This window comes from Parambassis ranga, chromosome 7 (genome assembly GCF_900634625.1).
Source record: "Parambassis ranga chromosome 7, fParRan2.1, whole genome shotgun sequence".
Classification (NCBI taxonomy): Eukaryota; Metazoa; Chordata; class Actinopteri; family Ambassidae; genus Parambassis; species Parambassis ranga.
Window position 1 is genome coordinate 9829543 of NC_041028.1, and position 213474 is coordinate 10043016.

General features: G+C 42.2%; 15 protein-coding genes across 27 annotated transcripts; 6 read left to right on the top strand and 9 right to left on the bottom strand.

Moving 5' to 3' along the window:
• Positions 1–9261: 9261 nt before the first annotated feature.
• avpr2aa (arginine vasopressin receptor 2a, duplicate a) lies at positions 9262–22239 on the top strand. 3 transcript variants are annotated; one of them, XR_003670949.1, is made up of 8 exons: positions 9262–9628; positions 10403–10480; positions 15296–15675; positions 17477–17722; positions 17952–18098; positions 18913–19483; positions 19823–20002; positions 20605–20731. XR_003670949.1 is itself a non-coding variant. In XM_028408975.1 (7 exons), exons 3-7 carry the CDS (start codon positions 15298–15300, stop codon positions 20802–20804), a joined length of 1542 nt encoding a protein of 513 aa, XP_028264776.1. In that variant the 5' UTR covers positions 9262–9628; positions 10403–10480; positions 15296–15297; the 3' UTR covers positions 20805–22239. The 3 variants fall into 3 exon arrangements, 2 of the variants coding, with proteins under 2 accessions (XP_028264776.1, XP_028264775.1); XM_028408975.1 differs by lacking the exon at positions 19823–20002 and having other exon boundaries at positions 20605–22239; XM_028408974.1 differs by lacking the exon at positions 19823–20002 and having other exon boundaries at positions 9262–9624; positions 20605–20804.
• A 3768-nt stretch (positions 22240–26007) lies between these two features.
• On the bottom strand, positions 26008–29494 carry ssr4 (signal sequence receptor, delta). Its single transcript, XM_028408976.1, has 6 exons — positions 29308–29494; positions 29018–29136; positions 28861–28935; positions 28494–28583; positions 28333–28398; positions 26008–26736 (listed from the first exon to the last, which is right to left on the bottom strand). The coding sequence occupies exons 1-6, from the start codon at positions 29354–29356 to the stop codon at positions 26632–26634; spliced, it is 504 nt and encodes a 167-aa protein (XP_028264777.1). The 5' UTR covers positions 29357–29494; the 3' UTR covers positions 26008–26631.
• Positions 29495–30840: 1346 nt separating this feature from the next.
• On the bottom strand, positions 30841–38932 carry LOC114438647 (SLIT-ROBO Rho GTPase-activating protein 3-like). Of its 2 annotated transcripts, none has more exons than XM_028410150.1 (22): positions 38900–38932; positions 37198–37287; positions 36839–37010; positions 36597–36759; positions 36370–36432; positions 36163–36291; positions 35954–36082; positions 35624–35845; positions 35450–35551; positions 34449–34619; positions 34228–34312; positions 34007–34034; positions 33811–33910; positions 33673–33733; positions 33475–33552; positions 33241–33369; positions 33044–33149; positions 32463–32690; positions 32332–32381; positions 32024–32255; positions 31893–31941; positions 30841–31559 (listed from the first exon to the last, which is right to left on the bottom strand). In XM_028410150.1, the coding sequence occupies exons 2-22, from the start codon at positions 37262–37264 to the stop codon at positions 31380–31382; spliced, it is 2544 nt and encodes an 847-aa protein (XP_028265951.1). In that variant the 5' UTR covers positions 37265–37287; positions 38900–38932; the 3' UTR covers positions 30841–31379. The 2 variants fall into 2 exon arrangements, with proteins under 2 accessions (XP_028265951.1, XP_028265950.1); XM_028410149.1 differs by lacking the exon at positions 38900–38932 and adding an exon at positions 38618–38880.
• A 951-nt stretch (positions 38933–39883) lies between these two features.
• Positions 39884–41995, bottom strand: naa10 (N-alpha-acetyltransferase 10, NatA catalytic subuni). Of its 2 annotated transcripts, none has more exons than XM_028409786.1 (8): positions 41809–41995; positions 41558–41656; positions 41392–41450; positions 41258–41303; positions 41033–41148; positions 40883–40927; positions 40411–40495; positions 39884–40282 (listed from the first exon to the last, which is right to left on the bottom strand). In XM_028409786.1, the coding sequence occupies exons 1-8, from the start codon at positions 41827–41829 to the stop codon at positions 40100–40102; spliced, it is 654 nt and encodes a 217-aa protein (XP_028265587.1). In that variant the 5' UTR covers positions 41830–41995; the 3' UTR covers positions 39884–40099. The 2 variants fall into 2 exon arrangements, with proteins under 2 accessions (XP_028265587.1, XP_028265588.1); XM_028409787.1 differs by having other exon boundaries at positions 40141–40282; positions 40371–40495.
• A 939-nt stretch (positions 41996–42934) lies between these two features.
• Positions 42935–48218, top strand: LOC114437991 (ceramide kinase). Its single transcript, XM_028408988.1, has 13 exons — positions 42935–43274; positions 44114–44209; positions 44363–44500; positions 44622–44750; positions 45061–45124; positions 45233–45378; positions 45459–45533; positions 45627–45779; positions 45954–46059; positions 46866–46969; positions 47044–47240; positions 47328–47644; positions 47753–48218. The coding sequence occupies exons 1-13, from the start codon at positions 43151–43153 to the stop codon at positions 47865–47867; spliced, it is 1764 nt and encodes a 587-aa protein (XP_028264789.1). The 5' UTR covers positions 42935–43150; the 3' UTR covers positions 47868–48218.
• Positions 48219–48917: 699 nt separating this feature from the next.
• Positions 48918–52356, bottom strand: LOC114437992 (glucose-6-phosphate 1-dehydrogenase-like). Its single transcript, XM_028408989.1, has 12 exons — positions 52089–52356; positions 51623–51660; positions 51435–51543; positions 51149–51366; positions 50909–51067; positions 50704–50829; positions 50524–50617; positions 50259–50445; positions 49941–50176; positions 49473–49549; positions 49294–49386; positions 48918–49214 (listed from the first exon to the last, which is right to left on the bottom strand). Exons 1-12 carry the CDS (start codon positions 52215–52217, stop codon positions 49124–49126), a joined length of 1557 nt encoding a protein of 518 aa, XP_028264790.1. The 5' UTR covers positions 52218–52356; the 3' UTR covers positions 48918–49123.
• Positions 52357–52952: 596 nt separating this feature from the next.
• galnt6 (UDP-N-acetyl-alpha-D-galactosamine:polypeptide N-acetylgalactosaminyltransferase 6 (GalNAc-T6)) lies at positions 52953–59528 on the bottom strand. The gene is made up of 11 exons (XM_028408987.1): positions 59302–59528; positions 57713–58217; positions 57104–57276; positions 55779–55928; positions 55340–55574; positions 55143–55260; positions 54862–55062; positions 54647–54778; positions 54452–54553; positions 54211–54369; positions 52953–53844 (listed from the first exon to the last, which is right to left on the bottom strand). The coding sequence occupies exons 2-11, from the start codon at positions 58192–58194 to the stop codon at positions 53731–53733; spliced, it is 1866 nt and encodes a 621-aa protein (XP_028264788.1). The 5' UTR covers positions 58195–58217; positions 59302–59528; the 3' UTR covers positions 52953–53730.
• Positions 59529–61377: 1849 nt separating this feature from the next.
• LOC114438395 (adenylate cyclase type 6-like) lies at positions 61378–87165 on the bottom strand. The gene is made up of 24 exons (XM_028409701.1): positions 86952–87165; positions 84979–85178; positions 83992–84886; positions 71486–71635; positions 70990–71111; positions 69459–69570; positions 69069–69196; positions 68826–68984; positions 68583–68724; positions 68282–68404; positions 67433–67461; positions 67035–67182; positions 66859–66956; positions 66656–66743; positions 66413–66529; positions 65472–65621; positions 65137–65312; positions 64948–64980; positions 64831–64860; positions 64615–64747; positions 63993–64256; positions 63651–63855; positions 63356–63480; positions 61378–62500 (listed from the first exon to the last, which is right to left on the bottom strand). Exons 3-24 carry the CDS (start codon positions 84883–84885, stop codon positions 62372–62374), a joined length of 3555 nt encoding a protein of 1184 aa, XP_028265502.1. The 5' UTR covers position 84886; positions 84979–85178; positions 86952–87165; the 3' UTR covers positions 61378–62371.
• A 3068-nt stretch (positions 87166–90233) lies between these two features.
• Positions 90234–107428, top strand: cacnb3b (calcium channel, voltage-dependent, beta 3b). The gene is made up of 14 exons (XM_028409450.1): positions 90234–90327; positions 100309–100428; positions 100607–100729; positions 100844–100965; positions 101197–101249; positions 101499–101518; positions 101653–101733; positions 103851–103909; positions 104132–104232; positions 104373–104524; positions 104767–104862; positions 104962–105132; positions 105213–105260; positions 105343–107428. Exons 1-13 carry the CDS (start codon positions 90289–90291, stop codon positions 105240–105242), a joined length of 1167 nt encoding a protein of 388 aa, XP_028265251.1. The 5' UTR covers positions 90234–90288; the 3' UTR covers positions 105243–105260; positions 105343–107428.
• Positions 107429–111940: 4512 nt separating this feature from the next.
• rnd1b (Rho family GTPase 1b) lies at positions 111941–119243 on the top strand. The gene is made up of 5 exons (XM_028410044.1): positions 111941–112167; positions 112669–112756; positions 117877–117986; positions 118070–118204; positions 118810–119243. Exons 1-5 carry the CDS (start codon positions 112048–112050, stop codon positions 119053–119055), a joined length of 699 nt encoding a protein of 232 aa, XP_028265845.1. The 5' UTR covers positions 111941–112047; the 3' UTR covers positions 119056–119243.
• A 13942-nt stretch (positions 119244–133185) lies between these two features.
• dtx3 (deltex E3 ubiquitin ligase 3) lies at positions 133186–141830 on the bottom strand. Of its 5 annotated transcripts, none has more exons than XM_028409426.1 (6): positions 141761–141830; positions 137901–138184; positions 137656–137696; positions 136389–137191; positions 135311–135528; positions 133186–135088 (listed from the first exon to the last, which is right to left on the bottom strand). In XM_028409426.1, exons 3-6 carry the CDS (start codon positions 137666–137668, stop codon positions 135013–135015), a joined length of 1110 nt encoding a protein of 369 aa, XP_028265227.1. In that variant the 5' UTR covers positions 137669–137696; positions 137901–138184; positions 141761–141830; the 3' UTR covers positions 133186–135012. The 5 variants fall into 5 exon arrangements, with proteins under 5 accessions (XP_028265227.1, XP_028265228.1, XP_028265226.1 ...); XM_028409427.1 differs by lacking the exon at positions 141761–141830 and adding an exon at positions 138283–138638; XM_028409425.1 differs by lacking the exon at positions 141761–141830 and having other exon boundaries at positions 137901–138638.
• On the top strand, positions 141050–145941 carry ptges3a (prostaglandin E synthase 3a (cytosolic)). Its single transcript, XM_028409430.1, has 8 exons — positions 141050–141222; positions 142056–142169; positions 142298–142367; positions 143841–143939; positions 144138–144227; positions 144329–144385; positions 144499–144526; positions 144885–145941. Coding segments are annotated over exons 1-8 (480 nt in total). The 5' UTR covers positions 141050–141220; the 3' UTR covers positions 144905–145941.
• A 2446-nt stretch (positions 145942–148387) lies between these two features.
• On the top strand, positions 148388–149560 carry mipa (major intrinsic protein of lens fiber a). Its single transcript, XM_028409573.1, has 4 exons — positions 148388–148747; positions 148839–149003; positions 149086–149166; positions 149261–149560. The coding sequence occupies exons 1-4, from the start codon at positions 148388–148390 to the stop codon at positions 149444–149446; spliced, it is 792 nt and encodes a 263-aa protein (XP_028265374.1). The 3' UTR covers positions 149447–149560.
• Positions 149561–151662: 2102 nt separating this feature from the next.
• On the bottom strand, positions 151663–166199 carry stat6 (signal transducer and activator of transcription 6, interleukin-4 induced). 3 transcript variants are annotated; one of them, XM_028409091.1, is made up of 20 exons: positions 165975–166199; positions 160335–160480; positions 160105–160249; positions 159445–159519; positions 158618–158780; positions 158261–158358; positions 157910–158058; positions 157381–157497; positions 157024–157191; positions 156863–156950; positions 156661–156783; positions 156455–156547; positions 154784–154987; positions 154618–154712; positions 154397–154530; positions 153809–153958; positions 153675–153735; positions 153223–153288; positions 153030–153098; positions 151663–152926 (listed from the first exon to the last, which is right to left on the bottom strand). In XM_028409091.1, exons 2-20 carry the CDS (start codon positions 160466–160468, stop codon positions 152863–152865), a joined length of 2196 nt encoding a protein of 731 aa, XP_028264892.1. In that variant the 5' UTR covers positions 160469–160480; positions 165975–166199; the 3' UTR covers positions 151663–152862. The 3 variants fall into 3 exon arrangements, with proteins under 3 accessions (XP_028264892.1, XP_028264891.1, XP_028264893.1); XM_028409090.1 differs by lacking the exon at positions 165975–166199 and adding an exon at positions 165035–165602; XM_028409092.1 differs by lacking the exon at positions 165975–166199 and adding an exon at positions 165035–165602 and having other exon boundaries at positions 153012–153098.
• Positions 166200–169278: 3079 nt separating this feature from the next.
• On the bottom strand, positions 169279–185265 carry fignl2 (fidgetin like 2). 3 transcript variants are annotated; one of them, XM_028410386.1, is made up of 4 exons: positions 184940–185265; positions 184089–184454; positions 182547–182687; positions 169279–173705 (listed from the first exon to the last, which is right to left on the bottom strand). In XM_028410386.1, exons 3-4 carry the CDS (start codon positions 182569–182571, stop codon positions 171670–171672), a joined length of 2061 nt encoding a protein of 686 aa, XP_028266187.1. In that variant the 5' UTR covers positions 182572–182687; positions 184089–184454; positions 184940–185265; the 3' UTR covers positions 169279–171669. The 3 variants fall into 3 exon arrangements, with proteins under 3 accessions (XP_028266187.1, XP_028266186.1, XP_028266188.1); XM_028410385.1 differs by having other exon boundaries at positions 184085–184454; XM_028410387.1 differs by lacking the exon at positions 184089–184454.
• Between the last annotated feature and the right edge of the window lie 28209 nt (positions 185266–213474).

The window sequence follows — 213474 nt, forward strand, 5'->3', positions numbered from 1 at the left end:
TTTGTGTGTCTGCCTCCTTTGTAATCACCTTCATCACTTTTCCTACAATTCCTGCCTCCTATTATCATGTCAGAGACTTTCCACTACGTAACCACACAATTTCTTCTTTTCGGCAAAATCACAAAGTGGACTTTCTAATCACCCCACTGTTCTGTTTTGCTTCTTCCATCCTTCATTCCTTCCTTTCCTGAGACATTCCTTTTTTTCTTGTTGAATAATGAGAACCAGGGTGATTTAATCACCTCCTTAGAAGGCTAAAAAAATCAGGAAACACTCAGATCAATGACCCACAGCGGTGGTTACTACATAATTTGAGCCACACTTCAAAGCACAGTGTCTGCAGGTGCTGTGTTTGTTTCCTGATTACACACACACAGCGTAGGTCTCACTAACATGATTATAGTGAACGATTATATTGTAATGGGCAGTGAAGTTTTGGAAAACACTGGTACACTTCATTCTTCTCCTGTTCTTATATATAACACCAACAACAAGTAATTCCAACTTCCAGGTTGTAAAAATGAATCCAGTAAAAGTGCCAAATATTGCAGTTTCTTCAATGGCCACTTGAAGCCATCTCCAAAAACAGTCAACCCAGTCAGTTCCCACACAGTTAACCTCCTTGTTAAAATGTACCATACAGTACAAATGCAAACCAGCTTCTGTCTCAATTGATACATAAAAAGATAAATATTTTTTACTAAAACGGTCTGATGTCTGCTTTAAGTGACAGGAGTCCTGTCAGGGTTATCAGGTGGTTAGGATTCAAACTCAGTTCTTTAATTCAGGCTTGGGTTCGTAACACAAAAAGCAGTCCGACAGGGCAACAGTACCAATGGATAAGAGAAACTCGTGAGCCACAGTCCAGACCAGAGATCGGCAACACAGGCAACAGTACCTAGGGGTAAGGCAATCACAGTAATCGGCAAAAAGAGGAAATCAAGGGAGACACAGACATTAAATACACAAGGAAGAGAAAGACAATCGACACAGGTGAAACACATAGGGCAGGTGTTTACAAAGCAGGGAAAACAGTAGGAAGTAAAACTGACAAGGATGCACAAGAAGAACACAATCAAAAATACCAAAACAACCAGGAAGTCAGGAAAACAAGGGTAACAATCATACTAACATAACCAAGAAACTCAGGATTTAATCAGAAAACAAAAACAGAACACAGGATCGTGACACATATTGCACTATACCAATGTTATTCAACCTCAAGCTCCACTTAAGCACCACCACACGCTGCTCATATTTGGGTTGACTAAGGTTTAGGCTTTAGACTTGTGTGCTGCCAACATGTGGAACCTCTCACTCTGAGCTTCAAAATGATCTGGGTGATGTCACAGAGGGTTATTTTCAGTTTATGGCTCTAACCTGTGATTACCTTTAATTTGTACAAAGCACATCAAACACGTCTCCACTGGTGTCTTTTTGTAGGTCAAAGCAGCAACTGACCTGGCTTAGATTCATACAGCTTTACATAACTGTATATATAGGAGGACTTCTGCTACTATAAATCACAGTGGTGAAGTCACCGGGGTAAAAACGTTTAACACACCCTCCTGCCTACCACAGGCCAGACATTACTTATCGCATCTATGAGTTTCTAAATTAAATTACATTCAGCAACATATCATTGCATGACACTCTGCATAATAGACATAATGGATCCACTTAAATTATGGGCTGTGGAAGCCCCATATTTTACAGTAGGGACCCACTCAAACACACACACACACACAAACACATACTCACACAGATCAGATCAATCAGATGAGGAACTACGCTGACATGTAAACATACCACAAGAGGCTCTCTCTTTTTTCTCACTCCCCACACAGAGAACTATTCACCCTTTTCACCCTCTCGGCCTCTTCCTTGGTCCCCTCGCTCTTCCTGGATTGCGCTCTCTGCAGCCGTTGACACTACATTCATTCAGTGACTCTAATTTTTTTCCACCATCACCATAATTATCATTAACACCATGACGTCAGCACTATCGTGCATGCACGGTGGACTGTTTATAAAAAATATAGAGGTGGAAACATACATTCTTCAGAGTGCACACATACACTTTCACATGCAGACACCCGGGACTGCAGGGGAACTCTGGCTTCCTCACAAGAAATAAATAAATGCTCAATTTGATAGAAGGCACAACACCTACCATCAGGTAAAATGAGTACTTGTGTTCATATCTGGGCTACGATCCACCTTCATTACAGTCCTCATTAGGTGAAACGATTACAGTCGATTTCCAACCTGGATTTATGTTGCCATGATAAGTGTTTACGCTGCTTCCATTCTCCATGTCCCCCCCCCCCCCCCCCCCCCCCCCCGAGGCCTCCCCTTTGTCTCTTTGTATTTACAATGACATTAGCACACCTGCCTTGTAGAGTTTTTTTTTCCAGCTGCAACTCCTCATCCGTCTCATATTGTTTGTGTAACACTGTCCCACTGAGTCTTTTGAGAAAGACTGGGATGTTCCAGGATTCAGGGAGATCTGTCTAAACAAACAGCCTGAGCCTGTCTGGAGGTTTTCACTGCAACATCACTGTCATTCTTACTATTTCTTTTGATCATTACAAAGCTCTTCTTCATCACTACATGCAGGAACACAAATCCAGAGCAGCCTGCTGCAGGCCGCCTCTGGGCAAAATTGAGTTAATGGTCTGCTATTGACCCTCTACTCCTCCCTCCTCTCTGTGCATTGTGTATATGTTCTCCCTTTCACCTCCAAGTATCAATCAAGCACACAGTCGACTACACATGGCAACTTAATTATATTTCGCCTGGAGCACCAGAAACCAACTATTACTCCTCTGCTGGAAATACCGTCACCTGGCCCCACGTTTGCTGTGTGTTTGTGGAAATTTCATCCAAGACAAATTCATTTAGAAAAATACCATCTAAAAGGTCATTTTACAAACGGTCCCTCTGAGGAGGAGATGAGGTAATAGGGATTGTTGTGTAATACTGTATATATATAACATACATACAAAATAACAAGCAGGGCAAAAACAACATAGCAGCTCCATGAGGAAATGTCTTTCATTTGATGATAAACCAAAGCATTTAGATGAGAAATCAGAGGATCACTACACATATTATTTTTCCATTCCCTATGGCAATATGAATATCTTTTCAAAATTTTACCAAAACCATCCCAAAACTCCTCAAAACAGACAGAGAAATGTCCACATCGTGGTGATGCTGAGGAGAAAATCTATGTTTAAGTTGTGATTTGTCATCTCAGGCGGGATAAAGCAAAGGTTTCTGCTTATACATCAAATCAAATTTCAGACGTCCCATGCAAGAGGAGTCAGTTACTGCCATCCATAAACCATGTTAGTGGGTCAAGGTTCATCAACCTGTGGCAAGCATCAATAAAGTACATAAACATTCAGTATGTGGTCATGGAGACTGATTCCTCTACTACACAAACACACACACACAAACCAGTGCTGGACCAGTAGGGGTTGTTGGCTGACATTGAAAAATTGGAAGGATAAAAACCACCCTAACACCACCAGTGTATCCCAGAGCCCCCCTGAAGTGCACAGAGTGTTATTCACCACATCTGCATCTCCATCTGCATACTCACTTCTCACACTCACTCTACTCTAAACAAACTTCCATCTGGATGGAAACATGCGGCGCACTGTTCACTCATGTACACGCACTGTGTACACACAGACCACACTGCCTCCCACAACCATCACGTTGTGCTTACGCTCTGTTTTTTCTGGACGATCATGTTCAACGTTCCACAGGCACAATGCTGCTGAACTGCGCTCTTTATCCCCCCTGTGACGTCACTAAACACTGACAGATAGTTTCCCCACCATCTCTAATTTGCCCCGCTCTCTTTCCGCTTAATCCCCCTAATTCTTTCTCCTTGTGGTGTCTGTTTTTCTTTCTCCAGGATGCAGATATCTGGGGATGGTGGGGGGATACTTTTAAAGTTTGTTTTTACTGCAGCTTCTTCTGATTGACTGTTTAAATGGCACATCCTCAATCACAGCACTCATTAGCTGATCAAAAACGAAACATTCTGAAAGCCTCTTCATGCTGAGCTAAAACCCTGAAAGTATTGTTCAATCGTTTTTTTTTGTTTTATCTGTGTGTGCTTCTCTTCTTCCTGCTCCTTCTCTGCTGTCTAATCTTTTCTGTCGATATACTTGCTTGGTTGTTTATTCTTCCCTTATCTGAGCCTTTTTTGTGTGCTTACTGTGCACGCAGATAATCCATCATTGCCACCTTGCAGTAAGTAGATTCTAACAGACTGAGCAAAAAAAAAATAATAATGTGAGTGCTCATAAAAAAAAGAGAAATAGATGATGAAGATGAGAAAAAGCAGTTTGGAGTTCCTGACAGAGAGCTACTCCTGCAGAAAATACATGTGCGCCCCTCTGCAGAGGAGGCCAGTTCTCAGGACCCCGCACACATATTGTAAATATTGATACTGCACATGTTCGGTAAATTTAGGAATGCCTTGTTCTTGTTTTTATAAATCATATTAGACATTATTGTTACAGATTTAGATGCAATGTAAATACCACTACACTGAATTTTAGTAGAAAGTTTCCTCTTAATATTGTGTGCTATTATATGTTATAATACTTCTTTGGAGGAGTTTGTCTGTTTGGAATTCTTGTGGCTGGAAAGTTTTGACCAAATGGTCACAGCCTCTCTCTTCACAAACAAGAGACTTTTTAAAGTCACTGCTCTTCAGAGGTGTCGCCTGAAGAAAATTGTTGGAATAGATTCAGAAAAGGAACAAAGCTCAGCTTTTCTAAAGTAGTTTAGTTGTTTTGAAGGAGAGCTATTTTGACAGCTGGCATTCTTATAGGGATCAGGAATAGGCCAGGTTTATCAAGTCAAGATTCATAAATCTGCTCTGGATTGGACAGATCGAAATCCTCCTGAAGGCTCAGACCTGAGATTCCACATGCACACATGCAGCCTGCATACTTTCACTCCACCAGTTTATCTTTTAGCTCTTCATTTTACAGCCGACAATTTATTCAGTCATTTATTTATAGGTATATACTCCTACTAAATACTGTGAACATGACCATGCAGAACAATTGGCTATTCTAAGGAAAATAACAGTATATTATATGCTAATAGACCCCAGATCTAATGAGCTATGTAACTGAAAAAAAGGTAAGAACACATAAAAGTTTATAACAAATTAATATTTTCACTGTCTAAACAGGAGCACTGAGGACTCCCTTTGTCAGTTATCTAATGTAACTCTCTCCCCTAGCTGTTTCCAGAGATTAGCATAGTGAGCCCATCTTTTCCAAGTCCAGCCCAGCAGCAGTACCCTGTGTGCGGTCCAGAAATCAGAGGCCATCCCCTTGACTGCAAATCTCACTAATTTGTCTTTTCTTGGGATCTTTGGACTCAGGTTCTGTTTTGCTTTAAGAGAAATGGACTATCCATTTTTCCAGATAACTGGAATCAAATCTCCAGAGAAATGGTAGATCATCCTTTCACTTGTGAAATCTGCTTCCCATCAGGCTGGACCAGCCGACTCAAACTTTCAGCATCACCGTAGAAAAGCATATACATGTAAGAAGAAATGCAACGAAATATTTGAAAGGATAAATCATAGAAAACACCTGAGTCTTGGTTTCTTCTGTGTACCTATAGTTATATAGCAGTAACAAGCAGCACATGACTTCTTCTTCAGCTGTCAACTTCAGGACACTCTCATGCGCTCCATCAAACTGCAGAGATCAGTGGCTCATATCTGTCATCACCAGCTTCCATTAATACCCAGCTTGGCAGTGAGAATCGTAGGTCTGCCTCTCAGCTTATTCATCTATGTCTTCGACAGCTATTAAAATGACAAAGCACACAGAGATAATAGCTGCACTGCTCTAAGAAAAGTGGTTATGGCTATCACGCTGTGACCATATGCAGGGCATGCTCCACGATATGACAAATTAATTCACTTAATGCTTTGTTTCATGGCCAAATAATGTCATGAGCAATCTTCTAAAATGAACTTGAAGTAAACAAAGCATATTAATAATGTTAGCACGTTCTATCAGCGGTACATTTGTTTACAGAGATCATTTGTAGCTGAAGGTCCATAGACTTGATCCCAACAACAGCATTGTCTCCTGCCAAAGTGTTCTTATCCAAAATGATCTCACAGCTGGGGTTCTCTTGGGGAATGGAGTTCATTAACATGAACAATATTTGACAAGAAAACTGAAAAAATTGATGAGCTGATGGCTGAGACTAGCCATCTGTGCACACTTATGTTGAATTTAAGAGACTATGTTTACATTAAAAATGCAATTAGTAAGTAAAAATAAAAACAAAGCAGGTGAATGTAAAATTAAATAAAGAAGAGTCTGAGTGTGCGGGCAGAATAATAGAATTTTAACCCATCTACATTTGTCATGAACAAGACAATAATCTGCTGAGGCAGGCTGTAAACAGGTTTTTTTTATTCTGCTGTGTATTAACATGGATGGAGCCATTTTTAAAGGGCCTGTGGCTCAGTGGAAACATTCCCTTTCAGAGTTTTTTTTTAAACATATTTCTGGAGCACATCAAATGTTCAACAAGCCTCAATGTAAATTTCCTGGCTGCTAAGGTGATGAGTCCCACATTTCACATGTAACAGCCCCACCACCATTTGACAGCGTTTTTCTGTGCAGCAGTATTAATGTTACGTTTTACCTCTGCTCCTGCTGTGTGTTTGGTATCTGTAATTTCCGCTGCCATCATGTAAATTAATGATTTCTACTCAGTGGAACTTCTCAGTCTAGTCATTTTGTTTTGTGGTTTAGTCAGAGTAAAATGAAAAACCACGCTGGAAATACACGTTTCCATTGATTTTTTTGGTGTAATTGTTGCAGTGGACACATAATCTCTTCTATTGTACAGCTAGAGAGAGAGAGGCTGACCAAAACTATTCACAGTATATGCATAAAGTTGTGCACAGCGAGGTGACTCTGCATCGGAGTGTACAAAACAGAAGGGAATGTGTCATTTTAAAGGTCAGATTTGAAAAAGTGATTCATGCTCGTAGCATCTCATGGAAAAGATCTCTGAGATCAATGACGCTAATGGAGCCTCTGACAGAAATGCACTTTATTGGAAAAGCAGTCTCCTACACTATCTGTTCCTGGTTATTACGGACTCGGATAAATCCCAAATGTGTCTGTCTGTGTTATTCATGGGTCGTCTGACAGTTAATGATTCCCTCAGACGTTCCTGAACTTTTTATTGCTAACTTTGTCAGACCAGGTGTTGTTCTGTATTAAATGCATGTATTCAGGCTATCCTGCAGGCAGACAAGCAGCCCTGCTGCAGTTTCTGTCTATCTGAGTGTGTTAAAACGCATCTCCCTCAACCCTGAGGCTAATGGTAGCCATGTTTGTGGCCTGTAGCGGAGAAGAAGCCAAACACTTTGGGCTGAAATGTGAACGTGATTGAGTGACTGCTTTTGGATACTGTTCAGTATATTGCTGGACGGTCTCCATCTTACTTTTCTCCATAGTGAAGAGAGCCCCTGATTGACCACAGGGCTGAATCATACAACCATTCTTGTATTTGTCTACACCTCTGTTCAAATGAAGAGGTCCTGGAGAGGAGTCATTGAACGGTCTTTGCAAAAGAGGCTCCCTCTCAGAGGAAAACAGCTGTCATTTTTATTTCTGGCAACAATACTAGGAGCTGGAAATAAGCTCCAACGTGTGGGAGAATGTCCAGCCAAAAATCTCAGAGGAAAAGGTTGTCATAGATTGAGATATTTAAAGTCCTCCACATTCCTGTTTAATCTTCACAAGTGGCTGATGCACAAAAGATGTTCCACCTGGTGATAGATGGGGGCTATATAACATGGTTTTATGTTTCCCTAAATAACATATTTCACGCAGTGTGTCTTTTTCCTTGAGGTTTTGTTGACATTATCTTCTTGACTTGCGCAAACTGTTAATTATCTCTCTGTCACCTGTTTTCATTTGTTCTGCTGAAGCCTGTTCCATTTGTTGCACAGCCCTCCTCTGGCTTCATCAGTTGCCATGTGTGGCTGTTTGAGTGGATCGTTGATTAATTTCATTGCTTTGTGACAAACGTCCTCTAAAACCAAAGGAGCCAGGATAATCATGTTAGAGTGATTCTCAGGGAGCTTATAGTCCCACCTCCTCTGCAAGAGGACAAAATGGTTTGAGACATCTTATGTGAACCTGGCGGCATCACAGGGGGAATACAGCCAGGTTTTCTGACATCATGGGACAATCTAGTCTCTGCTGGCCAGAGATCAATGGCTTTGGGCTATACTCAGACAGAGAGTGCCCTCTGGGCATACCCTGCTGTCTGTGATTGTGTGTATGATTTTAGGGGGGGGGGGGGCTGCATAATATAATACTTATAAAATGTCAATGAACATTTCCCTTGTTAGCTTTAGTGTTTATGAGGTGAGTGGAGGGAGAGAGAGGAGGGCGCAATTTTCTTGTCAAAATAAATTTGTGTGCATCACCACTATTTTCTCATTTTAGTTGGATGTTTTTTTGTCTGTGTGTGTGTGCAAAACATTTATGAATTCCCTCCTTGTGCACACCTGCGAGTGTTTGCGTACATGCCAAGTGTTTTCTTACCATCACGTGTGAGTGTGTGTGAGAGGGAACCTTGACATTAAAATTTGAAAGACAGCATTTTTTTAACCTTTTGTGACAAGGGTGTGACCTGTTAGCCCAGCTGACTCAACCAATCGGTATTCGTGTATTAGGTGGCAGCACTCTGGCCCTTGTCCTCCAACAACAGAAATGGAAGAGGGTGCAAAACAGGGGAGAGCTTTGAATAAAAACACAAGCGGCGTGTATCAATAACTAACCACGGGGTATAAATCATTACAATGGAGGGGTGGTGCGTCTCTCTCTTTGCCTCTCTGTCTCAAACATTAACCTACTGTACTGTAAGTGTGCATGCTCACACATTCACAAGAGCATGGGTGTGACCATGTCGCCCCAAAAACTATACTGCACACTACTGCACCCACACACATATAAATGTACATGTATGAACTGTCCATCCCTCTCTCTCTCTCTCTCTCTCTCTCACACACACACATACACACACACTTCATAGGTATGTGTAACATCCTCCCTCCACTCCTGGCAGCAGGCTCCACCCTCAGTCCTAGAGGACAGGCTGGTTGACCCAGGAGGAGGAGGGGATAACAGCAGAGGGAGGGGGGTGGAGGAGGTAAGAACAGACGGAGCTCAAATTCATTTCTGCTGGTGCTGTTGGAGGCACAGCACATTGCAAAGGCGTAACGTGACGCACACAGGGACCTGGGACACAGACATGGCTATCAAATGGATTACGCTATTAAACAAGTGTGAACTACTACACAGCAAGGACAATACAGTCAGCAGCAGCAGCAGCAGCAGGCACACAGAAGACTCCTCAGTCAGAACTTCTTTGTAAAACTGACCAAAAAAAAAGTTAGGTGTAAATATTTTTTCTGTCTTGGCTGATTACTTCAGGAGGCTGCTGATATTGTGATGAATGGAAAGACATGGATTGAGAACACTGAAGATGTCAATACTTTGGATAGAAATGATCACCTGCTGAAGTAGATTATAAGTGAGTAAGTACCTTATATTTGGACCTTTAATTTTGATCATGTCTCATTCAGACCGCTGTTTAAAATACTACTGATATCTGTCCACTAATTTTACACCAATGAATCGTAATACTGTGCAGCCCAGCACAACCTGCTGGAACTTAAACTTCTACACATTATATGTTCTCATATTTGTTTACGAACTAATCTAGGTCATTCCTCTGTATGTCTACAGTAACTCACATATGCAGACGCAGGTCTGCCACCCCTCCTTAATGCAGCATTTAACTGGTTATCTTAGTGTATGGTGTCCCAGTTTATTCTTAGCCTGTATTGTAACAATCATTATTCATCCTATGTATTAGTTTATTAGTTAAAAAAAGTGTCTCTATTTTAATATTATAAACAAAACTGAAACAAATCTTTGTAAAAGCCAGTTTTAAAGGCTGTACCTATGACTGAGGTAAACAATGATACTAATAATAAATATATCTAAAAATGTTTTCTTTAATTTATACACAGCTATACCAAAAAAATATGGATCATTACAGCTAATCTAAAAAAAACCTTTTGATGCATTAATGATACATAAAATATGTACATTAACATGTATGTAGTGTGTGTTGACACACACTGTGCTTGATTGGACAGTCTAAATAAAAATGTAGGTGATCCATTGAGTTTTTTTTCCGATGGATTAAAAAAGCCCACGGGATCTGTCAGGTTGTTAATGTGATCTGCTCTTGCATGTAATGTTAATGGACTGTAATGGTGACAGTCTTAATGCTCTGTCTAAAGTCACAGGGGGACAAGAAGGAAAAAAAGACGACTCGGAGAGAAAAGGACACAGGAAGCTTACCATGCACTGACAACAAGGTAAGAGCTGACACACACTCTGGTATGTATAGTGCTCACCTTGTCAGTGCTTTACATGTCCTGCCCATATTTTCAAAGGAAACTCAAAGGTCCTTAGATGACAAGGAGATTTGTTGTCCCAGGCTGAATGTGTGCGTATAGTACACAAATCAGTTATGATTTATTACCCGTTTTGTGTGACAGGGGCAAATTGGTGTAATATCCTCTTAATATCATTTTTTGGTTAAATTTTTTAAACCATCTTAAGAAATAACCCTTTTTTAGTTAGTGCTTGAAACTGGTTTTTCCATTTCCGTCTTACCCTATCTGCACATAAAAATACTTCCTTGATTGTGGTGCCCATCAGCAGAAATCATCATTACTGTTATTGTCACAGTCAATTTAGCCTGCTATCTTACAGGGAATCATTTCATTGCGTTCATTTCAGCAGCTACAAAGCTCCAGGCCTGTTTCAGCTGGTGTGGTCTCACTGCAGCTACACTTTCTATTCGAATCGAATCGTGTATCAGCTGAGTGATGTGAAAACAAGCCTGTTTTGTGTAAGGCACGTGTTTGTTGTCAGCACGCTAGTTAATGATACATAACAAGAAAAACAGTCAGTGGTCTTGCGAGCAGGCTTTATCAGTGACGATAAGGGGACCTGGACCTTCCTCATCATCAAACCTGAAGTTCACTCCACCAACTTAATGGAAATAAACTAGCTGCTGATGATACTGAACACAAAATTAATGTATCACCACTGCACAACAGGACTGAAATGCAGGCAGACAGGGCAGGCGGTGCGAAATGAGATGTGGTCTTGCATGATTAACGTTTAATGGGTTGTTTGGGCAAGACAGTAAAAGAACAGCTATTATTGTTCACACAAACTCACAGGCTGCGGTTTGTGGTGGAGACCAGCGCCTGAGTGACACATTCTGAAAGAGAGGAATAAATCATGGATGGAAGGCTGTGAATTCGGTTTTTAATGAGTACAGCAGGTGCCTCCATAAATTGAATGCATAAATATATATACACATAGCTTTCACCTATCACTGAACAGACTCATTCAGATGGTGAATTTATGCTGCATGTGAGCGAGCCATTGGGGATCTTATTTACTGATATGTGGGGCTTAAAGAAGAAAGCGTGGTCATATCAGCTTTATCATGCAGATGAAATGCTGCACTGCCTTCGTTGTGGCACTATGTGACTCATACCAGCCTTTATTGTGTAAGAATCTATTGATCAATATGTAAATAAAGTCTCATGCCATATTGAGAAACACAGCACAGATTTCCAAAATCACACAGTGTGATCTGATGCTTGCTTCTTCAGTTTCAGTCCACTCAGACTAGATCATTTTAATCCTGTTTCTTGCTGCTAAAGTGAATTAATGTTAAAGCTAATTACAGTCTAACAAAATAATTAGCATATCAGAAGCTGTTTTCTTTGCGGTTGTGAGTCTTGATGACAGGAGGGGTGAGGGATTCTTAGAAAGAGGAAGAGGAATGGAGTGGGTGGATTAATCTAGATGAAGTAACAGGTGAGGCAAAGGAAAAGAAAAGAGAAGGAAATGCAAATTAGAGAGGGGAAACAGGTTGAACGTACACTTGGCTACTAATGAGGAAGGAGAGGTTCTTTTAATTGTTATTAATCAATCTTGATCAAGAACTAATCAAGAAACTGACAGGCACAAATCAGACAGGCAGGGAAGTGATGGATCTGTTTGTCTAACAGGTAAAACTGCAGCAGAGGGTTAGCATGTTTTATTAGAAATCCAAAACTTACCCTTTAAGTGCCTCAAATGCACTGTAATAGTCTATTAAATATTTTAAATGTTGTGATCAGATAGCTTTTACTGGTGTGGCTATTAAGCAAACTGCATCTGTCGACTGATATCTTCCCGATGTTTACTTTAAAACATCTGTTCTCACACAGTGGCAATAAAAACTGAATAAAGCATGAGGCTTTATTCATATTCTAACAGTACCCTTTGGGGGAAAAACAAACAAATAAGACATTTTGACAACATATTTTCATAATGATTATTTTCTCATCCCCAGAACATGCCAGTGAGAGACATTTAATACTTAGGATCCTATAGGAAGGTTTAAGAGGACTTCGACAAATAGCTGGAACATGACGTACTTTGTCAAAATGAAATACCGAAACATGTGTGCACAGCACGAAAAGATAACTGGGATGTTACAAGATATGAGTAGTTGGTACCTATAAGACTTTTTGTGTACTTTAACTACCTGTTTGTGCCATCCCTGAGGCAGTGTAAACCCGAGCCCCCATGTGTGGGAAAGTAGTATAGGATGGAGTGGACATGAAAATGGATGGTTGCACACCATTTTGGCCTCTGGAGAGTAAAGCAAAGGGAGGGTCTGGCTCCATCATTAATCAGAGTGAAAGCTTTAAAGTAAAGAGGAAGCAACGTACTCCACCAACTACTAAAAGCAGTGTCTACAGTCTATCCAGCTCAGAGGGATGGAATAATTTCTGCTTTACATTAAGTCAGTCAGACAGATGGGAATGATGTGATGTGCTTGGAATACATTACAGCACAGTTGTGCAGACATTGTTTACCTTCTCTATGTAGCTTCAGTTTAAGGAATGTCCTCAGTGGATAGGAAACTGCCACTGCCAGAAGTTTTGAGCAATGCATGAGTTGAGCCATTGAATAATTTGAAGACAATCTGTCTTGATTTCTTGGATGCGCAAGCAATGTAAATGAGCCCTGAGCACAGTTGGAGAAGTTTCTCTGTCCTTCAGGAGCTCAGGAAAACAAGGGCTAATTCAGAATTATTGAATACAAAACGATATGTGGTTAAGCAGCACATGCAGCACATGCTTCTCTGTGTACAACCAACAGACAAAGCTTTTATCCATTACTGAGGCTCTGTCTGAGCAGTTATTAGTCCTTCCAGTTAATGCTGCCACACAGGGGCTGAAGCACCTCTGTTTAAGTCATCTGCACAGAGACATACTAAAAGAAGAATTTCTCATCAGAAATCAGTCACATGGGCAAATATACATAATGAGATTATGTAGTGAGCATAAATGAACATGGCAGCACAAAGAATCCTCTGAAGAATGATGCTGTAATTACAGAGAGGGGCACAAGGCTCCTCAGATACCAACAAAGAGGGGCCCGGAGGTTCCTCCTCTAATTAAAGAAGAATAATAAACACACAATAAGAATGAATATTACTACCTTTGATCCAAAGGACCTTCAGACAGGGTCAAATATTTGAGAAGAATCCTTGAAACCAATGCTGATTTAACGTAGACAAGCATGACAAAAGTTTTGTTTTATCCCTTTTAAGGCAGTGTTTTGGTGTGGCAGAAGGGATTCACTCAAACCCGAGAGGAGCTGCGAGGAATGGTCTCGCTCAGATTCTCCTCTTTTTCATCCACACAGCACCTTCACACTGGACAGAGACGTCCAGCTGGCCTGGCCTGTCATGCATTCATCTGAATACTACATTCCTTTGGCAAAGCCAGCATGTAAAACTTGACAGTATGTTCAGCTGTGTTATCTCACACACGCCCAGCAGCGAGCACGCCATTACTAGCAAATTGGTCATTAGCTCTCACGGTAATTCAGTTGCACAATACAATGACTGCAGGTTTTTCCTACTATTTAAAGACGTGGAGCATTTCCAAACCCTTCTACCTAATCTCTCTATAACCGCTCCTTACACACACATTATGGTGTCAATCAGCACAAACTCTATGATATCTAACTGCACGTTGCTCTCTGTAGAACTGTATTTGGCCATCTCCTGTTTCCGCTCATCGTCCTCTCTGTTCTTTTACCTTTTCTGGCATTTTTGTTTTGTTTTTGCCATTTCTCCACTCGGCCTCAATTTTCCCCTCACAGACTGTTTTTTTTCCAGTTTATTTGACCAAGGCTGTCCCCAGCATCCCATGGCTCTGTTTCTTAAATTGTCATCTCATTCAACTTTCTGTTCTTTTCAGCCATTTATTTATAAGCAAGGAAAAATAAACGTAAAGTTTATTGAGAGTGTGACATGGGGAAAGAGAAAAGAATGCCTGGATGCATGAGAGAGAGAGAGAGAGAGAGTGCCGTGATGAGGGGAACAAAAACATGGGGAAAACAGGAATGCATGGGGGTAAGCATGGGATGAGAGCAATTATGAGAGCGGAGGTGAATAAGAGTGGTGGGATAGAAGGGAAAAGCTGTCAAATCAACCTTGAGAAAGTATGAAAAAAGAAAATAAACTGCACTGGACTTGCGTCAGACAGAATGAGAGATGGACAAACAGGCAGGCTGAAGACTTATTAAAAAATTGGAGACAGTACCGAAAACAGAACAATATTCACATGGCATGCATGACTGGTACAGTCTTTGGCTTTTATTACTTTCAGTCGGTTTTAATAAGGTTGTCCAAGATGAGCTATTTAGAGTTTGTATGTGAAATTGCTGCTGATGCACCGACAACAAAGAGTCCCTGTGATTAATCTCAGCACCAACACCAGCTTAAATGAAAGAGCCGAGTGTTTGAGTTTGGGTTCTCGGTGGTACGACATGGCACACACGCTAAGTGTAAAATTACTCAGCTGACAAATTTAAGAGCAGTTTGGGGAAATTGGATAAAGGGGTTCAGATATGACGCAGATGATAATGTGATCATTTAGAACAAGAAAATCATTTGTTGATAAAAATCAGTGCTAAAATATGAGTGTAGATAGTCTCATGACTGCGCACCAGTATGACTTCTGCTGACTAAACTACGTGGAGTATTGTTTAAACAGTTGGGGATTTATTGCTTTCCCCCCATTAACACTGTGTTTGTCTTTCAGGAATGGAAAGCATCAGCGTGGAAACGGACTGGGATGGGTTAGGCCTCTCTGTTCTGAGTGCAACAGGAAGAAGCAACTTCTCTTCCTCCGTTGCCTCTGAACTGAACACATTCAACACCTCTCACAGCGGGGGATCCTTCTTTGGGCTCTTCCCTGAGAATGGTTCCAATACCACACCTCGCACGCTGCCCCAGCCCACCATGAGAGATCTGGGCCTTGCCCGGGCTGAGATTGCAGTGCTTGGCCTGGTGCTGGCTCTCACCACTCTGGGGAACAGCTTTGTGTTGTGGGTGCTCCTCAGAAGGAGGAAGTACAATGCACCAATGCACGTTTTCATGGTCAACCTATGTGTGGCTGACCTGGTCGTGGCTCTTTTTCAGGTTAGTTCAGAGACCACTGTATGAAACCCTTTTATTTGTAATGGGGGAAACTGATTTATGACACACCAAGAAAAAAGGAGGCTCTCACGCTGTAGCAAGTTCCAGTTTCGTAATGGTATTAAACTGGTAACGATTACGTCATGTTTGTTTTCACCTTGCTCCATCGTATGTGGTCTATTTGTAATGTTTATGATTCATGCACAAGGCATGCAGCAAACAATCTGGCCTTGTCACTAATTGAACAGTCATACATTGAAAATACTCATATAATTTTTGATTTCAGTCTCTTTTAGGGTGGTATTTATTGCAAATTGCTCTTTAGGATAATTGGGAGTGTTATGTTTTATATTCACAAATGAAGCAGGACCTAAATGCAAACTAACAAAACCAACCAAAGTCCAACAAAAGGTGAGCTTTATGAACATAAAAAGCCAAAACTAAGTCTGCAAATTAAAAGCCAAACTCTCCAAAAGGCTAACAAACACAAACCTTGAGAGGAATAAAACAAACAAAATGCCGAAAAAAAGGACCAACCTAACCCGGGCTGAAAACACTGGGATGAACACACATATAAACACAGACTGTCTAAGATAAAGGGCAGCACAAGACTCAAATACAAACAGGGTAACAAGATGCAGGTGAGAACAATGTATGGGTGATGTAGGCCATCAACAAGCCAGGAAACACAGGAGGAAGTAAAACACACACAGAAACACCAGGACACCAGACTTTCAAAGTAAAACAGGAAATAACCAAAACAGGCAAGATAAACCAGGAAAAATACAAATATACTGAAATAACCAGGAAACCCAAGAATTAAATGAGAACCAAACAAAGCATGCGATATGTAACAGAGCTGGCTAGTTACAGAGGCAGCACAGAGATGCAAAACACAAACTGGAGCTGTCCTGCTCTCTGCAGAGGTCTGCTGACACCTGGCCCTCTTTCTTGTGTGTGTACCCATCTATGCAGCCACATCTTGCTCAGACCTGAATATGATATGAATAATAAAGTCGCTGCCACACCTTTGATGGAAAAAGGAGCCCATTCAGATTAATGACAGGACTGCATGTCTAAGAGAGGCTTTATTTTTAATATTATATGTTTTTCTGACTTTGAATCTTCGCTGACTTTTCAACTCTGCCAGGGACTCTCAACACTCAAGCCCATCAGTTCTTAGTGAAGCCATAAATCTTAAAAACAGCACACAAATGTGTAGTTTGTTTTTAAAAGCTTTAGTCATTCCTGAAACAGCTGGAAACTGTAGCTTTTGACACACATCCATCAAATAAAACACACAAACACACAGTCGGTGTTTACAGGAGGAGGAGGCTGTTGTGTTAACTTAACATAATCTAGAGTGTCCGTGGTCATTATTGATGTGTATTTTGGTACTTTTTCTATTCTACAAAAAAAAGTGGGGGGGGGGGAGTCTGAAGCAAAGAGAGAGAAGCTACCACCAGCTGGGGCCATTTCAGCAGTATTGTGAAGTTTCATGTTGTGCAAGGTTCACGCAGAATAAATGAATAAAAAAAATAAATGAAATCAATCTCACATTCATCTCCACAGGGATTGTTGCTTACCTTTTCTATTTATAAAGCTCCTTCAAAGAGTCAAATGAACTGTGACAGTGGCAACATTGTCTGCTAATCCTCAGATACAGTGATTCATGTCTGACAGGCATGTTGACAGTAAAAGAAAAAAAACTCTTTTTTATATTCTACAGGCCAATCTAGAAACATAATTAATCCCTCTAATCACTAATCACTCTAATGACTGTGTGTTTTCTCTCTGTGTGCAGGTTCTTCCCCAGCTTATTTGGGACATAACTGAAAGGTTTCAGGGGCCTGACTTGCTCTGCCGGTCCGTCAAGTACTTACAGATTGTGGGCATGTTTGCTTCGTCGTACATGATAGTTGCCATGACGGTAGATCGGCACCATGCCATCTGCTGTCCACTGCAAGCCTACCGCGGGGGAGCAGTCTCCCGCTGGAACACCCCAGTCATGGTGGCCTGGGGCTTGGCACTAGTCCTCAGCATACCACAGGTAGGGAGGGGTGGCAAACAAAACCATTCACACGCACACAAACACACACACACACGGTAAAATAGGAAATGAGAGCTCAGCATGTGTTCACACCCTGTTTTCTACAGTAGACCACAAGATGTTGGTCTATTTTTAGCTTGTTGAGGTCACTGAGCTAATGAAGGGGGGAAATCACCACATGCCACGCCTGCAGGTGAGCCAACCACTCGTCTTTTGTCATGTCTTTCAGGTGTTCATCTTCTCTCGCTCAGAAGTGGCTCCTGGTGAATTTGAGTGCTGGGGTCACTTTGCCGAGCCATGGGGGCTGAAGGCCTATGTCACCTGGATGACTGTGGCTGTCTTCCTCCTGCCCGCCCTCATCATTACCATCTGTCAGGTAAATACGGGCTGCATGCTGCACAGACTATTGACTAGGATTACACACTTGAGGCAATGTTATTCAATAGCGAAACATGTGGCATGCATGAAATGCTGTTTTGTTTTCAGGACGAGCGCATTGATAATAACCTGTGGGCGACTGTGGTTGGTGTTATGTAGCATCCCATGGAGGATAGGCATTCTGTGCTGCCTCCCATCAGTCCTGCTCTATTTAAGGAAAGATATTTCTGGGGTCCAGTTATTTCCCCTAATTAACACAGCACTTGGAGGGCCACTGCTAAGACGGCTGCCCACTCTGAGAACCTCCTGCCAGGAAGTGGAATGTACCAGATCTCAGCCAAACATAGAATCCCTGACCTGTTTTCATTATTGAGTTTCAAATCAAGAGGCACTTTTTGACAGAGAGGAATTATGTTTTTAGTACTAAATTGAATTGTGCATCAGAATGTTTAATGTTTTAAAAAGTGAAAAAAGCAAAGGTTGGCAGTTACAAACCTTAAAATTTAAGACTTGCATATTAAAAATAGTTATAAGAATGAATCGCCTTTTTCTGATCTTTTAAGATGCTCAGGTGGGGATCATGTGTAGCTTATAGCAGCTATTCTGCAACATAAAATCAGAAATGCAGTTATGAAATGTTATAAAACATGTTTGACAGACTCTCTCTTTCATTTGAAATATCCATAACTGCAAACAACACTGTCAGGCATCTGTATCCAGAGCATGTCAGCTATAAAAGTTTAGCCTTTGGCCTTTTAGCGATGGAATGTCTGGTTTCCCCTCGCTGAGTTGCACTAATTCCTATTTTTCAGATAAGAATCTTTCGTGAGATTCACAATAACATCTACCTGAAGTCAGAGAGGATGGTGATGGCTGAGCTGAAGAAGAGTGAAATCCTGTTTCGCTTCCACAGCTTTAAGAAGGAGGATGAGCGGGCCAGGGAGAGGGGAAGACGGGCGTCCGGAGGCGGCAGCAGGGAAGGAAGAGGAGGAGGAGGACAGCTGTTAAAGGGTGCAAATAACTGCCTTCACAATAACACCCATAACTGTCAAGTGGGGGAGTGTTACAACTGTGTACCACCTGCTATTCAGTATAGCAGTTGTCCTAGTGAGCATGTGATGACAACAACAACAGCATCACCAATGCAGCAGCAGCAAACGCTGACCAGCTCAGAGTGCCAGGAGTCCTACAGCGGCTCTCCTCGCTGCTCTCTTGATTTTGTTCCTCCTCCCCCACCAGCCACTCCACCTCCAAGCATTACTAAAGCCATGTCTAAAACAGTGAGAATGACCCTGGTCATCGTGCTCGTCTATACTATCTGCTGGTCGCCGTTCTTCATCGTCCAGCTGTGGGCAGCCTGGGACCCCAACCCTCCAGACCAAGGTCAGTCAAACACGGGTGCAAACATTCACCTGTGTGTGCAATCAAGCCTCAAAGGGCAACAAAAACAAACATCAGTGATTTCAGAAGAATCATTTTCCCACATACTTATCCCAGTTAATCCATTTAATCACCCTAAATGTGCAAAGCTTCGACTCTTTTTCATCCAAGGCAGCTAAAAGTTAAATGATTGGATCTGGTTTGTAACAACAACAACCTCAGGTCAGTGTGCTGCATCTAATCACAATCATGCTCATTATTCCACGGACAGGCTGTAACTCAGATGGTAATAGTGAGTGAAATGCAAGGTCAAAAACAATGTTTGTTTTGACCCACAACCAGGAACCCCTGGATGACATCTGTAGCCTCTGTACATGTTGGCACACAAACACCATCTGTTGATCTCTTTACTGGCAACCGGTGATGAGGCAAGCATGGAAGTGTGGCCTTACGTTGTGGCTGATAGTATGGACTGAGTGGGTGTCCTCTGATCTGAAGCTAAAGGCAGACAAAGAGAGGCCGGTAAATAACCTGTTTATATCCCCTGCTGATTTTGCAACTCGCACAGATGTTGACATTTCACCAACAATGATCCACGCCAGTATCTTTAGCCAGAATCACAAGCAGACACACGGAGGAAGGAATGTATGTTTGCACACATGGACAGAGAGACAGAGAGAGAGAGATGGACACATAAATAAACAAAGTGTAAGCGGTGGAGAGCTCCACACTCTCAAACACACACAGCTAATTATAATCAGATTTCTGTTCTAAAATCGTTTTGCTCTTATATATTATCCTCAATTGGCCTCAGTGAAATAAGCATCGTTCAGTTGTTACATGAAATGTTTATTATCAGACGTTTTGACTGTTTGAGGTTTTGTCCCTCTGGGATATTTATAATCCCGTTGCTCTTCCTGAAGGAAATAAAGTGGAAAACAATAATCATGATTGTTTTATGTTCAAACTAAACAGTTGTTTCTCAAGGGAGAAGAGAACAATGTGATAAACTGTCCTCAGTGTGTCCTCAGTTTCTGCTCACAGTCTTTATTAGGGGGAAATCTTACTTATCTCTGGATATAAATGTGCTCATGCACTGGTCTTTTTCTGTATGTCCTCTGCAGGAGTGGCCTTCACCATCCTGATGCTGCTTGCCAGTCTGAACTCGTGCACCAACCCCTGGATCTACACAGCTTTCTCCAGCAGTGTGTCCAGAGAACTGCAAAACCTGCTACACTGTCGGTCACGGCCCGGCCGCCGGGGATCTCTGCCTGATGACTCCACCACCACGCACACTTCCACCACCAAGGACAACCTGTACTGACAGCAGCTGATGAGACTGAAAGAGACACACAGAGGCATGCTTGAAACGGCATGCATGGGTGCACACGCACCTATTGCAAGGACGTGCTGTTGCTGACAACTACGGCGCCATCAGTTGCACAGATAGCGCTGACCTCCACCAGATGTTTCCACTGACAAAGGACAGCTGTACTGTCACTGGGACCTCTATCTGTAATCACCTGTCCTCCCCACTTCACCAGTAAGGAAGGGTGTCATTGAAGATGTCAACACCATCCAGAGTGCAGCCTTTCAATGCATCTGCAATGCAAAGTGGCCAGGAAAGAAAAGAGATTTTCACCTCGGAAGCCATTGAGAAGGACTTTTTGCAATGATTCATATGAAAGAAAAACCCTGGCCTTGCTCAGACATAGCAGAGCAGCAGGAATGTATAAGGGGTGCATTGCTGAATTAATGGCCTGACGGCACGCCTAATGTACAAAGCAGCAAACAGAGAGCTGTGGGTGTAAAGACAACCAAGCAGCAGGATCAGGGGAGAGAGAAAGAAACATGTACAGAGAGAGAGAGAGAGAGAGAGAGAGAGAGAGAGAGAGACTGCTGTCAGACTGAAAGCAGACAGGGGATGTCATGCATGTTACAGCTGCAGGAGTGGTCCCAAGAAGGATGTAGCTGAAATCTAATAATGTGAACAAACTTTGTTATATCAAAGAAAGAGGATTAGAGATGGATGCTGGGGGCTGAATTCATATTCGCTCAGGAGGAATTCAGTTCCAAGAACTGGAGTACTGACAGTGAGGGTTAGAATAGTACAAATGAACAGGGTTTCCATAACCAAGTAGGATACAATAATGTGACTGTGTTTCTGTGCTTATAAGGTACCCACAATGATGCAGGAGAAAACTACATTCCATGTACAGTTATGAACAGTGTACAGTGTATTTATTTAAATGTAAGGCACATTAGATATTATACGGTGTTTTAGATAAAAAGTAAATGTAAATCAGACGTCTGAGCTGCAATGAGATGTCACACCAAAAATGTTTCAAAGCTGGACCTTTAAATCTACACAGGCCTTAACGGTAGACACATTACAGATATATTGAGTGTGAAGAGAAACTCCTGCACATCTTATCTGCTTGAAAGTCAAAACTAAGTGCCTGTAATGGCAGCAGACATTTTTTCAGAGGGGCCTCCCTCGCTGGATTAATTTTCAAATGATGTCAGCCACGTTATTCTTACACAGAGCTACCACCACAGCAAGGATCAGTGGATATATCACACCTCAAGCCATGTGTTCCTTTATCTTTTATTTATTGTATAAATGACACACACACACAGTAGTATATGTACCTATCAGGTACAGTTTTTCTATTGCATTTGTTCTCTGTAAAAATGAATGCTTACTGCCCTTCAACTGCATGACTTATAAAGATAAATATTATTTTATATTAAATTATATAAACCACTGTACATACAACAGATGTGTGTGTATAAAAAGAGATCAGAATTGATCATATCTGCTCAAAGCCTTTCATAGTAGGTGTTCCTGGTCTATTGTCTGTTCTCTCACATTGGGCTAGGTCTGCACTTCCTTTCTTCTTCATGACAGAACAGTGTCCACCAGGTCTCTAGGACAATACCGGGATGCTTTCAAGGTGTCTCAGGAGTACTCGTCTTGGTCGAAGGAGCAGCCTCACCTTTTCCTCTGTGCGGGCTGTGGTGTTTGGGCTTTCAGCACGCCACTGTGCATTTGTTCCACAGACACAAGCCTCCACTTTGATTCTCTGCCAAGTGAAAGGCTACAACAACAACGTCCCGTGTCTGACTTTGTTATATCAGGAAATAGATGAACTTCTCCCAAACCTTCAGGGTGTTCATGTATTTTCCTCTTCCTGTCAGGAAGTTGAGAGGTCAGAGGATGACTCTTCTCAGACTTCAGCTATATTTAGCTTTAGTGATCGATAGGAGCGGCCAAACAGAAGCGCTTTATCAATGCATTATACACCCTGTACAACCATTAGTGAGCAGTAAAAAAGATAAATAATGAACGTGCCCCACTAAATTGAGGATGTGTTTGCACTAACGCCGCTAAATATACTCTAAAAATAGACCCATCACTGCAGAGAGTGTCCTGAGGAGAGAAGACAGTGGCTGTTATCACAGCAACCACATCATCTCTCCTAACACATGATGGATGATCTTTAGGGTAGGTCGCCGCTTTTTAATAATCTCATACTGGTGTGTAGGTGTAGGTGTGTTTATGCTGAATGTCCTAATGCCTTCCATACTGAAGGCTGATGCCTAAGCTCAAGGTCACTCCTTCATCACAGTAGGGCAGCGTTTCCTGTCAGTCCTGTGGCTGCGATGGGGGTATAAAAGAAAATAAATGACTCCTCAGTGTGGCCGTCACAAGGGCAGGAAAATAGGGCAACTTCCCTCTTCAGATCAATTTAAGGTCAGCCAAGGAGTGCAACCAGTGGCTCTGAAGAATGACAGAGCCCCCCCAGCCTTGACCACAGTCAGTATAAATCAGAGCCAGGAGCCAGCAGCTTTACTTTACTATACTGAGCAATGTGTCTGCATTGCTTAACTCAAGACCCCTCCTCAGACCCGATGACTGCTGCGGCTGCTTAGCTCATTCCAAGACACCGGGAGGCATCTGACCCAGACCAACTTACACAACCACCGAGAGAGAGCAGCGGAGCATCATAGTTTATAATCAGAGGAGGCAAAGGAAAAACAAGCTGAACAATTTGTCATTCTTCTCTTTTTCTCCTTCCACTTGTAAATCAGATTATTCCACAAACCTATACACTGCTCTATATCTGTCCTCATTATGATATAAACTATTTTGTGTGAGGTCAGAGTGGCCTTTGAGTGAATTTGTTCCAAATTTCAAGAAATTGGCCACATGAATATTTGATTTAGGAATAAAGTCTTCAATTTTTTGATTGAGGTCCCTCTGACAGTGATCTTCCAGGCCACCAAAATCTAATAAAGTCATCCTTGAGTCCAAGTTTAACATATCAAATCTGAAGACGTCCATCATAATATTGTGTACACAAACACTGACACAGACTGACAACCTGAACACAACACGCCCTCAGCCATAGCTGATGCCTGCACTGAGGAATAGAACAATTTAACTGCCTCTGATTTCAAGGTGATTTTTACTAAATGCAAAGTATTTACAGATATAAAAGAGGCTATTTTTGAGAGCTAGGAGGATCAAGGTTAGCTTTTATCGCTCTCAGCCACCTTGTTTTCATTACTTAAAGCGCGGTTGTGTTTACACTTCAACAAGACCATGCCATTTTTTTCCTCCACAGTAAAAACAGGCATGTGGATGCAGTCTGATAAAACCCGTTTTATGAGAATTCATTGAACATGCTTTCACAAGATTTATGTACTAAGAAATGGTTTGTTGTGATGTGTCTGCTCCTGTTTAACCTACAGCTTTTCATGGCTCCTGGCCAGCTATGAGAAATGAAAAAAAAGAAAGCTCTGTAACAGCGGTCGCCCTTCTATTGTGAAACGTGGAATGGATGTCTAATACTATGTAGATAAAGATTCTCAAGAGAAAGAGAGAAAGTTGGCATTTCCCCATATATGGCTGGTTCTTGACAGGCAAAGAGGATTAGAAGGTGCTCAAACAGGACAGGAAGAGAGAGAGATAATGGAGAGGAGAGCACAAAAGCTTGGAAATGACTGTGAGTTTGTTCCCTCCAAACACAGTCAAACTTGGCTGAAGCAGCTACACATCTCACATGTGCTTCACTTTACACATACATATACACACACAGCCAGAACAATAACTATTACTGCAGTGAAGGAAGACGAGGTCAGTGTAAAAAAGAAAAACTTCCATTTGTCTGATTATTGAGTTTGTCCACAGTCTGCTGACTTTGTTCTTGCTTTACAAATAGTGTGAAGACCGGGCAGGAATAATAATACTCACGGCGTAGACAGAAAAGTGTGACTTCATGTGAGAATCATTTGTGCGACGCCACTTTCCACATTGCTGAATCCTACTAAGCCCATCGATGTCTGGCCCCAGAGTTGGTGTTGTACACACCTCTGTCAAAGCAGCTTTTTTCTGCCTCGCAGGACTCACTCACACACACTCACAGAAACACTGAATATCACAGTAAAATGTTATATAATAATTTGTAATCAATATTAAAGTTCGATGTAAATTAAACTCCAAGTCATGATACGAATGCTGATTGTTTCTTTACATGGTTTGTGTACATTAGTGTCTGAGATAGAAACAGATGCACACATAAACAATTCTCCACTGAGAGAATAAACTCTGACTTCCTGTAAGAGAATTCATTATGAAATGACACAAAATGATTCGTTTTACATCCACAGTTGTGTGTAAAGAGAAGAATCCTGTTTGTGAATCTGTTTGTTTGTGAATCTCTGTTTGTTTATTCCATTTATATCCCTACATCCAGCCACCCCCTCCCACACTCCTAGCAGGTGACTCTGTGAGGGAGTGTCTGGATTCACTTTAAGAACAGTGTGATCTCTATTGTGTCACACACACACACAAACCTTCAGTGAGTGAGTGTGTGATGACAAAGCCTGAAAAAAGGCAGACATCCGAGAAACTTTTTTGATGTTGTGCAGCTATGCGGTGTTTATGTGAGCAGATTGTGTTTCCAAAGCACAACGTTTACATTAGTCCGCTGGGACTGAGTGAGAAGCTGCAGTTGTGCAGTCCTGTACGTAAAGGCAGCAGTGCAAACACAGATTCAGGACACAGACAGAAATAGACACGCTAACTTTAAACCTCTAACAACCTAGATCACATCAGCCTGTTTGCTCTGAGTACCCATAAACGTGACAAATTTGAGTGAAGTGGCTGTGAGGCAGAGCGAGTGCATTATGCAATGTGTTGCATGACATTAGCAGCTTACAGTAAAAACCTCATGTAATCTGACCATGAGGTGGCAGCTGGCCTCACTGCAGCTGCAACTGCATCTTAAAAACCAGCCATGGGCTGCCACAGTGTGTTCAAATGATGGTACTGCAGGAAGTCGAAAGACGAAACAAAAGCAAAATCAGCTGCTGTTTACTGAATTAACGCCAGCTGCTCTGTTTGAACACAAGTCTCCCCTCTACTATCTAGGAATGCTGGTGAGGCAGCAGTGCCTCTCCTCTGCAGACAGAAATAGACATTGTGTCCAATGAGAGTTCAGCCATGGCCTACAAGCCAGTTATTGCTTTTAATAAGTTTATGGGAATGCGTAATCAAAAACATAACTACTGTGGAAAAAAGGAGCAAGAATTTTCCATCCAACATGGAGAAACAGTCATTTATAGAAGAGCAGCGACACATTGACCGACATGTCACACTGAAAGAAAAACAAGCCATTTATTTGTTTGCCTGGAAGAGAGTCGTCCACCAGGGCTATTCAGACCAGTCAGTGCCGACACGGATGCATGAGTGACTCCACCTTTGATTGTGTTCAGAACATCTGTACAAGCCCCACTCTGATCAGTGTGTCCACAAAGAAGAACAAAGTGGTCTTGATGTTCAAAGAAGGACTGACTACAGTGGCTGATCTTTATCTGTGAAGTCCAGGTTTTATGGTCTGGCATTTAAAAAAAAAAAATGCAAAATTCCACCCACACCGATGACTGATGACAAACTTATGACAAAATTCATCTGTAAATTGACAAGACTGATCAGACTGATCAGACACAGTCTGAATAAAAAGTACAAAGACAGCTACTTTTGATCTTTGCCCAAAAAGCAGATCACATCATTGGATGACAACGTTGGCCAGGTTCCACCAGAATTCAGTCTTTATGATCCAGTGGTTTAAAAAAATGACTGTTTATGCCTGGATGGTACTCTTAGCAGTGAAGGCCATGTAGTAGACAAGGATCCCGATTAGGGCAGCGACGACCTCAGTAGAAACCCACGGGCCGTTCCACGCTCCCTAAAATTAGATTCGAACCAAATTAAAGCTTTATAGAAAAGAAAATAGATGACAAACATGTATTCTTGTTTCATGTCTCATTTGTTTTATCATTACTGAGGCTGAAAGCAAAAAGGATGGCTGCTAAAATTAAAACCAAAATTGCCATGTACACAATGACTAATCCAGGTAATCTGTGGTGTTAAATCAGCACACCAATTTTCTTTGTTTTAACAGAATAAGAACACCCCTGTATTTCCAGATACAAGTGGGCTATGAAGGGACTTTAGTGGCTCAAAGTCTTTTAATAAATGCAGGGTTTTGATAGTAATGCGCGATATACAGTAGAAACGACACAAATCTGGCCTATGATAGAGATTTTAATGTTATCGACCTGATAATGCACGTTGATGAGCCATTTGACATCATTTCCCAACCTTTATTGAAGCACAACACGAATATCTCTGTAGGGTTTACACTTCTCTGCTCTCGGTACCACGCACAGCATAGTTTGCCCAGAGACTGCACTAAGTTAAGGTACCGATTGCAACACACGGAAACACACACACACACACATTGAGACTGCACTGAGTTAAGGTACCGGTCGCATTGCCAGACTAGACGATGCATGCGATGACACAAAAGTCCATTCACATATCTAACTCTATGGATCTGCGCGTCACTATACAGTGCTGGCATAGACGAACTAAGACAAATTTAAATAAATTAATAACATTTTTCAGACCAATTAAGTGAAATTGGCTAATTCCTAACTGATTCCTAACTGATGATCTCTAACAGCACACTACTGTGCACACTGATTGGGAAACACTGGTATCTGGTATGGCAGAGCTCGAAATAAAGTTTTTACTTGAAATATCTTTTATTTTTTTGCAATATATATATATATACATATATACACACATATATATATATATATATATATATATATATATATATATATATATATATAAATATACATATATATATATATATATATATATATATATATATATATATATATATATATATATATATATATATATATATATATATATATATATATATACATACACACACACACACACATTTTTTTTTCCTCCAAGAGTTTAAATCGAGGCAACTGGACTCAAGGATTGTTTTTTGAAGACGTTTTGCCACTCCTCCAAGTGGCTTCTTCAGTTCTGCCACTTGGGGGAGTGGCAAAACGTCTTCAAAAAACAATCCTTGAGTCCAGTTGCCTCGATTTAAACTCTTGGAAATGACTATGACCTGGATGAATGACAGCATCCACAGATATATTGTGATATATATCGTTATCGCAGGAAGCTGCAATGTATATCGTGATATGAACTTCAGGCCATATCACCCATTCAAAGGTTTTGATTTTTGACTCATTCTCAGTTATTCAAATAAATCCCTGACTGCTACCATAATGAATTTATATTATTAATATTTGCAAAGTCCAGTGATAGCGTTCTGTGAAATTGGTACTGCTTACAATTCATTTTAAATATAAAAATAATGATCATATTAGAGTGGAAGTAAAATAGAGTTCTGTTTTTAAAGTAACTTTCACTGCATGCATGTGTTCAACTATAGTTCTGAGAGACTTACCCTATGGTCAATGTTGACAGAGAAGAGAGGCTGAATAGCATTCACATCTTCATTGTTTCTCTGGGCCTGAAACACAAAAAATTTCCATAAAATCACCACATTAAAAAGACAAGTAACAATCAAAGGCAGCAGACTACCAGTTGATTAACTCAGACACTGACCTTGCGCAGGGCACTGTAGGACTCCTCATCAAAGAACTTGACCTGATATGTTCCAGAGCTGGCCTGTTTGTGAGGAAGACTCCAGGACACCTGAAAGAAGAAGCATTGAGAACTTACTGAGGTTAACTCATACAAACACAGCAATTTTAAAAAGCTTTTACTTTCTCTAGAATAGAAGGAAACAGTCAATAACCATGGATGATGACTGGTCAAAGCCCTCATGTGTTTATCAGCCAATTATTGCTGTTTAGTTTAAATAACAGTACAACTTAAACATTACTTTATGGATATATAATCAGTCTTTTGTACTGCCATTATCTTGTAACCAGTTACACTGACACCAATCATTTCATCTCCAACTACATACCTGGTACTTGCCAACATCCTGGCCTCTAGTCACAGGGAACTGTCTTCCATTGACATCAGCATACAGGGTCACACTCTGAGGAGGACAGAAATCACCATCAGTGAGTCTTTGACATCAATTAGTGTGGTCTGTGTGTAGTGTTGAGAGGGACAGTTACCTGTGCTCCGTTGGCACAAGTCAGGCTGAGTTCAACGATGAAGACAGACTCAGAGGAGATGACGGCGTCAGACGTGGTGTAGGCCGACGGCGTGATGACTGGATCTGTGCAGCTCTCTCCTGTCACCATAGAAAACAGAGGTTGGCAACAATACTTGGCAAAAAACACTAGTACTTGCCCAAAGTTAGTAGGCACGCTTAACTGATTTGATGAACTCGCTAGCAGCTAAGGCTGGTTAGCGCTAGGCTAATTAAAACCGGCAAATCTCTACTGATTCTCCGCTGACTTACCCGAGCAGGCAACCACCAGCAGCGCGAGGAATGCGGCTATGCGAATCATTGTGCTGTTCGAGAGACTGTCTGAGAGGTTTCCTGGTATTTCTGAGGTCCAGCTGCTGAACTACACGGCTCCTTTAGGTCTGACTGAGCAAAGAAAGTCCACCTCAGCTCACCGACGCGACACTTCTGCGGCTGCGCAGGAATGACGTGGACTGTAGTGTCGCGCAGCACTCTGGGAAACTACTACACTGTCGACACGTCATCGTAAACAAAACAGTAGACGGCCTTTATTAAGTAGGATTTAGATTTGAAGGTAAAACCTTGCTGGTATGAATATAATAATAATAAAATCAAAATAAAAAAGTTTAACTTTACTTAACTTTGATATTAATATTTACCCGTATTTAACACTAAAATAAGTAGTGCAAAGGAACTGGTGTTTAACATCAAAATTATTTAATTAAAGCCTACAAAAATAGGATGTCCTTCATCTATTTTTGAACTTAATAGCCGGGTGTGTAAAATGTAACATTTTAATAGATAATTGTAACTGTCAGACAATTGACCTGTCACATGCCATACCTGTACGCACAGGTAGCCTAACAATAGGAATAACAATAAGTGCTGCATCCCAAGTCATAATATTGTAAACATTGGCCCACTGTGAAGTGTTCAGATACATTTAAATTATAATAGGGTTAAGTAGCTAATGATGATTATCTCTGTGTCTCTTTTTGTAAGTGCAAATGTAGTATGACTATATAACAGTAATAATATCTACTGCCATATTAAGAATGTTCTGTAGAAGTCTCAGCTGTTCTTAGGTTACCAGAGGGGTCATGAGAGTTTTAAAACACATGTGTTTTTTGAGCTAGTACAAGTCTTAGGGGGATACAGTACAAGCCATGCAACTAACGTGAGAGCTGTAACCTTGGAAGAGAAATGGAAAAAAAATCTGTTCATGACTCCTGTCAGGACTGTTCATTGTCATGAGTTTGATTTGTGGTCATGGGCATGATGTTAAAGGCACACCTGCAGCAAAGTGTGTGTTCAACTCACATTTTTTTCCTTTTTCAGATTATGTGGTTGCGTTAGCCTCAACAGCATGCTCCACACTGAGGCCTCTTCAAAGCAGCATGGATGAAAATGGAGGCTTATAGAGAGTTGCCAGAGGAGGAGGTTATCTTAAGGTCTTGTCACAAAGGTGAGGGTGAAATGGAGAGATTGACAGCCAGGGTGGTATGACATCAATAGTAATGCAGGCTTTGTACCGGAGGTGAAGATAAGCCTCTATACACTTTACATTCCAAACCTCACCTAGGCCAGGAGCTTTGAGCAGACTGACTGAAAGAATGAGATGGGATAAAGAGCTTAGAATAGAGCTGCTGCTTGTTCACATTAAATGAAGCCAGTTGGGAAGATTTGGGCATTTTCCACTGCAGGTTTTCCGGGCATATCTGACCTGGACATTTTAACAGGGCCCACCTGGTTTCACACCTCACTTTCACAAGAATGAAAACTAAAAGATACAAGCTGCACACTTAGTAAAAGCACTGAGAACAGACAATTTATTTATTTGACAGGTTCTCTACAGACACAAATCATACACTGGGAAACAAGTTGGATATAATACAAATTCCTTTCAGCTACAGAATTCATGGCTTTCTTTAACAACTGTGGGAGACATTTCATCAGGAACATGTGCTTGTATATTTGTCATAGTGACTGAAAATCAGAGACCACTAAACTGGAAACAGATCAATATTAACACTAACACAGATACAAAGTTGCATAACCACAGTCAGCTCTACATAAACACATCAGTGCATTTGAAGGAATTACATTGCAATGCAGGTCTGCAGTGACAACAGTAATCTGCTGTACAAAACATGAATGAAAGGGCTTGTGAGTTGAGAGCCACCCTGTGGAAAGAAGCCTGATCTGAACTCACTGAAGGGACCATGGGTCAGTGATCTCAGTTTTCTAGAAATAGAAGTGCTGAAAGCTACTGTCAGAGCCCTTCATACTGCACCTCTGTTTTCATTAGCATCATCTGTCTCTCTCTCTCTCAGATGCCAGCTCTCTCAGTCCACTGTATCTGCTGCTTTAAAGAGCCCTGCTCCTCTCCCCCTGCGTCCATCCTGCTTACCTTTCCTTTGAGGAGCTTCTTGGGCAGAGGGGGAGGAAACAGCAGGGCTGTGCTCCTGTGATGTTTTCCTCAGAAGAAGCTCCTGGAAGACAGAGTTCATCTGGCGATGGACCTCCTGTACCAAGAAAAAAACACAAAACAATGGCGAAAGGATACAAAGGAAGGAGGAGAAAAACCATCTTGGTTTACTGCACTTGTCTGCTCAAAACCTTCTGCTTCATTTACAATGGCAGCTATAGGTAATTATTTAAATGCTAAACTATCTGTAGGAATTTTTCATAGGTGGAGGCTTTATTAATAACTTGACAATTATTGTGGGGGATGACTTAATAGAAAACATTATGTCTGTTATTGTAAAATCATGGTAAAGTATTTGATTATAACCCCTCAATGACATGCTCCACGATTATAAAGTAGAATCAAGTTAAAACAAAGTAAGTGGACAAACCTTGTCTATTTGGACAACTATGTCCTCAGAGGACAAGCGTTGCTGATGTCTGTGTGCAGAGAAAAGAGATCAGAAAACACTGAATATTCATTTCTTACTCAAACATATGTATTCAGTCATTTGGTACTTACTCCCTGCGCACATAACCAGGAGAGGGCATTCTCCGTGGCTTGCACTGTGGCCCAACAGGAATCTGAAGAGTCATCTTTCCACCTGAAGTGATGCTGCCCCCTGCTGGTCTAGCTGGTGACCTGCTGTTTTCTAGGGCACCACTGCTGTTGGCTCTGGGACGCGCTGACTTTTTCTGTGTTGGTGCTGCAGACATGCTTGAGCTGCTGTTACCTGCAGCTCTTGTTTCCACATCTGTAGCAAAGCACATTAATACTTCTTCATTCTACAAAGAAAATGAAACTAAATTTATGAACATTTAGCTACGTACCCTCTCTGCTACACTCTGCTGCTACATCTCCTTCCTCATTGATAGGTTCACTGTAAGGAAATTAGACAATAATTATTTCATCATTCATGTCCACATCTGTACATTAAACACAAGCCTTTTTCCCACCATACCAGTCATCCTGCTCTAGTGTCATGCATTTCTCATACACTGGTCCCTGTACTTCACTCCGACTGGGGAAGATGCTTTCGTGCTGGAGAATGATGCTCTTGACCAGGGCGTTGATCTGAGGCTGCAGGGTGACAACATCATCATCCTGAGCTCCCCTTACCAGGCTGGGGCCAAAACACACAGCCAAGTTGTAAGGCTGCATCATGTTCTCGTCACTATACTGAGACACACTAGAGGAAAGGAAACACATCACGCTTAGAGACAAGGAGACACAAAAAAATAGAGACACACTTTGACACTATGTCATTTTTTTTTAAGTAATTCTGTTTTGACTTTTTGTTTTTTTTTAAAGTTGTTTTTTCCCCCCCAATTGTCTTTGTAAAAAGCAAAACATTTAAATTTGTTACAAGCGTTCAAGAAAATGGATCCACCACATGTCTTTCTGAAGCAAGAACAGAAGACTTCAGCTAGGAGTAAGTTAGCTCTTCCTCATTCTATAAATAAATGTTTCCATTTCCCGATTGCTTGATGGGATTCATCTTGCCTATTCATGCTTTGAGCAGCATTAAGCTGCAACACTCACTGATGAAGGAATGCGAAGAGGTATCTCATGACGATGATGACAGGCTCGGGGTAGGATGAGATGACCGTTTTGAGCTGAGCTGCTCTGTCTGCCTCATTCTTTATTTCTGAGAAAAGGTGATGAAAGAACGATAAGCTGCTGCGGTACATCCTCACTCACACTCTTCACATCCTCCAACACCCACGCATGCAACTCACGGGCATGCTCCAGGAGCTGGCCGGTGCTGTCGATGGGGAAGAGAGGATTCTCCAGACACCTGAAATAGAGCTTCAGCACTCCAGCCACGGAGTCCAGGTCGTACTGGCGCTCAGCCAGGGGGTCCTCTCCTGCAGGGGAAGCCCATGGCACACTGCCCCACATTATTAATGCTCCAGAGTGAGCAGAACAATTATTTCTCATCCTAATCAAACACAAAAAAACACACAGGTTACCTCTCTCAAAGGCATCCTTCAGGTTATTGACCTCCACCTGAGACCCGGGCACTCTGAATATGCCTTCATGGTGGAGACCTGATGGGCAGAGACACAGTATTACAAATACTTAATGCACCAATTTGTACTTAAAGGCACTGCATGTGAGCAGCACACTATTTTATTTGTTGAAAATACAGTTTTTAAGTTACGTCTTACCATTGAGGTTGATAAAGCGAATGCAACTTTGCACAACAAATGGAATCTGTTGTCCCGATGCCTGAATAAAACAAATTAGTTTGATATACCACAGTGCACTGGAAAAGAAGAAGCTCTATAGTATGATGATGTTTGTACCTGTATAAAACACAGCATGTCTCCATTGAAAAGCTTGTGGTTGTGCACCAAATTGGCACTTGAGGGATTCTTCCTGACACGTACGGACTTTCCGGTGTGTCTGCAGGACAGCAGGACGGCACACCATTACATGAAAACAAATAGACTCAGCTTTGTTATATTATAATTACAGTTTAGGAGACATTTACGGCCTTACCTTGGCTGATGGCCGTTTGATGCTTCAGCTGAAAAAGGGGAAAAAAATGGATTTAGTCAGCAGAACTGAGAAGTATTTAAAAATGAGAAATACTTTAAATACTTTGTGTGGTGAACAGCATTCAGTAGACAATGACACCCACAATACAGTATGTGTTTTAGGTGATGCTTTTGTCAGCATTCTGTCTTGTGGCACTAATGTGTGAAATGCAGAAGTGAAACCTTTTTCCACAGCCACTTTCAGCAGGTCATGTTTGGCTTGCAGTTTAGATACCAGGGAGCTGCCAAGAAGGTAGTCTTTTACTTTCTGCAAAATAATTCCAATTAGAGATAAAGTCACCATCATCCACAATGGTTAAAGAATACATGATCCAACGGTGCATCATAAAACTGTACTAAATAGTGTTTTTTTTCCTGGTCTATTACTGTAAACACAGACTCACTGTGAAATATAGGTTTTCCATTTCCTGCAGGTTAGCTCTGCGTCGGGCTACACTGGGCTTGACGGTCAGGTTCTCCGTGCTGCCCTCCTGGGATGAACCACTGAGGTCCAGATCATCATCGCCAATACCCTCCAAGAGAGACGCCTCAAATGAGGACATGCTCGTACCAGCCTGTAACAGTGGCAGAGATAATAACCCAGAGGTGACCTACAGCTGCAGTGACCAAGTTTTTTTTCTGTGTGGTACAAACTACCCAAAAACCCCAACATTATACACACAGGAATCAAATAATTTGGTATGGGTGAGTCAACATCCTGTAAATCACTTCCCAGTAATGTTATATTTCACAATTTTATGTTCTGTGGGTCATTTTTGTTAAACAGGAACTGATAAACCAACATATATGCAACATTATACTGTAACCCGAGTATTAAACAATGACCGGCTGACTTGAACATTACAAAACAACCCAACACTAACCTCAGTTAGCGCTAGCTTGCTTTATCAGAAATAAACTACAAATCATTCAGTCAAGTTAGGTTTTTTTATACGTGGAAAATATATGTGGAAAAACGAACATCACATAAGTTTCATGATCCTGTCAGAAATACCAAAATTAGGTAAGCCTAAGTTTATGATCAGTTAAACACATGTAGATAATTAAAGATGATTTACGGTAGCTCTAGATATAGGACAGTGAGGAAGTTCAATGTTGCATCTTCATGTTCAAAAAGTTTCCATCTTTACTTGAGCATACCACACGTGAGTATATCCTCTCTATCCACTTCAATAACCACATTAAGGAAGCAAAGCTGTTATTTAAAGGACTAATTACTATAGTCACTTGTGTTTTACATAGTATACTTATAGTGCAATATTTTGATTACTTATCAGGCCTTTTTGTTTGTGTCTGCCTTGTTTCAAGCATTTCATTGATCAGATGACTCTGCTTTCAATACTGTGCATATGACAATAAATAAACCTCTTTGAATCTACTTCACCTCCTCAGTTTCCTGGTTGACAGCTTTGAGTCGGGTTTGTATCTGTTTGAATCGCGTCTCCAGCTCACATCTCATCTCACCCTCTGCACTGACCTCAGAGACCTGAGAGACAAAAACTAGTTAAGGAAAGAGCTGTGCCACACAATCCTTTCAAATATAACTCAATGTATGCACCTGGTCCTCGTCGTGGGGCTGATAGGGGAAGCGAAGAGGCATACAGAAGGTGTTGTAGTGGTCCTTTAGAAGAGTATCCCTGTCATGGCTCTGATCCAGTCCAGACACTGCCGTCTGGAACTGCTTTAGACCTGTGCTTAGGTTCTGCTGGTTCTGCCACTGCCTGGACAGGTAGGCCTGCATCACCCGTCCCAAAGAGAGGTGGTACCCCACATCTGCACACTGGGGGAGAAAGGCTCTAACTGGTCTGGCCTAAATTTTAACCTTTAGTTGTTTGTGACAAAAGAAAATGGCAACACATGATGGACGAACATGATCTGATGCACTCACATCTATGAGAGTAGAGATGTCTTGGAGGTAATACTTATTCATGGAGGAATTGGCTGCAGCCAGGTTGAGGAGGTAGTCGTTTCGAGCCTTGCTGCACTTCAGGTGTATCTCTTGAACCTTCCCCTGTCTCTATAGCACATAAAGGTTTGTCAGACACAAGTCTCTTTATCACATTTAAACACAATACTGCATAACGTTCACCGTCATACTTTTTCTATCAACCTCTCCAGTTTCTTAGCAGCACTTTGCTTCTGCTTCTCCTCTTGTTTCTCTGCCTCCCTTAGCTTGCCCTCTGCACACACATAGTCTGAGTGGTACTGGTAGTATGTGCGCCATGCCTGCACACAGACACACAGTTATGCTTTGTTGCATGTTCAGTAAACAGAAACTGTTTGGGTAGTTGTTTTCTTGCTTACAGTCTGCAGCTCTGTGGTAACCTTGAGCAGCCCATCCTGTAGCTGAGTACAAATGTCTTTACTCTGGGAACACAATGTGTAGACAAAATATCACACAGTCAGATGGCACAACACAGAAAGTACAGTGAGCCGCTGCAGAGTTTCAATGTAAAGACAGGTGAGGAGGAGGTGAAGACCTGGCAGCTGATACCAGCATGTTGTGCTTGAGTCTGTGGTTATAATAGTACCTTCTTGGCAAGCCGCTGTGTGTACTCCAGACAGTGAGTGAGCGGCTGGATGAGAAAGTTACTGCAACATTCACTCAGTCCACTGTGGTCCCTACTTTCTTGGCGGGTCTGGGACAGGAGAGCCACCCAGACTTGGGTCACTGAGTGACTACTGGGCTCCTTTCTGAGTACATTTAGGGAAAAGACAAAAAGGTTTTCGGACATCATTTTTAAAATGAGATTTTAAGTTAAACAGCAGTTACCTCTTAGTCCTTGAAGTAAACCGTTCGGCAAGTTTTTCCAGGGAGCGAGCATACTCGCTTTCAATCTCACCCCGCCGCCGCAGGTAGTCTGCTAAGTCTTGCAGCTGCTGGTTCTTCTGCTCAAGTTGCAGGTCCAACACCTTCAGTTGATCTACTAACTGACAACGGACTTCTGCAAGACAAAGAGGAAGAGGTCGAAGGAATAACAGACACAAGACTGAGAAAAATACACAGGAAAACATGACTAAATCTGAAAGTCCTTCTGCTGGATACAGAAAAACGGACTGTCCCCACCAAACAGCATGTATTAATCACAGTCAAAAACGAACAGGATACAAACAGAAAATCGTGTTCTCTACCTTTGATTTGTGTGTCATAGTCCAGTGTGCCAACCCTTTCCTTACGGATCTTTAATTGGGAAGTCATTGTTGCTCCAACTGGGTGGAATTCTAAACAGAGTAAATGAATACTTTACTATACCTAGAATAAAGCATTAGCTCCTGTCCGTTTTTGCTTTAGAAACATGCCGTACATGCAATCTATCCTGTTCTTATAGCTGGACAAAGTCTGGTAATAAAAGTCAAGACCTGTTGCTGCACCCTGGCACTGATCTCCTCAAACTTTCATGCACGCTACCCTCCACAGACCACACTGACTTCCTCCTGCCAGAGAAAGACTGAACAGAGCATGTCCACCTTACTGTAACACATCTCTTCAAACCGATCACCCACGGCGGTGCTTTCCTGAGCGGCAGACACCTTGAAGAGCAGTTGCCATGTGTTGTTACTGCCTTCTGCAACAGTCATGCTGCAGAATTGCACAGGGTGCAAAAATAGCTCTAGCAACATCTTGGGTGCCCTAAAAATAGTGTGAAACATAAGTCATACAACTCTGTGGGGATGTTTTTGTTGAAGGCTACAGGTGGCAGGATTACCAAAGATACTCAAAGTTTGTATTTCCAATACAACACAAGCAGCAAATCTAACTGCATGGATGTAAATAACTACCTAGATGTAAATAACTGCCTGAATTTACTTTAGGTTGGACTAAACTAGAAAACAAACAGGCCTCGGTGACAGGCTCTCAGTTTTGGCCAAATACAAACACATATTTGAAGATTTTAGGCTTCAGTTTGTCACACCCTGTAAACACAATTTTCTTGTCTTTTACCAAAATTTAGAAGAAATCTGTTAGAGGAGAGTGAGTGGAGGATGGCAGTTTAAAAAACACATAATTTGAATCATTTGAATCATGATGTCTACAAGAGATAAAGCAATTAGGATGCCATTCAATATGTATCAAAAAGAGGAATAGTGTAGGGTTTTCTCACTTGATCACAACACAATCAGCACATACATTCTTTCTCCTTCCTCGTAAACTTCCCTTTTTTTCAATAGCCAAACACCACTCATCAGCATTCTCTTCAGCTGAAATGTGCACTCTGCTCTTCCTACTGAGACGTTTACCAAAATGACAGCAGTATTTCAGCAAGACTTCCACGTAAAAAGGGAGTTTTTTCATTTTTCCAACCTGTCACCCTTTTCCATTAGCCCTTTCATTCCTCCTCGGTGCAATCATCAATGAATCACCACCTCCTGCCGTCGCAATCTGCTGCAGTATTTTATTAGAGCTGGTCAGAACCTTCATACAACTTCATTTTTTTAGCTGTTAGAGCCATGCCTGTTACAGCACAATGAGCACAGTACAGTCAAAAACAGACCTGAGCAGGATACCTTTAGTCTAAACTGGTCAGCAAAGGAAAATAAAAAAGAGTCGTACCTGATGAGCAGCAGTTTGGACTAGACTCCTCTCCAGACTGAAGCCACTAAATCATGCCAGTTAATAGAACAGTAAGCTCTAAACTGTTTCACCTCCTCCTCACATTGGACACGGATGGATGTGGGTGGAGTGGAACTCATCTCTCTGTCTCTCTCTCTCTCTCTCTCTTTGACACACTCACTGTTCTACTGCTTCTCACCCCTCATCTCACTCACACATTCAGTTTGAGGCACCAGTGTGTATGTGTGTGTGAGAGATTGTGCAAGTGTGACAAGCGAAAACCTTCAAGTCAAGTCCTTCCTCTTTGCTTTTCATGCTGCCTCTTGAACTCCTCAGCAGGTTTTCAGTCCAATCAAACACCAGCTGCTTCCACTGATTAGTCCCTCCTCACTGGTTATCTGCCAGTTACTGAGTGAACTCAGCTGATATAAAGGTCAGAATAAAACTAGTCTCATATAGTGTTCAGGGTAACACTGCGTGAGAGCCATTAGTGTGTCATGTCCACAACGGTACTATAATAAAAAAACTAACCGCAAGTGATTGCTGACAGGAAATTATTTAAAAAAAACTGTTTTGAACAGCGCTCGTCTGTTCCCACACCATGTTAGGGTGATAAACTGCCTCAAAGTGTAAAACTGAGCATTCTTTAACTCATGAGAGACAAAGTTCCTTATAGGTCAGCAATCATAGTTTTCTCTTATCAACCATGCACTTCTCTCCCACTGCTGCTTCCTTCCTTTAACAGACAAAATGGCGTTGCATAACCTGCCAAAAAACATCCACTTAACTGACATATTTGGCCAGTGGTAGTGCAGCATTTGTGGTTTGATTTTATGTTTTTTAAAGCTGGAACATGCAGACCAACAGGAGAGTTAACTGCTTCTACACTGTAAACAAGGTCAGCTCATTTATCACATAAAGCAGACACCAGTATGCACTAATCTCACATCTTGGTGTCCTTGAGAAATTGTAAATAAAAACTGATTTGTTTTGTTGCCATTTAACAGTGTGCACTGTAGTAGTTGATCCCACCACTAGAAGTCAATAAAAAACAGGAGTTTGGCTTCTTATATGTATATGCAAGGTTAAATTAAAAAATATCGTACCCAGTGAACGTGTATTAAATAAACAGAACGTGCAGAAATAAACAGACATGGTGCATTTCTGATGAAGTATTATTTGAATGGTTTATTTGAAGTAATTCTGTTAAATAAAATTATTGAATTCTGTAATTCTCACTTTTAGTGATGACAACAGAAGCCAATATCAATGTTTGTTTAGACCAGAAATTTATTTTAATTTAATTTAGACATCACACCAATTAATGTCATTATGCAAGTCTGCAAGAAAAAAGTCAGTGATGGAAACATTGAAGCCGCTTTGATGCAGATAGTGAGTGTCTGAAGCCAGAGATATGGATAAGAGACAGATAAAAAGAGGAAGTGGGGGTAGATGATTTTAAAAATGCCTAGGACTGCAGTGTCATTGTGAATCAGAGGAAGAATCTTTAACATCTGTGCTTTCTGTTGCCTCGCTGACTTCACTCAGCTCTTTGCTCTCTCCTCCGCTGTCTCTCTCGCTTTCTCTCTCCTGGTCGCCAGACCCCGAAGGGTTCTGGCCAGATGGTGTCTCTTGACCCGACACACGAACTCCGGGTTTCCTCAGCTGTAGGACGCAACATGGACATAATCAAAATCTGATCAAGTGACACCAGCGATTTCTCACATCTCACGTGAAGTTAAACACATATTACCCAAGGTAAAAATCTGCTACAAGTTGTTTGAAAAAGTCACCTCGTCAGCCATATGAGCCAGATCTCTCTTCATAGCATAGGCATCCTCTCCATCTGCATAGTATTTAGGCTCTACCTCACTAATCCTGTGAAGGAACACAATAAAACACCACTTATATCACTAATTTCAAATTCTTTTTCCCAAACAAATCTGTGAAATGATTCTTTGGTCCAGATATGCACAAACACGACATCATGTCAAACTTCTCCATCCGTGAATATGTAATATGCTCTGCATACAAACCAACATGGCAGTCGGCCACGAACTACCCGAGTACCAACTGCACATTCTGGATAATTGACAGCAAGATATAGATAGATATCAAAATATCTGCCATTGTTTAATATTAGTAGGTATATGTGCTGCTTTTTTTACCCAAATAGCAGAAGCAATGGACATGCCAACAATCCTTAAGACAACATTACACTACAATGACAAAGTTTACAAAACAATGGCATAGGAAAAGACTTACTGGAATTTGAGTGTGTTTGAGTACAGGTGTAGGGCTGCTCGGTTGCTGTAGTGTAAAGAAAATATTGGTAAGTGTTTTGAACATAGGAGCACTAACATGCCTGTGAACATTTTGTAAAAAATGGATCTATGAAACAACGGCGCTCACTACCTTTTACGGACATGCAGCGAGACATATTTAGCATTAAAGTTTTCTATCATGGCCCGGCTAGCCTGGTCCATCAGCTTCTGAGCTAGACCGAGACGTCTGTGGGACCGCTTCACTGCCTGCAAGTCACAGACAAAAATGTTGTCAGCTCAGAGAAGCCAAATATCCCTGTTATTAACACATGGCATAAAAATAATGAGAAAACAGATCATGTCCGTTTAGACTCACCAGGGATGTGATGTGTCCATGGGGGACATCGTCTGGGTCCTCCTCCCTAAAAGAGTCATACATGGGAATTCGATTACACCTTTATTACTTTTGTTAAGGGCAGTCAGGTTACAAATTTAATCGAAGGTACTCACATCTTTGCCAGCACATATCCCACAATTTTTCCATTTTCATCCTCTGCGATGTAAGACAGCTAAAATGACAAAAACAAACATCAAATGTAAAACTGCTGCGGTTTATGTGAAAGGAGAAATGCCACAAGAAATGACTAGAGGGATGGAATCCAGCTCTGTCAGTCACCTGAGGCCAGGACAACCCGTGATAAAAGTAGTATTTCATCTGGTAGTTTTCTGGGAGACACAGCAGATTGCAGTGCTGCATGTTCATAAGGTCCTCCGGCTGGAAGAAAGAAATCAAAGCCATGAATGAGCATGACACGATGCTAAACCAATGGTCGGTGGTACCTGGTTAGCTACATTGTAGGTTGAGGTAGTGTTAGCTTAGCTGCCAGTAAAAACAGCGTGGTTGTCGACAGGATCTCAAATACTTACTCTCGCATTTCGTATATTCATTTTGTGAGCTGTCCTCTTATCAAAACTATGGAGACAGAAATCAACTATATTTCACTGACGCAGCAACTCATAATAATTACAAAGCGGGGAATAAAGATCTTGTTTCGCTAGCTAGCTCAGTCGGCTTGTTAGCATGAAGGCGAACACGGAAGCAGCGTGCCACAAATATGACGATTTCCGGTCTCAGTTTGCTGAACTTCACAATAAAAGTCTAGCGCTCGAGACAACCCTCTTTATTATTATAAATAATAAAAAATTATTATTTACCATGCTGATAAAATGCTCAGATAAGAGAATGGAATCTCACAAATCTGAGATTTTTGTTCATTAAGAATTTCTTATTCACAGCAACAAATTGAAGCAAATAGATTTATATATACATTTTTCACCACAGCATTAATTTTTGCATGCAACATGTCTTATTGCTGTAAAAAACTCTCCCTCTCTCTTGATGTATCTGCACCTGCCTGGGCTGGATTTGTCCCCTGGTAAAGATGAGAAAGAAATATTGATAAATAAAAGAGGCAATTAAGAAAATAACATTTTAAAAATGGACACAGGGATTTGCCTTGATGACGTCCACAGGCCCTTTGGTGTAAATTAATTTCGATAACTGAAACCACTTAACCAGCGTCATATATATATATATATATATATATATATATATATATATATATATATATATATATATATATATATATATATATATATATATATATATATATATATATATATATATATATATATATATATATATATATATATATTAATTATAATATTTAATAATAGGCTAATGTTTGTTCCAGACATGTCTTTTGTTTTATTCAAAGGCTGACACAAACAAAAGTGGCCTAAATGATGCAGGGCCACACAAATAGCACAATTCTTCCAATTCTTATTAACTAAGAATAATTAACTAATACTACGGAATAGTTTGTAATTGACTAGACAAACAGTGTCGTTCAAACACTCACAGCAGTTTATTGGCCCCTGTGCTCCAGGTGAAGGTCTGACACCCAATCAGCAGTGCCACATGCAAATCGAGCAGGTGTCACCAGGGGGAGGGTGTGGGGAGGAAACTGATATTTATAGAAAAACACCCGTGGCAGGCGGTGTCTTCAACATTTCACAGACATTATGGCCTAAAGTGTGTTTAATTAAAGAGTTCTGCAGGTCCATTCAGAGGAAGAAGATGGAAACCTTCAGACACGCTGCGCTGCTGCTGAATGATGGCGACACCACGCTGCCAAACAGCTGCTCTGTGTCTGTGATGTAAACTTTTCTGCGTGTAAACAGTGACTGAAAGTGACGCTTCTTCCATATGGAGACTGACCTGAGGCTGGAGTCGAGTTTGTGGGTCGGGAATAAAAGATACCTGGCGGTCCTGACAGGCTGGCATTTCAAGTGGACCGAAGTAGATAAGAAGAACCGCCAGAAGAAAACATGTGAGTGGCCACATGCTCTTCAAAGAGATCTATAGCGATATATAGACTGTTTACATATTTGTATTGTTTTGTTTTTTGGTTGTGTGACAGTTCCTGTCATAATGGCAGCAGGTAAATAGTTTGCGGCCTGCTTAAAACCAATCTTACTTCCTATCTGCTGTCATCAACACAAACTGAAACCTTTATCTATTATTTATAGATAGCCCTCGTAGCACTATAGATACAGTAAAATGACATGTGCATGTCATTTTGGAGCATAACAGGGAGGGAGCACTTTAATTTAAGCCTTTAACTGCACGCAGAAAACGTGAAGAACGAGTTGAACAGCACAGACACGTAAACCTGTGTGACAGTTTACTGAAAACACAGGATGGAAAAACACACACACACACACACACACACACACACACACCTTCTAGCACAAGATCATACACTAACAGGGTTACCAGCCTAACAAATGATAAGTACCATGATCCCTGTGTATGTTTGTTTTTCACTGTGTCTGATATGATGTGTGCAAAGTATCATAAACATGTTGACAATGACCCCACTCCCACAGGTGTGCCACTGAGCCAGCATTTCACAGCAAACACTGCAGCAGGTGTCAAACCGAGGCCCAGTTATAACAGATCTAAGCCACAGCATTTATTACATCATTATATTTTCATTCACACTTGCTGTTACATGTCAGTCACAACAATGAAAAACAACAGTATGATTCATCCATCACTGCTCAGTAAAAATAATGATTTATTTTTTAATTGCAGTCATTCCAGTTTAAATCTTTAAGAACGTCTATGCACAGTTTTCATGGTGTGACGATCTCTGTGTGATTAAAGTTTCAGTACCCGTGGCAGAGGTGGTGGGAGTGGAGGAGGGCCGGGTGGAGATCCTTCCTCAGAAGTTAGTTGAGGACACAGACAAAGATTTCACAGGTGGGTTCTCATGGGAGACTCAAGTATCACAAAGACAAGGCTGCAGTCAAAGCTTTGATGATCATAACACGGCCTGAAGCAGATCCAACACAGCACAGCTTCAGTGTCTCTCACCATGTTCCAGTTTATATTGGTCACTTTCTTTGTCTTCAGTTTTCTATGTGAAGCGAAGCAGCAGTGGGGGCTCCTATGGGTTGCTATGGAGACTGGGCCGGACCCAGTTCAGCTGTCCCAGTCGGGTCCTCAGAGACCAGTGGATAAATCACCTAAGGAGCGCTCTTAAAACTCACAGTAGGGATGGACACTGAGCTGACTCTACAGCTCTTATGTCTTTTATTAACACTACTGTTAATCACTCGATGAGCTACATGCTAGATGTTTCTGGCGTTCATCAGACACATGTATTTTTCAGGTCCCTTGCGTCCACACAGACTGTTGGTGTTTGTCAACCCATTTGGAGGGAAGAGGAAAGGCAGGCAGATCTACCATTCTCTGGTTGCCCCTCTATTCGAGCTGGCTGGTATCAGCTCTCATGTAATAGGTAAACTAGAATTACAGCTTCGTGACACCTCAAACAATCAAGTAGAAGCTCATATCCATGTTGGTCCACACTCCTCTTGTAAAGAATGTTTCTTTGCAAAATGTTATGATGTAGAGGAGAAGTTGTCCTTTAATCTAGATGTTACATTCTTGTCAAACCTTTTATTTCTATTTAGAGAATATTTGTTACGATGCACATCCTCAAAGAGTGTATGCATACCTAACAAATAGCATTAGGACTGATCCATTTAATCACAGTAATATTCTAATGAAAGTGATTTTCAGCATGCATGTCATCACTTGTTGTTTAGTGACTGAGCGTGCAAACCAGGCCAGAGACCACCTCCTGAAGAAGGACCTGACAGGTTTTGATGGGTAAGTCAGCACCCCGCAGTGTAAATCCTGCGCTAAGCAGGCATTCTAACAGCTAAGCCTGCTGGGAGGCGCTTTCACAACAGAAACTCTCGTGTTTGTTTATAACAGCGTGGTGTGTGTGGGTGGGGATGGCATGTTCAGCGAAATACTTCATGGTTTGATTGGGCGGACACAGCAAGAGGCAGGCCTTTGTGAGAATGATCCCGCTGTCACTTTGCAGCCTTGTCCGCTTCACATCGGCATCATCCCTGCAGGTTACTGTCACTGAAAGTCTGTAACCTTCTAAAGTGTTCCATTTAGAGCCGTGACACAGATTCTGATGCATCTGTTGCAGGTTCTACAGACTGTGTGTGTCATGCCACAGTAGGAGTGATTGATCCTGTTACTTCAGCTTTGCACATTATCATTGGTGAGGAAAAGATATCAGTTCAAATAAAGCACATTGTTGTGTAATACCTGCTTATCTAGTAATAACTGCATGATTTCCCACAATACCTTGCAGGAGACTCACAGCCTTTGGATGTGTGTTCTGTTCATCATGCTTCTGCTCTGGTGCGCTACTCAGTGTCTCTGGTGGGCTACGGCTTCTATGGAGACGTACTGGCTGAGAGTGAAAAACACCGCTGGATGGGACCTCTCAGATATGACTACTCAGGTCAGGACTGATGATCCATTCAGAGAAATGACAGCATGCTATGTTTAGCTCAAAGTCACAGATGACACAGATAAATGGACATGTCACATCTGCTGCTCCTTTACAATAAGTATCGTGTATGATCTGGTTTTTCAAATGTGTGTGTACATGTTTTTTTGCTCTCCACTTCCACAGGGACAATGGTATATCTGAGCAACAGAAGCTACTCTGGCGTCGTTCAGTATCTGCCAGCGGACCCACTGCTCTCCAGCCCCAGAGATAAAACACGCTGCCTCTCAGGGTAAAACACCAACCAATATGCAAAGAAGGACAAAAAACACCAGCTGCTGACTAATAATTAAAGAGAGAAAGTATATACACACCAGATTATCCCCTGCTGGTGGTTTAACACAATGAAACTTTCCAGCAGTGTGGGAGTGTTATCTGCGGTGCAGACTTCTCTTTTTCTGTGTGTGTGCTGCTAATTCATTTAGTCAAAAACAGAAGTGAGTTTAATGTAGAATTTTGGATTACTTTACCATGCTTTTGTTCCTTGTTTTATTGTATCCAATATGTATTTTTTCAAGGGCAACTTCTCATGGTTCTGTGTAACACATTTTTAGGTGCACCAGACTTACTGAGCCATGCACGTGGGCACACATTTTATCCATAACAATCACCACTAAAAGTTTCCAAGAAAAGGTGTCAGCAGTGGTAGAACTTTTATGTTACCATTAGCCTTCCTGTGAGACCTAATCCAGGTTTTCTACGTTTGAGGATTCTTTTGACCTCACTGCAATCCTTACATCATTTTAATTAGAAAAAGAGAAAGTGTCTGTGTGAGGGATGTTATTCAAGCTTCAGTGAAATGGTTCAAGTTCACTGTTTGATATAGCGTAACCTTAACAAGGAGGAACTTGATCTAGATGAAAGGTGAGCCTTGGTCTCCTGTTCAGACTGTGTTCTGCTTTGTCTTTGTCTGAGGCAGCTACCTCTGGCTGTCAGTGAATGTTTCAGAATGCTCTTAGGAATGGGTGCCAAGGTCAAAGAGCTTATTTCACTTGAAGCAGAGGGAGACTCTTTGTGTTTATGTGTGTGTGTGTTTAGGTGCAGCGTGTGCTCCAGAAGCACAGAAAAACTTTTCCCTAACACTTCAGACTCAGGCTCCCTGTATAGCTCCCACTACAGCCAGTTCAGTACTGACTCAGAAGGTAACATCAGTGACACTTACAAAAGTGGTGTTGTTTAGTTTAATTATACATTTATAAATATCTTTTTTCTTCAGGTGAGTGGGTGAGTGTGGAGGGCAGGTTCAGGTGTGTGTCTCTCACTTGTATGTCCAGCTCATGTGCCAGGAGTCCTTTGGGCCTCTCCCCTTCTGCTCACCTGGCGGACGGAACAGGAGACCTCATCCTTGTGTGGGACACTCACCCTTTGGCTTTTCTTAAGTTCCTCTACCGACATACAAGCACAGAGGACCAGGCATGAGAATTTTACAGGTACACAATTCTGAAGGGATTTGTTTAAACTCCAGCTTCACTCATGCTCTCTGTCTTTTTCTTTTTTTAGTTTGACCTACCATTTGTGGAAGTCCATCGTGTGAAAGCAGTCCGTTTCTCTCTGCCAGGAGGCAGAGAGGAAGAGGGGCATGAAGAAATCGGGGGGTCGAGTAGCAGAATAGATGAAGAAGAGAGGGCACGTGTGGATGCTGTGAGCAGAAACGGGTCTCAGCAGCACCTAGCAGAAAGAGACATGAGGCAAGAAGTGACAAACGAACAGAAAACAGCAACACCCTTCCTTTGTGGTCTGTGCTGCAAAAAAGCCCCCGCTGTGTCAGTGTGGAACTGCGATGGAGAGATTCTGCCTTTCACTGAGATCCTCTGCAAGTAAGAGATACTGTGCAGTGAGATACTAACTCACCTTAGTTACACAGAGCAAAAAAAGTAGTGCATATGTGACATTATTAGTAATGTATTTATCCTTCAATGTCTCAGGATTCATGGCCAGCTGGTGCGTCTATATGCCCGGGGCATTGAGGATGGAGCAGCCATACACAACTGCACTGTGGAAACAGATGAGTGTGAAAGGAGACGTGTCCTGAACAAATAGTCTCACCTGTGTATGGTGAGGCTAAACTGTATTTATTATAGGCAGCTTTGCAGTCTGCCACGGCCAAAACTTTCCTCATGTTTCAGCTACTTTTATACATTTATTCACTAATGTTATACTGGGAAAAATGGATTCATACTGTATATAGACTATGTGTGTGTATGTGTGTCTGTGTACACACACTCCTTGCTAAATTACACAAAACTTTAAATTGATACTGTATTCTGTGTGTGTGTGTGTGTGTGTGTGTCTTAGCCTGTACACTTTATTTATTTTCACATGAACCTTCAGAGCCCACACAAGTTAATGTCAAAAAACATAATCATACAATAAAAAAAACAATGACCTGAATCGTTGTCATTAATCACTTGTCTAAATAAAACCAGCAGCCGCTTTATCTTTGCACATAAACAATTGTTTTCTTTTACTTTAGACCTAAACTAAACCCAAGTGTAAAACAGGAACATTTTCTTTGCTATTTTTGTGTAATAGATTTTATTATTACTGCATGCAGTAAATGTAGTGTAGTAAAAGGGAGAAGTTGTTTAAAGATATGTTTGTTCTTGCTGTACTTCCCACAGTACTGGCTGGATCAATAAATGGTCGGTTGTTGGTCAGTTAGGACACACGCCTGGTAGAGACAGAGTGACCTGACACATTCAGGAGTGGAAAGAAGTCAGGAAAAATGTGTTGAAGTTGTAATGTTTAGTCATGTTTTGTGAAACATGGTATTCACAGTTTTGAATTTATTGTAAGAAAAAAAGAACCTACCTGCAAGTTGCTCTTATTAAAGGGGGTATGTGTTCTTACAAACCAGACCAACAAGTCCTCCTGGGATAAAGACAACTCGGTGTTTCTGCGTCACAGTTTAATGACTGTAAACACAGGCTGCTGAGGGCAGAGGACAATATTTCTAACATTCAAGGGAATATTCATCCAATACTCATCCCTAAAGTATCATGTAGCATGTAGATTTTCCTGATCCACAAGTGCAGGATTCCAACTGTAGGTGTGATGTATTAATTAGTGTATTTAAGAAAAGTGCAGGCATAAAGATGAATGATGATTTATTTAGATGTATTCATCAATCTCAGGTTTACAGGTCAAATCAGACTGTAACAGTGTCTTTCATTTCTTTTTTCATTTCATTCTTGTATGGTTAGAGGTGTTTTTCCATGCAGACAAAATCAAACATGTACAGTCACTGCAGTAAACTTTGTTATTACAGTGGGGTTCATGTTTTGTGTTTGAGAGCCTCAGTGTGTGTGGGGCTGCACCCACTTGTATGTCCCCTCATAGCGGAATCCCACCCTCTTCACAAGTTCGTCTGCTTCAGTCGGACCACGGCTGTGAATAACAGGAAGAAACATGCTCGATGTGAAGAGTGAAACGCATCAGGGTTAGTTTCATCTCATAAAACATTTACCTTCCATATGTGTAAGGGATGGGGTTTGTCTTCTCTCCCTCTATTTGGTGGAGGAGAGGGGTGAAGATCCTCCAGGCCTCTCGGAGCTCATCGCTGAGAGTGGAGATTCAAAGAAAGCACAGATTTACAACAAAATATATGTGAGCCGATAAACTCCAACAGAAAGAGGAGCAACCAACCTGCGGACAAAGTGCATCTGATTTCCACAGAAGACATCCAGGATTAATCTTTCATAAGCATCTGGCAGCTTCACATTCTGCAAACAGAAAAAAACACTGTTTAAAACCACAGACACATCTTCCTACGATTGCTTTGAAATCCTCCACTCGTTTGCAATTTGTCCAGCAGGCAGCATTAATAAATAATAAATAATAAGCTTTGAGGCAACAGTTTCACAATTCTGCTGTCTTTTATAACATTTACAAACTCAGATTAGATACAAAAAATGCATCTATCCATTCTCGAATTAAAAACAAGCAGCACTGATCTGAAAGAAAGAAAGCCTAAAATATTCCAAACAAATGTGCATTTTCATTACCTACTTTTCACTGTTGCCATAGAAATATCGAACAAAAACCCTGACTATTATATTGTACACTCTGATATTAAGTGGCATGATACAGTCTGACCAACCATACAATCAGCACCTTGTATCGGCTCTTGTAGGTGAGGTCCAGTTCAGTCTCCTCGGGGCTGAAGTAAACTCCAGGCCTCTTTGTCATCATCTTCAGGTAAATGGCTTCATCTGGCTGGACCCTCACCACCAACTCATTCCTCTGACAGCGTTCATCAAAGATGTCTCCCGGCACATCAGTGAACTGCAGGCGTACTTCTGCTTTCCGCTCATTCAGAGCCTTACCACAGCGCAGAATAAAAGGAACTCCTGATGAATAGCAGACAATTAGCGGAGCAGTCATAAAGTGTCCACTAAGGAAAGCATGAAGAAAGCTGGAATTTACTCTCACCGTCCCATCTTTCGTTCTGGACATATAGCACTGCAGTGGAAAATGTTGGTGTGCATGAGCCTTTTGGTACAGTGGGATCATCGAGGTAACCCAGCTTAGAGTAGCCTTCTCCATCTGGATCTCCCACATACTGGCCAAGCACCACATCTGATGCTGCCACAGGTGCGACACACTTCAACACTTTAACCTACAGCACATGAAACAACACAATCAAAACGCAATAACTTGACTATCTGAACACACAAACTCCAATCAGTGATATTACCTTCTCATCCCTCACGTCATCTGGACTGGTGGAAGCAGGTTTCTCCATAGCAACCAAACACAGCATCTGGAGGAGATGGTTCTGCATGACATCTCTACATTAAGAGTTAAACACTGAAATCAGTTACAACTTCAACAATACGTTTTTTTTTTGTATTTGTCTGAATGAACTGTCTCGCACCGAATGATTCCAAAATCATCAAAGTATCCTCCTCTGCCATGAGTGCCAAAAGGCTCCTTGAAGGTGAGGACTACACAGGCTATACTGTTCCTGTTCCATATAGGTCCGAAAATGCGATTTCCAAACCTACAAATGAGAGAAATAAATTCTTTTGAAACAAAACTGAGGATGAAGGCTAAAGATTACTGTGTATTGAGGTTGTTACCTGAGCACCATGAGGTTCTGGACCATCTCTTTTCCCAGGTAGTGATCTATGCGGTAGATTTGGTCCTCGGTGAACAGGGAGGAAAGATGTGCCGACAGCTCCTGTGAGCTCTGGAGGTCACGACCAAAGGGCTTCTCAACAATTACCCTGTTCCAGCCTCTGTAACAAACACAGCTGATTATAACAACATGGCCATGCAGTATATAAACCACTGCTTCTGTGGACAGAGCACGCACTCACTTTTGGCTCATGCAGTGTTTCCTAATGTTTGTGCTAACATGGTGGTAAACACTGGGTGGCAGGGCCAGGTAGAAGAGCCGGTTGGCGTTGACTCCCCCAGGCAGAGACGACAGGTGGCTGTTGAGTTGGTTAAAGGTGCTGCCATCATCATATCTGCCACTCAGGTAGGAGTTCTTACTGAAGAACGTGGACAGACACTCTCTGTCTTCATCATTGACCTAAGAGGAACAATGTAATCTGAATACAACAGCCCACAATCTTATCATTTACCCAAACAATACAGTACCTTCATGTGAGGCAGACATGCTGCTTTGATGTCCTCCACAGTCAGATTAGACCGGGCAAATCCCACAAAGTGTGTGTCATCTGGGAGCAAGCCATCTCTGAATAACCACCTGAACAAGGGCCAGTCAGTCAGAAGCAGTGATGCAGAACACTTCAGCCAAATGTTAAACTTTAAATAAACTCACTTACCATAAAGTTGGATAGATCTTCTTTTTAGCAAGATCTCCCTGCACAAATAAAAAGATGTGATCAGGAAGTTCTTCAGCCAGTCACTGTGACAGTAAGGAATCAATAAGAGTCCAAAGAGTAAGTGGACTTTGACTTTGTGTGGCCACAGTCAAGTTGAGTAATAGGAGCTAAAATCAAGCTTTTATCAAGTTATCATAGAACTCGAAACATTTAAACAGACCACAGGATATACTGGGTGTAACAAAAAAAGTAAAGAGACATCTGTGCTGGACAAAGAAAAAATAGACACAGCACATTTCAGCTGTCATGAGTATATTCCCCATGTGACTTGTTCTGCTGTGAGGCTTTGTGTCACACCTGCTGGGCCTCCACTTAAAGGTTTGGAATTTGAAACTACAACAAATGAAAAGTGTTAAAATTCTGATTTAAACAGACTTGTTGTGAGGAGCTCAACGGTTGTACTCACAGATGCTCCCAGGATGATGAATATGTGTGTGTTGGCATGACTGGAAGGCTCCTCTCCATAAAGCTCCTTCCTGAGCTGCCCAAACACCTCAGAGCGAGTCAAAAGCTCCGTGCTGGTCCTCTGGTCCATCTCCTCTCCACTGTGACTACTCGTCCCCAAGTGGATACATGTCACATACAGGATGGTGAAATTTCAGTTGTCATCCTAGCTTTGCAGAAATATTTAGTGACTACATGCTGCCACCTATTGGTGGAGAGAAACAGATTGTAGAGTATGTAACCTCTGATCTTGTAGACCAGCAGGTTGTGAGTGCTCCTCCAAGCATGAAACCAAATCTACACATTCCAAAAGATCAGGTTAGACAGTCCTACCCGTTGACTTAAACTCGCACTTCAGGTTGATTCAGAAAACACACAAAGAACTGGATGAAATCTTTCTAGCAGTTCCTGAACCACTCCTTGGCTAAATGTTGCGTAAACATTAACAAATGCCTGTGACAAAGAAGCAGGTCATCGTCAAAGAGAAAATACTTATCAGTGATTAACCTCTGGTATGGTAGCACGCACAGGCTGTAAAATGAGCCATGAATCCTGTCATGCAGCATTTGAAAGCTGACGACGTAACGTTAGAGAGGGTCTCCTAATGATTTAACATGTGTTAAACGGTCTCAGTAAATTATTCTTTTATAGTTATATATTATCAAATATATAAATAGGAAGTAGTCTAAGATTAGAGAAGTTTACTGTAATTTAGCCATGGCAGTCAAAAGATGTGGGCTGCAACAGTTTACAGGGTTCGTACACCTTTTACAAAGTCACTTTCAAGCACCTAACAGCAACTTTAAATTACACACTTAAAGGGATTTTTCACTTTATTAATTGGCTCAGGGGATGGTAATAACGCCATAAACAAGAAGGTAAGTGCTTTGCAATGTCACTGTCAGGAAACATGGTTCTGAAAACGTCCCCTACACTTGGTAGTGTGTGGTTATAATTTATGTTATCCAGCATATTCCTACTAAGCCAACTATTAAGTCAGATATTGGGTCGTTACACTACCATTACACTTCAAAGCATTTTCAGGCACTTACACGCAATTCAAGCACTTTTTAAACCCTAACACAACAAGGATTTAAGACTTTAACTTAAACCCTAGAAAATCATCTGTTGCATACATCATAATCATTTATATGGCAAAAAGTATTTTATTTAAAAACAGACATACATCACCTCTTCAGAAAGATCCACATATTTACAACATTCATGATCATAAAAAACACAATAGTGATTTTATTTTATTTTTTACATCTAGAGTGCAAATATGTTGCATTCTGATCAGTTCACAGTCATGTAGCCACAATCCAGTTGCCACTCCTAAATGTAAAGTCCATCCCCAATCACCACCAATCATCAAATGTCTTTCCTCAGTTTCCTTTATAAATAAACATAAAATTAATAGTTAAGACCAAGCTTGAGGTCTAAAACTGCGTCCTCTGATAAATTGTCCATGTCAATTTGGCCAAATGTCCCCAAGCTTCACAGCAAGTCCTGCTGCAACAACATTGATTATGCTCCTCAGTGCAGAGTCTGAGAAGGAGGAGGACACAATGTGTCAGAAGTCACCTGATGGGTGGACTGGGAGGTCAGCTAAAAGTCCAGTGCTGGTTGAGTTCAGCAGCATTACAGTGATCCATTTGAATCTGGCCTCCTTTCAGCTGTAAACATTTCCCACTGCTGGGATTCTTCAGTAGATTTTCCTGGAGGGCAACATAAGAAAAAAAGTACAATCAATACCAAAGCTCAAAAAGACGATTCACGCTAAAAATTAATTATTCATTATTATTTATTTTTTATCTGGCCTGCAGCACTGTTTAGATCTGGATCACTCTGAAGCTCAAAAAACACCAAAAACCTCAACAACAGCTGTTTCCAGGAATCCTAAAAATACATATTGTAGGGACTATGTTCTACTGAAGTACACCTGGAAACCAGAACACCACATAGAAGGTTTGTCTTGTCTGACTTGATGTAAATCTTATAGGTTTCCTTCTCAGCGGAGCTATAATGTGTACGTGCTCAGAGGTCAAAGTTTTGCTGTCAGTCCTGCCCCTGGTGCCCCTCACCTCTGTGAAGACCCACTCCTGCTGTGGTGGCACACTGGTGCCTCTCCCCTTCAGCTGGCACAGCTCAATCTTTACCGGCTCTGCCTGCGCAGCGGCATGAAGACACAGCTGCTTTCCAATGTTGTGACGCAGCTCCTTATGAGACGAATACTCAAAGTACTAGAAGACACACTCATCCAGTTAGACACACACACATTCCTGATCTCACAAAGGTTGCACTTGTGCGTGAAGTTGCCTGTACCTGGTTGCCTCCCATGTTGTGACACTGGTACATGATCACAGGTTTACCTCCCTGGTTGTTCTCTCCAACATCCAGGCAGGTGTTGGACCCGGAGTTTCGAATCTGGACACACAGATACACGACTGTAAGATACAGCCACAGGTATACACAGCGTGAGGTGTGTTGTGTCACTTCTATCCAGAAACTTTGACTCACTGCTCCAAACTTTTCTGGGGTTAAGTCTGGAATGAAGACTTCTGGGTAGACTGTGTTTAGGTACCAGGAGAAGTTCTTGCACTGAAGCGTCTCTCTGAGTTTCACACGTTCTGAGATGTCGCCATACTTATTCTGTAATAATGACATAAAATTACATTACAGTTACATATCAACCTTTTGTAGCAGCTGGTACTGGCGCCAGAAGCCAGACTGACCTCACTGGCCATGATGGCAGCATTCTTGTTGCGGCGGTAAAAGATCTTCTTATAGTCATCCATCCAGACTTCAGCTAGGCGCACCTGGTTGCGTGTGATCACCTCCGTGCCCTTGGGGAAGGTGTGGGGACTCTTGGTGCGGAAGACATGTCCCACCACGGAACAAGGAATGATCTCTAGCTGACCACCGCACTGCCACACCTGTGAATTACATGTGACACAGGTCAGCAAGGAGACTTGGGAAACAATATGTGGAACTGTGAGGACAAAGAGAGACTCACCCTGAATGACATTTCCACATTTTCACCACCCCAGATCTCCATCTTGTCATCGTATGTTCCGATGTGCTCAAAGTACTTCTTCGAGACTGAGAAGAGTCCTCCAGCAAAAGTTGGTGTTCTGAAATTTACATAAGGATTATACAAACAGGCTGAACCACCTACATGATGAGTGAAAGCAACATGCTGATGCTCCTTACTTTACAGGGTAGGTTTCATCCTTTCGCAGCTTCTTTGCATCCTCTGGGATCGCCTCCCAGCCAAATGTCAGGCTCCAGTCAAAGTTACCACGATTAAAGGCGCGGTTGGTGGCCACTGGCTTATGGAACTGAAAGCTGTTGAGGTCTATGGTTGAGATTTCTGGACTAACTACAGCAGTGGGTTCCTCAACAATGCGACTCAAAAGGGGCTCCAGCCAACCATGAAAACACTCACCTAAAAATGGGAAGAAAGGACAGAGAAAATTCTGTTGGCTTCTGATCTCTTCTTTTTGGCACATTTCTTATCACAAACAGAGTCATTACATTAGAAGTTCTGACCTCTCATTTCTGTATGCTTTGACTGTATTCATTAAGTTATATGGTCATACAGTCATGTCATGAATATTTAGAATGGTTGTATGTGTGTTTGCTTCCTTACAGTGTGCATCGAGGAAGGTGAGAACTTCACCCTCAGCAATACCGGCCCCCAGGAGCCTGGCTGTGATGAGGCCCTTCCTCTCCAGCTGCCTCACTACACGGACAATCTTCAGCTGACGCACATATTCTTCCAGCTGTGTCTTCAGATGCTCTGCAGTGACAAAGCAACACGTGAGTCTCACCTTAAAAGTTGTCTTTGTTAAGCCTAAGTGTATTTTGGGTACCGAGCATCAAACGGACAACAGGAAGTAGTGAGGAAAACTACTCAGCCTGGAATTTTTATGAAGCGCCTCAACATTCATTGAGTTTATACCCATGAGAGCAGAGCCAGAAGACATGGCAGTGAAGTGGAAACGTTGCTGGTAAAAACTAGGTTCCACTTCCCCTCTAACAGTGTTTATAATCACAATAAGCACCGCATATTTCATACAAGTTTTAGTGAAAGAATCCACCAACCACATCATTAGCACACTGAGGAAACACTGCTGATCTCATGTACAGCTGAGGCACATTAGCAACAGTAACTGACAAGTTACTGAAATAGACCAGTGAGTGTGAATAATATATAACAGCTAGTGTAGTTTTTGACGAGACATACAGTCATCTATAACCGCTAAATGATGTGAAGTGCAAAAACAGTTTGCCATGAACATATCACAAGTCTTAATTATAACTCTTTGTTAAATGTCACTTGATGAGGCTGCTTGACCTAACTTTCCGGTGTTTGCACACAGTATGCAGCAATTTGTGCAGTTTGGCTACAAAGCACACAAACATGACACAACAAGTGTCGGACTGTACAACGCTGAAAAACTTCTAACTAAGCAGCACTCACAAATGTAAAGATAGTCGTCCTATCACCACCATGTTGGCACTTCTGCCAACTCTCACTGAGGTGGAGGTGTTCTTATCACTATACAAATTTGTATTTTCCATACCAAACACCACAGCCATGCTCTTAGTAAAACACACAGGCTCATTCTTATTTATGACACTGCACATCACTCTCACTGTAAGCTGCCTCAGCAGCCACTGTGTGCACACAAGCGAACACCTTTCTAAGTTATCTTATTAAACATGGTGCAATGACTTGGACTATAAAGCGCTGAATGATTTGAACGCTGCCCTAAAAACTCTCAAGGGTCAATTTAATTTCTGCAGCTGTTCCATGTGTATGACATACTTCCAGTAATTACTTTGGAAAAGTAAATGCGTCTTATTTATACACTTTTACACTTTTAGGAGTGGAGCAGCTGTGGCCTCGTTGTCACACACAGCACTAGAGTGTGTGTTTTGTCAATAGAGGCATGTTTCCATTTTTCACACCTGCAGTGCTGGCGTCATCCACCAGGATAATCTCTTTGAGCAGGATGGCAGGGGACGTGTGCAGGACACTGTAGACTGTCCTGAGAAGCGTGGACCAGGCCTCATTGTGGAAGACTATTATAACACTGGTGGTTGGCAGAGCAGGGCAGCGGTGAAACTTCCTGTCCACACACCTGGGTCAGGTTGAGCCACGTCAAATAACAAAGAGAGAGAGAGAGAGAGAAAGAGAAAGAAAGAGAGTGTGAGTGAGTGAAATGCCATATCTGATGAAATGAAAGTCAGAGAAGGTCTTACAACAACAACAAAAAGCAGACCGACTTTTGTTTGCAACACTCATATACAAAAAGCTCAGTTTAAAATCCACTGAAGAACTACAATCAGTGTGTACAGGTATTCAGACAAACATTTACAATTCAAATAAAATCCAAGATACTGCATGTCTCTGTTCTTCATGTTTATATTTAGATGAATGTTTTGAATAAAGTGACTTTTCAGGGAAATGAAGAGCACTGTATGAAAATGCAAGAGCTGTGTACATGTCAACAAACTTGTTGGTTAAACAGTGACTGATCCACACAATGACAGATTTCTCTGAGGACATGCTCTTACTCAGTAGGCCTTGTGTCATCCCCGAGACTTCGGCTGAGCGAGATACGGTCACTGGCAAACTGGTTGAAACAATGCCGCGTCATTCCCTCCTCCTTCTCCTTCTCCTCCTCTGGGGTCATGTGGTCCTTCTGAAACGCCTTCCCATCGGCCCCCGGGCTTATAGGGTCCTGTGGCGGCCTCTCCAGGTAAGGTTTGAGCTCAGCCTTAGTGTAAAATCCAGAGGGGCAGCTGACATCCTGGGTGGGCTTCTCCTGCACTGCTGGCGGCTGCGGAGCTTTAATCTGGAATCCTATGTTGTTGACAGCGTCTCGGACCATAACCATCACCTTGTCCTTTTTGTCCACAAGATCCTGCAACCATGGGTCCCCAGCAGTCGAGGAACCAACATCCTTTTGGAGAACCACAAGGGCCACCATGAATAGAGTCCCCCCAAGGAGCACTAGTTTCAGGGGGGACATACGTCGTCGTAAAAACAGACGCATGTTTCAGAATGTTGCTCTCAAAGCTGTGAAAAAGAAAAACAAATCTGAGTTGCTGGCTGCTTGCTGCTTGTAATAAAACACACCTACACCTGACAAACAATCACCGAGTTATTCCTTAGGGTTGGAAAAGAGAAGAAAAGCCAGAGGAAAATCTCTTAAACTGGTTTGTGCTCCACAAGTATCATAGCAGGTGGTGATCAAGCCAACCTTGCTCCTCCTCCCTCTCCGTCTCTTTGGGAAACAGTCCCACAGGGCGGGTAGCGAGAACAGGGAGGAGGGCGAGTGTGAACAAACATACCACACCTCTCAATAAACACCTGAACACACTGGCTGCTCCGGCCCCACGTGGCAGCAGGTGAGCGTGACACTGCAGGTCCCTCCATGCTGGTTAATAAGTGACACACAGTGCCTGGCTGAGACACATGTACCAATGACACCTCATCATAACCACTGATCATAAGTACTTCCTGCAACAGGAAGTATGGTTTGGTGCGTGATAGGAGGACACTGACTTCACCCAGGCCTGACACAATGGGAGGCTGTTTCCTATCATGTGAAAGAGGATATCGATGTAGGACATCTGTGCGTCCTTAGGTGATCACTGTTCAGGAAGAGACTCACTCTTACTTGGTCATAATTAATTTACTTTATTCTCAAGCTAGCCGGCTTCATAATTGATTCAAGAGGACGCTCTTTTAAGGTTTTAGAAAACAACCACAGCCGTGGTGGATGCACAGGTGCAGGAAGAGGGGACGGAACTTCATGCACCGTCACACATAACTGTCAAAATTACAGTCAATAAGGCTTTTGTGTGCTTGTGAATGGACTGCAGTAAAAGAAGAATTAAGATTTACAATGAACGACAAAGCCGGAATTAACCTTTAAGTCTTCATTTAAAAAGATGCTGATCACAGACAAAAGGGAAAATGAAAGAGGAAGAGTTTACATATGCTGCTTTCAATGGCTTTAAACATCAAACAAGGAAGCGGAGCCTTTATCAATGTAAGACCAGAAATCACACATTTAACCTGCGGTGACACAAATCTCATTAAAAGCTCGCCGCTAACATGTGGATATGAAAGGGTTCTCCCGGGTTCCGCCACTTACCTACTGACACAGAGGAGCTGTAGCTGCTTACACCCAGCATCCGGGTCCACCTGATGCGTCTCCGTCCCGGTATCCTGCTGTCAAAGGAACGCGCTCGTTCAAAGTTGTCCAACCGGAGCTTAGCTGACCCGGACTCCCGGCTGCTGCCTCCGGTCCAACAGGTGCCATTTGTTGGAATAATTAGTGTGAGTGAGTCCCCTGCTGGCCGCGTGCGCACAACTATTTCCGCGCGTCACGCTCAGCGGCTGCTTATTGTAAGAGAGCGCGAGTTCCTGTTCATGTAACACACGTGACAAAAACTAATCAGAAATCAATCAGAACAGAAACCAAAATAAAATAATAAAATCACATTAATTGTTGTTTCTCCAACAAAATAAAAATAAGGAAAACATTTTTATTTTAGATTTTGAAATCCCCCCCAAAAAACTTTTTTTAGATTTAAAAATTCAAATTCTATAAATCACGCTGCTGATATATTTTGAATAAAAAGGTTCTTTATTATTTACCAATAAATGTTATTAATAATATTAATTATTATTATTATAATAACAAATAACCTGTAAGTTATACCAGTTTACATATCAGTACAACAGCACTGATTTCTTTACCAAGTGTAAAATCTTTCATGTTTGTTATTATAATAATAATAATAATAATTATTATTATTATTATTATAATAACAAATAACCTGTAAGTTATACCAGTTTACATATCAGTACTGATTTCTTTACCAAGTGTAAAATCTTTCATGTTTGTGACACTGTTTAAAATAAAATCAAAGGCATGTCATTGGTTAAAGTTGACTGCATTAAATTGTTTATAAGAGCAGCAGTAGTGAAAATATTAATATGACCAATATGTGTGACTAAAATTAAGGTGCATATAAACTTTCTTTCTCTCTTGCAGTAAGATTACAAGCCTAACAGCTGAACACTTGTGTTGGGTGACACTGGACAGATGTCCCCGTATCCTGAATCTATTATACTAACATTAGTGCTTTTTTCATCAGGGATTAGGAGGAATTTATGCCACTTAATTAATGTTCAGCATTGAGTGCTGTAAGAGAACATTGCCATTACCTCAACAGAAATTCATTATTCATGTGTGAGCAATTAAATACTCTCTCCTGTATCACCCTCTTGAAACTGTAGACTGATTTATTCAGAAGAGGAGATGGAGGAGTCTCTCAGGTTACTGTCATGGGGAGAAATCTTGATTGCAGTTTGCTGATTGACACAAGATCTCAATTAAAGCTAACAAATGGAGCTAAGAGTGATAAAACTGTTGACTTGTTTTATTTTAGTGTACAGGGCATGTTTATATGCACATTAGTATATTGATATTCCTGGAATCAGAAACAAGGTTATTCATACACACCGTCATCATCCAGCTGCAGCTGCTCCACTGTGTTCTTGAAACCTGCATGTTGTTAAAGCACATTGTGATTTAAGAGGAAACAAAACACAATCAATGCAAAAACACAATTTATTGATTTTTTATCCAAGGGGAATTTTATCAAATCAATCATTGCACTAGTGCTTAAAACTCACTTTGTAAAGGAAGATGCAACAGTATTTTGTTTAAGGACAGAGAGGTACGAGCAAAAACTTTCAGCCTGTGAAGGCAGACAGAAAAGGCTAGAGGCTTCCTTCACCTTCAGGAAACATGTAGTCAATTTGACCTCTAGTACAAGTTCAGCTCCTTCTTCAGAAAAATTACATAAGTATTACATACATTCATCTCGTAAATGTAATATAATCTCAGAGGGGTTCATGAACTAGATCAAATACTGTTGTGTAAAGGTGTGAACGTTGGTCCATGAAGTATATGTGGACCAATCTCAAGGCAATAACAGAGCAGATGGAGAATTTCTGCATACACTTCATCCTGAAGCTGTCAGGAGACTATGTTACAGTCACATGTTGTAAGAACACAATCCAAAAACACACACGCATACATTTTGCCTTTTTCAGTTGGAATGAAATCAGTCAAAATCACAGTCCAGTAAAAGGCGCAGTAGACATAATTCTCTTCAAATCATTTGACACAAAAAAGTCAGGAATGGACACACAGCTCTGAAGAATAATATAAAACATGCCTTGTTGCAGCAACCAGTTTGGCAAGAAAGCATTGTCATACAGTATCATAAAAACCTCACAGTGAAAAGTTACAGAATGCCCCTTTAAAGATAAGGATCAGCATTCAGTTACATGTGCACACACACACCCATACATACAGCACTCACTCACACTTGTAGAAAATGTTTCATAACTGTTCAACAATCGCTCTGCGGTTCTGCCGTACTTAATGCAACATGTCTTCCTTCATTTCATACTTCTTGTTTTTGGCCTGAACCAAAAAAATAAAAAAATACATTGCAGTGAGTGAGCATTCAGTCAGACGTTTGAGTGAAACAGCCTCGTGTCGAGTTGCAGGCTGGATGAAACAAAGAAGGCCCTGATAAGAAACACAGACGTCCAAGCCAGAGTTGTTGTGTTTTCTGTCTGCATACATGTGCATGATGTGTGCATTCTCCTTCATTAACAAGTCCAAAAACAAAGTGTGCGTCCCTGTCAGTGACAGAGACGTTACCGTGGCCATTTGTCTTAAAAGATAAATAAATTACTTAAGGTTACTGTACTTTGAGCAGAATTATTAGTGTGTTTCATAACAAACATTTTTCTTTGGTTATTTTCGTCCTTCATGTTGTCCTTGCATATTTTCCTTTTTACAAAACATTGTTTTGTTTCTCATGAAAATAGATAATGACTCCAGATGAAATACTTGTACTATTGCTCATAAACACAAGCATAGCCATTTCCGTCCTAAGGCAACTGGGCTTCATTATCTCTCGGGCAGCTTGGGAAAAAAAGCCTTCAAACTTGAACGCCCTACATGTGTGCATCTGAGTACGTGACAACATACAGACTATGTCTCTGTTGACCGCCTCTTGTCCCCAGTGTGTTTGCACCGAGCTTCGGCGCTCATCGCTGAGCTGACCACTCAGTCTCTCTGCAGTCTCTGCCTTATCAGTGCAGCAGGAGTCATTCTGCGGTCGGCAGGGCTGTCGTTAACTGCCCGGGGGGCCACTGGTGAGGAAGTAAGTGGTCATCTCTCCCTTCCCCTTCACCTTGACCACACCTCGGCAGTCCAGCTGGTATCCGTTGTTGACCAACACGTGGTACAGGTCTGTGGTCACCTAAGAGAGGACGCGGACATTTGACACTCAGGATATGTGACATTCAAACCCATCCCACCTGAAACTGTGTCAGCCTTGAGTTTCACAATGAATACGCTTCCTGAAGCACGGAGATGGAGGCAAAACATAAACAATGGACTAGTTTAAAAACTAGGGCATTCGGTGTAGATATATTATGATAATTATAATTTGATAATTAGATTTATTCAGAAACATTGTAATGGTCACCTTTCTAAACATTCTTTGGGCTGATCATCATCATCATAGGATTTATAATGAAAGATTTGAGATGGCAAGTTACATGTAGCATGAAATAAAGCCAGCATCTGGGGTCAGACAGAGGCAAAACATGTCTAAACTGATTAGCTGTTTAACTATAACTGATTAAATGTCCCAGCTTTTGAATTATCACATTTTTTAAAGGTTGCAAAACCTTTATCTGTGCGTTTTTGAAAAAGTTTGATTTTGGAACTTTGGTTAGATAAAAGTATATATCAGCACTTTCCTTACTTCTAAGCACAGAATTAATGAATTAATACAGAAAAAGTGAAGTACATAGCAGCTGGTATTTTGATTTGCAGTAACACACTCTGCACAACAGATGGCAGCACTGTTCTAGCCTATATTTTAAGGACAATTTATGAGTTGATTTGTGGCAGCTCAACAACACTAGCTAAACTACTGTTAACACACACATTTCAAAATTAGTGACATTTTTTTCAAACTTTTGTCTGAACCTAAAAAGGTGACATATAACTGGTAAACCATAATTTCAGTGAAAGTATATCTGAAGTATATCTTTTCACAGTGTTTCAACCACTGTTACATTCTGCTGAATGTGGACTTGCGCAGCACCTGGATGTAGTCTGGTACTCCTGTGCTGTCCATCCGGCTGGCCACATTGACCGTGTTGCCCCAGATATCATACTGGGGTTTCCTGGCTCCTATCACCCCTGCGACCACAGGCCCCATGTTCAATCCTGAGAACAAATCACCTGGCTGTGAGACATCTTTTTAACTTAATATGAATGCTGTTTCTAAGTGAAGTGGATTATTGTAGTTCTCCTCTGACCAACCCAACAACAGCTTATCCAAAGAACATTTATCAGATAAGGTTTCAAGACCAACTTCCTCATCCTTCTGGGATTACCTATCTTCATCTGGAAGTTGTTGAAGGAGTGCTCGTTGATGTATTTCATCTGCTCTCTCAGCCTCATGGCATAGTCAGCCAAAGCCAGGATGTGTGAGCGGCCCTCTCTATCATAAGTGGAGTCATTGAGGCCAGAGGCTGCCATGTAGGTGGAGCCAATGGTTTTGATTTTCTCCAGTTGACGGAACCTCTCCTCACTGATGATCTAGGGAAAAGCAATCGATAGCATTTGAGAGAAAAAACAACAGCACTACAGATATGGGTCAACATAGACAAGCTGCTGAGTACAACAGCACAAAAACACAATCCCATCTTACAAAATCTAAATGCACCTCGTCTCACCTCGTCAAAATCAGCGATGATCTCGTTGAGCAGCCTCAGACACTCCACACCTTCGTTGTTGGCCTCCAGCTCCACGTAAAACTCTGAAAAGTTGCTGATGGAGGCAAACATGACAGCAACGCACTCACAAGACTGGTAGTACAACTCGTCGTTCCGACGCTCCCGTGCAAGAAAGTGGGCAGCGACGTCCTTGGGCAGGATGTTGTGGAGCAAGCGGCGGTTGTACGCCTGTAGCTCCTCCATCTCCTCCTTCTCTTCTGTGGCCTGAGGAGGGACAGGGAGTGATGTGGCTGCTTAGTCACACTGACAGATGACTGGGCCTTCTTTCCATAGAATACACTTCAACATGTCAGGTGTGAATAACACAATTTACAAGGGCTGAATTCCATTCAGCTCCCTCAGTTTCAGCCCTGATAAGAAAACACATTGTGTTCATTGACACAATGGTGTGGCCTATTAGTCAAAGCATTGATAATGTTATATTACAAACCCCGTGCTTTTCCACCTTTTGTTTTAACCCACTACTTTCCACTACACATTTTCAGTCTTTTCACTGAAATCCCACTCCTACATGGTAAAGGCCAACAATAAGAGGACGTTTGTTCAGTACTCTGTCATTTACCTGTAGCTTCCATAGGAAGTCAAGTCGTGCAGTGGACTCCACCTGCTGGCCATGCAAGTACAGAGCCAGAACAAAGACTGTCAGGATCACAGGGGTCATGACCTTTAAGGACACCTTGGTCACACTCTCCATGCTGTGGAGGAAAAGAGAAGTCATGAAAAGGTTTTTTTTTTTTTTTTTTCAAACAAAAAAACAGAAAAGGTGAAAATGACTCACCACTGTTCTGTAGTTTCATTGAAACCTAGCCTGGGAAACAGACAGGAAAAAAGTCATACCTACAAACCAGACGAGTCGCTGAAATTCAGTACAAAAAAACACCAAAACAGAACTTACTCTTGCAGGGAATCATTAACAGGTGCTAATTGCCTGTGGAAAAATGAGACCATATCACAAAATGGAAAGTAGGTCCTTCATAATTTAAACCTTTTCATTTAAAATTAGGACAATCCCAACCTGAACTCTGGATGCAAAAGTAGAAGTTTGTAAATTAGTGTTCAAATGAGTGCATGTGTGTCGACTTACAGGGCGTTTGCAATGACCAGCAGGTCTGCGTTGTCAAACAGGGCCACCTGAGGCCACTCCACCAGCAGCAGGAAAGTGAGCTGGATGAGCAGCATCAGAGCCAGCTTCCCAATGCTGCTGATGTGGAGGAACACAGAGCAGGCCAGCAGGGTCAGCAGTACACTGTAGCTGAAATACTGCAGCACAGAGGAGACAGCAAGGGAGGAGGAGGGTGAATATTCAAACGCGTTCTTCATGCACATGAAAAAACAAATATGAACACAAGCGTACAAGGGCACACACCTGTGTGTGCACACACTAAACACAAACAGAGCACACATGTTATGCAGACTGACCTCTGGGAAATGGCAGGGCATGGCCTGGCTGGAACACAGAGTCAAACCGTCGTCTGCTGCCTTGGTCAGGTTGTGCAGCAGGCAGAGAGTCACTGATGTGTTCAGCTCACTTGCCACACAGTCCTGCAGTTTCTCTCTGCTGCAGGTAAACTAGCAGGAAATAGAGGGGGAAGCAGTCAAAGGGAAACAGAAAGCAGAGCACAGAGTTTAAACAGGAATGTGGATATATATATAATTAAGACACTTATGGTTATTGAAACATTTTGACCAGCACATGCACAAGTATTGAAGCATTTTATGTTAAAAAAATACCAGAAAATCATTCACAACAATCACAAAACAATGTGCAGGCTGATTATGTCAGTCAACAGTGCAGACAAAGACAAATCAGCTGCTGAACTGAGCAAGCATGGAACTGAATAAGTCCTTACGAAATCTAAACTGCCTAATTCAATGTTGGAGTTTGCTCTCAGGTTGGAGTGACACTGCAGGCAGCCAATCAAACATGTGGATCAGCACAGAAAGCAGCACAGAATGAACCCAGAATGTGACACACACACACACACACACACACACACACACACACAAGGTCTACAATCAGGTGTCTTAAACACAGCAAAGCTCCAGATAGTATCCGTATGTCTGTAAGCCCTCCTCATTGAATCTGTGCTGTGGCCTGCAGTGGCACTGCAATCCACACAAACACAAAGCTAAATGGGTCTACTCTACATAATGTAGAAAATATCATGGTTAAAAATAGACTGATTTCTCAAACCCCATCTGTCACAGCAATGAATCATGATTAATTACAGCTCTTCTAATTATAGAACCCCCCCCCAGGCCAACTGAGGGGGGGTCATCCTTGATTTTAATTTCTGTGATACCTGGAAACAACCTGAAACACCTATTTCAACTGACAGAATGAAGCCCAGTCATCTTACCATGTTGGCAAAGGAAGAGATGAAGAGGAGGAGGATGGTAAGGACGCCCACCAGTGTGCTGTTTGCTCGAGACTGGACAATTTTCTTCGTAACTGTCTGCAAGGCAGCTGGGAAGAGCTTTAATACAGAGGGAGGGGATCAGATAAGAGAGCGTTAATACCATTAGTGATGGTGGACACGTAATAACGACTCTTATCTGGAAGAGGAGTCATATGAGAAGTGGAGGCCTTTTGTTTTTCTTACTTTGATGCAGGAGTAGATGGCACAGATGAAAAGGATGTTGGTGAGAATGATGAAGATGCTGATGTAAAGGCCAAGCATAAGTGCCGTTCTGTGGAAGGGGAAAAAAACTCTTAATTAACTCCTCATAAGTGAATATAGACCACATTTCCTGCCTGTGATTCTGTATAACTGGAAAAGGCGACTCGTCAAAGAGAGTAACTTACTTTGGGAAAATGATAATCTGAATGAAGCAGATACAGCAAAAGACAAGAAGTGTGCAGGCCACATAGCCCCCGAAACGACCGTCCACTTTTTTGGAGTACTAAAAACAGAAAATAAATCAGAGAGTAAGAAGAGCTCTGTTCATTTCACAGAGTTTTGGTGATTTCCACACGTTCACCTTTTTCTCCAGGTCGATGGTCTGAAATGTGAGCAGAAACTTCTTGACGTGATCTTTCCTCAGCTGGTCAATGCTACGTGCGTCGATGGCCCGTCCAAGAAACTCATCCACCTCATCCTCGGGATTCAAGGGTTCCTGAGCACAGCGACTGTGAGGCAGATGGAACAATAGGTCACTGTGCAGTGTGTGTATGTATCTGTGTGAAAATGTGTATGTGCAGGCCTGTGCTGTGACAAGCAGGATGACTCAGAGCTAATATGGTATTAGTGCAGTGTTGAATCTGACTGTATAAAACCAACAGTGGGCCCTAAAGTTTAACTGCTACATTAAGAGTCTGCCAATCAACCACTAATAACAAAAGCTGTTCTAATAACAAAAACTGGGGCCAAAGCACTCACTTGTCTTTGCTGGATGCTGCGTCGATGCCCTGAGAAGAACAACAACAGGGAGCCAAAATGAGAGCAAAAAGAAAGAAGAAGGGAGAGATTATTGTGTAGCTACAGTGCAACTGAAAAATAGACAGAGACTCAGACATCTGCACAGCTAATCCCTGTGAGCCAGACTGATGTTTTAATTAATGCTCAGAGGCTTCAAATTACACCCTCTTTGCCCCTAGGGCTCAAACCCTCTGAGATGAAGAGGACAAAAGGAGGAGGAGAGGAGAAGAATGCAGGGAAGAAAAGGAAATGAGACTTTAAGAATAGAGAGAGGGAGGAAGGAGAGAAAGTGACTGAGAAGGAAAATATCAGCAGCTGCAGCCTCATCAGACTAACTTGAGCAGCAGAGGATGAACTAACAGTCCCTGTGAGTCCTAGTGTGACTCCTGGATGTTTGATGAAAACAGATCAATGCGTCTTCACCATTGTCCTTTTTGGGCATGTTCCATATAGATCTGTACATATCTACAACCATGTCTTCAAAGGGAGACTGGGCATCACGCTCAGCTTCAAACCTGCTCTTCATGAAATTTATGGATGAGGGCACAGAGACTTTGAAGTGACTCTGACTTGTGCTATTCTAGCTACTCTGCAAAACTTTCAAATGTATCATGTGGGCATGCTCACTCACAATAACTAAGTATGTAACCATATTTACCAGCATGTTAGCATATCAACATTTGTTTATTAGAGAAAGACAGTAAATGTTAACTTAATAGCAATAAGATGCGACTAAACTGCAACTTGACTTGACAAAGTGGAGAGAAGTCAGACAGAAGGAGGAGTACCAGGCATCGGTGTGTATCTCACCATCTTTTTGTAGAGTTTGGACTCCTTGTTTCTGGATCTGTCAGGCACCCAACGTGGCATCAGTCCCTCTCCGGAATTTGCACGTGCTCGCTGCATCTTTGCCATCATAGCTTTTTCTTCTTTCTGGAGGTGAAAGAAACACAGCATGGTACTTTGACCAGTAAGGTCTTCTCTGCCAGGTGGCAGGCCATTATATTGTTTGTGTGAAATACGGCAGTCGAGTGATGTTTTGAGAAGGTCGAACAGAAAATCAAGGATGTGTGTGTGTGTGTGTAAGAGAGAGAGAGAGAGAGACACAAACCCTTTTCTGGCTGCAGCCCAGCACCAAGAAGGTCTCAATGTTGTGCTCTTTCAGGTAAGCATTCCTCTCTCCTCCAAATCCCGGCTCCACCTCGTAGTCCCCGTTCAGATACTGCAGTGTGGCTTTGGTGATGTGGATACGCCTACACACACACATACACATAAACGAAATATAAAGTCAGAAATTAAACTGCCAATGGAGCGTACTTTAGCAGCAGCAGGTGTAGTGGTGGGAGGAGCTCACCCTGCCTTTCCTCCAGCCTCCATTTGATTGGCAAGCGTCACGTCATTGGACCAGACGTCAAACTGCCACTTTCGCAGTCCCAGCACCCCGCAGTGAACACGCCCACTGTGGATGCCCACTCGCATGTTCACGTTAACACCTGTCACCTCTCTCACCAACCTGTAAGGCACACACATGCATACATATGTAGACATTGTAGTCCAAATGCAGTGCCACGCTGATGTATCAGTGCTCTTCACTCACGAGATGGCTTCTATCATGTCTACCCCCATCTCAACACAGCAGTGTGCATGGTCAGCCCGGGGCTCAGGCAGCCCAGACACACAGTAGTAACAGTCCCCAAGGATTTTAATACGAAGGCAGTGGTTCTCCTGTATGGCAAAGACACACAATGCACACAATACATAACATAGCAGACCCTCAATTACAGCTAATATCACAGCATGATAATTTAATGCATAATTTAGATGACTCATGAGTCTCAGCATTTGTCTAATTGGTGTGTTATACAATGCTCAAGTACATCACATCATGGTGGCTTGGCCATACTAACAGTGAAGGCTACAGACTACGTAAGAAGCTGTGGTTCAAAGTTCTGCTGTGTAAATGGCTGCAGCAGGTGTCAGCGCTCACCGAGGCCAGCTTGTCAAAGCGGGCGAACAGTTCATTCAACGTCATGACCAACTCCTGGGCCGTGCACTGAGAAGCCAGGCTGGTGAAGCCTTCAATGTCTGCAAACAGTATGCTGCATGGGGGGTGGGGCAGGGAGAAGGTGAAGGTAAGCAAAACAGACAGAAAAAAAGACAAAAGAGAATGAGATCAATCAATAAAGTGTAGAGTGAGTTAGCATGGTCTAGCGCCTCTCTTTCTCTTTCCTTGCTGTCCCGCTGACATGTGAGCAGAGGGGAGAGAGAGACAGAGAGAGAGAGAGAGCAAGGCAGACATTTGTTCAGCTCTGGCTCTCATCATCTAGGCCAATGTGGGTCACCTCCTCCAGCCCTTCCCTCTGAGAACACCACCCCCTGTCCCCCTGTCTGCATGCCTTTCATTGCTAACTTCTGATAGTAATGAAAGGATAAACAACACCGCAGACAAGCATTTCAGTTGGAGGAGACAGATGGCGCTGTGGGTACTGTGAGGTCATTGACTGGGGGAATCTGGCCCTTAATTACTCTCACCATGGCCTTTAATGAAAGCCTGATGCATCAGGGCAGTTCTACACTTATCAAAAATACTCACTTATTGTTGCTGCTAATTAGTTGGCATGCTCATTTATTTGCCTGCATACAGTGTATTTTAATTTAACGACTTTCTGTAGTAAACATATCTACATAAAATGGCAGGATTTATGGCTGGTACACTGCTTCAAGTATTATCACAGTGATATGAGCTGGAACTTTACCCTTGCAGTACTGGGTTACAGTGAGCTGAAGTCCAGGAAAAGTAACCACTTTTTGTGTAATCTGTTTGAACAACCTGTAATCTTCTTTTATGGTCTAGACTGAGCGTGCTTTAAATAACAGCCATACAAACATTAAACCTTCTTTCAGCAGCAAAACCTGAGTAACTTCATTTTGGTTGTTGTGCTTTTACAGAATGACCTGGGCATCCATTTGGGACAAACAGAAGGTTTTAGTCTTATGTTACATTTGGATAATGGATTGCTCCTGTAAGTTTACACCTTGGTCGAGCAGCGGTGCAGATTATTCCACTAAGTGCATCACCTGCACCTATTTGGGTCACCTCTGACAGGGGATCTCTGCTGTAACCTCATTTCCTTCTATTCCCTCCACAAACTAAAAACTGAGCAACACTGGCTCGACTGTCGGCTACAAGTTTTAACCAACTGTTATTCCCACTCAGGATGTGAAATCCATTGGTGAGGGCACAGAGACAGGGGGCCTGCAAAGTTGAGGTCTGCACCCAATCATTTGCTCCAGAAAGCACAGCAGTGTGCATAAGTCAATATCACAACTGCAGCCAGTGCTGTCAGTGTCAATAAACAACAACATGCATAATACATGCTGTCAGGGAAATAGCTGTTGGAGTGACTCTCTAACTGACACATCAGTCAGTGGAGTGAGGTCAAAGCCAGTGACAGCAAAGCAGATGAGCACTCCAACATCATTTCTGAGTGTATGTATATTTATCTTTCTGTGTTTACCTAACATTGTCGTGTTTTTGGATGTAGATCTTGTGGAACATCATATCTTCCTTCTTGGCATTGATATCTGCCTTCATCTCCATGGCAACGTGCCTTGGCAGCACTGACAGCAGTAAGCGCTCCTGAGAGAGAGAGAGAGAGAGAGAGAGAGAGTGACAGAGAGGAAATAATAAAAGAAAGCAAGGCAGTGTGTGAGAGAGTCCATTCATTTTCATCATTTTCCATTTGTTAGACTGTTCAGTGAGTCACCCTGCCTCGTTGGCATCTGCGTGGGAACGTGTTAGTCAAACAGAGAGGAGTGGAGATATGTGTTACACTCCAGAACATATTGTTGACCTCAAAAACCGAGACAAACAAATTAGACTAGAAAATGGAGACACCCATTTGTTGCTCTTTTGCATGTGTGTGTGTGTGTTTTCTCACAGGACACAGGCAGTGCTGCCTTGCTTTCTTGTGCAGCTCGAAGCGATCTTTGTGTGTGTGTGCATTTGTGTACCTGCTGCTGGTTTTCCCTCTGCAGGTGCAGTCTGGCCTGAATGTATCCTCTGGTCTCCTGGAAGGCTTGTCTCTGGGAGACCTCAGCAGGGTAGTGGGTACAAATCCCGATCATGTTAGTGCACACGAAGATCAGCACGTTGGCACCGATCTGAAAACACACAAGACAAACAAATGTGACAAAGATAGTGGTAAGAGGTGGTTAAAAAAAAGTAAATAAAAAAAAACAAAGAATGCACAGGTTACATCACAAGAACACAGTAAACTCTGTCTGACCTGGGTGAGGTCACTCAGCAGAATTGATAACACTCTATGTCATAGGAATTACTGCAAGGCGAAAAATTCCTCAAGCGTCTGAGGAGCCATTAGACGTGATCTGGTTAGAGATGATGAGTGTGGCCTCATGGTTGCCCAGTAAGAAGACATTTTTTTGGAGCATGACTGGAGACACGAGGAGACTCTGTGACTCCAGTTTTCTGAACATTTATGTTGTCTTTACAGTGCTTGAAAGAAAAAAAAACAGCAGATAGATCCAGCATGTGAAAAGATGACATTTATTAAAAGTCAAAAACAAATCATATGATCCAGCAACATGGAACGATTTAAGGCAGCCTATAGCTGAAAGAAACTTTCAGAGTGTTAGAATATCTGACTGTGCAGCTGATGAAATCGTCTGTGTGTACACAGTGCCGTCGAACAATGAGGCTCTGCAGTGCACAATCTGTATAACATTATCTGTGGCTTGAGTAAATTAAGTTAAGCTTTAGTGTACAGTTAGCTCTGCGTGGTCATTGACCTTAAAGGCATTCCTGTGTGCTGCTGCAGACACGTTCTGTGTCTTTTAATGGAGAGCCAGTGTGTAAGTCTGTTAGTGATTTCTCTTCTCACTAGTCCACAGCCAAGACTGGAAGATCAGAAACTGAGTCTTGAGCTCTGGACTTCCCCTCTGCTCAGAAACACATGAGCATGCGCACACATCCCCTCCACGTACAGAAACACACTCCAGCCTGGGAAAGTCACTTGACCCTTGAACCAGAGCACAGAGTGTTTCCTCTGAAGATGATATCATCAATAATGAGAAAAAGACATGCATGCACAGTGCATACATAAAAAGTTGACTATTAATCTGTCTTAATAACAACTTTATAACACAAAATGTCCAGGAAAAAAAAATCTAATCGCCACTACCAGTATGCCTGAGCCATGCCTGGTATGTCACCAAACCAGTGTGTGTTTGTGTGCATGCTTGTAATTTGCTTTTATCGGAGAGACGGCCAAAAAGAGATGCAGAAGTAGAGATAGGTGATGATTATCTGCATACATCCACACAATGCATATTTGTAGGGGTGTGTTTTTACCTTTTCAACATATGGATAAAAACTAAATGAACAAGTGTTAATCCAGCGTGTCAGCGTTCACACTTTGCTTAAAGCCTTGGAGGCTGAGGGTAGGCTGTCTGCCACAATCCTGAGACGAGGTTTACACTGTACACACGAGAGCCATTTGTTGTCACAACAAGACAGGGATAATCTAACAACCTTTGCTTGAAACAGAACACCATTACCACAGGACAGAGGCAGGCAAATTCCACTCCACAGCGTATTAGAGGGGAGAGTCAGCGGTAGCGGTAGCCTGCTATTCCTCCTAAAAACAAATGGCTAAACTAGATTAGGAGCGCAGCAGTAAGCAAAAATAAACACACTGATGGCTTGCAGGTGCAGAACAAAACACACCTTTGATATATTGGGTAAATACCAATCCTTAATGTAGCGGAAGCCATAGCGTTATTCAGGAACTTACAAAAGGGCACGCAAAATATATCCTCTTTTTTAATTCTCATATAAGCAGGGTCCTTCAAAATATGTGTTTTCATTTGTGATGCGAGAATAGAAGAGTGAATATCTATCAATGAACAAAGACAAGATGTTGAAGAGCTGACTGTATGATTGTTCTTTAAGCCCAGGGCCTCCAGATAATCTTGGCACAGTAATGCTAGAGACAACCAATGGAGACCTGACACTTATTTGACATAACCTGGTTACATTAATTCCAAGCAGATGGCTCTGAAAGGAGTGAGGCAGATAACTTGGTTAAGTGGTCTGTGTGAGATAAGGGGCCACCTGCAGCTTCCAGGACCACACAACTCAGCAGTCACGCTGGCCCTGCTTCCAACACCAGCATGCAAATGTCAAACTAAGAAGAGACGTTTTAAACAAACTGATTTAATGATAGTTTGGCAATACAAATGAAGTGTTGTTTGAAACAGGTATTTCTGTTGATTAGTGGCACAGTATACACATTTATATGTAAGTATATCAACCAGCCAGAATGTCAGGCAGCCATGACATGGGTTACACAGTGCAATTATCCCTGAAAACTGTGTGGTAAGAGCAAACAACAAATACAAGTGATAGAAGGAAGCCTCTGCCTGTCCTGTCCTTGCAGTATGCTGTTTGGTCCAAACCACTGTTGTTTAGACACAATGCACTTGTTACAAGTTATATGCTTGGTCACCACACAGTCTGGAGATTAGCAGCAGAAGAGAAGTATAGGGGCTTGTGTGTGTGTGCATGTGTGTGTGTGTAGGAGAGACTTTTTTTGGACAGGCAGCTCTTTGATCCTGGAGCTTGTTGTGTCTGTTGCTGCTTATAACACCCAGCCTTGCAAATCCAGACCAGACCCACAGATGACACTCCCATTTGACAACAACTGACGTGGTGTAAAGTGAGCAGACGTAGCTTCTCTCCATTAGCACAGTGCCACTCTCTCTATAACCACTAATCTGGGTTTAAGAGTTCCTTCCATTGATGTCCATTCTTCCTGCAGGCTTTTGGCTCTTGAAGATGAGCTTCGCTCAACATTTACTTAAGCATGAACCTCTAGGCAGTGAAGTTAAAACTCAAACATTGGCTTATAAGGTGCGGCTCATAGCAAGGTGCTTTATAAAGTAAGACAAGGAGAGCATGTTAAAGAAGAAGCGAAGGAAGGGGATGGAAAAGCTGTGTGTTTGGCAAACACACAGCAAATCCATTCTGTCTTTAATAATATCCCTCTGGACAAATTCCCTAAAGCACAGGCATGCTGGAATGCACATGTGCGTGGATCAAGCTTTGAAAGCAAAAAGTCATTATCCATTCATTCAGGGACAAACCTAATGCCGCAACTGATATGTCCTATTGATTATCAATAACAGATATTTTAATAACATCTCGTGACAGGCCTGCTGCTCTGTGGTAACTGCACTGTCTCCTTTGTTCTACGGTTTGATCAAGCTCAGTCTATGACTCAGGCATTGATTACTGTTGATTACTTTGTAACTACGACAGATCAACATAGATATATATCAGATATTTAGTCTTATGTGTGAAGGCAGTATTTTCAGTGAAAGAGAAGTTCAACCCTGAGCTCCATAAAAGCTGAAGTTTAAACTTTAAAAGGCCAGAGCGCTACATCCCATAAGTCAACACACAGACTCCTGGGACACTGACTGCTGTTGACATGGGGGGCTACTCTCCAGAACATGACCTTTGATAGGCATCTGGAGCTTTTAAAATGTCTAACAGAGATGAACGTCAAAGCCCTGTCTCTAATCAGAGACTGAAAAGATAACACATGGTACTAGAGCAGTAAAAATAGACAATTACTATGAGACTTTGCTGCACTAGTCCCGAACTAATCGGGTTACTAAAGGTTGTAATTACTGAGCAAAGAAAGAAGGTACTCCTTATAAAGATAAATGCTGAAGAGGGGTGGGGGTGCCTGTCTTTGCCATCCTGGTTCCCTGCCATCTGGAATCAGAGCTCTGTTTTTGTCATGACTTGGGCCAAACCAAAATTAGTCTCAGGCGACCAGTGAGGCCACGAAGTAATCTTTGTGAAACGCTGAAGCAAATTCCACAAAGCTAAACAGAGCTGGACCCGGGCCGCACATCTGTCAGACAAACATATCCTGAATTAATGCTTGCATGAGGAAAATCAAACATGAGGAAAATCTCCCAGCTATCCTGGAATTACAGGCTAAAAAAAACTGTATAACCACCAGCTTAAACTGCTCACTCTGTCTGTCTGCACAGGGTGATTGATATGTTTCTGAACTCAGGTAGAAGGAGATGAGTTACACAGCTGCTACATGCACATACGACCCAACTCTTTGAGTGATTGTGTAGAAAAAGTGAATAAATTAGTGGTATTACTATTCAGGAAAATATTTCTACTTTGAGAAAAGAGAAATATTGTTAGGACTGTCTCAGAAAATGGACACATCGGCCTGCATGCAGTCCTCTGCTGCGTCTGTTCAAGGGCTCATCGGTCAAGAGGGTCCATGAAGACATGGCTGCCAACTGAGGGTGGGTGCTCCCTGCTACAGAAGAATAAAGAAGTGGGCTTCAGGAATCAGCTTGAGACACGACCCCCGATCTTGGAAAGCTGGGCACCCTCAAAATGTAGGACCACTGATGGCATAACCTTGACAGAACAGCACAATAATACAATGTCACAGGTGTCCCAGGAAGCTGTTCATGCAGTTATCCACAACAAACTCTAAATGTGTGCAGTTCCCTGGGTCGAGGAACATTAATCCTGATCAAAAGCAGACTCAAAACATACAGAGACAATCTGACATTTATCAGCAATTTCTAACCTTGGAAGAGACCAGGGACTATCTCTTCCACCCAGAGATGAGAGGACCATCTAACATCTATGGAGCCTACTGTGCTTATCTCACTGTGGAAAGCCTCCACCAGGCCCACAGGTCCACAGTGGTAATGGCTGCCATCCAGGCACCTCTTTTGACAACCTCAGACTGGAGATCCAACTCAGGATTCCAGCTTCACGACTGCTGGGCTGAGTGTGCAAATCTAGGAGGGTTTTTTTTCTAAAGCTCTTCTTAAAACCAAAACATACACAATGCACTTTCAGTCTTTGTTCTTGACTTACTAAAGTTCATAACAGCAAGATGATGATCCTTGTTTGTATACTTTCTTTTTATAAAAGAAGTGCAAGACAGACACAAAGATCTAACACAGCAACAGAGGGTTTGGTGGCTTCAGGGGGAAAATGACTGAAAAGAAGGAAGAAACTGTAGTAAAAGTGTCCAGATTGTTGCATTGCTATTTGAGAGCCTTAAACAAGGTTGTTCCCTAAAACAAAACAGGAGGGTCACATTACTTTTACTTTTTTGTGGCTGACTTAAAAAATCATGTGGCATCTCATGTTTAGCTTTTTTGTCCATCTTTATGCTTTTTCCAACATTTTCTGACTACTTTAAAACATGTGTGTCTTTTTGAAGGTTTATATGCACTTTGCATGAACTATTGCTTTACCCTCTGTTCATCCTGTTTTTAATTATTAGAGCTTAAGACAATGTTGAGTTGTTTAATATAGGCCTTTACTTCTTGACTCTGCCCTTCCCATTTTCTTACTAAATTAATGGTGAAAAAAGACACACACCACATGCAAAGCTGAAATTTGGAGCACACTAGCTGTAGCCTGTCGGTGGTCCTGAGGTCAGTGTTTGACTGGACAAACTGAGGGAAGAAGAGAGGGAGCAGGCAGGCAATCTCCTCCCAGCTGTGTCCTCACTAACCCTCCACTTCCTGCCCACTCACACCCTCACAGGCACAGCTGCAATTACAGCACAGCGGCTAAAGGAACACCAAATCTGCTTAATTAGCCTAACCAACCAGCACACCAGCCACATTAACTCTTCTGTTGACTCCTCTGCACTGATTTGTGAGTCCACACTGTGAACTGTGTGAGCTAAACATCCAGGAATTCCCAGTTCAGCTGCTATTGCATGTCCCTTTATACACAATGTGCAGCATGAACCAAAGCCCAACATTTCACTTTGACAGATAATAATGTAGCATGAATAAGAAGAGGAGCATGTGTGTGTGTGTGACCGAGAGACTTATGTAACATGGACAGTGTTTCTCCAGTGCTTGAGCTCTTAAATAACAGAATTAAATGAGGAACATTAAACTGAATTAAATGGGGTAGTGTTTGTGTCAGGCCAATAAAACCACTCCAGTTGTATAAGCAAGTTTTGCTGCAGTCTTTCCGTGTTCAGTCTCCTCAGCCGTACATGTCAGAGGGTTTTACAAAGCATACAGATCAATATTGGGACTAGGTTATAGTTTAAAGAGCAGAGAAGGCTTGTCTGCAATGAGTTGTTCAGTCAAGTATGAGTTGAAACTGAACTCATGCATGTAACACACTCATGAGGAAATGTCACGTGACAGCCTAATATTGTACATACATGGCGTTTCATGAGTATAAAAGTAAAGTCAAGTTTCAACACATGCTCAGAAAACTGCTCTAGGAAACGCTACTGTGTATGACTTAGTGTGGTGATCTTTTATTTACAATGTCCTGATCCTCTGAAGCTGTGCATACCTAAACAAAGGCTCCTGGAAATGTGATCCAAACATATTGAATGTTTGAATCAGCTTCGACTCTTGAATAAGAACAGTACCATCACTTAAAAGGCAAGGAGGGAACATTTTTATGATGATAATAGAATTAGGACACCAAACAAAATGCTTTTTGAGCTTTCTGCATATTTCAGTGTGAAGATCCTGTGAAGGCACAAGACAGAGGTTAACTTCCTTTGGATTAACCCTGAGAGTGTAAAATTATAATCATGGGACCAGGGTCTTGTTATTGTCTCTGACATCACTCCCGAAAAATGTGAGACACAAAGCCTCAGCCCTTTAACCCTCTGAGCCCCAAAATACATGTTTAATAAAAGTTAATTACACCTAAAGACACTGGACTTTCTAACAGACTGTGATTCGTATCATGTGAAAAATATAAATATTGATTTTTAATTTGATTTGGCTGGTATTCTCAGTTTAATAATGATAAAATAAACTTCTGAAATAACAGGAGTCTGTAAATAACATAAAAAATTCTCCACAATAGAAGTCATGATTGACTGGATATACACAATCATGTGACTAATAAACAGGGTTTTCTTATGATTTATAGCTTTAAAACTTTGTTACATGTGTTACTCTCTACATACAATATGAGTCCATAGAGGTTCAGAGCTCTATGTTAAAGTAAAGGAGAGCCCAGTGGTAAAAGCATGCAAAACAAAGTGCTTGGGGTTCAAACTCTTCTAAGACAAAATCACCGAAACAGTAAATTGGACAGGGTAAAGGCTAATATGTTTGACAATCTACACATGCAGACGGCTGCAGTGAGAGGACGGTGTTGCAGTTTGTACACTGATAGCGAACACGTTATTACAGCTTCGCTCCAGCAGCGCAGCCTGACACATGCTGTCACAGTTTTAACAGTGTAATTGTAACCATGACAGTGCGGATAATAGGACAGTTGGCTGGTGTGACGTTGACCTTTGACAGCGAGCCATTCACCTTCCAGCTGTCACCAGCTCTAGGTAAAAAGGCACTACTACGCCCAATGAGATCCAGGAAAACTGCACTTTAACAACACGAGCCTCACAGATCAACATTTAACACAGCTAATGGACTTCTAATGTATGTCTCTTGGCTGTCAGCCTCAAGTTCCAGTATTTACTTTTTGCAGAGAGCCAAGTTGTTGGAAGTAAACCGTGAACTGTTATTAGAAGCCTGCTCTTCCCCAACCCTGACTCATGCAGCTATAATTAGCCTGGCTATTATTTCCTTTATCATCGCTAGTATTTTAAGAGTAATGGTCGCTAATGCTAATTTCTCCCACCCATGGTGATAGAAGCTTGTATCTTTGCCTCTGTAATACAATAAGTGGATGAGTCACAAGCTTGCACCCTCTCTGGGGGGTGGGGGTCCATTATTTGAAGCAGCGCATTGTTTGGGACCCAAAGTACCTGACAATGGGTTCTCACCATTTGATAGCAGCTAAGTGAGCTGCTCTGATCCATGTAGCTAACGCAGACAGACTCAAATCACGCACACTCCACTAGCTGTGTGTGACTGTGCACACAACATGTGTATCACTGGGCGCTGGATTGGCTGGATATAAGCAGGGCCGGGTATCAAAATTCAGTACCTCCACAGCAACAAGTAGGAGCGCTGGCAATGGAAGTTGGCACTGAATGCATAAGCAGTGAGACTTGTTTGTTGTGATCACATGTTTCCAGATTACAAATTATTATTATGTAATCTGACCGTAATGATATTAGGCTGTATTTTATTTTGGCTGAGTATTACTGCTGGAACGTTCAGAGGTAAAACACTGTTATTTATTTTTTCCACCAGCAAAGATTTTACAGAAACCGATTCATTACACTATCTTTAAAACTTTACTGTGGAAGTATTACCACCATTTTCAACAGTATCTTTGTTTAGTGACACCAGAGAGCAGAGGTTCTTTCCCTACAGACCATGTAAGTATCAGACACAGTTCATGTCATAGTATCAGGGCATCATAAATCACTGAATATGGGTTGAGTAAGCCTGTGTGGCTGCTTTCAAGCTTCTATGTAACAACAAGGTTCTGGCCTAGATGCATTATGCATGCCTCAGTCATGCTTGTGACATTTCATTGATTGGTATCTTTTTCAGCACTGTTAAGCTAAGGGATCATTATGTTTCCACTAGTCCCACATTTGTTGACCCCATAACAATCTGCCTAAGGAACAGGTTTTTCCTCTGCTGCACACAATAACCAAAGCACAGACAGGGCATGCTTTCAAGACTTGACTCTCACTCTGACCTGGGTGTCTGTGCCTACTCTTTAAAAGCTCTTCATGTAGGATTTGGTTATCCAAATTTATCCTGCTGCACAGACAAGAACAACCTTTGTATGAGATCATGTCAACTGGTTATAGATTCTGAGAACCAAACAATAGTGTGGTAAGTCACTTGATCCTAAGACACATAAGTGCGTGCACAGCTGTTCATATTTTAAGTTATGGCAATATATGTATCAAAGCTCCTTTCATGTGAAAACATAGTTTGTTGTCGTTCCATCTACCCACAAGAGTGTGACAGCAAATACAACACTTGAGACAGGTGGTCTCTCACAGGGAAGCATTCAGGGAAGCAAATGTGTTTCTGTGCACACTGGCCTGTGTTGCTGTTGTAGTGCTACAATCACATGACTGCAGGTGAATGTAGTGCAAGAAAATGCTTTAGATTATTGTTTAAAATCACTTAACATGACAAGGAACGTGTGAAAATAGACTGGAAGGCAAACTGCTCTGAGCCTTGGACTCTATCTTTGACAGTAAAATGTCAGAAACAGAACAAACGTTACAACGAATGCCAGCAAAAAGTATCATTTGAACCTGGTAGCCTCTTCTAATCAAAAGGCTGCTGGTCATCAGCCAACTGTCAAAACTGCTTCTACAACAACGCCAGCTGTCACAGCAGCCTCTTCATACATAATGCAGTTACAGGGATAAAGCTTGCTAGCTCCCAGTAAGTGAAGATAAGGAAATAATAAATCAACCCTTCTGCAGCCATGTTACCACACTAAAGTGTTTTAATCCCATCAAATATTCAGACACTTTCCAACAATGTAAAGCTGAACTCAGCCTGAAGTCAGGATGTGTCCACTTTACAGCAATCAAGTAAATGGAGCAATTATGAGCAATGACAGTGAAAACAAACTCTGTGATGAGAACTGTTTGCTTACTCAGGATTGACATGAATTAATGGAGCTGTGCATCTAAAACTGACAACATGAATAACTGTGTTTAGTGGGTTATCTGACTCTTACACAGCCATTACACTGGGCCTAGATTCAGTCTCAGACCAACAGTTGTAAACACACTGCATGTTTTTTCTAGGGCCAGCAAAAAATCTGAATCAAATATTCCTAAATACACATGCTTTTCAGCCAAATCCCTGTGAACAAAGCCAAAAGTATGAAACCTCTTCATGAAATATTGTTACACAAAACTGTGCACCACCTGTAAGAATAGTCTGAATGCTGTAAGATAGTGGAGGTTCTTTAAACAAACAGAGGTAGTGTAACTTGCATCTTTCTGAGAGCGGTTATACCTTCATCTCTCTGTGGGTGTGTGAGGAGGCCCTTCAGAGCTGAGCGGTGAAACATGGAGATCTATGGAAGCAATTCTCATGAGTAGAGTGAGCTCAATCTCAGCTCAGTTGTGAAATAAAAGGTCACTCCATCTGAGAGGGATTTTGTGAGAATGGAACTATGAGTCAGAGAAGAAGAGACAGAAGAGACTGGCAGCTCTTTTGCAGCTGGGTGAGTCAGTCCAGCATTATTTCATCCTCTCCTTCCGTGGTTGTCCCCTTGTCACCAGTATAACCTCCTCAAACTCCCCCCACCTCTCCTGCCTCATCGTGGAGGTCCCTCACAAAGACTTCCTTTGTCCCTTCTGTCATCAGTTCCATATCTTCTCAGCTCTGATCCTGCATGAATGTCTCTGAGGGGAAAATACAAATAAGGGAAAAAGCTGGGGCACACAGAGGGGATGGAGGATGATGAGTTCCCAGGGGCCAAGGAGTCTTACATGTGCGATACAGGCGGTGCGGCAGACTGAAAGAAGTCCTTCATATTACAGTGAATGGCTTGAAATGACACAATGATCTCACTGAAAATTAGCATTATTTTGAAAATTTATGAATATATAGTTGATTACAACAAGTTTTTCCTCTACTGCTACTTAAGGTCTGCAAGCCAAACAGAGAGTGCATAAGTCACCCGCAAACTGAAAACTCTGCCATCATTGATTGTTCAGGCAACTGGAACACACTGTTGAGGGTCCGGCCCTTCAGGCAGAGCAGCAGTCCATCATCAGAAGACCAATGCAACCAGCCAGAGCGACACATCACACAAAAGCAACAGACCAAAGTGCCTGTAGTCACCCTCTCTAGTCTGGGACATACGTCAATATTGCTATATTCGTGGCTCCACATTCATCTGGTTGCTTAATAGCGATAGTGGGTAAAGAAAGCCAATAACATATCAGTGAGTTCAGTCCTCGTGTTTGGAATTCCTCTGCAGTTTTCTTTAAATGTAACGTACTTCACACAAACAAAAATCCTGCCGAAATATGTGCAGATAAATTTCTACTTTTTCCTGTATAGTCATTGAAAATATAAGAGTTGGGTATTTTGATCTGTAGGTTGGACATTTTGAAACAATCTGATGCTACGGTCTCTCATACGGAAACGTTGCATCCTATGAGTAACATCAGCGCATGCAAAAAAAGAATAAACAAATGTAATGAAGAAATATTTCCAATGTGCTGAAGCTGAAGTCATTACAAATGTCTAATCCTGTTAAGATTTTTTTCCCTACTGCTTCCAATATGAGGAAGTAATCATCCTGTTTTCCATAAAAATTCATTGCACAATCTTAGTATTCCACCCCACCCTGTTTCATTTTACTACAATAGCCTCCTTGTCTTAGGGAATTGTGGCCTGAATGGCACCATGCTACATTATCATGATATTCCTCCTCAATGCAGCTAAACGGGCTCATTCAACCCAGATGACCTTCTGCAAACCCCAAAAGAGCTGCCAATAGCTGCCCTACAGCACAAAACATAGGCTCATTAAAAATCTCATTTGAAAAGCGGCCAACATCTACAGCACCATCTACTTTTAGTACGCCACCTTTGACATGGAAAAGTGGTTGAGGAGTCTGTACAATGTTTGTCCTATATTGATGGGGAGAGAAAGTAGGGCGTTTCCACTGGTGAATACAGTAACAACATTGTACTCAATTGTATGGTGATAATAGTGGGGCCTGACTAACACAAGTCTGAGACACTTTGCTTTGTGTCCTCAAAAATATAAGCATCACTTAAACTTGGAGAGATGGAGGCACATTCCCAGCATCACTCAGAGCACATGTCAGGAATAGGAGTTCACGATGGCTAGGAATACTCGTATTCACAGGAACCAGGGATCCCACATTTGTTCTTTCATCCAACAATATTATTCATTGTTAATGACACACCAGGTTGCAGCAGGCAAAGTCTCACAATCTATCTATTTAATTTATAATCGTCTTCAACAAGCTAGCAATTCAGCTAAACAGAGAGAATGGATAATGCAATGATGTAAAAAGTAATCCTGTGCAATTGTACTCTGATTACCCCTTGCTGTAATATCTGTATCAACATACACATATTTAACATTACAAGAATGTAATGTTGATGTATGTCCTGCCTTCAAATGTCAGAGGTTTTAATAATTACTCATACAGAGGTAACAACCCTAAAATATAATGTTTGTAATTTTTGAAATCAATTTTGATTTTGTGCTTTTGTAATATATTGTTCTGATCTGTCTGTTATTTAATTAATCAAGTATTATTTTAGCTTACAAAACTATATAAACAGGCCGATGAGACCCATTAAAAGATGTTGTTTAATCAAGAGATTCAGTTTCTCCCTTATATGAACCTAAAAAAACAAAATATATGCATTTTATTTATCTGTCCACTATTTAATGTTCTGATCATTTTTAAATCACCATATTGTTCATAAGTCAGTATAAAATTGTATTCACAGAATATACAACCACTCAACACAAACCCCACATGCAGTGTTATCACGTACCTGTTTTAAAATGAACCTGTCCTCTTGGTTGCGCTGCCAGGCAGTGACTACGTGGATGGTGGACAGCATGGCTCCACTAAGAACAGCAGCTCTCATTCTGACCGGCAGCAGGGTGTAGATGATGTAGATGAAGAAGACCGTCCACCAGATGCCCTCTGAGGCACTGCGGGGGTGCACCATGAGTACCCCAAAAACCTGCACTACAATCAACACCCCGATTACCAGGTAGCTCACAATCCACATGTAGTCTTGGTGGAAGCCATTGCGGTTGCACACCACCATCATGGCCAGGAAGAGAGCCATGGCCACAGACAGTACTGAGATGTAGGCCACATCAGGAGTCGTGTGGATGCAGTGAAAGATAAGCATGACCCCGCACACCACCACCAGCACCCCCATCAGCATGGTCAGAGAGCTCTGGTTGAGCCTGAAGAAGTAGCGCTGGTACAGACGCTCCAGCTTTGTGGACTGAAACTTCTTGGATTGGAAAACCCACACAAACTGCCTCCAGCAGTCTGCAGCAGTCATTGTCTTGCAGCTGCCTTCTGCTAATTCCCCTGATTCTTCATCTTTCCGGCCCTTCAGCTCACCATCTTCAAAGCCCAGGTCCACAGCCTTCAAACCCAGATCCCCGCCGCTGACCATCCTTTTGCCATAGTGGTCCTCCTGCCAGCCACAGCGCAGGCCAAAGCTGCCCCCGCTGGTGCCTGGCCCACAGTGGTAATTCTGGGGGGCCGCATTAGGGGTTTCTACGTCCTCAGGGTCCCTCAGGCAGCTCATGTATCGTGAGTTGCACAGTGACGAGCTGTCCTTCCTCTTTTTGCCATTGCGTTCTCCCCATGCTGTCTTTCGCTCATCCACTCTGCTGACAAAGAGGCCTCTGGCCCACGACATCCTGAAGAAAACACAAGGATGTAAACACAAGTTAAAAAAAACACTTCACATACAGCAACACTGACCCTCCTCCTCCTGCTCCTCTCCTCTCACCTGTGTGGGCTCAATTGCGTGAAGCAACACTGCGCTCTTTGGCCAGGGTACTAGTGCATCCCAGCGAACACACACCATGAGCTCAGCCTGGCCAGAGGCATCAGAGGCGTGTCTGTGTTTGAGCTGCCTTTCTTTTGTAGAAACAGTCAGTGTGTCAACCCTACACAACCATCTAGTGCCTTTATAGACCACCTGTTTTCCTGGAAAAAAACACACAAACAAAACATGTTGGTAAGCAAACATGGCCTGAGGAAATGTCAGCATCATTATGGAACATCATGGAAAATGTGTCTCATTACATTTGTTATTGAGGTTACAGTGTGCATTTATGTGTTTGTGTGTGATTCTTTGACAGAAAGCCAGCCATCAATAGTCGAGATAAGAAATAATGTCTAGTAAATGGATGTCCATTCCACTCTCTCTCATCACCAGCCTGGGACAGTATTACCATCGAAATGATTGTCAGTTCTGCTCGCAAAATCTCCTTCAATTGCTGCCTCATGCAGCAGGGGCCACTGGCATGGTTTTTCTCATCAAAACATAACATTGAATGTTGCCCTATTTCAACAAAACTGTGTGGATTGCCAAGTTTTTCACCACAGAGGACTTCTGGAGGAGACTAACAACTCTGCTATGCTCTATCACTGCAATCTGTCCCTAACATCTTGAGTGGGCAGGGATGGGTGTGCTCTATTTGACAACAAAGGCCTACTGAGTGGGCACCATCAGAGATCAAGAGCTCTTCAGTCCAGATTAAATTGTCCATGCTTCCCCCATTAGCTTTGATGACTCACTATAGCTGGCTTCTGGCAGCACATGTCAAGGACACAGCTAACCTCTAAACTTAATAAGCAAATCTCTGCCAGGCTGGGCTAAGACTAATAGTTTGATGAGCCCACACAAACTGCAGCACACATGGACATGTTTATAATCAACAGCAGCTTGTAATATGAGTGGCTCACAGACATCATCATCATCATCTTCTTCATCACACAAATGAAAAGCTGCAGGTCATCATGCAGGTATGTGTTCACCTTCTTCCCTGTTGATATTATCCTCAGCACTCACCTTTGGTACATTTGCACAGCTCTTATGTAATGCGACCAGTGTAAGCATACACCTGCCATAGGTCAGGAATTGTATGTGCACCACACTGGGGCCAGTCGTCCTGTGTGCACTGCAAATTAACAAGACGCTCTCACTAACATTCAGAAATGGTGCCTTTATTATCGTGACTGACCAGCAGCCCGGCTAACACGGTGATGTTTAAAAAAGAACATAGTTTATTTCACGTGTAGGCCCTGCCTGTCTGGTTGCGGGCAGTCGGCCGAAGCGCATTACATAACAGGACGCTCCAAGTTGTTCGACACGGTAGAAGAACGGCCGCTCTGCGCGGTCAGATGCAGCCTTTCTATGAACACAGTTCTCACGGAGACTGTGTGGGTAGCGAGTCTGTGTAGGTGCAGCTCGACACATCAGCGCCAACTTATCAAGGGTGAAACATTCCGTCGGGCAACTTCAGCCCTGGCAGTGGATCCCACGATAACGCATGGATGTGCGCGGTCCAGCTCGCAGGACTGGTGTACCCACAGTGATAACAAGGTCTATACCTGCACCGGGCCTGCCTCCTGCAACATAAACCTGTACGTCACTGTGCTTAGACTCCAAACATGCCACTGGACGAGGAGAAATGGATGAACCGCTGTGAGTCATAAAGGCAAACAGCTGATTGGTCTTTTAATTGTTGCTCCGCATTAAACATCACGTAAGAAATCGCCTGCATGAGGAGCGTGCTGCAGGACAGCGAGGCTGCTCATCCGCGCCGCAATCATCACCAAACACCGTGGTACATAAGTCAGCTCGCTCTGTCCGCTCACTGCAGTTCAGCCGAGCCGCAACAAATTAACACTGTGCTTCAGAGCAGTTGCCCAACACAGCCGCGCGAAAGCTCAACAGAGGCAGAGTGTACTCACCATTGGATATCCAGCAGGAGTTACAGTGACGCTGCAGGGGGGCTGTAGTTTTAACCGCGTCTTCAATCTCCACGCAGCCGCTGTGCCACGCTTCAGATGCGGATCTGTGCGTCTGGAAACGGTCTGGAAGGGAAAACGAGGAAAAGACTGCGAATGTGACCGGACAACCTTCGCTCTTCCCAACTAGAGCTACAATACTACATTCCCAACGCCTCTCTCTCTCTCTCTCTCTCTCTCTCTCTCTCAGACACACACACACGGGCTGCACACCCATTCGTGGATACAGGAGTCCCCCTAGAGGTGGCATGAGTGTGTTTCAGGCTGATTATTGGTGCCATATGGTCCGTTAAATTTCTCATCACTTGTTTCACATCAGCGATTGTAACACACCACCCAGGTCAGATTCAGGAAAGAAAGGTTTCATTTAATTTTGGTCATATCATTACAGTGGAGTATCCTTTTTGAAGAGTTTACATTGAAAGGTGATTTAGATCTGCGAGGAAAAGCAGAATCCAGTTCCATTGCTGCACACACAAATAATCTGTAAACCAGTCAGGCAAGTCTGCTGTTTACACAAAAGAATCTGTTGACTTTTCAACTTTTTAAACAACTACACACCTAAACAAACATTATTACAAGCTTCTGTGCAACACTGTGGAAAGTACTGTAAACTACATGGAACAGTGAGAAAGTAAGGGGAGTTTATGTCTATGTTTTATGTTTCATCTGTCCAGCAATCAGAAACTGATGCAATAAGCCTATACAGACTTGTCTTTACACATGTAGAGAATCAGTATGAAGGCACTGTCACTCAAATATGAATCCAGGCATCCCGCATTGAAGCAAAAGTAAGCAAGTACCGTAAACCAAACAATGTGTCGAGCAGCTTCATGTTATGGAGCCGACAGTCTGAGAGACAACATACTATAAAAAGTAATGTAGTCTATTCCTTTGTATTAAATAAATCTAAATAAAATGTTAGACTGTTGTTAGATGATTGGATTCAGGTCTTGGCCAGTTCATGATGTGTCTCCTTTAAAGGTTCTTGGTTATTCAGGTTCATTGTTATGTAAAAATTCTAGCTTCGTCAAAATTGGAGTCATCTTTTCATTTGGTAGTTTTCTATAGTAACTTACTATTTATACGTATCTGAGGCCATGTCAGACTTATACCAACCACAGACCCTGTCTGATCGAATCTAATCTAATGTGAAATATTTATTTTTAGTTCCTTGTCTTATTTTCTGACCGTGTTGTGTTGTTTTGTGTGCAGGGTTTTTTTCTTCCTGGACACTGCAGAGATTGGCCTCATGCAACATTCTTCACACTGAGACCACAAATAATCCCTGTGCCCATTCCTCAGCTCCAACCAGCTGTTTATCAATGAAAAGCTGTGTTTCCTAACACTGCTGCAGCTGTGGCCCCATATACAATTATATACTGGAAAGTTTTCTATATTTTTGCATAAATACGACCCAAAATATCACAACAAGTCCTGAAAGTGGCACACTAGAACCTAATAAAACAAATGAAACACAAGTATTTCACCGTGACATCACATATGTATTCAGGGAAATTACCCAATATTACATAGTATTATTATTAAAAATCCTCCAAGCCATTCTGGACGACTGATTAGCAGTTATTGTTGCACAAAAGGTCACAGATGACACTAGAAGCAAATGTCCCCATTTGGATCATTTTCCTGAACAAATAAATTACAAGTGAAGAAACATAACATAACACTACTTGGCCAGCAGTTGGTGCCATTGGTCTTTCTCTCTGTGTCTCTCTTCTCACACACACACACACACACACACACACACACACACACACACACACACACACACACACACACACACACACACACACACACACACACACACACACACTGAACTGACCGCTGAGTGTAGAAGGAAAAATCTGGTGTTCAGAGGTCAAAGCGGTACACCTGTGTCTTCCAGTTTTTTTAGGAAAAGTTAATAAAAGAGGAACTGAAAGGGTTTTCTTATAGTGGGGCATGAATCTAACCAACAGAAAATAAAAGTAGACAGAACAAGCAGCAGTTATGAAAAGAATGACAGCAGATCTGATCCAGGAGGAAAAACTCTCCAGAGATTTGTAAACATACCACAGGTCTGCACTTTGTGTCAGGAAACATTCCAGATATTATAAAGACTATGGTTGGATGATTATCCTGTTTAGCGCCTAAAGACATCAAATTATGTCTCAGACTAGCGAATAAACTACAGATATAAGATGATATAGTAGTCTGTTCTTTAGACATAACAGACCGCACAATGCTGCATTTGACCAACTGGTTATTAAAACATATTTACAAGTGATAACAGCCCAATGAACAGTAAGACATGGACTTTTGACTTAAATCAAGGTTAATGGGAATTAGAACAGCAGCTGTGTGCTTCCGTCTGTGACGCCCCCTCCGTGGCAGGGTGTGTCTGTGATGACTTCCTCCTGTCTTTTATGACATTGGTGGGGCTGGCTATATATAAGTTACCTGACTATAGCGGTCGATTGGCCCTGTGTAAATAGAAGGCGTTCACAGGATGTAGGGGGGCGAAAGTGCTGGATCAGTGAAAGCTGAGAAGACCTGCGTCCTTTGCTTTCTGCGTGGATGGACAACTTCAGCTGGAGACCACAAACAGCGTGAAACAGAGCTTCACATGAGTTAAGCGAAAAGAAAACGCATTTCCTCTTGATTTAGTCTTATCACTATAATCTAATAGAGGCTGCATATAAATCTGGAATTACAGCGCATCCCTTCAGTTTATTAATTTCATGCTGAGCAACAAATCATTCTGTATAGTCTGCACATTGAGCTTGAGGGAACACACGTGTTTAGATGAAAGCATAAACATTCAGATGGAGCTCAAAATAAATGAGTTGGACACAGTCTCACATATGGGCAGAAACCAAACTCATAATATGATCCTCATTCTAAAATAGAAATCCGTCATGAAGCCGCAGAAATCCCACGAGGGTAACTGGGCTGTGCGAAAAGTGCACGTCTTGCATAATTTATTATGAAAGCTGTAATCTATCCATCCGTGTGTCCGTGCGTTATATGACTTTGTGTACAGTCATTGATCATGCCGTGAATCCACAAACTGGAGATTTCCTCAGCGCGGATGCAGCCGCAGCTTCACATCCAAACGTGTGCGTGGAGTGGGCAGAGGAGCTGTTCTCCCGTGGGGTTGTGAAAATGTTTGGACGAGGCGCGGTGCTGTGCTTTTAGTTGATGCCTTCCACTGTAACATGAAAGTGGCGTTTTTTCACCCAAGTTGGGCTGTGCTGACCGAGATCCCCGTCAACTGCGGATGTCCCTGACCAATTCAAGCGTCTTTCTGCTTAACGAGGTGGGCTGCTTTCACTGCCTTCTTCTTTTTTTAGGTTGAGTGATGTCTGTGCTGTAGAAAGAGGCAAGCTGCCTGCGCCGCCTTTATTACAATTCAGACATAGGCGGCGAAGGTAGACGCAGGTCCTTGTTGGAATAATTTAATTAGACACGCTGACCTCAGTGGGAATCTTGCACTGGCACTGTCAGTCTGCCAGCAGAAATTAGGGACGGATGAGCCGGGCTTTTAAATGTTCATGATGGCCATTTGAGCAGCATAAAAAAATAATACAGCTGGTCAGCTGGAGCAACAGATGGACTGTGGCATTGTTAACAGGTAATAAGGGAATAATATTCTAAAATAGCATACATCCTCTCAGAGGGTGATAACATTGTTTATTTCTTTGAAACTGCACATAAGATGTGAGGTTGTGATAAATCTGTATTATCTGGCAGAAATATATGTATCATCATGTAGATGGATTAGTGAGATGTAGCAATAAACAAGAGAGGAACAATTAGTGTGCAGTGTTCACCAACATTTGTTTCTAGAACAGAAACCATTCTGTACACTCCTGCCAAGGATATAAAAACTCACAACAAAGCTTGTACTCTGCTTCACTGGTTAATTACACTTTCAGTTAGTTAGTGAGTTCTCTCACAATGCAACACCATGTGAAGCTACTGATGATGCAACAGCTGTGTATGTAGTGCAATATACAGTGTAATAATAACTTGCTTCATAACTGAATCACTTAGCAAGTAAAACATGAAAGATAATGGTATTACTATTATAATAATCCATCTGTCATGAAGTCTTATTTTTCTATTTTCTTTGTTTTAAAGACTTGACTAGTCTGGTGTTTTTTAACGAGAAGATGCCCTGTCACATTATTCTTTCCTTGAGGTTTTATTTCTTTAGATATGCTGACAGATTGAACACAAATGTTCAAACTGTTGAGATAATCCATCATCATTGGACACCATCAGGGCATCCATCTGCATCTCTAGGAACTTGTTTCCCACCCAGAGGGTCTGGACTGTGTTAAAGGTGATGGAAAAGTCAAGATTTCAGCCATGCTGCCAGATAACCAACAGGGAGAAGGGAAAAGATCATTTTTTGCTTCAGTGTGTGTCTGGTAGGCAAACTGGCAGGGGGTCCAGTCAGTCTCTGTGTAATATAGAGACTCATGCTGAAGTGCTAAAAGTCTCTCAAGCATCACACTGAGACAAGTTTTATAGCTAAAAATATGACCTGCAGTTTGTGGTATTTAATTTGGGTAAGTTTGAACATAGTTACAGAGTTTTAAATATATCAGCTGTATTGATCTATAGTGTGGAGAGCTCATATAAATGTGCCCTTCAAAATCCACTTTTGCAATGCAGCATAATGCATTTGTCATTTACACCATCATATGTTAATGCAAATTTAATATGTCAAAATGTATGGCAGGAAATTAGTTTTATTTGCAATGACTGCATAAGCATAATTTTGTTTCTGTATTACAGTATTTACAAGCACAGGACAGCTCAAATAACATCTACAGCACAGATTATGTAAGACGTGACATGTATGCATGTGAGCTCTCTGCTACACGATGAACACTGTCTGTGTCTATGAAGCACTGCCTGATGACATTCACTTGTCTGTTTACCCCCTCCCTCCTCTTGCTGTATACACTTCAAACAGGGATCAGGTCTGTGTTAAAACACAGCCTTTACCTGTATGTTTGAACCCACCAAACACGGTACCAACCTTATGAAAGGATTTGGCAGCAGCCAGGTGTCATCTCCCTCCACTCAAAAATCAAAACGCAGCATCCCCAGTGCCTTAAAATAGCCCCTCATCCATAATGCACCAGCAGCAGCAGCAGCTCTGCCCACAGAGGCGCTTCATATGGGACAGACTGACAGACATCTGCACTCAATGCTTGGGTGCAGCTCCTAAAGCTGCCCCCTCGCTTTTTTTCTCTGCTCAGTGCAAAACACAGTGAAGTTAAACTTCCCAACCTTCATTCATTCATATTTTATTCACATCTTCTGCAGAATTCAAATAGATGCCTCCTCCATCCCTCTCTCCCTCTTTTTTTCTCCTCTGCCTCACTGTTTCCTGCAACCTATCCTATGAATTATGAATCTCAGCCTTGCTAGAGATCCTCACATCACCCATAGTCATGGTTTTATGGTATCAGACTAGCTGGTTTTAAAATGCATGTTTTTTCTCAAGCAAACCATTTTGAGCACAATTACCACATGGAGCAGACAGACCCTTCGTTTTTTGAGATGATTGGTTGGTTTGCACAGTAACAAGAAGAAAAACTCTACAGTCCCGTCTTTACACCTCCGTCACACAAATATTCTGCAGCTGAGCTGCTGTCAGAGCACAGCCAGCCATGACATCTACAGAACACACTCAGTGAACAAAGGGCGACGCTAGGGATGCCTCCACATGTCTAACATCCAGCTTCCATATCCCAACACTGGACTTTCTCCTGTCGCTAAACTTTTGCCTTTTGACATGCTGAAATCCACAGCGGTTCAAAGAGTGTGTGAAAGGACTGTTGAAATAGTGGATGTTCCCCCTGCCCTGTCTGTTTTGTCTGTCTTGTGTGTAGCACTTCTTCTGGGTCAATTTTGCATGGTTTGAGTAAAAACAATTACTTCACTCTAATTCAACACTAACACCCTAATGTTGATTTTTTTATTTTATGATTAAAACATCATCTCTGCACCTGGCATCATACGTTTGATCGTGAAGACAATGGGGAAGAAGCTAGATTTCAGCCAAATAAAGTCAGTTTTTTCACAGCAGAAACTGGTGCAATGGTATGGCCACCATCGAGAACATCCATCTTTGTCTTTTGTTCGTCATGTCAACATTCAGGCATTTTTAGAGCTGGTGAAAATCAGTCCATTTTAGTGTTCATGGATGGCTTTATAATCAGTTTTAATAATTCTGAGTGGAGTTATCTTTGCTTGCATTTTATCTCAATGGTTGGTATCTTGTGATCTTACAAAGAACAACAGGGGTTATCTTAAACACAACACCAGTCGACCAGAGACCTGAATGAACTCAGCATGCGCTTGCGACACCGAGTGCCATTGGACAGTCGAGGTAGAGATGGAGGGAAGAGAAAGGGTGGGAAGGGAAGGATGATATGCGGAGAGCCTTACTGACGTAGCAAAGGGTAGTGTTCTGAGAGTGGTGGAGAATAGGAGAGGAGGAGGGGGTGAGGGGGGGTGTAAAAAAGGGAGAGGGATAGACTGCTTACAAGCACGCTACAGTACACTTCACTGTTACCCAAGAGAGAGAGCACACCATGACTGCCTAGCAGAGAGAGCGAGCAAGAGAGACGGGGAGTGTGCTCTCCTACCTCCATCTGAGTAAGTACGCCGCTATCTCCTCTACGTCTGATCTCTGATAGCTGCTATAAAACCCAACTATATGTCTGCATATGCTATTTGAAGAGTACCCGATAAGATGCTGTTATTAGATATAGCTTTACTTTGTTGAAGTGGGAAAATCTTTCGTTTCTTCTAATTCGACTGAAAGTTTGAGACATGCAGGCATTCATTTTTAACACATCTGATGTATATCCTAATTCCTCACCCTAGCACTGACATTTCTGTGGAAAGTCTTGAGTTGCACCAAAGCAGAAAATGGCATTTAGTGCAGTTGTGTGACAGCGGTGGGGAAGCTGTGAGCATACTCACAGGCGTTCATGCTGTCGGTGGGGGGAAGGAGTGCATTTGGGACTGCTAGGCTTCCTGTGTAGGGTCAATTAAATACTGCATGAGACAGAGCACTAAAAGCCTGTCCCGTGAGGAGCGAAGTGCTTTGTGTGTTTGTGTGCGTGCATGCGTATGTGGGTGTTTGTTAGTGCATCAGTGTGTAATGCCTTGATTAAATTTGATGAACCAGCAATGTTGAAAAGGCCAAAGATTCCAGTTTCCAGCTTCTATGAGTTCTCATTTAGAAACTGTGCCTTGTTTAACTTACTAAAAAGACAAGAAAATAGACATGCAGACATGAATGTATGCCCTCACATATATGCACACAACTGGTCTAATCTAGGACATCTATCCATTTCCCCAACATCTGTTTTTAAAAACTGTAACATCTGTCATTTATACTCACAAAGCAGTTTTATTTTTATATACCGACACCATATCATGTCATTAAAAAGCTTTGACCTGCAAGGAAACCACTGTTTCGATGTTAGGCTGGGATGTGTGTGAATATGTAGGGCACCATTACATATTGATAAGTCTGTCATTCCCTCAGTTAGCTCAGCCCACTAGTCAAAGACGTACCAATTAGGTCCAACTCAAACCTCGAGCCTAAATCAGGTCAGCCTCTAACACACACATCTGATTTAATGAAGGATGCAGCAATGTGCAATCCTGCGCTGCACTGTAGGTACACAGCTCTATGTGGGTTAGCTCCAGCCTCTCTGTACTTTGAAGCAGTTTGGTGAAGTCAGGTTGAGGGATCCCCAGGGGGATGAAAGCCTAAGTATGCACAGCGTAGCCAGCAAAGCAAGGTTGACAGCATGGATAAAAGAATGTGCCTCCTGGTCAAAACTTGCTTCACTGTATTCCTGTTTCACTGTGCACATCACTGTCCATGATGATATATGCCTTTTTATCACTGCATTAGTAGGACCTCTCTGAGCAGTTGGCTACTATAAGATGTTCTGCTCTTTAGTCTCCATGAAGGCTGGAGTCATTGTGAGAACTTGGTATCTCTGGAGAGAACAGAGCCATGTGTCACAGGCCCTGATTTGACTTGGAAGTGCTTAGTTATAGACAGAAGGGTCATACAGATAGAAAGAAAGTATCCTGAGGTAACATTAGAGGCGAAGGGTGCAGCTGCTAAGGACAGTATGGAGTATCAATCTGGGTGGCTCTCATATTGATCCACTCTGGCCTACTCTGGTTGCACTTCCCTCTGAATGATCCACCTCTGCCTGTAATGCTGCCTCAGCTCCTGCTGCACACAGATATGGACAAAAGTCCCGTGTTTAAATCTCCAAAACTTACTGGAAGAGATCTCTGATTTCAGTATTCTCTGAAGTGCTCTTTCATGAGTTACTTGATTGCAGTAGGTGCAGAACTACTCACTTGCTTTGAGAACAATGGCAAGGTTGACCTGGATGGGTTTGCAGTGCTCAGCAAAGAAAAAAAGGCTGAGTATTAAATCTTAGTACCTCAAAACATGCTGTCATGTACTGAAAGGTTGCCTTTTTTTTACAAAGTCAGATTTTAGTTTGAGACGTGTTTAGTTACTGTATTGTTTAATCTACATTAAACTGGCTGAGTTATGCTTATGGTTGATTGCTGAAATGAAAAGTAGTTTTTAAGCTCAGTGTGGGAGGCGTCCTGCTATCGCTGCCTTGGCAGCACCTCAGTCCACGCCTTGATGAGAGTTAGTGTACGTCATTAAAACAAGCATCAAATTCAGGTTTGTTTAACTTGAATCTCACCAAAGTCCACATTCACTGCAGAGCCAGTTGAATGTAGATGCTGTTGGCTGATTAGAGACCTGTCTCCATCAGAGTTTTCCATACAGGCACTTAGTTCACATTCAGATGGGCTATCTGGCGTCAGTGAATGTAGCTGAGCCAGTCTCAAATCTGCTTTGTTCTTTCTTGAGGGAATTCATCAAAACTCAGTGAACTTTGACAATCCTCCACTGTGTCTTCTCCCCACTGCACACCCCCAGTCTGCAATGGGTGGTGGTGGGGGTAAGGAGAGGAGGAGAGTTATATTTAGAACAACTGAACAGCAAAAAATGACAAAAATTTGTCCTGTTAATCTCTTGTTCTATTATCCTAATCACCCAACTTTTTTGTTTTTTATCGCTTAATCTTGTGTCTGATTAATTGAAGATAAACATCTTGAAGAAGTGGCATTGCAAAACAAATGACAGAAAACATATTTTAAAACATTATCTAAGTTCTATCTGCGTTTGTTCATTTTGTTGTCTGTTCTGTTTTCATTGCCCCCATCTCTGCCTCTGCTGCTACTGTTTCCTCAAAGGATGCTTCATGCACAGCACTAATGATGAAAATATGGCCGCCATATCTGCTCTGCAGAGGCATCTGAGAGTTGTTGCAATAACTGCAAAAATGTGTGTGTGTCTCTGTATGTGTGTGTTTGTGTGCTTGCTTTCCTTTAATTTTAAAAAAGCCACACAGAAATATAGCCCTGAGACATTTTTTGCTAAAAGCCTTGGTAGAGTGCACTTAATTCTTAAGCAGCCGCAAAGCTGAATGAGGGTGAGAGAGAGCATGAGCACATGCTGCCATCATAATGGACCCCAAAGTAGGGTTCTCGGTGCCTGGGGCGACCTGAAGAGCAGGAGTGCGGTCCTGGCTTGCCAGGAACAATAAGGCTGTCTCCTATAACGGAGTCCTCTTCACTAGCTTATTAAGACATCTGATGGACTCTAGATGGCTGCTTGCTGACTCACCCCTGCATTTCTGTTCTGTAGGCTCATGCATCACCTTCCTGTCAGGAGGATGGTGCAGGGCAGACGGGCACAGCCCTGCCCTCCCCTGCTCTTCTCCTTTTCCCGTTTCCCTCTCATCATTCACCTGTTTTATTCTTATTCAGCCTTACACCTTATGTGTTCCAGACCAGATTTCTTTTAGTTGATTATATTTGTATTTTTGGAGATAATAAGAGGAATGACAGTTTCTCTGCATTTCCTTGCTTTGTCATTGGCATTAATACATAGCATGCCAGTCTTATTTATAGAGGAGAGTCTGTTTCAAAACCCACCATACACTACCAGTATGCAGGCGTGTACACAACAGTGCTGCAGTCAGGGCATCAATTTTGTATAGGAAATGACTGTTGAGGCAGCGCAGCATCGGTTGTGAAGCACTTAAGGCTGAGCGCGCCTCCCTCTCTCTCCCTCCTGTAAGCATGGGCTGAAGGGAGGAGGGTTCCGCTTTTTTCTGTGCGATGGGGGGAAAGGGAGCGCTGGCAGCAGAATCATGTCTGCCTCCGACTCGAGTGCTACAGGACTCATCTGTAATAAGGTACGCTGATAATGTTCACCCTCTTTGTTTTTATCCGCTCTGCATGTAAACTCCCTCATGAGTGCCCCTGTCTGTCTCATTTCAGACATCTCTGTGTTGTTTTCTTCTCCCTCCCTCTCACTTTTGTCTCAGCAGAAGTCTATTCTGGTTCACTTTGGCAGCCCCCCCCTCCTTACTTGTCCTCTTTTTTCTTCCCTCCTTCTTCTCACCTTCTTAGGGCACACTGTGCTGCACATGCAGTTTAGATATTTATCTCAACTCTGTTCAGTTCACTTTGCATTACTCTGCACTGAAGAATTAGAGCTGACTGGGTGGCCCATTTGTTGAATAGCATCTACATGTTGACTTGTTACATCATTTGCCCTTTAATGAGTCATTCCTTCTTTAGAATATTGTACTTGAGCCCATACTTGAGGGTCTATTTCCATTTTGAGTTTCATACTGTTTACTGTAGTTATGTAACAGCCATTTAATCAAGTCCACTGTGAACTAAACACATGCGGAATAACTGAATGAATCCTGTTCATTTTAGCTGAAACATGAATGTAACGGATATACTGATGACTAATCCTTGAATCTATATCATTGAAAGTCTCATTTACAGCTGGTTTGTTTTTGTTAATGTGCATGCTTCCCTCTGCTGGTGAGAACCCACAACTGCTGCAGTGTCATTATCTCATGTTTCAGTCTCTAATAGGACTTCCAGCATATGAGGGATTTCTGATTACACTCTTTGTTTCGACATTTTGAGGAAGCTGCATCTTGAGCGTTCTAAAAGTCAAGACAGAAAACAGAATAGGCTGGAACACACTTTGTTACTGCTCCAACAGTGAGACCAGTGTGTCTGTGATTATATTAGATTCCACTATTGATCCCTGTATTGTGTGGTGAGCAGAGTGAGGCAGGGTGAGGTTGTCTGTGCTGCACTCTAAGTGCAGTGTGGTGGAATATGTTTTTGATGATGTGGCTTGATTTTTGCCATAAAATACAAAGTTTTTTTACTGAGTATAAAGGCCTACAGCAGCCACTACCAAAAGCAATGGATTGTTTCGCAGTAGTTCATTGATAGCAAAGCTTGTATTTACACTAACTCAAAAACCAGATAAAAACCAATGTGTGGAAGAATTATGTATTAACTAGCTATTTTATATTAATGAAAGAGGAAACAGGCAGTGTTGAGTCAATCCACTCAACCAGTGCTTAGAAGTAACTATAAACAAGAGCTGATGCAAATCCACGAACCACCACTGCAGAAAGATGCATTTATGTTGCCATGAAACAAGCCTGTCTGATATATTCAGGAATCTGTTGCTGAGCCACATCTGTGTAAAAGAAGGTTGCTGCAGATGTTTTCCCTGTAAAATGTGTTTAATAGGATTAAAGTGTGTATAAACCTGAGCTATGATTTCTCCATTCTAATCTAATAGTCTTAATGGCTGACTGATCCCAGTAAAAACAAAAGTGATTTACAACACCTGCCCCTGCCTTCTGCCTGGATAAAAGCTGGATTTTATAGCACACTACTTTTCCCCCACATGACGAGATCTCTTATTTATGTAGTCAATGACAGTCGATGTGTGAAGATGTGTTGAGATGCAGGTGTGAGTCTGTCTGAATCTGCATGTAAATGCTCCATACAAAGGAAAACAGCAAAAATCTCTGGAAATCTATACAGAGGGAACAGTGCGCTGCTGCTGCTGCTGCAGCTGCTGTACAGTATTCATCGGGTCAAAACAATACAAGGACAATAAGATGCCATCAATATAGACAAGGACAATGTTAGGATAGTGTGTAATGAGTTCCAGTCTGTATTTTGGCATATTTTTACAATCTGCAGACCTTCATGTGCTTTAATTGGGTTTTGTTTCTTAGACTCTTCAGATTCTGTGCCACCTCAGGCACGCTTTGATATTCAAATCATATCAACAAACTCTGCACTGGATTCAGCTGGAACAGCTTTTGGGAGCAAGGGGAAAAGTGATGAAGCTGGTGGGGAGGAGGGAGGAGAAAAGAGAGGAGGAGACAGGTGGGAGAAGAAAAAAAGGGTAAAAGAAGGATGACGTTGTGGAGCTATATTTGGCCGTCTTATTTGGGTGCTCCTGGTATGTGAGGTGTGTTCCAGCCTCACACCCAGCTGGGACTGTAGCCGCAGGGGAAGAGCAGGCTGCTGATGGAGTGAGAGGACAAGTGCAGGGTCTTTGAGGTGAGGGTTTATTTACATATTACGTAAAAAGAATGGCAGGTTGTATATCTGTGCTACACTTTAATTGTATCCATTACACTCTGTTTCATGGAAAGAGGACACTTCTGTTGTTTCTGTGTTGTTCCGTTGATGGTTGACATTTAAGCCCTTCCTCTGGAGTAAGAATTGTACTAAGAATATGAATGTGTTTGTCTGTGCCATTGCAGCAATTTGTGTGCTCTGTTTAATTTTAAACCCCTACAACTGGTACACTAGAAGTCTCTTAAACTATAACATTAATGCTGAATTTCATTGGAATTCAAACTGTGTTCACTCCGAAGAATCAAATCTGTTCATTTATCATTGAGCTTCATTAATATACACATTTACACGCTGATACAGAACATACTAGAGTTATTATTGTATCACTGATATAATCAGTATGCTCAGTAACACAGCGTTTTCCAGCATATGGTGTGCCTGGCTGGCTGGATAAAGAGACAACAAGAGTGCGCTGGTTGTTAGTGTTGCAGTACTCACGCACGTGTTCCCCAGAGAGCGCTGCTTTGGAAAGCTGCAGGAAAGGACAGGCAGGTGCAGACACCGGTGAACAAGAGGGAAGACATAGGAGACACAGAGGGAGATGTCAATGATCTTGTTAGGAGGTGCATCCAAGTCAACATCATGACTAATTCTAAACAGCTGTTCCAAGGACGTACTTCCTCTCTGATAGGGCGCTAACATTTAATTCTCTCATCCTTCCTTCCTTCAGGGTTCAGCCGATTCATACACAAGTCGACCCTCTGATTCCGACCTGTCCCTGGAGGAGGACCAGGAGGCGTCTCGGCGTGAAGCCGAGCGCCAGGCTCAGCTGCAGCTGGAGAGAGCCAAGGTGAGAGCCCGAAGGTCAAAGGTCAATGGTTATTTCACTTCAGTCCTTGTAATACTGAAAGATCACTTTAGAATGCGCAGATTTAATCCATTCATAGGCTCATAGAAAGAAGCAAGCTTTTTTTGTGGGGAAAACACTTATCAAGCCAACTGTATCATTTATATTTGTCTGTCCACAGTCTAAACCAGTAGCATTTGCAGTTAGAACCAATGTGAGTTACTGTGGGGCTCTTGATGAAGATTGTCCAGTCCAAGGTGCTGCAATTAACTTTGAAACCAAAGACTTTCTGCACATAAAAGAGGTGAGACACTAAGATTTTTACATTGGCCAATAACAATAATCCATTTGTAATGAACATTACATTTTGTTCCATGTGTAGTGTACCTTTAAAAACAAGCATTTTGCTATAACACAGAAATACAACAATGACTGGTGGATCGGTCGGCTGGTGAAGGAAGGGGCAGACATCACTTTTATCCCGAGCCCAGTGAAACTAGAGGCCATGAGGATTAAACAAGAGCAGAAAGCAGCAGCAAGGTCAGAGGTCACACAGCTCTGAGCGATCTCTTCATTATGACACCTCTCCATATTTCCGCCCTCACTACCTGTCTGTTGCCCTGTTTTCACAGGCTTCTGCTCTCACACACTCTTTGAAAACTTTTTTTAGACACAACTTGTTTGTTTTGTGTTTTGTGGAAGTTCTTCTCTCTACATTGCACCCTCAGGAGATTCACGCATAATGAAGCTTTGCATTATGTTGCTCCACAGGAAAGGAGCAAACGCTTCATCCGGAGGCTGGAGGTCCACCCCTCCATCTGCGGGTAAGTGGGACTGAAGGAGCCCTGCTGTTGAGCCTGTCTGATGGGACTGCATGCTATCACATGGTTAGATCTGCATACAGGAGACTAATCCTGGACTGTCACTTTTTCTCAGATGTAGTTAGTGTTTGAAAACTCTCTCTTAATAGATTAGACTAATATTTAAAATCATTCATTTCAATGAGTCAATAGTTTGTTGCCACAGCTTTCTTATTATTATTTTCTTAATGTTCCATCTGTTTATCCTAAAAGCCAAACAGAAGCAGAAACAGGTACGCTTCCATCATTAAAACACAACATACTTTTTCAGGACACAAGCTGCTCTACATCTTTGTATCCTTGTATGTCTGTCATTAATGTTTGTCATATAAATTCCCCCCTCTGTCGGTGCTTGTGGCCTGTGCAGACCGAACATGTTCCACCGTATGATGTGGTTCCTTCTATGAGGCCAGTGGTGTTGGTGGGCCCTTCATTGAAAGGCTATGAGGTGAGTCAGCAGTCAGTACCCCACTCTTCATTTGGTTTCAATTCTCTCTGCACCTTCTTGTTTTGTGTTCAGAGTAAAGAGCTGGAGGATGTCACAAAGGATGCACGATGATGACCTAAGTTTTACTTGACCTTTCGTTATTCGACAGCATCAAGAAAATGTGAAATTTGAAGTAACAGTATAGATATACTCCTTGCTGCCTCGAGAATAATCCTCTTAAAATAGGAGAGACTGTAAAAGAATATAATAAAACATTTATTTTTAAGTTTTTCCTATTTTTAATCAATTCCACAAAGCTTCATGGTTAGCTAAACAGGTCTGCTGGTCAGTCCATGAATACAAATCTCAACATCTACAGGACAAATTCTGTAAAATCTTTCAGATATTTATGATGAAATTTTGTTGATCTGCTGACATTTCCTGGAGTGGAACCACAGCGTTCAGTGAGGATGTTGCTGTGGATGGATTGCTTTGACACGTTCTCCTCTGGTTAAGTCTTCATGTCTCTGCTTGACAGACTCAAATCTAAATTTGTTCAGGACAGATTTGTGACCAAATAGCTGGAAAACTAATGACTTTCCCCATTTGCCTCTGCTGTAATTTGTATTTAATTAGCAAACTGGCATTGTTATTGTGAGCATATTAGTGTGCTGACATAAGCATTTAGCTAAAAGCCCTGCTGTGCCAAAGAGCTGCTGTATAGCATGACTGCTGCTATTAATTGTAAGTAAGAACAATTATTGTAATTTGAAAGGGGAATTTATCATTACTTGAAGCCTTTTAAACACTTTGATGAGATTATTTTAAAAATATGTAATCAGTAAAAAAGAAGCGACTTGTTATTAGAGTGAGTTTGTTTGAGCTCAGTCTCAGCTCTTCTTCTCTGGACTGTCTTTGTTCCAGTTTAATCTGGACTGTCTTTTCTGATCCACTTGGACTTGCATGGCTTTCCTCCATTATCCCATTAACACTTGTACTAAACATCACAGTCACATCCTGATGAAATTACAGTGCACACAAACAGCCATCTTAGATCCATTTCAGTGGTACAAAATTGCATGTATGCCCTTTTATAATAACAACCACTGAACATTATTTTCTTACACTCTAATACACACACACAGAGACACACACACACATATGAAAACACACTGCTGTTAAACTCAATTATTTTCAGTTTCAAATGACTATGCTGAAATGTGAAGCATGTAATTGTACAGCGTGTCTCTGCTTCAACATTTTCTCTCTGCCTGCCTTCCTCCTCTGTGACTATGCAGGCTGTGTGCCAAGCCATTTGTTTTCTATGTGTGCGCGTATGTGTGTGTGTGGCTGTGTAAAATATTTATGCATTGCTCTGGTGATGTGCTTTGAGGATGCTCCAGTGGTGAAAGCCAGCCTGCTCCTTCTCTCTATCCCTCCCATTCTTTTCCTCCATGCTTTGTGTCTGTCCTTTTTTTTCAGTTGCACTTTCCGCATCCTCTCGCTGTCTTTTCATCTCTCTGTTACATTGTGCTAGTCAACACCACTGTGTGCTTCCTCCTCTATTCCAAAAGCCATGCATTGTTTTTACAACTAAATGACAAGAGACTGCTTGCTTCATCCATACAGAACACATGCAATCATATGCAAGCAAGCACGACTGCCAACATCACACAGTTCCTCATGGTATTTTAAATACACCTGACCCACTTACATCCCATCTTGTGGAATACGACATAAAACAGAGACAGTATGAACGACCCATCAGTCATTAGTTTTTATGCAAAGCCCTGAAGGCTGTCACCATCTTGGCAGCACCTGATTCCTCCTTACCGCCTGCTAATCCAAAAATTGGGCAAAGACGTGGCATGTGAGTGGAGCTGAGATGGGTGGGTGGGCAGTCTAAACTTACAACACATACAATACATACAAATGAACTACAATGGTTACAATAAATAATGTAAATTGATAAATGTATGTGCATAGATGTGTATAGCTTCACTGTGATGTCTATATATAATCCTTAAAATAGTAAGTAGGTCAGCACAAATCTGAGTGAATCATAAAGGAAATAATGTAAGTATGTACACATATTTTACAAACCCTCTCTCCTCTCGTCCTTCACATCTGTCTCCTAGGTAACAGACATGATGCAGAAAGCCTTGTTTGACTTCCTGAAGCACAGATTTGATGGCAGGTGGGTTTGGCTGTCTGCATTGCTCCTGACAGATGCAGCCCAGTGTACAGTAACACTGCCTGAGCTGCAGAGCTACTCATGGGATTCTGCCTATCACGTTTCATGGTCGATAGGACACATGATGATGTTGACTTATTTTTAGCTCCAACAGAGTACAAGTTCATCTCATCCTTTGAAATGGAACAGTTGTGGATGTGATGTGATAAGACGTTTCTTCTGTAGGATCTCTATTACACGGGTGACTGCTGATCTGTCGCTGGCAAAGCGCTCGGTGCTGAACAAGAAGGCCATAATGGAGAGATCCAACACTCGCTCCAGTCTGGGTGAGTGATGAAAACGTAGTCTTTGATCTGTGGCTGCTAAATAAAGAATAATGCCTACTAAGAATAGACGCATTTTCTGTTTAATCTCAAAAACTAAACTGGCTCACACAACTCCCTGCCTGCATTTGGTTTGCTTACAGCGGAGGTCCAGAGTGAGATAGAGAGGATCTTTGAGCTGGCCAAGTCTCTTCAGCTAGTTGTCCTAGATGCAGACACTATCAACCACCCAGCACAGCTCCTCAAAACCTCCCTGGCCCCCATCATCGTCTACGTCAAAGTCTCCTCGCCTAAAGTGAAGTGCAGTTCTTTCATTTTCATGTTTTGTCCCTATAAATGTTGACTGTGTGAATTAAGTACTAAAGCAAAAGGTGAACTGATGCAGTATATGTTGCTTGAACTTCCAGTCTTCCAGTGTGTGCACCATGACTGGGTCATGGTGCACACACTTTGTATCACAAAACAAAAAAGAAATCTATGAAAATTAATTTTTAAATTTTTTTATAACCTTTACAATGTTTTTTTTTTATCGTATAGGTTCTTCAGAGGCTCATTAAATCTCGTGGAAAGTCCCAAAGTAAACACCTCAACGTCCAGATGATGGCAGGGGACAAGCTAGCTCAGTGTCCTCCTGTACGTCACTCAAAATGCTAAGAAAACATAACAATAACAATTATTTTAACTCATTTTAACTAATTAACAATAATAATTTTCTGGTCTTTGGCTCCTCAGGAGATGTTTGATGTGATTCTGGATGAGAATCAGCTGGAAGATGCATGTGACCACCTTGCAGAGTACCTGGAAATTTACTGGCGTGCTACACATCTCCCCTGTTCTGCTCCAGTTAACCCCTTATTGGACCAAAGCGTGGTCACTCCACCTTCAGCTAACTCCAGCCAACAGGTAAGAAGACAAAGAACACACAGCTGATTTATTTTGGCTCCATTATTAATTGTTTTTTCTGTCTTATGTGTCCTTTCTAGTTTTCTGAGACTCAAGAGTTAATAGAATGATCACTAGCGCAGACAAAGGTGAGAGAAAAAAGTCTTTTTCTTTTCTAACTGATAACCTTTTGCTTCTCATTTCTGATAACGGTCTAACCCACCCCCACAGGAACAGCCTGTGCTGTCGGCTGGGGTCAGGCAAGGAAGTAATAGAGCACAGGGACCAGGGCGCCACCAGGGGGCAGCAGCAGCCCTCATCTCTCCAAAGCCAGCCACCACCTTCTCCAGCCACACCTGAGGCAAAGAAGGGAGCAAGAGTCCCCCCAAGAGAGAGTGTGAGAGAAAGCGCAGGAGGCTGGTGAGCTGGAGGAAGAGAAGAAACGAGGGAGAGGAGCAGGAGGAGGCAGACAAGGTCAGCACTGCAACAGACAGACGAGCCTCTGCCTCACTGCTGCCCCCTCGGCAAGAGCTCCCTGCTCCCACAGTCACGCGACAACTCAGGGCCGCTTTCTACAGCTGCACACACTGGCAACAAAAACCAGTACAACAGTGCAGTCACTGTTCACAACCTGTCCCCCTCTTCCCTCAGTCTTCCTCCCATCCTGACTTTAAAATTATTTTCACCTCTCTGCTTTCTCACTGGAAGTCAGATCCCCCTCCTAACACAGCTGAGCTAGTCCGTATGTAATACACACAGAAGAGGCTGTCCAAGACACACACATGGGCTGATTCAGCTCTCATTGTAGACACACTGAAGTTACAGTACTGTAGCACAGCTGTCAGCGTAACATCCATACATGTAACCAATGCAGGGCACCAGGGGTTTTATGTCTGACAGCTCCACCTCGCCTCCCCTGACTGGCCAAAGAGTACAGAGAGTGACACAAAATCAATTCTGTATGTCTTCCATACAGCTTTCTGCAAGCTGTCATTCCAAATGTTTACCAAATGTTTTCTCAAAGGCACAACTGCATCCCTCATAATGGTGTCACCAAGTAGGAACTGTCTTCTTTCTTTATTCATCCTTGTTTATCCAGTAGCCTTTTAAATGACACATTCTATTTACAGCAACTACCTATACTACAATCTATATTCATATCTTGGCTCACAGTATAGTTCACTGCATATCTGTATGCAACAGTGATGCAAAACCCATGTATGACAAGCACAGACATGCACGTGGTCTATATGCATCTGTCACAGCTGTGAATGTATTAATGCTGGTTAACTGGCTTAGGAAGAATTACTGACAATTACAAGAAGAAAAAGAAATTAATTGAATTTTTCTTTCTGGCACAATATGATCTAACAAAAAAAATAACATGTTTATCAGATGTGTGGGTCACTCCACATAAGGGACATAAATCAAAAGTGCTCTTCAACAGTTATAAAAGAGAACCATTGATACATTCCTCCATGTTGTCTCCATCACCATAAGCTACATGTGGTCTTGCATTTCAGTCTTCACTGCTACTTGGTGGTGGAGGGACTGAGACATTAAGGCCTCTGAGCACATCAACAGATTGTCCAGTGCTCCTTCCTAATAAGCCTGGTAGTTTATTTTATTATATTTACATATATTTGAGCACCACAGGCTTATGAAGGTGTGGAGAGTGAACTCTGTATGTTAGTACATCACAGAGTGATGAACTACAGGATGACCATCACTTATGCATTCACATAGATCAATTAATATTTACAACTTCAAAAGTTTGCACAGCCACCAGTTGTCTGTTTTTTTGCTTCCATTTATGTCTCACACAAATTTGTATGCATCTCAGTAAGCGCTTAAAAGTCTCACATTAGTTCAGCTGCTTGTATCATGTAATTCAGCAACATGTAAATAATTTAATGTATGTGCATGACATATTGTATTTCATCAGAAGGGCTTTTTAGGACCATCCGCACACAAGCTGCTCACTCAACATCATGACTTACATAAACAGTCACATATGCATTATCAAGGTTTAACTGTAAATACTGTATATGAAATATGCAGATATTATATTATCATATTGCACAGAAACAGCAAGTTTAAGTAACAGTACAAGCTTCTATATCCAGCGCCTCAGAAAGCATGTGTTATTATGTAATGTTCTCTCTTTTTAGAATGACGCACTGCATAATTAAGACCAACATAAAGATTTCTTCCACTGACACCCACATTCATTTCTGAAAGACCAAGATTGAGATACATAACTTCTACTCGAAGAAACACAAAGAGCACAGTACCTTCTTTCGATATACAGAACATCAGCTCCAATTTGCTCAATTTTTAATTGCAGGAAATTTCTACAGGTGGATAATTCTTTGGATGTCCAAAGCACAATTTTCTACACTTATAATTTCCTATTGCGTTCACTTGCCCAAATTCTGTATGCAATACAAAGTTTAGCATCAATGAGACACTAGCTGAGACTATCAAGATATCTCCTCAGTTATGTTGGGGTATAATTGCACTATCATTTCTATGTATGCTTTTCGATGCAATAAATGCACTGAATGTTACGCGGTACCCACCTCCAACTACTAAACAAGCTGTCTGGCCTACCGATGATGTCAACATTTCTCATGGTTTCTGACAAGTCAACAAGATAATTGATATCCAACAGTGTCTGATGGTAATGATGTGTACAAGGTGCATCTTTTGTCAATAGCACATGTGAAGGAGGGGATGAATTAAAAAAAAAACATTTAAGTAACACTTTTGTCTACTGTTTTTTTCCTGCATGTTATTGAAAGTGCCACCAACAGAGGGCGACATTGTGTTGTTTTTAGAGTGGATACTGTTGTAGAAAAATCAACAACAAAACCAATCCCCTTATAGGTCTGTTTATACTCCAAACTAGAGGGCTAGTTCAGCTAAAGTATGATAAATAAAACCAAAATGTTTTCTTTGTCTGAACATCAACCTCTAAAGCATGCAGAGTGTAGAGAGCATCAGGTAGGCCTGCACTGTTTTAGGAAAGACACTGCTGACTATTGAAACCTATGAGTAAGCAGTAAAAAGACTATTTATGAACAAATATTCCATTTTATATAGCGACACACTAACTACTTCAACGGAATAAGAAAGAACAAGTTAGCAAAGTTAGTTTAAACAATCCTTACCTCACTGAGCTGCATCTCCGTGCCGGTGAACTGAATAGAGAAGTCGCAAACTCTCCAATTTAGTGTCCAGAGAACAAACATTAGAGCATAGCCTGGACAGGTGCGTTTACCCTGCTGGGGTTAGTCTATATTGTCCCCTATACCTCCGACATCAAGCAGAACCGACGACCAGACGCCGGGTACCCGCAGCAAGCTACGTATTATTCAACAGGTTTGTTCTTCGTGTAGGTTAGTTGTGGGTTACTTTTTTTATTTTGGGTTTTTTTTGTTTTCGATGACGTAATAAAGGTGCGCCTCTGTTGGTACCCGGAAGTAAATAATAAAAATGGCAGCGTCCAATTACGCACGTCTGCTTCCGCTGGTTTTCTAGACAACTTCCTGTTGACACAACAGAGATTTTACAAACAATATATTTGTAATTGTGACTTTCCTCCTCTTTGTAGGACTGGGAGCAGCCTGTATGCAAGTCTCATCTAGTGGTTCAAAGTGGTATTAGGCGTGGGGTACATGCAGCCTGAAGCTAACAGGTTAGCATGCAGTCTCTGTGCCATGATGCATGTACGTTTTACCTGATTACTACAATTTGTGAACTTAAAATATTACAAATTCTTTGTTTCTCTTTAGTTTGGGGCCTACCATCTTGCAACAAAAACTCACTGCTGCAGAATGCAAAGATCATTTCTTTGGACAAATAGAATGCTTCCATGGTTGATGTTTCAGCATCAGTGCCCTTATAAACAAAGCGTGATCCACTGTTAAAGCTTTTGGTGTGGAACATTTTAACTTAAACCTAATTTACCCAATTAACTGGAGCAGTAGGTCTGGCTTTGGCACTCAATAGTGTCTGACCTCACTAATGCTCTTGCAGCAGGAAACGTGCCTTATGTGGAAAGGCTTCCCAAAAGATTGAATTCTGTTAGGAAAGAGTATTTCATCTCACTGCTTGGTTAAAAATATATACTTTTAACAATGGGGCTCTGCATAGTCTCTGGTTTAATGTTTAGGCATGAGAGAGGCCATAACTTCACATGTGTGAGCCTGTACAACACATACCAGGTCTGTTTAATCAACCCATACATGCTCTGTGATGAGCTACAGTACATCAATCTGTTCAAATCACTCATAAATGGACCCATATGAAACCCGTTCTGATTCAGCATGTGTTCTTCTTTCTACAAAATGCCATATTATTACCACCTCGATCATAATCATCCTTTACCATCTGTTCTGTGCTTGTAATGCCACGTTTCATCAATTATTAGCCTAATATCGCTTCCCTCTTTGGTGCCATTCCCAGACACACATGGAAAAAGTGTAAATTGCCACTTAATGTGTTAGTCTAGAATGTCACATGTGAAATTCATGATAGAAATCCAGGGTTACAACACCATCTGCTGACAACTGCATGGTAGAAAATTAAGGAAGTCTCCCAGTCTACATTTCTTACCGTCTGAGAATCTTGACTCAGCTTTTGTCTGTTTTACTGAAGCCGTGTGCAGACTGCTGTCGCTCTCCCATTGTGTAGATGCTAATTATCAACACTGTCACTAAATAAGCATAGGTGTGATGGTTTAAAGTGTCAATGCTTTACCCTGGCAGTACTCACCCCCAACCCTCTCAGTCCATCCTCCACCCTCTTATCCTTGTGTGCCAGCCATATTGGACTGTGTCACTTTATGCCTGATGATTATTCACAGCCACCTGTCTCTGTCCCATCAGAGGAGCTCTGTGGTGACTACACAGCCATGCTGCAGCTAGCCATGTGTGTTTAGAAAGGTTAAAGAGAGTTCATATTGTGCAGCTTGTCCATCTAGACTTCTTCTGTTTCTGTGTAGAACCACTGTGTCGAAGTCCATTGAGCTGATCCATGTTTGTTCAACTGATTAGTCAGAGAATGTACAGACCACTATGTAAAATCTCAACATTACCACCACATTACCACTACAGTTTTAGAAAATTATTTGACCAAGAGAAATAATCATAAGCATCACACACAAACACTTTTTATGCATGAGACCTCTCAGCCTTTCTGGTTGTTATTAAACACTAGAAGAGAAGACGTAACATTTTAAAAAACATTAATTATGCATTATTGTATTATTATGCTTTAAAGTAAAATATTTTCTCTAAGGAGCACACTTTGCTGCAGTATGTAACTAACATTAAATGAAAAATTGTTGAAAAGTATAATTAATTATTAATTAATTAATTAATTAATTCCTAACTCATTAACTCATCTGTCTTTCTTTTCTCTTTTAAAAGGCTGGTTTTACTATTTACATAAATTAAAATATAAACCATTTAAGTTATTTACAGTATGGATATTTTTACTCCACTTCTGTGGCAGCTGTGAGGCTCTTCTGCCCATTAACTCTCCTGAATAAAGCGAGTATAGCTAATGAATAGGTTGGATGGATATTTAAATTAAACTAAACATAAAATGATACAGTAGTTCCACTCTTGTGCTCCACTTACTGCTGCCACACACACAGTCAGAGCCATGTATCTGATGACAACAAGACACCCTTGGCTGTAAAAGACAGACAGGCTCCAGCATGATTGGGTGTGAATGATATATGCTGTTTGTGAACAAAAGCAAATTGCTTTGACCCAAGGGGGCAAAAAAATCCGCAAAGCCTGTGACGGTTAACAGTAAGTAAATTAGCCAGGAGGTCTGCAAGACACAAGAGAAGGCTGTTAATTGACTTTTATCTAATAATTCCCCCCTACTCCTAACAATGAGACACTGTTTCCATACAGTAATAACCTTCAGGGTGTGAAAGTGAGTGTCTTGACTGTCTCCAGGGGGTTTGACCACCAGCACAAGTGAGACAAAAGACCTCTGACTTGACCCTGATGACTGGTCACCTATCAGGGGGGCTCACACCCTCCCACCACATATCAGCATGGTGGTAACACTGAGCGGCAGTGTGCAGTGACACACAGCAGACCTAAGTAAACAGCCACTGAGACGTTATTGTTAGAGGTGTAAGAATAACTGAGACCACAGAGAAATTGGCACACCACCACACAACTGCAAATGTGTATCATTCTAGTCTGTTTTAGAGAATTCCAGAGCAGTAGAAGAAGAAGGAAGGGCATTCCCTTGAATAAAATTATCCTGAGTGAAGTGCAAATGAAGGTAAACTAATTTGTCTGTGAATTGTTCTATCAGCCCTATTGTCTTCAGCCAGTGGTATGCCATTGATCCTCTGAGTCAAGTCAATTTAATCAATCAGTTTGCGTCAGGCCCAGTGACCGGGCCCTTGGGTGACAACAAAGATGTCTACTGGACCTGACAAGATTCTGGATCATTTCTCAAGTCTAAATATTTATTTTATAATATGTAATATTTATTTATAATAATATAATGATATTATATGATATATAATATCATTTATAATGCACAGGATTTACAATATTCTGGCAAAATGTACCAAACATACGGCTTTAAGGCCAGTGGTTGTCCCTCCATCCCTAACAGAGTAACTTGTTTTTTCTCCTGCTGAGAACATAAAGTGCAGGAAGAGGATGTTAGAAAGCCTGTGGAATGGTGCGCTCCTATTGGCTGCTGCGCGCTTGTATAAAGAGCCGCAGTGGCAAATTCAATCAGATCAACTGCGGGCATCCTCAGAGAGAGAGCGGAGAGTCAGGCACCGGGACGCGCAGTCACACGGGGAACATTTCTGAGCTGCGCTGCTGCTTCTTTTTGGTATTTTTTTAAAGAAAGGAAAAAGGAACACGCTGGACCGTCGCTAACATCATGAAGGAAAGGAGAAATACGCAGCCGCTGGTAGTGAGGTGTAAACTGGTGCTTGTAGGAGACGTTCAATGCGGAAAAACGGCGATGTTGCAAGTCCTGGCGAAGGATTGTTATCCAGAGGTATGCGCTAAAAATGTGAAGAAAACAGGCATCTGTATAAAGCTTCTTAGTGTTTTGTTGTAAATCAGACATGTGGACGCTCATGTAATGATGAGAAAATGGCAGGGGGAAACGGTGCGTCTGCTGCAGACAGTGACAGCTTGCATGCGCATTTTTCCAAAAAATCCTCCTACAGGCTTATTTTATGTGTGTTAACGCAAATGTTGTTGACTGCATCAGCTTTTCACTTCTTGGTCACAAATTGAAGAAAACTGTTGGTTATTTCATATTTTGTTTGCCTATACTAAACATTTCTTGCAGCTGCAGTAATCCATGTGATTGATTGATCCAGAATTCTTACCAAAGGGGGGGGGGATTGAATTTGGCCTAATATTTGTTTAGCCCTATCAGTGTGTTTGTTTTCTGTCTGCTACACTAATTAGCTGGAAAACTTGCATTACCTGTAGCTGACTTGACTGACACCTCCCAACTAATGGCATCATGCTGTTAATTGCTCCTCAGACCTACGTGCCCACGGTATTTGAAAACTACACAGCCTGTCTGGAGCTGGAGGAACAGCGAGTGGAGCTCAGTCTGTGGGACACTTCAGGTAACTGATCAGCCCTTTCTTCTGCCTGGCCTGTGATGACCTGTCATTCTGCCTGCAGCAGTTAACTGAAGGATGCAGGAATATGTAATGAGCGTCTGTAGAAATGAAAGCTATTTGAAGCCTTTGTTTGACTCTGACATGAAAGTGTTAACATGAAGGCTTGTGCGCTAGCCTTTTATTGCATCCATTGTTGCCGCAAAGGCACACAGGATTGTACTTGTTGATCTGCAGAGTAATTTTTCAAACCTCCTAATTGGCTTCTCTTTAAGTTGTGCGCTTTTGTGTGCGTCTGGACAAAAGGTCTGATATATCCACGAGTACATTTTGTGCCAAGCTCTTTCACTGGAAACTAGGCAGAAAGACAGTGATTATTCCGCCTCACTTGTTGTTAATGCTGACTTTGTGCATCATATGTTCATTCACACTCAGTGTGAAAAAGAAGGTCAATGTGTCATCGTAGATTTCCCGGGAGATCTGCTGTTTAGTGTGTTGACCTGATTACTGCGAACATGGGTCTGCAGCACCTGTTTGATTCTCTTCATACTGGCTGCACACATTCCTGTCCACACACACTGCTGGAGATATCTGTGGCCTCACTAGGTCACTGTGACAGAGTACAGTGTGTGTATGTTTGTTTTATATGCATGTCTGTGCACAACAAATCCTTTACGTAACAGACCCACTTGTACGAGATGATGCAGTATTTACTCCTATTTTTTCCCCTCATTATCACAAAGCGTTGACAGGCAGAAAAAAGTGAGTGTAATTCCCTCCCCAGACCAAATCCTGTTTTTTAATCCCAGACTGTGGACCTTTGGTCTGGGCAGCAGGAGTGGGCCTGGTGCCGAGGGATGATGGGCACACAGAGAGACATCCTGTTGAGCAGGAAGGTTTTCTAGAGCAGACAGATAGCAGGGAGCTCAGAAACTCTGGTGACCTGCATTCTGCTCCATATGCTGCCCTGGGTCACCCACTCAAACAGCATGATGCAAGGGATTAAGACTCTGAATAGGACCACTGGGCCACCGCTTCAGACTGACCCAATGAGTCTGAGATGCTTTCTTTCTTTCTTTCTTTCTTTCTTGCATGTCAGCCCTCAACCCATAAAACAATGATAATAAGCAATAACGTGATACAATAGAACACACTACCTAGAGTTGTCAGATAATAATGAATTAGGAGATAAATGAAGCAAAACTTTTCCTATTTTTTCTGGTCCAACATGGTGATGCCCGCCCTGCTGCTCAGGGTTCACTCTCGTTCCACTGAGAGAAGAACTTACATGACCCTCCTCCCCCTCATCTTTTATAGATGACTCTTTTATCAGATGTACCTCCTGTCAGCGACTCTGTGATGGATGACAGGCGTATAGTGGCATAGGGTGGAATAGGGGGTGTGGGTGAGGGGGGTGTTATTTGTTGGTCCCACTGTGCAGTTTCCCTCTTCTTACTGTAATTTGCTGTAATTGCGTGGAGTTGTGCCGCCACACCGAGAGGGTCTCCTCATTATCCTGGCTCCCCTTCATTGATTGGACAGACCTCATCACTGGCTCCACATGGCAGACAGCTCCTTCTTCCAGCTCCACCATGGATTTACAGGCTAAAATCAATCCACCGGTTTTAATCAGCCTGATCTGATCGGACATACAAGAGAGCGAGAGACAGAGAGAGGGGAAGGAAGCAAACAGCAGCATCCAGTAGCTATAACTCATGAATAGTGAACAATAAATCTCATTACCGTGTTTATCATTTATTTCAGGTTACATGATCTTGCTGAAAAAGGCTTTGAGTTTTAGAGGCTACTTTATACATGATCATTTATTGTATTATATCAAAAATGAGATTGATTTGGACTGAGGCCAGTGACCATTTAAGTTGATGAAAATCAGCAATCTGTATAATTTTCAAAGAAAGACAATATGGTGATGTTCAGTTCAATGGGACAAACACATATTATAAGCATTTTAGGGTACAGCCCTCAAATACAGAATCTTTAAGGGATACAATTATTAATTGTTTTCATTGGTCTTTAAAGCATCTTGTTAAACAACCTGACCTCAGCAGTAGCCACCCAGTGTTTGTTTGAGTGCAATGCACATAAAAACATAGATGGGAGAAGTTTCTCTTTGAGCTTTTTTCCTCACATGGTGCGGTTGTTGGGTTGGCTCTTGCATAGTTACTGTGCCCGCGGATTTGTGTGTAATTTAAGGAGGTGGAACAGTAGATCGACATTGCTGTCTTGGGGTGTGGTATTATTCTGTTTTCTATTGAATTTTAACACATTTAAATACATTGCAGTCAAACTTGATAATATTTGGTTTAAATCAAAGTGCTACTTAAATTTTTTAAGAGTATATCATGTTCAAAATTCAGTGAATGTCAGTGCTCCTCTGTCAGTGTCAGAGTAAAGCTTGTTAGCATTTCAGACGCGCTGATGCTCAGGAACAAAAGTCCATCCTCTCTCTCCCTGCAGGGGGCTTCAGCAGTAATTCTCGCTGGCTGATGTGAAACTAGGAAACAACTGGCTGATGCAATGTGGTCTGTCTTTCTGGCCCGAGCTGTGAAGTCTGTAGTTAGCAGCCATGGCCACGCCAAAGCTCCCAGTCGGCCCGAGTGTGGGTGTTAGAGGCAGGACTGTTCTCATCCCCTAAACCTGTGAGTCATCCCATCGCTGGATCATTAATCTGTCTGACCCTTGCAATCTCACTGTGAGAGGACTGCTAATGATGAAAACGGGCTATGTCACTCACTAGATTTAGCACACATGCACAAAAATACACTCAGTAGCAGCGGATAGTCCCCTCCCCCACCTGTATGCTCCAATACAAGGTCCATCGTCTCAGCCTGTGAAGCCTACTTCCACCCTGGCCCAGTTTCCACCTCGACACTCAGCTCTGGGCACTGCACCATCAAGACGGATGAAGTTGAGCTCAGAATGCAAGAATTTGGTTGTGCTCTTTTATTTTCCTGCCATGCCTGGAGTTAGTCAGCCTCATTCTGCATGTTTCATGCCTCAGAAACTCCCCATCTGTTGTACTGTAGGGGCATGCTGTTGAGAAAAAGAATTGAAGGAAAACATTTAGGCCGCTGAATGGGCATCGATCTTTCTATCCAAACCATTCTCTGATTTGCTGTGGTGGAGAAGGGAAGAGACTGAGACTGGTACCCTGTGATATCAGACTGCAGGGGGTGAAGGATTAATGGCATAGGAGGCCTCTTTGTGATGTGCCTCGGTAGGGTATACTCTTGCTTTTATTTTTTTCTCCAAGATTAGAAACTGGATCCTGGGGTGTCAGGAAAGTGCTGTCAAGGCTGCTGCACTATAGAATTTTAGGATCACTGATTTAGGTGTCTTTTCTTTAAAACAAAAGATAAAATTGATTAATATAGGCAGTGAAGTATGAACAAAAATCACCCTAGATGTGCCCCCTCCATCTTGGCGGGGCAACTAATTCATCAGCTTTATTGCAAAGGCTCTTGGACCTCTAGTGCAGCTTTCTATTGATTGCTGCGTTTAGATTAGTGACCATTAAATGCAGACTCACACCCTGCTTCCCAGCTCTGTGATAATCTGTTGTGGGAGAATACACACAGACTGTCATCATCCCAGTGGTGCTAATTGTTCTGATTTTCAGTGGGATAGCAGGGTTGTCCAATAACCGGAAGGTTGGTGGTTCGATCCCAACTCCTCCCTAGTCACTGTTGTTTGTTCTTGGGCAAGACACTTCACCCTAGCCTGTGGCGCGCCTTGCTAGTCATTGTATGACACTGCTTGTGCAGCAGCCGTAAAGAATTTCCCTCTGGGATTAATACAGTATCTAAAAAAAAATGATTAAAGAATACAGTCACAGTAAATTATTTTCCTTCATCAAAATGTTTTAGTTAATTTGTATTTACCTTTTTTTTTATTTCCTGAGGCCGAAGAATAGTTTTAATACAATTAGTGTGTCCCTTTGTTCTGTTGCAGCAGTGTTTACTTTCTTCAGGACACTGAGTCCTGAGGAATTTCATCACAGCTTGTCATTATTCCACTCACAGCACCCGGCAGCTGGCAAATTCAGCTTTACCCTTTGATAATGTGGAAGATCATTAAGTATTCATGAAGCTGATCTATATGCACACATCCATGTTCTGTGTGCCTCTTCGTGTTTTTGTCTAACGCATTGTTTTTTACGCTGTAAATCAATTAGGATGGTTGTGTAATATCTAATGAGTGATTACACACCGCTGCTTTTGTTATCTGCTGCTATAAGAGGAACACTGAATCCCCTTTGAGAGACCAGAGTAAACATCTTAATCCCACTGAGCTACCCTTCTTCTTTTTCATCTGATAACACAAAATTGGCTCCACTGCTGGCTGCAGTCAAATTTACTGCGTGTAATCAGGTGTGCTGTTGGCATGTGTGTTTTTTTGTGTGTGTGAGATGGGTGTAGGTCTGTGGTCCCCAACTCTGCTGCAGAGCAGTGGAATGTCCCCATCAGTAGGTGGGTGGGCAGTTTGTGGTGTAAAATGATTGATTGGCATTTAAGGCAAGGCTTTATAGAGAGGTGGGAGGAATGGCTGATGTAGATGGTGGATTCCAAGGCTGTTGCTGTGGTAACAGAGGGACTGGAGGTATTGCGTGGCGAGCAGAGGGTTTTTTGGGGGTGGGGGGGCAGCTTACTTAAGGATTCTGAGCATGAGTGGGAGCGTCTGCCTGCCCCGAGCCCTACCGTTCCACTTGCGTAATCTACTGCAAGAAAAGATCAATGAGGATTTAGTGCTCGATTGTCATCTTCTCCCTCCTCTGAAATGCCAGCAGAAGAGATAGGAGTGGGGAAAAGAGCAGTTTCAGTGACTGAGAAGTGTAGCTCAGTGGGAGAAAGGGATGCCAATTGCACATAATCCCAGCAGTTGTATTCTCCCTTTATATCTGTGCTGCTCAAACACATTTTTTGGTTACTATCTGTCTTAAATGTATTCATTAATTTTTGACTTAGCATATTTAATTTACAAATTTACCCTAAAGCCTCTTTGATGTGAAAATGCACCCTGTAATGTGGTACAATAAACATATGTGCATTTCCAGTTTGTTGTGTTTCCTACCCATATTAACACTACTCTCTTTTCTTTCCTCTAAGGTTCTCCATACTATGATAATGTGAGGCCCCTGTGCTACAGCGACTCAGATGCAGTTTTGCTGTGTTTTGACATCAGCCGCCCAGACACTGTGGACAGCAGTCTGAAGAAGGCAATGGCTTTACTACTTCACATTGTATATTTACAGGTTTAATGTATACTTTGGCTATAATGATTACCTTATTGTCTCCACAGTGGAAGACTGAAATCCTGGACTTTTGTCCCAGCACACGTATCCTGCTCATTGGCTGTAAGACTGACCTCCGCTCAGATGTTTGCACGCTGATGGAGCTGTCCAATCAGAAACAGACTCCCATCACTTATGAGCAGGTGAGGCAAAAGAAAACATGCAAAAACAACAAAAATACATGCATTACAAAATATACTGGACACAATGGTTTAGTTAAAACTTCAGAAATTACTGTTTCCATAATCATTTTCAGAATTTGACCTTTTATTGACAATGGAAAAAGAGAAAAAATTTGAGGAGGCATGGTCCATATCACCTTTCATGCCCTGGTGCACTATATTGCCATGCACAAAAAAGTAATGTAATATGATAATAAATGTAATATGTTATTCATGTATTCTTCATCCGTGTTCTACAAAAGGTCAGATAATTTTTCAAAATTTTCAAAATGTTAAATAGAAAAATGTTTCTTTCAACCTGAAATGTAGCTTGTTCACGATGCGTACAGCTAAGAAAAACAAGTACCGGTATAAGTGTAACATATTCTGAATGTAGTGTAAACATGTCCACAGAAGCCTCCTAAAACCTAATTATGCTGTGTTGACATATCCATGGTGTTTATGTGACCCTGTTTCAAATTCAGACTGCTTGTGTGTAGGTAAACATACTGATGGACTGCACACAGGAATGGGTTTAAAAAGTACAATATAATGAACAGCACCCTTTATCACTGAATCTATTGCAGGGTTCTGCTATGGCCAAGCAGCTGGGTGCAGAGGCTTATCTGGAGTGCTCAGCATTCACCTCAGAGAAAAGCATCCACAGTGTATTCCGCACCGCAGCGATGGCCTGCATCAATAAGCTGCAGCCTCTTCCGAAGCCCAGCCCCACCCGCCGCCTCTCCAAAAGACTCCTCCACCTGCCCAGCAAGTCTGATTTGCTTTCCTCCACCTTTAAGAAGGAGAAGGCCAAGAGCTGCTCAGTCATGTGAGTGGAGATCTCTTGGGTTCCAGTCCTCACAGTCCCCAGCCCCTGCCTCTTTGGTCTCGGGGAAGGGGGGGGTGGGCACGACGGGTTTATCAGGGCTACCTGATGAATCCTTCCCTCACCCCCCCCAGAAACCAAACACCCCTCAGAAGAGGTGGACACCTCGCTGTCCACTTGCTCCTGAACCTTTTAGCGCACATCCATATTTTTCCACTGATTATCTTACTTTCGAAACAGTATCTGTCAAGGTTTGATCATCGAGCTATCATTTTCTCACCTGTAAACAGTATGCAACTACAATGGTGTTACATCTGTCTGATTTTACAATCTATAGGCACATGTTGATTTTGTCCAAAATGGAAATGTGCAACGTGTGACGTTTAATCTCGTGATGTAAATGCCTCAGACAATTCAATGGATATTTTTCTAAGTACAAAAATAAATCTAGCATGAAGCCGTCAGGAATTAGCAAAATCCTGTGCATCCCTCTCCGTAAAGTGTGTGAGGTGTCAAAATAGCGTGTCACTGGTTTTAGTGGAAGTACAGAGGTGTACAGGGAGTAGTGGGACAAACCCTAGTGAGAGCTATTACATAGAGAGTCGTTCTTATTATCTCAGCGGTGATGAGAGCGGGGATAAGAGCTGTGAGCGCAGGCTGCTGTACAGACAGCAGTCTAGACTATCTGAACCTGCACGGGTTTGTTGATGGTTGTGTAGCTTTGGACAGCGCTGCTCCTCAGGCTTTGAGTGGAGGAGGCACTGTGTGTACAAAACAACGACAGAAATGAGGTCAAAACATATAAAGGGAAGTTTAGCTGGGCTTCCGGTGTCTCTGCTGTCACTGCTAGAGTCTTATCTCTGGTGATGGGACAGACACATTTTAATAGACAAGAAAAGATGCTTTTGTTGTGACCAGGAGCGTAAACACAAACCGTGTGGAGCTGTTGAGTGTTATCTAAGAAGCTCTGGCTGCGTTTTGATGCCAGATTTAAGTGTTAGGAGGAATATTTAAAGGTGTAATATCACTCCTACCTTAGTCAGAAAATCTGGTTTGTATTTGTGAATATTCTTTGGAAAAAGATTTGTAGCATTGCATTATTGTTGACAGTTTTACAACAATTCTCAAATGGTATGCAGTTTTGGAAAAAAAAAAGCCTTTCATATCATGTTCCCAGACGTCAATGACATTTTTGTATACTGTAGTAATATGCCTGTGGATTTCTCATATTTGCATCAATCAAATGTAGCACTCCCAAAATGATTCTATTCTTCCAGCGCAGACTTGTTACTCTATTGACCTCCAATAAGCAGCACTTACTGTGTTTGTATACAGTTACTACAGAGAGCAGATATTGGATGCTTCTCTGAGCTTAAATCTTTGGCTTCATGGTTACATGTGTGTGCAGCATTGATCTCTGTGCTTCTAACCATAAAGCAATAATGATTTAAGTGCTTGTGATGCAAGGTGGCAATAAAGACGCAGCTTTGTGATTACCGTCATGCTATAGTTGCTTCATGGACATGTTACAGACTGAAACCATCTCTGCTGTACAAAGAGGCTGCTGATCTGCATTTGCCCCCCCTTTTCCTCCATATAAGTAGCCAATAAACAACGACAATATTGTGCTGTGAAATAGAGTATGTGAATAAGAATGCCCTTTGAACTGGAGATGCTAGACTTCTACACAATAAAAAGACAGCAGGACTTGATTTGCTGGTGTGAAAAATTGGAAATATATTTAAATTATTAAAAAATATTCATCAAGGGCTTGAGTGAGGAAGTCAGAAAAATGATGTGGGACTGAAGTAATCAAAATGCACAGGCTGGCCCTGTCCAAAGAAAGCTATTTTTCCATTCTTCTCCTTTGTGTGTGCCTGTGTGCGCGCCTGCGGATGTGGTTGTGTATTCAGCATGATGTGAGCCCCCCTGTGTTGTTTTGGAAATATCCTCCTGAAATGGTTGTTGTGTCTTTATGGAGCTGTAGACTGCCCCCCCCCCCCCCCCCAGTAGCTGAAGGAACTTAAAGTGGTGATTTGCACAAAGGCTTCCAGTTCATGGTCACACACCAAATTCCTCAGCATTGCCTAGCAACAATTCAGCGCAGAAAACACAGAGACTGGCTCTTGGGTTGGTTGTGTGGACAGATAGGGTTTGCTCACAAGCAGACATCCCTACATCCATTATTACAGCTTCATTTTGTGCATTTTTGCCAAGCTTTCTTGATATTTTTATTTAGGTTAAGGAGCTGATGCCGGGCCTTCTAAAGTGGGCGGCTCAATGACCATGTCACTTAATATGCAGCCTTTGTGTTGTAGTCAGTGTGTGGTAAAATGGTGCAGTCAAACTCCTAAGCATGTCCTATTAAAGTTGTATGATTGTACATACCGTCTCTTGTTTTATAGTCATTGTAAGGCATCTTCAAGGATGCCACATGAAATATTGTTGCTGATCTGTGAATATTTATTTGGTAGCTATCTTTGCCTTTTTTGATTGACTTGTACATTTGTTTAAAATCTATTTTGGAATTATGGATTATTTTTCTTTTTGTTTATCGCTGTGTTAAATAAAGCTTGCCCTGTCTGGCACCTTTAATTTGCTGTTTCTGTCTCTTTAATTTACGAAAGCATCCCACTGAAAATGAACATATATTAAATGTAGTGTGTCTCTGCAGGGACTGAAGTGCTTATCTTATCCACTCTATCAGTTGTGTCACTGCATGCAGAGCATGTCTCAGTAAGGATAGAGGATGGAGAGAGGATAACTGTCATTTTCCATTACTTCCACCCTGATCCCAGATCACTAGATAGATCTATAGATCGATAGATGCTACTTATCTTCACCACATCTGGTAGCTGCCAGCTGCTGAGGTGTCTAAAACTGGCCTGATGCCACACAGTGTGGCAGCGGTGCCAGCAGGCCGACATGTGGCTGCAGCTGAGGAATGTGATGCCTGCAGTAATATCTGTCTGCATGGAGTTTTTAGTTTGTTGTATTGGTAGCAATTACAGTGTCTGTATTTAATGTGTCCAATAAAGTTCAACATGTCAACATGCACAGTGACCAAATTCATTTATAGCTGAAATGTACATGGGGCTACTAGCATCACCTTTTAAATGCATTTGCATTCTATGTCAATAAGACGCACCATACAAATGGACAAGATGCTGTTTGTAGTTTAACGGAGGATTCTATGGGTCATCAAAGAGATCCAATATATTTCTTCACATGGAAACAAAATAAAATATGTGCACACTGTAGAATGCCAAAATGCTCTGAATGCTTTATGAAACTATTGTCAAAATGTTGAACCCAAGTTACCCTGACCCCATTTTTTTGCTGCAAATCTGCTGCTAAAAACAAAGTGAATTATGGGCCATCAATGAGGTGAAGGCTGGAACACCTGAGGTAGAGGCTGACATTGTGCACATAGACACACACAAAAGGGGTGTGAGGACATGTAAATGGGCCACATACGCTGCTAGTCGTAGTAAATTAGGCCAACATCTGTACAGGCACAGAGGGTTCAGTTGCCCGCTCAGCTGTGGCTTGTACCTCGAGGGTTTGGTTAAGGAGAAGTGGCATCATGGCACAGTTCAGTGAGCTTTCAGGATCAACTCTGCCACTTTGTTAATACTTTGCCATCCACAGCCACCTTTGAAAAGTTCTTTGTCTCCTACACAAGCAGTGGGTCACTTTGGCCAAGGATTAGTGTGTTTCCATGAACAAAACCCCAGGAGGGAGGGCATGTAACCCACACGAAGTCAATTTCTGAGCTCTACACAACACAGATAACCACATCACATTAAACACATATATATTCTTATTGTCATCCAAATCTATATCCTTATGATTGTCAAATCAGTCAATGTTCTCACCAAAATGACCCAACTATAAGTGGCATGATAATTAGATTGAAATTCAAAGAATACCACAGTGAGTCATTGTTCATGCTGCATTGGACAGTTTATCTGTGTGGTGGCTGGGTGATCTGAGGAGAGTTATGAGGAGACAGCCCTCAGTGCTGTTAAATAATATTAACATCATAATCTGAGTCCTCAGATAACTCTTTGTAAGGCCACACCACATCAGCATGTTGCAGAAATAAGCTGCTTTAATGTCATTTACTGTTTGCTATTTATGTACAGGCATATATATATATATATATATATATATATATATATATATATATATATATATATATACGCTTCATCCCCTATCTGCAGATATGTGCTAATCTATGATTACTGATGAGGTGTGATGTGGCGTAGAGTCCTGCAGTGTGCTCTCGCTCTCTCCCTTTCTCTTCTCTTGCTCGCTTTCAGACACACAGACACCAGATTCTCTTCCTCTGCCGCAGTGCAGGGCAGGGCCAGAATATCCAAACCTATCAACTTCCTTTCTCACAAAAAGGTGGCGTATAACTGGATTTAAAAGGACAGGATCACAACAGTCCTAAAGTTAAAGGTATATGTTTTCCAATCGGCCTTTTGCAGAGTAAAAAGTAGACAGATTATTTTTTAAGGATGAATGTTTATGTATTCATGAGCAAAATCGTTAGTTGCTTTAGTTGTTTTTTCCCCACAGGGCTTGTCTAGAGTTCTGCGGGAAACTCCACAGAAGTTCATTTGCCTGTTTACCTATTTATTGCAAACAGAAATCTTACTTATCGTGATATGCTTGTGAACATGAGCACACAAAGACTGCGTGTTTGTGGCTGCAAACACTCTTTGCATCAGTATTTGACACGCACACGCACGCACGCACCAACTGTCCACCTGAAGTCATCTTCCCTTTCAGGCTCAATAAGGACTACACACTACATCGCAGCTCCTCTACAACCCCCACTTATTCTATGTGTGACCTCTGACCTCTAAACTCCCTTCTGTGGCTAAACCTATAGCTCCCCTAGAGCTCTCTTGACTTTGTGTTTCCCTGGCAGCAACACCAATGAGTTCAGTCAAATGTGAGCAATTGTTTAATGTTCCCTGCGGCCACAGTGGGAAAACTGTATCTCTGAAATGGAACATTTTGATGTGTTTTTTTCAAAGGCAGGAATTGTGTTGCTCTTGGGACACATTTATGTCAGTTAGCAATAATGTGCAAGAAATTAAGGCAAATCATGCAAATAGACAACATGCTCCTTGTGATCACCGGGCGACCACACACAAAGACCAGGGCTCTTTCTGCTGTGCACAATATGAGCATTTTTGTGCACGAAAGGACGAGGAGGAACACTCAGCTGTGCCTTTAACACACAGACACACACGCAGTGGATTTGGCTATAGGCCACATCCCACATGTGTCTGCACAAGCCACAATAACACACAGAGATCCAGCACAGTGGCCATCAGCATCATTCCCTCAGCTGCACCAGTGGAGAAATAAGCAGGGTCTGCTTTGTCCTTCATGCTGATTAAAATGCTAGATTAGGTCAGCTGCAGCAGACTGAGTGCACAGCAGTAATAATTACTCCATAATTACACCACATTGTGTCTCTGCTGTGCTTCACCACCATCATTTAACTTTTTACTCAGCAGTCAGGTGCCTGGAAGCCCTGCTTTACTTGCTCACATAAATGTTCCAAATCTGGCTGCCTGAAGTGATGGATAGACTTCCTTTGTAGCTCAGAGAAAACATGAGCATCCATTAAAAGGACCAGTGCATTCCTACAAAGAGGGTGAATCTCCATCATGTGCGTGCGACTGTTATCCTTAAGGTCCCCGCAGCGATCAGAAGTGTTAGTGGGGGAAGGATGGGAGCCAGACAAAGGGGAAGGCTGAGCCTACTGCAGGCGGCACTCTGCTCATTTTTGTCTCCACCACTCCTCTTTAGGGAACCATGGCTACAGGCAAGAGCATGTGCTTTTAGTGGTCCGAGGGAGCGTGAGGTGTTTTTGCGGCTTAGTCCAGGATGCACACAGGACTAGAAGCCCTCCCACTGAGCACTAACTCTCCTGCTCTTACCCTGGGGGGGTTGGGCAGATGAGAAATAAGGAGATGGGAGTCTGAGTAAAGGCTCACAGGGAGTGCTGGTGCAAGAGGATATCGTCACCAGCTTTTGAGTCTGATGTTAATTTTACTTCCAGATGAAGGGGGCTTTGAAGAGAGAACTTCTATATACATGGCCTGCTGCCACAGATACGGACTGTGTCAGTGTTAAAGAAGAGGGAGTGAACCAACGAGAAACACTGAGCAGTACAATGACATTGATTCTTAGTGACAAGAGAGCTGTAAAATCACTGAGAACACACACACTAGAGACATGTACTTCCTCAAAGGGGGAACTGAAGCATAGAGCCAATGCAGATTACATAAGCACTGCATTGGGAAGAGGTCTTTGCTGGCTGGCAGCAACACATGAAACTGAAATGTGCCAAGTTGCAGTGAAGATAAGAAGATCAATAAACAGCCTATGACAAACATAACAGAGGCATGGTCAGTCTTTATTTCCAGGAAAGCAAGACTTAGCTTTGTAATTACTTAACTGGCATTTTGATTAACTGATCTGCCACATCTTCTTGCAGGGGTAGTCATGACAACAACAGGTAGTGTATCTATGCGAAAAACATGTTTATTTTTTGATAGACAAAAGGAAGACACACTCCTGCAGGATGTAATGGAGCTGCACATTTCATATATCAGCTCTCTCTCCCCATCTACCCAAGTGTACATTCCTTTCTAACACAGCTATCAAGAGCAGTTTAAGCATAGTCACTGAATCTGAGATGTTTGTTCCCCAAGCACATGCAATGTACATATCCTGAAGCAACAAGACAGGTGAGTCCTGTCTGCCAGCCTGCAGCCAACCTGAGCATCCACAAAGTCTCAAGCACCGCCACCAACCTCTTGGACAGGATCACAGGTCGGTCATGATTTTTAGACAATTAACTATGGCCAGTGTGTCACAATACGCCAATAAATGTAACGAATAGCACAGTGCATCGATCATATTTGCAGCGTTGTTGGTATTGCCATATTTGTCTGCATTTCAAACCGGACAAAACAGACCACGACCACTAAGGCACACAACCAATGTGCTTTGATTTGTAATGGAAAAAGGTACATTTCATTCTTGTCTCAAATGAGATTGCCACCGATCAATGGACATAAGCTGTAGCAGCACCTATCACAATGGGCTGTAATGGTCTGTAACAGGTGTCTGTCTGTCCCTCTGCATTTATGATATATGATTATTGATAAAAGAGAAAAGTTGAAAAGATTTTACATAAAATCATAATTGTGCAAGTGAGTGTTCCTGTTTGCCAAACCTGTCTGTGAGGAGGAAATGTCTGCGCACACCTCGTCTCTTCATTATTCAGTTACACAACTACTGATGACCATTACAATTAAATCTCCTTTTATCTAAAGTACGTTTAGATGAAATGAGTTTTAATCAATGCATTGTCTAGATACTGGAACGCAGTCTGTTACTATGCAACACATCAGCTCCACAGATATTCCCGCGGAGGATTTTCATCCGCCATCTGTCTGCATCCTCCCTCTGAAAGCTGTTTCTTCTTTTTCCTCGTCTCTTTGACTCACATATTCCTGAGTTTTTTTTTTTTATATTCGCAGCTGCTTGGGGCAGAGTCTCTGGAAAGTAAATTTGCATTTTCTCCCAGTTGCTATCCCTTTTTCCTTGAAACTGTCTATAAAAGGCTTAGAGACACCTTTATGACAGGCATCAGTATGCCACACAGACACTCACTCTCTCCCTCTTCTCTGTCTCTCTCTAATTACTGACATGGCCTCTGATATTCGGAAGAGCTCTTATGGGGAGACAAAATATGAATAAACCTACATTATATTCTGTTAATATGACTTACTGTATTGCTGTCATTGTGCAGTAATACTGTAAAATGACAGTAATATAATGATTCATATGCTAGAATTAAAGAACGATTGATAAATCAGTGAATGTAGAAGGAGATGAGTCTTCTCACTCTTAAATCTTATTTTGAAATTTGTGAGTCAGCGCTTTTAATCACTTGAAACACAAATCACTTTACTCTGTACCCAAGTGTAAATATATCACTACATTTCTGTCATGACTGCAGAATTGTTGGTTTTTAATGGAGTATTGTTAGTCCACTTAGTTCTGGTAATTTTGTATTATGTCGTTTTTGACAGAACTGAAGTGACAATCATCATTAAGCATCACGCATTGAAAGGCTAAGATGTAATTTTAGCATTTTCTAAAGCATGTATTTTAATCCTGCTGCTGGACTTTCAGGTTTAGAGACCTTTACCCAGCTAAAAAGATCTCAGGATCCTCTTAGCTGCATCACACTTTAGCAAACAGTTTAGCAAAGCAGGGATTCCTCTTCATTGGTTGTACAATGTCCACCATAAAGTGTGATCTATCTTTCTAATGTCCTCCAGGAAGACAGCCTTGTCCCCACTGAATTTGACACCCCGTGTACCTGAAAGGCTGTGGCTGGCCTCCACTCTTTCATCCTTTAGAGAGGACAGACATCTGGCAAAGACAGCCTCCCCTGAGACAGAAAGAGCAACACAGTCAGCTCTCTGTGTACATGTGTTCATTCAGCCCCACACACACAGAGAGCTTCTAGACCGTCATTCAGATCTGCTGAAACCTCACACAACACATTATCATGTTTGATTTGAAAGTCACAGCAACAGTATGCCAACATTGGGATCATTTCAATGCATCAGCATAATGTATTTATTCTGTTTTCAAAGTGGGCAGATCAATTCTGTATTAAAAAGACCGGCAAACACCAGTTTAAAAGGTATCAAGATGAGACGAAGAAAACCTGTCTCAGCATAAATGATGCAATAGTTTGAGAGGAGCGGTCTGGTGAACTGGCCAAGGGAGGATAGTTATCCCTGTTGGGTCAAACACCCAGCCATACCTATTGTACAGACTAGCTGTACAGCCTTTTGTATGCACTCTCTCAATCACGTGTTACAATAGAATTTCATAAAATACCATAACCTGTAACCTACCTGTATCTGAGATGATTAAGCTTTCTGTTTATGGTGATAACCGCTCTGTTCCATGACTCAGCAGTGAGTGAACTGTTTGTTGCCATAAGGTGCAGCTGATTCATTTGCTAATTGTAGGAGTCCTGCTGGGCCCCTCTGGAAGTGTGACATCACTGTGTCAACAAACCACAGGTGAAGTCAGGTGCCCTCTTCAAAACCACAAGGATTTCCTCGTCTTCACATAAGGAACCTTCAGACAGAAAATCCCTGAAAGTTCTGTTTAGCCAGAGCCCGTGTGGATCTGCATCTCTGCAGGGATGTCACTGAAGAAAGAGTTACATCATTTATGTTGAATAAAATGCTGCCTACACAATGTAATATACACAGTTGTGCAAGCACAAAGTTTTCCTTGAGCTTGTTTGTATATACAGTGTATTTTTAATCTGTAAAGCCTCGGCAGCTTGTGCACAAGATCATGCCTAAGCTCAGTTCTTGTAATAATCATGATGCCAGTTCCTGGTAAAAACAACAGGTTAGCACTAAATACTTTAATCATCCTACAACAGACTAGAGATGTAAATAAATGTCCTTGAACATATCTAATTTGGATTTTTGGTTTATATCATACATCATACTTCCATTTATTGAACCTGCTGCAGTCCATGCTTCACTGGTGATATAACTAATTCAGTGAGCAGTATTTTAATGATATGCGCGATGCCTTCACAAAGACATTTTCAGTCTGCCTCAGCCGGATTTTTTCACCAATAGACAGACAGCTGTTGCAGTCGTGCAGAAGAAAGACAGACTTTGGTTAAGATTCTTCTTTGTAAAATGATAGAAAGCTCATGCCAGTTGTCATGACAGCCAGAGCTAACTACTCTTCGATGAGGCACTCAGAGAAGGAACGGCCAAGGCTAAGTATGTAGACAGGAGGACAACAAAGGAATTCCTTAACGCACCTAGACGAGGAGCTACTCTGGATTTCTGCTCAGCTTTTCTTGAATATTTTCAGTTTCAGAACATTATAAGGTTGTGTGTGCTATGAACACGATGGGCACTTATGTAAGTTTGCACAAACAATTGCTGGGGGCTGCTTGACCCTCTCTCATGGAGGATAGATGATGGAGCCGTCATTCTCATATCTTAGAGGAACCCGGCTGTTGCTAATGAAGAACAGCTTGAGAACAGCCTTCAATCTGCGATGCTGACATCCCAACCAAAGACCCCCGATACTTGCCAGCTCTGCTGTTGTGTCCTGTCAGTGAAGTAAGTAAGTAAATCTGTCAGCATTACTAAGAAAAGCAGAGGGTCTGTTCTGCTAAATCAGGCATACAAAAAGCCATATAACCCCAGCTATGAATCAGAGAACAGAATGTGAGGAACTGCCTCCACTGACACACATGCTCATGTATTCACTAGTGCAGATCCGTACATACTGTATGCACAGATGCAGTCAAGGGCACACAGACAAAAGCCACAGAAGCACAAGCACCCACACACCCACCTTCACTTTGCTGTTCTTAAGCAAACAGCCTCAGGCACAGTGAATGAGCATGTCGGCAGTGTGGGCTGACATTCTGTCACACAAAGAGGGTGTATGGAGACAGATGCCTCCTCAGCTTCCTCCTGTCCATTTACCAAAAATACAAACACAGCTTTAAATGTCACTGTTTATCCTTTATGGCAAGGATGCAGATTTTAATTTAAATACAAAAGGGAAACTAGGTGAAGATATAAATGCATGCCTTCAAAAGGTATGCCAAAAAGTAGGTTACGTCTGGAGGAGTTGATCCTCATTACAGCGAAGGGGGGAAGAAGAGTAGCATCCCATGCATAGGTATAGCTGTGATTGGGTGGCTTTAGCACCAGAGGATGAGAGGATGAAAGGATGAGTAGGCAGGCAGGCAGGCAGGCAGGCAGGCAATGTGCCAGGGTTCTCCCCACAGCCAAAGACACTAATTAAGGAGCACAGTGGGTAAAGAGGGCAAGAACAACAGCTCTGCATTGTCACATAATGATTTTCTCATCCCCAGTACAGGAAACACTGCACATCTCTCATCTGATGCACACCTGTGTGTCTGTCAGCCGAGCAGCCGTCTAGTCACACCCAGAAACATGAAATCAACAAAGTTCTATTTTCAGAATATTTAAGACTTCCTGGTACAACATGCAGAGGAATATTTGATCAAATAATGAATGAACACAGCTGAATATACACTGGGTCTCTCACTGTCATCTCTGTCCAGTTTAGCCCAGTTTAAGTGCTTCCCACTGACCATTCACATTAATGCATGTTTAATCCACCTTGCTGTGTTGCTCTGCATAACATTAATACATATTTATAGACCTGGATACATTTCTGTAAGCATTTGCCCCCTACTCCCAAAGGTCCAGATGGACTGACAGGGAAGCGAAATACCTGCAGAGAGGGCCAAAGACTCATTCATTTTTTATATGGAATCTGGACCGGACACAGTGTGAGTGCAAAAAAAAAACCAGAAGACCGTGTCCCAAGACTTGGGTTTAAACGAGAATATAATTTGCATTTACACGTGCCCAAAGAAATCCTTTTTAAACTGCACACTGGCATTAGTGGCATCATTCCTCTACTGTGTTTGAACTTTGTTTTCCGCTCTACCTGCTACTGTCCCTGAGCCAGTTGAGAAACTACATTCAGAAACACTGTCACCTGAACCTGATATATGGACTGAGGTGAAGTGTAAACCTTTGCTGATATCGGATGGTTAACTTACACGTGTGTGTATGTACATCAATGCAGAGTTTTATATACAACTATTTGTTTTTTATTTCCTTGTTTATTTTTACTGGAAGAAAGTCTGGGAGCTTACAGCCTGCAGTCCTGATCCATTAAAACACTTAAAGAGGCCAAAGAGCTGAAATCAAACAATATTAGGGAAAAATCAAATCAGACTCAGTTCTTAAAAAATCAGAAAATGTTGCTAAATGCGGTGACGGTGCAGAGAATAAACTGACCCTGTCAGGTTTCATATAAAGCTCAGACTAGGCCAGAACCCAAATTCAGAACACACAGACAGGGTAAAGTTAAAAGACTGGTAACAAGGATAATGAAGCCACAAGGGAAACCATACAGAAACTGCAGGCGATGAGAAGAACAATAAAAAAAAAAAGTTCATCAAAAGGTACGTTTTTAGGTGCAGAGGTACTCACCACCATGGATGATGGTATAAACTGGCAAAGAAGCATTGAAAAGTAGATCGTCTCTGGTGTGGCTGACTGATCGTGCGCAGGTGAACTCAATCAGCCACTCAGGCCAGGAGCTGGGAGGAGCCACACCCAGGCAGAGCCACACACACACAGGAGGAAAGGACAGGAAGGAAGAGAACAAAAACAAGGCAAAAACAGTCCCTGTCAACTTCTTTCAAATGTGTTGCTAACATCATGTTCAAAATGTTTGAATTTTAGCATTCACAAAATGTTGCATTGTGTTTTTATTTACATTTTACACAGTACTCTAACTGTTCCTCATAGCTTTTTCACCTAATTTGCTTTTGTCTTCACTTTGAGTTTTCCTGTGTGCAATAAATAGCAGACAGAGACCAATGGTGGACAGTTAACAGCAAACTGATGAAAGGACACATGATGATTATAAATGATGGATTTCACTGATGAATTATGGGAGAAAAGGCGAGATAGGAAATGGGGGTGGAAAGTATGAGCAGATGGGTCCTGGTCTGCTTTGTGAGAGCAGCAGATGCCCCGAGATCCTAGGCCACAGAAATGCCCCTAGATACTAACACCAGAGCGCTACGAGGCCAAGCTCAGTAACTCCGCCTCATCACATGTGCACCTACTCTGATAGAAATACTGGTTAAAGGTGGGGGTGAAAGTAGAAGAAAAATGTTGAAAATGATGCATGGAGAGATCAATAAATCTCATGTCTTTCATTGATGCATGACAACAGGTCTGAGACATACTGTTTGCAATATGTTGCGTCAAGCCAGCGAGGGCTGGAAAACATTTGTTACATTTATGAGAACAGCATGAAAATCCATAACCTGCTAAACACCACAAATATAAACAAGTAACAGCTTTGAACTCAGCCTTGACTTTGACCTTTTAGTTTGACCTGTGTCTCCTTTCCTTTACACAAGAGATGATCAGGGCAGTGTTGATGATAACATCCCTCCATGTCAAACGTACAGTGTTAGCTGCTGCTGCTAAAACCTGCCCCAAGCTCCATAGAAACACATGACTCATCATCTGTAGCAGATGATCCTCTCACTGACTTTGGATGATGAGGTTTGGGAGGTGCTGTGGGACTGATGGTTTGTGGTGATGATAGAGCTGCATACCAAGCACCACATATGGGATTCTCTGAGGAGAGCAACGCCCTCTAGTGGACCAGACAGGAAGAAGAGAGAACACTCCTGACCATAGTGTCTGATGTTCTGTGAATGTCTATCACTTAACAGCATATTCTGAGGAAGATTACAACCAGATCTATGATCATGGATTCATGATAAAAAGGATAGAGCATGTGAGATAAAACTGCAGTGCCCATGTTCACTGCATGTGTTGTAATGAACAATGGGAAACTGTGGGATGTAGTTTGGGCTCATAGACCACATACAATGTACAAGACACAACTAGTTAACTGGTAATTGCAGGCTTGTTTATGATCTGTGGACAAATATATACATGTCATTTTTAAACATAATACACAACCTACAAAATCATTTCCATATTTTAGTACGTATCCATGCAATGTTTGCTATAGTTTAGAGTTTGAAATGTTGACAATGTTGATGCAAGTATCTGTTACCTTCATGAAACCATTAAACACATTGTACGATAACCTATGAGTTGGTCTGCTGTAGTCCATGCATGTGTTATAGATGTGTATGTTCTTCTCCTTCTCTCCTTTCACTTGTATCCTTCCTGCCTCCTCTTGTCCTTCTTTAGCTGTCAGAAGCACAGATGAGCCAGGATTTCCTCAACATCTTCAGTAGAATGGGGAAAAAAATTAATCTGATCACACCCTGGAAAGTGGAGGAATGCAGTCCATGTTATATTATGTTCAAATGTGTAAAATATGATTTATCAATTTAGATTAGATGTACAGAGCATACATGACACATATGTGATGTGAGTTCCAGCAGCCTATGGTGCACAGAGCCTACATTAAATATCCAACACAAACCCAAACATAACTTTTTATTCAAGTATTAAAATGTAAAGCACATTTTTCTGAATATCAACAAAGTACGAATCAACACAATTAGAAAAGCAAAACTTAACGTTTTCTTCAACAATCAATTTGTAATATGTGTAATCTCTCCAGCTATCCATTCTCTGGCTCCTCCTTAGTCATGTAATGCATAGAAATGTTTGCACAGTAGCTTTAGTAAACTACAATCCTGCGTCCCAAGAATACTTCAGTTGGTCCCTTAACTAAAATACAAAAGGAAAAAATGATAACAAGATATTGATGAATGGATCTGACCAACTAAGTTAATGATAAATTTACCAATATCCAAGCAGATTACTGCAGTTAGCAAAGCACTTTCACACATACATGTTTGTCAATTCTGAGGATTTGTTTCAGCATTTGGACTACAAGAAGGTATGAAGGAATGGCAAACTTGGTAACACACACATTGTTTTGAACCTGTTGAAAACAAAGAGAGCAGCTACAAATATGTTGTATTTATCAATCAGATAACACCATAATATGCCCAAACTGCTTATCATTCTTTAGAAACATCATGCTTTTTTTTGTTTTTTAATCAAAGGTGAGTATAAGAAAGGCACAACAAAATGAGCTTAATGTCCCACTCTAAATCAGACCAATTGTTCCCGCACAATCTTGTTTAATCTTCAGGATGTATCGTGGATTATCTATTTTGGTAAAACAAATTTACAACAGTTACCTTATTTTAAATGAGACGATTAGCAGGCAATTCTCCCAGTTTGACAGGGACAGAAGCATTGACATTTAAATAGCTTTTGTGCCTTTGATTTTGGTTTAAATGGTCGATATGCCCTTCATGTTTGACATCTTCATAAATCTGGTATTTAGAGGAGCACATTATTAACAACTGAGGTAACAAAGTCAACATCTGGGAGACATCTTAAGATAACAGGAGTGATCGATGAGAAAATGCAGTGGAAAGTCCTACAACGTGTGTGAAAAAGGTGCCGAATGAGACATCATTTAACATTCTTCCTATTTAAGTACAAATAGGGCAGAGGGTGGAGACCACACACAGATGAAGTGTCCTAAGCGACTGACATCAACTTGTTGCCAGCAAGCTAATGGCTGATGGCTGCACAAACCTGTCTGCCCCGAGCGCTCTTCAGAGAGAGGAAGCAAAAACCATCAGTCCCTAAGCAAAGTGCCTGTGAGTGCTTTAGATTGCAATAACTTCAAAAAATTAAGTCTGTTTATAGAAGCAGTGCTATCCTGCCATACCAACCGAGCACTATCCTTACAACAGGTAATTAGTAACAATCAAATTAGAGACTTACTTAACAAGCATTTCTGGGTTATACAACCAAATATATGTGCTTGTAAGAAGTAAAGTAACCCCAGAGTAAAAATAAACATTAATATAACATAAACTGACTTTGTAACACTAAACTTAAGAGTTCTTTAATAATGTATAAGTACCGTGAATTCCAACAAGCCACAATGCTCCTAAACAAGTGCATCTGATCAGTCCTACTGCCAACAGGGACAGTGAGAGGATTGTGTAATACAAGAATGCACTGCACTCAAAGTATTTTTTCCACATATAGCACTGGGATAAGCTGAACTCTGGAGGTAAATGAACAAACGGAGGAACAACCGATGGAGTGATATGGGCTCTGCTGCAGCATTAGACGCCCGTCTGCTGAGGTCTTTGTCTTCAGCCATCTTTTATGGGACAGGCAGTCTCAGAGCACAACCTGGAGCTGAGTCATGCCCAATGCAAGGACAATCAGAAAGTCCAACAAAGTCCTGGAAGAATCTGTCAGCTGTCCTGCTGTCAGTCTGCTGTGATGCCTTTCTCTCTGAGCTCCTCTGTCACTCGCACCAAGTAAGTAGGGTCTGGGTAGCCAAAACTGCAAAGAGAAATACAAAGCCATCACTGCACCTGCAGAAGCAGCAGAGCCATCTAGCCAAGGACATCAAGTGATAGCATTTTACTTGTCAGAAGCACAGATTAGATCTGTCAGTCAGTACTGAGCCAGTTTTCTGAGGTACTATAACTCTTAGCAGAGCTGTTAAGGCTATCGTAAAATCAAATCACTGCCTTTCATCTGGAGCTAAAAGCTAATACGTACCAGCGTGGCCCACCCCATATTGAGGTCTTGTGGTGAATGTCATTCCAGGTGATGACATTTTGCATGCCCGTAGTCATAGAGGTACCGATGGTGAAGATAAGGCGCTGTTCAAAGGCCCGACGCAGCAGGCCCAGCACGCGGTTCCCCTCTGGGCTGTCAGGGAGGTAGGCCACACGGTCTGTGCCTGGGTACCGAACACCTGGGTTAGGGTGCTCTGGCTGTTAACAACATCGGAGGTAAAATAGGATCAGTTTAAGTCGGCTGGGGTCTGCCACATTTTAGGTTGTATCACACAGTATCAGCTTAACGAATAAGAAGACCCTTGTTTTATGTCACCAGAGGTGTGATGTCATATCAGCTGTCTCATGTGGCACATACGTGTCTGCCAGTACGCCCTTTTCAGACAGCCGTTTATTCAGTGACAGAGGCACTAAATGACTGTTGGAAAGGTGCTTCTGTTAGTGGTACAACTGTGTAAATAGGTATATAATCTAGGTAACACTGAATGCAGCCTTGAACCTTGAGCAGGTAGGTAATTCACACCTACTTGCTGTCTTTTTCCTGGGAAGCGAAGCAATGCTAAATTTACTCAGAAAGGTCAGTTTATTTCTCAGGGGAAACACAACTGTCCAAATTGGCTTCTGTGGGAAATAAAGGAAGTTTCTTAGGTCTGGATAGCAAAATTATTTCTGTGCCATCAGATTCCACCTCGATTCTGGAAATTATAACTGAAAGTCTGTATAAAAACTAGCATCCTGGGATTAGGACGTGCCGTGGCCTTTTACCAGGCAGGTTATAAGAACTACAGAGGCTTGCATTTTGCATTTTGCAAGTCTGACCATAAAACAGAAAATGTTATTAAACTTGCAACATTTTACATCTATAAAGCTACTGAAACTAAACATTGCCGTCTTCAAAGCTGCTACTTAATCACCCATTTGAGCTCAACTCCAATTAAATAAAAAGTTGATTTAAGATTTTATGTTGAAGAAAAATCACACCATATTTTGTGTTCAATCATCCAAAAAGTGAGATGAAACACAGATGATTATAAACTCTATATTCTCAGTCTACTCACTGCCTGTAGGCCAGGAGGGAAGCTGTAGATGATGCAGATACACCCGAAGCCTTCATGGCCAGGAAGCTCCAGATCAGGATCTCTCTCTACAATCATTGAACCGTTCGCTGGCTGGTTTCCGATCAGCTGGCCGTACACTAACCGGCACACAGGACATGCTTTCTTCACCTTAAAGGCTTGATCCAAACATGAGCGACAGAACGAGTGACCACACTTCTCCAGGGTAGTCTTCTCCACTATGTCCCCCATGCAGATTGAACAAGTGTTATTGTCTTCAGCCTCACTGTGGGAAGCTATGCTGGAGTCTGTGTCCTTCCTCTGAGCTGCTTCATGGAGCATGGCGCAAGCTTCCTCATCAGCAGGCCTCCTGAACCTCTGCTGCTGTCTCTGTGAGCGCCGAGGCTGAGGAGGTGGAGGCTGAAGCAGGCTTCCCTCTCCGTTCGGCTCTAGGACTCCAACACAGGGCAGCAGGCCCCTCTTCCTCTTGGATCCCCCCTCCTGTTTGCTCATTTCTTTGCGGGCACAACGGCATAAGTCAATGAAGGCTTTTCGTGTCTCGCTGGAGATGGGTCCATCCATTACCCCAGCTCCTGTGCTCCTGGAGCCTTCCACCGGCTGCAGCCGCACAGCACAGCAGCCCCCCCTCTCCCCTCGCCTAATGATGCCTGCGCTCATCCCCTGCTTGTGCTGGAAGTCAATGAGCCAGGGCCGCCCAGCTGCAGCCAGGTAATCCCACACTGCCTGTGAAACCAGCACCTCATCACTGCCCTGGCCAGCACGCACACTCATCTCATCAGAGGAAACTGCACAGAGAGGAACACAACATCAGCAAACCAGTGTTTACACAGGGGCACACAAACAAACACCATTCACACTTCAATTCAAATCCAGTTTAAGAAGTTGGCCCCTAAAGTGACGCACTGGCCCTTGTTGCGTTTTTAAAGCATTGTGGAGTGACGCTATCTTTGGCTCAGTGCTTTTTTCTGCTGGCTTTACTTTTTTCTAACTGCTCAGGAAATAAAAAGCTGTTTTGTTGGTGTGTTTTTTGGGCATGAAAATCTAATACATCTGTGGTATTTGCAGTAGCACGTCTAAGAGATGTACCACTGGCAGTATCGCGGCAGTGCTGAGGACGTATCAGCTGTTCAGAAATTCAGACTGTAAACAAAGGAAAGTAAAGCCCGTCACACTTGGCGTAAAAGCCCATTGACAGCCACAATACAAACACAGTGACACGCAGTGACACTTGTAAATACTCAAAGGTTACCTTGTGATCCCATAAATTCCTTCAATTGCGAAAAATGCGTCCTGTTGAACAGAAAGAGAGAGGAAGAGGAGAAGCTGAAGGACTGGAATTACCACGGCTGCTCGCCGATATTTTGACAGAGCCATTCTCCGCAGCAGCGAAGGCAAATTCAGCGATTTAGCATCATTAGCTTATCCTTTTGAAATGTCTAGTAAACATTTAGGGGTAAAGTGTTTTTGTTTGTTTTTGTCCGGTCGGTACCTCACCCTTTCCCGTAGCTCGTCGCTGCCTGTCAGGGAGGTTTCTGGCTGGATTAAAGAGCCCAGAGCCCCATCGGAAAACGAAGAGGCCTCTATTTCTGACGTGCTTCTGCAGTTTATCGGCGGATAATAAGTCTTTTGTAGTCAAGACATGATATCCAAACGTATTCCAGACTCATATCTGTGTGTGTGTTTTGAAGCAGCCCTTCCCCGGCCCAGGCTAGCGCCATCCACACCGTGCTCCTCTCTTCGGTCTCCCCCCGTGTTTGCCTGGCTCGTACGTCCTTGGGCTAGGCGGAACACAGTAAATATCACTTGTAGTTACTCTTCTTATCTCTCTGACCGCGCCAGTGTGTGGATGCTGCTTCCTGTCAGATAATGTGCTCACCCCGTTTCCATTTTTTCTCAGTTTTAACCGCGTACTGTCTGTTTACTGTACAAACAAACCTGTTAATAATAATAATAATAATATTGAAGGGGGGGGGGGGTCTGACTGACTGGGACCTGATACGGCAGAATATGACCAGGAAGTTCGTCACTGAGTTGGCGTGATTGGCTGACGATGACAAACAGTGGTTTGTGTGATTTCTGGGCTGTGGGGAAGCATGATTAACAGTTTTTATGGTAACTCTACACACACAAGAGTCCAGCCCACACACGCCATCCAGGGAATACCCACTCATTTAAATACAAAACGGTCCACTGTGGGACTTATTGACAGCATGATGTAACCGCTGACACTTCTGGCACAACACCACCACCACAGGACTACAGCTTTAAATGTGGTTTTAGGAAAATACATAGTGTATACATGTATAAAAAGCACTATAACATTTAACACAGGTGACCACATGTCCATTGACTGGTCATTGATAACATTATTGGCAAAGTCCCCCGACTCTCAGAGTGCAAAAGGCAGAACACAGTGTAACAAATACTGTTCACAGGAGCCATTTTGACATGAAACAGTAAGATTACTCATAGACTGCAAATAAAGAGAGAGACAGACACAACCTCTTCACATCACCTCAGCTTCTAAAACTGTGGTGGTCTATGACCGTCTTCACCTCAGGAGCCACACTCACATTAATAAGTTACAAGTGTGAGATTTGCAGTGATACAAGTTGAGCATGTGCTATCTGCATCATTAACAAAGAATTTGTTAGACTGAGAAATATGTGAGACTGAGGTCGATGACATCATGCTCTGGTGCGTGGACTGTTCTGCTGGATGTCACATGGCTACACATCAGGTATGCACATGAGGTTTAGGATCATATCCTGAAGTGATTTCAGCATATGAGCACGACAGAGAATGACTCACCCTCAGAGCCAACCTCAGGTGGCCAATTAAGGAATTGCCGCTTTTTGTACCTCTGTGTTGACCTTATTATGCATCAGTCTCTTAAGTTGCTGCTTAGTGTTATTAATCATATTTATAGAGGCTTTGGGGCTAACGGAGCAGAGCGTCGTCAGAAAGAGCTGTGTGCTCTCATTCTACTCTTAAAATCTCTGCTGTGAAAAAAAGTCTAAACTGCACACAATGTGCAGAGTTTTAGATATCCAACAGGAACCTCCATCTGTCAGCCTCATCACCTGTCCTCCCTTTCTCCTTGTTTTCACTACCTCCCATAATGTCTGCTCCTGGTTTGGATGAGCTGAAGCTGAAGAGTTGTTTGTCACCACTGTGCTATACTTGTCAGACATGTCATTCCTATCTGATTCACACACCTACATGTTCATCCCATCCTCTCTTAACTTCACCACTCCAGTCCCACACATTCAGTAGCTGCGTGGCTTTGTTATGCCACTGAAGTCATCATCATCATCATCATCATCATCTGTGGCTCAGTCCACACTGAATGTTTCCCACTCATCTGACTGTGCTGCTCTTTCTTTCTGCTATTGTTCCCTGTGCTGCTGTCCTCGCCTACCACGCTTGCTGTTGGAGATATTGCCTCTCAGCTGATCTCCTCTCTTGTACAACTGTACAACTGTGTTACATTATGCCAACTGCACTGACTTGCACCATTGCATCTTTTGCACTCTCATACCAGTCTCAATAAGCTGTTATAAGTTAAACCATTCCTGTTTATATTATGCCAACTGCACTGACTTGCACTATACATCTTTTGCACTCTTACTGCATTGTGCCTTCATTATGTGCCTTGTATTTTGTGTGTGCCTCATTGTAGGTACATTTTTTACACTTTATATTTATCTTTAGTTTTTAGTTACATGTTATATGTTGCGGAGTGAAGAGTAACGCAATTTCGATTCTCTGTATGTTCAGCACATATAGCAGAGTTGACAATAAAGCTGACTTGACTTGACTTGACTTCAAAGCAGTGACATCAGAGCTTTAAAATCATCTGTCAGTTTCCATGTGACTTTCTGCAGCCTGAGTTCTCTGGCCCACAAAGGTCAAACACCACAGCAGCAGGTGCATCTGACACCCTCCATTCCACCCTCCAGAAAACAAAATCTGATGTCCTGAGTCAATTTTTTAAAAAAATCTCCAAATGCAGAGAAACTCTAGTAAGATGTTAAATCTGAAGATTCTGTCATGAAAGTGTTGCCTTATTTATATTTCATTAGTTTTAGTCTCATTTAAATACTGTCATGGAGAGTTTTACCAATCCCCAAAAATCCCAAAATCCACAGAGGCAGGGGTTGGACATGGCAATATAAAGGGTGTAGACTCTATTCACATGTAAAGTTCACATTATAGCAGGCTTTAAAAATATACATAAAACTCAGCCTGTGACACTGCAGCTGCAGATAATTTGCACAAATGGTTTCACACTGAACTTTCAACAGAATTTGTGTGGTGTGTTTTGATTAAACCAAGCAAGACACAGACTATATGCATTTTTAGGTATCTGATAATATTTCTAATTCATACAACTTGCTGCTCTCTTTGAAGTTTTAACACTGTTCTCTCATTTTATCTGATTTATTTCTAATGTTCCTGGAGATATATTTTGTTAGAGCTGTGCAGTGCCCTTCAGTACCTATAAGATGACACGTGAGACGTTCAGTGGCAGACTGGTGGAGGAGCTCGTGCTCTGCTCTGCAACCCTGCGCTCGGCCATTCTAGAATTCTCCTCCGCTCGGCGCGTGCCCACGCACCAAGCAGGCGGGGTAAAATCCTACGTCACGAGAGAACGAGGAACTCACGCGATGTTTGGAGAGACACCAGCGAAATTGTTGTAAACCTTAGAGTTAACTATTTAGGTCTCAGTGATCCGTTTTACCGGGTGCTGCTGCTAGGTATCATTATTATCTATATCGTGGTCCGACGAAGGAGTTTAGAAAACAGTGAACATGTAAGTCGTGGTTTTACTGCGTAGTCGCTTACGCTCCTATCTAACAAGCTACAAGTCTACCTTGTGTGGTATAATGAGGATCAGCCAGCTAACGATAGCTAACTGAGCTAGCACACGAGTTAGCGTCGGAGCGGCAGCTACACCTAACATTACAACACGGTTAAGACTGAACGGCACTGGACGTTGTTAGACTCGGCAACTAAAAACCATCCAAGTATAATTCTTCCAAACTCTCGTGGTTGCTAGCTTTGTTTACGTGCTTTACACCAGCGCCGTTATCGTTAGCTAGCAGGCTAACGTCAACTAACATGACATGGGTAATGTTAGCGCTGAAAAAGCATGGTGTCATGCTCGGAAGATTTGACTTGGGGCTAACGTGAGCTAACATTCACACACTTGCCGGTGATACTCGCGCACACACCTGTGTTACTCGCAGTACGAGCTCTGTTCATCTCATTCAAATGTCTTTAATTGATTTACTCTGTAATAAACAGTTGAGTTTGTGAGTAAGTTTGTTTTTGATTCAGCGTGTCATTACCCGGCTTCCTTCTATGATTGTTCCTCGAAATACCTCCAGTCCGCACTGCTGGCACCGTATTACATGGAAGTTGTAGGGCAAATACATACACATGCGTGTTAGGCACTTGCTAATGTGGCATGAATGAGTGACGCTTTCGCAACATGACTTAAACGTGACTAAAAGTGTTCTTACCCCTTGAGCAGAATTACCACCCCATTAATGACAAGGCTGACACTTTCTGTTCTTGAATAATTACACCATATGAAATTCTAATAAAATGTTGATTATGTAACTGACTTGTTTTTGTCATTAGGCACCCTGCAACAGCTAAATGGTATGACAGACGAGACTCCGTTTTTGTGGAGTTCTGCGTAGAAGACAGCAGAGAAGTGCAAGTAAATTTTGACAAGTCAAAGTTTGGTTTCAGGTGAGTATGTGAGTTAAATGGAGTGTTTTTGATAATGAGGCTCCTGATCTGCAGTATAAAGTATGTGCAGAGTATGAAAGCATCATCTATAAAGAAACCATTGTCACCCTGTTCGTTTTATTTTACAGCTGTGTTAGTGGAACAGATAATATCAAACACCAGAATTCAGTGGACCTTTTTGGGGAGATTGATCCAAAAGTAAGTTGGCGCCTGAAGACATACACTTCTTTTACTCTTTAATGCGGACATCACATGGAGGAGCTCAACTGTCCAATTCATTTGTAACAGACATTAGAATATTTTATCCTACCTGCTCACTACTACAGAGTCTGTGTAATGCCCAATTAAGCTAACATGTAAATACAGTAGGTAATAGCCCAGAGAATTCACAGTAAGCGATTGGATGATGTAGATGATATTACACTTTGTTTAACTGCTTTGTACGCTTTGCTACTTGGCCCCACCTAAAACAACTGCAGCATTTCAGTTTCCCACTGCATTTGTGAAGTGACAACTAGGGTTGGGCGATATTGGCAAAAAAATTAATCACGATTAATTGTGGCATTTAGCCGATAATGATTCATTTGACGATTAATTGATGACAATTGCACTTACATGTTTTTGACTCGCCACATTGTTCTAAAATGATACTGACAAATCATCAGTCAAGTTAACTACTTCATTCTAACAGGTTAAGCTGTTAAGTAGTGATTAGGCACAAACCAGCCATGTTTGAAATATGTATTGATAACAGTTGCACAATGCACAAACTGCTTCAAAATAATAATGAAGCAAACATTTTAAGTAACTTTGTCCTTCAAATGTTTTTATCTTAGGGTCAAGCAGTGCATATCAACATAAAATTAAACAGGACAAATAAGTTCAGAAAAAAGTCACATCAGTAAATGTGTCTGTGCAAATTAACCTGTGACTGGAATATGTCACACACTAGTGCATGTTTTCACTCATGCTGTAGAACAGCAGCAGTAAAAACATTACAAACCAGACAATTTCACATTTATGTATGTGCAATACAATGTATGTGTGTGCAAATCAACCTGCGTTATGTCCTTCCAGTGCTTAGTTTGGTCGTAAGTAGCGGATTCTCGGCTGAGTGGAATTCTTTCCAATATCTGCTGGAGGAGACTTTATGTGTAATGTTTTCCTATCTTGTTGTGGAGTCCATAAATAAAGATCGTGAGGCAGCTTCTCCAGTCAGAGTTCATTCTTTTAATATGAGCAAACATTCCATTACTATGGCAACAACCAATGCTCCACGCTTCACACCTAATGCATGTCGCGTTTGCATGCGCGGCACTATATACTACAGCTGTAGCCGGGGTTGTGGCCTCGTTGTGCTTTCTCCGGCTTTCTTCGTACTCCGGCTTATGGTGACAGATGTTGAACCACTGTTAGGAACGCGCTGCTCCGCATCATTTAACTGAATACCAATGCCTTCCGCCATTATTGTACACAAAATGCATCATCATGACAAGGCACTAATCACCATAATCAATAGCAAATATTAATCGGTGACAGTTTTTCTGACGATTAATTGCACACGATACGATTTTGCCCAACAGTTAATGTGTGAAAATGTTTCTCACATAAGTTCAAATCATTTGTTTTATCTCTTAAAAACTCTCATCAAAGTATCTTTGTAATATACAGGAATCCAAACACAGACGCACTGACAGGTCTGTGTTGTGTTGTTTACGAAAAGCAGAGGCTGGCAAGTCATGGCCCCGGCTTACCAAAGACAAGACAAAGGTAACTTTCATTCTTAGACAATCTAGTGATTCTACAGATTTGAAGCACATGCCACTACCTAGTATTTGTTAACTTTTACTAGTGTGGTACTAGACTGTTTGCTCTTATGCAACCTCTGGATTAATATGAACCTTCTCTGGGTCAGTATATATGTATTAAATGTTGCCTTACTAAAAACATGAAACAACCTTTTCTTAGTGCAACTGGCTAAGTGTGGATTTCAATAATTGGAAAGACTGGGAGGATGACTCAGATGAGGACTTGTCAAGTTTCGACAAATTCTCTGAGGTGAGTATGTTAAATACACTGCCTGAAGTGTGAATACAGCATCTTCAGAATCTCATATGGTGATTTTTCTTTGTGGTATTTTTTTGTGTGCATTTCTCCAGATGATGAACAGCATGGGTGGGGATGATCTACCTGATTTAGATGGTGCAGACGATGAGGTACGTTGGTTTTTTTGGGGGTTTTTTTTGTTTTTTTTTTGGTGGGGGGTTAACTAGGTTAATCAATATATAATGTATTACAATTATTGATTTTTTACATTTTTTCCTTCCAGCATGATTCTGCAGATAGTGACGATGAAAGTAAGTGCTTTAAATAAAGAACATTCTTTTAATTTGTACCAGATTTGTATCAGAAGTCAATAGATTTAAGGCCGATAAAAACAGCCATAATGCTCTACGGTGCAAAAAGTGCGAAAGGATTATACTGGCCTATGAAGCATGGTTACTGTGAAATTCAGTTAAAAAAGGCTAATATTTTATTAAGTGTAGGCAAATGTTTAAACTAACGTGGCATATTACAAATTATGTCCAGATTTGAATATGGTTGCATTTCAGCTAGGATTCAGCTAGCATTTCAGTTTTAATTCAGTTGATACTTTTGCTGATGGTCACCTTTCGGAGTGCATTTAAACACTTTTTTTGGCTTTGTCTCTTTCAGAAATGCCTGACCTTGAGTAGATCATTATGGAAGCCACCTCAGTAGTTAACAAAGTGAATTATAATTTGAAGTTGACAAGAGAGACTAGACATGAGTTGGCAGCCACATTGGAGAAGAACCTAATCTCTCTACGCAGTTTCCAAAGGGAAACCCTTCAAGAGAGTGACTGTTGGATACAGACATGCACAGAGATCCATAGCGACATACAGTGCTGTGCTTTGCTGTTTTGTTCTGCATGGACAGTTCTGTTCAAATGAAATTGTTATTGTTCATTGACTTAAACGACTGTAATGGGATGTGCTGACGTCTTACACCTTCTCTCTCTCTCTCCCTCTCTCTCTCTCTCTCTCTGTCTTTCTCTCTGTTTTTTTGCGATGTCAGGTTATGTATTGACCTTTGTGATTTCTAATGAAAAACTCAAAATACCTATTTTCCAAAAAAGTAGATTTTTTTAATGAGAGATTTTCCCCTTTAATGTTTGTATTGTAAATTGCACTTATTTTGTTTGTTAATTTAAAATAGCAGGGTACCGCTTGAAATGGATGTTCCAGTGTATGCCAACATCTACAAATATTTAACAGTAACTTCATTTTTAATGTTTCTGCATTAAAAATAAACATATGCTTGTGCAACTTACAGCTTGCGTTAAGGTTACAGTAGTGGAGTGGTACAATCTTTTCATATAGTCAGACATTTACAGACGTTTGTTTCTCTATGCCACTATACAAAATATTACACGTTGTAGCAGGCACAAAAATAATTTTTCTTCCACATGCATACTGAGGTGATGGCAGAAATCCTATGTCTACCAACAGTTACCCAAAAAATAAATTAAAAAAAACACAGGTTATAAATAATTATACACACTTGAATAAAGCTTTAAAGGCTTGTGCGATTGATTCAACAAATGCGTTTTCTGTTATGCTGTTTGAGTTTGGGTATACGTTTCTAATAAACAAACGCTGAAAGAATGACAGGTCACTAATTGTTCTCCTGTGAAAATGATCAATGTTGATTCTGTGCAGCATTGTTTTCTAAAGTTCAGCTGAAAAAAATATAAGACTTGAGTGGAGCAATGTTCTAGTAATGGTGCGTTAATGCATTTCAAACATGAGAAGACTTGGAATTAGATTAGGTTGCAAACACAGAGTGATGAGAGAATTGTATGATAAAGCTAGAGAATGTGGATCTATCCCCTGAGCCAGTTTCTGTAAAATGTGAAATATCTCTGTGTGACCACTGTGTAGTGCTAACTGCTTCACTGCTGTCCACTTCTTTCCAGCATGACATGGGGTTTTTCAGGGGCTTCCCAGCTCCTCTGTACTTTCACACAGAAGTGAAACATGACATTACTCATGCTGTGAAAATTTTAACCAATGCAGCATAGTTATTAAAGGGAGAGTTCAACCCAAATGGAATACTCATGTTTTCTTCATCTGTGGCTTGCAGAAACATGTTAAAATCTTAAGAAAATGTCAGTCTCCCTTCAGAAGACATTTATTGGTTCCTCACCTCTCCATTTTTGCTTGCTTAGTTTTGCTCAGTTCCTGAATCACTTGGATCAAGATTATTTGATCCCATAGTCTCTCACCTATTGAATGGAGATAGCCTAACATTAATGTAGTCAGGCTGACTAATGTAAACATTTTTAAGTGCTTATCCTGTTTATGCACTTTCTAAAACTTCCTGCCACTAACACTGAAAACAGTATAGATGGATTGAGCAGTGCATGCTAAAGGAGAAAAAAAGTTGGTCCAACATCTGGGAGATTGTTTATGAAGCAACTAATTGTCATGTAAATAGATCTACACACTGCGTGCATACTCTTCCTCTTCCTGTGTTCTGCAGTACCTGGTTTCTCCACTGTGTGGTGTGTGTAGGTCGGTGTTTCTAATCCACTGTGTGAGATGTTGTGGGGAGCTGCATGTTATGTATGTGTCAGCAGTCTGGGCCCAGGGAACAGGAAAATACAATGCAAGCATCTTTTCAACTCCCTCCCATATAAAACTAAACTGTGGGCTTGTACCCACAAAAGACGGCTTAGCAAGTCACGAGGAGGGCATAATACTCACCACAATAGAGACGCCCCAACTGGCAAACTTATAAACTGTCAGGATCCGAACAACATCTTAAAATGCTATGTCTGATTGTCTTCAAATGCCACAACTGTGCATCAGCCGAAATATGAAATATAAATATCTTCTGATTATATTAGTAATTATATATTATATTTGTTGCATCTGTAGCACGTGTTAAACATACATATGAACCCACTCTGGCCTGAAACTCGCAGATTCAACAGTGACTGCAATACAAACAGATCATAGAAACGAGCCGAAACTGTTACTGCCAGCGTTTTGTTTCCATGCATGAAAGGAGCAAAGCAGTGAGCTCAGCATAATCCTTTCAGAGTGCTGCAGCCATCCCTGGTCAGCATGATGCTCCAGTGCAGATGCTCAATGCAAGGCCTGCTCTCCCCTCTTCCCCTCTAACCATGGATTTTCCACCGCTTTATCCGACCTGAGCCTCCAAACCCGTCCGCTACACACACACAATGTAAATACTCTGCCTAATCAGTTCTGCCGCCACGAACCTGATTTGTACCAAACCACAGCACAAATGGAGACATTGAGAAATTGCTTGTGCATTTTTTTTGGATAAACAACTGTTGACTAAACTGATTTGGTTGTGAAACTACCAAAATGAGTGAATATCCAGCAAAAGTCCACTGCACCTGTGCTCACTATTGTTCTTGTGCCAGCTGTTGTTCCAGGTGTCAAGGCCACTGCAGCTTTCCTCGGGCACTTTTGCAATCAGTGATGTAATGAATGTGTTTGTGTTTTGGGTATGTTGGAGTTGCTGGAGCTGGTAGGCCTCCACCTGTAGCTGAGCTTTGAAAGGTTCCAAAAACCCCAGTGCAAACGTGTGATAAGCAGAAGAGCACTACAACACAATCACAGCTTTTCTTGACCACATAAGTTGGACCACTGAGTCATGTGATTTTCTAAGGTCCAATTTAAAAGTACAATCAGGTTTAGTGAGGTTAATGAACAGAGGGGGATTAGTGCAGGAGAAGGGTTAACTGACTTTGTTTTGATTTGCGGTATTGTGCGCTGACCCCTCCCCTGTGCTCGGTGGCCCTGCTGTGGCTCGGGGTGTTATAAAAAGGCCTCTGAGCTCCCCCTGCTCTGGTAAAGAGGCTGAATGTCTGCAGGACATGCGTAACGTTTGTCTATCCATGTTCTTCTACTAACAATCAGCGGGTTTGGCACATAGATGCTCAGAGACTGGCGCACTGCTCCACTCAGGAGCTCTCTATGACAGACATCAGACAGCAGAGCAGCAGATTATTCATAGTTTCATGAGAGTTACATGTTGATCTTTTTTGTTGTTGCATTTAGCTTCATAGCAGCAGTCACTGTGTGAGGGCACTTGCTCTGTCAGTAGGTAGTTTTTTCTGTTGATTTTTATCCCTCCACTCTTTAGAGGTTGCTTTTGCCACCATGTGGGAGTTCAGGTCCATGTCTTTCTGGAGGGCGGTGTTCGCCGAGTTCTATGGCACCATGTTTTTTGTATTCTTTGGGCTCGGGGCGGCCCTCCGCTGGACCACTGGGCCCCATAATGTCCTTCACGTTGCCTTTTGCTTCGGGCTGGCGGCTGCCACCTTCATCCAATCCATTGGCCACATCAGCGGAGGACACATCAACCCAGCCGTCACCTTCGCCTATCTGATTGGCTCGCAGATGTCCCTGTTCCGTGCTTTCTTCTACATCATGGCCCAGTGTCTTGGAGCGCTGGCTGGAGCTGCTGTGCTCTACGGGGTCACACCCACCAACATGAGAGGAAACCTGGCACTGAACACGGTAAGATTACCTGCCAGTCACTGAATATCACACACTTTTGTAATGATGTTTGCGATGAAGGGCTAACATGTTTCCTTTGTTTCAAACCCAGCTGCAACCAGGCATCAGCCTGGGCATGGCCACCACTATAGAGGTCTTCCTCACCCTCCAGCTCGTTGTGTGCATCTTTGCTGTGACAGATGAAAGGCGCAATGGACGGCTGGGCTCTGCTGCTCTGGCCATTGGCTTCTCTGTGCTCATAGGGCATCTTCTTGGGGTAAGCAAGAGACATCTGTGACTCCTCTTAGGAGAGTCAGAGCGTAGTCAGGCTTTTAATCCTCAACAACTCTTTTACTTAGATGTACTACACCGGAGCAGGGATGAACCCAGCAAGGTCCTTTGCCCCAGCTGTCTTGGTCAGGAATTTTATCAACCACTGGGTAAGATGATTATATTGGAAAATATTTTTTCACTGCAAATTCTAAAGTTAAGTTACGTCCACGGACTCAACAACACCTTTCTCTGTATCTTCAGGTGTACTGGGTAGGGCCTATGATTGGAGGAGCCATGGGTGCCCTGCTGTACGACTTCATGCTCTTCCCCCGTATGCGAGGTCTGTCTGAGAGGCTCGCGACACTGAAGGGCACTCGGCCCCCAGAGGCTGAGGGCCAGCAGGAGACCAGGGGAGAGCCCATAGAGCTCAAGACACAGGCCCTATAAGCCTGGAGTTATAGAAGATCTGCTTTCTGACCACCCCCTCCCCCCATCACTCTTCTGTCACTCGCCTCATTCTGCACCCTCGGTTCCTGCTCCATCCTCAGCCAACACATTGTTTTTGCACACATACCTCCTCCATGCCTTCACACGTGCTCACACAGATTCCCCAACATCACCATTATTATCCTTGTTCTGCATCCAGAACTGGACTGTCTTTCCCAGTTTGATCTCTCTCCCATCATCCCTTTTATTCCTCCCCCGCTTTGGAGTGCAGGACAAAAAGATGGAGGGTTAGAAGGAGACTTGCCACTGAAGGAAGCACCCTGTGGTGTGGGGAGTCAGTCACTCCTGGCTGACCAAGTGGCTATAACTGCTCAGGACAGGGGGCGCTATTTCTATCTTTCCTTCCCTTTTTCTCTCTTTCTGTTTTTTTTTCTCACTATTTTGTAGTCTTGCTAGGAGTGAAGCTACAGTAGAACAGTGGACTTCTGCATGCTTTTCATTTTTGATCCAGTGTGATCTCGCTCTTTGTTTGTTTTGTTTCATGAACTTTGGGTAAATTACATGTAGGTATTGTACTTTACCAGTATTTATTTAGAACTCTATTTTTTAGCTGTATGTGTGTTGATAGAGAGTGTGAGAAAGAGTGAGTGTGCATGCATGTCGGTGTGCATGTGTATGCGTGTGTGATTGTTTTTAATTGACCATTTTTATTTTATTTTATTTTTTTCACTTTACATTGCCACAATCCTTTGTCTGTATCTTTTCTTCTTCTTTTGGATTTATCATGCAAGCTTATTTTAGGGAAAGATCCTCACCCTGACAGATACTGCAAAAGTTTAATACAAGAGTTCAACCAGTTGTTTTTAGAGTGACCCCATTTTTACATCGGATAAATAACATTTAAACGTCTTAATGCCAAATTCAAACAGTTCAGAGTTTGTGTCTCATGTAGTGAAGTATACACACACACACACACACACACACACATTCTTATTTATATTTAAATAAACAACAACAAACAACAAAAAACACACAACTATCTGGTCTTTTCTGAAGGGTCTTTGTACATCCATTCAAGGTTAGAAATGACAGAGTGCATGAGGTGTGGTGACTTCTTGCTGGTGTTAGCAAACACCTGGTGCCTTCTCTTTTCTGCACTGAGCTTCGGGAGTGAGATAGTTTCACTGGACCAGGCCCTCTTTAAATTTTGGGAGAGGTGAGAGAAAGTCATCCAAGGTCGACTGAAATATGTAGTGTGTTTGTACGGGGTGGTAGATGTACTACACCTTTAGTTTCACACAGTCTACACAGGAGAGAAGGAACTTTAAAGCTGAATCAGCCAGCTGTCCCCTTTCTCTCTTCCATCCCTCCTTCACTCACCCTACCTCCCCCCTTTGTTTATGAGGCAGCCATCTTGTTCTGCTCTAATGAGGGGACATCTACCGCTGCTGGGATGGAGGGAAGGGGACGGGGAACTGAGATAAGTTATCATTTTACAAAGTTCACCAGAGCAGTTACTGGACCAGACATGTAAGCTGATGCTTCCTCTACATAGCCTTTTATTTTTCAGTGTGATTTCCCTGGCAGTGATTGAATAGAATTTGCATTTTGTTAAGATTAGAATTTGTGTTTTAATGGAAAAGCTTTGTGATGTACAGTGTAAAATTTTCCTTTTTTTAAAAAAAAAAACAAAAAAAATGTGTTGATTGTTGATGGATGGATAGGAAATATATGCTGGTTATGCAATGTCTCCTCTTTGGCTGATGAATGAAAAAAAATGAAAGTAATGCCAATTATGTTAAACAGCGATATGCTTTCATTCTATGGACAGCCTTTTATGACAACAGGCCTTCCCATTTATTATTTTTATATGTCAAAAAAAAAAATTCTGAAAATTCCTCAGTTTTCAATTCATTTTTGTCTGTTTTCTCTTAGACTCACTGTAGAAAAATATGGGATTTAAACCAACAGTTGCAGACAGGACAGACCAACATTTGCAGCCTGTATGTTTTCTTACATTTTTGCCACCTACACCTATCGAACTATTTGCATAAACAAATCGGATGATCGGATCTCACAGGCAGTGAAAGTTGCAGTTCTTCTGTCTGCAGCTGCTTGTGTAGAAATGGCTCCTCTATGTGCGGTGTTTTGAGCTGTGATATTAAGGGAAAAATGACCAATTTCTTGTAAATAAATTTACACAAATATTTTGGACATTTTGAAAAAAACAATGAAATTTTATTTGTCACCATGGTAAAAGATGATATGGATCTTACTAGAGTTATTTCACAAAGTATGAGATGCATGCAGGCAATATGGTACATCCAACACACTATTATATTATTACTCGCACAACGCCGAGAGTGATGGCTGGCACTACGTTTAAGGGGGGGGGACAGATAGAAATTAAACTGCTACACTGAGATCTAGGCACTCATCAGCCCATCAAAGTAAAATTTACTGTACTGTTTCATGTTAAGTGCTGCGTTAATTAGGTCTCCACTTTATCCCAAAGCTGCTATATATTCTCAAATCACATCATTCAAACCACAAAGAAATTGCACATTTGTGTTAAGTGAATCAATATCTTTACATTAATTTAGGTAGAAAAAACAGCACAGCAAAACAGCAATTTTAAAATTTCTTTTTTTTTTTAAAAAAACCAAAGACAGGTGGTTTGAAAATTTTGCGTTAGGTGTCTAACAGATTTTTTTCCCTTTATGTGTGTGTGAGAGAGAGCAAGACAGAGCACGCACATCAGGGCAACAGAAATAAAAATGTAACATTTATGCAAATACTTGCAATTGATAAGAGAAAACGAGTATATACATACAACAGAAACATACACAAAAAGTCCTAATCGATATGAACTTCTCCCACCACCATCTACTGCAGTGTCCGTCAGTGTGGCAAATTTTCAGTCACCATTGACAAAGACCCACGGCTGCTATTTGTCATGCATACTGTGTAGGAAGGGTACTTAATGTAAGACTGTGCGTAAAACATGTAATGAAGAGGACTTTTAACAAGGAAATACACTGGCCTGCCTCATCAGTAGAAATACAGAGGACAACATGCAGTATGTTCCATTACCTGGAGAAGAGTCTTCGGTAGCCAACAGTCCACTGACCCTTTATGTGCTACCATAGGGCTGGCTGTACTTGGATAATATTTACTTATTTTTTTTTCAATAAAAGCAAAGCAAACAACAGAAGCCACCAGATGAGAGCGAGAGGAAGGGGCATCTTAGTCCTTGGCATCATTTCGGGCTTTCAGGTAGCACCAGTTTAACTTGTTCCCCAAGTCCCAGAGAATTCGTCTTTAACAAGTTTGCATGTTAAAAGTAAAGTAAGACAATAAGCACTTGTGGTTGGAATCCTTTTCTGATGCCTGCTTTGCGCTACCAGAGCAGCTTTTTAAGGAGAATTCAGATTGTCCAAAAACTTGTTAAGGTCTTCCATTTCCATGTTTTGTGGAGGCCTATAAGAGACACATGCACATTATTCACATGGTCTGTAAGTATATTTAAAGATAAACAACAGAACGGCAGTTTTTATGCACAGTCATGGAAAGAAAATCCTACATGAAGACAGGAGAAGGAGCTGTAGTTTCTTGAGCCATCTCGGAGTTGAACGGCTGTGGGAATGTTTGCCTGACAGAAACACCAGGAGGAGGAGAGCTATTAGCATTTATTGTTGATGACCAGTGACAGCAGGAGATATAAGCTTACCTCACTTTAGGGAAGTGAAATAGAAACTTGTGTAAGTGACACTTACATGGGAAAATCGCCATATGTGTTTTCAGTGTGGTGTCTCATACTGGGGCCCGATGGCGTGGCGTCCCTGCACATTTATAAACAATAAAAGAGGTTTGTCAAAACTAAACTAAAAAAATAGTGCAATGCCAGCACAGGAGTCCACCTTCCCATTTGTTAGTTTATTTATTGGTCTGTCCACTTGGGTTTAATGCTTACATCAGTGATGATGGACCCCTTGCAGATTTTGGGTATTTTTATAGGGATTAGATGGAACAGAGGGAGACAAATCGGTCTAATAATGCCTTTAAATCCTTCAGCAGGAAGTGGAAAAGGGATGTGTAAAATACACTGTTTAGCCTTCTGCAAGTCTGACCTGGGGCCAGATAAGGTGACAAAAATGCATAGATGGGTGTTTGATCAGGCTTGACAATGACTTCGACTGCATTAATTAAATAATAAATAGTTCCTTACGTGCCAACTTTAGTATGGAGAGTAACGGGGATGTAGCCAGGATTGTGCGGCAGCTGAGGCTCTGTTTAAAACCAGAGAGCTCTGTTAGTTGCCTTTTTTTTTACTTGAGCTTAGGACACATAGGTGATTATTACCTGAGTAGAATTTTCTGAAAACATCATGCTTTGAAAATTCAGGATACAGGTGCGTTATGTGGTTGATGTCACGGATGCGATCACCGAGGCTTCGGATCTCAAGATCTCTCTTGGTGAAAGGCTGGATGTTCTGGATTTTCTGTCCCCCATCTAGAAAGGGAAAAAGTTTGATGTGTCATATGTGTTTGTGAGAGAGAGAGAGATTTTGTGTGAATAATCCAACACTTCTTAAACTCGTAATGTTTTGTTATAGCAGGTGTGGTAATGCACTTCAGTGCATACTATCAACCATAAAAAGGGAAAAGAAAACAGGAAGAATGTCGTTGGCTAAGATTTAATACAATGTTTTTAGCTACTACTGGAGAGAAAATCATGTCAGAGCAGATGATTGACAAGAGCCTCACAACTAAAAAAAGTCACTTAGCCCATGCGGTTCTGGTTAAAAATGCGTTATTGCAAATTCTTTTACGCATGATCATCTCGGAGTTATAATCTGACACTGTGCCAGCTTTTATAAATACCCATCCCAAAAAGAAACACAAGCTGATAACACTTAAGTACAAAATGAGGGAACAAACTCAAACCTACTTTCACTAGCAGACACATAAGCGATGGTGATGCCTCCGATCTCAGAGTCACTAAAGCGAAGCAGAAATGTCCCGTTGGGCCTGTCTTGAAGAATAAGGTGTAGATGCTGCTTCCCAATGAAACCAAATATCAGCCTAGTGGAGCCAAACAGTGTAAACACCTGTTATTATTACATCACAGGCTTAACGTTTCCTGTCTAAATAAAAGTCAGGCCATCTCACCCTTCACTCCAGTAGGGCTTCAGGTGTTTCTTGGTTAGCTCCATTACTCCTTCAAACCACTGCCAGAACGTGAACGGTCGTCCTGGGAGCACCTCCTGTAAGGTTTACAGGTCCTGTCAGATAGTCTGTGCACATCTGTGGATACAACCTATACCCTTGTACACACCTTATTAAACTGTGCCCAGGACACCATCGTGTTGCTGAAGTCTTCAGTAAAGTCGGGCTTGTCAAATATCTTCTGAGCCAGGAAGTGTTGGTTGTACTGGTCCAGGTTGTGCTGAGTCTGCACCTCGGAAGTAAATTTCATGTTTAGAGTGCTGGACATCATCCTCCAGGGCACACGCTCTGGCACCACAAAGGGAACTCTGTCCTGAAACAATGATTAAAAGAAAAAGGATGACATGGTGGACATGCTATCATACAGATTTACAATGCTGCGAGGGGAAGAGTGAAAAACTAAAACAGGAGGAAGAAGAAGACTGTCATCACTTATGATGATTTATTCAAAAACAAACCACGTCATGTTATTTCCAGTCACTGACTGACAAGAAATAAAGAGGAAGCTCACTCACAGAGCCTGCAGCGTCACTCAATGCTTCATACTGATATTGATCCTGCCTGACGCCGTGTGTTTGTGAGAACCAGTTTGAGTGTTAGACCATTAAAGTCACTTTGGTTAAAGACACTTTGGTCCTCACTGTTTTTAGATGTCAAATGGCTATTTAGGGTTAGTGTGAGGCTACAGAGAAAGACTACGTTTTGATGGGTAAGGTTAGGGTAAGGGGATAGTGAATGCATTATGTACATACATACATGTCCCCACAAAGATAGCTATACTATGTTTTGTGTGAGTGCCATGACAGTGTCTTAATGAAGCAGGATGCATGAAGCTGAAACACATAATATTCAGCCATCATGATCTTATTAGCTTTTCCCACTGTGGCTGACAGAATCCTACAGAATTCCTTGGACGTGTCATTTTTACATGTCTATCATTCATTGAGTCATTCAGAGTCTAGGATTTTCTAGAGTCTAGTGCTGGACTGCAAACAAAGGAACACACTTTAATGAATGAACTGTGAACATGTTCAGAAAAAGATGCAATGACACTCTGTTCCCTTCCATTCTGCATTCATTCCTCAACAGTGAACGTCTGTTTTTTCTGATTTATTTTCACTTCCACTATTCACACTAAGTGCAGAAACCCTGACAGTGATGGACCATGTTGGACACTCTCTTCTGACTGAGATTTGCTGCGTGTCAGGATGAATGAGCACATTACTGGTTTATTGCAACATCCTGATTCATGTTTTTTTTTATTAATAGTCAGGTTCATCACGTCTTGGGATTCCCTGTAAATGTTTGTGTTTTAGGGCATGTGCTGTCAGGATTGGTTGTCGTATTGATGAAGCTTGCTTTTTTTTCTAAAGAATGTATGTTTCTTTAGCTGCATCACTGCTGATTACTGTTATATAACTCTATATATCAGTGATCTGCTGCATATTGTACCCTGTTGTTGCTTCTAACAGACCACAGAACCTACAAACATCCAGCACTAGCTTCTACATCACTTCTGAAATACTCCCTTTTCAAAGGTAATGTCAGCTGGATGTAGAGTTCCCTTTAAGACTGAAGTTAAACCTTGTAGTCTAGATTAGGCAGCCGCCGCCCCCACATGGCAGACTGTGCACCAAGGTATAATTAATCTGTTAGCACAATGCTACCACACTCTTCCCCTGAAAGCTGTGCTGTGACATCCTGACCTGTCCTGAGATTGGCCAGTTGAATCACTGCTACACTTCAGCCCAGGGGAATGAACTGTAGGATAAAAACTTACTGGTTCGGAAAAGGCACAGTCCCATATGATGGTAGCCACGGCGTTGTTGTCTTGACTGCCGTGAACGATGACAACCACAGGCTGAGAGATCATCTAGGATCAAAGATCATCATTTTACATCTACTGTGTGTGAACACACATTGTTTTGAGCTGAGGAAGCCGTGCCATGTTCTTAGGAAACGACATCACAGAACAATGGAACAAACCTGTATCCTGTAAGGAGTGTCACAGCCTGTGATTGTGATCTCTGAGGAGAACAGAATGGCAAATTTCTCCTCCGTCACTGACTCCGATCCCTTTCTGTCTGCTCTCTTGATTCTCTTGATAGACTGTTGATAAAATAAATTATTTGTTAGCAAAGTTGTGGGATCATTAAATGTGAGGTGCTAACAGAAGACCAGGATGTACCATATTTCTGAAGGTGGCACATGTGCTCTTGGTGGCTGTGTTGTGTTCAAGGATGGCTGAGTTGTTGATCAGTTCCCCAACATTATCACTGCGGGAAACAGATTTTGTATCAGTTCATCTCTCATATAAGTATATCTTATATAGTCTGACATGTGACTCACCCAGGTACGCCGCCCAAATTCCTGGCCTGCAGCTCATTAATGATTTGTGCCTTCAGCACCACGGGCTTTCCAGGAGCTACTTTCTCTCCCAGCAGATATCGCACAGTCGTGGAGAACTTTGACTGAGTCTTAATGACCTGCGGGGGCTGCTTGTCCACTACAAGAGAGCTGAAGGAGAAGTAATGAGACATAAATGCTTTCTCCTTTTAAAGATGTATTAAAGTGAGTCTCTCATGATGCCGTTTGTGAGAGGACAGGAAAATGTATGAGATGTAATCATTTTCTTTTACAGTTTTTTCAGTGAAAAAAGGAAAATAAATACACAAACTGAATAAGACAACAGTGTGCCAGTGCTACCTTTCAATCAGAACCTGTAGAAGCTTCCCCAGTCTTTCCAGGAGGTCTGAGATCCGTTCCCCAATCAGCATCAGTTCCTGCCTCAGGTTCCCGTTCATGCCGAGCAGCTGCTCGCACCTAAGAGAAGACATAGAGTTATGATACCACACATTATGTAGCTGGTGCAATACCAGAAGAACTGTGCAATTTTTCTGATCCCACTTTGACAGCATGACAAAAACAAACATGTTTTAAAACATGTGAACTTGCATTTCAGCGATCAGTGCTTTATTTCAACAGAAATACAATATAAAGGTAAACCCTGTCAAATCCTCCTCTTTATGTCTGAACCAGGTACATTTGGAGAGTGGTTGCCAAACTCAGGCGAGTGAAAATGACTCCCTTTACAAGTTTTGTGACGTTTATCAAACTTCTAAATAACTTTAAATAAAAAACATCTGATCGTGGAGTGAAAGAAACTCTTGACTACAAGTGTATTCAGGCAGAGTGGAAAACAAAAAGAAAGTATCAGGGTGGGGACCCGCCTCACCAGGTCTGCAGGGGACTGAGGTTGTCGTCAAAGGGATGTCCGATGGCCGCCTTGTGCTGCTCCCACCGCCACGCCTTCAGTCTGCTGACCAGTCGGGTCTGACAGTGGTCCAGACGGTCCACACACTCCTTCAGCAGCTGTAAACGGTTCTAACCAACATACAAACACACCACACTGACGCAAACGGCCCAACACTGTGTGTGCATGTCGACATCATGCAAAGGAATGTTACATCCAACAGGAATGAGGCTCAGACCTCGTCGAGCATCATATTTGTCTGCTGAAACTTTGATAATGATCAACTGTAACTTCTTCAAAAGTTTGATATCACACACAGTAGTGTCATCTCACCGTGGCCATTGTGTTCACTTTGAACTCCAGCTGCTGGATGTGGGCCTGGAGTTTCTGCATTTCTGAACTTGAGGAGTCCAGCCCATTGGGGAAGGGTCCTGGTGAAACGGCAAACATTATATGTTTAGTCATTTGTGTCCTGCAGAAAATGCTGCATTTGCTTAGATAAAAACTAAAATCAACAAAAAAACCCTCACTGTGTAGTAAGACTGTTCTGTAAGCTGCAGTTTCATCACTGGAGCTTATTGCGCAAAGAGTAACACAGTCTGTCTATTCACTATGTTTTTGGCATGACAATATCAAGACAGGAAAGTGTTTAGTCTACGCCTTATAGGTGTATGTGTGTGTGTGTGTCACCTTGTAAACTCTCATAGTTTTGTCTCTCCCAGTTCAGCTCCTCTTGCAGCTGGTGCATCTGCTTTCGAAGCTCCTGGACCTCCAGCACTTTCAGAACTAGGTGGTCTACATCCTGCACGTTGGTGTCTCTACTCGGGTATGTGGGGTACTGTGGAGGGTTGGTCTGCAGAGGGCACAGCAGCAACAGTTTTACAATGACACCTGTTTCCATAACTAACAGTAAAATCTAGAAATTAAAAAACAACAAATGACATTTCCTAAAAAGTGTAGCCAATATCTATAATGCCTTCTCAAGAATGGTTATTTTTGTCTTACTCACTCCCTTATGATGATCTGCTTTTAACTACAGCTTCTATAATTTGGGGCTTTACAGGATATAAACAGGAAGTACAGATGTTGCCGTGGGGGTCACTTACTTCACAGCAGGCTACAAATTGTGTCTCAATTTGTTTACATTTCTGGAAATCGGCACCAATGAAAGCAGGATGAATTAACACAGAACAAACAACATGATTATTCTCAGGATTTCTAGGAAGATTAATATATTTAGAAATAAATGCATGGTGTGTGATGTGTTCTGACTGGATACTGTAGGACTTAGTTATAAAACAACAAGTCATTTCTGAACCAGCACACTAACAATTAACTACAAAATGCCTCAAATTTTAATCAATAACTAAAATGAAATTTTTGGCTGCGTGAAAATGAGAAGCTTTTTGTATCTGTAATGACTGATAATTGTGTGTAAAATTTTCAACGGGCCTAATAATGTGCTCACATAGCTCATTAGGATGCAAAGCTGAGTAAAACTAAACACAGATGCTTACTGTGCTGATGAGAAGCCTCTCCTTCCTGAGGATATCTCTGATCAGAACTGCAAACTTGAGAGGTTGATAACCAGCCTGTAATATGAGAACAGTCCCTCATCACATACACATACAGATGGCTATACATGCACGTAGATGTGTTTATACATATGCTTAAAAACACATGTTTGTTAATCTTGTGTGATCTCAGACAACTGCTCAGCATTACATAACTGTATGCAATTTCAACTACAAGCAGCAGGCAGAGTGTGGTGCTGTGCGCAGCTTTACTGCATCTTACATGACACAATCACAAGACAGACAGCCATGACAGTCAGGTCAGAGCTGGGAGACCACATGAGACCTTTTCAGGCAAACATATGTTAGGTAGTCAACAGAGGGCAACGTTTTAATGCATGAGGTCAAATTAAAGGAAGATTTAGTAACAACTATATGAACTGATGCTTTAATGGTCAAAGGTCACAGGTGATAGCATGGACCCTCCAGGAAACAGGCTTTTGCCCCAAATCCTTTGAGGGAATATGTACAAGTTCAGCACAAATGCTTCATGTGGACATTAAAGCACACACACTGCATCCCCGAGCACCTCCAAACATGGTCTGATGTGAAGATGTATGAGAAACTATAACCTAATATGGGAGCTGCTGACAGTGGTCCTACCATGTTCCTGCTGATCTGCATCAGCTTCATCTTATCCACTACGTTGTCTTTCTGCTCAGCAACAGACTGTAGTATGCTGATGATCTGGTTCAGCAGAGCCTGAGCCTGGCTCTCCTGCTCCACCTTTTCTGGAGAAAATTCTTCCCTGTGAGCACAGACACATATACACATAATATAAACACAACCAAACCTGTGTCCACACCTCTGTACAGTGTGTGTTTGCATCATACCATCTTTGGCTCTCAATCCATTCAGCTACATAATGTCTGACTTCAATGGGCAAGGTGTTTGGTGGGTAGAGTGCGTTGACTGTCTCGTCAGACAGAGTATGTAGCATCTGCATCATGTTCATCCACTGGGCCATGGCCAAGCAAGACTGCAAATGAAACAGAGTAAAGAGCGTGATGCATATCTTTATTGTTTAAATTATAGTAACATGTAACATCTTTGGTGTCAGTATTAAAGAAGGGAGGTTGCTGTTGTCCATACATCTGTCCCAGTACTAATATCTGAACATATCTTAAGTGTATTAATAGAATTCTTCAAATTTGGTCCAAGCAAGTCCTACTGAGCTGCAGAGAGATGAGCTGTCCGCTGCTTTGGTGGTTTGTTGGGTGTTGTGTAACAGATGACTTGTACTGTTCAGAATTGCCTGCATGTGCTGGCATGTAAATCTCCTCACTCCATATTTAGAGTCTGGACAGATATGGATGTAAACTGCAGCTTAACAATGAGGTTTTATCATGTATATATTTATGGCGCTATAGTCCTTGCTACCTAATGTGTGACAGATTGGATCAGTTCATGTTATGCTTAATATCAACAGAGAAAAGATCATGCTACACACAGACATCTGGAAAACAAACACGCCACAGCTGTAAAGGCACAAAGATGGTTTGTGTTTAAATCTGTTGCTGGCAGCAAGCTAGTATATCCTGTGAGCATTATCAGCTTCCCACATGTGGGGCGGAACACTTACTGTAAAGACTTACTGATGACATCTCTGTTTTAAGACTGTACTCACATGTATTTAACATTCTGCTATCACATATGTCAAACATTTCTTTGATTTGACTGCACTGGAACGCTTGGATATCGCCTTCAGACTGTCATTATGTAAATTAAAAGTGGTTTCCTGTTTCTTCCCTGCTCTGAAGTTGGTGCTCACGCAAGAAATGTTGTAAAGCTGCCTGAGTTTTAGCCTTCAGCATTGAAGAGGAGGGGGGAGACAATAAAGAAAACGATAGGCATGCAGCACAGCAATAACTGATGTAAACAAGTGTAAATTCTCATAAATCAAATTAGTGGCTACTGCAAACATTCAATGCATGTGGAAAAGAGGAACAACCAGCCTAGAGTGCCCAACAGTCATGTCTGAATACATTAAGGCAATTACTGCACCACTCAGATTCCCTCCCATGTGATGAGTTATACAGTTTATCATAGTTTAGGAACACTTTCATTTGCAATATCAATACGAAGCCAGAGTCAGATGTCTTCTAGGCAGTGACAGTGAATACACACAAATAATACTGATGTGTGTGAATGACAAGTGCGGGTGGTGCTGCATGACATTGTACATTCTTAAATGTGCATGTACATGTTATTGGCAAATACTGGGGAATAATAATCTGATCTGACTTTCTTCCTCCGTTCTAATGCAGAAATATGAGCTGAGACAGAGTTCATAAGAGCTAATGCATGCAACGTGTTCAGAGAAAGCAGAAGTTATCAAAACCTGCACACGGGGCCTGTCCACAACATGCCTGCTCGTAATGGGCCATTTGCATCTTGCATCTGAGCAGCACCCAAACAAACAACAAGGGTTCGAATATGCTGCGACATGTAGAGCTGGTAACAACACTGCATCACTGTGAATGTGCTTTCTGGTAAAGGCCCACTGAGAACACAAGTGCTGTAAAAACATTATGTTGTGAGGACCACTCATGCAAAAAAGACTTCGACTGGCCTTGCCTGCTCTTCCACTGCTTCATCCAAAACAAACAAGACTATTAAACACCTGATGAGACATCTGACCGACATCCTATGGTTTCATTGTGCTTTACACTTTACTGTATCGAACTCTGGGCTACATAGCTGCCAATATCTAAAAGACAACAAAAAAACCCACACTTTTAATGTCAGTCTTTTTTTCACAGAAACAAAATCCTGGTTTCACTCCAAAACACCCGTTTTATCCTGAGTACATTAAAAAAAAAGAACTAACTGTAACCATAGAGCTCTTTTGTAAAGCTGCTTCACAGCAACAATGGGTAGTTTCACCTCATTACAGGACAGGTCCTGGCAAAGGCCCTGAAAAAACACCATACCGATGTGGGAGTAGTTTGACTGTTTTGACATCACTTGAGATCAAATTTCAGTTTACAACAGAGCTCATGTTTCTAATTCACACTTTGTTGAACACATTCATAATATCCTGGAATTTCAAGTTGCAGAGGTGTTTGCCTCTGTCCTATGTGGAGCTCTTACCTAACATCTTCCTAGAAAACAATAACTAGGAAGCCACTGACACAGTGTCTCACACAAAAAGCCTGCACAGTAATGTGTTGTATTGAACATATTGCAACATGGATGACATGCAGCAATGTTGTTCCTCTGTGACCTGACCGCCGGCAGCTCTGAACCTCAAGGTATCACTCTATTAAGCAACTATCAGGGTACCACATTAGAAAAAGTAATAAAACAGGGCATTGGTTACTTAAGTAAACACCAATAGAAACACATGAACAGTGTCAGATGCTCAAAGTAGGCTTCCACTCTCCGTCTGGCTCTCCTGAGATATACACGCCTCACAGTGACAAAAGCCACAGAGCTGGTGTTTGTACTTATACTGATCAGAATGTGAAGACACATAAGCAGAGCTATCTGCTCAAATTAGCATGCTAACCAGCTCCACTTATAATATCACTTGGACAACTGTGAAAATGATGAATCAACGTGGCATCTAGAGTGCTCTCAGTTCAACGTGACATGAAGCCAGAGGACAGCCAATAACTCTGACCCTCTGCTCACAGCGTCCACTACCAGCATCCCTGCAGCAAGCTGAGATCACACAGCTTATCCAACAGATCGTCATCACCTCTGTGACGTCTCCCCAGCGTACACAATGTTCCTCCTGCAAGAAATGCCTCTTGTGGTGACCATTCAAGCTTAAAATATACCAGCACCAACATCTGTAGTTATTCCTCTCCCTCACTTCACCATCCGTAACTACAGTAAGGTCTTACTGAGGTTTAATGTTTATCACAAAGTGAGATCCTAATTCAGACAGTTTTAATTTTATGGACAGCTAATTATCATCATATATATTTATGTTTTACTGGCTCCAGAGAGCCTAAAGTTTGGTTAAAACACTCTTTAACCTGACTTCAGAAAATGTTATTAGCAGAGTGCACTGACAAAGGTAGTGAAAACCAGAAACAACTCCACAAGCAATACAACAAGTTTCATATTGTATTACTTCTTTTCTGTTTCTGACCAGTTTCATATTCCCACAGACATTCACAGAAAATTACAAACTGTGATAAATAAATCTCTCTGTATTCAAACATGTCAATCAATCATTTTCTCTATATTCTACTACACCCCTGTCAATCAGGCTGGGATGTAAATATCTGTCTGTTTGCCTGTTTAGTGGGACTAGGCTTTAACTTTGGGCATTAAATACAGCAAGGGTTCAATTTTGAATATCTGAGCTGTAGAAAGTTGAAATGTGCCGAATATACACTTTAAACTGACCGACAACAAGACCAAAGTATGAGTGCAGATGACTGGATATGACAGAGGTGATCACAGCTGCCGACGATCAGATCTATGGCAGCTCTGTAAAGAGGTTTACATACAGGTCTCAGCTGAAACCTAGCCCAACAAACAGGAGCCTCCGTCCTACTGAAAACAACATCTAAAAATGGAAGATGTCTCAGAGGAGGAATAAACCAAACATCCATCGAGTGTTGGTAAATAAACAGGATGGATTTGTAGGTTAGAAAACTAAACAACTGTAAACAACTGGAGGACCAGAAGCCTGAGAGTGGCTGCTTCCCTGATTTCTGCTAGTCCGTGGTTATTTCTTTCTTTGTAGCATTGCAGTGAAAATATACATAAAAAAAAATCAATCTGTGTGATTTGATTTAATTTGCATGCAAGACTTCACTCTGTCAGGTAATGTGGGAAGTGCTGTCGCGGATCTTTTGCCCGGTGGCAGCAGCAGCAGCTGGTTTGTTATTTTGTAATGTGGGGACAGTGGATTCTGTCCATCCGTCTCCCAGAAGGCTCTGTGCTAGTTTATGTGACCCTTAGATTTTTTGAAAAGCTTGGTTTTGCATGTGAAAACACACACACACACACACTCCTGCCTCTGGTGGCCAAACTAAATTCAAGTTCAAAGGTGTGTGTTGTTTTTCTCAATGCTGTGAAATGACAGCCACTGACAGCGTTTCGTAAGAATGAAAGTAATTATACTGATTGCAACACACTGAGCATGAGTTTACCATCATGACGTAGTTGAATAAAAGTGTGGGATCCACAGTGTTCTAAAGATCTGATTAGTTTCACTGTGTGCCACATAAACAACACTGAGCTGAGCCCAGTGGAGTGTTACGGTAAAGAACGCGCTGCCTCGATCACAGCGGACACATTTTGTTCTGTCCTGACACGCCGCGCTGTCTTTGAGGTGGTTTCAGTGGTACAGACGTAACGACTCAGCTCTGTGTAAACACAAAATGGAGCATAACGTAACAGGAATTAAGGCGGACATTCATTCTGCAGCAGCCCGTTTATTTATGAACCAAAACTAACCAGAAACAAACGGCACCAGACATTACGGACAACATGCCCTCAGTGCTGATAAGGCCCCGCCAGCTGCAGGCCTCAGACACAAACAACAAGCAAACACCGACATCAGTCTTACCTTAAGTTAAACGGAGATTTCAAAACATTGACAAAACGCTGTAGCCCGTCGCCTCTTCCTCCTCTCCTGTCTCATCAGTTCTCCGCCTGCGCGCACATCCTAGAGAGCATTTCCTGCTTCCAGCGCTCACTTTAACGTGGTGTTGACCTCTAAAAGTTGGTGAATGTACAGTCGTATCGCGGTCGAGCCTGAGCTGGCCTTTGAAGAGTCAAACAGTTGACAGCGGGGCGCAGACAACTTTTGGAGGCGTACAAAGTAGCTTACACTCACTTCCCTGTTACGCGCGGCGAAGGAGAGGAGCGCGCTTTATTTCCTGCCTTCACGTCCACGCATGACCAGCAGGCTGCGTGAGGCACGGACCCGCATCAGGGCTGCTGCTGCTGTTGCTGCTGTGTGCCAGTGTGAGGACTCATATATAAGACTTCCTGGACCTCTGAATGTCTCAACCGTATTTTCTCACAGTGTTTATGCTACAACACACAGTCCGCAGGCTACACCCACACTACAACCAACACGGCACGGCTCTGGCAGACATTTACACCACCCTTTGAAACAGAAACTACAACTGGGCACGCAGGGTTTGGTGAACTTCCACGGAAGGAGCCGTAGGCGGAGTAATGTTGAGTCATTTCACTGCATGCTGTAACTTCCAGTAAGTCTACGGAGACACATGATACCATATCTGCAGATGGCAGCGCCTGCGAGGCGAACATCTTCCCAACGGCAGCACCAATCAGATGGTGACTCCTGACTTATTGTTTCTCCTCTGCTCGATTCGGAGGGTAAATAAACTCATTTTAGACTCACAAACAAACAAACGTGCAACAAAAGTGCAGTGAAATAAATATAAACTTATTCTTAGAAAGAAAAATCAAAACAACAATAGAACTCATTCATTCAGTTGATGAATAGTGTATTGATTTCTCTAATGTGCACTGACCGTCTGATGTTTGGATGATGATGACGTCAGGAGCTCTTCCTCATGTCACCTCTATCTACCTGAGTGCTTGTCAGGACAAGTTTCTCTCACATGTGTCAAGTTGGTATGCACTGCAGTTGTCATGTCCCGTCTTTTATTCCTTAAAGATACAGATGCTGCTGTAGGCCTATGTTTAGATCCAGGTGTATATATCTCCTACCTGACCAGACGTTAAAGACTGCTCTGCGTCTGCCTGCTCAGGTAGGAGGACATCTTTACAAGGCTTTTCTGAAGCAGATATCTGCTTTTCATTATGAGTAAGACACTAGTCAGAGGGCCAGCCTGTGTCCTGTCACAGGCATGAGGATGAGTATTACTTACTGTCTGTCACGTCACATTTCCACCTTGTGCAGCCACGAGGTGTCACTATTGAGCTAACTACGTTTCCTGGACTGGCCACATGAGGGAAGTATAGACCTTCATTGAAACCTGCCAGTACCAGGGGTCTGTTTTAAATAAGGTCCCATCGTATCACCACCACATAGATAACCAAACATGAAGAAAATTTAACTCAAATCATTTCATTTTAACCCTTTCATCATGTTCTACCAATACTAGCTCTTGTGCCTGTTCTCAGTCATAGCGCAGCTTGTATTTATTCCTCACACAGTGACCTGTTTGTGTTTCTGTGTACCTATTTACTATTTATTTATTTATTTATTCAGTGATCACAGTCTAGTCATGTGACATTCCACCTGTCAGATCCAATTTCCTGAGACGTTTGATTGAGCAACACGGAAACAATGCAGCTGCAAAGGTTCAGTCCTTTCCCTTCCTTTGCTATTGTGATTTTACACAGATTCCAGATCACCTTGTTTATCTGACTTGAAGCTGCAATTTTTATCTAATGATTGTGATGGTATTTTTTTTTATCTTTGAGCTTCATGTTATTTTCTTCCAAGCCTTCAAATGATGAAGCATGAGAATCAGATTTTTTAGGTATTCTGGACTTCCAGAAGACAGAGAGCTGATATCTAATGATAAACAGCAGTGGAAACACTGTTTAAGTCACACGATGCAGCTCCTCTCCTGTAAGGGAGGCATGCAATGGAAACTCAGAACCTGACTACAAATCAATCCAAGTTCTTTTTTAGCCAATTATGTGAAGGTGTGGGTTTGCTGCAGGTTTGGTGCTGAAACATCTGAACATTATTGTTTTATGTGATTGTTCTTTGCAGCATTACCACTCTGTGTGCAGGCCTGTCCCCATTTTCAGGGTGCTTCTAGGTAAAGGACCCTCCTTACTGCAGGTCTGCAACATCTGGAACCAATACAGATGTGCTGGCTATCTGTGGGACCGGGGGGCTTGGAGGTTGTAGGCTGAGTTGTGGGGGTGTGTGAGTGTGAGGGGCTGGGCTAGTTGCTACTTTGGCCCTGGGGGTCTGTGTGTCCCTGACTTCAAAATAGACTTGATTGCTAACAGCTGGCAGTCCTAACTCACCCGGTGTCAGAGCTCTCCTCTGATGTCAACCTTGTCAGTATCAAGGCCCGGACAATGGAAGGCCAGCAGCACAGCCAAGGCAAAGGTAGACGGGAGGACAGTGGCTGAAATGAGATTCAGAAAATAACCTTTTTTATATGAAGGTTGTTACTATAAATAACATTTAAGTTCTTTGACATCTTAAGGTAACACACACTGATGCTGAAACAGTGTGTGCACTTACTTAAACTTAAACATGCATCTATACAGCTCAACAAATGAATCTTTCATAGGGTCTGTTAGTCCACAAAACACAATTCATTGAAAAACCCCACTAAATAATAAATATATATTAAGAAGCCGAGTTTGGAATGTTTTTATTCTACATAGGAAATATTCCTATCAAACATCTGACAACTCACAAGTGTGGATTTTGTGCAGCCAATATCTGTAAAACCCTGCAACACCAAGAGGGAAAGAACACAGAAATCCAAAAAGATTTAATTTCAGGGTAGACATTCTCTAGAACATGCAAGCACTCAATATCACTTTGTTCACAGAGCTGTATCACAGTGAGACTGAGCCACATCTAACTATTCACTGCCACCATATGAGTAAATAGGACAGCAACTCATTAGCATCCTTTATTATCCAATTACAAACTCTGCTTGCCTAATTACCTCCAATCAGCAGGGAGATGAAAATGATTGACTTCCTGGAGGACAGGACTCACTTCAGGACAAGAAGGACACAGTGGACCTCAGTCACTTACTGGATGGAGGGCGAGTCACAGGAGTCAGACTATTGATGCAGTACACACGTCAGTGTTTTTTAGACTCTAGCCGCTTTAAATCAATCCTGGATTATGTTTTAGAAATGTTTATCTGTGAGGGGTGAATACTCCTCTAATGTCACACTTCCACCTGCACAAGGTTGTGTTGTTCGGCAGCTCGTGTTATTGAGTCTGCGATTGGAAATAATTTTTTAAACAGCTGCACAAACGATTATCCTTCATCAGAGGATGAAGGGCAGCTGCTGCAAAGGTTGTGCTTATAACAGAGCTATGCATCATTATTAGACAATTAATTGCTCTTGTCATTAACACCACCAGCAGTGTGTGCTGCCAGGACACCGTCCCAGATGTTGCAAACAATTTGACACCACTATCTGTAACCGTGGAGCTTCAGGCTTAAACTAAACTTTAGCTTCTTGGATTTACTTCTTCTTCCTCTTTTCTCAGTTAGTTTTGAGTATTTGAAAGATGTCAGGAAAGGCCAGAAATAGCGTGAGGCAGGCCGCTGGGACGAGCTGTTGTTTACAGACAGTGACAGGGATGAAGGACCTCTGTGCTCTAGTGCGGGGCCTGAGGCCTCAGGGGTGTGCTAGCTCTGCTGGTGCGGCTGCACTGGACAACACACACACGGACACACACATAAAAAACACATGTACATGCAGACTGACAAAGTTGTGATACGTGCAAACAGACACAGAAACACATACAGCAGAGCTTCTTACACAGATGTGTACAGTCCAACAGCAGCACACCTGAACCTCTCTATCTGTAAATTATGTATGTTTTTCCTGTGGCCTGCAGTGTTTATCCATCTAGATTGTTCTGAAGTAGTTGCAGATTTCTGCTTCCTCTCTAATATCATGGAACAAGAGAGCATTCATGGATTTAAATCAGCCTGATGGTCTGAATCTGGTGATCAGAACACATTTCTTCAATTACAGAGATGGACTGTAAACACATTCCTTCCATCTGGTTCATTTCAGCATCTCAAAGTATTAAGTCATATTACAAACAAACAATTTCTTTTACAAAAAGAAATAACCACAGTGCAATATTGACAAATTCTGTTTAATATTGTGTGATACTCTTCTCTTAAAATACAGTCTTTTCTGAGGTAGACTATTACAGTTCAAGAACATTATTATCATTTTTAAAACAGACATCAAAAAAGACATGAAATAAATACTTTCATGTACAATATGCCGCAAAAATGAGGTAGAAATGGTTACAGAAAATGTACAATAACCAAGAACAAAGTTACTGTGATAACAGATCAGAACATACAAAATAAAAGCATTTTGTTGGACAAACTGTCAGGAGGAGAACAGGGGGAATGAGAAATCAAAGCGCCGTAGCGCCAAGTCATCATTATTATTTCATTTACTGTAATTACACGTGAATAATTGCTGGTTCTGTAGATGGTGCCGCTGGAGGCTGGGGGCTGTTCTGTAATTTGTAAATGTATTTTTCAGAGACAGAGATCAGTATGCACAGTGAGTTCACTGATTGATCTGGCTGTATGGCATGACTGAAGCCACCAGCTGGAGAGGGAAGGTTGCTCTGTGATATAGGATTGCTGGACATCAATCAGACCACTTCCACTCCAGAGGAGTTGGTGTACGGGGAGAGGAAAGGAGGGGGAGGAAGGGAAGGAGGGAGGAGAAGGGGGGGAGAAGATACAACGCCACATGGCCACTGGGGCTTGCGGCCAGGGGGGCAATCCAATCTAATGAGATTGCAATAGGGAGAGAGAGAAAAAGAGAAAAAGAATGATGAGGACAGGGGGGAAGGAGCGAGAGTGAGGAAAGGACGCTGGGAAATATTACATCATTGTGTGTGTACCTCCTTAGGACCATGGCAACAGTCTAATACATGCAACCTGCAGACCAGTGACTGGGTTTTTCCAGCTTGTTAAAGCAGGACTGCTGAGAGAAGAGAGATTTTTTTCTGGATTGTCTCCATGTCTCCACATCACACTTTGGGATTTGCTAAAATCTACATCTTTGTTTTTGGATGGTATCTTGTGCTCAGATGTTAGTGTCATGTGTGTGTGTGTGTGTGTTTTTCAAACAATATTTTGCAGCAGTAAAACTATAAAAAGCCGACATGCATATAGAGGATATCTAAACACAAGATAACACAGAGAGCTGCAGGCAGTTTGTCCAACAAAAAAGGAATATTATCTGTTTTCTACATAGCATTTCTTGATGACAATGATCACTCCACCATTGAACTACAATAAAAATAAAGGGTAAAAGAACAAAACTGTATTTATATATTCATATATAATAATACATGGATTTATGGCATCAAATATCCTTTGAAATACCTGAATTACATTCAATGTTACTCTTTGTAGCATATTCAAGTTTCTTTCCCGAGGTAAAAGCTCAGCTGCAGTGGGTACAACAAGACTGTCAGGTTTCTCCTCGCGCCTTTATCTCGTTTCTCGCTGCTCTCTAAGACCCTAAGATTACATACATTCTTTATTTCATATTTCTGAGGTAAAGAAATTCTTCCTGAGCATTTCGAACAAGACTACATACTATGAAAACAAAAAAGAGAATAGGAAAAAAATGGACATGCTGTAGGGAGAAGCTGGATGTGCAGGTGTACGTCTGTGAGTGGGATTCTCAGGAAAACAGCAGTGGATGTGGAATGTGAGTAATTAAGACAGTTAACAGTAAGGGTGAGAATAGTGCCATTGGTGAGCTAAATAAGATGCAAACGGCAAGATTTTAATTTTAATACAGTTTTCTTTTGAGGAGAAGCTGTTGTGTTAGGATTTGGTAAACAGCTATACTGTCACTGTGAGGACCACTCCACTGTGAGACCTTCCACAGTACTGCTGATTGTGTATTTGGTTTGACAACTTTTTGGTCAAAATCTGTGGTTTGCTGAAATGTTGCTGATCCCAAGCCCTTTGTACTGAATGATTAGTGACAATCCAATGACTAAATCAACATTAGCATAGCATGGAGGTGGACTGGTAATAAATAGGATCCTGAGCGTAGCAGCCAAAGGGGGGATTTTCCAAACCCTGATTATCCATAATCTTGGACCGCGTCACCTAGCAACAAATAATTGATTTTGTCCTGGACCAAGGCTAATCAGGATCTCTGAGAGTATCCAAATAGCTATCTGATTTTCCCATTGGCCAAACAACTAATACACCACTCCCCTCAACAAGGCCTGTTCATCTTTCTTTTCTTTGGGAAAAATAAAATATTGTGGGTAATTCAGAGCAAAAACAAAAATAGCACACCATGGCATGGTTCTGCCAGTGAAGCAACTTTGTCAGCTCCCTCGTACCGTTGAGTTTCTCTGGCTCATTTGGCTGCATAATCTGTAATTACAAAACAACAAAACATTCCCAAGGCTTGCTATGCCAGAGCAAAGGCAGGCTCATAGTGCAGTCCAAGTACAGAGACTGGCTGCTTTTCTCAGTGGCTAAACATCTTGCTCCACTCTATACAAGTATCCAGTTCTTTTGTGATGCCGTGTGGCCGCACCTTGCAGAAAGCATTCTCAAAGTCTGTGAAGTCCGGGGGTTTGGAGGACGTGTTCAGGCCGTGTATGGCACCAGCTGTGGGTGACGCAGAGGAGAGCGCCTGCTGGCTTAGCTGCAGCAGCTCCCACACCGAGAAGCCCTCTGTACGCTGCAGCACAGCGTTCAGCTCCCGCTCGCTCAGCCCGCAGCCTTGAGGCGAGAGCGCGTGCAGAAGCACCTGCCTGCGTATACCTACATCAGGGAGGCCGACGTGGTATCGCTTGGCAAAGCTTCGATGAACGGCATCTTGCAGCAGGTCTGGCCTTCCAGTAGCACATACAAGAATCACCAGACCTGTGGTCCCCACATGGGCCTTCTCCAGAGTGGTCAGCAGTAACTGCCTCAGCCCCTCCTCCTCCATGGCCTCCACCTGGTTTAACAGCACCACTGAGGGTTGGCGCGCAGCTGCCACCTGCAACAGAGATCCCAAAATGTGCTCTGCCTCAGGCTTCCCTTTGGAGGCCAGCATGGCTCCGCTCAAGCGGTAGAAGGAAGCCCCCAACTGAGAAGCCAACGAACGAGTCAGTGTGGTCTTCCCCCCTCCTCTGGGGCCAAACAGCAGGACGGTTCTTGGTGGCCGCAGCACAGGACTGGGCCTCAAAACAGGCCACAGCAGGTCCTCCTCCAGGGCAACCTTGACATGGGTTAGTCCAGCCAGCTCACCCCAGCCCAGCGCTGGACTGCAGTCCAATAACTCCCCATTGACATAGTCCAGCAGCCGGGGGTCTGCACTCTTCATAGTCTCAACAGTTGGAGTACATAATGGAGGGCGTTTGAGAGCCTGGGAGTGGTGCTGCTGCTGGGTAAAGCCCTGCTCTGTCACCCCATTCTCCCCCGTCATGCCTGCTGGAGGGCTGTACTCTCCTGCTGTCCCAAACTGAGGAGACACCAGGGGCTGAGAGGAGGGCTTGCTGGGCTTGAAGGACTGAGGGTCAGTGCTGCCTGAAGTGCTGAAGCCATTCCCCCGACACTCTGTTTTTTCATTCACGCTGTAGGGTGAGTTTCCCCCAGCCTTCAAGGGCTCATAACTATATTTCCTGTACCGAGACCTGTCTCCACTTTCATCCTCTTCAACACCCATCTCAAAGGCTTTTCTTTTAAGTGTCCCTCCAGACTCAGATGTCCCAAGGTTGGTGCTCTGGTAACTGTAGCTGCCTCCTACTGCTGTGGGCCTCGGGGGGACAGGAGTAGGGGCTGGTAGACCTGACGGGAGGTAAGTTGCAGAGGGGTGACTGTAACTGGAAGCGAGGCTGGTCTGGGGAGGGTACGTGCTAGGGGGGTAGTTATAGACTGGAGTGGTGGGGCTATAGCTGGGCACCAGAGTGGGGGTGGACTGTAGAGTGTGGAGGGAGGCAGGAGGAAGTGCTGCACTGGGTTGTGGACAGAACCCTGAGGAAAGATAGGTGCCATTGTAGCTAGAGGGGTACTCACTAGAGCCACTGCAAGAGCTGCTGCCACTGTAGCCAGAGTCTGAGAGGTTACTGTTCACTATTGACACACTGTTAACCCCTGGAGGGCCTGCAGATGTGGCCACAGTCTTGGAGCCTGAGAGGCTGTCATGGCCTCCTGGGGGCACCAGGGGATAGGGGGCATCAGTGCTGAGCGGCCAAGGCTCCAGCTCAGTCTTCTGGCCATTGAGGCCCCCAAAGACTCCTGGCTCTGGGTAGGCACCCACAGCAGGAGGCCTATCATACGGCGAGTCCAGCGCACCAGAGTACTTCTCAGCATAGCGCTTCAACAAGTTGGAGGCTGTGAGGGCAGAGATGTCGTCATTGGCCCAGGCGTAGTTGTAGGAGCTGCGGCTGCGGCCAGAGAAGAATTCCGACTTGTGGGCCGGTGAGGAGGTGGTGGAGGAGACGTCCAGGTGCTGCTCAGGCCACTGGCTGAGAGGCTGGGCATGCTCTGGGTTCCAGTGCATCTTTAACAGGTCTGAAAGAAACACAAAAGCAAGTTATACATCTCAAATATATCAACCTAAAAAAAAATATGACCCAAAACACTTTCCAACAATTCCACTTCAATAATCATTTTATACATTTTGTTAGAGAAATTACTTCTTTAATGTTATGGTTTTTACATATGTGTATAAATGCAGCCACCCTCTGCAGGATACACATAAAAGCGTGCATTACACTGAGTATGGATCTGCAAATTTAGCTGCTCTTTTTTCATTAACATGTTAAATATTCAGAATGTTTCTCCTTCAAATCCTGTGACAAGAAATGGCTTTCCTTCTGTATTTAATTTATAATCACGCATGGTTGCAGCACAACAACAAATTTCCCTAAGGAGGAGGGAAAGGTAAAAAGAGGGAGAGGAGGGTGAAGAGAAAGAGAGAGCTGCAGGATCAGATCTGTGGGTTGGATGTGTTGTTTTGCAGTTTCCCAGCTTATGTTGGCGTAGCGATAAGATCCCACTACTATTCCCTATACTGCTAGCATCTGCAGGTCTCCCAGAGGAGCTATTGTTATCTCCCCATGCATGTTGCTCTGAATGCCTGCTCTCTACACCCTCCCACCCCCACCTACCACCCACCAATCCACCCACCCACCGTACACCAGGGCTCCAAAGGCCCAGCGGCTGGCCGGACACAGGGAGAGAAGGGGAGGGTGAAGTGGAGTGTGTGTGTGTGTGTGTGTGTGTGGACAGTGGCGTGGAGAGAGTGAAAAAGAAAGAAGGGGTGGGGGGAGGTGGGCTTGGAAATGCAGCATAGTGTGCTATTCATCAGCACAGTCTCCTATGGAACATTGGGAAAGTGGAATGTCTTCCTCTGGCTGACTCTAGCACTGGTCGAGGTCTGATTGATCATCACTGAGTTTAACAGGAGTGAGGAAAAATCCTGTTCTTTCTCCATGTCCCCACATGAAATGGTCCTTATTTCCAGTAAAAGATGCATAGCATGAGTAGCTGAAAATATGTAATGCATATACCAGTATTTATATTTATCACACAATATTGTGGTTATAGAGTCATCTGTTTCATAAACACTACCATTGCTGCTTTCTGAGGCATTAGCTTGACATTCCACACATAGCTTGGCATTATTGAACTGTCACGATATACCCTGAGGTGAGGACTACTCCAGCCAGAAACTATGAGGTAAAAAGGAATATGGCAAAAGCCGTCATTGCTGCCCTCTCCGCCTTTCCCTCAGCGAATGCATGATGATTCATTATTCATGGCTGTCTGTGTGTATGGAGCCAGGATTCTTATTGCCATTTAAATCAAATCTCAATATCCACAGCCTGAGATTTTGCTGCTGCACAAGCTTATTCCTAAACTTTGGCCTCTTTCTTTACCCGATTTCCAAACCTCCCCTTGTGTGTTTTCAGATTACGCCCGTTGTTTATTCAGTCAGATGAGACCAGCAGACCAGATGGCCATTGGATTATCATGTCCTTCATATTCAAATGCACTGCTTTAAGTTCCCAATAGCCAAACCAGTTCAAGTACTTACCTAAGCTGCAGCTAGCCCACACAGTCACACACCCACTGCAGCAAGATGTACAAGAATATTCTCACACTGTGTTCACTTGTATTTTTTTGCACACATGCTGAAGACATTGGCTTGTCCACACCCAGATGACCACATATTTTTTTGTGGTCTGACTTGCAGGTCTTTGTCCAGGCTGCAGAAACCATATACATGTCCAGGCCCTTCCCATCTGCAGCCCAACCAGTTTGTGAGCAGCCCCAATAATGGGGCCTGTGTGTGACAGAGATGGATGAGAGCCCAGGGGAGCTCATAAAACCTGCAGTGGGGAGGGAGGGATGGAAGAAGGCAGGGATGGAGGGAGGGAGGGGAACGAGTGGACAGCAGGCGCTTCGTCCTTTCTACACGGACTGGAGCAGACATTAGAGGACTCAGTGAGGCGGGCTAACTGCTGTCCACTCCATCATCAGAGTAGTAGCACCAATACCGAAGGGTACACTACCCCCCTGACCAGTGTAATGACCAGCTGCTCTTACCTGAAAAAAACAATTTCACTGTTTCACTTAAGTTTTTACTTTCTACATGTCCTTATCAGATAATTCATTATAACACAAAACATAGAATAATTTTGTTGGTATGTTCAGTGAGAGTCAGATGTACTGATGAAAAAACAGCAGGGCTGCTGTGCAGTTTAGCCCTTTCCATGTAAGTAGATCCTGCCTTCTACTGGGTTGTGGTTTTTAGAGCAGCAGCACTCTACAATAAACTGAGCAAGCTTTAATCTACACTTCTGCTTAAATCAGAGCCATCATGTAAATTAATTCACTGGAGGGACAGCAAGAAAGCTAAGATTAGAAGTAGGACATCAGGACATTGTAGGCATACCGTGGGTAGCAGTGCAATCATCAGATTACTTTTACACACGCTTTAGTATGATGCTTAATTGTTTTGTACAGCACAAAAACAAGACAATGCCCGGCTGACAGAGCTTGTAATTGTAAAGCATTGTTTAACTTACTTGTAGCTCCATTACTTTTATGTGGCATTTTCCTTTCCTGTCACAATTCCACAGACTCTCTCTTACTCATATTAAAGGAGGATTACGGATTAAAAACACATTTATTAAGACTGAACAAGGACATTAGTCTGTTTGAAAATCCAGTTCATTCCACTGTTTTGGAAGCTTTTGTTACTGTTGTCAGTATAAGTAAAGCTGTTGCAGCCAGTTTTTTTTATTTTATCATTCTTCAGTCACTCTGATGGTTTACTATTTTTATTGACTTAAGGCCTTCTAGGTTGATAAGGAGCTTCTGTGCATGCACGTGAAACTTCCCACTGTTTGTGTGTGTGCTCTTGGCCCCAGGAGAGACAGATGTTCTTCTGCTGACCGCCTTACTATCTGTGCGGCCATTGTGGTGGACGACCATCCAGCAGACGTGCGTGGATCGGACAATCCAGTTGGCCCTGAGACAAAGCTTAAAGGATCCTATTGTCAGAGGCCTGTCTAATTATGGAAATCTTATTAATCTATTCAGCAGTAGTCCACTGACAGCTTTTGTGTCAGCCTGGGATTTATTGAGGGACCTGTGTGAGCTGCATCCAATTGTAGGAGTGCGTGATGGAGACAGTGGGACTACTCTCTTCAGCAGAGACCAGCTTTGCATTGAGGAGGCCCTAAAATTAAAATTAGACCATTTATGTCTCAGAGGGAGTGTGTGTGCAAGGGCTATTGTGATTTCTGCTCATTTGATATAAATAAAACTGAAATGAATTGAATCTTCTGTCTCTCCCTAGGTGAAACTGAAGTAGCTCTCGGCCCATAAAGGCTGATATTACTCGCAACTCTGTTGTGGTTTCCTATAAAAGAAGTATCAGTGGGTGAGGTGAAACGTTATCTTGGCAGGAAGCCCTGAGATGGAGGGCTCCAGTGCTGTTTCACTGCTCCCAAGAGGTTGCTTTCCCTTTCTCCCTTCCCGGCACTTTTGTTTTCCCAGCCCCAAGGAACAAAACGGACACGGATGCAACAAGCCTTCTGGGACAGTGTGCTATTAAACTGTGGCGATTGTGAAGAGGCTGCTTGTAAACAAGAGCGCCGTGGATCAATCCAATCAGCCTTCTATTCAGGGTTGAGCTCCACCCACACACACTACCACTCCATCATACACCTCCACACAAGAGGCACAAATCAGGTACAGCAACATGCTTTTAAAAATCCAAGATAGATCTATAAATCTTTTAATACTTTGCTTGCCCGCTGACCGCACATTTACACAGCTGTTAAAAAGGCCACAGTTTACTGCAAATTTAATTTTTTTGTGCAGTCAAATCTCTCTCTCTCTCTGTTGTAGGCTGCTCTGTTAAAACCCACATTATGTCTATTGAACAAACAAGTAAAGAAAATGTTCTCAGCAGGGAAGCTTTATGCTGAAAAGCAAATTCTTTCAATACTTCTGAACAAAAAGTTACTAAGAATGCAGTGTCAAAAAAGTTAAAAGAAACAAAAGTCAGCCATTGTACCAAGGAAGGGTGCAGTTAAGATACAAACCACACAGATGCAGCAAAGTGGAATGACAGGCAGAAGGGCGAAGAGTGTGACGGACACTATATTTGTGCTGATAAATCACAAAGTTGATGCTCTGACCACGGCTTCTGCTGTTATGCATTCAGTGAGCACACGCTGATCGATGAGTTATTGGATGAAATTCCAGCTTGATGATCATAAATATGTAGAACAAATGATCTCTCTCTTTAAGAATATTAAAACAGTACTGTTCACTTGTGACAAACATATCCGATAAGTACGGCCAACTGAAAACAAAGCATTTTAGTGCGGAAAGCAAGAAACAACAATTTATGACTGTTATCTTGATTTTTGGTTTGAAGCACTGCAAGTCCTCTGTTCTCAAGTTCACAGTGATTTATGACACTAATATCAAGCAGGACATTCTTTCTAGGCTGTATGCCACTGCATACTACCGGAGTGTCGTAAAAACACCAATCTGAGAAGCCGGCCACATTTCACAGCATGGCTGCTGGAGACAGTGGAAGATTGTCTTGGGACGTTTTCTCACTTTGCTGTGAAATACACATTATATCAGCTGTGGAACGGGCTGTACCTGAACGAACTGAAAAATAATGACAAATTCTTTACATGTATTATGGATTATGTACTGCATTCATGTTACAGGAGTTCATGCTGAATAGCCTCTGTTGCCAAAAAACTGGTAAAGGAAGTGCAAGGTCAGTCCTTGATAAAACCTCACCTTAAGGTTTACACTGGACATCAGGGAATCATCATATATTAGTCACGCGTAATTGGACATTGCCGGGGGAAAAAATATTATAAATCTATGCATTAGTCATGGGTCTGTTATCACTCAAAAGAAACACAATCCACTCTCCCACACTGCCTCTTGCTCCCTCTGGCTCATCTGCTCCTTCTCTTTCATGGCCCTAAAAAGATGTAATAACAGAAGAGTGCGGGAGCGCTGGTGGGGAGTTTTCACACCTGCTGCCCAGAGTGCGAGCAGACGCAGCTCTTTTCAAACACGCTTCACCAGTCCAGTCCCAGGAGGAAGGAGCCCATCTCCTGCAGTGGCATTGAGGGATGTCCTCTGTGCGTGCGTTGTTTCTCCCTCCCTATCTCTATACTTTCTGTGCATAGAGCTAACTGAACTCTATGTATCAGGATGACAGTTTGACTTACTCTGTTTTTTGTTTCATCCTCCTCTGGGAATGTTCCAGACCAGCTGTCAGAAGAGTTTTTGTCAGTGTGTAGAACTATTGTTGTTTTAGAAGAAAAAAGAACAATATGATAAAGAGGTGTATACTATAACAGAATGATAAAATGATGCTGTGATAAATTCATTATAATTCAGGCTATTAAAAGTTCTTTTGCCCAGTGGATGGAGGGGAATGACAGCCAAACTACTTGATAGCATTTCTTAAACATTGATTAATTGACAAACGTGTTTAGAATTGCTAATGATAGTGCAGCAAAAGTCCCATCTGAGAGCATGCTCACTTTACAGCCCTTTTTTCTGCTCTTTCCAAAACTAAAAAGCCTCCGGAATAATTGCTGGATGCGTCACTTCATGCTCGTAATTTTAGAAACAACTCCCCCATCCCCCGAGCCTGCTAACGCACGTCCACAAATGGCAGAAGCCCATCCAACCACCCCACACCACCCCTCCTCTTTCCCCTTCAAGAAAAACAGGGTCCCTATTTTCTGTGACTGCAGGCTGGCTTTAGGTCATTGTGTCCACTAATATATCAAAGAACAGCTGTCCTAAGGCTCTGTGATGACCAGTCACCCCTTCCATCTGTCTCACTCACCCAATCTCTCACTCCTCTTCAGCTCTATCTTTTCCGTCCAATCTCCTTGTATCCCTGTTTGTCTGCTTCTCCACCTCCCTTATTTCCCCGCTATTCCCAGAGAGCATGTTGCATTCCCCCCTTTCTGTCCAAATCCCCTGGCCCCTCTGTGCTCCCAGCTTATATTCTCAGCAAATGGACAGCACCGGGATTTGTTGTTTTCTGTTAGTACATGTGCAAATTAGAGAAAGCTCGATATATTCAGCCAAGGCCCCCTTGCTGGCAGTGCATTTTATGATCGCTGCACTACAAACACCTAACGGCATAACAATTCAAGTGTATTTTTTCTCAAGTGTAGTGGTTTGCTAATTAGCTGTGCTGCTGTGAAAGACATGTCACATTGTCAAGCTCTGAAATCTGCTGCCTCAGGAATCCAGTGAAGTGTTGCCATTCAAATGAGCCTCAACCACCCTGCTCCTTAATTGGACCCTTAATGAGAGTGGAGGTCTCCTTAATGAGCTGATAAACCCTTGGAGACACAGAGCGCAGGGCCTGTGGACTCACAGGGCCGTGGGTCCCTAACCTTCTTTTCTTGTGGACACAGACCCATGCAAACATACACACAAGCACACACACACGTTGGAGGCTAATTAGAGCCAATTCACACCCTCACTAATGATCCTCACTTTTATTCACACACTTTAGCAGGCTGTGTGTTTACTCAAGGGCCTCACAGGCCCCTCTCTACTGCACCACTCATACCACTCTGCCTACAATAAAGAGAGACGCTGGCATAGCCCTCCAACCCGCTCCTTCAGAGGCCAGGATGAGATCTGCTTCTTTTTTCTATACAAACTGCCCCATGACTTAGCAGAGTCATTCACAAAGACGCTCACACAAAACATAAAAACAGAGCCAGGGAGAAAGGAGAGGGGTCACTCAGAGGAGAGCTATAAAAACTGCCAGATCTGGACTCATGTGTGTGTACTTCCTCTGTGTGTGTGTCTCTGTGTATGTGTGCAGTTTTAAAAGAAAAGGTATCGCTACACCAGCGGGGGCCCCCAGCAACAAGAGTTAGGGCACTCCTGGGTTGGCGGCCTGGGACTGATTTAAGAGTGTGTTTGAAGTGCAGATTACAGATTCTTTGCACCAAATCCCTCCAGGAGTATCCATGGCCCCTGGAATCTCTCTCAGGTTTCTTCTCAGGTCCAGCCATGACTGCTCAACACAGCTTGAAGTATTCTGGACCGTCCAGAGACAAGGACCAAGACCAGACACGCCAAGAAAAAAATGGGACGCACACTGAACTGTTGTTCTGCGTGTACCTGTGCTGAGTGCATGTCACCTTGTGTGCCATACACTAAGGCTCCACAACGTGCAGGAACAGAAATGTCTACAGCAGCAGAGTCAGAGGTAGCGTTTGGAAGCAGGAATGCTCCACATCGCCACAAAGGGGATTCCAACATGAAGGTGAGAGTCTTCACATGTCCTGCACATACGCAGGATCCCTCAGAGCTGGATTTTGCTGAGCAGAATCATGACTACGGTCTTTAACTAAAAGACAGTGAGCAGCAGTGTCACTAGCAAACACAGGAGTATGTGAGTGTGTGTGTCACTGATCTGAGAATAAACACTGTGACCACCTAACACTGCTGTGTGTGCTCATATGATACAATCACACACACACAAGCAGGCTGCTCTAAAAAGATCTCAGTTCTGAAGAAACCCTGGAAAACATCAAGTTGAACAGAAAAGAAGAAAACTGCCATTGTGTGTCTTCATAAAAAAAATCACACTCAGAGACTAGTACATAGTGTACTGCAAAATTCCCATGAGGGACCAGCAGTGTGGCATGCAAACTATTCCACCATCAGTTTGTGACATTCTCTGATGTGGCGTATGCTCCAGCAGCATTGAGTCAGTGTGGACCAGCAGGGTGAAGGGAGCTGATGGCACGACCGCTTAAAGCAGCGCAAACATATATAGATGTTTTTTTTTTTTAAATAATGGTCCATCATAAGTGGTTTTTGCAGCAATGAACATGGTTTAATGAAAACATTTTGAGAGAGCTGCCATTAAATCAACCAAGAGCCACTCATGAAAGGGCACGTTTCATTACAACACAAGAGGTCAACTTCTTATTCGGCTGCTTCAAGGGTGAAATTTACAAAAAGCAATCAAAGAGTCATGGCTACTCTTGAACATCTGCTCATGATGTTTTAATCAAGCTCGTTGGAATTCACACACCCACACACTTGCACATTTACTCTTAAGCTTGCTTTTTTTGTTTACTATCAAAAGTTTCTGTGATCAATTTTCAGGTACCGGTAATACTTTTTAAATTAGCCATTCTATTTGATTTCTCCCTCTTTTCTTGTAACTGTCATGCCGATAATGCTCCTTTGAGGCAAGTTAAAGAGCTGGGAAAAAGGGGCTCTTGAGGCCGAGGCCACGGAGGCAGCCCCATGCTGGCCAGCAAACAATGCTGTTTTGGAGAGCCAGAGCACTGGACTCAAATGAAACCTAGTGGGAGGGTGCAAATGAGGAGGGGGGGGCACTAGACACGTCAGTTATTAGGTCAGCACCGAAGGAAAAAAGGGAGAGAAGGAGGGAGAGCAGGAGGCAGCATGTGTGGTAACAAGTCCTGAGCTGTATTGGTAAAATGACACTTGCAGAACCGAGGGGTTTCTGCAGCTTAAACCATCAGCCCTCCAACCTCCCTCCGTGCTGCTTCCTTCCCCCATCTGCCTCTTCCGCCTCCTGATGAAACATTCAGGCAGGGCCAGTGCCCAGGGTTTAGCATTTCCACAGTGCACGTCAAGGAAAAAGTCAAGTTTCTGCACTGAGGCTGATTTTCTGGTAGCTGTGCATTTTTCATTCTGTTTGCAAACTGCAGAACACAGTGTCCACTCCTGCTTATTTTAGGAGTGGGTGCTCATTGATTCAGGCAAAGTCCAACTAAGTCAAGAGAGGTTGTTTGGTGTGTAGGTTAGAGGAAAAACAGAAGAGTGTAGTGTACTCACTATAGGGGACAATAGGACTCAGCATTCTGTGGAGCTGGTCTCAGTAAGGAGGAATGCTGTTCTGTGAATGCCAGCTAAGGTTAGCGCCTGTCCGGCTGTAGTCCATCACTGGCACGAGCTCGCACTGACTACAGAACAGCCCTGAGAGGGAGAGAGAGAGAGAAAGGTGAGGCAGTTACAGGCTGCTGCACAGTGTCTGGACAAACACTCACATGTCAACCAACCCTTTCAGGCAAGCTCACACGGCAACACACATACAAACACACAGACCAGAAACTGAGTATGATAGAATTACTGACCAACCTGAGAAGCCTATCAGTGTAACAAAAACAGAATTCACACTCACACACAGGGCCACCAATTTAAGGCACACAAGGGCATTCATTATAGCCCAGCATTAAGCTGATTGTGAAGCAGCGTCCAGCCTCTAAAGAGGGCTTTCTAAATCTGCCTCACAAAAAGACTCATGCATACCATTGCTCTGTGCACTGGGGCAATAAAGACCGCATTCTTAGGACACCAAACACTTTTGGAGCTGCATGAGCAAAATGCAGAGGAAAAATGTTTCCTCTAATCATACTATCTAAACAGATAAAACACCTCTGATTCAGCTGTATTAAAGATTACATTCAGACTTTCTACAAAAATAAATACAGAGACCAACTCTGTAAAAAGTAAAAGATTAGCCAATATAATACCTTTCCCAGCTGGTTTTGGGTTGTTAATGTGACATTTTAATGATGCAAAGATTAAAGATTATTTATTTAATTCTGATATAAAGCACCTTTCAGGGCAAGCCAGTCAGATTAAAACCACTGCAAGAAAATGCATTACTTTCATTTCATTTATTTCTCAGTTTCTGTGAAGACTAAAGCACAATTTTAATTACAACAAATTAAAACATTAAATAACTGAAACGCTTCTAAATTTTTAAGATTTAGGATGTTTTATCTATCTTTATCTTTATTTATTTTGAGATATTTTAGACACAAATGTAAAAAAATACACAGTTCATCTGTAGGAAATAGTCAAACTACCTCAAATATTTGAAACAACTTTTTTTTTAACTTAATCCAACATTGTTACTGAGACTGCTGCTTAAAAAGGAACAAGTCAGTCACCACTCGTATACCATTCTTACAGAGGAGAAATTACGCAATGACCACACAACTGTCTCTAGACACCAACAGGCTTCATGTATGACACCGTCTCCAACTACAACCCCCTCTGCTCCAACTGTCAACTTTTAACACTCAGACCACTACACTACAATAGCAAACCACAGCTTCCACCTCAAATAAACAGAGCTCTGTCCCCATGCAGTTCAGACACAGGCTGAGAGGAGAGAAAGCTGAGTATTTTTTGGTTTGCTCAGGGAAATGTCTTACAGTCAGTGGCCAAAAGAGGAGAGCTGCTTCAACACGCTCAGTGCTCCGACAACTTCAGCCAACCAGCCGAGCCAAGTCAAACATGCAGGGATATTAGCAGGCAGTGACAGCAGATCAACACATAGATGCAGAGAGGACAGGCAGCCTTACCTACTCATTCCTGTATGTCCTCCATCAGATCTGAAAGCGCTACGATAATTCCCTGGAGCTGACCAGACCCGTGTGTGCACTGCTATGCTTTTTTCACATATGGGACCCAACTCTGCTCTCTCTCCCTCGCTCGCTTCCTCCCTCCCTCTCTCTCTCTCTCTCTCTCTCTCTGGCCAGTGACAACAGAGTGAACACTCTGCTCCCCTCCCCCATGGATCTCCCATCCCCCTCTCCCTCCCCTCCTTCTCTCTCTTTATACTAAAAGTATTTAAGTAGGAAGAGAGAGAATAAGGGGAGGGCAGCAGGGAGGGTGGGAGACTGACCAATCATCCTCTGAAGGAGAAAGAGAGACACACACCCACACCGAAGCCTGGACACAGAGGACAGTGGAAAGAGAGTTTTTGGTTGGAGGGAAATGACCAGTGCAAGTTTGGTTTGGCCCCAGAGGATTAAGAAAGATCAACAGTGGTCAGATTGTGATGAAAACACAGAGGGGAGCAAGCTCTTATTTCTTCTCTGAACAGATGGACTCAAAAAATGTAATCAAACATTACTGAGGACTACGATTCACATTGTGATACATTATGCGAAGGAAAAAAATTGTTCCGTTTCCTGTTACATAATGTTTTCTGTAACTCTCCATCAAAGATGCCTCCACCAATCCCAAAGCTTCTTCCACATTATCTATGTGTAACACAATGAGAAAGTTCCGAGGTATTTACTGATTAACAACAGCTGCAGTGCGTGTTGGGTAGCGTTGGGCCACTTTCTACAGCTACATCGCCACACTGAATAATATCCTGAATACAAGTCAGTCAGGACAACAAAGCACCCACACAGGACTATGAAGCTTACCAGAAGCTGTATTTGTTGTCTTCTGGGGGAAGCTAGCCTTTTTTGTTCAGTTGACCAACTTTCCATCAATAGTCCTGATAACAACAGTAGAAGGCGAAGCCCTACCATAGGATTATAAATTCACCTTATCTACGTTGCTTTACTTACTTCTCAACAAAAACTTAACATAAAAAAATCTTTTAAATTGACAAATGTCTATTTCTTACAAAAAATGTGATCATGTCACAAAGTCGAACATCAAACGAATAAAATGTTTTTTAGTTTAACTTTGCAAAGAGGTCAAAGTCAAACGCTTGTCATACAATAGGTCTAATAAACATTACAGCAACTAGTGTTAAATATATTTGATGTGTTTATGATGCAGTATTCTTGTCACTCAGAGCTCCACCTATCCCGCGATCAGGTGCTGTTTCAGTTTCATTTCATCGCTCTTCATACACAGCTGTCAGGTTGTTTTTAGTGCCACACTCGCTCAGTCATCTCCTCCTGTTACACAGAGCTGCTACTCTACTCAGACTTCCCAGTTGCACAAGTTAAAGGATATCTCTCTCACTCACTCTCTCTCTCACTCACACACACACACAAATACACAGTCCATCATATATATTTGTATGCATGCCAGTACACGGAGTCAGCAGACTGGCTGAAAATAGAGGGGGACACTGTGATCATATGTTAGATGTCCAGAGCATGCCATGCACTTTATCATGTGACAGCATTACAGAAAGTGTTTGCCCATAGGAATGCTGACACATAATAAATCACCCTGTTACTGGTGCTATCATGGTCCGCAATGTTGTCCATCAATGTGTCAGTAAGAGATCATTTTTGTTTGTATAAATTTACATCATCGTCAAACTCCAACAAACTATAATAACAAACATTGAACTTTCTGGATTTAACTATATAAGATGTGCAGCCACAGTTCTGTTACAGTGATTGTCTAACTGCTCACGTTTTTTTGCAGTCTTGGGCTTTCGTGTATCGAAGTCAACATGCACATGGGTCACAGCAGGGACTGGAAAGTGTTACAACAGCCAGAAGAATGAAAAATGAAAGAGTGACACCCAAGTTTTAATACACCTCTAATTTCCCTTTAAGCACATGGCCTCTAAAAATCCACATGTGTAACGTGACATGTGGGTTGAGCTATTTTAGGAAATGCCCCAGTGGTCAGTGACATGGCTCAAATCGGAATGTAGGGTAATAAACCCATTGAAGGAGACACTGCAAATCATTAGAGCGGTTACAAAACTTAACATACCTGGTGAGACCCAGTTCAGAACCACAATTAGACTCCTTGATGTTTTCCCTAATATGGGATCCTCAATAGATTTGCTAATGGTGTCTCTGTGGGGGGTTAGGTGAGGGTACGGTTGAGTAGGGACATTGAAAGCAGACAACTGGCGCTCTCTCTATCACTCTATCGCCTTATTAGTGCTGAGGCAGCAGTGTGTGGACACAGGCAGCATGCTGAGCCCAGCACTACTGCAGCACAAAGACTTCAGGGCCCCAGGACTCAGAGCAAGCCAAAAACTGAGAAAAATAAGAGTTTAAATGAGACTGAAGCAGAGCAGGCACTGCCCGCGCACACTAGTTCAAATAACTGACCTTGATAGATACCAGTCTCCCCTCATAAACATGCATCGAAATATGTCCACCTGTGACTGCTAAAATGCTTAGAGGACATTCAGTCCAGTGGACACTGTGGGGACATGGGTTACTGAAAAGACTCTAAGGTTGTGCCTTGTGGTTGGAGGTTAATGGAGAGATATGAGAGGCAGACAAAAGAGCCATGATCGCTGAAAATGAATCCATGAATGGGCAAAGGGTACAGGTCAACATGCTAGTGTTTGACCTCATACTCCACGCCATGTCAACACCTCCATTCAGCAGGTTGGTTGCCCAATGATGAACTGTGTTAGCGGGCCAACTGATGAATCAGGCTTATATTTAATTTGGTAAATGAAAATCTGCATGCAGAGCAGGCCCACAGGGTGATTAGGTAAGCAACATGCCATGCTTTAACGGCTGTATGGACATAAATCCTCACCTGAGACAGGAGCTGATGTTAAGTCTGCACCCCTCCACCCCTGCACCCCAAACTAGGCAAGCCTGAACTGAAAAATTGTTTATGACAGCACTAATAAGGGGAAATGCATGGTGCAAAGGATGCATGCAACAACCAGACACTATCTGCTTTTTTGGAAGTAACGTCACACGAGCTGCCTACCACTTGCCCCTTTGAAGGTCATTTATGTTTACATAAAAAATACACAAATATCATCAGGATCACTTTTCCAGTGAACACACCAAAACTGTTATTTTCTAGTAGACAGACACTGCACTGACACTGATGCACTGAGTTACTGAGAATTATGCCGATCGACATGCTCCTTAAAGGAAACTAAACGTGCAAACTTGAACAAATTGTTTTCACAGTTTGTTTTTAAAAACACACATTAGGTGTAATTTCCTGTTTTCACTCTCCTGTGAGGTTTGACTCAGGAAAACAGTGATAGGTTGAAAAACAGTCCTCTGGTTAAGATTTAGAGTACACATGTATGAATCTGCTAAGGAGAGTGCATACGGTTTTATGCGTCCACAAATAATCCAAACTAATGTACATGTCTCTGTGCATGTGTGTGGAAGTGTGCTGGTGGTGATAATCAGTTCCAGCCTCCCAAGGACAGCCAATATTATTTCATTAGAGTGGAGGAGCGGGTGCAGCAACTTCGGCCGGGATTAGGGCAGACAGAGAAACTCTACCCCAGCCCCAGTTGTCCTGAAGACGGCCGACTGAGCAGTGGAGGAAGGGACAAAGTGTGTGTGTGTAAGAAAGAGATGGGTGGTTGCAGGGGGGGTCAGCAGGATTATTAGTGGGAGGTTCAGCTGTTTATTATTCCAATTCTATCTCTAACAGCTGAAAATTGGAGAATTAGGCGGCAGCCCCAAGCAACCTGGGGATCAATGCAGAGGGGTTAAACCCTGTGGCATAGCTCCACACACTGACAGCATGCTCAGATACTGATGCAGCACACACACACACGCACACTGCATAGAGGTCATTCACAGAACTTAACAGACACATCAGATTTACCGCTCTGAAGTGATAAGACACTCACAGACTTAACATGTCAATGAATAGCTTCAGACCTCAAATGTGGGAGAGTCTTTGAAAAACATAAGGATATATGAGGGGTTGCAAAAAGTTTGTTGAAATGTTATTCAGAGGTATGTGCTTCAAAGTCGCACTATTATATTTTCAAGTATTCACAAACAAAGACCGTAAACCTTTAATCATGACTTGAAAAAACTAAACTGTCTACAGGCTGTCAGTCTGTCTGTGGACTTTCTCTCCTGCATTAGCATGAGCCTGTAGTGTCAGAGCGTCTGTGGTCACGTCCATGCATGTTGTTAATCTAGAGAGAGCCGTGTGACACAGGAACTTTCCACACCATGCAGGCATGCAGTCTGATGGCATGGAAACAGAACATTGAACATATGGAGGTCACTGAGTTGAGTTTAGATTTAAATGGGGTTATAGCTGTTTCAGGTTACCATCTAGGGCTATGTTGTAGTTGTTTTGGTGTTCTGGCTGGTTTCTGTGTTGACGCAAGTAGACAAAATATTGACAAAAATGGGGAGAAAGTTCTTACAAGAGATTTAAGGTTGACTAGGTCTGCAATACCATATACCACAAATATGTTAATTTGCATTGAACTTGTTATGTGTCAGACAGCGTACATATTTTCAAGTGTGACAATAATTTAAGTAGAGACAGTAAAATGATGGCCTTCTTCATGAAACTGAAATAACTGACCTCAGTCACTCTCCACAAGTTACTGAATGGATACACTACTATGTCTGCACTGTAATTTGGAAATCAGTGCGTGAATCAGTGCTGTCACTTTGCGTTTATTTGAGTTAACTCAGGTTGTGCCAGACCATGAGAGACAAAACTGCTGTTCAGGAAACCAACAAGTGGTGTCACAGACGGTTTGTTCATCTTTACTTATCGTTGCAGTCCTTACTAAATCAGCTTTGTGAAATTGACAACAAAATCGAACAGAGTCATGTGTATAATATGATTAAAACCTATTAAAATATACATTATTTGCATGTGCCTGTACATTCTCCCTGTCATCTACTAGCTACCGAACCACTTGTTATTGTCAATAAGACACTTCTAAACAATCTGATTTGTGTGTGTGTATGTAGCACCTTTTCACATGTATGTATCTAATGACATAAACCAGGGACATGTCTTTCTTTATGTCCTACAAATGAGTGAGAATGGATTAAAAATGATAACTGATGTAAATCAGAACCTTGCTTACTGAGGCAAGATGTAACTTGATGCTACAAGTCTGACATTAATTTGCAAAAATGCTTACTTAATGACAGTAATTCCTTAAATAATGGCATGCATTTATTCACTGTGAATAGGTCAGCTTCACGTTGCATGAATGTATTCATTATTTCAAATATCTTTGAGTGGAGGCGGTCATTTGGACGAAGGCTTCAATAACACACAGAGCACTCTCAGCCTACTGAAAGAAAAGTTAACATGTAGCTGATTTCACAGAAGATTTACAAAAAGACATTTTGTAAACTTTAGTTTGTTTCTGTAAAAATAATGTATAGAATATTGATCATTGATTATTGATTACCTCAACCATGTGCACTGGAGTAGTGCAAGAATGTGTGGATAAAATCTCACTTAATTATGACTCAATCACCATCCTCTCAAACCAGTCACTGTTGATAGATGTGGTTGTGACTGAAAGGACCTCTAGAAAATTGACTGAAATTGATTTTATTTTGAAAAGACAATTCATATATGCAGGGCCGCATGAGGAAAATCAATGTTTGCCATCTGCATGCAAAGCAGACAGAACACAAGTGCATCCAGTGACAACACAACATCACCAGGAGGACACTGGAAACACTGGAAATATGAGTTTCACAAATGCAATAATGGTTGTTTGTGTTTGCACACAGCATTGTAAATGGCAAGAGTGCAAGAGAAATGCTCATCCCAGAGTGCACAGGTCCTAGCAGAGATGACAGGATGCAAACAACCATCTCTGAATAAGGAAGGAACCATCACTGATTGAAATGTGATACAGGCAGCTGATACCGAATCTCTCCAGTTCTTGTAAAGTTTTGGCTATTTAATTTTGTAATGATTGCAGCAGAGTATTTTCTGCCAGGAGTGGGCGGACAGACTCAACTCAAGGGAAGGGAATTAGTTTCCCTGTGATGTGACTGTCACGGACTCCAATAGTTCTTGTTGGTCTATTGGTCCCTCTATTTTCTTCTCCATCAACAGAGGTTGGTAGGGAGCTAATGGCTATTCTCCACTCCTTATTAAACCTTTTCTCCAGAGGCTAACTCGTGCCCACTGTTCGGGTAAAAAGGGGCAGCAGAGCGGGGCACGGCTCACCATGGTGTCTTTTTCTAAAGTGTCCAGCCTGTTGAAGAAGACCTGGATAAAGCAGGAGCCTGTTGAAAGCTGCCTGTTGTCCACCTAATCCCAGCTATGACCTCGTCTCCATTGACAACGCGAACCAGGACAATAGTGTCTTTCAAAAGTCGTCCCTTCACTGACACACTGACATAGCAACAATAGAAGAAGACACTTAAGGGAGCAAAAAACCTTGTCCATGATCACATGTGCTTTCCTTACAAATACAGGATACAGGAAAAAAAATTCATCTGTAAATGAATTTAAAAAATGAAACCAGTTTCCTCTAAGAAAATGCTCTGGGAGCAGAGATGTGGAGCCACATACGCATGATATCCGTCCTTCATACTGTCACTGATGAATGCAATAAACAGACGCCTAAGATAGGCAGTTCTACTGCACCTAAGGGTGAGATGGGCTTCGCAGTGTGCTCTGGTATGAAATGATTCCTCCTCTTCAAGATCAGCTTTTCTCACCTCACTTTTTGCTTTCCTTTGAACACATATGCTGACCAACAGAAAAGAGAGATGAATGCTTCCATTTCAGATGCCGCGCCTCCCTTTTCTCATCTTCTTCGATCCAGATTTCACATTAAACTTGTAATAGAATACGACCCTGCAAGGCACAATTCTCATTCAGGTGGGCCATGTTATATGAATGAGATTTGGTGAAATGCCAATATTTATGCACATACATTCACATTCTGAGCCTTTCTCATCATTGCACCTACTTCTGTACTGAAGACCAGCTGTCATTTGATACATCAAATTATACTGAGGAATACACAAGTGTGTGTGTGTGTGTGTGCTGCATATTGTACAACCACACCACCCTAAACTCGATAGTGTATAATAGGCTTCTTACCCCTACTCATTGCAGCCCAGCTGGCTACCTGGCTAAAGCTACAGTTGTTGGGAAGGTCATCTGTCAAAGTATGAACTAGGCTGTGGCCGTTTGGCATCCCCAGGAGGTCTGAAGAGAGAAAAGAGGCGTCTCTGAAGGACACTTTTCCTCCTTTCCTTTGCTCTAATTCAATAGTTCTGACAGGGTAGTGGTGTCCCAGTGTCTGCCAGCCCAGTAATCTCTGTGTAATTGAGTTCCCAATCAGCCATCCATCAATAATGCATCTGGTTCCAGGAGGAAAGCGATGACCACACTGCTCCAGCCCTCTGCACAGAAGGAGGAGACAGGATTCTGCTCTGACTGGACAGAGAGATCTATTACTTCCTGGCTTTCATTCACTATAGGCTGGCTGGTTTGTGTCACTCCATGACATAAAACGGAACTATGTCAGACATCATCACTGAAAACAATGCTTTGTAGGAAAGAAAAAAATAAAGACAATCATGGAGATGTTCAGAAATCAGCCCAGATATAAAGGTTACAAACATCTGTCCTTCCAGCTATGTGCTGTGTGGACCAGATTCAATGAAAATGGAGACAGGACATCAGAGACATACTGAAGCACTTTTATAAAGGCCCAACGGCCATAAAGATACACATATGTTCAATATCTGCCCACATTCTCTGTACTTTTCAAGTGCTATGCATGCCAACCTATCAATTAGTGACTAAGACATGGTCCACCAAGGTTAAACTGTACAGCTGTCTGAATGATTTTCAATTATACAGCCAGGAAGCCCCCGACAGCTCACTGGTTCAGACCAAGCTCTCTGGTCTCACAGGGTCATTTATAATACCTAACACCTCCTGCAGATAATTGTATATCACCACCTCGCCTCCCTTTCCTTCAGTGTTATCTCCATTTTCAATTTCCCATCAGAGCACCTGGTATCTTTCAAAGCCTCTGTTTGCTTCTGCCCTTGTGTAATGAATAAACTGCTTTTGATGGAACATTTTGAGGAAAAAAAGTCTCGGCCAACAGAGAAATTTATGTTATTAGACTTCATTAGATGTAGTACTCTGCAATAAAAAAAAATCAATCACATAAAAAAACTTAATTTAATGATTGTAAAGTCTGCAGCTTCCTACATCAGGTTTAGTGGATCCCTGTTGTCTTGTCCCTTTACCCTTGGGTCTGCCAGATTAATGACTCATTTAAGTCCCCATTACATTACATTAGGCCATTCAGCCGGTGCATACTGTACACTCCCCAGCAAATAAATCACATCATGAAAATATTAATCAATCTCAATAAGTGGCTGCACATAATCTGTTAGATGTTTAAGTCTATGACAAAAGGTTTATACTGAGAGCAGCAAATTACTGTCACTCACAGGGATGGACTGTCTCCAATAGCTCTGCAGCTACTGAATCTATCAGCTAATCATAGCAGGCTATGAAGCACAAATATTCTTGGCATATCTAGGTCCAGGTTTCACATTCAAAAAGCCAAGTATGTAGTGTCAGTGTGTGAGACACTACTCAGTGGCCTGAGCGGATTTCTGTGGTTGGCTGATTTGAGGGCCAAAAGTCACAAAATGCCACAAAACAGCGCTGCTTGCCCAAGCATTTTAGAAAACTGATTCTGTGCTGCATAATAGTGTGACAGCATGAGTTGAAGAATATTCTCTGAATTGTACTAATAGAAAAGGTGTAGGAGTGGTTCACTCCACACACCAACACACACAACAGCACCGGTCCCAGCTGGAGGTTAATTCAATCCCAGCATGTTCCATTTTGAGGTTGCTGTCAGGCTCAGGTCCGTGGTGTGACATTGTGAGCGAGAGGTAATTACATTTTGGTCCAGTTCGGCAACTCAGCGTCTATTCAGAGGGTGCCCTCCTCCTACAGACCACAACCACCAGAGGAATGTCCAGCTCTGGACACAATGCTGCAGAAAAACACTTTACAGGCAGCTGTGATCTTTAATGTTTAACCTTACAAAAATGTAACGCAAAATGTACTTTAAATGCAAAAAGCTCTGTGTGAGGGAGAAAAATAGCAACTAACAACCAACCAAGTGTATCTGACAACAAAATAATTATTACATCAGTCTTTAAATAAATTAACACAGGTTGAGCCACAGATTTGTCTGATGACACAAAGTGATGATGTGGAGATAGCTGAATGTTTAACATTTGATTACAAAGAGTATTTTTTTGTCCAAGTACAGAAACAGTATCCAGTGATGGGGATGCATCATCCAACATTTCAAGTTTCTCTGCAGCTACAATCTGCACCTGACCACAAAACTTTGTGACAGATGTGTAGCTTTGTTGATGCAGTTCATGGTGGGTTCATGTTGTACTTGTCCATTGTGTACTATTGATCACGCTCTGGTGAAACTTGTGACTAAAGCTTAGTTCTATCCCAGCAGAATAAATCACGGTATTGACCCTGTGGTTATCAATAAAGGTAATGACAAACATCTGGCCCCACCTTTAATGGAATCGACAGAGTCTTCCTGGCACCAGTCCAGCATTGGCCACCCATAGATTGCCTTGATCTTTCCAGTGGGAACCCACTCTTATTATGCAAATGGGAAGGGAGAAAAGCAATTGCCATCTAAAGCTAAGCAGTGCTGCTATTGAACTAAGAGCTGAAAATCTCCATAAACACCAAAGGAAAAACCTTAAAATGTCTGCTGACAATAAGCCTGTTTAGACTGACTAAGATTTATCCTGTCAAGGAGCTGTGACACAGTGTATCTATGTCAATTGGGGAATAAGTGAGGAGATCAAATCAATGGTCGCACCACTGAGGTCCAGAGGTGCTGAGCTGGACTTCTGGTGCAGCCTGCAGAGGCAGCACTCTGTCGTGTGTGTGTGCGTGTGTGTGTGTGCGTCTAGGGTGTGTCAGGACTGGATCTAAATGGGATCTTTCAATGTTAAATATATCTTGAACAGCAACATACTCCCATATATGAACTACCTGAAACGTTGCTGCAAATCTGCTGTATGTATATATGGACTCAGAGAGGAGTAATAACACTGTTTGGGTAAAAGTGGATAGTGATCTTCTAACCTTGAAATTGATGAGGGACTGAGATAAGCAGGCTGAGACAGATGTCTCTTTTTTGTTATTCTTGCACACAGCGAGGCACAGAAAGGTATCATAGTGAAGGGTAAACAGCAAAATACAAAGCAGCTGGATACCCTGCAGCCCACTTAGCATTTCACTGCAGGTGACAATCAAAAGGAACATGCTCAATTGACTAATAGTAAGTGACACAGAATTGCATTCTATTGACAGTATTGAATTCCTACAGGTACTGCAACAATAAGCAATTACAGCTCTCCACTACATACAGACTGAAAGAACATTATTTTGCTCTAATGGAAATGTTTTAACTGACATTTTCACAGGAAAATGACAACACGATGATGTGGTGTGCCACAAAACAAGGGGTGTAAGGATCATGTGAAAAAACAAAGACTCTTGCAGGTGAAATGAAAGAAAGCGCACAAAGCAATAACATCTTCTGCTGTATTTTTCTTGAAGTTATCCAATGAGAGAAGAACTAGTAACATTTTATCAGCACATCATAAAATTCAGTCATGTGTCTCCAGGCTTCCATCGTCATTTCTTTTGGGTTTCTACCTCATTTAGTAGATGTGCCCGAGCCCAATGGGTGAGTGACTCATAAAGTACAAAAACACATGACAAGCAGGGAGAAAGCATAAAGGTTTACTAGAACAATTTCATTAGAAGAGGCTTAAGGGGGAACTCCTGTGTCTGTCATCACCTCATTCACATCAAAAGAGAAGCTGCCTGGAACACATACAAAGGCCTTTATGTGATATACGCGTAGCATCATATAAATGCACAGCAAACACACAGAACAGAATAGATCAGTTTCATATCAGCTTATTGGCTGCAGGTTCTCTACAATGAAAGACTACCATGTTCAAAGTGAAGTAATAAACATGACTTTCTCTAGAATCACTCAATCAGTTTGATTTGAAGAGTAATTTAAGACCCAAACTCAGGGTAAATATTTTCCGTCAGTTTGTAATATTTTCTTTTTTTTTTTTTTTTTTTTACGGTAAGGTGAGGTAGCCCTGAACCTTCCAGTTGCCCGCCAATCCTGTTACTGCCAGGATTTGTTCTGCTGTCCCTATAAAAGATTAGTCCTGGAGGAGAAAGAATTGACTTGATTAGCTAGACAGCAATTTAATGGGATTGTCAGAGGGCCTACAATAAATCAGCTTTTGTGATTAAATGGGATCTCCAGTAAAAGTTGTATGTCTCCAAATCAATAACTATTGAATGTTTTTCCCTTTGTTCCAGGCAAAGGTAAAGAAAAAACCAGCAGGAGAAACAAAGCCAAAATTTCCGGTGGGTTAATGACCTGCAGCTAGTGGTGAGAGGCAGCTTACATGTTCAGCAGGAGGTGAAGAGAGAGAGAGAAGGCAAGGAGCCACTCAGCCTGGAGACAGAAGGGCAGAGAGAAAAAAGATGGACAGAGAGATTTGTATTTAGAGTAAAGAACAAAGCATCAGGGAATAGTTTGGGCATTAAGTAAAAGCAAATGGACTTAAGCAGAAGCGGATGTAAAGCCATAATTGGACTCATACTGTAAAAGCTTTAGGCATCTCTTTAATGGCTAAACAGAGACAGCGCTGCACTCCTCTGTCTGTCTCTGTCCATGTGCTCACAGAGCTATGAGTCAGGTCAAAGAAATACACTCCAAGTGTGTGCCTCTCATTGGAATTGAACACTTGAAGAAAGAGCTGGGCTTTGTCTATTAGTGGGAAATAAAATGGTGTGGAAGCACAGAGTCTCCAGCCCACCCATGACCCCATGCAGGGACAGAGAGCTGCCCCAGTCAATTAAGCAGCAAAGCTCTGATTCCTCCATACATATTAAGCACCAGACACCAGTGAGACACAGACGGTAGTGCCCATAGATCATCACACCAGGTTAAATAGAAAATATCATTGACCACAGGGTGTTTTTTCCCTGGCTAAATAGATGTGGGATTTGGATTTTGCAGGAGGTACCAGGAGGTTAAAAGATTTATTGACATTTGGAAGCATATTGTGCTTTTTTGCAAAAACACAAAAAAGAGGGCATTCATCAAAGCATTACAAATGCTCATATAACAAAACACATCAACCCAGCAAAGTATTGATGACTGGGCTCTGGAAAAAATATCCACCTTTCCCCTGATCTGGCAACCAGCTGTAGGTCTGTGTCTCTGCTCTCTATCTCGGGTGCTGTGTGCAGCACTAAGCTCCAACTCAACCCCTCCACTTCACACATCACAGCAGATCAGAGGGTTAGGAGAGCGTTCCAGGTCCTACCAGCCTGCTCTACATTCCTGCTGCTTTGATACTGGTGGGGCTCCCCAGTGTCTGTCCATCATCATCGTCTACCCTCTCCTCCACCTTCAAACCTTCTCTAATCCCCCCGTACACGCACACACACAACCCTTCTCCCTATCCTCCCCCAGCTCAGAGGAATTCTCCAAGCTCTCTGGACAATGTTTCATTTCTTCACAGGCACCATCTTTGATAGCTTAATGGCCCCCACAAAGAGAAAAGAACATGTACACAGAGAGACAGGCAGTTTACCCCATATTCAACTCATTTATGCTATGCCTGCTTTCCACTGCAAAACAAAGTGGAGTAGGAGGTTTTGCATTTGTCATTTGTGGAGTGAAGGAAAGAGTCTGCTGACACCGTTTACATTTAAGCCTGCAGTATAAAGCAGGATTAAATTGATGCACCTTTCACTGGCTACAGCTCACACCACAAGGACAGTCCAAATGAAGAGGACAGCCTTGAGCATTGTCCAGCATTGAGTGAAAAACATTTCACACAATCAAGTCTTGCGCACGATCCTGGACTGAATTCCATGTCCCTATTCACCTCTTGTTCTCAGTGAGCCGTGGCAGCTCTGCTCTTCATCACTGGCTTTTCACTACCTTTCAACCTCACAACATCTCAAGTGTGCATGCTGTCAATGTGGCCCTCCGCACTTTGAAGGTCTGTTCATTTTCTAACATGAAGGCACAGCACACACAGAGTGGCATTCACACGCAGCTGTCTTTCTATTAAACAGTATTTTCCTCTGCTTCGAAAGTAAATTTCAAATGAAACATGTTAAAGAAATGAAAATGTGCATTTCAAAAGATAGAAGGTGTTTTACATCTTGTGTTCATGGTACATTTCATAAAGGAAATGCTTTGCCTTTAACATAGAATCAGAAGTGGCTTGACCTTCAAAGCACATTCTGCTACTTTTCTTTGCTGCCACCTAATCATGTAGTTTCACTTGGTTTGTAGAAACCAAGCGGCCAGGGAAGCTCAGCTGTCCACCGATCCAGCTTCCACAACAGACTGAGAGACAGCATAATATTAAGTTTAATAATGCAATTAAATAAAGCCAGTGTAATGGAGTATTCACAGTCTCTAAACTGGAACTGTCCCAGCTGGAGAAAGGCTCATAAACCCCAAGGACAATCCCAGTTCACTAAAGAGGAGGTATAACAGAGATATAGGTGTCGTCTTCTCAAAGTCCTTGACCTCAGCTATTCACTTCAGTTTTTAAAAATAAGTCTACTTTTCAACATAACTGGCAGTGTAAAACAGGTTAAATAAAGACATGCACTGGAGCCTAAACAACAAGACCATCAATTTTAGGGTGTTCCTGAGGGCTGATTACAGCACAACTGGAGCAGCATGGCCGACCACTGACTGACCTTCAGGTGCATTTGAGGGAGAATTCCATGATGCTGGTTTTACAGCCAAACACCCCCACCCCCACCTCTGTCTGTAATAACATGGCTTATAGTCATTTAAGCTATTGGACATTTTATGACAGCCATAGCTATGATTGTAGAGCAGGCCACTGGCTGCAGCAGCATGGCTGAACGCATAGAACAAGGTGAAGGCTGACCCTGAATCAGCCCACGCCATTGGCTCAAACATGAAAAAAAAGAAAAGAAAAAAAGAATCAGGGCCGGCAGACAGGAGATGTGAGTGTGGGTTAATGTCAGGTGTTGTGAGCAGGTTTTAATAAAGGTGGCCCGCCGGGATGTGATATGGGATAATTGCTTCTAGGGTTGTCACAGATGGTGCTGGTTGATCTGTTAACTATGGCTAGGCCAGAGCTCTGTCAATGACATTTTTACTGCTCTGATCTCCTTATCTCACCTTCACAATGTCAATCAGTACTCATCCTGTAGAGGTAGGAGTTTATTCCATTTTCTGTATTATTTTTTTCACCTTGCAGTTACAGGATGGCAGCATTGTTCGAATATGCATCTCACATTCTCATCAATAATTTATGCAAACATACTATATGTATCAATTAATACAAGAAATAAATAAAAAATAGAAGCTGCTATTTTTCAAAGAACTTAGTACTTGTAGCAAGATTATTGCATTTATTATTCAAATGCATTTTAAAAAGTTGAAGAGTTTTTTGAGTGCTGTCAAATCAGTACCACAAAAAAGAAAGGCCTCTGCTACCTATAAAATATCACAAAACATACAAAACCTCAGCAGAATAAAAGCAGGGTTAGCAGCAGACACTGCTAGATACATATGGCGCATTTTGTGCTGGCAGAAATGCAGCTCTGTACAGTAAGGCTGTTGGCTGTTTACATTAACACAGTACCTCAAGGCTGTTTAAGAGTAACAACAACAACACCTTCTCGAGAAAGATACCACACCCAGTGCCGTCAATTAGTGATCAGTCACAGAGAATTCTTAGATGTTTTTGACAGACATGCATAAAAATAAACTAAAATTTGGAACAAAAACAAATACAATTTATTTTTTATGTGTGATCGATACATTTAAATAAATTCAGTCAAGGTTGTTGCAGGATAAATAAAAAATTCATCCAACCTCAAAAAGGAGAGAAATAACAAATCCTGTCACTATGCAAGACATGGAAATTGAATGGCTGGCTGCACAACAAGTCATGACAATAACCCCGTCATAACAGAAGGTGTAAACATACAGAAGTGTACACACTAAATTGAACCTGTGTCGTAACTTGTCAGGTGTCATGCAGATTTATAACAGAGTTCCAGTCTCAGGTAAAAACACAAAGCAGAGAGACAATCCAATGCAGAATGAAAAATTAATAGGCACATAATAATAAGTGTTCTGGTAAACTTCAATTTTAAACACTGTCAGATCCTCCCAATTCTATTCTCACTCCACTGCTTCAACTCCAGTCCAGTCTGGTAATTAAAATATAATTGCAGTATGCATCTATATTTTTGTTCCTCCCTGAAACCAGTTTTTATTACTGCTATACTAGAGCATTTGTTCACATGTAGTGAGACAAATACCAACAAACAAAAGACCTGCATGCTCACACAGAAACAAAGCAAAGCGAGAGTGACAGGGAGGAGCAGCAGTATGATAGAGGTCTGCACTTGCCTCTCATCAGAGCTATTCCAAGCGGCTGCCCTGTCAGAACACGCCCCAGATGAGGTCTCTCAAGGCGGAGAGTGAGCTGTCATAACAGGACGCCTGGAGGGCCGTTCGATCAGCTAGACAGCACTGAGAGGTGTTAGACACACACAGGACCTGTCGGCATGTGAGTGGTCCTGGTTATAGCCACAGAGTACAGCCCTGCTGACAGACAACCATCATTCAGGACCCTTTATCTTCCCTTCTTAGTCTTTCTCCCCTTTCTCTCTTTTTTTGTCCCTCCTTCCTCTGAGAGAGGACGGGGAGTGAGAGAGCACTACTGACAGGTTTACTTAAATATTTATGCTGACAGGGAAAAGACAAGAATGTTATCTCCAACAAGTGACTCAGCCACTCACATGAAACATTTGCTTCCTAAAACCCCTCCTCCTCCTCTTTGAGCTAGTTACAAAGGTATGTGCAGTGAAAAGATTGAAAACACAGATAAAATGGCCTCAAATATATGTAGCTGTTTTTTCAGGTCTTGCTAAAATTAAAGCATTATACCTCTAAATGACTGCAAAATTTTCAAGGCAGGGGTCATGACACTAATAAACATTTAAACACGCCTTCCTTTCTCTCTCCAATCATGTGAAATGGCCTACACATCTTTCACCTTACTCATGCACACTCTGTCCTGTTGCTCAATCTCTGGCTGTCCACTCACAAAGCACAGATGGACTGGTGTTGTTACAGTGCACTGGGCCCCGGGGACATGTGTGAGAACCAGGCAGTGCTGTACACAGATGCCACATCTCATGTGATGCACATCCCATTAAAGGAGGGTGGACAGCTTCTCTAATCAACAGATCACGTTTTCAAACAGCCCTTTGTTCCTCAACCTCTCAGCAGCTGGCAGCAATTAGCTGCCAGGACAGGACGCAGCAGTCCAGCTTGCCAGGCAGTCCATTATGGAGCAGGGTGTAGCATGGGAATGGAATCACAAGCACTGGAAAACCATAAATCTAAAGTCCACAGGAATCAGCACAGCTATACAATTCACCCTAACTTTACGACCTTTAAAGCTCAAAAAAGTAGCTCAAAACATGTTAGGTTACAGTAAATAAAATGATGCTATAGGATTTTGTGAATGTGACAGACTTTAAATTAAGCAAATGAGAAATGACGCCAAGGCCTCTTTGAAAGCTGCCCCTTAAGTCATCTCCATTTATAAAACTATAAGGAACTTATTATTATTATTATCATCATCATTATTAACAGGTAACTTCGTCAATTTTGAAAAAGCTTTTTATCATTTTATTTCCAGTATCTGTATGTTGGTGCATCACAGAGGACCAGCTGAATGACTGTTTAGGCGACTGCCCACCCATCTAAGCTCCACACACACTCCTCCACTTTGCCCATATTTGAATTAACTTGGGAAACCTTCCACAATGAGCTCTAATACGGCTCTCATGGAAACCTGTGGGTAACAACACATGGGGTCATACATCTTTATTTAAAGTCTATGCTTCATACACAGCTGATTTTTGCTTTGTCAAACTGGCACGCCACCACCCAACTGACTGCCAAGTTTCCCCTTGAAAAGTCTTGTTGCTGACAGCAATAATAAATTGCAATCTGACCAATCAATTGCAGACCAGCTTGAACCCCTTAAGTCCTTAAGAATGAGAGGCTAGGGAAAAAATCAATTTGCAATTTACATCAGGCTGATGAGTGTTGAAAACACTGAGAAACAGACAGCTCCAAGTATAATTACACTGAAGCCACAGCACAAAGCTGTAGCCTTAACATCATCATAGGTTTGATAATCAATCAGTTATTGCACAGAAAGTGATTTGTGTCACATCAACGGGCAGCAAGTGTATGATGACAACCTCTTAGTGGCTTCCTGAAGACACCACTATCTGACTAAAACACAAAGGGGTCGTTGGAAGAAGACACCACCGAGGTTAAGGACCATATTGAGCTGGTACAGGGTCTCAAGTGCCAGAGGCTACTGCCATGTTTTGTTGAAGCCACACATGGACTCGTGTTGAAATCAGATCTGTGCAGAGCGCTGGACTGTGAGCCTTTCATTTTATTCCTGCATGCAAACCAGGATGAGGAGTGCAGGAGTCATTTCCATCCCCTGTCAATCTCTCACAAACATACACAGCATATAAAGAGGGTTTTGACACTTTCATGCAAAGTGCACAGTGCATAGTTAAAAGTCATAATGAAAAACAGAAGCAGAGGGAGGTGAATGAATAGTCGCGGTTTCAACTGTTTTGTTTTCTAGTGGAGTCAGAAAGAAGTGGCAGAAAAAGGAGCAGGCTTGAAGGGTTAAACGTTGGCAAAAAGCGGGGACGCGACAAAAGGCCCATTGTAAGGGACAGAAGTGTCCCCGGAAAGGAGGGGAGAGAAAAGAAAGACACCACTGGCTGGTCCCCCGGACCCATTGTAAGCAAAGGGGAGTGCAGCCACGCATGACAGATGTCCCTGGCCATTGTTACCCAAGCAGCCTCCTCTCTGCCTCTTGCTCCAGCTATGGAATTTCATGAGACGGCCTCCGCCTGTGAGAGTTGTTCAAAACACCTCGTCTCTCGCCCTGCGTTCCCTACTGCCATCCTAGCTGTTCCGACATGGTGGGTGCATACAGACATGCTTAACATGAGGATGGGGCTTCTATTCTCAAGAGGGTTTCTTAGTGGGGTGCCAGAAGTTATACTACTTGCTCGACGCAGCCGTTCCCACCAGCCTTTTATTTGTGGCACCAACCTTCTCGAGATGTTTAAACATGTAGCAGATAGAAAGCACTCTGTGTGTGTGTGTGTGTGTGCGTGTGCAAGCGTGCTTAAAAAAAAAACACAGTAGTACAATGTAAGTCACCCAGAACACAAAATCTGACATTCACCAACTTAAAAATCAATAAACATAAGATCAATTACATTTGTAATCATCTGAATGGCATAAAAACAACACACATTCTATTTTAGCCTGAGGGCTGTGAAGCAAAAGCAATTACTAAAGTAAATGTTAAGTGAAGTGCAGGTGAAAGCTTTTCGCAACATAAAGAGTTGAGGTAAGCTGTTTTTACAAAGCAGTGACGTTTTGCATTCCCCATTCATCAGCCCACCATGTGGCAGACCTACAGAGGCGACTTGTCGGGCTGTCAGTCACAGCAACAGTGTGCCAGTGGGAAGTGAGTGCAACAATGGCCCTGTCTGGTTAATGGGTGAGAGAAGTAGCAGACAATTCTTCATTTCTGTGTCTTACTACCTCACTGTCTGCTCTCTATTCTTCTTTATTCTGCTATTCTTCTCTCGGTCTCAAACACATTCTACCAACACTCGTTTACTATGACTCCAATCAGTTACCCCACCCCCGCCTGCCTGTTAACATTCAATTCAAACACACACACCACATGCACATGCTTGCATACCAATGGATAAGTATGAGAGAGAGAGAGATCTCTAAACAGAGTGGAAAATTAGTTTGAAAGCAATGAATGTTTACAAGGTGGATCAATGCCTGGCGGTTAAATCAGCTCTGAGGCGAGGCAGCTGCTATAACACCGGGCAACTCTCTGGCATACTGTCCAGAGCCCTGACCCCAAACTAAGCAATGCATCAGCACAAAACCACCAACTCCACTAATGCTGTCACACACTTCCAGACTGTTATTGACAATACTAATGCACACAATCTTCTTTTGCATCTTCTGCATATTTGAGTGCAACATTACCATGAAACAACACAGAGAGGAACAATATTTCTGGGCAATATACTGCAATTACTGCGATATGCTCTGCTGTTAAGCCGATGGGTAGAAGAAGCAGCGGCTTAAAGTCGTGCCATCTTTACACTGATATTAGAGCCTATGCAGTTATTTGAAATGTGTGTTTTCAACTATAACCTGAGGTTATAGCACAAATCTTTTCACAGATTTGATGAAATGGGTTAAAATTAGCATGTTTTCCCAGGTGTTGTGCGCACTTCACTGTTCGCTCCTGCAAATTCAGCTGACCCATGTTAAATGTTTTTGTATTTCCTATAGATACAAAAACTGGATGTTACAGAATGTTTCTATGTAGCCTACTGTCCAGAGTCAAAAAAGCTTTTTTTTTTAATTTACTACAAAAAAAGTTCTTTTCAAAAATGAAATCATCTCTCAGCCACAACACTTTCATTCACTGTCAGTCAATGAAAGCTACAGAAGCATAAGATGTTTAGCAGAAGTGCTTGTCTGATGGTCAAATCCCTTCAATACATTTATTTATGTGGTTAATATTTTTATGCTAGCTGCAGTGATTTCAGTTGGATAATCTAATGGCTTTTAACCTCTCCCCTAATGGCTGTTTGTGTCAGTCCTGTTGTTCCCTTCTCAAACTTTTTTTTTTTTTTTTTTTTTTTTTTTTTTTTTATCCCTGGAGCACTTTGTATTGTTCTCTTTAAGCTTCAGTTTTTACCATTCATTCATCTCCATTCTTTACTGTCAGTTGGCTTAAGCAAGCCCAAAACACTGAACTTATTATATGGTCATGCCTGAGAGGTTACAGTCATCAGAAAAGAAACATTAGTGTCATACAAGTTCCTCAATCCACTCGTGATAAGAGGCATGTCTAGCGTCACAGCTGAAAGCTCAAAGCCAAAACACAAGGTTAGGATCCACCCACACAGAGTATTTATTCTTCCTAACTAGCCTCCATAACCTGGTGGTCTGACCCTCAGTCCAGTGGTGGGGAAAAGGATAACATATGGCCTAGTCTGTCCGATCACGGGCGACCCCGGATTGGACCAGCAGACCCCTGAGTAAAGTCAAATGAATGCATGTAAACATTTAGCCCCCTGCACACTGTGCCGTGATCCGCTGCATGGGCTTAGGTGACCCCCAGTCAACATCAGTCAGATAGAATACAATGGGAAGAGGCACACTGGGGAAAAACCGGGGTCAACCGCACTTTTAATAAGCGGACATGGATGGCATTGTGGAAGCAGATCGGTCCTGTTGTCCTGACCGTGGGTAAGCTGGGCACTTCTGCCCTCTAAACCGCAAACGGCAATTATGAGGAACCCTCAATGCATGAGCTTTAGAGATGAGTGGATAATCTACTTGGGCGGATTTAAGACTAATCTGCCATTTCTGCTCTCCAAACCAAATCACAATGGGATACATATAGGGCTTATACACTGATATGATGATTTCAAAGCATGGACAGAATGAGGGCGATTCACAGAATTCACTCACCGCAAGGATTTGGCAGGAATATGATATAACAACAACAAGATGAAATGCTTCTTTGTGCGTTTAGTTTAGATAACCCAAATGGTGACTACCTCCTACAAGAGTCTAATACAAGTTGTTTTATAACAGCCTATAACCTCTTTCTTAGAGCTTAGCCGAGCGCTATCACCCAGGAACATGCATCAAGTAAACAGAGGGAGAATGGGTGTTTTGACAGCTGCAGGGACAGCATTACCCTATTTCTCTGCCTTCAGAGATAAGAACTATCAGCAGTGTAGGAAATGCAGGAACTGGTCACGCCTTCGCTGCCGAAACATGCTGCCAGTTATGCTGTCATCCTGAAGTTTCCATCTATTACTATTGCAGGGTTATAAACCCATGGAGCTAATGCTAGTTAGCAAACACTAACTCTATGATCTTGTCAGTGTGAAAGCAGGAGCAGTGAGGCCCTAACCACTGTCCTCTCCTAGGCCCCAACACAACAACAATATGCACTCATTCTCACATGTGTGAAAAACAGTATTCTAGAGAGTGTGTGTCCTCTTATCTGGGTGGCTGTCAGTTAAAATCTCTTGCTCCGACAGCCCCTCATTTCATTACCACTCCTCTCTGCCAGACACTTACAATCCCATTACCTTTTACAGCCCAGCTCTGGCCCGAGCCACAGCTTCCCTACACAGACACAAACACATTGATCCAACATCTGAATTAGCAAAGAGCAAGGAAACAAGCAGTCCCAGATACACAGCCACATAATCAATAGGGAAGTCTTCAAAGCAAATCTGGACAAGTTATTGCAATTACATTTTGTCAACACACTTAGAGGAGGAGAGGATTTTACTTTCAACACACAGAAAAGATTACGTAATATTTTTGGTGCGATAGAATAAACGACACAGAATGAGCTATTTCTCAGTAAATCTATCCCTGCTATTGACATGGCAGGGCAGCATTTTTGAAATCTTCAAGTATAAACATGAAGGATCAATAAATTACTTTTCTTTCTCCTAATGCACACGATCTTGCAGTAAATCCTATAAACATTTTAACTGCTGTAAAACTGCCCTCTGTCTTTGCCCCAAGGAAAGAATCATGAGGCTAAGAAGGGGTGAGAGGCAATCACTTGGTGGATGAGGTTTGAGACCAGTTGTCAACAAGCATCCTCCAAAATAGAAAATAGACTTCCGCAGCTGCTCCACAACTGCAGCTACTAGACTGACTGCTACACCACCCCACCTTGTATTCCCCCTGTGACAAAAAGTCAATGCTGCAGAACTTTTTCCAGTGATTAGCATCTATCTAAATAACACAGAAAGACTATGTTTCACCAGAAACCTCCTCTGAAGGTCTCAAAGTCTGAGTTTTTTCTTCCATTTTAATTTACAGGGAAATGAAAGAGATGTTCCAGGAACCATGTTTTATCTACATGGAAACAAATAATCCACAGAGGTAAAATTCACAACTATCGTGAGCTGCTGTGTTTTTTTTTTTGGCAGGCTTTCTTTTGTTTCTCCCTCCTCCCCGCCCCCACTACCAGCTCTGCCTCTTCTACGGACTATGGCCAAGCATCCATGCCCTGAGTATGCTCGCTGGAGCACAAGGCCCTGCAAGAAAGAAGCCTATTCAACAGCCTGCCTCCAGATGCTCACCAAAACAGTCCTCCAGGCTACAGCAGGGAGCAGAGGAGGGGAAAGAGCAGGAAAGGGAGATAGGAATCTGATAGCCTGTCATTAACAGCCCAAATAAATTGAAGGGAAAATGTCTGGTTAAACCCCTGCTCTCAGTCATGTTTATAGGTGATACTCTCATTGTTTTGTCTCCTGTGGTGTTTCAAAGACGTGTTTTACCTTTCCTGGAAAGGTGTTTGTTGTTACAGATAAACTGTCTAATGTGTAGCATCCGCTGTGATTCACACACACACTGGCCTCAAACCACAAGTGATGCACAATCTATGTAGAAGCATAGCGTGGGAGTTTTTTTTCCTTCAATGTAGCCTATCCCAGTCTTATACTTTATGTAACATGCACATTGCTGATGTGCTCTATATGCTTTAATAATGGGACCTAAAAGATCAAAATAGAGATGCAGTAAAAACCAATCCAGAAAAAAAAAGATAAATCAAAAAAAGAACAAAGAAAACAACAATAAAATTAATGGTGAAACTTAGTTGCTGCACTAAAGACCTCCCCCATACCATACTATTACATGAACCTTTGTAAAGAAGTGCCCCTGTGTAAGAGAAGGAGCAGATCAATGCAATATTAATGTACCAATCAGCACCATGTTATTAAGCAGCAGCTGAGAGAACAGCATTGCAGGCCCTGTAAGCATGACCCTTAGCTACATGATCCCGGCACTGAACTCTCCATCTTCTCTTAGTGATAATAAATATATTGAATATAGAATCAAACATTTATACCCCCTCCCTCAGGAATAATGCCAACAAACAGCCAGCAAAGACAGTGAGAGTGAGTGGGATGTGTGTGTGTGTGTGTGTGTGAAATTCTCAAAGACTCAAATATCATCTTTATAAATTCTATAGTACTGCACTAATCTAGCACGATACCTTCAGATCAGAAGGATCCAATATTAGCTTGGCAAATAAGTGCCTTTATCTCACATGTCTGTCTACAAATACAAATTTCAACCAAGGTTTGAACTCTGCTACTCCTTCACAAATCCACACAGTTTCCTCATGCTGGCTGCAGGTTTACAAAAAACTACAACCTGCAGCCAGCATGAGGAAAGAAGAACTGACAGGTTTTTAAAAGAGGGGCTACTTTGAGGGGTTAATTTGAAACCTAAAAACCAGTCCAAAAAAGGTTAAGAAACTCCAGAGTTCACTGTGCCACAACAGAGGTTAGACCTCACCCTCATGCCTTAGGCCCTAAATGCAGAAGTTAAGTCTGACACCTAGTGGCCATGCCAAGAAGTGCAGCAAAGTGAAGCAAAATAATTTAGAAAATCACATCCACAATTAAAACAAAGCAGTTAAGTGACAAAATTAAAAGGATAAAGATAAAACGTTGTATATGGCTTTCAGTCTTTGTTTTTTAACCAAACAGAAACACCTCTTAGTGTATTGACAGTTTGAACAATTGATGTGCCTCTCACTTCACAAGACATAGAACTTTAAAAGTTGTTTTGGATTTAAAAAAAAAAATCTTTCTTCTGAAAACCAACTGAGCTGAAAGATTAATAAAAACTCAGAGCCTGAAGGACTGGGGTTGACTAAAGCTCTTACAACTTGGACAAGAATAGTTGTGCACTGTGCTGACCTGCTCATGGTTGCCTATTTTCAAGAAGACTTTCACAACAGCCTTTCATTGTCGTCCGAGCTTCAGAGTCAAGAGAGTCAAATTCTTAGCCTCTAAAAATACAAAGTAAATAGTTTACTATCTTTGCACATCATACAGAAAACACAGAAAAGAAACAGAACAGTATACATACATACATGTTTTCTAAAACATCTAATACTAAGTCAACCATATAATGAATGTGTGTGATTAATTTACATTTATGAGTGTAGCATTTCAGTAGTGTGTGTAGGTCACTTTGTTTTCACTAACTTTGGTTCCTACCTCTTGTTTACGGTGGGTCGGGTTTGAGTGACGGGCGGTCTGAAACTTGTCGCACTGCTTTGAGCTGCTGTTCTTCCACGTTGGTGACATTTGAAGATTTAAACTTAAAAAAAACTGTAACACGCATATCACACCTATCTGTGTATTTGCAATTAATCGAGAACATTTTTAAACCTGCCCGGAAGTTTTCAAGCGCACTAAACATTTACACCTTTAAACATTTCAAAGAGGAAAGTTGCAAACATGGTCTGTAAGCTCATTATATTTGAGCCAGAGCATATTACTTTGTCTAAACAGTATTTTTTTTTATTTACAAAGAACTACTGCGAGGCCTTTCTACTCTGCTTAGCTAACGCGCTAGCTAAAGCTGTGGCTAACCTTAGCTAACAACATTTAAGCTAAATGTTTGGTGGCTACCGATTTTAAATGTTCGTTGATTAGAGTCATAAATTACTTAATGATGATCAATAGGCGCACGGGTCCTGGTTTGCGGTTTCACCTGTATGAAACGATGAAAAAGGCGTTAGGAAGAAATTGATCTCAAACTTGACTCACAGGCCCACACGTGACATGCTGGTGACGTGAGTGATGGCGTCAGAGGGCCATAGCTTCTGTCAGCAGCTCTCAAGTCAGTGAAATCACAGCAAAATTGTTGTTGACACAACAATACAGTGACTGTTATTAATTCATGTATTGTTAAGACAGATGTCCACCATTGAATATTTTAGGTGATGTTGTCATTAAATGTTCACTTTAAGGCAAAGAAAGGACTAAAAGCATACCTGGAACACTACTAACGTACATCTAGATTTCAGATATTAGGAAAGTGAGCAATACAGTTTCACAGTCATCCTGCTGACGTCAGACACCAGAACAACATTTCTTTACACCTGCTACTGTCTGAGTTAGTGAGACGTGGCACTGACCATTGACCTGCGTGGAGTCTGCTCACCTTTGTAGTTCAGATCAGCCATGATCCACTCCACAGTAATGAGGAAGAGGGTCATCAGGCTGTGGGAGGTGACCTATATGTCACACTGGGACACCTGCTGTCTTTATAAAGTGACAGAGATAATCAGTACTCGCAGTTTAGTCCACCCCCCGGTGTATCTTCAAGGTGTTGTTTCACAGTGTAAGAGGGTTCCTCCGTGGCTTCATCAATAACACACTGCATGTGCAGCAGGTACAGCACTTCACTGGAGGCGTGTTAAGTTTCCCAGAGGTGAGTCTGCTCTTAATATAAAATGTTACTGTGCATACTTTTAGGGATAATCAGTGTTTATCTTCTTGTGTTGGTTAGGTGTTTTGACAATGAACATGCTGGTGTGGTGTATGCTGCTTCTTTTTCTCTGTCCAAGTACTGAAGAGATGGTTGTGGATAAGACTAGACCAACAAAGTATGTGTCAAGGTATTTAAGGTCTCATTCTACTTGCATGTTTGGTTTCACCAGAATAGAGCACATGAAACATGCATGAAATATCTGACCTGATGTTTTGCACTTAAATTGCCAAAAAATATGACGCTGCTTCTCTCAGGTGGCGATCATATCTGATGGAAAAAGGACAAAACATCATCCGAAACTTTAAAAGACATTCAGATGGAACTTTCACCAGTGACTTAACAAATCAATTTGATAAGATGAAGGCTAAAGATTTTGTGGAGTGGCTGACCAGCACCAGAAGAGCAAGGTGAGCTGAAAAGTGATGTTAACACCAACGCTGAATGACAGTGCTGCACATGAACCGGCTGTAAATCAGTTCTAGGATGCATCTTTCAGTGTTTTTATTTGTATCTTACAGATGCCATGCAGACCTCCTCCAAATGGTGGCAGAAATGTAAGATGCCACATGCTTGTCGCTGCTTTACGTCAATTATCGTAACTTACTCTCAGATAAAATGTACATTTGTATTTTGTTTTTAATAAACAAAGTGAATAAAATTAATTGAGATGTTATTTTTATTTTTAAAAAGGCAGATTTTTATTTCTTTTTTGGATTAATTTCTCTGAAAGCGTATTGTTTAATTTTAGAAAAATGAAAACACTTTAAGTAAGAACAAAATCATATGCTGAAGTATTTATTTATTTATATTAACTAATACATTACCATACAATACCATACATTCATTATTGCAGTATTTAGCATGAATTACTTTTGCTCACCATTACCAAATGATGAAAGTATTATGACTGCATGTCATTTGTGATATATGTGCCAATAATGCTGATTAATGCTCATATTTTTCCACCTCATTTCAGACAGAATTAAGTCTCTCCTGTAGTTAAATGAACATATTAACAGTAATTACATTTGTAGAGAGAGAATGTAATCATTCATCATTTCTGACAGAAACTCTCCTGTCCTTAATTCTTCTTCTTTTGTGATGTGCATATGTGAACATTAGTAAAGTTATATTAACAGGTAATTTTTTTTTAATTTAGCAGCATATCAGTTCATATATTTAACATAACAGTGAATGAACATGCCTTATGTGTAAGTTAATCACATCAAATAATAGAGACACGATCACTTGTTAATGGTGAGGAACAGTAATTCATACACTCTGTATGTCTTACAGTCATGTATTACCTAAATATATTTGGTGCTCCCTTACTGTAAATTGTCATTGAAACTGCACAAACATCCAGTCTATACATATTTTCCTCTGCTGTATGACTAAAGCAAAGGTGCACACAGAAAAAGAAACATTTAAAATGTTGTGGTCTTCTGAAATCTGTGAGTTTGTCTGTCTGTCTTTGACATTGTGCTGCACAGACTATGTATTTTCATATGATTTAAGTTTTTAGAATAAAATCCTCCAAAGCTGCAGTGTTGTGTTTTGACATTGTTGGCTGATATTAATAAATGTAAATTATATAAAATGTGGTGGTTGGTATAAACAGTGCACGGTGCTGACCACATGTGGGCGCTGCTGCACTATAAACAAAAAGGCAGCGGATGCTCAGCAGAGGCAGATTTTGGGGAATCAGAAAAGACAATGTTTGGGTGTGAAATCATCAGTTTAGTTTCCTCTTACTGTACACAGCTCTGTTCACACACATTTACATTGTTGCACAATAAGGTTATGCAACGACACAGGCAGAGGACGTGGTTATAATGTTTAGTGGGTTTTTGGATGGTGGAGAGAAACTGAGTGAGGTGTAGGTTTTTGGGTGTGTGTGTGTTGGACATGGACTGGAAAATGCAGAGGGAGGGAGTGTGTGTGTGTGTGTGTGGGGGGGGGGGGGGGTCTGCATCTCATTGAGAAATGTGAATTGTATGAGGGTGCAGCTGTGGTGGGGGCTCTTGGCTTCTGGCCATTGCCATAATGGAGAGCTCCCTCTTTGGACTCCCTGCTACCCCCCTCCTCAGTCTGACACTCTAGGGAGAGAAGAAGACCAGGGGAGGGAGGGAGGGAACACCAGCAGAGCACAAACACAACCCTCTGATCTCAGTCAAGGGTTGAAATGGGATCAGATAGTGGGAAAACCCCCTTTTACTGCTGGTTATTCGCACTTACTGACATGTTGCAGCAGGACTGCAGAAAATGGGACAGAGGAAGAGCGCCAGTGAAATAAACAGTCGTGCAACGCAGACATTGCATCGCAGTGGACGGTGCACAGTTTGTATAAGTATAAGACTGAGTGTGAAATGCAATCACGTGTTGGCTTTTAAATGCTAATCGTGGCACAGGTAGTGTGACGTGTTTATATTTAGCCGCTTTCGGTGAGCCCTCAGAGGAAGCACATGATATGTGGCAGCATGCTTCAGTGGGAGGGATGTGAGAGGAAAGTGAGCAAAGGAGGAGAAGCGGGGCGGGGAGGGGGAGTGTAGGTGTGGCTCTCCACGAATTAGGTCGAGCTCCTCCGCACCCTGAACACACACACACACATATTTATACAGACATATATATATATATATATATATATATTTGTCGGGTTTAGCTCTCTGCTACCAGGCGCTGCTCTCCTCAGATCCAGCTCCAGCCCTGAAAGCCTGAGAGCCGGACAGAGGATGTCCGTCCACCCGGCACCACCTCCAGCACCAAGGACAGCTCCTCTGCATAGCGCGCAGCGACGCGCCGTCGGTGCTTCGCTGCTCTCTGACGTCGTCAACGAGACAAGTTTTAGGACGACGTGTCCTTATTTTGGTGTGCGTGTTTGTGCGCGCGAGGGGGGGACCTGGGGTCCCAGGCAGCCGTGCATGGACACCAGCTCATGGAGGCACTGGGCCAAACTGGGAGTGTGCTGCTGACTCAGCCTCGACTGCTGCATTAATTTATCTGCACTGCAGTGCTCCACACCACCTCCCACCCCTTTCTCTTTCCCTTACCTCCCTCCTCCCTTTCTGACTCCCCCCTCTCTCTATACTTCTCTCCGCCTTACTGCAATTTCACACATCCATCCTGGTAGTGCATCCTTTAGGACAGGGGGAGAGGGAGGGAGGATCGATACTCAATAAGGAGCAGGTTCTGTAGGTTGCCTACATGGATAAGGGATACTTAAAAATACATACATTTCAAAATGTTTTTGTTTTAAATCCAGGGAGTTGGTGGAATATCGAGGAGGAGGGGTGTCCTGAGAGTCAGAGAGTCTATGTAAGGAAGAGAGAGACGCCTGGAAAACATTTTTATTGTGACAAAAAAAGGAAAGGGGAGGTATTCCTGGGAGAATTTACCATCTATTCAGAGCCAGCTCAATGCATCATTTACATACAATCCCACCCACTCCAAAAAGTATTTCTTCCCCTCCTTCCTGTCTTTCTTTTCCTAATCAAATGGAAAAGCACAACCAGATCAATATCTGCCAACAATCTCAGCCCTGTTCACATGATGTTTAAGGCGATGGCGTGGTGACGGTAATACCACACCTTTGGGCTATTTACTTTATGCTGGACCACACATGAGAGCATCCCAGTCCAGATGGACTGCATAATAAAGGGCTATAGTCCATCTCCTGCC

Bases quoted from the DNA above. Each gene is read 5' to 3' on its own strand.
- avpr2aa (XM_028408975.1), top strand. From the start codon at position 15,298: ATGGAAAGCATCAGCGTGGAAACGGACTGGGATGGGTTAGGCCTCTCT. The intron at 17,723-17,951 runs GTAGGGAGGGGT...CATGTCTTTCAG, and splicing joins TAGTCCTCAGCATACCACAG to GTGTTCATCTTCTCTCGCTC. The intron at 18,099-18,912 runs GTAAATACGGGC...CCTATTTTTCAG, and splicing joins TCATCATTACCATCTGTCAG to ATAAGAATCTTTCGTGAGAT.
- ssr4 (XM_028408976.1), bottom strand. From the start codon at position 29,356: ATGATTCGCATAGCCGCATTCCTCGCGCTGCTGGTGGTTGCCTGCTCG. The intron at 29,137-29,307 runs GTAAGTCAGCGG...CTATGGTGACAG, and splicing joins GCTGGTGGTTGCCTGCTCGG to GAGAGAGCTGCACAGATCCA. The intron at 26,737-28,332 runs GTAAGTCTCTCA...ATCTAATTTTAG, and splicing joins CTGTCAACATTGACCATAGG to GGAGCGTGGAACGGCCCGTG.
- LOC114438647 (XM_028410150.1), bottom strand. From the start codon at position 37,264: ATGACTTCCCAATTAAAGATCCGTAAGGAAAGGGTTGGCACACTGGAC. The intron at 33,911-34,006 runs GTAAGGCCGTAA...GCTGTCCTGCAG, and splicing joins TCAAACGGCCATCAGCCAAG to ACACACCGGAAAGTCCGTAC. The intron at 31,560-31,892 runs GTTTGTCCACTT...TTCTTGGTACAG, and splicing joins TAGTTGTCCAAATAGACAAG to GAGGTCCATCGCCAGATGAA.
- naa10 (XM_028409786.1), bottom strand. From the start codon at position 41,829: ATGAATATACGAAATGCGAGA. The intron at 41,657-41,808 runs GTAAGTATTTGA...TCTTTCTTCCAG, and splicing joins TGAATATACGAAATGCGAGA to CCGGAGGACCTTATGAACAT. The intron at 41,149-41,257 runs GTGAGTCTAAAC...TGTGACTTGCAG, and splicing joins ATGGACACATCACATCCCTG to GCAGTGAAGCGGTCCCACAG.
- LOC114437991 (XM_028408988.1), top strand. From the start codon at position 43,151: ATGGAGACTGACCTGAGGCTGGAGTCGAGTTTGTGGGTCGGGAATAAA. The intron at 44,501-44,621 runs GTAGGGATGGAC...TGTATTTTTCAG, and splicing joins GAGCGCTCTTAAAACTCACA to GTCCCTTGCGTCCACACAGA. The intron at 44,751-45,060 runs GTAAACTAGAAT...CTTGTTGTTTAG, and splicing joins TATCAGCTCTCATGTAATAG to TGACTGAGCGTGCAAACCAG.
- LOC114437992 (XM_028408989.1), bottom strand. From the start codon at position 52,217: ATGGACCAGAGGACCAGCACGGAGCTTTTGACTCGCTCTGAGGTGTTT. The intron at 49,550-49,940 runs GTGCTGATTGTA...TTCTGTTTGCAG, and splicing joins CCTACAAGAGCCGATACAAG to AATGTGAAGCTGCCAGATGC. The intron at 49,387-49,472 runs GTTGGTTGCTCC...CTCCACTCTCAG, and splicing joins CAGATGCACTTTGTCCGCAG to CGATGAGCTCCGAGAGGCCT.
- galnt6 (XM_028408987.1), bottom strand. From the start codon at position 58,194: ATGCGTCTGTTTTTACGACGACGTATGTCCCCCCTGAAACTAGTGCTC. The intron at 57,277-57,712 runs GTAAGAGCATGT...AACCTGACCCAG, and splicing joins GATGACACAAGGCCTACTGA to GTGTGTGGACAGGAAGTTTC. The intron at 55,063-55,142 runs GTGAGTCTCTCT...TGTAATTCACAG, and splicing joins ATGTGGAAATGTCATTCAGG to GTGTGGCAGTGCGGTGGTCA.
- LOC114438395 (XM_028409701.1), bottom strand. From the start codon at position 84,885: ATGTCGTGGGCCAGAGGCCTCTTTGTCAGCAGAGTGGATGAGCGAAAG. The intron at 71,636-83,991 runs GTACGTGATAAC...GTGTGTTTTCAG, and splicing joins ACAGGTTCATTTTAAAACAG to ATCGGTGCCAACGTGCTGAT. The intron at 67,183-67,432 runs GTGAGTGCTTTG...TCTGCCTCACAG, and splicing joins GCAGCATCCAGCAAAGACAA to TCGCTGTGCTCAGGAACCCT.
- cacnb3b (XM_028409450.1), top strand. From the start codon at position 90,289: ATGTCCCTGACCAATTCAAGCGTCTTTCTGCTTAACGAG. The intron at 90,328-100,308 runs GTGGGCTGCTTT...TCCTTCCTTCAG, and splicing joins GCGTCTTTCTGCTTAACGAG to GGTTCAGCCGATTCATACAC. The intron at 100,730-100,843 runs GTGAGACACTAA...GCTATAACACAG, and splicing joins ACTTTCTGCACATAAAAGAG to AAATACAACAATGACTGGTG.
- rnd1b (XM_028410044.1), top strand. From the start codon at position 112,048: ATGAAGGAAAGGAGAAATACGCAGCCGCTGGTAGTGAGGTGTAAACTG. The intron at 112,168-112,668 runs GTATGCGCTAAA...ATTGCTCCTCAG, and splicing joins CGAAGGATTGTTATCCAGAG to ACCTACGTGCCCACGGTATT. The intron at 112,757-117,876 runs GTAACTGATCAG...CTTTCCTCTAAG, and splicing joins CAGTCTGTGGGACACTTCAG to GTTCTCCATACTATGATAAT.
- dtx3 (XM_028409426.1), bottom strand. The intron at 135,529-136,388 runs GTGAGTAGACTG...TGTTGTTAACAG, and splicing joins TCCCTCCTGGCCTACAGGCA to CCAGAGCACCCTAACCCAGG. The intron at 135,089-135,310 runs GTACGTATTAGC...TTCTCTTTGCAG, and splicing joins ATATGGGGTGGGCCACGCTG to TTTTGGCTACCCAGACCCTA.
- ptges3a (XM_028409430.1), top strand. The intron at 142,368-143,840 runs GTAAGTTGGCGC...TGTAATATACAG, and splicing joins TTGGGGAGATTGATCCAAAA to GAATCCAAACACAGACGCAC. The intron at 143,940-144,137 runs GTAACTTTCATT...ACCTTTTCTTAG, and splicing joins TTACCAAAGACAAGACAAAG to TGCAACTGGCTAAGTGTGGA.
- mipa (XM_028409573.1), top strand. From the start codon at position 148,388: ATGTGGGAGTTCAGGTCCATGTCTTTCTGGAGGGCGGTGTTCGCCGAG. The intron at 149,004-149,085 runs GTAAGCAAGAGA...TCTTTTACTTAG, and splicing joins TCATAGGGCATCTTCTTGGG to ATGTACTACACCGGAGCAGG. The intron at 149,167-149,260 runs GTAAGATGATTA...CTGTATCTTCAG, and splicing joins GGAATTTTATCAACCACTGG to GTGTACTGGGTAGGGCCTAT.
- stat6 (XM_028409091.1), bottom strand. From the start codon at position 160,468: ATGGCCCAGTGGATGAACATGATGCAGATGCTACATACTCTGTCTGAC. The intron at 158,781-159,444 runs GTAAGCATCTGT...TGCCCTCTGCAG, and splicing joins AGAGGCTTCTCATCAGCACA to ACCAACCCTCCACAGTACCC. The intron at 153,959-154,396 runs GTAGGTTTGAGT...TTCCCTTTCTAG, and splicing joins TTATGTGTCTGCTAGTGAAA to ATGGGGGACAGAAAATCCAG.
- fignl2 (XM_028410387.1), bottom strand. From the start codon at position 182,571: ATGCTGAGTCCTATTGTCCCCTATA. The intron at 173,706-182,546 runs GTGAGTACACTA...TGTTTCTTTCAG, and splicing joins GAGTCCTATTGTCCCCTATA to ACCTGTTAAAGATGCACTGG.